We start from the raw sequence: 211,450 nt of genomic DNA, 5'->3' as shown, positions 1-211,450 counted from the left end.
GAAATTGATTTTACATTGCTTACAGCGCAAAAAGTGCCACAGTGGGGAGTTTTGGTACTAATTTTTTTTTTACGGAAATGTTTTCCTGCATGTGAATTTGGTTACATTTAAACTTTTATTTATTTACTTATTTACTAAACTTTTTCCGCCCCGTGGGCACCAAGTGGGCCATTACAAGACCATCGTGAGTTTGGCCAGTCCCACAATGACGTGGTAGGATGGTGAGGGACGAACCCCTGAAAAATTCCTGGGATTTTTGATCCGTCCAGATTCGAGTTAATTTTGATTAAATTTAAAAAATAAGAATTTTACGCTATTTAAATTTTTAAAAAAGAACTATTTTAAGATATATTTCCGGAATTTTCATACAAATATAACATTATTTTTAAAATTTTCTGTTTCATTGCCTGCATAATTTTTTCGAGTGCGCTGAAATTTTTATATATTCTAGCTAAAAAATTTCGATAAAAATTTAGATAACAAATTATCATCAAATTTAATTGAAAAAAATATCAAAACGGATATACTGACGTACAGTACTGTACAGTACAATACACTAGGCCTGTATTCTTACACATTTAACAATATTGTTCTCGATCGAGTACCTCTGAAGCGCGCTTTTAAAACAAAAAGTTATCCCACATTACATTTTATTATAAAAAAAAATAATAGTGAAGTATTTTTTTCTAATTTGTAGTGCAAATATAATTGTTAAAGTAATATTTTAACAATTTTATACTTGTATTATTATGCTTACAATTCAGTATGCTGCAATTAATTAACAGAAGCGATGATGATGATGAAAGTGATACAGGCTGAACAATTGTATATAATAGTAATGAAAACAAGATATTAGTAAATTAGGACGATTCTATTTAAGGGAAGCTAGAGGATAAAAATCTCCCCAGATCGAACGGAGAATGGATTCTCCTGTTACGTCACAAGCAACCAATCGGCACACCCAAGAGGAAGATCGGAGGGGAAATAAGTGAAGAAAGGAAGGCTTCCATTTATCACCCACGCTAAAGAATGGAACAATCCCGGTGTCATTGGCCACACCGGGGATAGGAAAGATATCTCGCGGCCCTACCGCTGAGGTTAAAGACATCGACGGTTGTTGACACCGTTGCAACGGTGAACGACCTGATACTTTAGGTCACTCACCTCGTGCGTTATGGGGTTGTCGTCGCAAGGTCGGTCAGTCCGAGTGAAAGTTGTTACGGTTACGATGTCATCAACTTCACTTTCCATTCCCATTCAGGAAATGCTGCCGCGAATCTAGGTCTACTGTTCCACGAGGAAAATCACACACCACCTCGTTTACTTTCTAAATATTAAATGAAGATCAGCATTCGATAATATTAATATTAAGGAAATCGATAGGCTGAAATGAAAATATATTAAAATCTAATCTAAATCTAAAAAAACAGATTTTAATTCATTTCGATAATATCGAATGATAACTAATTAAAATGAAAATATCTTAATTTAAATCGATTTAATTAACATTTCTCGTTTTCTATACAATTAAGCAGCTTTGACATTCCCAAATTTCATATTTTTCTCACCATAAAAATATTAATATATTCCATTAAACGAACGGAACATTTCCAATCGAATAAACAATTGTCGATACCTTTATAATATAAAATTTTTCAAGTTACAGGCTTATTTATCTTTAAAAAATGAATAAATAATTTCGAAATAGGAAGAATGTAAATAAAAAACAGCACGTGTAGTTTATTGTTTACATTGTTACCTTAGCAACTTAGAAAATCGAAGCGGAAATATCTCATTCTGCCAAGAGGTAGAGGTTGGAGAGTTGTAACGACGATAAACAAAATAATACGCCATTCACACCTGTCACACGTACACGCTTCGCAAATAAAGCGGACAGGAGCGTGCAACATTTCACGTTTTCGTCATCCAGTAAAGGACACATCGTTATTAGTTGGTTTGGTAAACGTCGGCTGTTCACCTTCCATTGACCTCGGTCGGCGTTTCGACCTTGGAAGCACCAACGAACAACCTTGAATGTGTGTTGGTGTCCTTCAATCGTCCTATTCTGAGCTGACAGCCTTATAATCGGCATTGAAATAAACGAAACGTGTCTAGCAGCACGGTCACTCACACAAACTAAACCGAAAACATCCTTGTCGAGGTGAATGTTTTGTTCGGACATTAAACCGGAAGTGATTCCGTTTTCCGATACATTAAACCGATTTTTAAATATTCTACAGTGTTTATAATATATTTACTACTCGATTGGGTTTTAAATAACAATCTACGTGTATAGTGTGAATTTAGGAATTTGAAACGAGTAAACATTTTAAATTTGAAGTGTATACACTTACTACTAAACATCGATCACGTCTTTATACAGGTATCGATTGTTCTTTCTTATTTTAGAATGAAATTTGAATGTATTTTAAAATTAAAACGAGTAAATGTTTTAAACGAATTATTAATTCATTTTATATGTTTTACTAATATTAGATGTCGGGAAGATTCCATTGTTTGATAGGTAGAGACCTTCGTACCTCTTACCTTTAGAGGAAGTGGACTGCTGCTATCGCTTTTAGATATGTTTTTAGCATTATTTTTACATTCTATTTACCAAATAATTTGATAATGTAGATAAATATTTAAATCTTATTTTCCTGTTTACAAGTTAAATTTAATATTATGGTATTTATTTTAATTATTATATATATAATAATTAATATATATACCAAATTAAAATGAGTAAATGTATTAAATATTTACTATTTATTAAGTTATAAATATATATGTTTAAATATTAAACTTGATGGAAAAATTGAGTTTTATACGTTAATTTACTTAAAATACAGAAAATATCGCGCTATTAATAATAGTCGATTTAGTAAAAGCAGCAACAGTAATAATTAAATTAAATTATTTTCCGTTTCTTTAATATTTATTAAGTTTTTTATAAAATAAAATTAATTAGTTCATATGAAAAAATATGTGATTTCAATTAAACTTGTAAAATATCGAATTATTTCAGGAGCATTTAAAGCGTTCTTAATTTCTTTCTAATTCCCTATCAATAAATCACAAGTATTGTATTCTGGTAATTGTTTCTCAAGATATTTTGTAATATTTTAAATAAATATTACTATTAAATCGTATCATACATATCTCTTTAGACAGAAAACGAATATGCAATAAATTTAATAATTCGTAAAGAAAGCCTTAAAAAACATAGTTTGAACTGTTTTTAAAATAAGACATTGACCATACACAGTGAAGCTTTTTTTTAACGGAACTTCTCTAATACCTCTATTCACAACTAAAGAGCAAGAGTTGGGAGTCAAAACCAATAAGCGTTCATACACTAAAAGTACAGTGAATGGTTATTGCAAGGGCGTTCATACATTCGGTCACTTACCATACGTGCCCCCTTTTCGTCTTTTTTCCTAATCCCCAAGAAGACCCAAATTCCATTATCAACAAACAACAGAAAATCCATTACTTCAGCTTATTCTGCAAATATTAAAGAATCTAATGAACGATATTTATCCATTGTTCCATGCAACTTCGTTGCATGTTAACAAAAACTTGGCCCGATTGCAACCAACTCCATCTTATGAGAGCGCTGATCCCATGTTGAATTATAGTTTGAAGCTTCTTGCATAATGTATGGTGGTGCCTTTTGTATAGTCTGCGTGCGTCACTGGGTAATTGGTTAACTTCTAACTGTAATTCTTGATCCCTCGTTGCAAATAAAAGCCGTAAAGGGAACGGCTTTTTGATCCCGGGAGTGTCCATTAAGAGAGGTTTTACTGCACTTCGAAAACTGTTTGAAATTATTTTTCGATAACTATTCTGTTTATGATGAAAAGTTTTCTTCATAAAGTTCTCTCTTTTTTGTATCTGAATGTTCTATTTTGAAGAGCGTAACGTTGATGTAATGAAAATAAACACTGAATGGTATATATATTGAAGATGGAATCTATTTAAAGGGACATCAAACATTTGATGTTAAAGTTGATGAAACAAAATTCTATCAGTATTTTAGAATGTCTAAATACTATTATTTACTTGATAAAATTACAGTTGATTTAAATAAAAATAATATATTATTTAGAGACGCCATAACACCTAGAGAAAAGTTAGCAGTTTCATTGTTTGTGACATTTTTTTCAGAACATCGGAACTGATGAGTAAACATATTAGAATTTAAGTTTGTAAATTGTTGAATTTTTGAGTTTGGGTTTGTATTTGTAAGGCGGCAGATTGCAATTTCTGCATGTCGATTGTTGCAGACTCTGGTTCGAGTTTATATTTGAAGGTTGATTTCTGGATAAAATTTCTTCTAATTCAATTTTTGAAACTATTTCAAAAATTTTTGATTTGGCCAAATTTTGCTTAATATTAGAGAATGTTTTAACAGTCTCTGCCATGTTAGTAAAAAATGCATCTATTTCATTTAACTCCTTTGAGTTAAAATAATTTTTTCCTTATTTTTTTATAATATAGTCCATTGAAACTCATGACACAGTCTGTATTGTTTGTGTTTGCTTTGTACTTGTTTCGAGCCAATTTTTTGTTTTTCTGTAGAAGTATTTAGTTAAAGTAGGGTAAAGTTTCCTGATTGTTTATTACAATCACCTCAGTATCTTGTATATCTTGGGATTTTATGGAATTTCCAACATTTTCAACCAACTCTTCTGAATATTATGAAGAGTTCCTCTTTCTTGAAAATATAGAACAAAAAGAAAAAGACATTTGCTCTTCATATTTCCATTTTCGAATTTTGGAGCAGCTAGCTTGACTACTTTTCGTGTGTCTATTCTTTTTAAGAGTTTTTCGGAATCTTCCAACTTCTTTTTGTAGTTTGGCCTAAATAGAAAATAAATAAAATTAAAACACCATTATATATTGATATAATAATATTGATACTTTTTTTCTAGGTTTTTAGCAACAGAAGACTCATACAGGACAATACTACTAGTTACAGACTTGGACATTCTACTGTAGATTATATTGTAGATGGCAATGACATATAACTACTGGACTCTGAACCGGGCCGCCATCTTTGAAGAGAATTGAATGTGCGTCTTCTATGAAATAAAAAATACAAGAAATATATACATGCGCTCCTCGACTTACAAACACGATTGGTTCCTGAAGTTTTGTTGTAAATCGAGGAGTGCCTGCACTGAATAACATATATCACCTTCATAGGGGGCTGTCCATCCATAAATGACGTCCACACTAAAAGGAAGGGAGAGAAGTTAAGACAAATCGCACAAAAATCGAACAAGGGAGGAAGGGTTGAGTTTTAATGGACGACTGTATATTTCATTAAAATTTATACAGATTATGCACTTTATTATATTTATTTCAAAATATCTTGCATGTTTTATTTCTACTTATGGTATCTACCATTCGTAAAGTGATAAAGATTTAAGGATGGTTGTTTTGTTGGACGTCCGAAGAAGGGAGGAGTTACGGAAACTTGGATAAACTGGAACATGAGGGGAGGGGAAGTATTAATGTCAAGAAAAATGTGGACGTAATTTATGGATGGCTCCATATGAATATTTACAAATACAGTAACCCACTAATAAATGTAATTTATTGACTTTTAAAATGAACAAGTTTGTTGTATATTTGTGTTACAGAAACACCACGATGAGCCTGATTATCTGATGCGGTGGGTCAGGCATTTGAGTTTAATCTTGCCGCAGCACCAGGGCCGGATTTCAGGCGATTGGAGCGATTGGTGCCAATCGGGCCCCGCGCTTGAAGGGGCCCCGCATCACGTCAAAATTTATATATTTAAAAATAGTACATGTTACAAAAATAAATATCTAGGTATATTATTATTAAAAATAAAACAACATATTTCAATATGTAAATTAACAGTTAATTAATTTTGTTATTTAAAGTTTGAGGGGCCCCGCAAAAAAAAAAATTCAATCGGGCCTCGCACCTATTGGATCCGGCGCTGCGCAGCACACTCCATTAATCATAAGTATCATCATCTATGTTAGCCAAAAATGTTCGCTTTAGTGGTCTTCGTGGCACTACTGACTGTCTCTGTAGCTGCTAAGGAAAATCAAACTTTGTAGGAACTGATGTTTCATGAAAGTAGGTGTACCCATTCTATGTGTAGAAACAGTCAGGTTCAAAGTGCGGACTGCAAAGAATACTACTATTGCTCGGTTTCCATTTGTCACGGCGTATTTTTGTCAACCACCGACCAAAGTATTGCTTGTTTTTAGGAAACCTGTAAACAAAATATTCATTGTGTGATAGTTTTACGTACAAAAAAGGATACTACACAATCGGTCGGCGATCAAATCCTCGTAACTCCAATATTTGCTCACATTTGAATTATAGCATTAGTGGATAACGAAACACGTTTCCGATGATTTGATCTGTAAAACTCTCGTAGGTTTCGAGTCAAACCTAGTTCAATACAGAAAAAAAAAATAATAATCAACACAGGGTAATAACGAATTTCTGAAAGACATTTAATGTTTCTCCAGAAAAATTTCTTCAGAAAAAGTAGAGATTTTGGTCGCCAATCAACGATATAGTATCAGAGCAACTAGGTCTATATCTAACTTACCGGAGAAACGTGATACCGGATCCTTTTTTATATGTCTCCGTACAATTAACTACACAGCAACTAATGCACGTGGCATTTCTGTTATGCTTTTGCAGGGACGTAGCAATCGAAAATGGCGCATAGGGCACGCATCAAAGTTGCTCCCCTTCGTAAATTATCTTAATATAAAAAACAGATACACTAAATAAAACAGTCCGTTTGGCCAACTCCCCTTTTTCCGCCAAAACTCTAACCTTTTATATAGATGGAAGTTAAATTTGATTAACCAATCAGCGCTACCTAGCTCCCAGGGCCGTTCCGACCCGGGGGCGCAGAGGGTGCGGGGCACCCGGGCGGCAAGCCTGGGGGGCGGCGCGAGCCGCCTTAAAAAAAAGGGAAAAATTAATTTATCATTAAATTAATATAATACATAAATATTATTCTAAATATTATCATTAAAATACTACTATTCTAATATTATTTGAATATATGTACTATTCTAAATATTATTAATTATATTTCAAATTCAAATTTTATATACACAACTTATTCAGGCCACAACAAGTGGCAAGTATAACAGTTTCTTGTTTTAACTCGTCTTAAGCTATTTTTCACGTCGGTCGCGAGGAAGATTTTACAGGAAAATACTCGTCTGTGGTTAAAGCATAGAAATGCACGCACCGGGATAATTTCTTTTATTTTAATTTTAAACGTGTAATCGTGTAAATCGCAACAGCTTAAAAAGTTTTTGTTTGATATCGTGGTTAGAGAGACAGTAAAAATTAAAGGTGAGTACATACATTAATTTGATTATATTTTGCTTTTGCGCGGTTAAATAAAATTTAAATAATATTTTCTTAAATTAAATTTACCGTATTTTACGGACTATAAGACGCATTTTTTTCTTCGAAAAATTGCCTCCAAAATTCAGGTGCGTCTTATAGTCCGTAGCATCTTATAGGTATTTTAAAAAAAAAAAAAAATGCTTAAAAATTAAAGTGCGTCTTATAGTTTGTAGCGTCTTATAGTCCGTAAAATACGGTATATTGTGTAACAAATTTATAACTTAAATAATAATACCAACTTAATAACAATAGTAAAACATTTTTCTTTTTTAACAACTTTGGGGGAAGGGGCGGCAAAATTATTCTCGCACCCAGGCGGCAGATACCATAGGAACGACACTGCTAGCTCCGTCGTAGGTCCGGCTATGGTCCGATAATCTGCCGCCAATCAGCGATCATAGATTCAAAACTACTGGTCATTTTCCAACCGACTTCTGCAGCGTCGACTAATTTGAAATAAAATAAAAAGAAACAAGAAAAGGCGGGAATCGTACGTCCAGACGATTCTATCCCGACACTGACAATTAGATAACAAATCAAGTAGCTTCAATAACGCTCGCTCGCTCGGGAGTATTTAAATCAGAATCACAAATCACATGTAAACAAAATAAACAACTGCGCGAGAAGTGTCGAATTCGAACGAGCAAGTGCACCGTTTGTGCGCATCACTCATTCCCTCTCGCTCATTCGCGAAGCGCGTGAGTCGCGGACGAGATTGTTTGATATGAATTGATTTATTTTGATTTTTAAATTTAATAATTGGCGATTTTGCGGGCCCTCCTTTGAAAGGCGCCCGGGGCACGTGCCCTACTTGCCCCACCCTAGCTACGCCACTGTGCTTTTGTGACAATTTTCGCGCACTCGAGACTAAATAAATAGCAATTACGTCAGAAATAGTTAGCATAAGTCAGCACACAACAATCTGTCCACGACATATGTACTTTTTAGACCGCCAAGACAGTCTAAGATAGCGCCTACTTTCTTTGGCTTCAGACGGCGACGCTAGTTTCTATGTTAACTTTTTTCCCGATTTGAGGTCTAGTAGTTATATGTTGTTGGTAGATGATGTGTGTTGCAATCATTATAAAGCTGCAGTCTGAAGTGATGCCATTCCAACCGAAGTATAATGGAAAACGATTGCTTCTGAGTTTCGGAATTTATGCGTCTCCATAAACTGTTTAGGGGCTATTGATGGAAAAAATGTGGTTATAGAAGCCAAACAGCGGATGACAATTTTTGAATTATAAGAAAACATTTTCTACTGTGCTGTTAGCGTTGTTCGATGCCCAGCATAAATTTATCATACTAGATATGGGATCTTATTAAAAAAATAAAAAAATAAAAATTAGTGGCGGAGGGATTTTTGCTCGTTCTGAATTGGGAAAACTTAGAAAATCATAAATGTACAGTACATAGCAAAAGATGACTTATTTATTACAAATGAAACAGCGTCTTATGTAATTGTTGGGGATTAAAGTTTCCTATTAAAACGCATTTCTTAAGACCATATGCATAATTACAAATTAATGAAGTCGTCCTAAAAAAGAATCTTAACTGTAGACTTTCGTAAGTGAGAAATGTTAGTGAAGATGGATTTGATATACTTGCCTAAAAATTCAGATTGATGTTTCGGTGGTACAGAAGATAAAGGCTACATTTAAAAAATGCAGATAAAATTATTTTTACAACTTTCATCTTACATAACTTTATTGAAGATCCTACTAATAAAAGAGACAATTTAACAGAAACTGATTCTATCAATAACAATTTACTAAACATATAAAGACAAGGAAGTAGAGCATCGGGAAATGCATTTGAGATACGAGAAATTTACAAAAGATTTTTTTCGTCTGAATATGGTCGTGTGGAATGGCAAGACAATACGTTTGAGGTTTAATAGTTTTTTATACAACATATTACAAAATTTAATGCAATAAAACTTAATTTCAAATAAAAAATGTAATTAAAACTTGTCTGTTTTAGGTTTACTCTTGTTCTAAACTAAAAATTTTCTTTCCGACTGTTATCGCTGTACATTGGAAAAGAGATGTCGTAATATTCTGGATATTCAGGTAGAAATTTTATTAATTTTTCAAATATACAAAATATAATGTATACAGTATCTTTACAATCCGAACACGACACTGAATCGCAAAATCGTTCACTCTAAACTGTACCTGCACGTAAAAGATATGCACAGACACCACAAACATTCCTTCTCCGATTGTCGGTCAGTCGTATCGTTGTCGTGACGTGTCTTTTCCTTGCTAATTAAGGTTATATGTGAACACGACAATTTAAATTCAATAAATTATAATTTGTCGTGTCTTTGCCGATCCGTGCCGTGTCGTTTCTTGCCTGATAGTTTCAATTATCCTTTATGCAGAGATCAGCCTACACTCCGTCAAAAAAAAAGAAAAAAATTATTACAAAATTATGAGGTATTTGATAAAATGGCCAGGACAATAAATACAAACTTAGAAAATTTACAAAAAATTTTGAAAAGAAACATTAAGAATGGCTTCAAACTTGTCTTTTCTATACACCTCAGTTGCATAGAAAGGTCAAGATGTGAAGATAATACATGATCTCTTTTTAGAATTTTTTGTAAATTTTCTAAAATTTTTATAATTTATTTGAAATTTTCGACTTTTTTTCAGGAAATTTGGGATTATAAAAAATTAAAATATGTCAAGCGACGTCATATGATGTAATATTTGAATTTGTGAAGTATATTTCGAAAATGCGCCGTAGATAAGTATTGTAAAACTTGTCTGTAACAAAAATATTTTGTTACTTATCTGCGGCGGCGGAGCGATACACATTCAAGATCCAGAACATCGACTTTATAATTTAGTTTTTCCGAAAATAAGAATAATTTATTACAAAAATTATTTATTTTTAATAAAAATAAATTTTAAAAATATTTTCGTAAACAGTTTTGTATGTGCTGTCGTTCTCATAAAATTTTAAAAAATTACTTCATTAATTTATTTCTGAACTAATCTTCCATCATTATATAAGCAAAAATAAAAAAAATAAAAAGAAAAATAAATTGGAAATAATAAATGAATTTACAAATAATTTACGTTAATATTTATTTTTTACTTAATAGCATTTTTAGAGGAAAGATAAGGCTTGACTAGAAAAATCAAGAAATGAGAAAATAAGGAATAATCTGGCAACATTAAAGTTAAAAACAATATGGCGCTCCGCATGATAAGTAATGTGTTCACTTTATTACCTAAACTTGTCATTGATCAAAATATAAATTCCTCCATAAGGTAATTGTTGTGTTATATCGAATGAAATTCTTTATAAGGAACATTTATTGATGGTAAAAATTACTATTGTTATTTTGTAGTCCAATAGCCGGCTATATTCAAATCAGAGAAAGAAGAAAACGTCGAACTACCTATCCTTTTTCATGGTGGGTAAAGAGAAAGACGAAACATATCGACCAATATTTAACGGATGATAATAAAGAATTCCTTCGTGAATTTGCTAAAGACAAATACTCCAAATCCAACGAGAGTCCGTTGAAAAATCCTCCTTGGGAAAAAGGAAAGTTTGAACCTAAGTAAGAATCTATGTTGAGTTTACGCAATTTTTGATAAAATCTCGGTATTGCCGTTTATTATATAATGACATCCTGCAATTTATATTATGTAAGTTGTACACAAATATCTGAAATATAGATTCTGGCTATAAAACGTAGGAACAATTATAAAAAAAAATTAAGTAGATTTATTACACTATTTTTAGTTATATTAATGCTATTTTAAATGTTGTTATGCATTGGATGAAATAGTTAAGTAAGATTATTAGATAGTACTAAGAATTTGTCCTGTGCTTTAGTACAATTATTTAAATTAACTCTTTTACCATTTTACTTTCCAAAACGTGTCTCTACAGTGAACTTAATCAAAAATTCAAAACTGTTTGGGTTGTCACACAGATATTTAATATGTAAGGTGATAGAAGTGCATCTAGGTAGCTTCAATGGCGATACTTCCAAGACTATGGTGTTTAATTATTTAGTCTACATGACTATGCTGGCTTCAAGTAGCCCATTTGACTGTTCGTGAAGTATTTAGTGTTATATAGTTTTAGGGGGGGTGTGGGGCTCGGCTGTGGGGGCTTGTACGCTGAGGTACGAGCAATAGTGAGCACCAAGGTGCATGTAGAATAGGTAGTAGACTGATACATGTTAAAAACTGACCTTTGCCCCTTAGGGGCTACCTAAGTGCAAATTTAACTGTAAAGCCTGGACTCCACATTACCTGAAAACAGAAACTCAGAAACGGAACTGAAACATACAGCGTTTTCATTTCAGTTCTGTTTTCGTTTTACCTTGACGCTACTAGCATCGAAATGAACTTTACGTGGAAATGCGCCATCTGTTGATCAGTTCTGTAATTGTCGTAGAGTCGAACATGGATGACGCTACGGATTTCGTTATGCTTTCTCTGCATTTATCAACAACGAAATTGTTAATAATCTTTGAATTATTTACATTTTTTGTCGTGCAGACATCTGTATTTTCTAAATTCTTCGATGAATAATTCCAAATCTATTTGTTTCTTCGTCCTTTTCGCTACACTTTCCGCCATTACGACAACAAACTACACGTGACTACGCGTCACAAATCCTTGCGTTTTTATTGGTTGCAGCACGACAGAAGCGCAGAACGAAAACGGAAAAGTTAAATAATTTTTAACTCTGCTTTCAGTCTTGTTTCTGTCCAACTGAACGTTCCAAAACTGAAAGTTTCGTCAGTTTGGCTTTCCATTTTACGATTACGTCGCGGATTCCGGTAATGTGGAGTCCAGGCTTAAGACTACCTTGAAGGATTAAAAGATATAATGATATTGATCAGAAATTTCATTTTCCTAGTAATCGGCTAAAAGTTATTTGTAATTTCATACAGTGTCTGTAAGCAAATTATTCTGAATAATTTATTTAATGCAATTACTGTAATTAGAAATACTTTTTATACCAACTTAGATGTTTTTGTTTTCAAAATAAATGTAGAAGCAAAGATTAAAAAATTATATATTTTATTCATTTTAACCAAGTCTCTAATTATATAATATTTGTTAATATTAAATTCATAATTAACATGTATATTAATTATTATTAATATAATTAAATATAAATAAGCAATTAATAAAAACATATTTCAAAGAAAACTGAAATTTGTTGTATGCATTATTTGAATTATTAAATCTATAAAGTAAGTATTTCAAAAATATGCTTGTTTAATTATTTTATGTATATATGTAATGAACATTTTCTGACATATGATTTTCAATCTTTTAGTTCAAAAAGAACAGGAGTGATTGCTAGAAAAATTGGTGTATATCCCATGTGGACAAAAAGTGGCAGAAAGCTTACAACAACACTTCTCCAGGTCAGATAATTAAAAATAATTATTTGATATTTTATACAAAATGATTATACACTTTATAGGATAAGGTGTGAATTAAATACAGTATATTAATATTTTATAAATTTTTATATTAAATATATACATAAAAATATTATGATAAAATAAAATTTTAATGAAGAAAACGATTACATAAAGAATTAAACAAATCATTTTCATGAATTTTTTAACTTTATATTAAATGATTTTCAGAAATCATTAAAATTCTTATATCCAAAATATAAATTTTAGTTGAAAATTTTTTATAACTGCTAAACTTAATTATCATCAAATGTATTTGAAATAAATACCATTTGTACAAATATAAGCATCTACCGAAACCCGATGCTTAGCAAATAGACATCCATAATTGCCGTAAATAATCGGGCTATATTTCCCTCTAGTGCCAAATGTATTTGTAATTCATAATTATTATTTCCAAAATATAGCCCAATTATTTATGGAAGTTGTGGGTGTCTATTTAAATACCATTTGTTATGTGTTTGCCAGGCTAAATCTAAAATCTGAAATTAATTTTCAAACAAAATTTGATACAATTTTATGTAATTTTTTTCATTATTTTAAAATAACTTTGATAATTTGAATGGTCATTTTTATTAGTAATTATTGTATTTTCATGTATATAACTCAGGTTACTTGTATTTAAAAGACAATATAAAAAGGATGTCCATTATGTCTTAATTTTTAAATTGCAATTATGAATTTGTTCTTATGACGCAGCCATTGCTTCATAGGAGAAAATTCATAATTATGCTAGGTATAGAGTGAGCATGTTACTGTATGTGAAAGATTTTAGTCTCATTCTAGCAATTTTCTATGGGTCATATGCACAAAAATATAATAGTTACTTTAGAAATATCTAAAAAATTAAATCTTATACCAAATAGTGGTTTGAGACAAAATCAGTAATCTTGACTCCTGAAAAAATGGTAAAACTAGTTGTGCATTTACCTGGTTAGGTAAATACACAACTAGTTTTACCATTCTTTCTTTAAGCCAAATTATAATTAACAAATAATTATATCAGTTAGATTCATTTTACTGAAAAGAGAGAGCATATTGAATTTTTCACAGTACTCAACTATATTTACCCTACTGGTATGATTCTTAAAAGAAAATTGTTTTATGTACCCTACAATAGAAGTTGTAAGGTAAATAACCAATAACATTCAAAAGCATTTGTGATTGCTATAATGTATGAAATGAAGTAGTCTTATTAACAAACACAGTTGAACACAGTATCACTTCACTTAATAGCAATACTTGCTTAACATCATGATTGTTCAAAAACTCTATTGTCATTTTATGTACAAACCATATAAATTTAACCACTTAATGTCTTTTCATATAATAATCAGATTTTCCTTATATCACAAAAATATTTTGATTTTGTGCAAATTTTGGTATGCTAATTATCATTAATATGGTGTAGATGTTTGCATTTGCTCACTTTATATTTAAAAAATTATTGTCCAGATGATTATAAGAGTCATGTGACCAAATTTGCTTATGGAAATGGATTATGATTTATTTTTTCGGGTAAAGATTTTTCTTCTGTTTTTTATTTTTATAAATATGTCTTAATTAAACTTGAGGGTAAAACTTGAACAGCTAAGATATATTCAATGCAAATTTAAAATTTGGAAAATTCTGATGACAGAAAATCAAAAACTTACCAAATTAAGTCTGAAAAATAAGTTGGAAATCATTGCTGCTCTTGAATGAATGAATTTATTTGAAGCTAAATTAAATATACAGCAAAGAAGGAAACAAAAAAAAATAAATAAATAAAACACTCTATCATAAATAATCTAAATTCCTTAACAGATTAATAAATGTAAACAAATTCTGAAAATTTAATCTGTTGCATACTTATACACTCACCATATGTGTTATTTCTACAATTACAATGTATATGAAAACACCAACCACATAACTGATTACACATTGTACACACAGGATGACTTTTCCATAATATAACCTAATTTAACCTTACTCTAACCTTTGTTTCTTCACTGCCATACTAAATCTGCAGATAAGAGTAATGACACTATCAATAAATCAATATTACAGATACTGAAGTTACGGATTTCACTCTACAAACAGATGAAATAAAAATCTTATAAATTAGAGTTGACAGCCCTGTATCATTAACATTTTAATGTTTGGAATATTTCTGCACAAGCACTTTTGATTTAATTATTTAAAATTTGTTTATAATATGTAAATGTGTGAGAATAAATTTTACCATTAAAACTTTTAAAATATTTAGAATTTGAGTATTGTTAAACCATGTTCTAAATTTGGAATTCTTTGTAAATTTGATGAAAATAATGACAAGTTATCAAAAGTACTTGTATTGGTCATTTATTAAATACTGTAATGTTGATATACAGTGTGTGTTTTTTTATCTGTGAATATTTAAAGATCATCTGTCAGAGGGAACTCAGCAGTGGTGTGCCATGACATTTGATGATAGGGAAGCTGTGTTTCTGTAAGAAGCCTACTTCCAGGGCAATCAATTAATTGCGCGTCAGTAATTGTCTAGGGTCCATTCATATTTGTTTGTTTGATAAGCTGGTAAAAACCATAGACTTCTCTAAATGTATTTTTAATAGATTATCTGATGTACTTAATAAACAAGTTCAATATAATTATCTCTGTTATTAGATTTAATAGATTCCCTATGCCCTCTAAATGCCAATTCTTGCTTTGATAAAAACATATATTATAAAATCTAAATTAATAGATGTTATATCTATTAGCCATAGCTATCTTGTTGTAATTTTCAATATTTATTTTATATTTTTTACTAATGTTAAATTCTATTCTGCTTTGATTTCCAAATTGCTTCAATTTTACAAAAGAATCGATGTGACATTTATGATTTTTATGTTTTTTGCCAACTTTATTCAAATTATTTAAATCATCCAAGCCCTTTTTATTCCATGCACTAATTTCATTTGAAAATAGTAGGCAAGGCCAACAAAACAATTTTTGCATCCACAAAGCCATTTTATGTCTTCATAAATTTAATTGTGAAAATGTCAAACAATTTTTTTGTTGAAGTATTGATATTTAATTTAGGCATTGGTCTTTCTCTTTTAATAATGTTTTCTTTTTCATTATATGGTCTTGAGCCAAACTTTTTAAAATAAATTCTCAATATCACAATTACATTCTGAATTGCTAGCCATGATATAAGGGCTAAAATTAAAAATAAAATTATAAAAACTTACTTGGTGAAATAAAATATGCAGTGGATATACATACCTGGTACAGTACAAAATATTCTTCAATTGTATGAATATACAGTCAAACCTGTTTTTATGCGGTGGATAGGGACCGCATAAAAAAAAAAAACGCATAAAAAAATTGCACGAAAGGCTATAAAAAATAGTTTTTGCAACACAATTAAAAAAATATTTTTTTTTATGCGGTAAATAGGGACCGCATAAAAAAAGTCTCACATAGAAAATAACTCAAAACCGTACGAAATAGAATTTATTGACAACAGATGTCAGCACTTGACTGCATCGTCTGGTCTATCGTCTGTTTTACATATTTTTGTCCAGGTGGTGTTTTGTTGACTTAAAAAATAAATTATTTCATTTTTCGCATATTCATGCAATAATATTACTATAATAAGTGCATTTATGCTATAATAAGTTTATTTAGCTATAATAAGTCAACGTGAGACATGACAAATCGCACAAGACTAGTCGCCAACTATACCGCACAAATAAAAAATCACATTAAAAAAATCGCACAAAAAAAAATCGCACAAAAAAAGACCGCATAAAAACAGGTTTGACTGTACTTTTAAAGAAAATTATAATTAAATATAGCTTTGTAAAGAAACGTACATAAAAATAACATAAAATCATCTTTACTTTTTAAATCTTAAAACAATCCACTTAGTCAAATAGCTCCCTACGAGTGGCTAATGATGGAATCAGAGATGGTCCTGTAGGTGTGCAGTGCGTGCATGCACGCAGGCAAGGGTGCCAATACTGGTCAATGTCAAATGCCTCTTTTGTTGCATCACTAATATACCTCAAAGGATACAACAGGGTTGTTGTAAATTTTAAACATTTCTCACCATAGCTGTGAAAATCTAAATATGTTAAACTTAATAGATTGTCAGTCATTTGTTTCTAACTAATTTGTTTTAAGACCAGGTGTCCACAGAAATTTCCAAAATTTACTACTTTTTAGTCACTCTCATTGAACTGGAAAAATTTCTGTCTTTATTACATCTAATATTATGAAGAAATCAGTCCCCACTGTACTCAGCTAGAGATTGGTTCAGTTAAGCTTTTAAGTAAAATTCGAACTCTTTCAGCAGGGTTTTATTTATGTCCCTAATTCCCTAATCTCTTGATTATTTAACTACTTCTTAAATAGAAATAAATTGAAACTGGTTACTTTGTACTTGAATATTTGTAGTCTTGGGAAAGAAGTGGAAAGACAAATTTTTATGACAACGGATACATAAATCATAAATTTAAGGAATACAAATTCTGGTGCTTTTTTGTACCTTGTGCATCTCATTCATTAAATTTGGTTGTAAATGATGTTGCCAAAGTAACAGTTAATTTTTTAACACTGTACAAGAATTGTACACGTTTTTTTCTGCATCTCCTTATAGATGGGACATACTAAATTGTAATATCACTGGTTTAACATTGAAATCCGTAAGTAATATAAGATGGGAGAGCAAAATAAATATATCAAATATTTTAATGGATTTTTTTTAAACTCCTGTCAACTATACAGAACTATCATAAAAACATACCAGTAAATTCCTATTGGTTGGGTTAAGTTATAAATCTACTCATGATTCACATAATCGGGCAAGGTGGCCAAATATCTAGCAGACAGGTGGCTAACAACCCAGAATCGGTCCTGGATAGAATCATTGGAAGCGTTATATGATATTTTGGTGTGTAGCTTCCACCAGCTACACACCAAAGGGTGAGGTTGGTGCTCTGTAAAGCGCATGCGCAAATGCCTATAATCTGGCTGCTATACACCATTCAGTTATTTTTGCCAAGGAAGATGACCTGGTTTCAACAATACAGCGCTTCCATTCCGCCACTGATATTGGAATATACAATAGCAATCTTATCATTTTTTTCACATGTAGTATAGAAATTTGTAATAAGATACTAATGCGACTATAATAAAATATTAATTTTAATTAATTCAAAGTATGTTAAAATATGAAAATAATTGCGCAATATGTATTTATATTTTAGAAAATACAAGGGAAGTGGCAGTTCCACTGCTTCCAAGGACGGCACGCCACTGGAACTCAGCAAACTGTTCCAAAACTATTGCAAAAAAACTCAGTTTCATTTAAACTGCTTTAAACAATTCATTGAATTTAGGAATGTGGGATTTTCTTGTTTTGGGGATAAATGGGATGTCACTTTAGGACACATCTATTTGGTCACTTGTGGCCATGAAGGTGGAGTTTGACTAGTGCAGCATTACAGGAGAATTTCAAGGGTTTTAGCTTTGTGGTCTCATAAGTGAGGGGGGCCACAAAGCAAGGTTTTACTGTATGTTATATGATAAAAATTATATGTTATATGTAATTTATCATCTTTACTTTTACATTTAAGACCAGGTGTCCACAGAAATTTCCAAAATTTACTACTTTTTAGTCACTCTCATTGAACTGGAATCTATGTGTAGCTGCAAAACAAACTTATTTTGAAAGCAGCAATTCTCAATAAATTACATACATAATTTTGCATACATAAATTTATAACATACGTAAATGCATAATTACATACATACATATAATTACATACATATCATCATACATATAATTACATTATATGATAATACATATAAATTACTAAGTTTTGATATGGTATATTTGATTCTATATGCAAGAAATTTATAGTTTAAGAATAAAATGCAATACTAAAATTTAACATTAAGAGTATTTAATTGATTATTATAGGTAGTTGATAATCATGTTATAAAATATCATCCACCTGAAGTATTTGCAAAAATGAGATTTGGTCCATTACATAATGAAAATGGAAGATTAGGATGCCTCATTGTTGGAGCAGAAAGTGTAGATCCCCAAAGAGTAATTTGATTTTTATTTATTTATATTTCTTATTTATTGAGTTAATAATGAATTTAAAATGCAAATTCATTATTAATTCAATTTTATTTTATTTTTTGAAAGATAATTGTAAAGTAGTTCATAGAACCGTGTAGGAAAATTTTGTGTATAATTATCATTTGGATTCATAAACTTAATGTATATTAATAGCCATTTATTTTTAAAGTGATATTAGTGTAAGTTCAATTTAGAAAAACAGAGTTAAATTAGGCTTCTGTTGTAAACTTTTTTAAATAATTGGAAATGTGATAGTTGAACACAGCTGTTAAACTTGTAGTATTATAAATGAAGTATAATGTGCATCTATTCTCTCATCTATCATTGCACTGCACAACAATAATCTTTTGAGCCTTTTCAGCCATTCTAAATTCTTAAAGCATAGGTTATTTGTTTTACCATTCTTGTTGTGCTGTTTAGAATTTTCTTTTCTTTTACTAATTTTACAAAGTTAACAATAAAATTTATATGATTTTGAGTTATATTTAATTATAATAAATTAATATGTGTAAAATATAAACATATCAAAACAAATTAAAAAATCTAACTTAAGAACGACATAGTAAGGGAGTTTTAAAATTTTCATATTGATTTATTATATATCATATTATACATTGTAATGAAATATCCGTTTTAATTTCATAGTTTTCAGCAGAATACATTGGCCTTTTCAATGAAGCTGGTGTTATGCCAAAAAGGAAACTAACGAAATTTTACATTACTCCTAATGCAGCTCTTCAACCAGGTAATAAAATTTTATTTTAAATATAATTAATTTTATTGTAATAAATGTTAATTAATAATAAATGAATAGTTAATAAATAAAAATCTTTTAGCATTTTAGAATTATAATTATTTTCATAAAACAATTATGCTTCATACTAAAGCATTTCATATAAAAAATCTTGGATATAGTAGACTTTGATCAAATTCTCTGTATTACCATATTTACATGCATGTAAGACAAGGTTTTTATTTATTTTTCACTGTTTTAAAAGCCTAGGTCATCCTATACATGAGTGAAAAATGTTTTGCATTTTTGCAATGAGTTTTGGTAAACCATGTATTCGCATGTTTTACCAGATGCTCACCCTCTGGTGTTTAAAAACAAAATTATTTTATCTGGGTTGTTTCAATTGTTCTTGTGTATTGTCAGGAGTAAAGATGAATAGCAATAGGAAAAGCAGAACTTTTGAATTGAATTCCAAATTGAAATTTCAAAACCACACAGGAGCTCAATATAAGTTTTAATCCACTCTCACCTGACGACAGATGATTATTCGAAAATCAGAATTCGGAGAAATGCCTATGTGTAATCGACAGAGAGTAGATTCGACTGTTAAGAATTGGCAAAAAAGGTTCCTGATTGTCCAGCTTTACATGAACAAATTATGTTGTCAACTTTACAAGATTTTTTGTAAAGTTTTAAATGCCAGTAATTTTTGAGTGCATTTACATGCACTTGACATTTTATTTGTGACTAAACGAGATAAAATTAGAATTGAATTAATAATATAATTATTTAACTTTTTTTAGTAGAAGCTGCAAAGTAAATTATGATAGTGTTTCTGTATTTATTATTATTTTCTAATAATTTATTTGTATATTTCTGCCAAAACATGACAGCTGCTAATAATTCATGAATTGATATAATAGGAATTAGCTTATAACACATTAATTTATAAACTGTTAGTAACGAATAGTTAATAATAGCTCACAAACTAAAATTTGAAGCTTATAAGCTTCAATTTATCATACTTTTTATTATTTCAAGATTATATAATTTTTTCAGAAAATGTCATAAAATGAATCTAATAAATTTAAAATAATTATTTATTTAATTTAAAAAAAAATTAAATTACAGGTATACCCTGTTTTATGGTATTTTGCCAATGCGATGCTTTTCTGTTACAGTTGTATGTTGATTATCTGAAATAACCAGGAAGGATGATTTCAGATAACCAATGACACTTGATAGAGAAAGAATGAAAAGATAAATACCTTAAGTAAAGTAACAATATTAATTTTTAATTTTAGTACAGTAGTAAAGAAAGATTAAGACAGAAATTTAATACATACAAATGATAAAAAATAATGAAAAAATTGTCTAATTTGTTAAAAATAAGAATTAGTCTTTCAATGCAATCTACAATGTACTGATGAAACTTTGAGCTCATAAATAAAACTACAATATACTAATGATGTAGACATCTAATAGTAAAATTAATATTACATAAGGTGCAGTGGTCATATAAACTTATTTATTACAGTTACTTTTTGAAATAAGTCACTTATTTTTCATAACTTCTTTCTATTTAACTCTGCTAAATTTCTCGCTTGCTTGATTGTCTTGAGAGTTGAAAAATTAACCATGTTAATTCTGTTACTAATACATAAAATTCTTCACTGTGCTTATGCTTGTGAGGTGCAGTCAAAAAGTTCTGGGATTGATTCAATAAAAAATGTCTGATATACACATTAATTTATTGAGAATTGCTGCCTTCAAAATAAGTTTGTTTTGCAGCTACACATAGATTCCAGCACTTCTCCCAGTTTTCAAAACACTTCTGGAACTCTTTTTTTTGTGGTTTTGTTAAGCACTCTGTAATTCTGCCTGAATGCCATTAATATTCTCAAATTGCTGTTCTTTCAACACTTTTCTACTGTAGAAATAGAAAAAGTCACACAGTGCCAAGTCTGGTGAATAAGGAGGGTGGGATACCATGGCCATTTTATTTTTGGTGAGAAGTTGATGAATAGAGATTCATGTAAGTGCCTCAGAACATCCATATAAAAATTTTTATTCATAATTACACCTTGAACAAATTCTTGGAGAATAATCCCTCCCTATTGAAAAAACAATGAGCATATTTTTGAGATTGAACCTCACTTGGTATGCTTTCTTTGGTCTGGGTAAGCCAGGATTTTTCTACTGAGTTGATTTTTATTTGGTTTCAGGGTCATAGCTGTAAATTCATGTTTTGTCTCCTGTAATCACTTTTTCTGTTGCAGTCTTGCCAAGTTTGAAACAAAATTTCACACTCGCATGCTGTTCCTTAAAATAATTTTTTTACAAAACAATGAAAATTTACAAATCGATGAGGACATGCATCTAATCTAAATAGCAAAAAACAAAAACTACATAAGATAATGTCACAAAATTTGGCAGGAAGCTGAATAATGATGTCTATTATGTATCCCAGTTCGTGTAGGGTTCAGCGCATGGCTGATTGTAGTACCATGTCACCAGTCACTGAACTTTTTGACTGCACCTTGTTGTGAAGCATTTGATGCATTAGAAGTTTGTAACTCATTAATCATGCTTTTCTATTTGTACTGTAATCTAACACTAGTGTTAATAAGAAGATGGTTCAGCAATGAGCCTACAAAAGATCACTGATAATCATTACTGCCTGAAAACTTCATAATTTCTGGAGTTAGTATTCTCAAAGCTTATTTTGGTTAATTTTTTTGATAATTGATGCTCTACTGTATATTTATTTTATCATTTAGGCTTTTGCTTTGTTCTTTAAAGTAGTTTTTCAGCAGCAGCTTTTTATCAATATAAATGTTATGGATATGGCTAGGAAAAATTAAAACTAGAAGTGAAGCCTGAAGATGTTAGAGAATTACTTGTATCCCAAGACCAGTCTCTGACAGATGAATATTTGTTTATGGTTGAAGAGCAAAGAAGATAACTTGAAATGAAGTCTGCTCTTGATGAAAACTCAAGAGCAGACTCTTTCGGTGAAATGCTATCAAAAGAATTAAATGAATGTGTTAGCTTAATCAAAAAAGCAAAGATATTGGTAGATCTCAAACAGATTGATTAAAGATTAGAAAAAAGTTCTGAAGTTAACAGAATAGTGTTCAATTAAATCACCTGCTATAAAGAAGTACTTAAAGAAAGGAAGCAAACTTCTTTGGTATCATATTTCAAAAAAGATATTACAACAATCATCATTGCAGTCTGTTGTTGAATAGCCTTCATCAGTTCTCAAGCAACTTTATTAAGCTTTTTACCTTCAAAATAATACAATACATTGAAGACTCAGATGATGAAATTCTGTCCTAATCTTTAGCCTCTGTATACTAAATATGTGATTTTTAAGCTTATATTTGTCAGTCACTCTAAGCAAAGAACAAAAATATTTTAGGGTAAGAAATACAGCACATACTAGTCTTTTTGTTAATCATTAATTTTACTTTTTTAGCATTATTATTTTTTAGCATTAGGCCTATTGTTATTGTACTGTAAATTCAATAAATGCTGGTGGTAATGTGTTTTTAGGCTATTATATACATTGATAAGTGAAAAATGGCATTGCTTTGCTTTAAGGCAGTTTTTGTTGTACAGCAGTGAACTGGTCTTGATGTAATGTATAGGTTAAGAACCTATACATTATATCAAGACCAGTTCTGAATGCACAAGATAAAAATAAACAAGAATTAAAAAACATCTTAATGATTAACCTGCCATATTTAGTGGGATATGCTTGTATATATAAGTTAATTTCAGTCATAAATACTTTCATTCTTTCGTTTATCCAAGTTCATTGTTGTTGTCATTGATTTATATTTGTTTATGCTTTTTTGTTAATATCTTTATTTTCTGTTTCTAATATTAAATTCTCTGTTAATCTGTTTTTATTCAATGAATAATTTTCTCTTATGCTATTTTATTTTCTATATTTGGCCATAATATATTGTATTAAGTTGCATTTTCTTTATATATTTGTAAGCACTATGTTGGCCTTCTTTAATGCTAGACTTACTACACCGTCACTGGACACAAGACACCATTTTTTCCCCCTTTTTATCCTTTTTAAGGTATAAATAAAAGGGAAAAAATGGCGACAATTCCTTAATGTACAGCGAATAATTTTATTATTTTATCTCACTATTTTAACAATGTCTTTTATTACATACGTATACTGTTTGTTTTCTGCCTGTTTTAATTATACTATTCTAAGCATCAAATCAGCACGTTTAATCAAACACATGGAATTATGATCTATAATCAATGAATTGTCATCGGTATTTTACCAAGTGTCGTGACTCTATTCTACTTTTTGTTAATGTGGTAGCATCAATTTCATAAGTATTTATATTACAACAAGCCGATGAGGAACTTAAGGTCCGAAATGCATTGTTTTTGAAAAAATAAAGTGATTTTCTAAGGCTGGTCTTGTGTCCAGTGATGGTGTAGCAAGTCTAGCAATAAAGAAGGCAACATAGTGCTTACAAATATATACGAAGACTAGACAAGAAGCGTATCATAATAGCATTTTCTTTGTTAACTTTTTATTAAAAACACAACCATGTTTACTAAGCCAAAATTGAAACACAAAAATATGATGATAAGACAGCATACAAATATGATAGTAAGTTAGAGGGGAAATACTGTATTTCCTTGATTAAACCCAGGATTAAAATAAGCCCCGAGGAACAAAAGTGCTCTTAAAAATAAATCCTGGGTTAGAACATAGGAAACACATTGAAGTATTGCATTATATAGGGTAATGTAGTTTAGAGTGACAGGTAACAAGCTTAACTAAAATTATACTACTTCAGATTGTCTAGAATTGAACAGCACTTTTTATTCCAAAGTTCGAAATTATAAATATTTTCAAATATTGAGCATAGGAAAGATGTGATTGAGTTTATAAGATTGAGAGCTTATCAGCCGAAATGTAATTTGGAAAACTTGGGTTCAAACTCATCATCTATTTCCAAAAGAGATGGTGTATTTGAACCAGAAGATGGTAGTTGATTCCTACAATGACATCAAAGTAGATACGAATGACAATTTAATAACTGAACTGAAAGATACTGAAAAGCTACTGCTAGTAAAGGAAGAGTTTACTTTAAATATTCAATATTCAATATTCAATTTAATAACTTAACTCAAAGATACTTAATCGGATTAACTATGAAAACAGTAATTATTACAAATGCTATAACTGTAACCCATAAATATCAATAAATATACATGCTGTTCAGACAATCATCATCGAATTCATTTTATATTTCTAAATAAAATCTATTTCCTGGTATACTAAGTCAGGAGATAATTTTATTTTTGTAACTAAAAAGAGAATTGATTGATTTTACTTTTATGCTAAAGCATAAAATTTAAACTTTAGTTTTAAAACAAGTTACAATAAACAGTCTTGATAAATCTTACTATAAACAATTTATTAATTTTATTTAGGAACTCCACTATATGCTACTCATTTCAGGCCTGGAGATTATGTAGATGTTAAGGGTAAAACGTAAGTAAAAATTTATTGAATTTTGCAATTATAAATTTAGTTTATAATGATTGTATTTTTAAATGTAGAATTGGTCATGGCTTCCAAGGTGTTGTGAAAAGATGGGGATTTAAAGGTGGTCCTGCATCGCACGGATCTACTAAGTTTCATCGTAAACCCGGCTATATAGGTGGAGGGGTAAATAAAATTTTCAATGTTTTAATGTAACTTAAAAGTTCCAATATATTTTTAATATATTATGTAGTTGTTAAATATTATTTTGCTTTAAACAGAGTAAGAGGGGAGTAATGAGAGGCAAAAAATTACCTGGTCACATGGGACAAGAAAGAAGGACGTTAACCGGATTAAAGGTATTTTAATGTTTTTAATATGGAAAAATAATATGAAAATAGCAATAATTAGATTGCAGAAAGATATTGGATTTAATTTGATTTAAACTAGTAAATTAATTGCAACAAATTTATTATTGTAACTTTATTATTAAGTAAAATCTACTAAATTTAGTGTTATTTTACTGTTATAAAAATAAATTCTGGAAGATAATTTATTATAATCTTGTATCTCACATAAAGAATACAACTTATAGTTATTCAGTTTTTGTATATTATATTTCTTTTCTAGAATAGAAATGTGTTTTAGAGTTAATGTTTTGGTTTGCTAATGTAAGACACTTAACAATCAGAAGTCATTGCATGAAGACTACATCATGGAAAAATGTCTATTATTGGTGTACCATATCACACCAATTCAAATGAACTTTGCTAGTAAAAGAAGAAACTTTGTTCTAAATATTCAATATTTTAAAGTTGTATCATAGTGTTGTCTTAAAGGTGTTTTAAAAAAGTTACTCTATACACAGATTTACATGGAAATAGTAATGTTTGGCAGCTGTTTTATGACAATAAGTAACAAATACCAAAATTATTCCAATAATAAAGTTTTTTATTTTGAAAGTACTTTTGAAGAGCATGAATACAAAATTAATTATAATATATATATATATATATATATAATTATATATTGGTGCATTTCAATATATAACAGGGTGGACCAACGAAAACAAAATGGCAGAGTGTTCATGTTCGTCCAAGCAAATCGCTCGGACAGGTCGATTTTATTCTCGAGGGGACATCTTATGCAATAAAGTTTTTGCGAATCTGAATATTAACTAAACAAACATTTTTTTCGAAATAAATGTTTGTTTAGTTAATACAAAATAAACGAGTTTTAAAATTTTTTGTTGTCTGTTGTATTCAGAATCGCAAAAACTTTATTGCAAAAGATGTCCCCTCGAGAATAAAATCGACCTGTCCGAGCGATTTGCTTGGACGAACACGAACACTCTGCCGTTTCGTTTTCGTTGGCCCACCCTGTATATTGAAATGCACTTCTGCTGCTAGCCAATTTTCTTGGTGAATCTTCATGAACAAAAATCTAGTCAATTATTTTATCCACAGCAATATATTAACCAGGTATTCCACTCCTAACATTTCAAGTCATTCTCATATCTATGTTGCAATTTATATAGCTATATATAATTACAATTAATACGTATACAGTCAAACCTCAGTTTTTGAACTTAATTCATTCCTAAAAGTTGTTTGCAAACCAATTTGTTCTCAAACCAAAACAATATAATATTTGGATTAATTTGTTCCTGACCCCCAAAACAGTCTTTTTTTTTTAATCATTTTGACTGTACAGTAGACCCCCCATAACATGGGTTAGTATAAGACAGATTTGTATAACACGGTGAAAAAATTGCGATTGGGTTTGTAATGGTAATTGTAATTGTAATTGTAAGGTTTGTAATTGTTTGGATTGCATGGTAAAACATCATCACCGACTTGTGTCGCGACAGGATTGGTCAAATCTGGACCAATAGTGGATATTGTACAAACCATTGAGTTTAAACGAGCACTGGACCTACTAAAAAACATTTATTATTCAACGACCATAAAAATTATATTTTTATTAATGATGTTGCCATAGTTAAGTTATTTTTCTGCGAAAAATTTGCTGATCAGGAAATATGCGCCCGCCGTTTGATGAGCCGCTCTACGACAAAAATAAGCTTAAGCAATGGCGTCATCGAACGGTGCACATTCGATAAGTAATCCTACAATTTTTTGTTTATAACATAGTTTATATGGATTATTCCTAAAAAATTATACGTGATTTGGAAATGTTGAGTCAAATTAATCTAGAATCGATTAATTTTATGGAAGAAAACCTTTCAAACAGTCATAGCCCCTAAACTGCACACGTGCCGTGCTGTGATTGGTTCATGTATTTAAGTGACTCGTACAACACAGATTCATAGAACACAGAACGTATCTACCGTGTTATAGGGGGGTCTACTGTATTTCGTACAAAAAAAGTGCCTACAAATGCAATATTATATTATCTATATCTATATCCATTTTATGTACAGTATACATTAAAAGCAAAATTTTCCATCACTGCCAACCAAAACTGTCACTTTATAATAAGGTACACAATATAATAATACTATAGAGTTGACTCTGCCTGGATGAAATATAACCAAATTAATCAAGGCAAAGAACAATTACTTTATCCACTTTCCAAAATATTATGTTTCAATTACTTTGATTTAAATTTTAAATAATTAATTTTGATTTTAATTTTAGTTATGGTGTAAAATCCAGAGTTTTAATTATTATTTTATTACTTTTAGTTTTATTTTAACTAGCTATTTAGTATTAATAAAATATTAATATTATAATACATAATATTATATCAATAAATTTTTGTTATTTAATTTGAGTTAAGCACCTTTAAACACAGATTTGTGAATGTGATTTATATTATGCAATTGTCAATTAACATGGTTTTTATTTATTAATTTGATTTAAATTCATTTGCGATGCTTACCGAAAAACGGTAGTAGTATCTTATCCGCATATGCATTGAAATCTTATTTGTACACCATCATCATTGATGGTTCATGTCATGACATCTAATGATATGGGTGATGTTGGTGCCACTAACTTCTGAATAGGTCGTCCTGTTGTTGACTTTCTTTAACACAGTCAGCCAGCTCTATATACTTCCTGTCTCTTTCCAAGTAGCTTGTTTGACAACCAAGTTATTGTATGGCAACCAGGGCAATATGGGATTCAAAATTTCATTTGTAAACCAAATTGTTCAAAAAGTGAGGTATTCAATACCCGAGGTTTGACTGCACTGTAGATAATTTTTAAAACAATGCTAAAAGTATTCTTTATTAGATTTTTAAAATATTAATCAATGGTGTTTAGACAAAATGACAATAATATAATAATGCTAATAAGCAAAATAGACAAAATGAAAATGCTGTTTAAAACAGTGAGAACAAATGAATAATAAAAAAAAAATAAAAATAGACATCTTTTGGATGATTAAGTGCCAACCTGTGAGGACCACCAGTGTTAACCAAGTGAAACAAGAAAATGAGATAGAGAATGGTTAAATTGTAGGTACTTTTCACACTACAGGTGACATTTTGTTAAAATAATTTAAGAATTTCTATTGGATTTTGTGTTTGTTGAATTTCTAACAAATTTTTGGTCATTTATGAATATTTGAGCAGCACAAGAAATGGTGAACTTTTTATGACTTACTCTGTATAAATAGATTTCATTCATTTATCTAACAAGCTGTTTTGAATACAAAATGGCAGAAATTTAAATTAAGTTTCATGTTTAAAATTATATTTCTCTATATAAAAAATCAGCATTAAAACATTTTCACTTAAGCTAAACAATTATTTTAGAATGCAAGCTTTCCAGAATTTTTGTATGATATATAAATTTGTGCCAAGTTCTTTAGCTGTTATGGATGTTAGGAGGAAAAAGAGTTTGATGTTTACTCTGTGGTCTAAAATATTTGACTTTTTTGGAGATTTTTCTGATATATAATGCATTCAAAAGGGGATGTCGGGTATTTTATTTTTCTGTAAAAACCATTTCTACTCAAACATTTTATGTTAACGAGGCCAATATAGCTTTACAAATGCATTATACAGTCAGTTCAAAAAAATAAGAATAATTAACTCTCATCACTAAGTGCCAATTTTTGAATAACAACTACTAGGTGAAATAAAATTGTGAAAAAAACTAGCAAATGAGCCTGGCATTGCTCGGGCAAATAATTTGGAAATTAAGTTACTATCAAAAACAAAAAATCACATCTAAAATAGTACAGTAGAAGCCATTCTTCAGGTTAAGACTTAATCCTCTCCTGCGGGAGGGAATTTAGAAAAATCCCTTCTTAGTGTGCATTTTCATGACATACCCTGTGTACCAAATTTCACCTCTTTAGGCTCAGCAGTTTGTTCTGGGTGATGATGAATCAATCAGTCAGGATATGTAATTTTATATATATAGATCAAATAAGGAATATTTAGCCTTGTCTACATGAAAAAAATATGCTTTATATAAAAAAAATTCATTTTTAAATGGACTTAAAAGTCATAATTTTTACTTAAAGTGAATGACGATCAAAGAATTTACATATTTAAAATCATGTTTAGAAAGCTTAGAATATTTTATTCTAATAGTTGGTTACATCTCTTATGAATTAGATTTTATTTGTTTTTGGTCAGATATTAGTCTTGAACAATGTCTATTGGTTGGGTTAGATTCTTGCAATTGGGTACAAGTTTGATGAGTCTCCAGGACTATTTTTTTGCATTTAGCTCCATCCTGTTGAAAATGATCTTCCATTATTGGGATGAGGAAATATTCCAAATCCATTATAGTCGAGTGAACACCAAACCATAACTTGAAGCGAGAAATTTAATGAGTCATGAAACCTACAATCCAGATTGTTTACATTTCAAGTATCAAACTTTTCCTCTATTGGTTAAATCAACTCAAAACGTACTTTTGTCACTGAACATGATTTTTTGCCATTGTTTGGGTGTAAAACACATTTCTTCGCCCAGATTAATCATTTTTTCTTTTGAACTTTTGTCAGGTAAGTTTGGTTTGGCTGCTTTATATATAAACTCCAAAAAATCTGTTTCAAATAATTGTAAACTATTGTTTTTGAAACTTTAACAAGAATTGAAATCTGTTGCAAGCTTGCTTTAATTTGTTTTACACTTTTTCTAAGTGTTGAAGCAATTTTGGATGATGGTGCACTTGGCATTTAAATTAAGTTTAAATGCCAAAAAGTGCACCATTATATGTAAATTGTAACAATATAATTTACATGTAGTAATTGCAGTAGGTTACAAACACTCACTTATGAAGTAAATGAATATTGTCAAGTTTTGTTTGTATATGAATTTAGGATAATATACTTTTTTTACATGAAAAAGTTAAATAAGAGGATATTTAGCCTGATCTTCATCTAGTTGTATATATAATATGTTGACCTTACAATAATCAGTTAAAGTAAATTTTTTTTCATTTTATTATTACAGATTTGGAGGATTAACACTGTACATAATGTAATTTGGGTACAAGGCCCAGCAGTGCCCGGATCTACCCACGCTTTTGTGTACATTTTTGATAGCAATATAAAAGATTATCATCACACCGAAGAAAGCCATCCTCCCTTTCCGACTTACTTTCCGGACGATGCCGAAGAACCTCTGCCGGAAGAATTGTATGATGAAGAACTCCATAATTTTTCGGATCCAACAATTACATTTGAAAATGAAGTTAAAAATTAATTGCAAATATATATATATACAAAATAGTATGTAATTTACGAGTAAAGATTTTTAAAAATTAATAATTATCCTGAAGCATTAAATAACAATGATAAAACATGATTTTATTAATATAAATGTCTACAAAATAGTTTACTTTCAACAAACAAATGCTCTTCTATATTTGCAAACATTATAACTTGTTTAATCATATTTTTCAATATATTAATTTCCATTATTTTATTACTAATGTCGGGAAAACTTCTTTTTAAAACATTTTATTACTATTTTGTAACTTGATGCATGGCATGAGCTAAATAGTCTACATTATTGGAGGATACTCCGGCTACAGATATACGTCCATCTTTTGTTAGATAAACACTAAAATCTTTAATAAGACGTTCAACCTGAAAATGGAAAGTTTTAGTAATGAACTCTTATTCTTTTGAACATTTTGATAGGCTTATTTAAAAACATTCAAACCTGTTCTTGATTCATTCCTGTATAACAAAACATTCCAATTTGATCAGTAATGTGCTGCCAATCACGAGTGGATCCCTCTCGCTTCAGTCCGTCTCTCAATTTCTGCCTCATGCCAATTATGCGGTCTGCCATCCCTTTTACATCTTTTAACCATTCTCTCCTTAAATCTGGATCGTTAAGTACCATGGCTGCAATTCTTGCACCGTGGATGGGAGGATTTGAATAGGTGGGCCGAATGATGATTTTCATTTGTGACATCACACGTTGAGCCTCGTCTTTATTTTCACAAACCATGCTGAAAGCTCCTACTCTTTCACCTGTAATAATAAATATTTCAAGTTATGAGTTAGATTTCTTTTTTTGGCACAGATTATTATTATTAACAATTAATAATAATCTGAATTGTTTATTTACCGTATAATCCCATATTTTTAGCAAATGACTGGGCTAAAGCCAACTGGTGGCCATCGTCTACAAACTGACGAAGGGCCATGGCATCATGATCGCAATCACCAGATGCAAAACCTTGGTAGGCCATATCAATGAATGGAAATAAATTGCGATTCTTAAAAGGAAAAATTTTTATTAGTTTCAGTTTAATTAAAATTATGTAAAATAACATTAAATCTTAAAATAAGCACTCACTTTTATAATTTTAGAAATTTCTTTCCATTGTTCTGGCTAAAAACAAAATAATATAATGAATTATTTTAAAAAGTTAACAAAACTATCCAAATATTACCTTAGGATCAACTCCAGTTGGATTATGTGCACAAGCATGCAATAGTATAACTGATTGTTCAGGTATTTTCTGGAATAAACATTTTTAAATTAAAATCAGGACAAACAAGTGCAAGCAATGTCAACTTTTATCAACAACATAAAAATCTGGATGGAATGTTATTAAACTTGTTAAAAATAAAAAATTTTTGTGATTTTTATTATTACAATTTTGTGCAAAAATACAAACTTACAGCTATATCTTGTAGTGCTCCATTGAAATCAAAGCCACAAGTTTTTGGATCATAATACCTGTATTGTTTTACAGCAAATCCTGCACGTCTAAAAATTTAAATAAAATTATTATTTTAATGAGAAAATCTTTAATTCATGTAAGTGAACTATCTATCTAATTATAAGTAAAATCTAAAAAGCTTTTTTAAAAATATATCTCTTTTTAAAAAAGCCTACATTAACCTTGTGAAGCTTTGCAAAATTTTAACTTAAAAAAGTTCAAAAACGTTCGTGATTAAGAAGTTTAAAATATTCAACAATAAAGAAACACCAAAATGATGCTGCTTATACAGTAGAGCATCGATTATCTGACCCCCGATTAACCGACCGTGTTCTAGTCGGCAAATTCAAATGTCCGCTAGTGATTTGGTGCTACAATATTTGGTTATGTCTTGGCTACTTTAATATTATTTTTGTTAAATTTTTGCATGTTTTAACTCGACCATGAAAGGGAGGCCAGTATTTAAACCAGGCATAATACACTATACTAATAATTATTTTTTCATACTTTTTGGTTACCCGACTTTTCAGTTATCCGACCAACCCCAGTCCCCAATTAAGTTGGATAATCGATGCTCTACTGTAATTTCATATTAAAACATAAGTGCATGTTATTTTTTGAACAGAATAATTATTTTAAAATATTACAATGAACTGTTGTAGAATACCCTTATCATTATAAATGTTTTTATTCTATCGGAATTGACTTTTTAAAAAATAATTTGTAGATATTTATATAATATATTTATCAGTTGTGATGTAACAAGATTTATTATATTCATGATTACAATTTACACTTATTATTGCTATTACAATTATCATCATTAAATATATTGACTTACTTGAACAATGGAATGTGATTACCCCAAGTAGGAGTTGGCATATAAATTTCTTTGTTTCCTTTGAAAAAATCTCTCTATAAAAATAAACAAATTTTATTTTATGTAAAAACATTAAATTATATAATTTTATGCAAAATTTTATTTCTGTACCAATTTAATAATTTAGTATAATAGATATACTTAAAATGTCTCATAATTACTTTTCTTTATTTTAAAATTTGAAGGAACAGACAGTATGACATTGAGGTTATAGTGAATCCTCAATGACATGTGCCAAGCAGTAAGGTGCAATAATCAAAATTAACTCTCCTTTAGGCGAGTCAAGTTTTAAGAGCTCACTTGGCGCATTGTATCCACAGAATACATAAAGCAAATTAATGCAATTTTTATATTTCTACTGATATATATGCTTGACTTTGATCATATCTTCAATTTATACATTTTCTCTACTATCTAACAGTGTAAAATACTTCTAAACTTAAAAAATGAGATTTTTATTTATTTTCTGTAATTTGATCTGTAAATGCAAAAAATTAAACTTATCAAATATCAACTCACTATAAATAATTTCAATTTTCACTTATTTACATCAGATTTGTTAACAGGACTGTATTATTTTTCAACTTCAGGATAGTAAAGCTTTATTTTCTAATGGGAAAGTAATTGGCTCTGCCAGTCCCCACTGTGAAGGTCAACAAAACTGCTAATCAATTGTTTCTTTCTTTTCCATTCTCTGTTAGTAGTGGGTCAAATTGACTAACAAATTGTTTTCTTTCAGATTTAACAACTAGTATTGCCAGTAATGAATTCTATAATTTTACTTTTTAATGATTTAAAAAATATAAAATTACCAAATGTTTGGGTCACAATTACTAAATGGTATTGCTACATAATGAACATCATAAATTTTAATTGTTGCCAAATTGAAAGTATTAAATTTCTTATCATGCTTGATTGCAAGACAAGCAGCAGGGTGATGATGCCAAAGCGAGAAAACTGGTTGTCAAAAAAACTGCAATGACTTATTTGAAATGAATTGGGATTGGTCTGGTCATTGAAACCAGGAGGAAAAGATAGAATATTAAGCCTTTACCACAATGCTACATATTCTACATTCTTATTTTATTGCAGCATGAGAATTTACTGTAGGTGATACTAAGGTATTGTTTTTCATACAATATCTCTGAAAAAAAGGGTCAAACTTGAAAACCACTGTAGGAATCACTTCAGAACATTTCAGTTGAGGAATACTACAAAACCTGCTGTTCAACTGTTATTTATTTTTGAGAAATTCAAAAAAAAAAAAAAACCCTGTATCTGCACCCTAAGATGCGAGTTAAAGGAGAAAACTGGAGGTTAAAAGTTGCAAATCACTTAAAACTTTTAGAATTTCTGTCATTTGTAGAGTGGCCAGTGACTTGGTAGAGGTGTACCAGTTTCGTAATTGTGAGGTTTGTGTTTCAAATCTTGGTGATATCAATGCATTTTTTTTTTTTTAAATACAAAACTATAATTTTTAGTTTATTTTTGGTATTTTTAAATTTATTGTATTTATTTAAAAGTTATTTTTGAATATTCAAGGACAGTACAATAAGATGATGATTTACATATGCCACTGGAAAAACAAACTTGATTAATGTTTAAAAACACTTCTCTGTCATCATCTAATTTGGAGAAGAATCATTTGTACCATATCAGATTGGAAAATACCTCAGCATTTAATGGTTTTTTTTCTACTGCCTTTGCAATTTCTGAAATTGTCAAAGAACCTTTGGCTGCAATGAGTTTTAAGAATGCTTTCACAATATGTAAATTTTGTGATATTGTCATGCAGTGATTCTTCTCTAGAACAAATTTCTATGCTATCAATATTAGCACAAGATACTGAAGTCATCTTTTCATTATTATTGAATTGTTACTTGAAACAGATGGATTTTATTGTTTTATTACCCTGTTTATTGTACATTTGTAGTTTTGTAAAAATAAATTAAAAATTATAGTTTTGTATTAAAAACAAAACAGTGATACCACCGAGATTCAAAACATGAACCTCACAATTACAAAACTGGCACACACCCACCTAGCCACTGGCCATTCTACAAATAACAAAAGTAAGAATTTCTAAGTGATTTGCAATTTTCAATTTTAACTTTCTCTTGTAATTTTGAGTATTGTGCCTTACTGCTTGGTACATATCAGTCATTAGGGATTCACTATTACCTCACTGAGTTTGATCAAAATTGGTGACCCCAATGTCATGCTGTCCTTTGTTAGATATATTGTTTAAATTAAAAAGTGACATCTTTTTTCTCTGTATTTTTGTGCTGATAACCTGTGGTAGTGTATAATCTGCATGTTTATTAAAAGTTGTTAGAACTCAAAATCAGTATATCAGTAAACAACACCAAAACTGTGTAAATAGTTTAATAGATCATAAACATTACACACTTAAAGATAAAAAATTCATTTAAACTAATTTTTCTGTTTTGGCATTGTTTACTAATATACTGGTAAATAGATGATTGATTTTTATGTACCTCAAATAATTTTACATAACTTGAACCTTGAAAATGACTTTGAAAACACAGCATGTATAGTTTAATATTAAAAAATATTTATCAAATCACTTATCTACAGAGAATAGGATCTAACTAAAATATAACAAAATTCACAGTCAGCTTCTAAATATTGGGTTGTTCGGAAAGTTCGTAGCGATTTTTGATAGCCGACAGTTGAGACACCGATTGACGCAAAAATGATTAGACTTGTACAAACCAATGAATATTACGATAAATGACCTTAAGACGCGTCCGTTACAAAAAAACCGTTAAGATTATTCAAATAGTGTTTAATTTGGCTCATTGCAAAAATGGATGCGAACAACGTGCATTATCGACACTTGTTTCTTTTCTTTTTTCGTAAAGGCAAAAATGCTGTACAAACAGCAAAAAAGATATGTGATGTTTATGGTGGGAGTGCTGTATCAGAATCAACTGTTTGAAAGTGGTTTGCAAAACTTAAAACGGGTAATTTCAGCCTTGAAGATGCTCCTCGCTCAGGAAGACCTCCTGTTATTGAAGAGGACCAAATCAAAGCATTATTGGATGAAAACCCTCATTACACAACTCGAGAGATTGCAGACATAGTGAAGTCATCAAACAGTACTGTATTTCAACATCTAAAGAAGCTCGGATACGTGAATCATTTATGACATTTGGATACCTCACAACTTAACGGAAAAAAACTTACTGGATCGCATCTCCATTTGTGATTCTCTTGAAAGACGAAATGAAAATGACCCTTTTCTGAAGCGTTTAGTGACAGGTGATGAAAAGTGGATCATTTATAACAACATCAGCCGAAAACGATCGTGAGGTAAAAAAAATGAATCACCATTAAAAACTCCAAAGGCCGGTCTTCATCCAAAGAAGGTCATGCTCACTGTCTGGTGGGATTGGAAAGGAATCCTGTACTACGAGCTGCTTCCACAGAATCAAACAATTGATTCTGATAAGTATTGTTCCCAATTGGATAAGCTGAACATGGAAATTAAAGAAAAACGTTCGGAACTGGCCAATAGAAAAGGCATTGTGTTTCACCAAGATAATGCCAGACCTCACACGTCTTTACGAACACGCCAAAAATTATTGGAACTAGGCTGGGATGTTTTACCCCACCCCCCTTACTCACCCGACCTTGCCCCGTCGGACTACCATTTGTTCCGTTCTCTACAAAATTCCCTTCATGATAAAAACTTTAATACTTTGGAAGCTTGCAAAAACCACGTGGATCAGTTTTTCGCGGAAAAAACTGGAAAGTTCTACGAAGAGGGTATCATGAAGCTGCCCCATAGATGGCAACACGTCATTAAAAACAATGGCGCATACATAATGGAATAAAAGTATATTTTTAGTATTAAAACAATTTCTTTTATTTCTCTTAAAAATCGCTACGAACTTTCCAAACAACCCAATAAATCTCTGGAAAATCATTATGTAGTGTATGGAATTAGCAGAAAATCATCTACTTTCAAAGTACAAATTCAATATTCTGCATTTCAACTAATAATGACTATTAGATTTCTATTAGACTAAATAAATATTAAACAAATAGAAGTGTCTAACAATATTGATCAAAGTGCAGAGTGATGCATAGAAAATGAAAAGGAAAACTGGAGGCATGATACATGTATCTCTCTGGTGGTTTTGGGAAAAATTATTACAGATGTATATGCCTACACTATGCAGGGATTTTTCACATTTTATTTCATATCTTGACAACTTTGGGAAACAGGTTGCATTTTACAATAATTTTACCTGTATAAATAATGTTTGTTTTATGTTTTATATATATTTGATTGCATAATTATAAATATTAAAAATTTAATAAAGTATAATAAAAGACAAGACATAAAATACTGTAATTGAAAATAATGCATAATAATGTGTTTAAAATTATACAGATTGCACTTAAATTGTCAGCTCAGATATCATAGTGTTCTGTGTATTAAAAGTAAATTATACAGGGAAAAAAATAAGCTAATTACCAGAAAGTATGCACCAATTGTTAATGATCCTGTTCCAGATATTCCTTGGGCAGTAGCATTCTGTGAAATGAAAATTATTTATCAATCATTAACTAAGTACACATTTTACCTATATAAAAATGATTTTCATTAATAATCAAAAAGTAACACAATTTTATTTGTTGTCAAATAATATATCATATTTAATCATCTTTCAAGTAATAAATCAGTTTGTTCCATTATTTTATTGAAAAAAGTACACATTTATATTCCAATATCTTAATTTTTAAAAATTAGAAATGTGTTTGGTAACTCAAAATTAATTATAATTATAAACATTCTATAAAAGAAAATGGGCTTCTCTACAGAATATATTGCATATCAGAAGTTAACGTATTTTTCAAATAAAAATTGTTTTAAATAAACTAAACTTTTAGTTTTAACAAAAATTAATATTCAGTACACATTAAATGTATGCATTTATTATGTTAAATTTAAAATGTTGTTTCTCATATGTCAGGTTTAAGAAATTACTTTTAATGTCTATCAGCCATCAAGATTCCAAATACATGAAGGACTACCAAATTCTAGAATTTATGGTTATGAGTTACATATGCTCAATTCTTTAAGGAGTGCATACAATTCATAAACAATTTATAGAATTTGATAGTTTCTTTCCATATTTGGAAAATGATTCAATTAGCCAAAAACATCTGTTCTTGTGCAAATTACATACTGAACATTAAAGATTTAGTTTCTGAGTTGAATCAGTCCAATTATTATATTACATTATATTCAATATATTGGATTTTAATTAATTTGAACTTTTATTTTGATAAGGAAAAAACTAATATATGATCGAGTAATCTGGAAATATTTACCAATCCTTCTTTTATCACAATACTATTATCACCAAAAGCCAATTTAGCAGCTGCTTGACAGAATTCTGCAATACCTGCTATTGTTGTATATTCTTTATCTAATTTTTGTTGCAACATCTTTTCTTCTGCCTGAAATATAAAAAGCTTAATTGTACATTCCTATTTTAAAACTACAAATATATGTATTTTTTTTAATATAAAATGTGCTTACATATATATATTAAAAAATATGTAAAATATATTTATGTATATATATACACATATATACATACCTTCCGAACACTAGGTAAAACATAAGGTTTTCCTTGGTCATCTCTATATGCACCAACACCCAAGTTTATTTTTTTTGGATTCGTATCTTTTTTGAAAGCCTCCGATACTCCCAAAATAGGATCAGGAGGACCCATTTCAACATGTGACCACCACGAACTATAAGAAAATAGGTTAATGTAAATACAAAAGTAAAAAAAAAATTAAATAATTCATAACAGAAAATTTATAAAAAATCATTCTTAGAACAGGATTTATTTTTTAAAATTTTCAAATTTTTTTTTCTGAAATAACTCTCTCCAATCTATGAAACTGAAGCAATTACTGATATGTAATTTATATTACAAAATCAAACACCTTTATCATCAGTAATAATGATGTAGTTAAGCATGAGTTTAGATAGCAATTTTCTATAATATTCTAAATATAAATTTTAAAAAGTAAGAGTGTTAAATTGATTAATAAAAACTAATTTTTAAAACGTGTTTATATGTGGTTTCAAGTATGCATTTTAAAGGATATATTCCTTAATTTTTAAACTACAGTAGAGCGTCGATAAGTGGAACCAATTGGGGACTGGGGTCCTTCCAGTTAATGATTTGTTCCAGTTTCCGACTTTGTATGAAAAAATACATTAACCTGTCCGATGTTCAAAAATTTTTCTCCGTTGCGTATCGCTTCCTGTTGAATTTTTCTCCGTTGCGTGTCGCTTCGTGTTGAATTTTCGTCGATTTTAAGCCTAACGAAAATTTTTATAATAATCATCGAGGCTATCGTATCGTTAAAAATTATTTCTGCATTTTGTACAAACAAAATAAATATATTAAAGAATATAAAAAACATGAAAATTATACTTTAGAAGTAAATTTAGTATCAAAAACATTCGATTCAGCACGACACAGTCCGACTGAAAATCGTTCCACTTTCCGGCCATTCCACTTATCGACGCTCTACTGTATTTAGTTATAGTAATAAAAAATTTAGTATTAATTATTATTATTATATTAATGTTTTGCAAATTAGAAACTATCTATATAAAAATTAAAAATGGCTTAATTTTAAGTATTTGAATATTTACATACACTATTTAAAATAATTCTGGCAGAGATTTCTACTTGAAAAATATTTATTTTTTTTTAAAGCATGATGCAGATTAATTACAAAATGGATAACTAATCATTTAGTAATAAAAATTCTCTTTATCTTATATCTAAATATTAAATTTATTTTGGTTTTATATATAAGAAATATTTCTCTTATTATGTCAACTCTAATAACCTTAAATAGTTTCACAAAGTATACTTATCCACAAACGTTTTCGGCCCCTTAGGACCTTCTTCAGGTGGGATCTGAGTAGAGAGTGACCCTACGTTCTAAACTCCCGTTACGGATAAATTTCACGTTGGAATGCATCCGTAACGGGAGTTTAGAACGTAGGGTCACTCTCTACTCAGATCCCACCTGAAGAGCTCCTAAGGGGCCGAAAACGTTTGTGGATAACTATACTTTGCAAAGCTATTTAAGGTTATTAGAGTTGACATATTTGTTATTGCTTCGTTTCTTAAGATAGATTTCTCTTATTATTTTTGCTATAATATTTTAAATAAAAAGCATACATTAATAAGTCTATGAAATCTTGAAAATATTTTCCAAATAAAAAGTTAACTTGATGACAATGATATCTAGTCATTATGAATGATCTATAGAATTACAGTTCAAAAAATCTGATACTATTTTGATTATACTATATAAATATAAATCTTATAGTCTATATATCAATATTAGATATATGAAGTCAGAACTTCCAATTTTGAGACCTAATACTGCAAATATCAAGATTAGTATGTCTCTTAATTTTTTCTTCTTTCTCAATATATTTAAATCAATGTTTCAAACAGAACTTGATCAGTTATATTCAGCTCTATAGGGACTGAGATTAAAAAAATTATCAGTATATATTTAAATTTTCTTATTCTTACTAATATAATAAGGTTTTTATATTTTTAAGGTTAAACTCATTCTAATTGTACTCTTGATACTAGTTTTATTTGTACAAAATTTAAGTTTATAAATACTATAATTTCTTTTTAATAGAAAAATTGTATGAAGTTTTGCTTATTTATTATCAAAGACAGAAGCAAAAATTCTAAATTTGGACCTTATAATTTTAAAAAAATTTGTTTTGAGGAACTTTATTTATAATTTAAGTGTATTAGATGCTTTTCTATAATACTTTTTATATTAAAGGGACTACTATCAATTAAATTTCATTCTTAGTCATTTTGAAAATTTAACAATTTCCATAGAATTCTAAACCATAATATACAAATATGTTAATCTGTTTTAAGTATAATTTGTCAAGCTAATTTCATTACTAAAAGCAAGTGCATTGAAATGACTATATATAGATAAAAACTAGAGTAGATTTGAAATAAGATTAGTTTAATATTTCCTTATATCAAAAGGTAGTATATATTTATAAATTTAAATAAAAATACAGATATACCTCGTCTTACATTGGTAATTGGTTCCAGGAGAGGCGACGTAAGTCAAAAAATGACGCAAGTCAAATTTACTTGTGTAGTTACGACGTAAGTCGTAGTTTTGACTTATGTCATAACTAAATGCCAATAATGGAGGAAACACCAATAATGAGCATTTAAAGACCGCTAAATAAGACGACAACACAGAAACACAGATGTTTTCATGTTTCATTCTCTAGGATTTATGATGATTATATTAACATTTACTGTAAATATACATATTTTAATATGATTTTATGTGCTTTTAATGCTTTTCTAGTGATATTATGACTTCAATGTTTGTGGCGGACGGATTTAAAGTCAAATAAACTGACTTAAACTTGATTTTTATTTTTCCATATACTTTTTTGACAAACGACGTATAATCGGGAACGACGTAACTCGAGGTATACCTGTATTTTCTTCTTGGTATAGCATTTTTAGATAATTATAAAAAAACAAACAGTAGACAGGAAAAAATATTTTCTAATAGCTGATTAGTTACAGAAAATCAGCTTATTGGTTATATAATTATAAACAGGATGAAAAGCATATTAAATTACAGAAGTCATATATTTATTGGAATAAAGCATTTTTTGAGATCCAATTGTATCATCAGATAACACTCCACTAACAAATAATGTATCATACAAGCTTATTTGAGTGAAGAATGCTTTTAAAACATTTTGTCAAAAAGTGTTTCTCATATGATACAGTTTATAATTGTTATTTTCTAAAAGAATGTTTGATATAATGATGGTATATCTGGTTCTCAAGAAATGTTTCATTTCAATAAATATATGACTTGTTGGCATGTTACAGAAATGTAGGCTTTAAGGCTTCTACAAGACACTTAGTATTTCTGTACAAATAATGGAATACTCTTATGTGAAATTGCATTTTTAAAATGCACATCCTGTTTTACTTGAGCATGATGCTATGTGTGCTAGCTTACAATGCAATACTCTTACAAGCTAAGGTAAATTAAATGTAAATATGCTGATATAGTAACTATCCAGTGATATCTCTGTGGTGAACCTTGTTAAAAAATAAGAGTTTCAGATATTATAAGTTTTTTAAAAATAGTGAGCATTTTAGTGCAAAATATAGTGCTGATTTTATTCCATCTATAAGACCACATTCTTATAAGTACAGAAATAAAGTATAAAATAAGAAATTAAAAATTAAGAAGCATTGAAACCAAAATTTCATCAGATTCAATGTAAATTTATGCAGACTATTAATAAAATTCTGCAATGTCTTTCTGCATGAAACGTTAGTTTAAATCCTGTGCAACTTGAAATATTGATTTCCGAAATACATTTGTAGTGTCACAGGTCAAATTTCATAATTTTCAGTTTTTTTTTATTATGGTGCAAGACTTATAATTTATATATAAATATATAAAATATGAAAGTTATTTTGCTAATTCTTAGCTTTTTTAAAATTTTAATATCAAATAATAAGTTTTCTACTTTGAAACTTATTTAATTCAATTTATAATCCAATCTAAGCTCATGGATTATATGCAGCATGTTCAAAGATTGTTTTTTAATAATTCTTTGTTTAATTCTGTCTGAAGACAAAATTTTTCACATAGCTCATTAGTACAGAGTTAAATGAACATGTTCTATAATCATTAGTGCTTTTACATTTGAAGAAATTATTCTATTTTCTTTTATGCTTTAAGAATCTTACATAAATTTAAAATCAGATACACTTGAGATTTTTATCATAATAAAAATTTATCTACTAGTACTTAATATTTAATGTTAAAGATTCTTAGGCTATAAAAGTTATAAATTATTCTGGAGTACATTAGTATAATCCTAAAGAATATACTAATACTATACATATGTATATTTGAAAATTATTGTATATATTTTTTTTAAGTTGAATTAAAAAATATACAGTTTTTAAAATTTGACTAATTGTGAAAATTGTTTAAATTCCAAATTAAAATAAAGCACAATTAAAAATTATTAAAACTATTTTTTTTTAATCACCAATAAATTTAATTTAAAATCATTCAAAAATTTTTTGTAGATTATAAATTTACATAAAGATAAACTGTTATATTTTATTCTACTTATTTAATTATAAGATTTTTTATAACAGCAGGTGAAAGTTATATATCTTCTAACTTAATCACCAGTACTAATCTTCTGGTTTTGGAACTGTTCTATAACCCGAAGCAGACCTCGGATAAGGTCGAAAGCATTCGTTTGACGATTATTAAAGTTTTGTCACTGGAAGTAAAGATTCTTTAGAGTTATGATTTACATAAAACAAGGAGCCAAGCTATTGTGTAAATTGAAAGTTAGATGTAATCAATAGAACGTGGTACACACTACCTAAACTAATCTTAAATAATTCATAGTAATGTGTACAAACATACACAAACACAGTGTGTACGTATGTGTGCGAATATACGAGATGGAAAAGCCGGGGAATTGCTACGGAAACAGTTACTACCCCTATAAATTAATGTTACTTTTACTAATAAAAAAAATAGTCTTCAAGACTAGTTTTTATTAATAAAGAAATATTCTGCACATTTCATTTGTTAAAAATAAAAAGCAAAAGAGACCCACTCTACTATACAAGCTCCTGATGGCCATGTATGTATGTATTATGTTATATATATATATATATATAATGTATATGTATATTTTACCAGATTAATTATTACTATTATTGTTGTTATATTTTACTATAAATATATAACTATTTCATTAGACGTGTAGAATATTACCACCTATTATTAATTTATTTATTAACTTTGATTTAATTTAATACCAGTATTTTTGTATACGTTTCTTTAAATGAGAAAAATATTTAAATTAATTAAATAAGATAAGATATTAGAAATGAAATGAATTCTATTAATATCGATACCTAGATCGTATTGTGGCATTTGATAGGACATATTGACAGCTTCTGAGGAAATTCGCCGAATAAAATACGTTCTTCGCAGCTAAAGACATGTTGAAAAGAGCAGCCGACTTTAACCAAAAGAAGCTTTTTTCCAAAAGGACGAATCCAACTCTTTTCTTACGATAAACGTTACTGGCTCTTGCGTAAAGCACACATTATTCTTAGCTAATCGTATTTCTCGGTCTCGGTTACGTCATTCTTATGCTAAGACCACATGACCTAGAACGGGAAGAAAGGTGACACTATTAACCCGCTCTTGCCCGCTAGGTGGCAACGTGTATGTATTTTATTTATTTTTAAAAATAAAAGTTTTTAATTTACTTCTGACGTAAACTTTTATGTTAAAATAAAATTGTAATTAATATTTAATCATTTACAGATATATTTTTATTCATTAATTATTTTTCTGGAATTATTGAAGGAATATTTACTCCAGTTGAAAATGCGATAGGCTCTACATAAGAGTGTCAATTATAATTCTAATTGATTTAAAAACTTTTAATGACTGTATTTTTGTTTACTTGTAACGGGACGAAGCAATTTCTAGAGAATGTCATATAGTTTCGTACATTAAACATATATTGCGACGGCCGAGGCCTCAGACTCGGCTATCCGAGTGAGAAACCCCCGGAAATTTTTTTATGGACTATCCGTCCCGGATATGTCGGACCCCGTCCCTCATCATCCGGAAGCCCAATCGTAAACCTGGCTGAATTCTCGATGGAAAAAAGACACTCTTAGTTCTCACAAGACGAAAAAGTCAAAACATAAAACGTAAATTGAAAACACTTCAAATTATTACATTCATTGTTAACGCTGCTTTCACAAAGGAGAAGCAAACAGGCCACAAGGAGAAGCAAACAGCAACTAAAGTGCACTTCAACCAAGAAGGTTGAAGTGCACTTTAGGATACAAACTTATTTTAATTAATTCTAAGTTTAATCGAGCTTTAAATTTAATTAATACTTTAAATAACATTGGCTGATAATCGAGTGGTGAGGAATTATACCTTAAAGTAGTATTAAATCAAATACAATGAGATTTAAACAATGCTATACCTGAATGAAATTCTTTCCAATTGGTTTTTATTCAAGATTCGTATGCTAATAACCTGGCTGTAGGCTGCGGTCTATATATACGAAACGTCTTATCCATAAAACATCGCTTTTGTTGGTTTATACGAAAGCAGCCCATAGCCAAGGTCATCTAAATTACCTATGACCTTGGCTATGGGCTATTTTATTTAAAAAAAGGAAAAAGAACTGAAATAATTTCTTTTCATTTTTTAAAAGAACGTCTACAGTATTTAATACAAAAAATATGGTAACTGGTTGCAGATTTATATTTAAAAAATATTTATAAGCCAAATGATTAAAATACTGTGTGAATACAGTATATCAAATTGTAGAATAAATTACAAAGACATCACTATTGATTTTTCAAAAACAAATTTATTCGTGATCTACATTCTTATCAATAAACAATTCACAAACTTGAAATAGTTATACTTCAATCATTAAAATGATGCCCATTTTAATTGTGACGGCTGATGGCCGAGGCGTTAAGACATCACCCTCGGCCATCAGCCTCTAGAACCCGAGATAGAATCCGGGCGAAACCCTCTCCAAGAAATTTTTAAGGGCGATCTGTCAGAATCTTATATGTCGGTTATCATTGGCCGTCCTATTGAGGGCAGAACTGCAATGGCATGGGAAAAAAACCGTTACAGGGTGGAAAAATACGAAAAAGAAAAAAATGTCATTTTAATTTTTAATTATTTAAGAAATTAATATATCGAGCTTATTACTATTGACTAAATGATTTTTCACTTTCTTTCTTCCATCTTGAGATAGGTATCCTTCGGTCTATTAAATGTTCTTGCAATATGGAGTTCTATTTTGTCCTGTAAAAAATATTTTTTTTTATTTTGCTATAATTTAAAATGCTTGAATGCAAAATGCATGCAAATGCACCTTTGTCTTAGTTCCACGTTTGAATTTAATACGTTGCAAAACCATAGCCAGAGCTATTTTTATCTGCATTTGAGCAAATTTCATTCCTAAGCAATTCCTCGGTCCGATGCCAAATGGCATACTTGTGTATGGAATAATATTCTTTCTCTGTTCCGCTAGAAATCTGAAATAAATTAAATTTGTAGAAACTTTTGTATTAAGATTGTTATTGATATTTACAGTTTACCTATCTGGATCAAATTTTTCAGGGTCCGGGAAGTAATTTGGATCATGATGTATGGCGTGAACAGGTACAGCAACTACTGTGCCTTTTGGTATAACGAGTCCGGTATCGCCTAGCTTATAGTCTTGTACTGCTGTCCTTTCTAATCTAAAGAAAATAATTATAATAAATAAAATTAATGAGGAATAATTCCGAATAGATCAAAATTTAAACGAATACGTATAAATTCATTTTTTAAAGGTAGCCACATCCCCAACCGCTCTACTCCAACCACAGTATTGGAGTAGGTGACTCCGCAGTATTATTATTCCGACTGTTATATAATAGAGGGAAAGTATGGTGATCGGTCAAAAAATTAATGACCTCAAAGATTTTTCATTTTTGGTCTCAAGAGACCTTGAAACGTCGAAAACAAGTTGGGGTTTTTCTATGTGTATGGATATTAGTATATGTGTGGGGGCATTATTTTTTCACCCAATTTAATGCTTAATAATTCCCGTGTCTGTTGAAAATTTCTGAAATTTTATAAGTTTTTAAGAAAAGAAAGCTTGCGGCCGACATTTTCATCGCGTAAACGTGAACGTCGGCGTACAGCGCCGCCACATCCTATAAGCCTAGAAGTTTGAGAATACGTTTGGAACGTCGAGCATGATTCCACCGACGTTTCAAATGCCATTGTCAAACTTCTAGGCTCACAGGATGTGGCGGCGCTGTACGTCCGACGTTCACGTTTTTGTGATGAAAACGTTGGCCGCAACCTCTCTACAATCGGACCATTGGCACGGGAGAAATTAGGGGAATGATGGCCATATCTCGAAAAGCTAAAAAACAGTATTTATTAAATTTATAGGAAAAATTTAGTAAAATTTATGGCAATTTAGTTTACTTATCGACCTCCGAAAATCAATTCCTGTATATAGTCGGCCAGTGACTATTTTACTTGGCTGGTTTTTTCTTTTCTTAAAAATGGTATTTTATCAGAATATCACGGCAGTAACCTCCTGATAAAATATCATTTTTAATGAAATTCTTTGAGATAATTTTTTTGCGTTATTAATCATAATATATATATATATATATATATATATATATATATACAATATTCTTTAGGTATAATCATTTAGATTACATCTAAAAAATTTTATGTAAATGTCAGTGGCGTGCCGTCATTGGAAGCGATGGAAGCGCCGATTCCACCTTCCAATGACCTTCCTTGTATTTTATAAAATATAAATTTTCATATTTTAACGTACTTTGAATTAATTAAAATTAATATTTTATTATAACTGCATTATGTATCTTTTACAAATTTCTATACTACATGTGAAAAAAACGATAAGATTGCTATTGTATATTCGAATAATTCGGTGGCGGAAGGAATGTCGAAACCGGGTCAGTTTCTAATCAGCCAGATTATATAGGCATTAGCACATGCGGTTTACAGAGCACCAACCTCACCCGGTTTAGCTGGTAGAAGCGACACACGCGTACGGAGTCCAACTTTATACGCCGGACCGGTTCTGAACTGTTAGCCGCCTGCCTGTCAACTTCCAAGCAGCCAGATTATAGGCATTGGCGCATGCGCTTTACAGAGCACCAACGTCACGGTTAGCTGGTAGAAGCGACACACGCGTAAAGAGTACGCGACTTTATATCCCGGAGCGGTTGTGGGCTGTTAGCCGCCTGCTAGATATTCGGCCACCCTCGCCCGATTATGTGAATCATAAGCAGACTAGATCAACGGCGGGCAACCCGCGGGCCAGCTACGGCTGGCGAAAAGTTTCTATCCGGCCCGCGAGATCTTTAATAGATTATTAAATTGGAAAAATAACTATTAATTAGTTATTTTTCCAATTCTTTGTAATTTTTCGAAAACAATAAGAGAAATAAATGTAGTAATTAACTTTTTATTTATTTATTTCATATTTGCAGACTAAAAAAATTACGAGTCACAAGAAGGCGTCAATTAACTACTACGGCGCGGAAAAAAACGTAAAATTTATTCTGGCCCATGTTATAAAAAGGGTTGCCCACCCTAGACTAGATTTATAACAACCCAACCTGATAGGAGTTTACTGGCACGTTTTTATGATAGTTCTGTATAGTTGACAGGAGTTTAAAAAAACTCCTTTAAAATATTTGATATATTTATTCCGCGTTTATTCCGCTCTCCCATCTTATATTACTTACGGATTTCGATGTTAAACCGGTGATATTACGATTTAGTATGTCCCATCTGTAAGGGGATGCAGAAAAAACGTGTACAATTCTAGTACAGTGTTAAAAATTAACTGTTACTTTGGCCGCATCATTTACAACCAAATTTAATGAATGAGACGTACAGTACATACAATGGTACAAAAAAAAAGCTCTAGAATTTATTTTCCTTAAATTTACGATTTATATATCCGTTGTCATAAAAATTTGTCTTTCCACTGTTTTCCCAAGACTACAGATATTCAGGTACAAAGTAACTGGTTTCGACTTATTTCTACTTAAGAAGTGACTAAATAATTAAGAGATTAGGGAATGGGGACATAAATAAAATCCTGTTGAAAGAGCCAGAATTTTACTTCAACAAAAGCTTAACAGAACCAATCACTCGCTCAGTACAGTGGGAAACTGATTTCCGTGTACACCTGGTATTAAAACGAATTAGTTAGAAAACGAATGACTATTAAGTTTAACATAGTTAGATTTTTACAGCTACGGTGAGAAACGTTTAAAATTTACAACAGCCCTGTGGCGTCCTTTGAGATATACTAGTGATGCGACAAAAGAGGCATTTGACATTGACCGGTATCATGGCACGCACACACTCAACACACCTACCTGGACCGTCACTAGTTCCATCCATTAGCTACTCGTATCAAGATATTTGACTAAGTGGATTGTTTTAAGATTTAAAAAGTAAAGAATATTTTATGTTATTTTTATGTACGTTTCTTTACAAAGCTAAATTTTAATTATAATTTTCTTTAAAAGTATATTAACACAATCGAACAATACATTGTACCAGGTATGTATATCCACCGCACATTTTATTTCACCGAGTAAGTTTTTATAATTTATTTTTAATTTTAGCCCTTATATCGTGGCTAGCGATTCAGAATGTAATTGTGATATTAAAAATACATTTAGAGAAGTCTACAGTTTTTACTGGCTTATCGAACAAATGAATACGAATGGACCCTAGACCAGTGATTCTTAACAGGGGGCCGCGGCCCCTGGGGGTCCATAAGAAGTTTGCCGGGGGCCGCCAAATTATGCAAAATTTCCTTCAGAATATAATAAAAAGAAAATTGTGTATAATCCGAATATCGTATTGAAAAGTGAAATAAGAAAGATAAAGTTTTCCTATTTAGTTTTTATTTATTTATTTTGTATTTCTTCCTACATACAACTTTGTTAGTACAGAAGAAATAAATGCAAATATGCTACTTACACCGCAGTATTTACTTCTTTTATTCCAAAGCAATTTTAAGAAACTATTAATGCTTGGAATTTTAAAAATAATTAGGAAAAATAGTAGGCTTTGAAAATTTAAATATTTTTGCAAAAGTTATGCAAAATCCTTACGACAAGTGGGCGTTTTAGTTTTAGTTTAGTTTTAGCATCGACATTGGATCGATTTATCGACATGTTTCTTATTTTATTTTCTGTTAAAAATTAATGAGTTTTCATGTTTAATTGTGAAGTTTGAATGTTATTTAAATAGATAATGAAATAATAAAAGTTATGATTTACATTTATTATATAAAAAATAAAGCAATAATAAAAAAATCAATTTATTATAGATAAATTATCAAATTATCAAATATAAATTATTATTAAAAATGGGGGTCACAAAAAAATTATGAAATATTTGGGGGCGGCGAGTATAAAAAGGTTAAGAACCACTGCCCTAGACCATCACTGACGCGCAATTAACTGATTGCCCCTGGAAGTCGGCTTCTTACAGAAACACAGCTTCCCTGTCATCAAATGTCACGGCACGCCACTGGTAAATGTGAATACTTATAGGTAACGGTAGCACGGCCGGATGGCCGAGCGGTCAAGGTGGTAGCCTACCGCTCTGGGGGACCCGGGATCGAATTCGAACGGGTCGAAAATCCCCAGGAATTTTTCGGGGGGTGGTCCGTTCGGATATGTCGGGCCCCGTCCCTCACCACCCGGTCGCCCATTGTGGGCCTGGCCGAACCCATAATGGGCCTTCTAAAAGAGGCCCTCTTAGTGCCCACAGGGCGGAAAGAGTTAAAAAAAAAAAAAAAAGGTAACGGTAGCAATTATTAGGATGCAAACAAACAACGAATGACGGAAAAGTCCGGCAACATGTTGCCAGCTTTTTTCTAGGGTATTAAAAAATATTCGTACAGATTTGATGCAGATAAGTCAAACAGTAAAAAATCCATTTCATAAGTTAAAAATTATTTCATTTTTCAAAATAGCTACGTTGCTGCGCAAATATTGACTCAAACATGTTATACATTTTTCACGGAAACGTAGCCATTTTGAGAAATAAAATAATCTCCAAGTTAAAACGGAAAAAAATAAATTAAAATAATAATAATAATAATAATAATAAATGAAAAAAATATATCATGCCGATTTAAAGAAAAAACACAGCATCAGGACCGGCGCTAGAGTATACCAGCCTGGAGCAAGACATGCATTTGACGTCCCTTATCTCCTACATAAAACGGGGAAAAAAATGTTTTAAAATGCCATATCTATTGGAAGTGGGAAGAAATTTTTGAATGTTTTAAAATTTTAATTGGGCTCAATTTAAAAAATTGTGGACCTATAAATTTCCACTGTTATCTGTCGCCCGTCCGTCTGCCTTTCCTTAATCTCGAGAACAAAGTTAGATAGATAAAAGACGAGACCAGATATAAAAATCTTAGGGAAAGGAGGCCCCGATTAACTATATAAGCACTTCTAATGCAAACCGGAAATCACTTTATGTCAATTCAAAACTTTTCTCCTGAAAAGTGTTAGATAAACGGCACGACTCCATTGTTAAAGGAAAAGTATGATGTACAGGAGCAAGTCACTACTAATTTGATGTGGCGAAGATATTTTTTAATTTATTTAATTTAAAATATATGATTAAAAATTGCAGCCCGGCATTGTGACCATGTCACAATAATTGCTCGTTTTATTTAAAATAGTTTAATTTCATTTACATTACTACGGTAGTTTCACAGTTCGTTATTTGTGAAAATTTGCCATCCTGGACAAATGCTCAGTTTGCCCACGCGGTAGCGTCGACCCTGCAGGGGCATATGGCATCTTTCCATTTAGCGTAGATTTTAGCCCTGGAACCGTCCATTGAAACGCGTGAATCTGAAAAGATCATTCAGATCTTTTCAGATTCATGCGTTTCAATGGACGGTTCCGGGGCTAAAATCTACGCTCAATGATCTTTTCAGATTCATTTTATCATTAGAACTCTTAAACGCAACAACAAAGCCAAGAGCTTTCTTTTGGCAAGATCAAAAATCGAAGATCAGATTTTGCAGTTTGCACAAACAAATAGGAATTGCATTTGATTGATTGATTAATTACGCGATATATCAACACGTTGTAGACTTTAAGATCTGCCATAATTACACTTTATTCTGATTAAATTATTACTATTTAAACAATAGAATTATTTATTGTTTTTTAAAAATTAGTTTTAAAAATATCTTGTCTGAATTTCTAAAAATTACTTTATATACTTTACTGCTTACTATTATATTTTATATTGTTTATATGAGAACGCATTTTTTACTTAGATCTAAATTTGAAATTATAAATTTCAGCAAAAAATAAAAATTTATGGACTAATAAAATAATGTTTACCTTATTGGCAGTGTATGATATCTTAAAACTTCTTCCAAGAAAGCATCTAAATATTTCATATTGGAAATATTATCATAGTTTAATTCTTCCTATTAAATTTAAAAATTAGTATTAAACCTCATTATTCGAAAACATTTTCCTATATATTCTGGTACTTATCATAGCTTACATTATCTTTTATTGTTTGGTCAATTTCATCGATAAGTTTTTCTTGAATTTCTGGACTAACAGCTAATTGATGAGCAGCGTATATAAAAGTTCCGGTCATGGCAGTGAATCCAGCAATAACAAATATAATACATTGAGCAACAACATCGTCTAAGTCCAAAACTTTAAAAAATATAGAAATTAAGAAATAAAGAATAATAAAGTATCTATTACTATATAAATACAAATATAATAACTTTTCTTCTCATTTTTGCGATCTTGATTGTTTTTGAAATCCAACATCAATTGTAGAAAATCCATGGGTTTCTCTTCCTAAAATAGATTTTATTATAAACATTTGTTTTTAATTCGTAAGTAATTTAAAGTGTTAACTCACATCTTTTAAATTCTCTCTCTCTCTTATCACTTGTAAGACAACGTTTCTAAAAAATGTAATTGTTTGTGGGTTGAAAATAGACATACGGATAAGTTTTGCAAAACCAGGAAAATAGCCTGAAAAATTTTATTTTTAGTTAATAAATTTGAATACATTACATTAGCGCTTTAAATATATAATCCTTAATAATATTAATAAAGGTATCTAATTTTTCCGTTTTAGAATGTGAGTAGATATCAAAATTTAAATCTTATTACAGTAATCCCCACTCATTGCAATGCACTTATGTCAAAGTTTTTCCAATCCTAAAAACATGCCTTAAAGTCGTTTTCGTGAAACCCCTTCAAGACACGTAGCGAATTTCGTATTATGAGATCAATCGACTCAAAACGGTGACTACAGAGCGGAGATTTTACTAGACGAAACGGGAAAAAATCACATGGTGTTCGAACAGGTGAATGGAGCTTGAAGGATCGCATTTATTGAATTTTCTAACAAAAATCACAAACAACAGGAGCATTGTCGTGGTGCAAAATCCACCAGTTTTCTCGCCACAAATCAGGTGGTTTTTTACGAATTCCTTCACGGAAACGACGCCAAACGCTCAAATAATATTCTTCGTTGACAGTTTGGCGGGTCGGAAAGAATTTGTGATGAACGACACGACAAAGTGAACATGACTTTGAGTTTTGACTGACTTTGACGTGGTCTTTTAGGTCGTCAAGTACCATTTACTTGATTGTTGTTGTTTCCGTGTCAAAAGTGTAGATCCATGTTTCAACATTCGTAATGACGCGGTTTTTAAGAATGATTCGCTTTGAGGAAAGATTTCCTCGGCCACTCGAAAATGTCGTTTTTCAACGTTTTTTAGACGACTCGAGAAGCGAAATGATCACTGAGCATCAAATCTCTGACTCGAGCGACGTGTTGTTCATCAGTTGAAGTGAATGGCACATCCAGAGCGTGGTTCATCTTTGACGCGTACTCTGCCTTCCTCGAACATCTTGTAGGAGACTACCAGTCAAAATCTCTTGTTTTTTATAGCGTATCTTCCCGATACTTTTTGATCACAGTGGTATGTAAACCATTTTCATTGCTTAAACAATTTTGAATAGAATTTTAAACTTTTAAGTGACTGCCTTTATAATTATGGTACACACTTTAAATAAATAGATTTAATGAAAATTTATATTAATTACGAAAATAATTATTTAATTATTTAAGTTAAATTCTTTTATTCAAATTTTATTCGTTAAATTTGAATAAAAATATGTAACTTATGTAAAATATAATTATTTGAGTATAGCCACAAATGAAATTTGTAAGTTATGAATAACATACCTGCTATTATGAATCTCCAAGGAATAGGACCAATTAATTCTTGAATCGCAGCCACAAATAAATTATTTGGATCTTTTCTGGAATCGAGCTTTACTCCAAAAGCACACTTAGCAATTACGTCCATAAGAAAAGCAGTAAAATAACTGAAATCATAATTTTTAAACAATAATAAATGAAAAAAAAAAAAGTGAATTCTAAAATTTTCACTTACTCATTAACTACAACTTCTCTATTTTCTCTAGCAATTTGTATAAAATTTTCTAGCAGTCCTTGGGCGCAATAATTACTATCCTTGACCATCTGAAAAATGAATAATACAAATTATTATTTTTATTTTGATATAATATAAATAAATAAAATATAAATACCATTCTCAATTTTCCAGATGTAAAAGCAGGAGAAATTATATTTCTTAGTTCTTTCCATCTTTCATAGCTTTGGAGCACAAAAACTCTGTCCAAAATTGGATCACCAAAGCGTACTCGCTAAATAAGAATTATAATTAGTTTTCATTAAAAATATCTATTTGTATCTATTCAGTTAAAAATTTCATGAAAATAAGGAACTTATTTCTATCCAAGATTTGCTTTTTGTCCATTACTATGACTGAATATGTGAGCGCTAAGTTTTGGCTCTCAGGAGAACTCATCAAACATTATTGATACAGTAGAAGAAATCACACAGAGATGGATGAACACTGCTTTTTATTGTAACAACGGTATGCATATCAATACAATTAAGAAATCACACGGAGTTCTTCCATCTGTGTGATTTCTCCTATTGTATTAATAGTGTGTGATAAGTCCTCCCGAGAGCCCGCATATTCAGTTATAAGTTATTTTTAATTATTTTAATTTACTTATGCTTTTTAAAAAAACTATAATTTGTTTTTTTTAAAAAGCAAAGTGTTACAGGCGTATAAGTTTTAATATTGTAGACTTCGAGATAATTTTAAGTATATAATAGGAAAAAACTGTGTAAAGTGTAGTATAAAAATTTTACGCTACAATTTATACAATTATGAAATAGAAAAATTAAACTATAAAAATTGTAAACGCGTTTTCTACAACAATTTTATTACATTGGTGCTTATGGTATCATTCATACTCTAAAATTAAAAATAGCAATATATATCTTAACTTTGCTTTTTTGACGTTTTAGTCTGTGGGCACTAAGAGGATCCATGCCAACACGGGCTCGATCAGGCCTACAATGGGATGACAGGGTAATAAGGGTCGGGTCCCGATATATCCGGGACCACCCATAAAAAATTCTGGGGATTTTCACCCACTCGGATCCCCAGAGCCATCCGGCCATCATGATTTTTTAAAATTAAAAATAGCGGATAGTTTGTGACAGATATTCATTTTATCAATGCTCAGTTGTTTTAGTTATCATATCTAACCATAAAGAGGATGTCTCTAAGACAAGTTTTAATAAACAAGTATTATAATGTAAATCTTTAAAATTAATATTATTATCTTATAACAAAAAACAAAATAAAATAAAATTACATACATTTTCAATCTTACTTTTTATCTTTATAAAATTTCGACCTATTTGTACATTCCTGTGGATTATACTTTCTTTAGTAGAGATTTATTATTTTTCAGATGTACAGTACAGTGGAACCTCGGTATACGTCTGCTTTAGAATACGTCCAATTCGGAATACGTCCTGTTTGGACAAAACAAATTTTGCTCGGTATACGACTTTTGTTCAATATACGACTTAATTCAATTATATGCGCCATCTATGAACAAGTAGCACTATCGGTGTACTAGACCAGACTAGATGTTTGCGATGCCACGGTTTATAACTTTGTTAAATTTTTTCTGATTTTAATTTGTAAGTAAAATTTTATTGTTTTTATTAATCATGAATTGCAAAAAGGCAAATGAAAAGCAACAGAAAACTAAAAAAATGACTAGAATCACAATGGAACTGAAAAAAGAGATTGTTAAGAAATATGAAGGTGGCATGCACGTTCGAGATTTAACTGTTGCATACCGTATTCCGAGAACGACGATATCAACAATTGTGAAAAATGAAGACATTATTAAATCTGCTAACATTGCGAAAGGGGTTAAATAAATTTCTAAACAGATTATTAGTATTAAGGAGAGTTTGATTTGATTTGATTTTGATTTCATGATTTAAATAATATAATACAATATACTGTAATAACTTTAAAAATCTATAATAAAATTTATTTTTTTATTAATGTGCTCAAACAGTGTTTAAATTATTTTACAATCCCATTAATATATCATATCAAAAGGGGTCTTTTTACATGAGAATGGATTAATCATTTTTACATTACTTCTTATGGGAAAGGTTGGTTTGGTATACGTCCTATTCGGTATAAGTCCAAACATCAGGAATGAATTAAGGTCGTATATCGAGGTTCCACTGTATTTGGAAATTACAGCAATCTTTTCTTTATATTTATTTATTCTCTCTACGAAAAGGTTTAGTTTTAAATCGTCATGACCGTTTTTCCCGTCACGAAAAATAAATAAATAATAAATAAATGCACTGGGGAATCGATAAATCGATAAATTTCTATATTTCCTCTTATCTAATCCGTAAATTTTTCAACAAAGCAATAAATATTTGAAAATTGTTACTAAAAATTGAAATATAAATAATATAATTAAAGTATAAAATATATACAGACTTACTCTTTGTTCAGAAAAAGCGTAGAAATCTTTGACAAGAATATTCTTTAGCAACTCTGGTTCGCCTACCATTAGAGCTGGATTTGATCCTTCATATATTCTTAAATATTTATATTCAACATTAAATAAAAGCCAATAAGATGGATATATTTTCATATATTATTTAGATTTTATTACCCAAATACTTTTCCATATTTGTTGTACCATTGTTGTTCCAATACTCCTTGATTCTAAATGCATATACAATTGCATAGTTTACGAAATTATAAATATTTAAATTTTATTATAATAAAGCTTACAGTTTTGAAGTCTACACCAACTGATCCAGTTAAAATCATGGGAGGAACTTCAGGAATGCCTCGATTTTTCCAAAAGCCGAAATTTCTTGTTAAATATCTAATTTTGAAAATGTTTATTGTATATAAAAAGTACAAAATTGATAAATTAGAAATAAAAATAATTAAATAAACTTACAAATATAGAAGTAAAACTGTTCCAAGTAGAAAAATAACATAATCGGGAATACCATAAACATCGGCCATCTTGATTATATCTGTTTGAAAAATTACAATATTATTATATAAATTGTAAAAGATAAATTCCACATACTTTTTGATAAGATATTTTTGTTATCTTCCTGTGTTTTAATTCCTAAACCCAGTATCAATTTTAAAAATTTGCTATTAAATATTTTACTCTCATTGAAATAAACCCTGAAATCAATTTATTATAATATAATATAAAATATCATGAATAATTATAACACAAAATATTTTCACGTAAAATTTTTATATTTTTAGACTCTTTTCGCTCTTTGGGCACTAAGAAGGCCTTCAGAGCTAAGATCAAGCCTATTATGGGTTCGGATATGTGGAACCCATAATAGGCTTGATAAAAATCACCTAAAAATTCCTAGATTTTTAGGTAATTCTATGTAGATAGTTAGTTTAGTCTGTATGTAGGGTTAAAAGAAAGCATTTTTTTTTATCGGAGTCGTCATACAGATGTTTAATAAAAATTATCTAAGTAAAAAAAAGCCTTATAAGTTTTTGATATATCGCCAGCTGCTATCTTATATCAACATCTTACTAGATTCTGGACTGTAAAATTACCGATAATTTAAGCCTTTATTGTTTCTTATCTAACAGAGATAGTTATTTCTTTCAATTGTTCTTGCTACGGCATTGATATTACAGTATTTATAGTTGTTTCTTTTCATATTATAAAGCACTCAGCAAATCATTATAGATATACGTACTTAACACCTTACTCTTGCCGAGAAAAAATATATTTATTTGCAACAAACAAACAAACGTTTTCAGCCTGCTTCACAGGCCATCTTCAGGCTTGGAATACATTTGAAATTAAAATTCCATCCATGGAATACAAAAATTCAAATTCAAAATTAAATAAGGTACAATCAAAATAAAATATTGAATAACTAACATAAAGCAAAAAATAACAAAAAATATATAAAAATGTAACAAATGAATACGTAAGCATTAATAAATGCAAATTTCTAAGACATACAATAAAACCATTATATTGATTGGTTAGAGCCCTTATTAAACTTCTTAACCATAAACTTCCATGCAGAGGGAAGACTTTCTGCGTCCCTCGCATTAAGACAGCCTTCTTGTAATCTACTTCTAAAAATCTGCAACTTTTCCGCTGTCAAGGCTAATGATGGAGACGATAAAGGATTTATGATGGCCGCCTCATTCCATTTGACCGTAGCTCCTGGCGCTTGCGCCATTTGGGACAAAACTGTTGCATTAGACCCCTTTCTGATATTATAACTATGCTCCTTGATTCTAATTCCTAAACTTCTAGTGGTTACTCCGATGTAATCTTTTTTAACGCCCAATTGCATGTTTTCATACGGAATTTTATAAACTCCTGCTTTCTCTTCTGCCTTTATAACATCTTTATCATTCCTGAGGATTTTGTATAAATTAGGGGCCCTTTTTATAAGCATCTTCGAACTTTTTCTGTGTGCTATTTCTTTCATGACTGTATTCATACTTTCATTATATGTAAACTTTACAAATTTATTGGGAGCATTCTTAAAACATCCTTTCTTGATGTTGTGTTCATATTTCTTAATTATTCCTAGAATTGTACTTTTTTGGTAACCTAGGGTCCTGGCTACATTTATTATTCTATTTATTTCTTTCGTCCTGTCTTGTACTCTTTCGCAATACAAAAAGGCTCTTCTTATTAAAGCCCTGAAAGCTGCAATTTTATATTTATACGGATCCTTGGATTGGGAGGGAATATACAATGGGCTGTGGGATGGTTTAATAAAAACACTAGTGGACAAGTGGCCTTTTTTGAATGTGATATCGATGTCGAGAAAATGCAGATTCAAGGAACTTTTCTGCTCCAATCTTAAAGTAAGGCCATCATTGTTATCATTGATCTTATCTAAAAAATCCTTAATTCTGCTGTTACTTCTCCATAATATAAGTAGGTCATCAACGTATCTGCTGAAATACACGATATCATCCTTAAAACCATGAAAAATTCTTCTTTCCAGCCTCCTAACTACCAATTCGCATAGGATCCCTGAGAGTGGACTTCCCATAGGGACCCCTCTTCTCTGTCTGTAGACCTGTCCATTAAACACGAAACAAGACTCCCGGCAGACCAAACTAGTTAAACTCTCTACCTCTTCCGTATAACTAAGCAATTCCGAGTTATTGCTGTATAAGAAATCCAATAGTGCCTCCTCGCATGATTCTATCCTTACTGACGGATACATGCTCTCATAGTCGAAAACCGTTGCAACCTCATCCTCCATTAATGCTATACTTTGCAGATCCTTAACCACCTTCATAGGATCACGGGCAACAAGAGTATCCGTGTCTAGTTGCAAGGATAAGTATTCATGCAATTTCTTTTCTAACACAAACGTGGGACCCCTGCACTTCTCTACAACAGGTCTTATTTCTTTACCGGTTTTATGCACCTTCGCGAAAGCAAATAATCTAGGTGTTCCTGGCCTAGGGTTCCTGCATTTCTTGAGAAAAGGCAAAACTTTGGAAAGCTTAGAGACCTCCAGTTTCCTGACCCTTCTATCCAAGCTTCCAATAAGATTGCTGTTGATCTTTTCACACTCCGTCTTTTCGATGTAATCCATTAGTGCTTCGTTATATGTACTCCTTTTCATGATGACTAGTTGTTTACTTTTGTCAGCCCTAGTCAAGACCAAATCATTATGTTTTAACCAATTCTTCGTGAGCCGGATGTCACTACTCCTAAAATCCTGCTTACGGCCCCTCTGCCTGTTGTTGAGGACTGCTTTCCATCTGAAGTACTCTTTTTCTAAATCGTCTAGCCCAACAATGCCTCTTTCAATTTCCTGTACTGAGGTTTCCCAATCCATAGCCTCCACAGGCACAAAATTTGGGCCTTTTATTAGAAGCTTCTTAATTCTTCCTGGTACCTCAATTTGGTCCCACGCGCGGAAAGCAATAAGATTTTTCTTTGTACTTCTAACCTTTTGTTTATGTATAATCCATTTTAATTTCTTTACATAATTACTAGTAGAATTCTTCTGGACTGCTTCAGCTAGATCGACCACTCTTTTATTCACATCAACTAGTTTCTCTGGATCTTCATTGTATATAGCGTTTTCTAGGCTAACGAGATCATTCAATAATCCGAATTTTTTGTTCTTCGCAATCCGAATAGACTTCTTCAGGCAAGCCATACAAAACCTGAATTTCAGTGAACTACATTCCGTAGGAACGCTGATTCGGTAGATTGACATAGGGAATACTCCATTCCTTAAACAAGCCTTTAAAAAATCCAATTTGCATTTAGCTTTAACCAACCTTAAAGTTAACTTCCTGTATCTTTTGCAAAGTTTCACCGGTGCCGCCATATCAATAATATTATAAAGGGCCCCTAATTTATACAAAATCCTCAGGAATGATAAAGATGTTATAAAGGCAGAAGAGAAAGCAGGAGTTTATAAAATTCCGTATGAAAACATGCAATTGGGCGTTAAAAAAGATTACATCGGAGTAACCACTAGAAGTTTAGGAATTAGAATCAAGGAGCATAGTTATAATATCAGAAAGGGGTCTAATGCAACAGTTTTGTCCCAAATGGCGCAAGCGCCAGGAGCTACGGTCAAATGGAATGAGGCGGCCATCATAAATCCTTTATCGTCTCCATCATTAGCCTTGACAGCGGAAAAGTTGCAGATTTTTAGAAGTAGATTACAAGAAGGCTGTCTTAATGCGAGGGACGCAGAAAGTCTTCCCTCTGCATGGAAGTTTATGGTTAAGAAGTTTAATAAGGGCTCTAACCAATCAATATAATGGTTTTATTGTATGTCTTAGAAATTTGCATTTATTAATGCTTACGTATTCATTTGTTACATTTTTATATATTTTTTGTTATTTTTTGCTTTATGTTAGTTATTCAATATTTTATTTTGATTGTACCTTATTTAATTTTGAATTTGAATTTTTGTATTCCATGGATGGAATTTTAATTTCAAATGTATTCCAAGCCTGAAGATGGCCTGTGAAGCAGGCTGAAAACGTTTGTTTGTTTGTTGCAAATAAATATATTTTTTCTCGGCAAGAGTAAGGTGTTAAGTACGTATATCTGTTGTTTCTTTTCTTTTCTTTCGAAGACACAATGTAGTGACGTAAACTTAAACACTGGGCGAATTTTTCATCCTTTTTATTCGGTTGGAACGCTTTTTTATTACATAACGCGTTTCGGGCCGATGCCCCTCTAAATAAAAAAGCGTTCCAACCGAATAAAAAGGATGAAAAATTCGCCCAGTGTTTAAGTTTACGTCACTACATTGTGTCTTCGAAAGAAAAGAAAAGAAACGAAAATACAAAACACGGTTTCCTCAAGATAGTATTTATAGTTGTAAATTTTTTGTTCAAGGTTTAGTATTTAAATATTTAACACGGATGACCATACCATATTGACAATGTCCAAGCGAGTTATTCTTTGAAAATGCGAAAGGAATATTTTTAGATTTAACAAAAAAATTGAAAATGACATTTAATGGAACGAGCAAGAAAAAGAGAATCTTTAAGCGCTGGAAATATGAAATTCTTAGTGTTACATTAGTATGTGCTTGGCGCTATTTAATCCTTAGTAACAGCAAACAAATAATTTATTTAAATTTACTGATAACGAGGAATTGGAATGGGACATTTGTCCTTGAACACACAGTTCGAGAAGCACTGATATATTTAACCTTAATGTCAGGTATGTCCTACAAATAAAATGATCAGGCAATCAAGAACATAGATTATTCATTTTTATAAACTTTATCATTTATATTTAATCCTAGTTTTATTTAAATTAATAATGCTCGAGACTTAATTCTTTCTCGTTAGATTTCAATTTATCTGATATAAGAAAACACTGATTCTTCAATAAAATTCATAATTTTTCTGTGTAAAAAGTAATTACATATCTGTCAATTCTAACATGAAATAATATTAACATTGAGATACTTCTAACAAGAAAATTTCTTTGGAATGCATGTATTTAATACAGTAGTTTAATGTTCACACAAACATGAAAAAATTTAATTAAATATTATATTTTAATGTAATATTTAATTAAATAGGCTAATATTAAATAAATATTATAACTGATCATATCAATTGAAAAATAACTTTTAAAATATTTAAAACTTATTTTTTAATAAAAGAATTAAAACTGAATTTTTAATATATGTAAAAGATATATACGTACTCAAACTTTAATATAAATATTTCAGAAAGTTCATTAAAAATATTCTTCATATTTGGTGGGCTTTAATTACATATCGTTTTCCTACAGCAAGATCTTAAAAGTACACTTCATTATTCCTAATGTTTTAAAGAAAACATTAGAAATTGCCGATTGGCCGATTTGGTTAAAATTACTAAACCCTGGTAGTCGGTTGCAGGTTTGCACCAGACCAATGAACTGGCTACGTGGAGTTTTCCGAATTTTCTTTACTTGTCTAGCACCTAAGGAGCTAGTCTCATAGAAACTCCTCCCGGGAAGCACCCCTTGACAGATCGCCCACGAGTTGCTTTATCTTATCCCATCATCCAATACAATAATTGTCAAGACTCAACATTATATAATAATTTCAAAGTAAAATTTATTTTGCAAGATATTTGAAAATCACTCAAACTTAAATCAGTCTTTATAATAAGGTAATTCCTCAATTGATTCAATAGGAAAACAATTCTGAATATTAAAAAAACTGTTTGCATCTTTCATAATTAAAGACAGATTAAGCTTTAAGGTATTCCATACGATAAAAATAATTAACAAGAGAAGCGCAAAAGAATGCCATTAATCGTCAAACTTACAATTAATTTCATACACCTGAATTCTGTTGCATTTCCTTGTGCTTCTGTTAGAATAAGATTATTCTTGTACTAAGAGATTTTCTATAATGTTCTCTTCCTTCTCTTATTGTATATGATTATAAACACATTTTAGTTCAGTTTTTCTACACTTGATAGTACTAATTTATTTCTCTGTTCAATTCAAACACTAATTTGTTATTTCCTTTAAAAACTAATTTCCTATTTCCTTTTTGAAAAAATCATACAGCTTAATTTATTCAGAATCCTTCGCATTTCTGACTCAGATCCGAATCAACTTAGTTTTGTCACTGGTGTTAAAAATAATTTTAAGATGATGTTATTAACAAAACTCATTATAACTTCTCTATATTAACGATTGTGAATATTATAATTTGGATTTTAAACAATCTCGAATTTTATAAGCTATATATAAAATAATTACAAAGCTTAAAACTACAGTCGAGTCCACAAAATCTGTCCAATGAAAATATTCATCCTTGTCCTTCCATCGCGAATAATAAAAAGGAAACGATCCCGTAGCTATACTTCCTCTCTCGTTCACTTCTAGTACAGATTTGTGTAATACACTTCTATTAAACCGCCTTTTATCTTCATGAGGCCTAATTCCCGAAAGATTGGCAAACTTTGTGAATATTTGCTTCATACCCAAGATTTTCAAATTTTTCCTTAAGTCCCGAGAATATTCAAGGGTAAATTTCGGTAGTTTTATAATCACTTTGAATTTTTTCATGCTTCAGGTAATCTGTTCTAGCAAATAATTGTAAAGTAGACCCCCTATAACACGGTTTCGTGTTATATGAATTCCGTGTTGTACGAGTCACTTAAATATATGAGTAAATCACAGCCCGGCACGTGTGCAGTTTAGGGGCTACGGCTGTTTGAAAGGTTTTCTTCCATAAAATTAACCGATTCTAGACTAATTTGACTCAACATTTCCAAATCACGTATAAATTTTTAGGAATAATCAATATAAACTATGTTATAAACAAAAAATTGTAGGATTACTTACCGAGTGTGCACCGTTCGACGACGCCATTGCTTAAGCTTGTTTTCGTCGCGGAGCGGCTCGTCGAACTGCGGGCGCGTGTTTCCTGATAGCGAATTTTTCTCAGAAAAATTAACTTAACTTTGGAGACATCATTAATATAAATATAATTTTTATGGCCGTTAAATAATAAATGGTTTTTAGTAGGTCCGCTGCTCGTTTAAACTCAACGGTTTGTACAATGTCCGCTATTGGTCCAGATTCGACCAATTTTGTCGCGACACGAGTCGACGATGACGTTTTACCGTGTTATACGAACACGATCGCAATTTTTTCGCCGTGTTATAAGAATCCCGAATTCGTGTTATATGAACCAGTGTTATAGGGGGGGGTCTACTGTATATGCTTTAAGGCAGCGTTTCTCAACCTGGGGGTCGCGAGACAATAATGAAATCATTTTATGAGAAAAAATCATTTATTATAAACTTATAAACGTTTTACTTACAATAAGTACACATGTAAAGAAAAAATAATGTGATGGTTGCATTTGTTTTTCATTTAAAATTTTCTCCATACGTGGATCAAATTACAGAGCATGTACACATCAAGTTGGAACTTGTAAATTCCTCATGTATGTATACGTCATTCATGCATGTTCATACATAGCCGTCGCTATAAACGCAGCGACATAAAATAATAGGAATAGTTGTATTACATTTTTTATACTGTCGGTATTTTCTTAATGTATAAAATTAGTGCAATGTGATTATATATTTAGAAAAATTTACATTTATAATTACAGTCAAAATTCAATTAGTAATAGCAGAGTCGATAGATTAACTGGTCTTTCGACTACCTATCTTCGTTACTTGCTAAAATCAACTAGAGACAAATATTACCACCAGGGGCACTGCAATCACCACAAAAGCGCTAGATCGGATCGCAGTGCGGTCGAATGTTTTTATTTTTTATTGAAAGATATATAACCTTCGACTTCGATTTCATAATTTTTCTATATGAATTTTATTATAAGAATAAAAAAGCTTTTATTTAAATCCACAACCAGTTTTATGGATAAATAAATGGCACTTAATAAAATATTAAACACCTTCCACCGCTGAGAAATGTTTATTTAATAAAGATTGATATTTCGTTAAATAAATAACAAGGAACAAAACTGACATAATAGTACAATTATTAAATTGTGCTATTATGTCAATTTATTATACGTTAAAAAATTATTATACACAGTGGTGATATTCAGCGGGTTCGCACAGGTTCGGCCGAACCCGTTGTTAAAATTTTCAGTTTTCCGAACCTTGTTAAACACACGGAACATTTCTCAGTGGTTTTGTTTTTTTTTAAAATATATTAAAATATACGTATTATACTCTGTAATACTACTAAACTAGAGCCTTATACCCCGATCGCACCGAGCATTTTAATCTAGATTGTGAGCAAGGTCGGGGACTATGTCTTGGTGCGATCTCTCTCGACCGTTTCAATCTCGACCGAAACGAGGTTTAATCGCGATCGATTCAAGAGAGTTCTTGAAACTAGATCCAGTCACAAGAGAGATCCCACAATCCCACGTGCGCGAGATAATACAAAATGGCTGTGGAACACGTGTCAGGCTATGGACAGCGAAATAAAAAGAATATTGTATTTCGAGAGATGATGACATCTGTCTATTATCAGCAGTGCCATTCGGGGTGAAAAATTTCTCTGCCTAAAAAAACGAAAAAAGAAAAGGTCGACAGCTCTGATATACTATTGTTACCTGGTTTCCACCCAGGGCTCGTTACGTTCCAAATACGCCACTGATTATTAGATATATCGCAAGAAAAGGTATTGTATTTATTTCTAGCCAAAACTTCCATTTCGTTTGTCGATGATTGTCAGGAAAAAATTTTCTGCTAGCGAACCCTTTGTTAACTATTTCGAATATCACCACTGATTATACATACAAACAAATTATATTATACATAATAATAAAATTATTATTATTAAAATTTACTTTAAGTGAGAAATTTTTCTATGTTTTTTACTTTCAACTGATGAAATAAATGATTGATTAATCGTTCGCGTGAAAAATGCAATCGACAGGTAACAAAAAAGTACAAAAATCTGGAGGTCAAGTAGGACTTGTGACCAGCATTGTGACATCCTATCATCAATGTAACAGAACACTGATTTAATATAATATCCATTACTGAAAAATAAACATCCATGTTTGGGTTTGTTAATTGTTCACATACTTTGCTTTCTTCCCAGTACATCAATTGGCAAAGCTTATAGCTTGGATATAACAAACCTCCTCGAGATTTGATGCAGCATCTTCAGGTTTTGCTGTTAATATATTTTTGTATTCATCACAACCAAGTGATGGCAGTAGATGATGAACAATGTAATCTCCTAAATAATGTAGAATAAACTTAGATGTTTCTGGTGCACAATAATCATGATCTAATAATTCATTATCACTAGGATCTCTATAGGACAGGCTTTATTTCTCAAAAATTCGTAGACAGATGGTGACTTAATTTTTAAAAGCAAACAGTCAAGTAACCAATTAATGTCATATATCATACCCTTTTGCTTTTTATATGGCATGCTTTCAGCATGTGCTCTATTACAAGTTTCTGTCTCGGTGGTAAGGAATCAAGTTTATCAGCTGACAACTGTTTTATTTTAAGTTCAGCAATTTCTTGATGAAGCTTGAGATTTTCTGTTTGAAGAGTTTTCAGTTTCTTCCTATAGATTATCTTTTGCTTTCTGCACCGATACAAATCCTCTTTGACTTTTAACAATTCAGACTGCAAAGCAGAGATTTTATTGATATATAACAGCTCAAGATGCTGTGTAGTTGCTGCTTCAGATGTGGAGGGCAGTGGCGTGCCGTCATTGGAAGCGATGGAAGCGCCGATTCCACCTTCCAATGACCTTCCCTTGTATTTTATAAAATATAAATTTTCATATTTTAACGTACTTTGAATTAATTAAAATTAATATTTTATTATAACTGCATTATGTATCTTTTACAAATTTCTATACTACATGTGAAAAAAAAACGATAAGATTGCTATTGTATATTCGAATAATTCGGTGGCGGAAAGGAATGTCGAAACCGGGTCAGTTTCTAATCAGCCAGATTATATAGGCATTAGCACATGCGGTTTACAGAGCACCAACCTCACCCGGTTTAGCTGGTAGAAGCGACACACGCGTACGGAGTCCAACTTTATAACCCGGACCGGTTCTGAGCTGTTAGCCGCCTGCCTGTCAACTTCCAAGCAGCCAGATTATAGGCATTGGCGCATGCGCTTTACAGAGCACCAACGTCACGGTTTAGCTGGTAGAAGCGACACACGCGTAAAGAGTACGCGACTTTATATCCCGGAGCGGTTGTGGGCTGTTAGCCGCCTGCTAGATATTCGGCCACCCTCGCCCGATTATGTGAGTCACGAGTAGACTAGATCAACGGCGGGCAACCCGCAGGCCAGCTACGGCTGGCGAAAAGTTTCTATCCGGCCCGCGAGATCTTTAATAGATTATTAAATTGGAAAAATAACTATTAATTAGTTATTTTTCCAATTCTTTGTAATTTTCGAAAACGATAAAAAAAATAAATGTAGTAATTAACTTTTTATTTATTTATTTCATATTTGCAGACTAAAAAAATTACGAGTCACAAAGAAGGCGTCAATTAACTACTACGGCGCGGAAAAAAACGTAAAATTTATTCTGGCCCATGTTATAAAAAGGGTTGCCCACCCTAGACTAGATTTATAACAACCCAACCGATAGGAGTTTACTGGCACGTTTTTATGATAGTTCTGTATAGTTGACAGGAGTTTAAAAAACTTCATTAAAATATTTGATATATTTATTCTGCGTTTATTCCGCTCTCCCATCTTATATTACTTACGGATTTCAATGTTAAACCGGTGATATTACGATTTAGTATGTCCCATCTGTAAGGGGATGCAGAAAAAAACGTGTACAATTCTAGTACAGTGTTAAAAATTAACTGTTACTTTGGCAGCATCATTTACAACCAAATTTAATGAATGAGACGTATAGTACATACAATGATACAAAAAAAAGCTCTAGAATTTATTTTCCTTAAATTTACGATTTATATATCCGTTGTCATAAAAATTTGTCTTTCCACTGTTTTCCCAAGACTACAGATATTCAGGTACAAAGTAACTGGTTTCGACTTATTTCTACTTAAGAAGTGACTAAATAATTAACAGATTAGGGAATGGGGACATAAATAAAATCCTGTTGAAAGAGCCAGAATTTTACTTCAACAAAAGCTTAACAGAACCAATCACTCGCTCAGTACAGTGGGAAACTGATTTCCGTGTACACCTGGTATTAAAACGAATTAGTTAGAAAACGAATGACTATTAAGTTTAACATAGTTAGATTTTTACAGCTACGGTGAGAAACGTTTAAAATTTACAACAGCCCTGTGGCGTCCTTTGAGATATACTAGTGATGCGACAAAAGAGGCATTTGACATTGACCGGTATCGGCACCCTCGGGATTTGGCACGCACACACTCACTACACACCTACCTGGACCGTCACTAGTTCCATTCATTAGCTACTCGTATCAAGATATTTGACTAAGTGGATTGTTTTAAGATTTAAAAAGTAAAGAATATTTTATGTTATTTTTATGTACGTTTCTTTACAAAGCTATATTTTAATTATAATTTTCTTTAAAAGTATATTAATACAATCGAACAATACATTGTACCAGGTATGTATATCCACCGCACATTTTATTTCACCGAGTAAGTTTTTATAATTTATTTTTAATTTTAGCCCTTATATCGTGGCTAGCGATTCGGAATGTAATTGTGATATTAAAAATACATTTAGAGAAGTCTACAGTTTTTACTGGCTTATCGAACAAATGAATACGAATGGACCCTAGACCAGTGATTCTTAACAGGGGGCCGCGGCCCCTGGGGGTCCATAAGAAGTTTGCCGGGAGCCGCCAAATTATGCAAAATTTCCTTCAGAATATAATATAAAAGAAAATTGATGTATAATCCGAATATCGTATTGAAAAGTGAAATAAGAAAGATAAAGTTTTCCTATTTAGTTTTTATTTATTTATTTTGTATTTCTTCCTACATACAACTTTGTTAGTACAGAAGAAATAAATGTAAATATGCTACTTACACCGCAGTATTTACTTCTTTTATTCCAAAGCAATTTTAAGAAACTATTAATGCTTGGAATTTTAAAAATAATTAGGAAAAATAGTAGGCTTTGAAAATTTAAATATTTTTGCAAAAGTTATGCAAAATCCTTACCACAAGTGGGCGTTTTAGTTTTAGTTTAGTTTTAGCATCGACATTGGATCGATTTATCGACATGTTTCTTATTTTATTTTCTGTTAAAAATTAATGAGTTTTCATGTTTAATTGTGAAGTTTGAATGTTATTTAAATAGATAATGAAATAATAAAATTATGATTTACATTTATTATATAAAAAATAAAGCAATAATAAAAAAATCAATTTATTATAGATAAATTATCAAATATAAATTATTATTAAAAAAATGGGGGTCACAAAAAAATTATGAAATATTTGGTGGGCGGCGAGTATAAAAAGGTTAAGAACCACTGCCCTAGACCATCACTGACGCGCAATTAACTGATTGCCCCTGAAAGTCGGCTTCTCACAGAAACACAGCTTCCCTGTCGTCAAATGTCACGGCACGCCACTGGTGGAGGGTTCTTCTATTTCCTTTTCTACAGTTGTTACTTGGGAGGTGTGTATCATGCAAATCTAATGATTAATAAAAAATATCAGACAATTAATCTTAAAGTATTTATAAGAAAAGTTGGGCCACAGAAAGATAGCCCTCAGTGAATCACAGTGGGTCTCACAAACCCAGCTCAATCTTTAGTTAACATTTTTTAAATATAAAATGTTCCTTAAAATACTGAAAAAATTTATATTCCTCCAACTTTTTAGCCCGATTAACATGCGGTTAGAACGTTTTTTTTATTTGATTTTACTTAGACTAGCTGTCTTAAGTTCCAATCGAAAAATTTACCGGGAAACTCATTACTTCTAGATATTGCGTAATCGCGGGAAAATTAAACCAAAAGTATTTTAGTTTTGCGGGCAATTTTACCACGGAATGTTTCTATGAAAACCAGTGGCGTAGCGTAGTGGGGGCGGCAGGGGCGGCCCGCCCGGGCGGCACTTTTAGGGGGCGGCAGAATTTCACAATAAATACACAATACACTACAAATACACCTGTACAATACACAATAATGATGATTGTTCTTTGCCGAAAAGTTTTTTAGAATTACAGTATATTTTAGTCTTTTGAATTGAGATACCTAAATAAGGAGGCGGCGAAATTTTCCTCCGCCCCGGGCGGCTGACACCCACGCTATGCCACTGGCTGCGACATCTTTATCCACTATCCAGAGACAGGTGGAAGCCTCGTTACAGCACTCTATTATATACACAAATTATAGTTATTAAATAAATAAACAGTATTTTACAATTCATAACTGTAACGGAATTATATAATATCAATATTGGAAGGAAAATACAATAGAAGACATTAAGTTGTCAATTTTATTGTTGAGATTTCAATAAAGAGTACAATAATTAACATTTTTTAAAAATTTAAATAATTATTATAAAAATATTCAACAATTTCAGTAGGATTGGTAAAAATTTGATTCAATAATTTTTGATTTAAATCCCGAATTACCAGATATAGATAATGAATATCTATAGTACGGCAGTATCAATATCTTTTTTATTATTCGTTTTAATGAATGCTATTACGGGGCAAGGTTTTAGAATACGTCTGAAAAGAAAACCCATGAGTGAACCGAGTTTGTTATCTCTCAGTTCTCCTACCGACAAGGATATTACATATAACGAAAATTCGAAGGACACGTCGTTGCGACTTCAGCTCAAAAAGGACAATGGTATCGTAGGTCTTCGAAACATTTTAGAAAGAAAAACTAAAAATTCCAATTTGAATTGGCTTACAGGACCAACTAAGAACAAGTTACAAGTTCAAATGGACGATGTCGATAAGTATATACAAGAACGGGATGACAGTAAACAGAGAATTTTAAAATATTCGAGAACAATTCCGGTAGAAAAGAAAACGTCCTTTTTTATCGAAAATTACCGAAAGTACAAAAATTCATATTTTAAACAAAAAAATGCAAACGAAGACCCGGAGCAAAAAGGAAGAATGTATAAAAATGCAGACGAAATGAAAAAATTACACGGAGATGTTAGATTTGAAAAGAAGGATGGGGAAATAGGCCTAAATCGTCCAAACAGAATGCTAATCGGACCAATTAGACAGAAAGATCATTATAATAAAACTCGTTTGAAACAGAACAGAAAGTTTAAACCAAAAAGCAAGAACCTAATGAAAAGATTTGGTCGTGCCGTTTCGATAGCAGTGATGATTTTCACCATAGTATCATTGACGAGTCTCATCGCTACTACTATGCTGTATTTTTGCACTAAATTATATCGCAAAAGAATGCGTAAGCAAAAAACAGATAAAAAGACACAACCGCCGGAGTCTGTTTTTATCGCCGTCCCGAATTCGCCTACGCACGGCGCGGGTGAAGAACCGAAATTTGAATCAAATATTCATGTTAATTCGAAAGAAGAATCGAATCTGAAGAAAACAATCTCATTATTACAAGATAAACCAAGAGAAAATTGCATAGAAGAAACAACCCCGTTACTAATACTGGAATCAAAACCCGAGCGGGATCGGTACGATTCGTCTTCCTCGACCGAAACCGAAACTATTAAGATGATTAAGGTCACGAAAACATCCACAAATGAGGAAGGTTCCGATAACGAGGAAACAAAATATAGCATGGAATCATATACAAGTCGTTCGTCTCAAAAGAAGGAAAAACTCGAAAAAACTGTCGAATTTCCTCGTAATCAAAATCTGATCGACTTAAATAAAAACGAAGATGAAAAATTTACTTTAGATTTTTTAAGATCTTCTGGAACTCCATCTAAAGAAGCGAACATTCCAGGAGCGTTGTCGAAGATAAAGACGGATAAAACTGCCTTAAATCAAGCAAAAACAGAAAAAATAAAGAACCGTAATAAAGAAGATAAGCCAGAGAAGCGTCCAATTAGCAAGTTATCCATATCCAATCAATCTTACGATCTGTATGCGGTTCGCAGGATCGAGCGTACCAACGTACCATCGACATCATTAGTACAAAAAAAGATATCAAAACAGGTTACGCATTTGGGAGATAGCAACGAGTATAAGAAATTATCCGTGGATCGTAATCTAAATGTCACAGAAGATTGCCAAGCGAATGTCCTCTCTTTGAGCGAATCGAATGGAGAAGAAGTCGAAAAATCTCGAGTCGAACTTTGCAGTATTCTGGATATAGCCAATAAAAAATTAGTTGAAAAAGAGAAAAATTTCGCCAAGAAAAAAAGGGGTTCACAAAGTAAGAGCAAAGATCCGATCCCGAGAAATATTCAATCCGAGGAATATCAACAATTGAGAAGAGAAAATGCAGAGATTACACTAGAAGCAATCGATAATTCTGTCCCTCCGAAAGATAAATTCGTCCACTTATGTACAGACGAATCTTCGGAATAGTCTATGTAGTCGAAAGAAAAATTAATATCGTATCGGTTTTAAATAAACTAGTTAAACAAAATTCGAAATACAATTATCGTTTTTTAATTACGAACGAATATTTTCCAATTTAACACTTATTAACGTAAAAATGATTTGCATTTATTTTAAACAATTTATAAAGGGAATGGTTACTTTGTCGATAGAAAGTAACGCATCGTGGATTATATGGAAAGGTTCAATTTTTGGTAGTATGAGGTGAAAGACGAGGAACAATGCGTAAGAGTTAAATCATTCACTATAAAAGGTTGAACAAGATTATAATGGAATCTGCCAGGGATTCGAGTTCGAACCCGGATTAGCTTTTCGGGAATTTTCATGAGATCTGGTCAGAGTGTGCCACTCTTACCCAGTGGCGTAGCGTAGTGGGGGCGGCCCGCCCCGGGCGGCACTTTTAGGGGGCGGCAAAATTTCACAATAAATAATATCTTGTAAAAATTTGAACCATTTCATTTCATATTTTTGTCGCACCTACGATTCGGACCGAGTGAAATGAGCACGGAATTTTTCATTACTTTACCTAAATAAGGGGGTGGCGAAATTTTCCTCCTCTCCGGGCGGCTGACACCCACGCTACGCCACTGATCAAAACACTTATTCATTTAAGTAACGTCAATAAATATGTAAATTAGAGCTAAATTGAAACTGAAAAACGACGAAAATAGCGATTATCTAACATTTGTTTACAGTTTTACCTTGATTTACGGAGAGGGAGCGACTTTCTTATTGTAGTCAATTTTCCACCAGACAATTCTGAGAGAATGCTTACTCGTTCAAACAGAATCAAACAACTAGAAGTTAGCTAATTAGACCCTAAACGTTATGGAATAATATAAAAGAATGGTAGCTAAGCGACACGATTGTCGCATAGCTATCAAATTACATAAAAATAAACATTAAAAACGCAATTTTGTCATCAATACATTAAGAAAGAAAGAAAAAAAGAAAAGAAAGCGCAGAATTTAACGGTGAAATTGTAGTTTTTTTACGCAATAGATAAAATTTAATAATTTTATATTAAAAGACAGGGTCCAAGAGACCCACTGCGACTCAGGCAAGGGCAAAAAGTTACATGACTCACTGAGGATTAAGATTACATAAAAAACATATATTTACCTTTGGTATTGTCTTTTCGGGATCTCTTCCTAGATTGTTCCTCATTTCTTGTGAGACATCGCGTTGATAGTTTTTGAGGTATAGACTTAGTAATGTACAGTACAGTACTTAGAACAATTAGGGAAGTTTGATGGATATGCATCTGACGTTAATGCCCAGCGATCTCGTGGAATTTCTACTTTCTCTCCATTTATAACATGGGAGTAGGTTTTTAAAATAAATCTACTCGCAAAATTTACGTCACAAACGTAACATTTACTTGTTAGCATCTTGTCGTCTGTGGAATGCATCGCATCCACTCCTCAATCTTATCGCTAGGAACACGGAAGAAATCGCTCTTCTCGTTCGATGACTTATATCCTGCCTTGAATCCTGGCACAAAGCGTGTTGACATTTTTATGTAGCTAAAAAAAAACAATTATTATAGGTCGAAATCACTGACTTCAGTATATACATAGCAAGAACAACGCTCTTCTGCCAACTTCTGCGGCAAATATTGGCTCTAGCTAAGTTTGAACTATTAGTCGAAAGACCAGCTAATCTACCGACTCTGGTAATAGTAAGGTTTACTGTTATTCCTTTGGGTGGGGATCGCGAAATATTAATTTTATTTATATTTACTATTTGGGGGGTCGCGGGGCTAAGAAGGTTTTTTTTTTTTTTTTTTTTTTTTAACTCTTTCCGCCCTGTGGGCACTAAGAGGGCCTCTTATAGCAAGCCCATTATGGGTTCGGCCAGGCCCACAATGGGGCGGCCGGGTGGTGAGGGACGGGGACCGACATATCCGGACGGACCATCCCCCGAAAAATTCGTGGGGATTTTTCGACCCGTCCGGATTCGATCCCGGGTCCCCCAGGGCGGCAGGCTGCTAACCTTGACCGCTCGGCCATCCGGCCTGGGCTAAGAAGGTTGAGAATCGCTGCTTTAAGCATTAAGGTATACATGCATTTAATTCTCTACTCATTATGGGACTATTAAAAGGATTAATAGAAAATATAGAAAATTAAATTTTCAGTATTTTTCTCATCGAAAGGGTTTTCCCAAGAATTTTTAAAATAGTATTATGGTTTTAGCGTATTTTTCGATTTAAAAGTTACAATACGAACCCATCCGACAGCTTTTCCTTTGTCTAACGTACCGAGACTATAAAAATCACGAAAAATCCTTTAGCCCACATATTCATCTATTCTCGTGACTTTTTCTCAGTCACTGAAAATGTATATAGCCTACTATAAATATCCGCCCCCCTTTTAGTTCTCCGCCATTTTCTGTATGCCAATCCATGTTTTAATTAATATTATTAGATACTTACTTAATACAATATAGTGACTTGAAAGATGAATGATAAATTTCTGATAATGCACTCTTTTCTACATAAACTCTCAAAGAACTAATTAGAAAGAGTTTCTAAACGATCGAAACTCGTTGAAAGAGACCATTTACATTTACATTTAATTGAAAAGAAAGGGGGGTGCCTCCAGGTTTCACTCATAGGTACGACCTGGAGGTTGGGAGGGAAAAGTTGATGAAATGGGAGTGAAGGTGATGAAGGATAGGGGATGAAAATGGGGCAAAGTGGGATAGAAAGGTAAGAGTACATAGCGCCAGCCTCGCAATTACAGAAAGCATAACAATACATAACACACATTAAAGAATTGACCGAAATACATTGATGGGCGCCAGATAACGGCCAGTACATAAAATGTATACATATAAAGATACAACAAAAACATGCCTAAGAAACAAGATATGTACAGTACAGCAAAATCTCGCTTGTGTATTACACGTACAGGATACACAGATAGCAAGAGTGGACTAGCACGTTTGCACAAGGGATAACTGTGCTACTTACCCTGATACACAATGAAGGAACAGACTGTGAACATGCAGCGACAGCTAATAGAGCAGCATAACCATTGGAAGCCTGGAACAATTGCCGGGGAGAAAAAGTTAGCCAGCTGATCAATCATTTCTAGCAGATTGTTGGTCGCATGGTGGGTTAAGTGCTGCTGTTGTTTCCAGAAATTTCATGAGATGTTTATAAATGTTCGGGTCTTCCATGAATCTGCTGTAAGGACATGGCCAGTTGTTTCCGGCATGGAGCACGTGCCCCATGAGTCTGACTCTCTCCTGTGTGAAAAATTCACAGTCCCATAGATAATGCTGACTGTCTTGGATTGAAGTACTGTCGCAGGGGCAGATGTCCATGTCTTTAAATAGCTGTTGAAATTTCCATGTCCAGTAATTAACTGGGTCATGGAAAAGGTAGGCACAAGGTGTTTCCATTTAAGTCTTTCCTTAACGTTTGGGATAAAGGTGTGTGTTGGAAGAGACCACCTACAGAGAACTTGCATGGACATTATTTCATGTCACCAAATCGTCATCTGCACCGTGCTGTTCGTGGAGGTGTATATAGTTTGGCATGCATCTGAACATTTATCACATGTAGAAGATAGCAAAACATGTATTTTACTTTCCCGGCTCTGTTATATATAAAAGGAAAGCCATGGGAGCATTTTTACATTTTTGAATTCAGGGGGACAAGAAATGCGAAATTTCAAGTTTTTTTTCCTATATGTATAAATGTGTATATGTGAAGTGGGCAGGATTTTGTTCACCCAATTTGAAGCTTAATAATACCCATAAATTTTGTTGAAAATTTCTGAAATTTTGCAGGGTGGTTGTGAATTAGGAGAATCGATGCTATTATATTTTGGTAGTTAAAAGGTTAAAGAGATCGTGAATCATATCTTGAGTAGAATCGGACATAATGAAGATTTTACTCGTTATTAACGTTTACAATTTTTTATAAAATTAATCTCTACCCTCAATAGCCCACCAGTGGCCAAGCGGTCTTTGTATCCTGAACACTGGGAGTTCGGTTGTGATTCACGCTTCGCTCGGACGGGCTGGCCACGTGGAGTTTTCTGGGTTTTCTCCACGTCTGTAATGCCTAAATAAGGGCCAGTTTCCCTTACAAAGACAACCCAGAAGGCCACTAAACAGATCGCCCAAGTGTTGTGCTGCCATAACTTAACAATCTAATCTCAATATTAGGTTTTTTGCCATTTTTAAAATAATTAAAAATAGGAAGTTTGTAACAAAATCTCATAACAGATGGGATAGTCACGCAATTTGTTGTTGGATTTTTTACTAGGTTATTTAACAACTCTTATTAGTCAAGATGCCGACTGGTACATAAGTAAAATTTTAATGTGTAGTGGAGTTGATCTGTACGAAGATGACTCAAATTCATTCTTAGAGGATCAAATTTCTGAAGATAGAATATAGTGACATCTTGTCTTAATAACCCAATTTTTAACACTTAAGTACACAAAAGCATATGAAACACTTGAAGCCCAATTTTGTAGCAAGTGGATGGGTTGATCCAAAGATTTTGGTAAAGAGTTCTTCACCACGTACTTTTCCTAGCAAAAGAAATTTAAGTACATTAAACCAAACTATAACACTTGGTCATTGTATCGTTGTACTGACTAAAAATGTATGTTTTATGATAGTTTTACTGACCATTGTGTAGCATCACTTCTAAGTGCTGTGGTAATTTTTTTCTTTTTGTATTTGTCAAATTTACTTATGCTGTATCTCTTCATTAGGTGAACTACTCAAATTTTTTGCTTTTCCCTATTTATAGTTTGGTTACTCTGTCATGTATCAGGTAAAGTTAAAATGGAACGGAAATGTCACAAGTATGATGCCCACCAAAACGCACATGCGTAACATGTACAGTACATCCGGTACTCCAATATGTCACATACAAATTGTCTATAGTAGAGATGGTTCTAGCACAGGGGTCAAGTCTGGGCGCCGTGTGTAAAAAGCTTTCTCTCGTCTACTGGTCTCAACACCACCTCACAGTCGAACAACCTATTCAGTAAGATGCCCATCTGGCTTCTCTGAACCCGATGATAATTCCCCCTCAAACTCACTTAGTTGTACATATGGTCATCAATTGTGACAAAGGCATCTCTAGTGATACAGTGTCCTTAGAAGATAACCTACAAACAGGATACCTTTGCACACTTTTTTATAGATCAAGGGGATGCACTTTAATGCCCTCTGCTAGCATTATACAATGGGCCATCACGCTAACTCTAATCATTTCCATATCTACTCGAGACTTATCTGCATGCCAAATTTTGCAGTGATTCGACAATTCCTTAGTGCGCTAATTTTTATGGCAATGAGTTATTGAATATTGTTATTGAATATTGAAACAAAGATTCAAATACAATATTTTTAGCCTTACTTTACACTTGAAAACAAATCTTTGCTTAGTTTTATTGTAAAATATGCATGTAAATAATGTATATTGGAAATAATCTACATATTTCAGTTTTTATATAAAGTTATTTGTATTTATTATGTTTAGTTATCAACTTTAACATATTTTGCCCTTTGAAAGTAGCAGCATTGTCAGAAAAATATGTCAATTTCTCATTTAACGAGATATCTCGTACACATTAAAATTTAATTGTAAATGAAATTGGTGAAGACATTTAATCTCTCACTATAAATTAAACAGAAAATAAACAAAGGAAAATCAAGTATTTCCATCTTTTCTAGTAAGATTTGACCTCCCATTTCATTATTAAAAATAAAAATAGTCAAGAAATCATAATCTAATTTTGATATAATAAAAAAATAAAAATAAAAATTTAATTGAAACATATATAAATAGATTAAACAACAAAAATTAATTCCAAATAAATGTTTAACGGATTTACAAAATATAAAATAAGCTAAATAATAGTGAAAATTTCATTGATGAAATATTTTACAATGAAAAATAATTTAAAATTATCAAAAGCTTGTGCATGATCATATATTAACAGATGAATAACAGAGATAACAAAATTGTCTATTCAACATGTCTTGTGTGAAAGCAGAATGTTTGCAATAATTGCAAACCCACTGTTGTCTAGGATCCATGAGTGGACGACCAGTTGCTACACAAATGGGAAACTTTGTACTACAGCTTGGACAGATATTACACCTTTTAAACAAAATATATATATATATATATATATATATATATCACATAATAGTAACATATTAAAAAGGAAAAATTGTAAACCTTACCAATCTGGTATCATGGTTTCACAACTTGTACATTCAGCCTTGTTATTTCTTGAATCTTTAGGTGAATGTCTGTAATTATAAATTACTTATGATAATCTAAATAAGAAATAAAAATTTTATCACTTTCAATTAACTTTTTAAATTAATCTGTACTGGTTTTATACATCTATTTAAAATCAATTTTGAATCACGAGGTTTTAAAATAAATAAATACATGTACAACTGTATATACAGGTACTCCTCACTTTACGACCTATCTGCTTAATGACCACTCACACTTACGACCAATCGAGTTTCGACCTGCAATCCCCTTTCTCAGCTTGAGTGTTGGTCAGTGGCAAATAGTGACATGCGCACTAAGCATACTATAATAGGCTTCCGTGTACCATAATAGGCAAATAGCGTACTATAATAGTCTTTTTATGAATAAATTTAAAGTTTGTTGAATAATTTGGATAATTTTACAATGATCCTATATTCCCGGCAAAAGCTCCTCGCTTATCGACCAATTTGCTTAACAACGTAGTCGTCGAAACAGAACTCGGTCATAAAATGAGGAGTACCTGTATATATATATTGTATATGTATTTCTTTTAAAGTCTCATGATTCACAATATATATATATGAACCAAAATAAAACTTTTTTACCCCTTCAAGTATTTAATATTACTATTTTACTCACTATATGAACAAAGTTTAATAACTTTATAATTATCTAATGATTTTACTATTTTCTTACTATCTTCTTTTTCATTTTTTACTCATTCTGTACTATGAGCACTAAGGCCTTGCTAACTTCAGCCGTCATGAGGTCATTCATAACAGCCAGGACTGGATTAACCCACTTTGGGGCCCTAGACATTTTCTTCTTACCGGGTCCCCTCCCTCTCCCACAAGAAATAGAGCACACAAAAAAATATAAAACAATAAATAAAACAAAACTAAATACTGTGAAAAACTAAAACAAATCTTAAATTTTTATTAATAAAAAATATTTAATATACAATAATAAATTTTAGTTTTTCTAGAAAAGTTTGAACAGTTTGTTTATAAATTTTAAAAAATTGAAATTTATTTTATTAAATATCTAACAAAAGTTGTTATACAATAACAATATTACCTTAAAATATTAATTGTTTAATTTAACCTTTTTGGTTAATCTATATATGAAGCGTGCAATGCCATAATGTTGTAAATGCCAAAAAACAAACTTTTCAGGAGAGAAAAAACATTTTTTCTAATGAACAAACTTTAATCAAATGCTATAAAAATTATTTTAACAATTTACACTTTAGAATAAAACATTGGGTTTAATTTCAAACACCTAAGTATGATGGTAAGAAAACAAAAAAAGTTTAAAAACAGGGTTAGAGCCATAACGTTGTAAATGCCAAAAACAATTGCAATCATAAAATTAATGTTTCTACAGCTGAAAAACAGTTTTGAATACCAAAAACTTACATTTAAATTATTAAACACAATTTACAAATTCAATATCAATTTTAACATTAAAAACTGGCAATAATCTATTAGTGACTGCTTCCTGGCTTCAACAATGTTGGGCCCACACTTTTGGTACTTGAACCACTTTTGGTACTGGGCTGTAATCTTTATCAATTGTAATATAATTATGATAAATAAAGGAAAATATAAACAATAAGGTATTAATTTAGTGTAATAAAAGTTAAAATGTATTTAAAAACTTCAAATTTGAAAGATTAATGGAAGTCTGAATATCATTTTGAAATATCAAATAACTAGCAGATAGGCCCGGCGTTGCTTGGGCAAAAGTAACGATAGCGAAGATTAAGATTATTACGTTATAGTCAACCTTTTCACAGAATGCAAGAATTGGGAATTGGGATCCCCTGTTTCCAGACTATTAGAGAAGTTTTAGGTGGGTCTAAAAATATTTCTATTTCCTGCAAAAACGAAAAAAACTGCATCTGCGTCTTGCACGTCACTTTCTCTTAACACTTCCATTGTTGATGGAAGTGTTAAGACTTAATCCTATCCCTCTCTCCTGTGGGGAGGAATTTTGAAAAACCCCTTCTTAGTGTGCGTTCTCATGACATACCCTAACTATATACCAAATTTCAACTTTCAACTCCTAACCGTTTGTGCTTTTAACATTTCCATTGTTACGTAACACTTCCATTGTTGACTCTTCCATTCTTAATGCTTCCATTGTTGACACTTCCATTGTTACTTAACACTTACACTGTTACTTAACATTTCCATCGTTGATGGAAGTGTTAAATCTTAATCCGCTCGATCTTAAATGGCTTGATAATGTATATAAAAGCTTTAATCTCGTCCCTCCCCCCGTGGAGAGGAATTTCGAAAAATCCCTTCTTAGTGTGCGTTCTCATGACATACCCTAACTGTGTAGCAAATTTCAACTTTCAACTCCTAACCGTTTGGGCTCTGTGCTGATTATTATTATTATTATCAACTCGTCTCGATTATATATATAGATAAAGTGATACAGGTTAACTATTAATAAACTGGCATTCAGTTATCCGGTTCTGTGCAAAAAACTCACTGCATTACAAATTGGAATAACAAAATGATGTAAATGTAAACCATAACATTTTACGCGCCAAAAGTCACATGGCTTGCACTTTGGCACTTAAAACGTTATGGCTTGCACATAAATTCATCTTCAAAATATAGCCACTTAGAGCGCCACTATCGCCACAATATTTTTTTGTAGGAGAAAACATTGCATTTAAAATTCATTTCTTTAATAAAACGTATTTTGAGAAAAATGGCATTTACAACCTTATGGTATTGCACGCTTCATATATAAAAACGAATGTATGTATGTATGTATGTATGTATGTATGTCTGTTTGTCTGTCTGTCCTTCATGCATTACTACACCATTTATCCGATTGCCATGAAACTTTGGGAAGTTGTTTAATACATTCCCGTGAAAGTTTGTGGCATATGTGAAGACCACCATTTCCCCCCTTCCAAAAATACCTTTATATATGGATTAAGGCTTTTATGTCCAACAGATGGTGCTAACTCTGACGACCTAAGTTTGCTTTTCTGTGAGGCATTATGCTTTTCTGTGAGAATGGACTAAAGCAGATCATTTTCTATCTATCTATATAAATAAAATATAACGTTCGTTTGTTCCTACTGATTCCTTTGAAATTTTGACACAACGTTGCATTCGAATACGCACGTGTTTTTATATAATATACATGTCGAAATTCCCCCACTGGGAGGATATGGACAGGATTATGGCTTACTGTGAAGAACTTGGCTTTTATTATACTATTTTAGATGCGTTTTTGATTGCGTTTTAATAGGGTACGTCAAGAGAATGTACACTAAGAAGGGATTTTTTGAAATTTTCCCCACGGGGGGGGAAGTGTTATACATTTATAATAGATACATTTTGAGCCACAACAATGTGTGGCCGGGTCAGCTAGTATTTAAATAATATAATATTTTACCCATGAAGGGTAAATTGAATAATGAAAAAGATAATTTAAATAAAAGCCAAGATAGTTTAAAAAAGTAAGTATATAAATATGAATAAACTTTATTTAAAAATTCAGAAAAGTAAACTATCTTATTTACAAATCTTTTCAAAATAGACAGTTTGACCAGGCCCTTCAAAAGACCGGGTCCTAGACATTTGTCTCATTTGTCTATGCAATGATCCAGCCCTGATGACAGCTATGATTAAAAAAATTTAGTGGACATAAATTTTAGGCTATCAAAACATATACGAAAAAGCTAAATTATAAAGTTACAAAGTAGTAACTCAATCATATCAAAATTCCAACTCTGACATATCAGATTTGGTATAATTACAAAAAAAAATTTAACATATACAGTTCATTGCCTTAGAAAATAAACAAACATTATTTTTGTGTTTTTAATATTATCATTAAGGTCCAGATTTTTGGGTGCAGTTTTAGAATGGATTGGGTGCCAGTTTAGGTGATTTTAAAATGCTGTATTATTAAGACAAAAACCAACAAAATGTACTATATTTACAAACTACATAATTGTTTATTGCAATTTAGACATAAAGATGAACATGTGTAATTTACAACAGTAACCATTTCAATGTTCTTAAAAGTGAAGTTTTCTCGTTTGGAGGATAGAATGTCTTTATATAAGGGAAAAGATTTTTTATGTCGACCAAGACTAAGGGGACATGTTTCAGTTTTGCTCAGAATTCTAGTTCAGTGCAATCCAAAATATTTTTCAAATCGGGATTTTTTGATAAACTAGATTTGAGTTTGTCCAGGGCAAAACCGTCCAGTACATCAAGCGCTTGACTTAGAGCCGCCACAAACTAGTACTTTGCGAGAGCAAAATGCTAGCAAACGTGCCCTAGCACAACCGATGACGTCAAAGGCTCCGCCCCTCTCTTCTTGCTCACGTGGTTTTTCCTTTGCTGGAGCAGCGATACGAGAGTACTCTCGCTGTTCACAGAATTCAACAACAAGAGCAGTTACGCTAGCAAGAGAGAGCATGGAAAAATGGATGACTACATAAACATGCCACATGTCGAAAAAGAAATAATAGAATTTTATCGATGTACATAAATTATATGATTAATACATTCAGTATTGAAAAGAAAATGATATAAACGTTGTATATTAAAATAGTAAATAGTTATTTATAAATAAGCTTAAGCCTAGTGAGGCTTAACTAGTAGGCATATTTTTCCCACACTGTTTCAAAGTTCGGAACGAAAACTGACTAATTACAAGTGTAGGTTATAATAAAATCTTTGTTCTATAGCCAATCCACATCTGTGGAATCAACGTCATGTGGACTACGTTACGCGAGAAAACATTGTGTAGTTTGCAACTACCTCGTGCCCGAGTAGCTTATCTAGCAAAAATGGCCCATAGCATCATGGGAAAAAAGGCAGGGCTTGGGAACGCGACCGAGCATACGCTGGCTCTCGCTTCCTGTAGTTTGCAGCGGCTCTTACAACATTCCACTGATCCCGCACTTCAGTTCCACGTCTTTCCAGCTCGTTGATTTTATCCTCCAATAACTTGTATGAATGCACGGAGTAGAGCTCAGTGGTCACTACTGGATCAGCGACCAGTTTCTCAACACTGTCGACGGCCGCAGAATCACCAGGAGGAAGTTCGTTGATAAACGCATTAATTTTCTCAAAGTTCTCGCAGTAGAATACCACACTGTTTATCCAAGACCCTGAACGAATGACCAGATATTACAGTTCATCGAGTTTGTATTTTCAAGTTGGTACATTTTGAACAACATTGGTTGTACATAGCACCTGGTCAGAGGTGCAACAAGAATGTTCAGCATGTACCGTTTTGTGGAATCTGTTGTTTCTTTCAGTATGAATACTACAGGATTGTCTCCAACAATGTCCAGGTGCCCTTATAAATGTATGCTCAAAATTCCTCCTTTTTTGTTTGCCTTCTCTATGCTTTTCCAATCTTATGTATTGCCTGATTTTTGTTTCTTGGTACTTCACATCAACCGAAACCACATAATCGCAAATGGAACAGCAAAGAACTTTTCTGTCTGTGCATACGCCTTCATCTTTAAACTTATTTGCTAAAATGTTCAGTTTAGATGCAGACAATTTTGCCATTTTCTAATGTCGCCGACACCGAACAAAGGAAATTGGAACTGTTGCGTTCACAAGTCAGGGTATGGTGACCTCAATACAGAATTTTCTAGATTGTTCTTTTCTTAGAAAAGAAAACACGTGTTGCAGATTTTCAGTGAATCTGTTTACTTTCTTAAAACAACCCTAAGGCTTAGATGTTTAGTCCAGAAAATTCCACTTCTTTTGTTGAGAGAAAAGGGTTACCCCTTTTCTCTCAACAAAAGAAGAGAGTAAGCTAATTATCGTATTTTTTTCCTCAGCATACGTGGTCTGGTTTAATGAATTTGTTTTTCCCCCCTCAAGTGAATGAATAAAAACCACCGAAAAAAAAAACAAGAGATAATTGTCGACATATTCTTTGAAAATGTAAAAAAAGGGGGAAGCTAGGTGCAAAGTATGTAGTTTGGGTGCTAGTCACCGTTTTGGGGGCAGGTTCGTGATTTGGATGCTAAACAATTTGGCAATAAGTGGGCCTACTACACTAAAACCAACTTAGTTTGTCTTTTTACACTCTGCCCGTTTCGAAAGTCGAGTGGGTGCGACACCCAAAAATCCGGACTTTAGTTATCATATAATTTTATAATTTGGGCATTTTTGCATTATCTTTAGAGGATAAAATGTTAGAAATTGACTCTTATAATTCATCGAAAGATAAAAATATAATTATATTAAATCTTGTGATGTTCAATTTAAATTGAAATTTGATTTTATACTCTGATAAATTGTAAAAATATTTAAGTGTTTATAATTAAGTGACTTCCTGACAAAAACAATCATTTTTTCATTTTCTGCATATATTCTAATTTTATTCTTTTTATTGGGCTGCAAATTTGAAAAAATTATAGTCCTATAAATTCCCACTGTCATCTGTTGTCCGTCTGTCTGTCTTTCCTTAATTTCAAGAACAGAAATGAAATTCAAGACCAAATATTAAAGCTTATGGGCAGGAGGCCCCAATTAACTATATACAAATTTCCTATGCAAACTGGAAGTCACTTTTATTTCAGTTAAAAAACTTTCCCCTAAAAGTAGTTAGATAGATGATGACACGACTCCATTGCCAATGGAAAAGTTTGATGTACAGGAGCAAGACACTACAGTACTAATTTGAGGTGAAGAGCATATATTTTAAATTAAATAAATTAAAAATATAATTAAAATTGCAGCCTGGCATAATAACAATATCACAATAAATAATTACTTGTTATTAAATAGAATTCAATTATCTAAAGGCCAATTCACAGTTTTATCATTACATAAATAAAATTCCAATAAATTCTTACTTCATAAATATTTCCAAAGCCAAGTCTGCATATTCCTCTTTTCGTTCTGAATTTAACTGATCCAAAGACTCTAATTTTATAAATGCTTTTGAACAGGTTCCAAATGCTCTATTTGCACAACTTGCTAATGCTAAAATAATAAAATATTTTTGTTACACGAATTATTATGCTTAAAAAATAAATATCATCTTACCCAAAACAGAATATAGTACTTCCTGATTCAAAACATCTTCATATTCTCTTAAATGAAGAGCAGTCCTCATTGCTGCATCGAAATGGCCTTAATTTTTAAAAAGAAAAGTTATGTATAAAAATAAGTATATTAAATTGTTACACATCAAAAATAGTCAACAATACCTTCATATAATTGTCTTTGTGCTAGCATTAAAAAATGAAATGCTTCAGCTCCATGCCAGGGCTGATCAATTAATTTGGGATCAGTTGACATTACAGCTTCATCATCTAGAAGAGCATCAAGTGCTAGAGCAATCTAAATTAACATACAATGGATATTAAATAATTGAATAAATTTACAAAAATTAAATTGTTTGCTACATACTTCTCTGTCTTCCTTGTCTTCAGTTTGCTTAGAAGATTTACGAATATAAGCTTGATGATCTTCTACAAGCATTGCAGCTAAGACAAACATTTTTTTAATTCTTACTAAAGAACTATTTTTCTTTGCTTCTTCAACTGCTAACTGATTATTAATTAAAATGTTAGTTATTTAATTTTTTTTATAAGAAAAATAATATAGAAACTCACCTTTTGCATTATTTTTGCTGCATCTAAGAATTTATTAGCTTTGCGATACAGTTCTACAGCACTGAGAGGTTTCTTTTTTTCTAATAAATAATGGGCATATTTAGAAACAAGACCATCAATTTCTTGAATGTTGAATTGTTGTGCCAAACTGATTGCAGTATGCCACTGATTTAATGTAACACAGCAATCTATAGCAGATTTTATCTTATTTGCCTAAATATAAATAAAAATAGATTTTTTAAAAATAAGCCAAGCCAAATTTAAATTTACAAAAAAGAATTTATAAAACTTCTTTTGTAGACAGTACATACAATATGTGTCTTTCCAAATTTAAATTCATTCTGGTTTATTTTTAAAGAATGTATTTTATTTAATTATTGTGCCACCACTAGTGGGAAATATTTAACTATTTTACATTTGGAGGTGGACAAGCAGCCTCAACTAAAAGGTTGACTCTGCTGAAGAATTGTTATATCCCTCAACTGTATTTGAAAGGACTGATTGGAAAGACATATATTGTGTGTATTGTCTACAAAAGAAATTTTATAAATTCTTTTTTGTAAATAGATAAAAATACTTAAAACAAAGCAATGAGAGTTTATAAAAATTTCAAATATGTTTTATACTTTGAGATAAGCATTTACAGCTTGTTCACACATTCCAACAGAAGAAAACATAGATCCTAATTCCTGCAATGAATAATATAGATCAAATATATTTTATTATATTACATTTAATGAAAAAGGTAAAAATACCAACTGTTAGAAGTTTGTGATTATCTGGTAAACTATTGAGAAGTCTTTCCAGACCATCATAATCTTCCAGCATATAATAACATTCAGATAGTCTTTCTTGATTATGCCCTTGTTCATAATATGTCACTGCACTTTCCCTTAAAAAATAATAATTATTATAATTATAATTACAGATTTTAGCTTTGTCAAATATCATTAAGTTATAAATGGCTAATCATCTTGGGAACTGGTCCTGACATATACAGTGGAACCTCATTTAACAAGCACTTTCCACTAGTTTTTAGTTTCTACTTTCATCTATATAACACTGTTCTTGAGATTATGAAAGGACAGACAACAGATGCTAGTGGGAATTTATAGGTGTAAAATTTTTTCAAATTGCAGCCCAATGACAATGACAAATAGCTGGGAATCTGTATTGTTATTAAAACACCAGATAATAAGAAATAGAATTTGTTTCAAAATATATTGGATAGGTAAAATAAAACACCTGATTTATACTGTATGAAGCTAGAATATCCATTTTCCAACCATTTTATCAAATGTCTGAATACATATTGCCATCCTTACATTTTTATCAATGACTCATTTTCACTGAAATTTATCTACTTGTTGTCAAAAACTGCTCTTTTCATCCACACTACAACTATATCTAGTTGATGTTTGACATTGAAAATGTATCTTATCGGTTTCTTGTAGTTTCTGTTAAATCATGAATCCATTATTATATTCATCATTAGCATGCAAGCTCTTGGGTAATTATTATCAAATTAATACTTTCATAAAAAAATTTCTCATAGTGGCAAATTTAGGGGGTGAACAGGGTGCAGCTGCAGCCCTCCTTCTGGAGGGATTTCCCCGATTAAAGCAAGGTTCCTCAAGTAGTGAAAAATTTTATATGGCATATTGTTTCCTTTCTGTGACTTCCTCTAAAGATTTCTGGATCTACTATTGATTTCTCATAACTTGCTTGAAAGGTTAAGAATATCTTAATTTAGTTACTGAATGAAAAGAAAATTGGAAATTGATGGCTTTCATCTCAAGAAAATTCTCCTAATTATATTAAATAAGAACTACTTATTTTAATAATGTTTAATTTTGTAATTTCTATTTTTACTGTTACTGTTTTTACACATTTATATTATACATTTTATTTTATTGACTATTTTCATGCTTAATTAAATAGTTCACAAAAGACTGAATATAATAAACATGGTTATTACTTTGATTATTAAGAATGAATATCTACCATTTTTGTCTGTCAGCATAATAATCACCAATAGCATTCCACGCTTCTTCTAACTGACGATCATCGACACCACTAGATCCACTTTTCAATAACTGTACCACACGAAACCAGTCCCCTAACTGTCGCCTTAATAATATAGCCAAATCTCTGAAATTTAGAATAAAAATTAAGAATTTAAAATTTTAAAAGTGAGATGTTTTGATATTCCTACCTTCGATCCATCTTCATATATAATTCTTCAGCATCATCAAATTGATGAAAATATGATAATATTTCTGCTTTTTTCATATCAATACTCTGGAAATGAAGCATTTAAAGAATTAATTTATATTTAGTTTTTAGAGGATACATATGATTAAGCAATAATTTTACTTGAAGAGTAGCAAGCCGTTTTACAAATTGTATTCCCTGATAATCTTGACACCGAACAAATGCTGATTCTGCTGTATCCAAATTCAGTTTTTTCAAAGCTGCTTCTGCAAGCAGTCTCCTGAATATTAAAATAATTATATAAATATAAATATACAACATACAAAGAAATATAATATATGTATGCTTGTAGTATTTATGTAGTAGAAGTCAAAAATATAAATTCTTGATTTCATAAAGAAGCATCCAGCAAAAAAATCACAACGATTTATTATTATTGGATAACTGGATATTATTGGAAAGTCAGATAAAATTATAAATGCTAAATTCAACCAAGAAAAATATTGATATATTTACAATGTATATCAATTTAAGTTTTCATTATCTATGGCTATTGCAGGCTCCACTGTAGAATCACAGCTGTAGAAAATTATAACTTCATTCACTTTGCATAACATAAGACACATTTTGGCCATAGTGAATATCAGATAAACAGTAGTGATTTAGGGCTACATATTATGGCTGAAGCATATCATAAGTTAAGAAAAGAAAATAAAGTTATAACTTTCTACAGATGACTAATTGCAATTCTTTTTGATTGGATGTATCTTTACAAAAGCAAGAATTTGAGTCTTTGATTTCTAGTATATAAACATTAATTATAATAAATAAAATAACATTAATAACAAATACATTTACAAATATATTCTAATTAAATACTTTAATATGATTTAAATAAAAAATAACTAACCATAGACGAGGATGAGAATTATCTTCAATAAACTGACTGGCTTCAGCAATACCAACTTGTTCTAATAGATCCCTTGTATCTCGTAATGACTGTTAATATAATAAATATAAACGTTGTAATATTAAATTAAAGCACAAAATGCATTTAGATGTTTCGAATATAACCAATATACTAATATTTTCAAATTTTTTTAATGATATAAATACAAATTCCATTTCTGTTATATTTAAATAAGAAATAATATGCTATTTTATTAACGTGCATTATTTAAGATAAAATAAATAATTTATGATAATTTTAACATTATTAAACTAAAGTTGGAAATTATATTTGTAATAAGTACAGAGTGTGGTTGCATTCATAGCATATTTTAAAAATTGTAAGTGAATACATGCTATAGTTATGTACTCCAAGACTGTGTCTTCCTTTTATTGCTTTTTTCCCTTCACTACTAGATGCATTAATAGACACAAGGCATTTTTACTTTATCTTTATTCTGGATCCTCTATAGGCCGATATGCATTTCGGGCAAAGGCCCCTCTTCTGTCGGCATGACTTGTGGGATTTTCCTCAAGTGTTGTTGACACATCTTGCTTAAAAATTACTTATTTACAGATAAAAAAATTTTTTAAAAATACCATTGCAGTTTAAAATGTATCCACAATTTTAAATTACTATTACAGTGATTCCATGGTTTAATGTTAAACCATAGATGATAATTAAAAATATTATATTAAACTGAGTTACAATCTGGAAGGATAACATTACAGTTGTATTCCATCTCATTAATTAGAATTTATTTATATGTAAATTACTTAATGTAATAAAAATGAACATAGTAATTTATTAGATAAAATATTACCTTTACTTCATATTTGACAATATATTCTGGAATTGGATTATTAGGATTCTGAAATACTTCATCTAGTAAAACTGTTTTGACTTGAAGATCTTCAAATGTGCATAAATATCCACTGCACATTACTGGTTCCTTAAAAACAATAAAATCATTAAACGCGTAATATTGGAAAGTCAGATAAAATTATAAATGCTAAATTCAACCAAGAAAAATATTGATATATTTACAATGTATATCAATTTAAGTTGTAAAATTTAAATACAGAAAAGTTAATTAGTAGAATAAATTCAATTTTTGTATATAATTCTGTATAAATTTTGTATAAATTCAATTTGTAGGTATATAATTCTAAAAAACATTATTCAAGCATTAGATCAAAAACTACAGTATTTTTATGTATTTTGGTATCCAAACAAACAAGTAAGTTACTTTTTTTAATCATTAAACTTGCTTCCATGGTACAGGAGGGTCTAATGATGTGTTCACTTGTTTATAATCGATCAGCGCAAATCGCAACCGTCAATCTGTAACGGTCAAATCGTAACGGTCAACTCTTTGATAACAGGTGCGTGTCTGGGAATTGTAACAAATAAGTTACGGCGGCGCTGATCGATTATAAACAAGTGAACACATCATTAGACCCTCCTGTACACTCCTGGGGGTGTGCTGCAGTGTAACAAAGTATAAATATTATAAAATTAAAAAAATTTAATTTATCCAAACAGAAATAGCTATAGTGATGCATCTTGTATCAATTAATAGCATTTTAGATAGGTTATTTTGTGATAAAAAGAGAAAAGATAGTTTGTTGAACAAACTACAAAACAACAGGCAGAAAGAATGCATTCAAACTACATCTTTGAGTGCATTCTTCTTCTGCACGTGGAAAAACTTCAAAAATATTCTTATTGCACATTATTTGATAACCTTGACATACAATTTCATCACAGAAGTATAATATTGAAAATTCAGTATCTTCTTTATCATCATTTTTTTTCTTCTAGATTTTGTATCTTCAATAGATCAGCTTTGTTCAAATGTGAATTTGGCCATCTCTCTAACACTATCTTAACTTTTGCATCAGGAATAAAGTTCAAAAGGTCAGTACTATAGAGTGTTCTGATTGTGTTTTCATTATCTATGGCTATTGCAGGCTCTACTAAACTTTAATCATTTCTTCTTCAAAATTTATTAATGTGAAAAATTTTTACTGTAACTGGTTTCAGTGTTTTAATAGTTTTCTTTTAATAAGTATAAACTTTTACAATTTTCACATGTTTGTTAAAGTTAAATATTATGTGATGGTATAAGATATATGTAAATACAGTCAGACTTCCATTTTATGATGGGCTATATTAGAAATTTCTTTTTCTTTATTGCATTTTTCTATAAAACATTAAAAATATATCTTAATGTATTATATGCATTTAAATTCGTCCCCATTTAACAAAGTTTAATTTCTATGTAATAAACTTTTAAAAACCAGAGGAAATTTTTAAAAAAATCTTATTTTTTACATTGATAAATGTTAAAATTGATTAAAATGTTTATGCATTCTGTAACTGTTAGAAGATGGATATTGTATAGGTTACTATACTGCACTGCTAAGTTATGTCAAGACATTTGTATCCAAAGATAGTTTCAAATAGCCTTTTTGATATGTTAAAAATTATAAAAAATGGCTTTTTCAGCAAGAAAAAGTTATTTGATTATTTAAATAGAGTTATGATTTAAAAAATACAGATAAAAATCACTATTTTTAACATGACTATATAAGAATATTTATTATTTGCACACGTTATACATTATTTGCACACATTATACACGTAAAATGCATGCATAACACTATTTTGTGTTTGATGCAAGTATAAGGATATTTTCTTGGAGAATGAAACATTGTTACATTATACTGCTTTTTCTTTTCAGTACAAGCACATTTCCCATTTATTAAATGTTCTTTGTAACAAATTCTCCATGTTTCCTGAAGGCTAAAATTTAACTATATATTGTAGTGCTTTGCAATGGATGTATTATTTTGTTGTTTTGGTTGTTCCCTCGACCCCTTCGTCTTTGTTCATGATACCATCTTTTTCTGCTTTATAGTATGTTGGCATCTGGGTTGGCCAGAAGGAGTCACATGGGGAAGGAGGATATCTGCTTGGCAGAGTATAAAAAGTCAGAATCCATGTGTAGTAGAGACTTTTCTTTGTTTTACTTTCTTTGGTTCATACTGCATGTGAACTTTGCCAAATCGAGAGAGATAGCGTCGAAGGACATTTTCAAAGAGATGATGGCATATCAACCAAGAAAGGAGCTGCATATGGTCAACCAGGATTGGGATAAGGCCATTGAATAGCAACTTGTCTCCATCGGAATAGGAACATTCAAACATTGAGTGAGAACATACTCAAGGCAAAGAGGAGTGGAGGGAGCTTCGTCCAAGCACATTAGTTTTCCATTTCTTTGTTTCTATACATTCAAAGTGTGAGTCGTGAGTAGGTGGTTTTCTTTTTGTTTTGCGCCTTTTGATTTTTAAGTGCTGAGGAGAACCTGAAGGAAGAGGAGGAAAGAAAAGGGAACATGTATCATATGCTAGTTTACATTGTTATTCAATAAACGACTTCTTCTAATAACACTAGTGCATAACACAGAGACACAGATTAAAACCTTTCACAGTGTTGTATACAATAGAGAACCAACTAACGTTTTCGGCCTCCACCGAGGTCTTCTTCAGGTTGAGAACTAATGGTCATCCCCACCAGACTGCCAGAATGGTGTTGCCCGTAAAATAAACAACATGCGTGTCGCATTTCACCCCTCCGCCTGGCACCATTCAAATTCTTCGAACAGGTACCTCTACGCATGCGCGACTTTAAGGACGGGGACTTGGTTGCACATGCATGGAGGTACCTGTTCGAAGAATTCGAACGGTGCCGGGCGGAGGGGTGAAATGCGACACACATGTTGTTTATTTTACGGGCAACACCATTCTGGCAGTCTGGTGGGGATGACCATTAGTTCTCAACCTGAAGAAGGCCTCAGTGGAGGCCGAAAATGTTAGTTGGTTCTTTATCGTATACAACACTGTGAAAGGTTTTAATCTGTGTCTCCACATTGTTATTGTTGTGCATTGTAAGTTGTCAATGAATTGTGAATCGTGTGATAGTTTGTATCTTATGTATATATTGTGACTTGTCAAAAAAAAAAAAAAGGAAGAATTAAAAGCCCTAAATTGTTGTTAAGCCAACTCGTTCATCATTTTTTGTTAGTTCCACAGACTTATATTCTATGGGACACTTTACAATATGTTTAAAAAACAACAAATTTGTTCAGCAAAATGTCTCTTATCTTGCTACAGGGCAAGGTTCCTTGATGGCACTCCCTAGATCTCTGATGCCTCCACTAATAGTTCATGAAGTAACTTACCTAAAGTGCTATTAATTGATACAAGATAAGAAAAACACACCTTTAAAAATCCAGCAAAAAAATTTTTACTAATAAAAACGTTTTCGAATGGTTATTTATTTATTATTCACATCTACGATTTCAGTTATGTATCTATATATTTATTTTAGAATTCTGCTTAACGTTTATTTTTAAATTTGCATTCTATTTTCCAGTGGCGTGCCGTCATTGGAAGCGGTGGAAGCGCCGCATCCACCTTCCAATGACCTTACCTTGTATTTTCTAAAATATAAATTTTCATATTTTAACGTACTTTGAATTAATTAAAATTAATATTTTATTATAACTGCATTATGTATCTTATTACAAATTTCTATACTACATGTGAAAAAAACGATAAGATTGCTATTGTATATTCGAATATCAGTGGCGGAATGGAAGCGCTTACGAGACAGCTTCCAAGGCGAGAATAACTGAATGGTGTAAAGCAGCCAGAGGGCATTGGCGCATGTGCTTTACAGAGCACCAACCTCACCCTGTTTAGCTGGTGGAAACTACACACCTGTAACGCTTCCAACGATTCTATCCCTTAGCCAATGGGTAGGGAGCTATCTGACTAAGTAAATTGTTTAAGATTTAAAAAGTAGAGTATTCAATGTTATTTTTATGTATGTTTTTTTGCAAAGTTATATTTAATTACAGTATAATTAAAAGAAAATTATAATTATATTAGACAGATTTTCAGACATAAAATCTTTAGAATTTTTATCACTTTTAGATGTTTTTCATAATATTAAAATTATTAACAATTTTTCCAAGCGTGTTTTAATTCTTTAAATTAAGTAAATTTTATGGGAATTTTTTTGGTTTATCTAAATTACGTATCGAATCGCAATATTTATATTCGTGTCTGACCTATATCGACAAGTAACTCTTAAACATAAAACATTTTATAATTAATGTCAATCCGAACAAAGACGTACTAAAAGAATTATATCATTTAATATCATTAATTTTTACAGTACCATCTACCGGTGGGTCTGCTGAGTGCAGTTTTTCGACCACAAAGCAAATTCATATATTGGCCAGGAACACTCACTCAGAGGAAAAATTGTCGTCGCTAGTGTTGCTTTCGATAGAAAAAGAGCTTTTAAATACGTCAATAGAGTTGACGACCAGCGACTTTTATGATAAAGTAATTAACGACTCTGTGGAAAAAATCGCCGAATAGAATTAGTTTATAAAAAATTAAAAAAACAAGTTTTTCTATCATTGTTTATATCGTATCAATTTGTATTATGTATGTATTATTTGTATTTTAGAACTAAAATACATAAATTGTTTATTTTTGTCATTTTCTGTATTTGTTTAAAACTTTTATGGAAATGTCATGTACCAGACAGGTCTGACCCGTCACGAAAGATGCAAAAAAACAGTTAATTTAGAGAAAAATTTATTAGTTTAAAAAAACATAGGTAAAAGTCGTTTGTAGTCAAACACCCGTTGTTTATATCAAACTGCCGGGCAGAAACCATAAATCGCGAAAGGAAGTCGTCCTATGATCGGTGGAAGATCCAATTCATCTTCAATTTTGACTTTTCTCCCGCTCCGGGTAAGAGTTTCGTTACGTTTTGTAACGAGGGACCAACCACTCGGGAAGCGTGATTGAGAGAGAACGACCAATCAAAATGGATGAAAGGAAGAATGGAGATTGATATAATCCCTGACAATCGAGGACACATGGCACTCGGTTAACGTTCCGAATAACCAAAACGCCATGTGTCAACGCGCAAAAAAAACAAAAAAAAAAAAAATTTCTTGTCTATTATGCCAACCTGTAACTCGTGCCACTTCAGACTTAGACCGTGTCCCTGACTCCAATGGACGAAGTCTCCCCGTGCCTTACAGACTTGTCAACGCCACTGTCCCGCGCCACCTTCGATCGACCATCGAAGAACCACATCGACGCTCGGGGTGTCCGAACGGCTGATTGTCCTAAAACAAACTATTTTGTATATAGTATATGTTTATTTTATGTTAAAATAAATGGTTTTTGTCAGATACTTGTTGTCTTTGTCTCTACAGCCACCACCCATGTACGAATGGACCCTAGACCATTACTGACGTGCAATTAACTGATTGCCCCTAGAAGTCGGCTTCTTACAGAAACACAGCTTCCCTATCATCAAATGTCACGGCACGCCACTGCTATTTTCACAATCTGTGTCATCTTGACTGATGAAGATTGGTAAAACCGTTTAAAAACGTTTTTATTAGTAAATTAGTTTATTAGTTTATTAGTAAATTAGTTTATTAGTTTTTATTTTTTTCCTGGATTTTTAAAGGTGTGTTTTTCTTATTGACTATTTTTATCCAGTTGAAAGAAAAAATATATTGATACAAGATGTATTCTACTTGCTCTTGTTTAAAAATAATGAATTTTTCAATGTTGCAATATTTACACTTTAGCTCCTGTACAACCATTTTTTATCTTTAAATGTGCTAATGGCAGCAATTTAAAGATAAAAACATTTGAAAAAACTAACTCATTAAAGGGGTCAAAATGTATAAAGACTACTAAACATTTTGACTTGATGTTTAAGTAATGCAGAAAATATTATTACCAGTACATTAGTCATATTACTTTATTCTATTATAACAATATCATTGATATATCATTTCAAAATAATTGTAATTTGCTGCTGTATTACTAAATTATTTACTTAGAAAAGTTAATAACTTTATTAATTTTAATATGTAATAATAACACTAATAATAATAAAAATTCCACATTCTGCCAGAAACAATACAACATAACTTCTGGTTGCAAGCTCTTAGCACAAACAGACTATTTACATAGGCATAATCAAATAGCAAATATTACACACCAAGAGCTTGCACACAAACATAGATTATTAAATACCCAGGTACCATACTTCAAATATATTCCACAGGCAGTATTAGAAAATGATACACACAAAATATACTATGACAGAATCACGATCACAGATAAAACAATTCATCACAATAGACACAATAGAATTCGTCACTCTCATTGATAAATGCCATAAGATCACTTATATAATAGACATCTCCATTCCAAACACTCATAACATGAAAAATGCTCATACTGAAAAAATCAACACATACACTCCACTCTCAAGAAATAAGACAGCTGTGGAGGGTGGATAGGATATTTATTGTGCCTATAGTCCTCTCTTCCACTTGTGTCATAACACATATGCTACACAAAACTCTAGAAACATTAATAAGCAATTATTTATTGTGGCATCATCACAATGCCAGGCTGCAATTTTTAATCATATTTCTAATAATTTTTTAATTTAAAATTTATGCTCTCCACCTCAAATTAGTAGTGTCTTGCCCCTGTACATCATACTTTAGTGTTAGATAGATGACTGGCACAACTGTATTGCTAACTCCTTTCAGGGGAAAATTTTTGAATTGAAATAACGTGACTTCCAGTTTTCACTGGAAGTTTATGTATAGTTAACGAGGGCCTCCAGAAGTTTATGTATAGTTAACCAGAGTTAGATAGATGGAAGCTGAGAACAGATATGGAAAGAGGCCCTGATATCTGTTCTCAGCTTCCATCTATCTAACTACATTCTTGAGATTAAGAAAAGACAGATGGACAGATGAATGACAGGGAATTTATAGGACTACAATTTTTTCAAATTGCATACACATGGCACTACAGAAAGCTGCAATATTGAACACATATTGTATTGTGAAGAAGTTTCTAGATGTTGACATATACACCAATTACACAGTTTAATGCTACACCTGTTTCAGTAGCTATGCCTTGACTTTTGTCTGGCATAGCACTTGGCACCAGTATCAGCTGAGCATGACATTTGCAACATAATAATAATAATAATAATAATAATTAATTTATAGTACATAGTATTGTAGTCAAGTTAATCTAAAAATTAGATATGTAACTTACTATATTAACTTTGATGCAAATTATATCAAAAATAGATTGACTTTATTAATTTTAACAAATTATTTTGAACATAACAAATAATTACCTCAGGATCAAGATTTCTAAAAATGTACATTCGTGTTTTTTCCATCACGGCAAACATCTCACTATTGTCCTTTAAAAATATTATTTATATATAAAATAATACATTAATTTTTAATTAATTTCATAAATATATTTAACAAATAACAAATATGTGTAGTAAAACTCCAATTATCCAAATTAATGGGACCTTGATATGCAAAATTTGGATTATATTGGAATTAGAATAATTGAATTTTTGCTTAAAACAGTAAATTTTTTCTATTCAAACATTCCATTGTATACAGGTTTACATAATTATGTGCAAATAAGATATTAAATGTGGAAATGTATCTACAAATGAATATACAGTAAACTTCTCTAACTCAAAGCTCCAAGGGGCAGGAAAAATTTCAGATGATTTGAGTTAGAGAACAATAAAGTGAAAAATGCCAATTCTGAATAAATTTGCATTTTTACTTTTCTTGCATTATATAAAGAATATTTGATAGTTCTTTGTTCTAAATAGCCTATGTAATGCCTTTCAGCAAAATGTTCAATGTAGCTAATGGAATCAAATAGTTTTGCAGGTATATCATGTTGAGATAAAGCAAGAGGTCCTCTGGCTTTGGACTGGAATGTTGTCTACAAATGGGTGTTAGACAGTAGATACAACTAATTGTCTGAAAATTTCATAGAAATCTGATAATTAAAATAATTTTGGATAGAAAAAATATTAAAATTTGAATCAGGAAAGTTGAAGGTAATATAAATCAGTGTTAGGGGATCATGAAACCTTCAACTTGGAGAGAATCTGAATGAAGGAAATCAAGTTGGAGAGTTAATAAATTAATCAGTTAATTATTTCATGAACATATAATATTAACCTTTGCCCATTTAACATCCCATACATCTTTTCTTTCAAAGTTCAACTGCTCTCCTGTAGAATCGTCAACAGATGTAGGCTCAGAAGAATTCAAATTATATAACAATAAGATTCCTGATATGTCTATAATAGACATTCGACTGAAAATATATTAAACACATTAACAGTCTAAATTGTAATTTGTTAGCAAATTAAATTTATAATTTGAATGATTTTAAATTTACCTAGAATTACAGTTAAGAGAAATTTTGATTGGATGGCAATCTAAATTATAACGATGGGTTAATGCAAGATGAGGTAAGGTATACTTTTGAAAATTTCCACTTTCTCTGCCCTAAAAACAAAAATTAATTTTAAAATTTAATATTTATTAAAGTTTTCAATTATCTTAGAATCATATAGATCAGATGATGTAAGTGCAGGGGCTTAAATAAAATTAGCAAACAAACTCATTTAAAATTATTTAATTTCAATTTTCAAAAGTAATTAATTATAATAATCTAACAAGTCTATAATCTCAATATATATATTTAAAATACTCACAATTATTAATATTTTATCTGATGCACAAATGCATGATATTGGATTATCTGTAGGCTATAAAAATGATTACTTAATTAATTTATTAATTTTAAAAATTTTAATTATTTATTTAAAACTTTTAAAATAACATTAAACTTCATCAATTAAGCAAAGTCAATATCTAATTTCAAATGGTTAAAATATTAATTGTTAAATGATTTTAATAAAACAAAATTTTATACAAAAATAAATCCTTAAGATTTTGTGTAAAATACATATTTTTCTAGTCCATTTCAGGTGATATATTCTCAATATATATTCTTAAATAGATTAATTCTGGTGTCAATATTTGTAACTGTAAAATAAAACATATGTATAGAAATGATGATGAGCTTATTATGACTTTCAGTTGATAATATTTTCAATAGAAAGTCATATATCTTAGTAGTTTGTGTTGCAGCCTACCACTCAGGGATCTATGATCAAATCCAGATGATCAGAAACCCTAGGAATTTTTCAGAGGGTGGTCAGCTCCTTGTACAATATTTTGTCAGTGATTGTGGGCTATTGCATTTTTGCAGCAGCTACCTAGGCCTAGATAAGATAAGTTGATGCCATGTAATGCATATGTGCCTAACAGTTATGTACAGTACCTCTGAACCTGAATATTCTAGGAAAAAGCTTTCACTGTACACTACATATTTGTTCAGTTTGTGTTGTTCATTTGTATTGGTAAATATAGAATACATAACTAAAAGCAAGTGAAAAATGCATGAATGTAAAAATGAACAAGCTCATTTGGAAACATTGCTGAATGTTATTAGTAAGGCAGTATTGATTCTTCTGATTCTTCCAGCTCTCCTGTGCAAAAAGAGAAAAAAATATGCAAATCTTCAACTGTTGGTCTTGTTGAACCCAGATCATTTCAAACACTTAACTGAAATATTACTCAAATTAATAAGGCAGCACACAATCAGATTGGTTCTGGTAGTGGTGTTTCTACTCACATTTCTTTATTTATTATTTACCGAAGAAGATATAAATACAACGGAATAAAATGAATATGACTAAGTCAATGATGCAAAATATATATTTATTTTTATTCTCATTATTAGGTCCTAAGAATTCCAGTTACAGCCAAGCCAACACAAATATGTTCACTAGGCTGCTTACTTTTGTTCCACGAAGCATTTCTATTATAATGTGATGCAATTGTGTGCACCTCGGCTTGGAGTAAAGTACTACATGTGAGACACACGTGCAATGTGGCCTATTCAGTTATGAGCACTGCAAGTCACTGCTTCACAAAGTAGGCAATGTGTTAAATACTTGCTACTGGCTGACATGATGACCAAAGCAGTTAAGTCATCAGTCTATCATTCTGGGGACCTAAGATCAAATCTGGGTAAGATCAAATGATGTATTACCACCATTAATTAAAAACACATTTCAACTTTGAATGGCAAAAATGAGTGAAAATGCACATCTCAGAATTGAGGAAATATGATAATCCAAATGAAAAATTTATTATAGTTAAAATAATCAAATAAAACGACAATAAAAAAATTCAAATCTTTAATCTTTACCCATAGACTAGTCTCCATTAGTTCTTTCTATGACATTAATCACAAATTGTTATCTAATTTGAAATATCTGAAATATTTAATATAAACTTCACCTTGATTTTCTAGTCTCATTCTCATTTATTTGCATATTGGCAAGCTACAGTTATAATCATTGATTCATTAATTAATTACTAAATAATTGTTAATGTACTGTACACAGTAATGTCACTTTAAGCAACTAATTTAGCATTTTTGTTGTCTTTAACATCTTTATTATCATAAAGAATCTTTAATATTTTAAATTTATAACACCTGATATTTTAATCAGGTGTTATAAATTTAAAATATTAAAAGGATTATTCTTTAGTTCATTTCAAGATTGTCATCATGATATTTTTGGTTCAAAAGTGATTCCTTCAGTGATAACAAAAAATGAATGATAAATATAATGAGATATTTCTTTCCCAATAAGAAATTAGGAGTGTAGAGTTTACTACCTTGAATTAAATAATCTCTTCAAATTAGTTATAATAGTAATAAAAATAATCTTTGCAAGTTTTAAATAAGATATTGATTTTATCAGCTGTACAGTACAATAAAAATGATTAATTTCAGTTTATTATACCTTATATACATGTTCAACATCTTTCATTACATCAGTAGCACCACTAGGCATGTCATCCACATGATACAATCTAAATAATAAAATTATATATTATTAAGTAATTCATTTATTTTATCAAATTTAAAATGAAAATCTATACTTTTCTTGTCCTATTTTAAGTCTTTGTGATGTAAGTTCAAACACGGTTTGCCCTTGAGGAGTATGAAAATGCCACTGATAAAATGCTTCTTTTGATGCAGCAAATATATGAGAGTTAGTCATTGCCAAGAAAGTTGGTTCAATGTCTATGTATCGTGAATCCACTGGTGTTCCAATTGCATTACATAGAATCAATGCATACTAAAAAATACATGAATTTATATGAAACTATAAATTTATACATAAAACCTAATGCATATTTTATACATTAACTTAAAAATTTGTATGTCTCGACTTGATTTTACCTGACCACTTCCATCATCTGCTTTTGTTGCAAGGACACAAAATTCTCCTTCAGAAACAATACCAAGAAGACATTTAACATATTTAATGTATTTCTATATAGAATTAAAAAGTTTTTAAAAACATATAATATTTAATTAAAAGATTAAATTTAAACACTGATAAATAATTTTACAAACCTCATCAGAATTTGTATTCCAAAATACCACAGTATTATCTGATCGGTCAGATTTATTATAAGAATAAGCAACTATATTGGAAAAGTAGCACCACTATAAAAATAAAATATAAAGACGATATATACAGATTTCTGTTAATTAATGAATTCTATTTTTAAGATATTAACAAAATTTCTGTCTTCTTCAACAAAATTTAATTAATAATAATGACTAGTTACTATTACAATTGTTTTGAGTGAAAATTTATTAGCACTTATTTATTTATGGTTTGGTTAACTTATTATAAAATAATTAACAACAAAAAAAGGCTTGTTCAAATATATGTAACTGATGACACCTTAATTAAATAAAGTAGACAGGAGTGCTTTTAATTAATATAAAAAGCTTTAGAATATAGTTTTGTATTACACATTATATTATAAATACATAAATAAGCAAGAACCAAAATAAAATCCATACTAAATTAAAGGGAAAAACACAGTTAATCATTTCATTAAAAAATAAAGAAAATTTTACTTTCTTGGCACTACAAATGGCTGCTATTTCAAAGGACGTTAGATCACCTGGTGTAGAACAATAATAGATTTTTGATATTTTCTCTTATATTTTTTGTTTTATAAATGAAATTCAATCTTTAAACCATAGTTATTGTCTATCTAATCAAGTTTTCTCGAAAATTATATATTTATCTGTGTAATCAAGCATATGCCTTAGCCTTTTGTTTTTTATAACATGTTAAATTATAAAATTTTAATCAAAATGTTAAAAGTCATATCTTTATAGTTATTATTCTATCTACAGTAACAAATTCAAAAGCCTAAAAATGAACCACTGATGGTTTAAAATATTGACATTTAATAAAGTGTGATAGAAAAACCATAAAGTTTTTAAAATGTAAATTTCTAGATAAAATTATATTATTATAGTATAAACTTATTATTTACTTTATAATCAGGACGGATATTTGCAAAAAATATAAAAGAATCAACAGCTAATGCTATTCGTAATCCTCTTCCTTCCCATGTACAGGCACTTATATCTCTTCCAGGTACTCTTAAAGTATGTAGTAACTAAAAAAATAAAAGAAAAAAGTTCCTCAATTTTTAACAAAATTTATATTTATAGAAATTAAATCCAAGACTATTAGTAAAAACTATTTGGAGTACCTTTCCATATGGTGAGTAGAATTTAACAACATTTCTCTTATCTGCATCAGAATTATATAGTTTTCCAGTAATAGCCAATATACTACCATCATGATTCCAATGAAGACAAGTTGCACTGATATCAGTGTCCAGTATAATAGGATCTTAAAAATATTATACTAAATTACGAAAATAAGAAGTAGAATTAAAAGATAAATTTTATTTATTTTGCTCACTATCATCATTTTCATCTTTCATTAACTGTACTTTTCCATTATTGTATCCAATTGCAAGAGTTGGACATCCTACTTCATAAAGGCCACCTCTGCCATTATACCACTGAATTCCAATTAAACTGTTAGATGAGACATTTCTAAGGCACAAAAGATTTAATTTGGCCTAGATTTAAACATTTAAAAAAAAAAGTAATATAAAAATCAAGCTAATGTAATAAGAATTATAAATCCCAAACTTTTTCAATACTAACTACAAAATTTCCACTTTGTTCATAAATATGAATTTCTCCATTCTGCATTCCAAACAGAAGTAATTTTCCATCCGGAGACCACTGTAAATTTTAAATTATAAAATTTCTGTAATTTCTGTAATGTAAAACTAAAAGCACATCTTAAATAATGTGATCCAACCTTATATAACTTAAGGGATAATTAATTTAAAATAATGAAGAAGGTCATAAATTAAATACAATTATATTTTATATTTTTAATGAAAACTAAAATTAATATTTTATTGTCTAAAGTTTATTTACTTCAGACAAAAAGTATTAATTTTGGCTTTCATTAAAAATATAAATATAATTGCATTTAATATTAAAAATAAATAATTTCTGTAATTTATATATTAATTAATGATGAAGCTGATATTGTAGCTGCTACTAAAACAGGTTCAGTAATGTTGGTTAAAAATTATTATTGATAACTGTCTGCAGCATGTTTTAAGAAAACTTATCAAGTTAATTATTCATTTTATCATCATCACTAGGCTACTTCTAGTTAGTCCTTTTTGTATATAAATTGTAGAAATATGAAAACACATAAATTTAGTTGATTAACTTAGAATTAAACTATGTTATTTACATGAAGTAAACATAAGAAAGGATGGTGTAAGTACATATAGGCTATAAAGTTTAAGTTCTACAGAAGGATAACTGTGAAAAGTGCAATTGTGCCCGATTGCCACTAGGATCATAATACAGCAATATTAAGAGAGTATAAAATGAAATAACAATAAATTTATCAAGATAACACAATGCACAATATAAGGGATTCAGATATCAATTCTAGGGCATTCGCCCAGCTCTGCCCAGGAACAAAAGGGTCCAGTAGGTGGACCTGCACAACAAACAAAGAGATTTTCATGTTTACAATAATAAAAAAGGGGTGCAATATTTATTACAAAATTTACATTTTAAAACTAACTTATGCCTAAAGATGTGGAATGGGAAATTTAAATAGACAAAGAGTAGAGAAAGGAAAGGCAGTATCTGTACTTGTTGATCCTTTTGTTTCTGAGATGACTTTTTTAGTTAATTCTTGGTGGGATTTTGTCCTTCCTTTTGGGGAGGTTATCATATACCTTTTTTCTGGGGATAACAGAGATTGTCTTTATTGACAATTGTCTTAAGCCTTAGGATTCTGGTAGGACAAAGCCTTCAGAAAACTCCTTGGTTTTTCACTATGGTTTGGATCAACCTTTTCTCTCTGCCATCTCCCTCTCATCTGTGCTCTCCTCTCCCTTCTCCAAAAAGCTGTTATTTCTACATTTCGGCCCTCAGGCTTTACTCTTCCCATGGGACAGTTCAGAATGTCAATCAACCAAGTGAAGTAGAAATAAAGGGCAGGAAAAAGTTCTAGAAACAGGAAATGATCAGAATCGAGGACAGAAACAACAATTCAGAATATTCTAAGAAAGAGAGAGAGAGAGAACAAGATGTTTTTGATCTTCAGTTGTTGCAGGGACTTGAATGAGTTGGAATGAGTAAAAAAAATTTAAATACAAAAAAGCCTTGAGAATGGCTCAAATTTAGTTTTAAGAGAGACTGACGATTGATAAGAACTAGAATAAAATACAAATTAAACCACACTCCGATAGAAACGTTTAGGCTATACTCAATAAACAAAAGTTTTTGATAATTGTAGATCCAATACACTTACATGAGGCCCATCTCCTACATCCAATTAAAGAGTTTCCATCCTTCAAACCCTTAAAACATTAAAAATGTTGCAATTAATTTAAAGACACTAACACCCTTCATCAGACCTGGAGATTTTTATTTGTGGTTCCTTTACAGTTTTCTACATCATTACAGCAATGCCCAATCAGACATCATTTTGCCATTTTTTTAAAATTTGAAGTTATGTTCTATTTTCCAACAGTGGTGATTATGTGATGTTGATAGCTGAATGTTGTTGAAAACATTTGTTTATCGAGTAAACAGTTAGAAACATTTAAGATGTTTCTAACTGGAGTGTGGTTTAATTTGTGTTTTATTCATAATTATCCAGTTTTTGAGTTGGATGTAAGACAAGAACTAGGTTGGAGTGTCTAAATGAATGGACTGTTATTTGATCTGACCTTTCCAAAATCCTATAGAACTGAATTTAGATATTTTCATGTTTTGTTAGTACTGATCTAGTGACTGGTAGAGAAATTCTAGATGATTGATAAACTTTCCACAGAATGTTTTTGACATTTTTCATTAAAAAGATCTCCAAGAACCAAGATTGATATTTTTATATATGTATGAGAATTTTAGTTTAAATGTGTTAATTTTAAATGGCAGATAAGTTGCATCTTCAAGTCTGGCAACATTAGTGCCATTACGGTTAAATCAATTACAGCTGACTCATCAGCTGAAGGAAATGAGTTATTTTTACAGTTTAACCAAATTATTGAGCAGTGCTACAGTTTTTCTGCCCAAAATGAAGAAACATCTAATTCATCACTGTATGATATGAACTTTCTCAAGAAAAGAAACCAGATGGTTCTCTGAGATATGTGGGATTTTATAAAGATTTGTAAAATAGTAAGTCTGATGAAGATTTTCCTACACAACAATGCATGGAAAGCCCTGCACTGCTGTGTAAAAAAAGGAAAAGATATTCAGTATGATAAAAATGGACAGAGATAGAAGAAAAATCACAATCAGAAAAATCATTGTCCTTAATAACTGCAGTGAAAGTCAATAAAGTGATTGATAGCAACTGTCATGAGTACATTGTAACAAAAGAAATTATTAACAAAGCAAAACATTGCAGAAAGGCACATACAGGAGGCACTGATCATGCAATATCAAGACTCATGACACATCAAGAAGGAACACATCATAAATCTAGGTATAGATTTACGATGTGTCTTATAAAATACTTGACCTTTTTTATATTGTGATGTTAAAGAGTGTAAAGCAATTACCATACTCTTGACTGTGTTTATGTTGATATCATATGCAGAGATAACATTTAATTTTGCTTATTAAATGTATTTAATACAAGCATTGTGCAATATCAATGTTAATATACAGAATTTTTCTCTTTTTACACTTTCAGAGTTTTTATTCAAAAATCAGCGTTTTTTTACCAACATTTTCTCCGGTTATTCTTCAATCTAAAGGTTGGCAAGTATGAAGATGTAAAGCACATGCATTGGAGGCTGCCTCTCTGTAACCATCATGCCAATAATTTTGTTTTAATATTTTTTCTTTGGTGTAATTTATTTAAAAATCAGTACTACTTTAATTATACTATTTTTCTGTTATTTTATTTGTAAAATTTAAAATATTGAGATAGTTGTGATTTTATTGGGATCATTTGCATCTTATTCCTCCAAGATAATTAAGATAGTTGACAGATAAAAGTTATAATTTATCATTAATGAAATATATATAAAAAACTTAATAAAGTTTATTTTGTCCCTTGTGATTACTTCTCATTAATTTTAACAATCAACTTTCCTATCATTTATTAATTTTTATTTAGTTTTCAAATATGTATAATTACATTTTTTACAACCACTGAACAGATATAAAATATGGAATGCATGAAATATGAAAATACATAGTGATATATTGATTGCATTTATTACAGAAAGTAAAATGGATGTTCATTTTCCTGAAGCTTTCATCTGTTTATTTGAATAAAAGTGTTTCATGCACATTTCAACTCATTCTATAATGTCTTAATTATAATTTTCTATTGCAAACAATTAAAAACCGATTGTCTGAATTCAAAACGTTAATTCAAAGTCATCAGACATGATCAATTTTGCATTCGACAACATCAATTTAATATGTAATCATATCATTTTCAAACTTGCATTTCTAAGAAAGCTTCAACATTTGTTGTTTTGATTAATAGTAAATGTTTCAGTTATATTTATTTAAGAAATATTATCTATGTCACAGTTTCAAAACCACAGATCAGTTATATAAAATTTCAATAAAAACTAAAAAGTTTTGTACCTCAACATGATTTAGATGTGTTCCTTTTAATTCTTTTCCCCAAATCCTGTTACCATCAACTGAGCCAACAATTACTGCACCTAATTTAAAAGATAAATTATGTTTAACAACTTTCATTTAAAAAATTTTAAAGAAAATATCAGTTACACTTGCATATGAATATGTCAAAATGGTTTGGGAGTTTTAAATTTTTGGCATTGTAAATAGTCTCATTAATTCTCAGTAATTCTTTTAAGAAATATTAATAAATCTCTTTAAGAATAATTACTAGGATAAATAAAAATTACTGAAAATTACAGTAATTAGCTTTAACATTATAAACACAAATTTTTGTAACATACTATTGCAATAAGATATTATAGTAATAAAGACACAATCATTTAATCATATTATATATATGTTGTTAAATAAATATATGATATATGAGGAACTCATTTTTTATTTTTACTATTACAGTATATGAGTTTGTAACAGCAATTCTGACATTTTCCTATATTGAAGATAAAAACAGAAATTTTTAGAGAGAACTGGTGCTGAAAATCATCATCTCAATTTATTTGACATAAACATGTAAAATAACTATATTTTAGGCAAATAATTTAATTTAATGTTTGTTGATTTAAATTATTTCTTACAATGGAGGAACAGTTTAGTTACATAATGTTATTTAATATAAATAGTAATAAATTATCACAAAAATTCAAAAGAATTTTAGGCAAATAAAAAAATTTTTTTTACTTAATTTGTAGGCCTACTATTAATGCATTTTATGTATTCACATTGTACACTATTTCATCAGTAAGATTGTTGACAGAGTCACAATTATCAGGATTGATGAGGGTTGAGAGGGTCGCACATGGATGCAATTGGTACAGAGACAGACTCTATGCTACAATAATTGTTTATTTGACACAAAAGAAGCTTACAAGATTTCTGCAATTTTGAAAGTTCTTTCAAGAAATATTTTAATATAAATTTTAGTGTGGGTTTGGACCTGTCCAGAACCTCACACATCTATAGTTTTTTTTGACAAAAATTGACAGACATTGTATGTGAGAAAATACAGTAATTATAAAGATATATTTTTATTCAAAAAGCTATAACATATAGTATTTAATATAAAGAAATTGTTTTTAGCCCTTGGTATGATTTTAATGTACTGTACACCCCTTTTTGTTTTTGTTAAATGTACTCCATTGATACCTGGATGTTTGTGCTTATTATCACTGTGTGATAAGTCCTTACTATCTACCTCACTTTAGTAGATTTTTAATTAAAATAGTACAGTCAAACCTGTTTTTATGCGGGGGATAGGGACCGCATTAAAAAAAACGCATTAAAAAAAATCTCACGAAACTTCACGAATGGCTGTAAATAATAGTTTTCGCAACACAATTAAAAAATATTTTTTTTATGCGGTCAACAGGGACCGCATAAAAAAAGTCTCACATAGAAAATAACTCAAAACCGTACGAAATAGAATTTATTGACAACAGATGTCAGCACTTGACTGCATCGTCTGGTCTATCGTCTGTTTTACATATTTTTGTCCAGGTGGTGTTTTGTTGACTTAAAAAGTAAATTATTTCATTTTTCGCATATTCATGCAATAATATTACTATAATAAGTGCATTTATGCTATAATAAGTTTATTTAGCTATAATAAGTCAACGTAAGACATGACAAATCGCACGAGACTAGTTGCCAACTATACTGCACAAATTAAAAATTCGCATTAAAAAATCGCACATAAAAAGAGCGCATAAAAACAGGTTTGACTGTATTTACTTTCTTTCCAAAGCATTAAAGACTGTAATGTTCATGTACCTGTGTCTTAATTATGCTAGTTTGGTAATTATGATAATTTATGACATAATTTGGGAAAAATAATTTTGCTTAAACAATAATTTGTATATATAAATGAGGATGTTTGTTTGTTTGTTCGCTATACACTTCTAGGCCATTTGACCAATTGCTAAGAAACTCGGCAGTTATGTTCACATACTTCTAATTTAGATAATTTTGTACATCCAATCCCAAAATATCAATTGGATTTCTATAAATCAATTAATTTCTATCTACATTCGATTTGCTGGCTTTACATGCACCATTATCTATTGGCAAAAAATTTAAGAAAATAGTAGACTAAATACAGTATAATCCTTACAAAAAAGATATAATTTTAAAAAAATATACTACCTCTGTTCCATAATAATAGTAGCAAATGAGTATTTAAACGGGAATTATTGGCATATACAGCTGTAAGTTATGTTGTAGCGCAAAATTGCAAAGCCTTCAATCAAAATTGATTTTTCATGACATCTGTCATTTGTTTTGACACATTTTTCAATTTTTGATTTAACCTAATTATTACAAATTATAAGTATTTTTCTAATTTCATCCACTGATTGAAATCAATTGTTTTATTTCAGTTGAATATCAACCTGTTATAAAGGTAAGATGAAAAAAAGAGGGTGCTAAGTCCAGATTAGACACAGTATTAATGGAAGTAATGGACCTTGGTGCACACAATCTGACTTAGCACCATTTGATTTTTATCTTTTCGGTCATCTTAAGAAACATCTTGATGGCTTACATTTCTCAGATGAAGATAAAGTTAAAGATTTGCAGTCATGGACTTGTTTTAATCATTAAGTAGAGAATTTTTACCTTTATTTCCCACTGAGAAAATTGTTTAGAAATGAATGGCAACTATGTAGAAAAATAACTGTGTACTTTCAAATGATTAATTTAATTTGTTATAAAAGATTGTACTTTACTTTTGGACTATGTCTGTAACAATAAGCTTTTCTGAAATTTCTTTAGTATGTTAAATGAAGTATTTTGAAACAGTCTGTAAGAATAATGCAATAGTCTTCCTGTTATGGTAGCTGAGATACTGTCATATTTCTTGACAATACATTCAATCTATGTCAATATATGCATTAATTCATGCATCTATTTGATAAAAATGACATAATTACATAAAAGAAACTATGGTACTTATATTTTAAGTATATTATATTAATTAGGAAGGAAAATTAACAAAATTAATGATTTTTTCTAATAACTTAAAAAAAGAGCTAAAACTTTTAACCATCTTCATAAACAATGCAGATCATTTGTCCATCAGAATTCCATGCCATTCCTTTAACTACTGATTTATTTCTATTATTAATCATTTCTTCATACCAGGAACCTAAATTAAAATAAAAGTATCTAACATAAGCATTTCAATAATGATTTCAAACTTAATATAAATAATAAGAATTTTACAATATATATTTCATAGAATAAATTTTAATTAAATACAATTCTGCAAGATGATTTATAAGAAAAATCTATAAGAAAAACTTAAATAGAAAAAAGCTTGGATACTTTAAGAACAAATAATTGAAGAAACAAAAAAATAGGAAGATTAATAGTTATTTTTAAGGATTAAATGTAATCATTTTAGTATATTTATATAATGGATATATTTCTATATGGGTGGTCATTGATTGCTTTGTATAAAACTAATTTAAGCATGCTGATTTCAATGTTATTTCTAAAATTTCTTCAAACATAAATAAACTAAATCAAAAGATAATGAAAGTAAAGGTGGAAAATGTGTGTTATTTTTTAAATACTTTAATTATAACATAGCAAATAAAAAATTCATTGCTAAAAGCAGTATGAAACAAGTATGTCTAGCTATTAGATATTCTAAATTTATAATTAGTATCTCACCCCACAGTTTGAGAAACAATGAACCAATGAATAATAATGATCCATCTTTGTGGGTTCATTTCATGATTATCATTATTATTGTTTATTTTCATGTAAAATTTCTGATAATTGACATTTTATCTAGCAGTTTCATTACATTGTATCATTAAAAACACAACTGACTTACTTATTTCATTAATATTACTATAATGTAAATTATCATTGTGATTATAACAAAGTAAATGAAACAAACTTTTGTTGTAGTCATCATAAAAAGTTCATTTAATAAATAAACAATCAGGACAATAATAGAATATAAAAACATTCATAAATTAAAAGAAAATATAAAGATTTTTATATTCCGTCTTTTTTCAACACCTTAGGAGCACAACAGTCATAATCAATGGCAACCTCAAGATTTAGTCTTGGGAGCAGAGTTGTATGGATAAAAAATTTTAATGCAAATTCTATAAAATTCTCATTTTATGTGACTGCTAATTGATAAGCAGTATAGAAATAAAAGAAACAGTATAATAAAAATAAAAAAGTGAATTTTAACTAGGAAAACATTTTTGAAAATTTTCATATTTTTTCTGTTATATATAACAGAAGGAAAGTATGGTGATCAGTCAAAAAATAACCCCCCAAGACTTTTACATTTTTGGACTAAGGACCTTGAAACATCAAGAATTGCAAAAAATTCAGTTTTTTTGTATGTATGGTGTGTTTGTGTATGTGTGTGAGGCATGATTTTGTTCACCTCTTTGAAACTTAATAACTCCTGTGCTTTTTGTCAAAAATTTCTGAAACTTTGCAGGGAGGTTTGCATATTAGGGGTATTGATTCTATTAAATTTTGATGTCATACTTCAAGTAAAGTTGTACTTATTGAAAATTTCACTCATTATTAGCATTTACAACTTTTTAAAAACCCATGTCGACCCTCAAAATTAAACCTTTTGCCATTTTATAATAATTAAAAATATAAAAAGTTTTTAATAATAAAATAACTGAACAGATGCCACCACACACACAGTTATAAATATTGCTGGAAAAGTTAAGCAACTTGTTGCTGAATTTTCTCCCTTTTTCTTTGGAGGGTGCCAGGGCCCCTTAGTCCCCCTCTGGGTGCACCACTGATCACAACATAAAAAGTCATTTAAGTTTTGATGTTCTACAATACATAAGAATCATCAATATTGGAGGAACATCAGACAACATTCCTTGTATATTATTATTCTGTTATTCAATACTTAAACAATAAATATCACAATTATAATATATACTTTTCAGTAAAACTCTAATATTTGATAATTGGTATAACTAGACTACAGTTATTTCAAGTATAAACTGGCAAACTTTTATCAAGAGAAAGTATTCATTTAAAAAATCAAAAGTAAATTATTACAATAATAAAAAATAAATCAAACCCTATGTGTGAAGTCACCCCCAGTGTATAACTATAGATCCTTATTAAACTTTAACTGTGTTAAAAAAATATATATATATATATATACAGTAGACCCCCTATAAAACGGTAGATACATTTCATGTTATAGGAATCCGTGTTGTACGAGTCACTTAGATTTTACAAATACATGAGCTGTTCACAGCCCAAAGCGATTAACTTACTTGTTATATTTAAAATAACTTTCTTTAGTAATCAGGCTTAAGGCACTACATGACAACAATTTTTATGGCTGTTGAATAATAAATGTTTTTTTCCACAAGAAATGTATAAAAATTTATCAATACATATTTTCTACCTTTTCTTTTATGGAAGAAAGCAAACTCAACTTTCCTGCCTAAACTGTCCGTATACTGTATATGCGTGCCACTGGATGGCAGTCATCCAATCAGGTGTCCTCGCTATGCTTGTAGCTCTCAAGTAGGTCCGCTGCTCGTCCACTATTGGTCCAGATTCGACCAATCCTGTCGAGACACGAGTTGGCCATGACAATCTGTCTCATTCTTTTACCATGTTATACGAGCCTCTTTTAGCATGTTATATGAACACGATCACAATTTTTCCGCCGTGTTATACAAATCCGTCTTATATGAACCCATATTATAGGGGGGTCTACTATATATTCTAGTATTATGAACTAGAACAGAAATATTCTTATAATATCTGTTTGAAATTACTAACTTTAATTCATATTTTATTTAACTGTGTAGTTTTTAATTAGTATAAAACTTTAAATCTTTCTAGAAATAAAATACATTTGCACCTGATTCACAAAACATATTTTTTTGAAATAATACTATATCTATACATCCACAAGAGCCGAATTATCGGGCTAGAGTTGGCTATAATAAATAAATAATTAATAAGACAATTTGGCACTAGAGCTTGGCGTTAGGCGCCATCTCTTACTAAACTTAATAACTATAATTAAATTAAATAAATAATTTTAATAATTTGGAACTGGAGGAAAAGAAATCGACCCAAAGTGGGACTCGAAACCCGCAACTTCTGCTATCCGTGCAGACACGTTACCAGTTACGCTACCCGGACCTTCAGTCCGATCGCCTCCTCCAGTATAATCCAGCATTGTAATGACCGTCGATGGTCGTCATGTTAGCTTATATATACTGGAGGAGGCGATCGGACTGAAGGTCCGGGTAGCGTAACTGGTAACGTGTCTGCACTGATAGCAGAAGTTGCGGGTTCGAGTCCCGCTTCGAGCCGATTTCTTTTCCTCCAGTTCCAAATTATTAAAATTATTTATTTAATTTAATTATAGTTATTAAGTTTAGTAAGAGATGGCGCCTAACGCCAAGCTCTAGTGCCAAATTGTCTTATTAATTATTTATTTATTATAGCCAACTCTAGCCCGATAATTCGGCTCTTGTGGATGTATAGCTTTGTAACGGGTTAGTCGTTATTTATTTATAATACTATATCTATTTGAAGAACATTGTTCAAAATTTTGATTTTTGGTCTTTTAAGAATATTTTCTCATTAATTTTACTTAATAAAAACTAAAATTTGTGTAATAATCATTACAATAAAGATAACATATTATATTAAATATAATATGTTATCTTTAATAAAATCAATAACTTAATAGAAAATTAAAATTATGAAATATCAAATAGACACCTTTATATAACATCCAAACAATTATAAGTCCATTCTGATCACTTGATGTCATTTTTTGGTAAGTTTCATTCCAAGTTACAACTTCAATTGTACCTTAAATAAAATAAATAAACTATATTTATAATAATATAATAAAAATAGTATTTTAATTACTTTTTAAAATTAAAAAGTATCATTTATAAAAATATTATTTATTATATTCAGAGATAATATTCAACAAAATATTTTCTTTTTTAAGAATAATGAAAATGTTCAAATTAACAAAATTATGAGGGAAAGTCCAAAAGTAATACATCTTTATCCATAATAATTTGTAGGTATTTCTCTTTGTTACAAAAAGTGAATGGCTTGAAGCAAGAATATTCTGGCTACTCTATTATTCCTTTGAACAGCTGTTTCCACTTGGCATGCATTTCTGAGTGAAGAAAAGAAAATTATATCAACACTGAGTTTGTCTACAGCTGAAGAGCATAGGAATGTGATTCATTTTCTGTGGATGTTGGGTAAAAAACAAACAGACATTCATGCTGAAATGGAGAGGACTGTGTGGACCAGCATTTATCAAACTTTTTGCTTGCACAACCCAATATATTTGTAATAGTTCCCCAACCCAAATGTTTATAACATAAAATTTTTAAAAAACCTGGTAAACTGGAATCACTGTATATTATATAACAAAATAAAATTGTGCATTATTGATGATAACTTCTGTGTGCAATGTAACATCAAGTACATTTCTATTAAGAGTTTCCATGATTTTGAACAGGTAAATTTAATAAAATAACAATTTTCTAATCTGTGAAACTGAGTTGCTGTATCCTTAAAGCCAGTTTAATAAGTCCTGTTAATAGATATGTACTAGCAGATGAAATAAGTTCAATAAGACTATTCTATTAAGAGCAGTTTGGACCAATTTCAATTTGTAACAAATAATTTAGTTCAATTCCAGTTTTTATTATTAAAATTTAACTATTAAAAAATGCATGACTGACAATTGTAAATAAAATACTGTTTCAAAATTATTTGGGAGCCTATTTTACTTTGAAAAATATTACAATTTTTTTTATATAAACTTAATGAACCCTTTTTTAAAATGTTCTTTTCAGATTGTAAGAATATTTTGTATATACACAAAAAAAATCTTTAAAAATTATTTATTGATCCACTTGTGCCAAAATCTATCCATTATTTATTTTTTCATAATTTATTGTTATGTATGACAATAAAATGAATAAACCTAATAATAAATAAATAAACCTAAAATAATAAATCTAAAAGTTTGAATAAACAAGGTAATATTTTCAAAATCATTGCAATTTAAATGGTTTTATGACTAAAACCTTATTCAAAATAGAAGAGAAATCAATTTCATATACAGTGAAACTTCACTTAACAAGCATAATTTGTTCCAGAATGTTACTTGTAAAGCGAAACATTTGTTAAGCAAAACAATTTTTCCCATATAAATTAATGTAAAATACAATAATGCATTCCATGCCAAAAGAAAATACTCAAATATTTTATGTATAATGTTTATTCAAAGAAAATTATACAATATACATTGTTAAGGAACGTGAATCATCTTCATCTTTTCTTCTAGCATGGAATGAACCGACCTGGAACATGAATTCAATTTGCAGAAAACAAAAAAATAAATAAATAAATAAATAAATAAAATCGAAATACAGTAATTTCTAATATTTAATTATAGCCTTTACATAACCCAAGAATTTGGCATATTGTTTGACATGTTTATTATATAACAAGCTATGGTTGTTGATGTTTATATGTAATATGTCTGAACACAAGTTTGGAAAAATGTGTAACCATAAACGACACTAAGATTCTAGCGGAATGAGTGCTAAACACAGACTGATGTAACATGTGCACAATCCAGGACTTCCCCTCTCCTCGTCACTCATTATGCAAAACATCACTCATTAAGCGAGTAATGTTTTTCACAATTTGCTTTGTTCGTTACGCAAATTATTCATTATGAGAGGTGCTCATTAAGCGAGATTTCACTGTATACACAATCTATAATCTTAATGTATATATTTAAACAAGAACGTTTATTTGTTCACTATTGCATGCATAGATCACTCTACCAATTGCTATGAAAGTCTGCAGTTATGTTCACATTCTTCTAACTTAGATAATGTTACAAATCCCACCACAAAATATTGATTAAATTTCTGTATATCAATTAACTTCTGTACAAAGGGTAAACACCTTGTACTAATAAATAAATATAAATAGATAAAATTTTACTTAATATAAACAAATTATATAACTCACCACTGTGACCTTCTAATGTTTGATTCATTGATAAGTTACTAGGAGCAGCAACACCTCTAATTTTACCTTCCTTTCCTTTATATAAAAAAATAGAGTAATAAATAAAAATTCAGTCTGAGAATTATTTAATTAAATAAATGTTCTTTATGCATCTGATTTTAAAATATTATTATTTAATATCTATTATATTATAACTTCAGTTTTAAGGTATTATAATTTGTCAATATTGTAATGTTCTAGCTTATTTATTAATGATAATATTACTTATTTTATTATTAGTTTAAGTCAAATAATTTTTTGTAATAAATAATGAAAAGAGAAATATTTCTTTAAGAAATTGAAATCAAGAATTTTTGGTATTTTAAAGCTATTTATTACTAGAAGAAAATAAGTATAAATAAATAAATATATAAAACAAAAATATTGCATTATTTTATCCTTTTTCTCAGTTTTTAAATTAAATTATATTTGTTTTTACTATTAAATTAAAAAAAAAAGCAAACTGAAACTGTCTTGTTCCATATATCTTATAAAATCCATATACAGTGGAACTCTGATACAGTAGTGAACAGGCAAGGGATTACTAGTTTTAGTTCATTGTATCCAAAGTTCATTATAATCATGTATCAAAAAATGATTAAAATGCATTGAAAGATGCAATAATTCACTCAATATTCAGTAGAACTGCATTTATGAAGCACTTTTATTGTCCTTTATGACTATCTAATTTTGTACAACTTTGAAAAAAATCTCTGATCAACTTTTATTTGTAATTCTTAATAAGATTTTTGTTTAGCACTTTCTTCAATTGGCAAACATTATTTGAGAATATATCTGCATCTGATTTTTCTTGAACTTTGGCAACATTTGTATTATTTCCAGTGTCTTCTTAGCCTCTTCAGTACTTGGAATAGAAACAAATTGCTTCACACTCATCACTTTCTTTTTCTTCCTCCTCTTCATCTATCTCCATTTTTTCTTTCGAGAGAATTATAGATTGTAAAATTTCTTCATCTGTAAGGACTTCTGTAGCAAGATCATTGTCAAAGCTGTGAATGGCAACTGAATACAAAAGGGTGAAGAATTCTAGGTTAATAAAGAATGTGAGTCATTGGCTATGTTAATGTCAGTAAGGCCACATTTCTTTATGCAGCGAGAGTGTAGTGAAATAACGTCACAAGTTGTGTTGGCCAATAAAAAACCAGTTTCAGTGTGTTGGCTGTAAAGCGCTTGTCCAGTAGAAAGTACAGTACTGTAACTAATACAGTACTGTACTTTCTAGTAAACAACAAATTTTTTCTAGGAAAAGGAGCAGCACATGGTTTGCCAGATGTTTTAGAGTTCATTGGAGGCAGTTCACTGTTATCATGGTCTCTCAAATAGAGGATCAGAATAATTTGGTTCAATTTAACTAAGTTTCCATTATAAGTGTTCACTATATCCAATGAAAAATGCATTAAAGACATGGCAAATTTGCCAGGACTAGACTGTTTGGTTCAATAAAACCAAGATTATATTATATCCAAGTTCAATGTATGTGAGTTCCACTGTATTTTAAATAAAGAGATAGCAAAATTAGCAGTTGATATTGAAAATAAACAATAAAATATATTTGAATATAAAGAAACATCATTGTATTTGCTAAACAGTAATTTGTTTTTAATGACAACAGAATATTGCAGTATTCAATTCTTAAGTTCTTAAAGCCAAATGATTGCTAGATTAGATCGGGCTATATTGCTGCTACTATTAATAATTAAATGCTAAGTTACGTGGCCTAGATGTAGGGATCTAACATCTACTCCTAAGCCAAATTGCCAGACCAACTCATATACACTCAGTTATAAATGCACAGCACATGTGAAACATCATCAGCATGGAGAAAGTGTTATGATTTTAAGATGGTCACTTCATGGAAAATATTAAAGTGTTTAATCAGGAAAATAATAGCACTACTTATCTGAAGAACTTTCAGCACATATTTCTTCTATTAATCAAATGCCAGTTTGGCCAGAAAAATAGATATGGCAGCAGGATAATACACCAATACATAAAAACAGATGCATCTTCCAGTACTTCTAGTCTTTAACATGAATGTTTTCAACTAACCTACAAGAAGTCCAGATCTAAATATCATAGGAAATATCTGAAATCCTTTAGAAATAAAATTTATCAAGATAAATGGTACAGTATTCATGAGGAACTTGATGCCCTCAAACAATACAATTTGATTTCTTTTCTTTTCTTTCGAAGACACAATGTAGTGACGTAAACTTAAACACTGGGCGAATTTTTCATCCTTTTTATTCGGTTGGAACGCTTTTTTATTACATAACGCGTTTCGGGCCGATGCCCCTCTTCAGCCAACTAAACATTAAAAAGTGAGAGATGACTATATACAAATATTTAAAATAAATATCGTGACAGTATACATAATTAGTTTTTTTAGAGGTTGTTACCTTCTAAATCCTGGTAAGAGCTTGTATACCGTTAAAAGCTGGTCCGTACCTCATTCGGTAGTTTAGACGGATGTAATAGTCCAAGGGTACGAATCTTGATAAAAATTCCATAAAAAAGGAAGGTTTAGTATCAGTCTGTAGAAGTATACGGGGTTATTCTTTCACAAATCATATTCGTGAAACCATACCTGAGATTCGTCTTCCGGTGTGTTGTCTAACACTGAGCTCGTACTCCTCCACCTCAACTGCGGAGCACGATCTATTTTTAATTTGCATATGTCTGGTCGAGCATTAGCAGGGGAATGTTCCTTTTTTTTAATAGGTTTCTTTTCCGATAAAATTATTCGGGGGGTTTAGCGGTGATTTTTTTAGAACATAGCACGTGGCCATTGCTATTTTTTCCCGCTTTTAGTATTTTTAATATTTGTCGCTATGCAAATGACGTAACAGATCGTAAAACAGTTTTTTATTTTATAGTATATTTTATAGTAATTTAATCCAGTTTTCATTGATTTTTATGCTTAGATTAGTATTTATGCAGGTCTTATTTTTATTTTTAATGATTTCTACACTTTCTTTGAATTTTCTGTTGTATGTCTTCTTTTCTCTATGTAAAATGCTTGTTTTAGTATCATCGATTTTACAGTTATTTAACACACAATGGTCATGGAATACTGAGTTTAGTCTGTTGTACTTTAAATCGGCTATATGTTCTTTCACTCTTATTTTGAGTTTTCGTTTTGTTTCTCCTATATAGAAGTTGGTATTTTTGCAAGTGCATGGTATCTTGTAAACTATGTTTTTCATATCTTCTTTTTTTATCGTCTGTTTCTTTTTTCTTTGTTTCGCTTTAAGTCTAGATAACAGGTTTACGTATTTTGGGGCAAGTTTTATATTATTTTTCCTCATATCTATGTCGATTTCTTCATAAAGGTTCCTAATGTATGGGAAGCTGGTATATTTTGGTTTCAATTCGGTTTTTTTATCTTTTATTTTTGTTTGGTTATTAGTAATTTTATTTTCCCATTTATGAATCAGTCTGGTTGGGTACCCGTCTAGGGCAAACTTTTTCTTCAATTCGATGATGTGTTTGGGTTTATTAGTTTCTTTACTAGTTCTATTCTGTATTTTTCGGTATTCCATGTTAAAGATGTTTTGTTTTATATACAATGGTATATTTGAAGTATATTTTATTGTGGTGTTGATTGAACATGGTTTTTTAAAAGGTTCAAAATCTAATTCGTTTTCGTTTCTTGTTATCATGACGTCTAAGTATCGTATACTATTATCGGCCACATTTTCTTCCTCTATTTTAAATTGGATATCCTTATCTATATTGTTTATTATATGTTTTATCATGTTAGGCTTTACTTCTGCATCATTATATATAATTAGGACATCATCTACGTATCTGACATGATAAAACATATAATAAACAATATAGATAAGGATATCCAATTTAAAATAGAGGAAGAAAATGTGGCCGATAATAGTATACGATACTTAGACGTCATGATAACAAGAAACGAAAACGAATTAGATTTTGAACCTTTTAAAAAACCATGTTCAATCAACACCACAATAAAATATACTTCAAATATACCATTGTATATAAAACAAAACATCTTTAACATGGAATACCGAAAAATACAGAATAGAACTAGTAAAGAAACTAATAAACCCAAACACATCATCGAATTGAAGAAAAAGTTTGCCCTAGACGGGTACCCAACCAGACTGATTCATAAATGGGAAAATAAAATTACTAATAACCAAACAAAAATAAAAGATAAAAAAACCGAATCGAAACCAAAATATACCAGCTTCCCATACATTAGGAACCTTTATGAAGAAATCGACATAGATATGAGGAAAAATAATATAAAACTTGCCCCAAAATACGTAAACCTGTTATCTAGACTTAAAGCGAAACAAAGAAAAAAGAAACAGACGATAAAAAAAGAAGATATGAAAAACATAGTTTACAAGATACCATGCACTTGCAAAAATACCAACTTCTATATAGGAGAAACAAAACGAAAACTCAAAATAAGAGTGAAAGAACATATAGCCGATTTAAAGTACAACAGACTAAACTCAGTATTCCATGACCATTGTGTGTTAAATAACTGTAAAATCGATGATACTAAAACAAGCATTTTACATAGAGAAAAGAAGACATACAACAGAAAATTCAAAGAAAGTGTAGAAATCATTAAAAATAAAAATAAGACCTGCATAAATACTAATCTAAGCATAAAAATCAATGAAAACTGGATTAAATTACTATAAAATATACTATAAAATAAAAAACTGTTTTACGATCTGTTACGTCATTTGCATAGCGACAAATATTAAAAATACTAAAAGCGGGAAAAAATAGCAATGGCCACGTGCTATGTTCTAAAAAAATCACCGCTAAACCCCCCGAATAATTTTATCGGAAAAGAAACCTATTAAAAAAAAAAGGAACATTCCCCTGCTAATGCTCGACCAGACATATGCAAATTAAAAATAGATCGTGCTCCGCAGTTGAGGTGGAGGAGTACGAGCTCAGTGTTAGACAACACACCGGAAGACGAATCTCAGGTATGGTTTCACGAATATGATTTGTGAAAGAATAACCCCGTATACTTCTACAGACTGATACTAAACCTTCCTTTTTTATGGAATTTTTATCAAGATTCGTACCCTTGGACTATTACATCCGTCTAAACTACCGAATGAGGTACGGACCAGCTTTTAACGGTATACAAGCTCTTACCAGGATTTAGAAGGTAACAACCTCTAAAAAACTAATTATGTATACTGTCACGATATTTATTTTAAATATTTGTATATAGTCATCTCTCACTTTTTAATGTTTAGTTGGCTGAAGAGGGGCATCGGCCCGAAACGCGTTATGTAATAAAAAAGCGTTCCAACCGAATAAAAAGGATGAAAAATTCGCCCAGTGTTTAAGTTTACGTCACTACATTGTGTCTTCGAAAGAAAAGAAAAGAAACGAAAATACAAAACACGGTTTCCTCAAGATAGAATACAATTTGAACAAAAATGTGATTAAGGACTTATATAAAGCCATGCCAAAACAACTTCTTGACATGATGGTGTAGCAGGGAAATAAAATATAGTAAAACTAGACTTGTATTCTGTCTTTGACATGATATGTGCTTGATAACAAATATTATGTTTATGTTTTATTTCTTAAGTTTGGCCAGATGGCTGAGCAATCAAGGTGGCAGTCTACTGCTCTGGGGACCCGGGATCAAATCTGAATGGGTCAAAAAATCCCCAGGAATTTTTCTGGGGGAGTGGTCCATTCGGATATGTTGGGCCTCGTCCCTTGTAACCCAGCTGCTCCATTGTGGACCTCACCAGACCCCATAATGGGCCTTCTTAGTACCCACAGGGTGAAAAAGAGTTGAAAAAAAATCTTAAGTTTAATAAAAACTATGTAACAGAGTCTCAAATCTGCATTGTCTCTGTCATTTCATACCACTACACTCCAAACCTCTACACTAGTCCCATAAGTGCAACACATTGTGTATCAGATCAAAATATCAAATGATTGAAAACATTTTGGCCAGGAATGGTCAAATACAAATTGATGATTATCATATTTGAAAATTCAAAATGAAAAATAAGCTTTGTAAAAGAATTAGAAGGGAGTGTAAACTAAGCTCATCATAAAATTTCACAATTGAAAACATTGTAAAAGCATGTAGAAATTAAAATGTAAATACAGAATTATAAAATTAATTCTATAATAAATGATTTCTATTTTGAGAAATAAATGTTTTTTTTTTAAATATTATTTTAGAAAATATTAATTAATATTTAATATTTTTTAAATATTGTTAAAAAAATGTAAATCTGGTCATTAATGTTTATAATTTATAACCAATGAAATTTTTATTATTTTTTACAGGATGATTCAAAAGTTTCCATACATAGACAGAGAGTTCATTTCAATTATAAATTATAGAATATATGTGAATGCCACTTAACTGAATACTTTCCTCCCAATCATAATGAATGCAGGTTAACACCTCTGATGTAATGTGCACACACACAAAAGTTTATCCTTTCAGGTGGTCTGTGTTTACATGGAGACTTTTATATCATCCTGTATTTATTTTTTACAGATATTTTCAGTTTTACCTTATTTGATATTTTTAAAAAATTGTTCATGAGTAATTTTAAAAATATCTTGTTGACTCACATTTTTATTGCTATAGTGTCATATAACTTATTGCTATAATTGATAAAATATAACTTATTTTATTTATTTCTAAACACTAACAAGAGAAGTTTAAACATATTTTTGCAGCTGTAAAATGTTTAAATTTTTTCAAATTTTAGTTTAAATTTCTGCTGTTAGTGTCTCTGTTACTGTTTGATAATTTGGTAAAATTTCCAAAATTTTAAAAATTATTACATCAATTCGCACAAAAATTTCTATTAAAAATTATACCTAAATCTAATTTTAATACTTTTAACAGGCCATTGTCTCCACCACAAGCAATATACCCATGTTCTTTGTTCCAAGCAATAGTTCTTATCCATATGTCATTAGGTATGGCAATCTAGCAAAAAAAATTTTCAAAGATTAAAAATCTATCTTCATAAAAATTTTGTAAAACTATTTTAATTCATTTAGAAAATGAAATATATTGGTTTAGAATTTAATTATATCGAATAAAATTTTTTTAATAATGGAAATATATGATAAAAATATCATATTCATATCATCATTATGTATTAGATGTAAAAATACATAATAATGATATGTCAATGATAAAGTTTAAGTAATAAAAACAAAAGTTCAAAATACATTTATATTGAATATTTTTTCTTATTTCTTTTTACTACTTTTACTTACTCTAATGAATAGTTTGCAGCTCTGCCGATCTATATTTGTTGGTTAAATATGAAGCTTTACATAATTGATCAATTTTAATAAAATTTATATAAATACAAAAATTTGATAATAATTAACACAACTTAAATTGTACCACTTGTAATAAAATGAGAATAATATGTAAAAACAAGTTTTTCATTCTTTATTATAAACTCGTATAAGGAACAAAAATTGGAATCTGTGGAATTAATGTACTGTACATAAATTACGTCTGCATTTTTCTTGAATTTTTTTACTTCCCTCCTCCTCCCCTCTTGTCCCAGTTTCCGTAACCTCCCCTTAAAATCTTTATCACTTTATGAATGATAGATACCATAAATAGAAACAAAACATACAAGAAATTTTAAAATAAATAAAATAAAATACATAAACTGTATAAAATTTAGTGAAATAAACCAGATGTCCACTGAACCTCAACTCCCTTGTCTGACTTGTCTTAATTTATAAATTTAATTTAATATCACCTTTATTTATTAAGCTCTGAAACAACCCCTATATTTTTTACCACATAAAAAAACCTAAATAAATAAGTTATATAACTTGTTTATGTTTGTTTTTAATTTACATTTTAAGCTTCTTTGATTTTTAACAAGGAAAAAGTGAATGGGCCATGGCAATGGCGTAGTGAGAGGGGGCAAGGGGGTGTATCATGCTCCGGGCATCACTTGCAGAGGGGAGCCCAAATGGTCTCCAAGAAAAACTATATGTGTTACTGGAGAAGGGAGGGGGGCACCAATTAAGTGTCGTATCTCGGGCGCCAGTTATGTTTGCTACGCCACTGGGCCATGGCCTACTCAGTCTCTCCAGTTTGCAGCATCTGTAGCAGCACAGACAAATGTTGCTGAAGAATTCTGGATGTTAAAAAAAACTTATGCTTTTTAATGTTTATCAATTTACTTGCAAAAAATATAACACAAAAATAATACATGTTTTTACATAAAATTAAAATAATTCTCTTGAATATTACTTCAAATTTATCTATTCCAAAGAGGATGAATGATGTATTAACTAAGAAAATATTAAAATTTATATAATTTCTAGTTATTTGCAAAGATTTTTTTATTTTTAAATTCTATGAAATTGAGTATTTTGAATTTAAAAAATCTGTTTTTTTAAATTCAAAATTTCCGTCTGACGTCAACATTCTCCTGAACAAATCACGTTACTTAAAACGTTTAAAAAACATTGACGTCACGCTGTCAGCAATGTGACTTTTTCAGAAATGTTTATAGCAGTCGGAACTTAAATTTTTGAAAATACTTAGAATGAAGGATCACGTAATATTTAGAAATATTGATATATTATAAAAAAAAAAAATTTTAATATTTACCTATACTTTCACTATTGATATAAAACGAAAGGATTTAAATTTTATCAATTTATTTCAATTAATTATCATATTTTAATTTGAAAATAACTTGTACGGTCGAATTGTTATTTCTTAATAATATTTTATTAATAATTTATGAAAGAATAACTTACTTTTTTACTCAGATAAACAAACATTTAAAAAAATTGATGGACGGAATTTTCTTGGAGTACAAAACAAGTGTGTTTTGATTTCAGCGCCCTCTCGATGAATCGAATTACATTTATTTTTATTACTACTTTAAAAAATGAAAAACTTTAATTTTTAGATATAAATTTTATGCGTAATTTTTGGATTGTTTATTAAAAGAAATTTTTTATTATCATACATTTATATATTTTAGTGAAGTCATAATAAATAATTTGTGTATATGCGGAAAATATAGGGTGATTAATGATTAAAGAGTAGGTGCTCAGAGCTCTCTGTAGAAAGAACTGTTGGGAAAATGTCAACTAAATTTGGTATACAGGGTGGGCCAGCGAAAACGAAACGGCAGAGTGTTCGTGTTCGTCCAAGCAAATCGCTCGGACAGGTCGATTTTACTCTCGAGGGGACATCTTATGCAATAAAGTTTTTGCGATTCTGAATATTAACTAAACAAACATTTATTTCGAAAAAAAATGTTTGTTTAGTTAATACAAAATAAATGAGTTTTTAAAATTTATTGTTGTCTGTTGTATTCAGAATCGCAAAAACTTTATTTAAAAAGATGTCCCCTCGAGAGATAAAATCGACCTGTCCGAGCGATTTGCTTGGACGAACACAAACACTGCCGTTTCGTTTTCGCTGGCCCACCCTGTATATACTGTTATGAATAAGCGGTTTCGATTTCGGGAAAAAGTTTTTACTTTATGATTCAACTGCTAGGGCGAAATTTGGCGTCGCTGTCCCCTTAATGCTATTTACTGTAATGCGAATATTACGTATGTTTTCTAGAGAATTTCGGGAATTAAGAAACGAAGTGCAATAATTTTATTTCAATTTACAGATTAATTATAGATATGGAGTATGAAACTGACGATTACAACAAAGATATGCATGTGCCCCATGTTTCAAAAACTGCATTCGCTGCACAACACACGGAACGAAAATGACCTGCGTGTAGTTGTGGTATACGGCAAATTCTGTCTTTTAAAACAGCTAGGTTGGAAACATTGTCTTGATAAATGAGGTTTTTTTTTAACCAAATATCAAAAAACCAGCCGGTAATCGTGGATACCATGACGTTAGAAATGACTGACTAATCATTCTCTCGTGCGAAAAATATTGATGGTGTAAGGTTTGCACATTTAAGCCGATATGTGGAGTGCAGCATTTTGTATGAAAGATTGTGATGTTTAAATAATTTCTCTGCTGCAGTGACGAAGTTTGAGGGCATGTCTCCGCATCCAACGGCATTAATTAAGAGAACATGTCATTAGCTCAGATGCGGTTTTCTTCAAAAAGTAAGGATAGTGATAAAGGATGCTTTAGAACCATATCACATCGTTACCTTCGGTGAGTGAAATGGAATTTATTGGTGAACGTGTGGATTTTCGTCAGACCAAATACAACAGTTGCGAACGTTCACATAATTATGCAAATGAAAATGAACGTCATACACCTTGCTTGAAGTTATGCCACTGTCCTGGCAGTCGCATAACTTATTAGACCGGATGGTTGAGAGGTCAAGGTGGCAGCCTACCGCTCTGGAGGAACCGGATTTGAATCCGGACGGGTCAAAACATCCCCAGGAATTTTTCGTGGGGTGGTCCGTTCGGATATGTCGGGGCCCCGTCCCTCACTACCCGGCCGCCCCATTGTGGGTCTGGCCGAACCCATAATGTGCTTGCTAAAAGAGGCCCTCTTAGTGTCCACAGAGCGGAAAGAATTTTTAAAAAAAAGTGGCATAACTTCAAGTTAATGGGCCCGAAGACAAACAGTTACGAGTGGGTTCTCCATGTCCAGATTAGAAATCATAATAAATTTTTTCACATCGGTACTGCAAGGAAAAGTCGTCGTGGTCAAGTGAAAATAGGAATGCTTGTTTTATTTTATAGTTATATAATTTTTCAATCATTTTTATTGTTTTCTGTAAATTTTATTTAATTACATATTAGGCTCTGTTTATTTTTAGAAAATTTTACTGGAGACTGGAATAACTGGAACGTTCACTTATCATTTTTGTCATTTTCTTTCACTGACAAGCTATATGTCTCTTCGAGCTTCCTTTTTAAATACTAGAACACCCAATACATATGTGGTTAAAAGGATTGAAACTATAATATCTATTTCTTAAGATTATCCTCCTTTATTGAACTTATGACAAAATTATGTAGGGTATTCTAATATTGTTGTAATGTCAGAGAAGTGTTGTTTCTCCGAAGACTAATTGCTGTAAACTTGTTAACTGAAGAGAGAAATTTGATATAAGTCGAAATTGATTTTAATAATTTTTTTTAAAAGTATATTGTTAAATAAAGGCATTTTTCTTGTCTCCAATTTTGTTTTTATTGTCCTCGGATAGACAGTGGCAATTGAAGCATATCATGACAAGATTTTCATATTAAATATATGTAAATTAATTTAAAATCTTCATTAAGTCCGACCCTTCCCGATATATATCACGTGACTACCCTCTATCTCTCTATCCTCTTGACTTTTCATAATCAAAATAGCATCAATGCCCCTTATACAAACTACCGTGCCAAATTTCGTTTCTTAATCTTCACCCCGTCCTGAGATATTAAGCGAAATAGACATCAACACACAAAAGCATACATACATATCCGTAAAATTTTTTTGTTTTTTAACTTTTTTGGGTTCAAGGGTCTCAACACGTGGAGATTTGCAAAAAAACTAGAAGAGTCAAATTTGACACGATTCCATTATTTTCCCTTGTTATGTATACATAGCAGCCGGGAAATTAACATGACTGCTAATGACTTCTGAGTAAAAATGAAATAGAGCTTAAGGATTAAACCAGAAGTAACCTTTTATGACTGATGTGCCAAAGTAAAACAAAGCAACGGTTTAGAGTATCAGTTTTTTTATTTGTTTATTTTTAAAACTGTGTTAAATTACTTACGATTCATACAAAAATACTACATTGGCTGCAATTTGAAAATTTCAAACCTATACATTCTCACTGTTGTCTGACTTTCGTTAATCTAGAGAATGGAGTTAGATGAAAATCGAGACCAAATGTATATAATTAATCGGATTCGGAAGTCACGATTAACTATATACAAAATTTCCGTCTGGATTGGAAGTCACGTGATTTAAATTCAAAATTTTCTCGAGAACGACGTTAGATGATCAGCAAGACTCGATTGCTTTCAGGAGAAGTATGATGTACAGGGGCAACACTACTAAAAGTCGAGGGAAAAGTTATATTGGAGACCCCAATTAACTATATACAAACGTCCGATCTGGACGGGAAGTCATGTAACTGTTTTTAATTACATTTTGATTAAAACTTGCAGCATTGTGAATTATTATTGTTATTAACACGAATACTTTCCTGTAATAAAGTACAGTATATAATTTTGTATAAAAGAATATGCATTACATGTTATAAAAATTAAGAATTATATTGCTAATAATATACATTAAAAATTAATCATTTAATCACAAAACAATATACATGTTTCTATTGTATCTAGTACCTTTCTCTAGTGGATAATTCTTCCTGACAATAAATGAGACAAATGAATTTGGTTTCAGGTTTCCTTGTCTATTATTCTTATATTGTGTCCTATAAGCCCACGTTAAGTGTCATGAATATATAGAATTTTATAAAGCTTGAAATTTCTGGTGACATATTGAACAAGTGTATAGTGAATAAGTAGAATTTCAAAATAATTGAAAGTAAGACAAGATGATGACGATGAACTATATATGAATTAATTATAAATATAATATTTAAATGCTATTTTTATTGCTCAATTTTTTGTTTTTGTGCTGAGTTTGCAACCTGCTACATTCAAAATCATTTAGTGTAAGATGTGTTTAACACATGGATTAACTATGATCTATTTTGTGTTAAGAATACATTCAAATAGTGTTCCTATTTAAATTTCTAATTCTAAGAATACATAGGAATATTAATTGAATATGTTCAAATAGTATTTCTTTGTACAAATTAATCGTTTATACCTTTAATTGGAAGCACACTCTAAAACATTGAGTAAACCTTCCTTGAAAGTATCATGAGAACTGCTAGACTTGCATATTATTCAATTGAGAGAGACAGAAAGAGAAAAGAAAACATTCAACAACAACTTAAAATATTTTTATAATTTGGTTTTCTTACTCTATGAAAGCAATCATCTTCCATTTTTTTTGAAAGTTTGAATGATTTAACATGGTAGAGGCCAACAATAATTGAATTCATAAATGAAGGAATCATCAATCAGAAATAAATAGAATGACATAGGATTAATACATTTGATAAAGTAATTGAATGAATATATAGTTCAAATGAACTTCAGGGAAAATTTAATAGTGACTGAATTATCAAAATATCTTCATTAATGCAGGAAATACTTTGTACATTGAATTGTTAAAAAGTATTCTAGTATCTAGTAGTAGTATATATATGACCGTCTTTGGGATAATTTTGTAAAAGTTTAACACTTTATAACTTTTATCCTAGTATCTCGCTATCTTTTCGCAGGAAAGACGGCCACCAGGGGCTAAAATCGACGAATTTCGCAATAACTGCTAAATCGCCCGACCGTTTCTGAGATATTTTGTATTCCAAAAGCTCGCATACCCATCAAAACCACACCCATTTTTGATGCCCCTTCGGTTATACTTTTCCTCGTGATTTAAACGCGAGTTTCTGAAATATTTTAACATTTTTTCTATGTATAAGAAAACTAATATTTGTTTACAGACTTCGAAAAACAATTCTTAGATTCCAAAAAATATATAAATTAAATAAAACCGATCATTACAGTTTTAATTTTATATAAAATAGAACTAATATTTTATTAATGTTTTAATAATTGTATTTTTTCTGACTGATGGCGCCATCTGTTGACAAAAATATTAAATTGTGATTAAATAAATGGTTTTTTATGTCTGGCGATTAGTTTTTTATGTCTGGCGATGGTTTTTTTTTAAATTGGAATAATGGTTAAATTTTAAATTGGAATAAAGAACAAGGCTCTCTTTCATTGGAATAAAGAACAAGACACTCTTTCATTGGAATAAAGAACAAGACACTCTTTTATTGAAATGATCAGATGATGATTAAATAAAACGATTAGACGCAACAGATAAATTTATAATTAAACAAAGTTACAGATTAAGTAGTTTGTATTTTTTCTGAAAATTATATTCATATCTGACAGCAAAATATTTTGTGGAGCCATCTTTTGACAAAAATATTAAATTGTGATTAAATAAATTGACTGCTTGTCTGGCGACTAGTTTTTTATGTTTGGTGATAAGTTTTTTATGTGGCGATGGTTTTTTTTTAAATTGGAATAAAGAACAAGGCTCTCTTTTATTGGAATAAAGAACAAGACTTTCTTTCATTGGAATAAAGATCGAGACTCTCTAATGTTCAGACGATGATTAAATAATCGGTTAGACACAACGGATAAATTTGTAATTGAACAAAAGTTATAGATTGTTTGACAAGGTAAGATATTACTTTTTTCTCTTGGAAAAATTAGCGTTATTTTATGACTAAGATTGAGTTAGTATCTATTTTCCTAAAGAAGTTTTAAATACTTTTTCCCGATAATGTTGCGAGTGTAAATAATTAAATAATCACAACAACTTTCTCTCTCTCTCTTTTTATTGGTAAAATAGAGACTACAATAATAATAAAAATGGTTACATTTTCATTTAAGATTTAAAAATAAGCATTACAATAAAATGAATACATTTCTTCATTTTTAAAAAATAAGCGTGACAAATAATAATAAAATGATTACATTTCTTCATTTAAAAAAAATAAACGTTACAAATAATAATAAAATGATTACATTTCTTCATTTACACTAATAATATTAAAAATATCAATAAAAAAGTATTAAAAAATGTCTATGAAGATATAGAATAATGACCATAAGATAAAGTATCTATTCCATTACTTAAAATATATTTCTTATCATAAAAAGCAGAAAGTGAGATTTTATTTTGAAATTGGGTCGTGATCACATGATTTTTACTAATTATTTGAGATTGACTATGACGATGTTGTTGTTTTTTTAATAAAGTTGACTTATATAGATCATGATAAAAAGTTGATTTAACAACTGATTTATTTATACCTTTTGCTGTTTTTTTCTCATAGTATTCTCCAGAAATCGAATACATTTTAGCTTTTAAACCTACAAATTCTGATATTACTTTCGATTTAGCTTCATCTTTGAAAAATCCTAATTTGTTTTTATTTTTTTCACTGTATAATGGATGATCTAGAGGATAGTTGCTAAAATCAAATATGTCAGGAAGATTGTTTTTAAAATCGAGATAAATATCGTTGGTAAATATCTCTAAAATTAGCGAATCGGTGTCCGTGTACAAGAGATTAACATTATTTTTATAGTAATTTTTGAAAACATTGTAATATGTTTTATACATGTGTAGCTTACTCGATTCTAGCACACAAAAACCTATATATAGTGGTTTATTGAGCAGTAAATTTGATCTCTTTAATCTGAAAACGGCACAATCTTCATTGATTATTTGAAAATTTTCTAGTGCTGGATCGTTCAGATATTTTTTACATTGATCTTTATTCAATCCAGCTTTTAAATTAATTTGTTTACGAACATTTTGCATACATTTTCCATAGAAACTATTATTCATTAATTTAAAAAAATTTTTGTCAAATTCACTTTTGCTAGCTTTTCTTTTTTCATTGTTAAAAAAAATATATGGACTTAAGTATGGTGCTTGTTTAAAAGAAAGAATTCTATGGATTTTTTTTAAAATTAAACCTTTCTCTAGATAAAATTTTAAGTTTTCATAATATGTAATATAGTGCGATTTATCTTTTAAAGTGGGAACCAATTTTTTGATATTACTGTTAAATTTTAGATTTAAAGAAGATAAAAGCGATTTTTGATAGGTAGATAAATCTTCAAATTCTACTTTTTCATGGTTTACAGCTAAAGGTAAATCGTTATGAAGGTTATGAAGCGAAACTGGATACTCTAAATCTACTTCGAGTATGTATCCTATTTCGGATTCCGAAGAAACATTTTTAACATTAAATTCATCAATTTCGGATTGTCGTAACCAACGAAACTCCGAATATGGGAGATATTGAACCATACTTAATCCATATAGATTATTACTATCAATTATCACTATATAACTATGAGGTTTCGAATTATCGTAAGTTTGCGATAAGTAAGGATTGTTCGCCTTAGAATATCTTTTTCCGACTAACGACACCCGCCGCGAATTGCGGATTCGATATACAAATACATATCCAAATCAGTAAATAGATCTAGTTCTATTTTAGCCATTTTTAATCCAGCGATAAATGTAAGGGATTAATAATGAAAGAAGAAGAATGGATTCCGGTGAAAATCCCTGAAATAAATCAGGAAAAAAAAAATACTTTTTAAAACTGGAAATGGAAAGTGGATTGGTTTAAAAAAACAAGGTAACTATCTTTTTTTCTATTTTAGTAAAAATTATTATTTTTTAAAATAAGATAATTGATTTAGTTAATAATTTCCAGAACATCCCGATCCTGAATGGACTTATTACGATATAAAAAATATTAATAATAATTTACAATTTAATTCGAACATTTCAGCAACATTAGAATCATGGGATTTACTTAAATATCAAATAATAATAAATAATATAACATTCAAAAAATATATTAATCCAACGTACTATGCCACCTCACCAGTAACAATAGTGAAAAAGGAAAATAATTATATCATAATCAACTGTCTTGGCGAATTTCTTATGTTATTTAGCGAAGGTGAGTAACTTTTTCAAATTTTGAATAATATTCTTTTTAGTTTTCTTAAAAAGACTTAATAACATTTTTTTTCTTCCAGAATCCGAAGCATAAAAAGAGTGAGTAAAATATTTTTTTCATACATAGACCGATACTAATTTTTTTAAGAGTTAATAAAACATTTTAAAAATAATCTTTTATTAAACTAGCACTATGTTGATTATATTTAATTTTTTAAATCCAAAATAATATATTAAAATACAAAAATGATATTTAATATTTTTTGTCAACAGATGTATAGAAAGAAAAACAATATTTTGTCATAGAAATCTATAGTATAGAAGCGGTAAGTAAAAATATTTCTGTTTTTTTCATACATAGATCGATAAATCTAACACTAGTTTTTTTTTCAGATTCAATAAAAATATCTTTTTAAATTTTAAAAAATAATTTTTTTATTAAACCAGAGCTACATTGATTACATTTAATTTTTTAAAATAGATTTAATCCAATATACATTGATTACATTTAATTTTTTAAAATAGATTTAATCCAATATTACATTGATTACATTTAATTTTTATATTAGACGGTAGACGACCAAAACGGAAATTATTCATTACAAAAGATTTAACGTAAACGTGGTTGAACAATTTTGTGAAAGGATGCAATTCTCTTAAATCTTGATTTCTTGATATTTTATAGAGGAAAAATAGACAAAAGTATCCGCAGACAGGACTATACGGTCCCTGTAAAGCCCAGCGATTCCAATATATTCGATCACTATTTCGACGAATAACTCTTATAATTGATGGGATGTTCGGAGGTAGTCCATAGGAATCAAAATAATAACAGGTAAAATTTTAAAAATAAATTGCGATCCAATGTTGTCCCGGCTTTTGACTGTTCTCGGTGTTAACTATAAATCCTCGCTTCTTTCCAATTTCTTGAGGCAATAAATCCGACGGATAAACTCCTCCAAATGTCTTGCTAATTTCTGGATCTCCTAATGCTAGTTTCCATAAAGTAATTGTGTCCATTTTCTTAGAAGTCGACGTAAATATTCCGAGATCGATCGATTTCTATTGTATTACGATATTCTAAAAAGCACACGATGTTAACTGTCTCGGGTAAAGATCTTTTAAATTTTAAATCAATACTAATGTTTCCCTGTGTTAAAATACTTGTGTGGTTTTCTGACGCTGCCTTATCAGGGGTTTAACCGGTAAACGACCTTGAAGAGTGTTTTCACAAATTTCACATATAACTTTTATTTGATCGGCAGAAGCTTCCTTTAACAACGCTTTTCTCTGAGCAGGTGTTGTCTTTGCAAGCACATTTAACAAATGATAATGTTTCTTGATATTCTTCATTTTTGTGGAATATAAACCCAATATACACCTTGATTGTCGGGAAAACAGGAATCTCTTAAACACAATTCTTTATCTGTAGACGGGTGGAAATCAATTAATAAATATCCGTACGGTTTGGATGTTGCGGTTAAATATGCATCTTTAAAGTAGGACATCCTACCTATAAACGCTTGTCGAGCAAGGCAGTTGATTTGACTTTCGTCTCTATTATTCTTAAATAATATTAAATAATGAGTATTTAAACTTATATCCCTCATTACTTTATTACGAGGAAATAAATTTTGCATTATCAATATAACACTTATATTTTTATGATGAGATTGAACGGTAAATAATTCGGCAATTTTTTCGGTTAAAGAATGCATTAAATCGTCTATAATTATTAAATCTACATTTTCAATATTTTCGGGGATACCACATTTAAAATGAATATTTTTCTCTTCGACAAACCAGGGTTGAAACATCGAGTAACACCATAAAATTCTTTTCAAAGGTTTTTCATAGATATTTTCACGCAACATTTTCCGAACTAAAGAAGTTTTTCCAGATTGCGATGGACCGACAACGATACAACTCGATGGATGTTTTAAACGCATTTCGTACAAAGTAAGTCAAATTCCTTTTTTAATAATTGCACACCGATGTATTTATGAGGTAGTCCTTCGCTCGTGAATTTTCGAATATCATATACAACTCTTCCAGCATTTGCACATTTATGTAAATAAATGTTTCTATCTAGATGTAAAGAATATTCGCAAGTAGTATTTTTTATATCAATTTCTTTAAAACCCGATCTACTTAATAAAACTATAAAAACTGTTACAAAAACTATTTCAAAACAGATTATACTAACAAGAACGGCTACTGTTTTACGTGACATGATGTAAAATAATGTTTAAAACCAAAAATCGTTGCGTATTAAAACAAATCACAAAACATTAGTGCGCATGCGCGAAAACATAATAAAACCAAATCGCGAATTTAAAATTATTTTATTCGAAAAAATAATGGAAGGCTGCGATGACGATATGTTACCCGCAATTCGTTGGACTGCGTTTTTTCCCATCAATGAAAAATTATTAGTTCCTTACGCATTCTCTAGAAGCTCGTTCCCTTGCATCGAGTTGGCAGAAGAATCCGCCAAAGCATCGGCTAAGGCGCAACAGTTTCCTCCGACCGTTAAAATTCTATACTCCGTAGATTTTCGACCGCGGTTTAAACCAAAAGTAAAACATTTTCGTTGGATGCTTACAGCGAAGGAGTCTTATCATCATTTCAGCTTAGAAATTTTAGAGAAATCTGACAAAATATTCGACAACTTCGAACAGTGTTTCACAGACGCAGACAAGCACGATCCACATTGTGGACCAGAAAATAATATTCCGAAAATGTATTTTGAATACGAAAGTAAAAAACAATAAATTACATTTTTTTTCCCGAAAATTTGTGTCTTGTTTAATTTAATAATTCATTAACACAAAACCAGTTTATTAGTGAAAAAAAAAACGATTGCGCTTACATCATTTTTAAGTTCATTGACCGAGTAGTTGCGTCATAAAAAATATATAAAGCAAGTCAATCAATAAAACTATTTATTCTTTATATTAGTATTGAAAGAGGAAGGATCGTTTTTCTTATTATAATGGATAATAATAAGGTAGAAATGTTAGTTCGCGAAATAGGTGCGGGGATTAATTGGAAGGATTTGTCCAAATTAGATTTAAGCGAAGAAGTAATAAGATCACTTGAAGATCAAGTTGATTGGGATATTATTTCTGAAAAAACTAATCTTAGTAATGATTTTATTAACGATTACAAACATAAATTAAATTGGAGTAAACTTTGGAAAAACAAACGCTTCTCCAGCGATTTTATAGAAAAGCATGTTCAACAAATTAATTGGGATGATATTTGTCGCTATCAACTTCTATCAGAAAACTTTTTGACTCGATATCACGATCGTCTGAACTGGGATCTTGTGTCTCAATATCAAAGACTGAGTCAAAATTTCATATTAACTTTTAAATATTTCCTCAATATGAAGCTTGTTTGTAGATATCAACAATTGCATGAAGAAATTATTAGAGAACTTGTAAACGATGTAGATTGGGACATTATTTCAAAATATCAAGAATTATCCGAAAAATTTATGGAAGAGTTCAAGCATAAACTTAATTGGTGCATACTCATTGCCAATCAGAAACATTTGTCGAACAAATTTATATCAGATAATTATCATTTTGCCCTTGTTCATGTTTTAGCGAAAATATGTGAAAAACTATAATTTTTTTAATCTTTTTTTCTAAAATAAGTTTTAACTTAATCATTATTTTTTAAAATATAATTTATACATTTATAATTTTGTATAATTTTTAAATAATATTATCATTGTAAACTTTGTTCTTTATTTTCAATAAAAGAAGGTTATGTTTTTATTCCAGTAAAAAAGAGTGAGTTGTCGATTATTTAATTATCATCGCGACATAAAAACACTAAGGAACACAATATATGTCATAAAAGAATTGATCAAAACCAAATAACAAATAGCATGATCCGATTAGTGACGGTTCATGATATTTGTTATTTTTTTAACGCATAATTTTGAAAGAAAAAAATTACATATTAAAATATTTAAAAAATGATATTTAATATTTTTGTCAACAGATGGCGCCATCAGTCAGAAAAAAATACAATTATTAAAACATTAATAAAATATTAGTTCTATTTTATATAAAATTAAAACTGTAATGATCGGTTTTATTTAATTTATATATTTTTTGGAATCTAAGAATTGTTTTTCGAAGTCTGTAAACAAATATTAGTTTTCTTATACATAGAAAAAATGTTAAAATATTTCAGAAACTCGCGTTTAAATCACGAGGAAAAGTATAACCGAAGGGGCATCAAAAATGGGTGTGGTTTTGATGGGTATGCGAGCTTTTGGAATACAAAATATCTCAGAAACGGTCGGGCGATTTAGCAGTTATTGCGAAATTCGTCGATTTTAGCCCCTGGTGGCCGTCTTTCCTGCGAAAAGATAGCGAGATACTAGGATAAAAGTTATAAAGTGTTAAACTTTTACAAAATTATCCCAAAGACGGTCATATATATACTACTACTTCTAGTATATATTACCATTACATAATAAAATGAATGCAGATAAAAATTGTTCAAGTTTTTTCTTATTTATAATTAATTACTTAATAATAAAATATTGTTCAGCATTTATTTTATAAAAAGTAGCTTTTAACAGTCAACAAACTTTTTATTAAACATTTCTAAAAATGCTACAGAATAACTTTGCAAAATTCTTCCAAAAATACTTTTGAAAAATCTTGTGAATAATATTCTATATATAAAATAATGTTTAAACTATTAGAATCTAATTAACATTCATTATTCATATTAAACATGTTTAAAATTAAAATATCACAGAATTTAAAAAATAATAGATATAATTCATTGGAATCTCAGTTACAGTATTTCATATACAATATTGAGCATTAATACATTTTTCAAAATTTAAGGAATCTTCTTAAATTTTGGAATATCTCTCTGTGAAATAGATATAAATTTCTTATGGTTTGTTCTTTCTTTTCTTCAATTTTTGTACGAGTAATTTTTCTAGAGCCATCATTGGACTTTCAAGTGTCACGGATGCAATAAATGCAACCAGATATGCAAAAAGCAAAAATCCAAAATAACATACAACCTATGAAAAAATTAATTAATTAATTAAAATATCTTAAATCTTCTAACAAATATTTCTATTTTCAGAAAATTATTTTTGATTTCATTACATCATTTCAAATAATATTCTTTAAAAATAAAAAAATTTACCATTGTATTAGTTTCAAAATGGAGTGGTTTCAGAAGAGAATTATAATACCATTGGATGATCATTGGATGAACAAGGTAAGCACAGTAAGTTAATCGACTGAAAGGTATCCATATTTTCCAAGACAGAATTGTATTGACTGGACCTAAAAGTACAGTTTAGTCTTTAAATTTTAATAACAATCATAAAATATAAGTAGATTTGAATTAAATATAATTCATTAAACATTTCATTTTTATGTAAATTTTTATATTACACTTTTTAATTAAAATCTATATACAGTGGCTGATCGGTTAACGAACATAATCCATTCCAAGACTTTGTTTGCTATCTGAATTGTTCATTAACTGATTATCAATTTACCATAGGTTTCTATGGGAATTTGATTAATTCGTTCTGGAGACTCCAAAAATAAAAATATATATACTTTCTTAACTATGTTTATTTATATGTGATAATAAAAATACATATATACACAATCTTGCATTTTTATTAGTCATGCTTTTTCTGTTTATGGGGGTTAAAGAATCTTTCCAATGTCAATTGCTTTTCTCTCTTCTTCAGAATTTTTCAGAAGTAATTAATAGCATTGTAATTGTGGAGATCCCAAGCCTATTAAACTCACCCTGATTTGGATGCCATTCTAAGACTGTTGTTCTCACATCCTCCCACTTTTTCAAAAGATCTTTAATAGCAGATATCAGCATTAATCCTCTTTTTCAGAAGAAAACAAATCTCGCAGAGTTTCTTGGTGTTCTTCATTCAAGAGTTCTTTGCATTCTTCTGTCATCAGATCCGTTTCAGGTTCCATTATGAGCTCTTCAATGTTCTTTATTTCTCAGATGTAATTTTTGTTACTCCTTTAATTGCTTGAGTCTTTTTGATTATACAGTATCTTTTTTAGATAAGATTGAACTGTGGTTTACTGTAGACCTGTTCAAGCAGAAGATGTCTGATGTTGCTGTCCAGCAACATCAAACATCTTCTGCCCACTCTCTACCTTTGCTATTATACTCTCACCTTTCGAAAATAAAAACTGACGCAAAACTTAACAAGTGCTCACCCGACAGTCTTGCAAATACTATAAAAAAATTGTTTCTGTCAGAAAAATAAAAGGCTGGAATTACAAGGGATAGTTAAGTTCAGATGAATACTATCCAATCAGTGTATATCTGGTTGAGGGTCGATGTCAACGTCTCCTGCGCTCCAAAAAGTTTTGAATTGTTGCCTGAAGACAAGAGATGACCAATTGGTATTCGTTATTTTACGTTGCTTCTTCTTGTGTTTGTTCGGTAAGGTGTTCATTATCCGATCATGTGTTTGTTGTCTGAACATACAAATCTTTCGAGAAAGTGTTTGTTATCTGATTTGTTCATTAACCAATCAACCACTGTATAAGTTATTTTTTTCTTTCTATGTTATGACTTGAATGCAAGACTGATTACAAATTTAAGTGCCATGTCATATTCTGGAAAAACCTTTAGACCTATTTCACCAACAAATAAGTAGACAAATCATAAAATTAACAACTATTGCATTTTACCATTTTAAGACTAGACATGATTACTGCACTAATATCTACAAATATGGCAGATCTGTTCTGTTTCTAAAAACAAAATTTACTAATTCTGTTCTTAAAATCTCAAGAAATTCTTATCTATTGAGTTGATTTATTGGTGAAACCTTCTCTGCAATAATCTCAGCATTAGTCTGATCATTGGATTTACAAATACCCCATCAAGTCCACCATATCCTTCTAAACTCATGATTTGTTTAGTATAAAACACAGAAAATGAAAAAAATCAAAGGTGTGAAAATTAAATTAACAGACATTAAGATAGGCAATTCAATTGATAAATAAGCTCAACAATTTTATGACAGTAATTTTTTAATGTCTCTACTGCACATTGTTTTAATGAGGAAAAATTAGTAACCTCAAGACTTATTATTGTTGTTAATGCTTCATTTAAAAAAATGCTAATAAATAAAAACAACCTTCTGTGAACATTTTGTGTTATTTTTGTTTAGGAAATAATGATATCATTATCTATTTTCTCATAAATTTTTTTTTGTAGATCTTTTGTTTTTCATAAGAAATGTTTCACTAGATATATTCTTTTGGTTTTTGTTATGTAGAACTGACAACAACTATGTAATCTGGAATGAAAGTTTTCTACATTATTTGTTCTTAAACACAAAAATTAAATTTATTTTTACTTTAAATTCTAAATTTCATCATTTTCAGATATGAGATTTTTCAAGCACAAATTATATAACAAATAATGAAATAATATCACATATAATTTCTCCAAATTTATAATAGATAATCTTATTTAGCAGTACTACTCATTATTGATATACAGTGTAACCTGGATTCACATACCTCATTCCTGAAACCTCTTGTAAATTGAAATTTTGCAAATAGGAATGATCCTTTCCATTATTTATAGCTGAAATCATTATGCCATTCTACTCACCTTTCCCAAACAACATTAAAGTGCTATAAAACATCTATTTACCTATCAATCAATGATTCTAAATAAAATGAATGTTTATTAGATTATCCATCAATATAAAAGCAGGTAATACAAAATGAGAGAAATAAATAAATAATAAGCAAATTATCACATAATTCTCTATGGTAAAAAGAAGTTAGCTATGATAATAAATAAGTATAATACAAGTAAAAAACATTTTTATTTTGCCCTATTTTATCTAATAATATCCTAGTTACTGATATAAGTATTTTTAATGTAGAGATAAAGCTTATTAAACTGTTTAACTGTATTTAGAATGAATAGCTCAAACAATAGAATAGTTTTTTCTTATTTCGTCTACTAGTACGTATCTATTAACAGAACTTATTAAACTGGCTTTAAGGATACAGCAACTCAGTTTCACAGATTAGAAATGTGGTAAAGTTAATGTTTAATCTAATAATTTATGTTTTAATACAGGGATTTGTTTAAAAAGATTGTTAATAGTGTTTAAATTTAATTGCTTGGTGGAAATCTGAATAGAAAGAATTAGCCCTGAAATTGTAAGAATTTTATATTATTGTTGGTAAATTTAAATTTTGTACAAAAAATTTTATATTTTAATTTTTATGTAGAATGTGTCATATAACTGCAGGTATATAATATAACACATAAATACCTGCTGATGAGGGACAAACGAGTCTGAAACACAATATTAACACGTATGTGTCCAGGTAAATTAAATAAAACAACAATTTTCTAATCTGTGAAACTGAGTTGCTGTATTCTTAAAACCCAGTTTAATAAGTCCTGTTAATAGATACGTACTAGTGGACGAAATAAAATAATAATAAATTGAAGACATTGAGGCATATTAATTTAAGTGAATATTTTGTTCTCATAAATATTGATCTTCACTTGCTAAGTATTTCATCCTGTAAGTCAAGAAGATAAAAAAGAAAAAAAAGAAAAACAAAGGTTATAATGAATTCTTGTATACTGAATACTAATAAGTCAGAATCACACTGTATTTATATGTAATTTTAAAGCTATAAAACATTATCTATGAATCAATGATTCTAAATAAAAAATAAAATAAATAAAATCAATGTTTATTAGTTTTCCATACCTCCATAACCTATAAGACACACAAAAATAACCCATGCAACAGCAACACTCCATGTGGTACGAGCAACTGCATTGTAGACTGCACCAGTAGACATACCAATGTCAGCATGATATAAACCAAATATTACACTTAATCCAAAGAAAAGAGCAAGAAGCCAGCCAATCACCAAAAATGCCTTTAAAATTTTAAATTTAATTATTATTAAAAATAAATATTTATTCATATATTTTTAAAACTGAACTTACACTTTTCATAAATTTACGATGATTAAGTGCTACAAGTAAGACATAGCCTGTTAAAATGCCAACCATGTAAGATCCAATTCGGCAATAAGGTTTATCATAAATGATATCAAAATATTGATCCTTTCTACAAAGGTAAATAATATAAAAACAATAAATTTTAAAAAATTCAAAATGTATAAAAAATGGCAATAAAAAGTGTTAGTAAAATGCAAAGTTAAAGGTTTTGTCAATTAATATAAATTAGAAAAATAATTAAAAAACAGAAAATTTTGTTACAAGAAAAATATACTATTATTTAAAAATAACATTCCTACTTTTGATTAGTTATATCTAAGTGCTCAGTGTTCAATCAAATACTCAGTTTCTCTTTGATAAAAAAGAGATTGCAACAGTTTCGTTATACAGTTATTATACAGGTGCTTCCCTACATATGAATGTTCAACTTATGAACAATTTGACTGTACTGTACCTTCAAAATTTAAATTTCACATTAGTTCTGAAGTTCTCTTGATGTTCATGGGGTGAGGTTGAAGTCAGTCTTTGGCCAGTAATAAATAATAAATTTTTCATAAATAATTACTGTAGGCTTATTTCTATTCATATTGTCATTTTTTGTTTTTGAATGAATTTTGAGGTTTCACTTCCGCTCATTATAATGGTGTTTTTTGCTGTTGTTTGCAATTTTTATACATTTTTATGATTAGTGCTTTAAAAATGCAAGTTTAAAATAAGATGTTTCACTGTGTCAAAAGAAATTATTCTGCTGTTAGTTCACAATCACAAGTTTATGGTTTTCCAAATAGTGGAAAAAGCAGTTTGTTTTTATTTATTATTGTTACAATGTTTGGAAGAAAGAAACTTAAGTGGAAAACTAACTGTTATTTATTCATTAAACTGCATATTTATCTTAACACACTGGCTTTCATAGAAAACAGCACAAAAAAGGAAGATGAGTAGGGCCACAAGGTATTCAAAAAAAATTTTTTTGACATCAGCATCAAAACAACTTATACAGTTATGTTTAAACTTATTATGACAACTTATGTTAACAATTATTTATTAACAAATGTTAATAAATAAACTTATGTTTAACAATTATTTATTAACAAATCCTGCAGTGACGTGAACTCTGCAAATTTCCGAGAAAAAATGGAATGCGATTTTTTTCAAAAGATTGCGGCTGTATGCCTTTTTATTTTGTATAGTTTTTTAGTTTAATTTATATTCTATTTCTATAAATTTATCCTTCCTTCCAATTTTCTTTGTTCCTTTGTCTCGAACTTCTGAGAACTTGGAGCCCACCAGGAGGTAGGGGAGAAACAATAGATGGCGACGAGACTGGAGGGAAAAAGACATTCCAGTGGACATTTTTGGGCCAGACACGAACAGATATGGACGTGTGGCAGCAAGGCTCGTGAGTTGGAAATCAGCGAGCACTGCAGAAGAGGGCCTTAAGAAAGAGATCGAGAAGAAAATCTGATCAACAGACGTGGAAGCGAACCCTAAGAAAAAGCCATTTTTAAAAGAGGAGAACGTACAAGCTTGGGAAGTCGAGATGAGGAACTGTGGAGAACCATCGCTGAAAATTTGGGTACCCATCTGTCCTATGACCCTTCTTACTTTCCTTTCTTTCTATCCTCTCTCTATTAGATTTAAGTTTGATTAAGATTTGCACGCGTTAGATAAGTATCATTGTCGGGCAGTAGTTGTAACGAGACTTAACTACCTGGATTACCATTTTTACATCACTGAGGATAATTGGAAATGTGTAAAAGGAACAGCAGGAATCCGTAAAGAATTTGTATATATCTAGCTCTATCACAAAATTAAATTCGTTTTAATTGGTTAACATGTGTATGTGTTTTTCCTTTTGCGTTGTACAGTACATATAACAAGATTGTAAACATCCACCGATAGAAAAACTATCAAATAGTTTCAGATTGGATGTCACCCCGATTGTCAGCAATGTGATGGGAAAGTTGACACATAGGTGTCAGAAAATGTATTGTCATTGTCAACATGGATGATCACATGATCCCTTTCCCATGACAATCAAATAAAAGCTCAAGCCACCGGAAGCTCAGGGTGATCCAAAGGAAGTTATACTTGTCAATGTGATACATTCGTTTCCAGGCTCAACAAAAGGAGAAGACTCTGGTAGAAGACAGATCATGGCTTCAAACTTCCATACAGCTCGCCAAAGTGTCTAGGACTACAATTCCTATGAACTGATTGATGCATACTGTTCATTTCCTCATAGAGGTATTTTGTTAGCGAATTGTGAACTCACTCTCTCCAGCAATGGGAATAGACAGCCTAGAGTGGCCCTTTATATACATATTTAGTATTTAATCGCATTTAACCGAGTTAGCTTTGTAGACCTTCTGTATGCCCCTTTGGCAGATTGCCTATGTATTGCATTGTCTTATCTAATCAATCCAATTCTTATCCTTCACAGCTATCATTCACATCCTCAGTTTGAGAACAGACATTAATAAATGCTTAGTTATTTTATTTCACCTATCTCCTGTCACTTGACTTGCTCACTTCCTTCGCCATTCGATAAAAAGCCATCCAAAATGACAACGTGGGCGGTCTTTGCAGACTGTTGACAAATAAGTGGTCAGTAGGGATTAACCCCTGGACTGCAGTTTCTCACAGACATAACCCACAGAAAATTATTAGAACAAAAATAAAAACCTTTGTATAACTTATCTCACCATATAGCCCATATCTTTGGAACAGCCATTGAAAGCATGCTCTTTTTTCAGTTTATAAGTTACCATTTGAAACATTAAAACATTTGTTAATTAATACACTTCGCTATAGATGTAATTATTGTTTAATAATTACATCTATAACAAAGGGAACATCTAAGGGAAATGAAAAAACAGAAATATTGAAAGGAAACCTCCTAAACTTCATGTGTCTAGATACAAATGCCTATCAAACACAATATTTTTCTCATATTGCTTCATTTCTATTTATCAATTAATAATAATAAATGTCAAAATAAATGCAGAAAAAGTTAAATAAAAATTAATTGTTTTATTTAACTTTTTCTGCTTTTATTTGTTTTATTTCACCATTTATTCTTTTTTAAATTTTCTTTTTAATAATTTTGATTATATAACAAACAAATTAATTTTCAATTAAATTTACTTTGTTTATAAATGATTTATAAAATTTAAGAAATTATTACAGAACAAATTCAATAAATTTATGCTTTTGTAATGAATTAGATATTATATATATGAAAATACAGTACATTGTGAAGTTTTTAAGATTAGTATTGTCTTAAAACCATGACTAAAAACATAAAAAGTTGTTAGAAAAGAATATTTTTTCTATATCATAAATACACTAGTTATTTGTTATATTACACATATTGAGAGACAAACCAAATGAGCATGATACGTCTGAATGAATGACATAACAAAGGGCTACTCTATTATGGTTCAAATTTCATATATATTAATTTTTATTTTATGAGAAAGTTATTTAAAAACCTAAAAAATTAAATACCATATTATATTACCACAATAATTACAATATGGCAAACTATAATTATATAGTAGAAAATATTTTTAATGTTATATATCAGAATAAAAAAAATTCAATATAACATTGTCTACAATATAAGTTATATTATAGAAAATGATATATATTCACTTACTTGGCCTGCATGTCCATTACTTGATCTACTTTCAAATCTTGATTGAATGTTAAAACTGAACTCAGATCATACTCAATACTTAATACTCCTGTCACTATCCATGATATTAATATTACAATTCCTACCACTGTAGTTCCTACAATAGGTAACCTGAAAATAATAATTAAAATTAATTAGTAGAATATGTCTTTTGAAATGAATTCATAGTAAAAACAATAAAAATACTAACTTCCATAACAGCAATAAAAATATTGGACTAATGATATAAAATTGCATATCATTTGCTAAGTACCATGTCCATCCCATGCACTAATCAAAAGGAAAACATTGTTTATTTCATAAAAGTTCATTTTGATATCATATTTATTTATATATTTATAATAATAAAACTTACCATGTCATTTGAATCTTCAAAATTCAATATGTAAAGTATATTCCACCACCAGTTTTTTTTACAGTTTCCATTATCTGTTTCATTTGGCCAAGATGGTCCAGAACCTAAATGTAGCCAGAGAGTTGAGTAAAATCCTAACAACATTGCAAACACAGGTGTTAATCTGTAAAATGTTTAACTTTAGTTTAAGAATATATAGCTTATACATATATATTTATATATAAACAACAATTTTTGTAAAATTGTATCTTGCCTCCAAATTCGGTGAACATAATAATAAATCCAATTCATATTGGTTTGTTTTTCAAAGCGTTCTTTAAGAAACAAATATGACAGAAGAAATCCACTGAAAATTAATTTTAAAAAATGAAAAAAATTTTATTTAACATTCATAAATTTAATGATTATTATACTTTAAAGTAAAAGATTCATTTTATCTTTCTAAAAAAAATAAAAATTCAACAATAGCATATTTTTGTGAGCAAAAATGTTTTATTAAATCTTAATGTTTTCAGAATATTACACTATCTTCAATATTTTTTAGTTTTAATACAAACTATACTGTATATGCAAATGAATACCTTCAAAAAATTTTTCTTAAAAATTTCTAAACATATTAGTTTGCATTTATAGTTTGTACATACTCACACCTGTTGAATGTTGTTCTTGCCAGCCGTAATGGGCATATGTTACCTGAATATAGGCTACATTTCTTGTGAAGCTTGTTTTTTATGAAAAGAACAATAATTTTAGGAATTTTGCTGTCATAAGAATTTATACCAAGGACCTTTGACTCCATGAGCTCTTAGGAGAATGATCACTTGATTCAAAAAACTAGATATCTGAGAATTCAACCTAATCAAAGATGCAAACCTATTACTTCACTAGTTTTAGAAGATGTTACCTCAGCTGTTGTTGAACTGTCAATCAAAAATGTTTCTGGCTCCAGCAGCACATGTACAGTGTCATGGTATATCCTACAGGACGATGAGAAAGGTGATGAGAAAGGAGTTTAGTGGGATTCATAAAAGATTAGTCAAGAAGTTGCTTGCTGTTGAAATGGAAATTCAACTGATCTTTACATTGACTTTCTTTGCCTAAATGGAAGTGAATGTGTCATGACAATGAAAGATCCTGTGGAGTGACAAGATACATTTTTACCTCAATGGAACAGTGAATAATCATAACTGTCAGATTTGAGCCAGATAAAACCCTCATGGTTTCCAGTAGATTTTACTGAACTTGTCTTTCATAGATTCACCATCACATTTATACATTTATTTCGTAACCATTCTTATTCAATGAAATTAGTCCCAATGGCCTGTGATATGATCTGTGATTGCCCAAAGATATTGAGAGATTGCTTAACATTTTTGTTGTACCCCAACTGCAATAATGACAATGCTTTGAGTCAACAATTTTAATGCCAGATGGAGTATCTTCACATATCAGATGCTGTGTACAGCAGTTTCTGCAACAAAATTTCACCAATAATAAAGTGATTAATTGTGCATTTCCTACTATCTGACACCTTGTTTTCTGGTTCTTAATCTGTATGATTTATCAAAACTATGTTGCAAATTAAATTTCTTAACTTTGAAAACAATATGTGCATGTGAGAAGCATTATAGAAACTCAATCATGGTTGACTGTTAAGAACACTAATTATTGCCTTCAAGTTTTACACCTTCAGAATGGGGACCACATTGAACAGTATCCATTACATTGCTAAGGAGCTCTTGAGGGTCCTGAACAAATAGAATGTTTGTTGCTTGCAGTACCAAAAGTATCATAATAGTGAGTGTGGTGGCAGGTGACACCACCATCAAGGAAGCATTGAGGTTGACAACACAAAAAGTAGAAAAAAGATTCTTTCTTAGGTATTCTTAATATAGATGAGCTATTGAACAGAACCCGTCAATACATGTGCAAATTTCAATTTGTATGAATGTGTGAATTTCTTTATATGTCAATTTGTAGTCAGTTGTATATGTATAATGGAACATTGATGAGATAAATATTGTTATTGTTAAACAAAACATTTGTGTGGAATCCTTTCCCTAAGGAAACACCACATGAGGGTTAGTATTATTTCTTTTATGGAAAGGTTCCTATATGTCCTGAAATGTTACCATACTAAATTTGATTGAATTTGAATTGCTAAATAGCTCTCCAGACAGCATTGGAAAGGGATACTTTAATTACAATCAAACAATATTTTGATTCAACTACAATAGAGCATCGTTTATCTGAAAACCGGTCAACCGAAATGTTGGTTAACTGAAAGCTTTCCAGTCGGACTGTTTTTATACTAGATTTACTTCTAAAGTATAATTTTTATGTTTTTATATTTTTCAATATATTTATTCTGTTTGTACAAAATAAAGAAATAATTTTTAATGATACAATAGCCTCGATTATTATTATAAAAATTATCGTCAGGGTTAAAATCGACGAAAATTCAACATGAAGTGACACGCAACGGAGAAAAATTTCAACATCGGATAGGTTAATATATTTTTTCAAACATAATCAGTTATCCAAAAAAATCAGTTATCTGAACAACCCCAGTCCCCAATTGATTTGGATAAACGATGCTCTACTGTATTTGCATAAAATACTGAAAAATATAATGTTTCATTATAAATATGTGGAATCAACTATTAATCTAATTAATCTTATAAAGTGTTTATTTTTCTATACAATTTATTACATAAAACTGAAAAAAAATATATATATATATATATGTATTACCTTATCAGAAAAAAAGTATCTACAGAAAATGTTGCTTGACTTATTGTTTGAAAGGAAAAACTATTAATATCTTCTAAAACATCTACTATATTACCTAAAAAATAAATGATTATAAACAAATGTTTAAGAATTTCAATTGTTCTAATATTAAAAATTATAACATACCTACAGACATGACAGCATAAATATATGTATGACCAAGAATAATCCAGCTCATGCTGAAAAAACCGGATTCCATGAAGACAATTTAATTGTGCACTACTATTTCCAATATTAAATACTTTTGCACCATTAGTATACACAGAAAAACATAATATAAACTGAATAAAAACTGTTTAAAAATATGCCAGTTTAGATTTGTGTAAAAATATAAATTAAAAGAAAAATAAAAATTTTACCATACATGACTCTTGGTGTTCAGAATATTTCTCTTGTATTGAAAGTGGTTCATTATCATTGGTAACATTATCATCTTTACCTATAGCAACTGCAGATGCACTTTCAGTTCCATATTTTGTGAAATTTGAAGTATTTGAAGAAATATTGCTTTCAATATCTGAGTTTCCACTTTCAGAATCAGCTTTAATGTCATTCAAATATGTTTTTAAGATATCATATATAGTTCCCAAGGAAATAAAAAAAGCAAAAATCACTAGTATACACCTATTATAATATAAAAATCTTATATTAAAACATTATTAAATAAATTTTTGGTACAATTGAAACTGTGTTGTTATTTATATTTGGTATACTGGCACAATGAAGTGGCGCTTAATCAACACTGAGCAAGTTTTCCATCTTTATACGCTATTTTACGTGTGTGTTTCGGGCCTTCGCTCCTCTTCAGCTAACTCAGTTTAAAACACACACCTGCAAACAACATTTAACAGATTGGCATGAGACAAAAAGTGCATAACAATTATTACAGTATCTATAAATACAGTCCTCGTACGACAGTCATAGCAGAACGGTTGTTTTCCTCAAAATCCCAAGCACTAGCATACAGGTAAAATATCTTTTGCAGGGTGGATGAAACAAGGACTGCCATCCCGACACAGCTGAATTGGATAGCCGTGTCAGGATGGCAATTTACAGAATGTGTCTAGAAGAATTGTAACACTCAATGAAATTTTTATACTGTGTTTTACCTTATTTTATTCAATTTTATATCTTGTTACTTTAACACTGTTATTAAGCATAACTTTGTAAAACCAATCCTTGTTTCATCCACCCTGCAAAAGATATTTTACCTATATGCTAGTGCTTGGGATTCTGAGGAAAACAACCGTTCTGCTATGACTGTCGTACGAGGACTGTATTTATAGATACCGTAATAATTGTCATGCACTTTTTGTCTCATGCCAATCCGTTAAATGTTGTTCACAGGTGTGTGTTTTAAACCGAGTTAGCTGAAGAGGGGCGAAGGCCTGAAATGCACATGTAAAATAGCGTATAAAGATGGAAAACTCGCCCAGTGTTGATTAAGTGCCACTTCATTGTGCCAGTATACCAAAAATAAATTTTTAATTTCTCTTTTATAAACAATATACTTACAAATACACAATATGGCTTGGTTCCCAATGCCTTTCATTACTCTGACAGGTTATTTCAGTAACATTGGCATAATTATTTATTTTTTTGACAACTGGGATATAATCTTTAACATAAAAACAAAGTATTAGTGATTAAGTAATATTATATTGTAATATGTTCATATTATCTAATCAAAATTATTTCTACTGTTGAAATTTTAATCTTACTATCAAGGTTGAATACCAAACAGATAAATAAAGTTAATTATATACAAAGATTTAAAATTTATATTCTACCTAATGTTAATCTTAGATATAAGATTCCAAATTTAAAAATCTTAAATACTAATTCTAACAATAGTTCATTTTACAGTAGCACTATTATTATTTTATGTAAAAATACTGATTAAATTAATATAAGTTAAAAAATTAGTCATGATTAATTTTTCTTATCACTGAATACGCATACTGTACATATGTGAGAGAATAAATCATATGTTTGATCAGAAATGTTTGTTTTATTAAAAATATTGGCTACATAAAGCAGGCAATTGTTTTATTTACTTATATATGAGATATCTTGAATGCAAAGTAAAGTGATTTTTAAAGAATTATTTAGTTTTTTTAAAACTGCTTAATTTAATAATAAAAAAAAACAAATAATATCATTCCTATTGTATCATTCCTATCCGAGTAATAGATAACAGAATTCAGAGAATTGCTTGGCTTTGATAAAAATTTAAAAAAGTTTATTAATTACAGTTAACACCAATAGTTTCCAAAGAAACAATTGTACACACTAAGAAAATACAAAGACACTTGGGACCACTCATAACAATATCACCAATTGGTCCCCATGTACCGACAAAACAAAGGACTTATTCTAACTTACGTCTAGCTTAACTATAGTTTAACTAAATTTACAAAGAAAAGGGCCCTAGAGCAAGATAAGGTTGATAAGAATTATATAGGAATTGTCAGAATGAAAAAGTTCAAAGGGGTGACTGGCAATAATAATAAAGAAAATCTCGGATTCGTTCCTTAATAATTGTCTTTGTTACGTGCTCATCCTGCTTTCCTCTCTCCCTGAAAAATCTTCCTTCTTTTTGTTCCAATCTCCTTCTCTTTTCTGCCAGTAAACCCTTGACCAATCGGGTGTCACCCCCTTTTGTTTTCTTACAGTTCAGACCACATGGGTCAACTAACTACAGTGTGATTAAGTAAACAGATGCCGGAAGTACAGTTTTTACCACAGAAAGATAGTATAAGTAAAAAAAAGAAAAATAAATAACAAGGCTTAATAAAGCCACACTATTAATTTAGTCTGTTATTCATGTATTTTTACATATATATATATATATATATATATATTTTCTTTTTTGACATTTTTTGACTGAATCATAAATAAAAACACATTTACTTTATTTATATCATAAAATATATTTAGAAAATATTTGTTTCTGTATAAAATTAAAATTTTTTAACTAAAACTGTTTAAAGACTGGTAAAAAATAAAAAAAAAACTTAAAACTATAAATACATCCATTAAATATATAAAATACAATCAAATGTTACATATTGTGATAAATATAGTAACCTTTCTAAGAAACATTTTATCTAAGAGATAAAGTGTTTCTTGGAAATCATCAGGCTGATCTGATTATCTAAAGTAAGTTAATATACTACTAACAAGTCAAAATATATAATAATTTTTTATAAATAACTTACTTAAGAATTTTGTCATTTCTTTGGTTTCGTTCAATAATGTTTTACTAGTACAAGAATCAGGAACACAGACTCCCATATATAAAGGTTGAGTCATCTAGAATACATATATATAAAAATAATGATTTATTAAAATAACCAATCTTTATATGATGTATTTTAAACAAATAAAGTTCATTTAATTAATTTTGATTTGTAGTATTTTGAAGATAAGATTTTAAGCAATGAGAAATTGAGAAAAAGTTTATTGATGGAGATGTAGACATTTGGATTACTGAAAGAGTAACAAAAATTTTAATAATTTGTAATAAATATATCAGCTTTCGTTTTTGAGTTCTTGGTGAGAACATGGACTCCTTTGACTCCTCTCCTGGATGCATTAGTATTTTAAGATATCAGAATAAAATATATACAGTATATAAGAAAATTAGAACAATGAACAAAATTTTAATAGGAATTATTACTACAAGAATATATTTTTTAAAATATATTCAGAATGCATCTTGAAAATGATTTATTAAATAATAATGATTATAACAAACAAAATATATCATTGAGAGAGAATAATTTTTAAAAATCAATTAAAATAAAATAAAAACAGAATTTGTTAGTTGGAAGACTATGTGATAAGGCATCATTGTGATATGAGGGATCCAAATTTAAACATGATCTGGATCCTTATAATTTATCATGAATAATTTAAGATTTTAATCTCATTTTTGTTTACGTTGCAGATACAGCCCATCTAAAATGAGCACACTTGAGGCTGGGCATGTAACCATTGTGTGCTAATGCCTCAATCTAAAAAAAAAACAAGAAAAATTTTTTCCAGATAAACAACAATGATATAGATTTGTATGTATAAATTTTGAAAAACTATAATAATGTTTAAAAATATCTTATGCAAGTTTAAATTTCTGTATTTACATTGAAAATTATCTTTTTATTAAAAAATTAAAGACATTTTCAAATATAATTAAAACTTTTTGAAATATTAAACAAAAGCATATACAAAACTTAGCAATCATTCAGTATATTTTTTTAAGTGAATCAATAAATAAAGTATAGCACATAACAAAAGAAATTGACTAATAAACTTCACTTCACTACTATTATACTTTATTTAAACAAAAGGAATCTTGAAAGAAAGGGAGAACATATCCTCATGGTATGAGTAGTGACAATCAGCTATTTAACCAAAATCTGATCTCCAAACCTCCTCTCACTTATCCTGTAGCTTTTTCCTTGAACTTGTAATGCTCCCTCTTCTGAGGGAAGAAATGATCTAATGAGATACAGAATAATTTAAAATGGGCTTGGTTATCCAAAAATGCTACTTATAAATAAATGTAAACTCTGGTAAAGCAGTTTAGCCTATTGATTTTGTATATATCTTAAGGAACTTAGAATTATTTTTGCATTAATAATGTTTTTATTATAAAATATAATTTACATTATACTGAATATATCTTCCTCCAAAAACTGGAACAGTATATATTAGTGATGTAATGAATAGTATATTGGGCCTCAGGCTGAATACCGAATATTCGGACAGGAGCATGGCCAAATGGCCGAATATTCGGCCAAACTATTCGGCTTGATTAACACACATACAAAAATTGGCGCGCAAACCGCATTATGGCAAGGATTGCGCACCCTGCTCTCTATTGGCCCGTTGTCACTACAATTTTTTCTTCCAGTAGGTCTAAATTATTTAAATTAATTAATTAAATTATAATTATTAAAGTTAATATGAGATGAAGCCTAACATCTACCTCTAGTGCCAAATTGGTTTATAATTTATGTAATAGCTGTAAATAGACCAATATGATTCAGCAGTTGTTGGTATTTAGATGTAAGTTATAACTTATAAGTTATTTTATTTGCAATCGATCTTTTTAACTCTTTAATTAAGCACTAAAATTTTGTTTTTACTACATATTTGTAGACTGAATAGTACCCTAAGGATATACTTTAGTGGGGACATATGGTCTAGTTTCTCCCCAGTTGTGGAACAGTTCAAATATATTACTGGGGGTTTCTATTTGTAAAGTTTTGTGATATTTTCTTGCTATTGTTTTTGTCAATACTTTTAAAATTAACATGATTTCAAATGTTATCTTTTGTATATAATGAGAAATGCTCATTCATTGCTTTATATATAAAATAAATTATATATTAGTTACTCATCTTCTGGAAATAGATAAATAATTCTTTCATTAAATACAATAAGTTTCAATAAAACATTTCGTAAATCATTTTAAAATATCGTAAAAAATATTAAAATATACGCGAATACAAATATAACATAATTAACTACACAATAACATTAATGCCCGATACATTCTAACCTACACGCCATCAATGCCATAAGATATCAGGCTAGATAAAGACTGTATTATTATTTAATACTAGAGTTAGATGCTATTTCTTATTAACTTTAATAATTATAATTTAATGTTCAGCATTAATAAGTTACCAACATGATTAATTTACTGTGTTTTTGTTATTTCTTACTCTTGTTTTTAGGTATTCGGTATTTGGCCAAATAGTGATTAAATATTCTGTATTCGGCAGAATAGCAAAAATAGGCCGAATAGGCCGAATACCGGGTAGTAACCGAATATTCGTTACATCACTAGTATATATAGATTCGAACATACACCTAAGCACTAATTTTCCAGCAAATAAACGTAAACAAACTTACACTTCGAACGTTTTTGGCCACCAATCTATTGGCCTTCTTCAGCCTGAAGAAGGTCAATAAATTGGTGGCCAAAAACGTTCGAAGTGTAAGTTTGTTTACGTTTATCTGCTGGAAAATTAGTGCTTAGGTGTATGTTCGAATCTATCATTTACATTTTAAATTACCTGGTTCAACTTAACATTCCATGAAATATAACAGTATTCTCCCTTAAAGTTTCCAAATTTCATATTTCCTATCGTTTCTTCTGGAATACCAATACTTCGACATTGTCTGAAATCACCTGTCCAATGTATGCTACCTCTCAGTAATCCAGATGGTAATTTACCTGCTGCATCCAACACTAAAAATCAAAATATTAAAATTCATAAAACATTTACTTTATATTTTATTTACTTATTTATTAGTTATTGATACAAGTAGAAGTATTCCCATACAAGAGGGAAAATGAAACAAAATTTATAAAATAAGCAGCCACATAATGGTCTCTTAATTGTATTTAAACAATATAATTAAATACAGTAATAGAAAGATCTAACAAAAAAAAGTAAACAATTTATATAACATTGTCTTCAACATATTTCTATCATATAAATAATTCTTTAAAAAACCATCAAAGAAAATCTCTCTATTTAGGAAATGTAAGACTGGGCATGATACAAAAATATGTGTTAATATACAATCCTGATTGATAATACAATATGGGCAAGAATGTCCCTTGGAAATATCTATATACTGACCATTCAACATAATTTGGTATTTGTTAAGATGTAATTGCATTAACAAACTTTCATAGGAAATCCAATGTTATAATTTAAGTAATTGGCCTGCCAACCTGTACTTCTTTCATAAATATACATTTACTTTATATATAAAAAAAAATTATTAATCTTTGTCTTAATGCTTTATTTATTTATTTATTTTTCATCTTTTTAATGAGAAAATTAAGACAAGAAGCTTCAAGAGTTGCTTCTTGAAATGCCATTAGTCCAACTGCATAGGACACACCCTTGGATAACAAGATTAGATTTTTATACTCTCAACTGGGGGACTCCATTCTATTTTGGCCTGAGGGCTCCTCTGCAGTGGACATCTCACTATGTTCCTAGATTTCTTAGAGTCAGTCACATTGGGAGGAGAGGGAGACCCACTATCAAGCAATCATGTCCCTGTACACTCCATCTTTACATCTGCACACCAGACACCCACAATGGTCCTAATCAGATCTTTCAGAGAACCAATTAAGGCAACTACACCAAAAGTCTCAATCAGATCTGAGGCTCCTAGTCTCAACTAACATAGACAGAACTCATGGACTGCATCAAAGCAAATCAATAGGCCAACACAGTCATCAACTCACTGGACAATTCTCCTTTCCTCCCCCAGTGGATGCCCAGGTTCTACCATCTGTAAGCATGTAAGTAACAGGCATTCTGAATAGACAAAAGACAAACAACTTGCCTTACAGTCCTAGTGGAACACCCACTATGGCTAAATGCCTACCAACTAGTCCACAAAGAGCAATGATAATGGTAAGGATGTTTCTGCTCTTACCCTTCTTCCAACCTCCACCCTTACAAAAGCTCCACATCTATTGCTTCCAAATCCCCATCCCAGAATCCAACTCCTATCATATACTCAGCCAATCAGCAATCAGGAGAAACAATTACCACCCCAATAGAACAAATGGAAGCAAATATTGTTCTATATGCCAAATACATAAACATGGTCAATCTGGAGTTTTGCTCTGCAGCCACCATCAACAATCAACATCAGTGGAACAGTGACAGTGGTTTTCATATCACCAATCTTCAGGCAATTCTCTGGTCTATGCATTCAAACTCACTTGGTCCAGCTAGGATCAGTGCTTCCCTCCTCAAACACATCCCTACAGTGGAGGGGCATTCTGCTTTGTTAGTGCAGTTTCTGAGACAGGTCTGTGCCCAGAAGTATGGAAAATTCCAATTGTCATCCCAGTCCATAGCCAAAAGACCTCCCATTTGCTCTACAATCCAAGCCAAAATTCAAAATAATATTTTTGTTATTTTTTAAAATTAATGATCAAAAACCTTGCTTAAAAGAACTTACTGTAATCATGCACTTAAGTAAATATTACTTTGCAATAAACCAGAATATTCTTGTACATTTATAATTATCTGAACTATTTTATTAATTAAAGTAACTCTTATTGAAATGATTTTTGATAATAGATGTTTCACTTGAATGTGTACAGTCCATTCAAATCATCCTCACTATAAGAAACATTATTTGATACTCAACTGAATGGAAGCACAACATAAAGAAGTGGAGAATGCTATCTGTAGTCTTGTCTATATTCTAACTTAAGTACATTACAGAAAGTGGAGACAGCCATGATACATTTGTATGGTACTGATACAGTACTTATATGATAAGGATTGAAAGGGTCATATATACTGTAGTGCTACGCAACTATGTATTATTGTTATTATTATTATTATTAATTATTTTCTCGGTTTCCTTTTTGTATGTATCGGGTTTTCTTGGTTTGTACCGTGTCGCGTGGAATTTTCTTATGATGTCACCTTAGGATACGTGAGAAGCTTTCTGATTGGTCCAGAGTGGGACAATAAGTGAAGCGGACTTCCGGAGAGCGGGAAATATAAATTGAGGGACTCTCACGATTGAGGACACTTTTTGGCTGCTTTTGGATTCGTCGAGGAAGGTTGCCGAGGAAGGGTCAGCAAGGACGTCGGAGTTAGACCGGGAGAACAGGAGTCTAGAAAGGGCGACCACTTTCAGTCGGGAAGCACAATCCGTTTCCATCGTAGTGTAATTGAGAAGTATCAACGAGGGACGTACTTCTGGTGACGTAAATTACGTTCAGGTATCGGAAAGAACTATTAGTTTTGTGAATTAACGTAAAGAAAAGGAACGCTTGGAACTCGAGATCGTGTTGCATTTACTTAACATAATACCGTGATTCGTCGAAGGCTAATATATGCAATTATTGTATAGAAGGAAAATGTGTATGTATATATGTATATAGAGTATTGTAAATTTCGTTAGTTTTAAGTCGTGTATCGTGTAAACTTGAGGGTTAGGAAGCATCTCGCGGTTATTGTACTGTTAGAATAAATTACTGTTGTTTCGCCAAATTCGTGCACGTGTAATTGGTCATTACTTGAGTCCTTAATATACATCCTTATTACATCCGTGGACTTAGATCCATCGGATAATCAACAATACAAACAAATATAAGATAAAATTAAAAATGCTCTGAACAAAATAGTTTTATAACAGAATGTTTTGAAACTTGATCTGTTTGGAAATTTTTACTGATTGATTTGTTGTTAGTCCTGAATGAAGTCATTGGTATTTAGCCAGTCACTATCTAACCCCCTCAAAGATTAATAAGTGGGGTAAATCACTGAAAACTTTATATGTAATTTTTGAGTGACATCAATCTCTGTAGTTGTACTGTTAAACATTTATGAATAGAAAACTGACACAACAGATTAACAACAAAGCCATTTGTTCCCAAACATTAATTATATTCTCCCTAGATTATGTTATCAATTCTTGACAGTTTGTCTTAATTTTCTCCCTAAATCTTCTATTAACTTCTGTCAGAAATAATATTACTTAGCAAAACTAAATATAGTAACATAACAAACTACTTCCAACAACCTGCAGTTTATATAGTAATTATAGTAACATAATTAAAAATTCTTATTTAAACTAGAAATAAGAAATACAAATATACATCAACGAAACCCAATAATATAAGCAAATACACTCACAACAGCCATAAATGAATGGGTTAACAGGTTAACCCGTTCATTTACAGCTGTTGTGAGTGTATTAGAAATAAGAATTTTGAAAAATCGAACTGAAACAAAACTTAATTTTTTAACTTATAATTAAATAGTTATTTTTTTATATTTAATATAAAATTGTTACATATAATAAAAATAACCATAAATACCATAAAAATCATAAAATTTAAATCACATTTATTTCAATGAATCAGATTATTATAATTGAAAACTGCTAATTTAATATTTAGTTAAAGAATTAAAAGTATACATAAACTTACTTTCAGTTGCTCTTTTTTTGTTGGTTTTAAACATTAAGTACATTAAATAGTTTAAATCATAATTGCACCTGCTATTTGTTGATTTGCTTCTTTTTAATAATTCTTTTTCAAGAAATTCTTCAAAATTAAATTTGTTTAGTAATTCCTGAATAGCTTCAACATCAATTTCTGATAGTGTTGAATTAATTTCTAATAATATCTTTGCAATAATTGTTGAATTCAAATTACCCAGAATATCATTAATGATTGTATCATTCAATTTTGTTATTATATTATCAATTAATGTTATATTTAATTTTGATAAGACATTTTCAAAATTTGTTAAATTAAATTTTGATAGATCATTTTCAAATTTTGAGAAATTAAGTTTAGATAAATCATTTACAATATTATCAATTAATTCTACAAGTGCATCAATTGTCTTATTCAAATCATGTTTTGCAATAGATGAATTTGATGGAATTGTTGAAGTAGTAGGATTAGGTGTATAAGTAAGTCTTGGAGATGAAGTACTGGATCTCTGTGTATAATGATCTATTGAAACAGTTGGATTTGATGGAACAGTCCTAGTAGCAGATGTGTATGAACTTCTTGAAACTATTTTCTGAGTTGAACTTATCTCTTCAGTTTCAGGTGGTATAATTGTTGGGAATTCATCATCAATATCAGATATATTAAATTCAGACAATAAATGATTTCTTACTTTTTCAAGTTTTTGAATAATTCTTTTTAATTTATCATCAAAACTGCCAGTTGGAAATAGTTCATCATCAGTATCATCAATTACAGTGGGAATACGATAACGATTTCCTTGATGTTGATTATAATTATGCCAATTAAGTTTAGGATTTGAAGAACCATGAACCATCCAAGAAGCATCTGGAACTTTTGACAAATATGTTAACCATTTCTTGTATAAATCATTCAGCTCATCTAAACTATCATCATTAAACACTTCTGCATCTGGTAGAGCAAAACAAATTTGCAAATTAATAATAAAACCTAAAAGTAGTAGTTTCCAAATCATATTGGTTTCTTTTCCACTCATCTTGCATCAATCAATGTAATTTTAAAAAGACTTAGATTAACAATAAAATCATCTTTTATTCACTTATCAATTATATTAGACAATAGACATATCAATGATAATGATGGTTTAGTTATCTATTATTATAATGATTGGGTAAATTTTGTCTTTAGATAGTACATGTTTACACCATACATTTTGTAATATTATATTGTATGAATTAATTTCAAACGATTCTAATTATATTTGGATTATATTAATTAATATGTGGTTTACTTCTGCATCTTTAACAAGTGATTTTTTAAACCATTATTTATCTAAAGATTCATGGTGTTTGAAAATATTTTTAAAAAAATAATGAAACTGATTAAAAGTATTAACTTGCAGATCTGAAAGTTTTGGATTTAAAAATACTTGCTACTTAATGATACATAATATGAAAATTTAAAATTATCATCAGACAATCACAGAACAATAGAAAAATGATAATGTTATCATTTGAAAAAAATATAATAGATAATATAACCTTTCATCTGAATAAACTTTATATTATATAAAATATAAGATAGTAATATTGCAATTACTATCAATCAAATAAGTAAAATATAAAAGAATGAAAACAATCTAAAAATTACCTGTTGATTTAAATATTGCAAGAGGAAATAATAAGTAAATTTCTACACAGTTAATTTATGTAACCAACAGAGAATCCATTATTCTGTTTTCTGTTTGAATACATTAATGTTCTTCTTTACACAATTATTACATATACAGTATATAAATTTGTTTGGACTAAATTTGACAACTGTTTTTATAAATAATGTTAATTTTTCTTAAATTGCATTTTGAAAAATTTATAGAATATAGATTGGTATTAATTTCCATAAATGCAATTGTTGTATTCTATACATTATATAACTAGTACATGAGGGCAGTTCTACTTCTCTTCAGACACTTACAACAACAGTATCAAATCTAGCTACTTCATCAACCTCCATTGCAAGGACTGTTGCAACAGGGTGCAGAAATCTAGAATCCCTGACACAGATATTGATACCATTCAGTTCAACGATTGCAGGAATTGGTACAATGTTAGCAAACATTGTGCAAATTACATTGAAAGCACTGCAATTAATCTCCTTAATACACAAAGCAGATTCATACCTAAGTGGAGCAACTACGAGCAAACCAGCAATCCAACAGAACAAGATAAGTGACACTCCAACAGCACAGGACCTGAGCAGCTTCATAAACCACAACTACACACAGCAGTAGCACTGGAGGAGGAGGATGCAATAACACTACCATTGCACAACAGCCAACTGATAGAATGCCAGAGTCCAACAAACGATGAAATAGCAGAAGCTGTCCACCAATTAGAAGAAATAGAAAATAAACTGCAGTTAATGCAAGTAGTCAAAAAAACAGAAGAACTATCCAAAAGTTTGCAAAATCTAAACAAGCTATTAATTTTACAGACAACAGCTCCAAAGAAGTGTGAGAATGACTTGAAGCTGCTGCAGGCACTGAAATCTTTGATTTCTCAAGAAAAAAAGTGGACTGGGTGGCTATTTGCAAAATTGTAATTTCTTGTAAAGAAAATTGGCTCACTTCAAGAAAATTGTAAGAGAAAATGGAAAATTGACTTTTCCATTTTATCATTTTTTATTTTCATGAACCATTGTACTATTGGTTTTGCAACTGAAGGAAAAACACATTCTCCAGATTTTCTTTGATTAATTGATACTGTACACTCTGTGTTGTAGGTGCTAATTCTCAGTCTATTGCTTCCCATTTAAGATGGAATTATTCATCAAGAAAAGTGATATATGTTAATAGGGATGTGGAATTCCACCATTGATTGTCCTGTGGCCTATCACAGACTATCCATTGGAAGGTTATAGAATTTTTTCCAGGTCTTAATTCTTTTAATTTATTTGGTTTATACAGAAGAACCCAGAATACAAACCCATATCTAGCAATCCAAGTGTTTGTATGTTGAAAGATAATTTTTTTTGTCCCGTTAAATTTATTTTATTGTTTATAGTCATTGAAAAGCTTAAACATTCAAAGAAGGAAAGGCTTTGTCTACATTCACTGTGACCGGTTTGTGTGTGATTATTCAGATCTACATTAGTTTCATAATTATCATCAGAATAAGCAATAGAGTATATTGTGTTATTAAAAGTCATAAAAATTGTATTACCTTGTATAGCTACTTGATCTGTTAAAGATATTAAATTTGATACAGTTAATGTTACTTTAACTGGTCTAAATGCTTGATAGCTCATTAATTCATTCCATTGTCTCACATTCATATAATTTGTGAATAATTTATTAGGTTTATGCTGTTATTCGTTGCTGCATCATCATATATAATGCAGAAACAAATGACAGCATAATCCTGAATTACGCAAATACATTAAATACTACTTTAAAATTTGGGTGTACTATAGATTACTATCTATGGAATTTCGGGACTTTGAGTATATATCTGAACTGACGGGACCGAGACGAGTTCAACGATACCCTACTTTTGGACCGGAGACGAAAAATAAAAAAGTTATCATACTTTTTCACTTACCATACTTTTTTAATGCTCTCATGAAGACGGCACCATAGTTGCCAGTACTGTCATCTTGCGGTAAAGTCTGCAAACCATGACGTCGGATTACGGTCATCTCCAGTAGGGTTAAACACGCGATACGAGAGCGGAGAGAGCGACGTGACTTCCGATCATCGCGCGATCGCCATTTCGGTTAATGTTACTTATGGCAGCGAACATGGCGGCCCGACTGACCTCTCGTATGGGCGCCACCACACACCGCCATGTGCTAAACTAGTGATCGATTCACGGTAGTTCTTGAAAAAAGTATAAAAAGGAGGGAAACTTCTACTAAAGGCAATTTTAACGGCAAGCGACGGGACTCCCGATCGCGATAGCGAGGCCGACTTAGCGGAGAGCGACGCGACTCCCTATCATCGCGACGATCGCCGAAAAAAGTATGATAACTTTTTTTATTTTTTCGTCTCCGGTCCAAAAGTAGAGTATCGTTGAACTCGTCTCGGTCTCCTGAGTTCAGATATATACTCAAAGACCCAAAATTCCATAGGTGGTAATCTATAGTATCCCCAAAAATATCTTTTAAAATTGTCAGCATAACTTGTTCGTGTAAAGTTGGACAATCGGGAAACCGCCAATTCTTAATTAACAGTCTAATCCAGTGTTTCTCAAACTTTTTGGTCCGCGACCTCCTTTTGCACTTAGAAATTTCAAAGGACCCCCGAAGAATGAGTATGTAAAGAGCTAGTGGAACTGCGTTGAGCGCCACCTGTACGCAGGCAAAGGAAACTTTTTCGGGAAAACACGAGCGTCTTTGAGTTAGATACGTAGTGAGACGCAGTGCTTGTTTTCTGCCTGTGATAATGAAAAACAGCTTTCTGCCACACAAAACTTCAAAAAATAACTGTTGTGTGGTCGGTTGTAGTGTTACCTATATTACTGCGCCGCCAGGTACAAAGTTTTATTCGTTCCCGCATGAATAATAGGCCTACCCCGGGACGAAAGAGAAATGGCTGACTGCAATTTAATTCCTGAGGTTAATTACATAATGATGTGTTGCATTCTAACCAATCTCCAATCTCCTGTTAACCTTAGTTGGCTCTATTTTAAATTTAGTTCTCTAATGTAAAGTTTAGTAATTTTCTTTTTTTATGTTATTTTGTTAATCTGACAGATATTAATTGGCATATGATGTGATATTTGAATTTAAGAGATCTGTGGAAGAAAGGAGTAAGAAGCAAAATTAGTATTTTGAGGAAATGAGGATAAGAATTTCCCTGTTAATACAATACTATTAGCTATTGCTATGGTCCTTATTGAAGTTCCTTTATATATATGGTTAGTTACAAATTTCATTATTTACCATGAAATATATAGTTTACTTCTTCCACACCACCCTTTAAACTGTACAAAATTAAGAGTATAATAAATATCAGAATATTAATACTGCTCAGTCCCAATGATCTACAGTCACTTCTCGAGTTACGATCATTCGCACTTATGACGAAAAAGTTCATTAAAAAATTTTTAAAATGTATCAATTTTTTATAGGTTGCGTGGAATATATATCTTGCACGCTTTTGGCGATTGATTGCGTCATCTTTAGTTTTGTTGTGTAGTTAGTTACCCTTCGCGTGTGCTTGTGTAAGATGGCTAACTGTTTTGTTGAAGTACAGTCACTTCTTGACTTACGACCATTTCGACTTACGACGGGGTTCGGTTCCGCAACTTCGGACGTAAGTCGAGAAGTGACTGTATTGACTAATGCAGGCATTACTTTGACTGTAAACTGCTGAATGTATGTATATATTATATATTATTAAATATATACTTATAAATCTTATATATAAAATTCTCGTGTCACAATGTTAGTTACCTTACTCCTCCGAAACGGCTTTACCGATTTTTACCAAATTTTATATGCATATTCAGTAGGTCTGAGAATCGGCTACTATCTATTTTTCATACCCCTACACCATTTCCCCCTTTCAAAAATATATTTATATATGGATTAAGGCTTTTATGTCCAACAGATGGCGCTAACTTCCGACGACCTAAGTTTGCTTTTCTGTGAGGCATTATGCTTTTCTGTGAGAATGGACTGAAGCAGATCATTTTCTATCTATCTATATAAATAAAATATAACGTTTGTTTGTTCCTACCGATTCCTTTGAAATTTTGACACAACGTTGCATTCGAATACGCACATGTTTTTATATAATATTCGTTTCATTAGACCAGGGTTTTAGAGCCGGAGCCAAATATTCCTTAAAAATTCTTGGCTCTAGCTCCAGATCTGTGAGCTTAGATGTCAATTTCTTCAGCTATCCACTAGAAAGTTTTGAGCTTCACACTTTGCAAATATTTTTAAAAATTTTGCAAATCTAATCAAAAGTTTTCTAACAACTTATATTTTTGACATGCTACAAAAGTATATTTCTGAGATATCCTGTTAATTTTTCAGAATTAAAATTAAACAAAATTAATTTATATCAATTACAATAAATGTAGTAAAACCTCGATTTGACGGAGACAATTTCTGGTGCTTTTGCCAAATGTGAAAATTAATACCCTGTTAATATTAAAATGCTTTTTACGTGTAAGTAAATTAGCAGGTTATTTTTTCGAATCCAAGAGTCACCACACTTCACATCACAACTCTATAAGGCATATATTATCCGAAGACGAATAAATATAAAAGTTTTTTATTTATTGATTGACGTTGTGTTAAAATGTATTTTAACACCTATTTCTAGACACATGTCGAAATTCCCCCCAGTGGGGGGAGATGGACGGGATTAAGGCTTACCGTGAAGAACTCGGCTTCTATTATACTATTTTACATGCGGTTTTTTGCGTTTTTAATTGCGTTTTAATAGGTTACGTCAACAGAATATACACTAAAAACGGATTTTTTCGATATTCCCCAGCGGGAAAAGTGACGGGATTAAGGCTTACTGTGAAGAACTCGGCTTTTATTATACTATTTTAGATGCGTTTTTGATTGCATTTTAATAGGGTACGTCAAGAGAATGTACACTAAGAAGGGATTTTTTGAAATTTCCCCCACGGGGGAAGTGTTATACATTTATAATAGATACATTTTGAGCCACAACAACGCGTGGTCGGGTCAGCTAGTAATATATAAATTTAGAATTTATCAAATTTCTATTTATTAAAATATAAATAGTTTTACATGTAACATACAAAATTCATACAGGATAAATTCATATGTTGCGAGAATGCTATTATTCCTCAACGACAATCAAATGAACAAAATGATGAAACAAAAGTAATGAACATGAAGTACTGAACTTTGAAATTATCACATTGAAAAATTACTGTTAAGATCGTCATCATCAGAATCTTCCTCACTAGAATGTTTTTGTATGATTGAAGCAGATGATGGTTTCCAAGTGTAACATTTTATCATTGTTGCTTTTAAGAACTCGATTTTGTAGTTTAATTTTTATTAAATTTAATTGCAAAAAATACGTTCAACTGCTGCACTTAAATGAGGAAGCAATAAAAACATCTATTTACTGCCAAAGTAAAGTAGAAAAATATAGAAATATAGAATTAAAACGAATGTTTTGAAAGGTACTAAATTGAAAGGAAAGATATTAGGATTTCATAAATAGTATAGGAAAATGGTGTTGGGTATCTTGGTACTGTAACAAGTAAAAAAGTATTAGATGAGTACAAAAGTACTAGGTGAAACAACACTGGTGCTGCCTTTGTAGCCCCGATTGTTACACGGCGTCGCCGCTAGAGGCGCCTCAATCTAGTTTCGCAGTTCCTTCCACTAGCTCTATAGAAAAAACATCCCGGAGGGAGAGGGTTAATTTAAATTCAGGAGTTAATTTCTTTTGTTTAATTAATCTAGCCAATGTTGAAATTTTTCTCCATTGAGTGTCGCTTTGCATTGAATTTTCGTCAATGTTAAGACTAACGAAACTTTTTTTAAAAATTATTTCTTTATTTTTCACAAACAAAATAGATATATTGAAAAATATAAAAACTAAAAAAAAATATATTTCGGAAGTTAATCTAGTCTCAAAGCGTTCTGATTCAGCACAACACAGTCCTTAGAAAAATAAGCAAAACTTACTACTCACGATGAGAGAAAGTCTCGTTCAAATACTGGCGCGTCCTTAAGTACCCGCTCATGGTCGCGCCATGCTGCCAGCTAAAAACGCGCATCAAATAAAATAATATCGGAGTAGCCCAAGACATAGCCAAATATTACAGCGCCACAGCACTAGCCGAAATTCGAATTTGCTGACTGAAATGCTTTCGGTTGATCGATTTTTGGATAACGACGCTCTACTGTATTTCTAACTTGACTTGCCTACAGACACAACGCTACTAGCGAACACCATTCCAAATAGGCCGGATGGCCGAGCGGTTAAGGTGGCAGCCTACCGCTCTGGGGACCCGGGCTCGAATCTCGACGGGTCGTCGAAAAATCCCCATGAATTTTTCGGGGGGTGGTCCGTCCGGATATATCGGGCCCCGTCCCTCACCACCCGGTCGTCCCATTGTGGGCTTGGCCAAACCCATAATGGCTTGCAAAAAGTGGCCCTCTTAGTGCCTACAGAGCAGAGAGTTAAAAAAAAAAACACCATTCCAAATAACAATGTTGTTCTCTCAGTTTAGGCGGAGAGTGGAACTCATTCATAAATTTGTGCGCTATTGGGAGGATTTCCCAATAGCGCACAAATTTATGAATATTATACTCGTATTTAGGCTCGTATTAAAATATTTATAATGTTTTTATTATTTATATGTGCAATTTATTTAAGTAAAAATTATTTTATATAATTTTTATTTCTATTATTTCTGAACATGAATCCATAGTAAATTTATAAAATATTTGAAAAAAAAATTGATCTGGCATCAATTTTTCAGCGACCCCCAAATATTTTTCGCGACCCACAAGGGGGTCGCAACGCCCACTTTGAGAATCACTGGTCTAATCCACTCTTTCACAATTCAGAGAAGCTCATAAGTATAACCTACCGATTTTTGAATAATCATCTGTTTTTCATGTGGGAATAGACGAAAACTTATATTAGGCTCCCGTAAGTCTTTAAAATTGCAATTTGGAACGCAACAGAAAGCTTTGCTTTTTCTATTGCTATTCATCTTTACTGCTGATAATACACATGAATTAATCAAACGACCTAGATCAGGGGTGAGCAACCTTTTTAATCAACGGGCCAATTTAAATTTTAAAATTTTTTGGCGGGCCGCACATAAAGTAACACTTATTAATAATTTACAAAACTTTATTTATAATAAACATTAGAATAAAAAAATATAAAATTTAAAAAAAGTAAAGATTTCATATACAAATTTTAATGCAAAATAAAAACAAACAATAAAAGAACAGAAAAACGAATTTACTTGAAATTTTTAATGAGAAATTTGGCACTGTTTTTTCGATACAAGCTGATCAATATCAGCCGGAATTGATGAGGTAAGCTACACGTACGCAGCTTTCTAATCGTGCATCACTCAGTCTTGATCGGTGGTCATTTTTGATTAATTTCATGGCTGAAAATAATTGTTCGCAAACATACGTACTTCCGAACAGAGACATCATTGCTTTGCATTTTTCGTCAAAAGCGGAAATTTCTCAGGGCTCACATAAGATTTATAAAAATGTTCGATGTTTACTGAGAAAAATACATTTTTTAAATCGGTATTATTCTGCATGTTAATCACTTCCATTTGAAAGTCTTCGGGAACTGTATCCACATCGATATTAAATGGCGAGGAAAACATTTTCATGGAAACCGCTGTCTTCTCAGCTTTGAACATTTGGAATCGTAATTGAAATTCGTTGATTAAAATGTCTATATATTGTGCGTATTTTTGAGAAGTAGTAACGTTTTTTTTTTTTTTTTTTTTTTGTAAATGTGGAAAGTGAGACACATTATTCTGCAAAAGATGCTGTTTCCACAATTTTAATTTGCGCTCAAAGCCCTGAATTTTATCATACAAACTGTGAATAAACTGTCCTTTGCCTTGAAGTTCCACATTAATATCATGAGATGCTGAGTCATGTCGATAATAAACCCAAAATCTCACATCCATTCTTTATTACCAAAATGAGGAAAGTCATATCCCTTCATATCCAAGAACAATTGTATTTCGCTTTTTAAGTTGTATACTCTTTTTAGCATTGCACCTCTACTAAGCCAACGTACTTCGGTATTAAAAACCACGTCGCCATATTCAGTTTCTAAATCTTTCAGGAATTCTTTAAATTCACGGTGATTTAACGCGCGCGACTTTATAAAACTGATTAGTTTAATTATTGGTACTGTGACATTTGGCAAACTCAATCTTTTCGCACACAAATTTTCCTGGTGAATTATGCAGTGGTTAACGAATATTTCCCTTCCTGTGACCTTCTTAATGTTTTGAAATAGCCTTCCCGATACTCCTACCGCCATGCTTGACATTGCTCGTGCTCCGTCTGTCGATATACCAATAATCTTTTCTAATGAAATTGAAAAATTTTCCAACACAGACTTTAGTTCATCGTACAGGTCTTTGCCGGTTGTAGTCCCTTGCATTGGAATCAGTGAACACAATTCTTCGGTAATATTAAATTTGGTGTCAATACCACGTAAAAATATAGCCAGTTGTGCTGTATCGCTAATATCGCAACTCTCATCAAGTGCCAAAGAACAGTATTCGAATTTTGCAATGCGTTCACGAAGCGTTGTTGCTATGTTCTCGGACAAGTCTTCAATTCTCCTTGCAATGGTGAATCTTGATAAACTAATGTTTGAAATAATATTTATTTTGTCAGGATATGCTATTTCTGCAACAGCAGTCAGACATTCTTTTATCATCTCTCCATCCGCAAAGGGTTTCATTTTTTTTGCCAGTATTTGACTGACAACAAAACTAGCCTTTACTGCCGTATTTGATAAAATAGCTTGATTTTTAAAAATAGCCTGTTGGTTTTCCAAGTTTTTCTCCATTTGATTAAACTTATCTATCCGGAGTTGTCCTGTTAAGTTTTTATATTGTTGTTCATGTTTTGTATCGTAATGCCTTTTTATGTTATATTCTTTTAATGTCGACACAGTCTCTGAGCATATTAAGCATACAGCTTTATCTTTGACGAAAGTGAAAAAATAATCAAATTTCCACTTTTCTTGGAAATGCCTGTGCTCATCCGCTACCTTCCGTTTTTTTTTTTTTTTTTTTTTTTTTTTTGTTTTCTTTTTCCGACATGCTATTATGAATTAAAAATTTGAAAGTTAAAAAAATTTGTAGGAAAACTTAATTTTGAATAAAAAAAACTCTAATATTACCTTTTTGACAATAATATTGTACTCACGCCTTTCAAGAAACACAAGAATTGCTAAAATTGCTAGTTAACAGCTTACCAGTCTGACTGATTGTGTGACAGAAGCAAACACAAACAAGCACAGACGCGGCGCGTTCGTATTGCATGTTTAAACAAGTCGCCGACAAGTCTGTATCTCGTCACAAAAAATCGCCAGACGCGGCGCGTTCGTATTGCATGTTTGAACAAGTCGCCGACAAGTGGCCCACCAGTGGCCGAGTGGACTCCGTCTCCGCTCATAGCTGCGGAGACCAGACCCTAAACACTGGAGTTCGATCGTGGGTTCACGCCCCGCTCGGACGGGCTGGCAGCTAGGAGTTTTTCCGGGTTTCCTCCTTGCCGATGACGCCTGAATAGGGGCCAGCTTCCCATCAAAGTCCTCTCGGAAGGCACTCTATCGCCCCTCTCGCGTACAGCCGTCTTTTATAAGGTCAACTCTTCGGTCGCCTAGCGATCACTTTCCTGTCTTTCGGAGTACAAGCGAATAGCAATAAACTCCTTCATGATCCGAATTGTCGCCGACAAGTGAGTAACTCGTCACAAAAAATTGTTTCGGTTTAGTATGTACTACCATTTTATTATAATTAATTTTATAAAAATATATTGATGGGAGAAAGTCGATAAAATAAATTCAATTTTAGAAATGCTTGGCGGGCCGCATAAACATGTTTAACCGGCCGCAAGCGGCCCGCGGGCCGCGTGTTGCTCATCCCTGACCTAGATAGAATAGTTTTGTTTTTAAACACCAGAGGGCGGGCATCCGGTGAAAAATGCGAATTTTTAACTTACACACGTGGTCTGGTGTATTGACGACCGAACGTCCCAATCCTTGTCTACCCTCAGGAATTAGGTGAATCATCTGTTCCAGAGATCAGTCTTCCTCTTTTCCCTGTCGGTAATTATCAGCAATTTTATTTAATTAGTTTCTTCCATCTCTTCCCATATACTATAATTTTTTTCGGTTGAAGTTTTCCTTGGTAGTCCCAATGGCCACATTTCAGCTACCAGGTTAGGTTAACTACATTTTTAGTAGACAGAAGAAAGGAAGAAAAAACCTAAAAAGGAATTGTCTAAATGTCTACTAAAAATGTAGTTAATCTAACCTGCTAGCTGAAATGTGGCCATTGGGACTACCAAGGTAAACTTCAACCTTTTACCTTTTTTCATTTACTGAATATATGTTTAAATCTGTTTTTATACCTTTATTTGATATTACATCCAATACATTGTTTAGACCCCAATCTTAAATTTACTATTTATTTACAAAATGTTTGATTTATAATTGTAGTTTTGTGTTCTTATTACTAAAATGCAGTGGCGTGCCGTCATTGGAAGCGATGGAAGCGCCGATTCCACCTTCCAATGACCTTCCCTTGAATTTTATAAAATATAAATTTTCATATTTTAACGTACTTTGAATTAATTAAAATTAATATTTTATTATAACTGCATTATGTATCGTTTACAAATTTCTATACTACATGTGAAAAAACGATAAGATTGCTATTGTATATTTGAATAATTCGGTGGCGGAAGGAATGTCGAAACCGACCCGGTTTCGACATTCCTTCCGCCACCATGCCCCTTTAGTCTCCAATCAGCCAGATTATATAGGCATTAGCACATGCGGTTTACAGTGCACCAACCTCACCCGGTTTAGCTGGTAGAAGCGACACACGTAAAGAGTACAGCTTTATATCCCGGAGCGGTTGTGGGCTGTTAGCCGCCTGCTAGATATTCGGCCACCCTCGCCCGATTATGTGAATCACGAGCAGACTAGATCAACGGCGGGCAACCCGCGGCCAGCTACGGCTGCCCGCGATAGAAACCGCGAAAAGTTTCTATCCGGCCCGCGAGATCTTTAATAGATTATTAAATTGGAAAAATAACTAATTAATAGTTATTTTTCCAATTCTTTGTAATTTTCGAAAACGATAAGAGAAATAAATGTAGTAATTAACTTTTTATTTATTTATTTCATATTTGCAGACTAAAAAAATTACGAGTCACAAGAAGGCGTCAATTAACTACTACGGGAAAAAAACGTAAAATTTATTCTGGCCCATGTTATAAAAAGGGTTGCCCACCCTAGACTAGATTTATAACAACCCAACCGATAGGAGTTTACTGGCACGTTTTTATGATAGTTCTGTATAGTTGACAGGAGTTTAAAAAAGCTCCATTAAAATATTTGATATATTTATTCTGCGTTTATTCCGCTCTCCCATCTTATATTACTTACGGATTTCAATGTTAAACCGGTGATATTACGATTTAGTATGTCCCATCTGTAAGGGGATGCAGAAAAAACGTGTACAATTCTAGTACAGTGTTAAAAATTAACTGTTACTTTGGCAGCATCATTTACAACCAAATTTAATGAATGAGACGTACAGTACAATGGTACAAAAAAAAAAAAAAGCTCTAGAATTTATTTTCCTTAAATTTACGATTTATAATCCGTTGTCATAAAAATTTGTCTTTCCACTGTTTTCCCAAGACTACAGATATTCAGGTACAAAGTAACTGGTTTCGACTTATTTCTACTTAAGAAGTGACTAAATAATTAAGAGATTAGGGAATAGGGACATAAATAAAACCCTGTTGAAAGAGCCAGAATTTTACTTCAACAAAAGCTTAACAGAACCAATCACTCGCTCAGTACAGTGGGAAACTGATTTCCGTGTACACCTGGTATTAAAACGAATTAGTTAGAAAACGAATGACTATTAAGTTTAACATAGTTAGATTTTTACAGCTACGGTGAGAAACGTTTAAAATTTACAACAGCCCTGTGGCGTCCTTTGAGATATACTAGTGATGCGACAAAAGAGGCATTTGACATTGACCGGTATCGGCACCCTCGGGATTTGGCACGCACGCACTCACTACACACCTACCTGGACCGTCACTAGTTCCATCCATTAGCTACTCGTATCAAGATATTTGACTAAGTGGATTGTTTTAAGATTTAAAAAGTAAAGAATATTTTATGTTATTTTTATGTACGTTTCTTTACAAAGCTATATTTTAATTATAATTTTCTTTAAAAGTATATTAATACAATCGAACAATACATTGTACCAGGTATGTATATCCACCGCACATTTTATTTCACCGAGTAAGTTTTTATAATTTATTTTTAATTTTAGCCCTTATATCGTGACTAGCGATTCGGAATGTAATTGTGATATTAAAAATACATTTAGAGAAGTCTACAGTTTTTACTGGCTTATCGAACAAATGAATACGAATGGACCCTAGACCAGTGATTCTCAAAGTGGGGGTCGCGACCCCAAGAGGGTCGTGAAAAATATTTGGGGGGTCGCTGAAAAATTGATGCCAGATCAATTTTTTCAAATATTTTATAAATTTACTATGGATTCATGTTTAGAAATAATAGAAATAAAAAATATATAAAATAATTTTTTCTTAAATAAATTGCACATATAAATAATATTTAAATACGAGCCTAACCCCCTCCCTCCTGGATGTTTTTCGACACATACTTATTCTTCGGGGGTCCTTTGAAATTTTTAAGTGCAGAAGGGGGGTCGCGGTCCAAAAAGTTTGAGAAACACTGCCTAGACCAGTGATTCTTAACAGGGGGGCCGCGGCCCCTGGGGGTCCATAAGAAGTTTGCCGGGGGCCGCCAAATTATGCAAAATTTCCTTCGGAATATAATAAAAAGAAAATTGATGTATAATCCGAATATCGTATTTAAAAGTGAAATAAGAAAAATAAAGTTTTCCTATTTAGTTTTTATTTATTTATTTTGTATTTCTTCCTACATACAACTTTGTTAGTACAGAAGAAATAAATGTAAATATGCTACTTACACCGCAGTATTTACTTCTTTTATTCCAAAGCAATTTTAAGAAACTATTAATGCTTGGAATTTTAAAAATAATTAGGAAAAATAGTAGGCTTTGAAAATTTAAATATTTTTGCAAAAGTTATGCAAAATCCTTACGACAAGTGGGCGTTTTAGTTTTAGTTTAGTTTTAGCATCGACATTGGATCGATTTATCGACATGTTTCTTATTTTATTTTCTGTTAAAAATTAATGAGTTTTCATGTTTAATTGTGAAGTTTGAATGTTATTTAAATAGATAATGAAATAATAAAGTTATGATTTACATTTATTATATAAAAAATAAAGCAATAATAAAAAAATCAATTTATTATAGATAAATTATCAAATATAAATTATTATTAAAAAATGGGGGTCACAAAAAATTATGAAATATTTGGTGGGCGGCGAGTATAAAAAGGTTAAGAACCACTGCCCTAGACCATCACTGACGCGCAATTAACTGATTGCCCCTGGAAGTCGGCTTCTTACAGAAACACAGCTTCCCTGTCATCAAATGTCACGGCACGCCACTGCTAAAATGATGTTTTTTGGCTTTATCAAAATCCATACCATGTGTACTCAGCAGAGAGAGACTACAATCATATTACATCTGAGATTTGCTGAGAGAAAATTTTTTATTTAACAAACATTTTCTACCTATTACCATAGGCCAAACTTCAGGTTTTGAACTAAGTTTAGGAAATCTTTCCAAAATTGCTTAGAGCTTATCTTGCCTATTGCTATCTAGTTTTTTTTTTTTCCTTTGTCTAGACCAGTGGTGACCAAACTATGGTCACCAGGCTAAGTCCAGCCAACAAACATATTTTTTGACATGTCACTTATAACTTATAGAAATAGACATACTTTTGGTATATATGGAATAAACAAAATTTTTTTGTCTACCTAGCTATGTCTTGGTTCAATTTTGTTTACCCATCAAAAAATTTGGGCACCATTGATCTACAGTCTTTTTTTATCATCATAGTGCTCTTCACTTATAAATGTAGAACTTTGTTTTTGGGTTGCAATTTTCAAATTGCAGACGTAAATTCCCACTGGCATCTGTATGTCTGTCTGGTTTTGTATTTTAGCTTTTATTGGGGCTGTTTGTTTTTAATGGGGGTAGTAATCTCTGAAAGTATGTAATAGCAATAAAATGCATAAATAAATATCAGAAATTACATGTCATTAACACTGAAATTTTGCATTTTTCTATATTTTAGAGCCAAAATTATCGATACACTATGGTCAGATATTGCAGTGCATTTGGATGCAATAACATGTGGAAGCCTGATAGCACACTGTCATGGCATAAGTGAGTATCTACTTCTTTACATCACAAAAATTTGTCTTCTGGAATGTTTGTTTTCATACTCTGACATATGATTAATTTTGATTTTATCAGGTTTCCCAAGGAAAAGGAAATATGTAGGAAGTGGGTCAATAAAATGAAAAGGGAAAATTTTGAGCCAACAGAAGCAAGTGTACTCTGTTCTGATCATTTTACAAAGGATTGTTTCTATACAAGAGGCCAAGAAAATAGCAAAATTCGACTAAGAAGTGGTTCTATTCCTACTATCTTCAGTTTTTCTGACAGCATTCAGCCTGATAACATAAACAAGGAACATAGAGAGATCCAGTATATAAATAAAATAAATGTAAATGAAAGGTTAGAAGACAGTGTAAATGTAAAAGAAACACTAGAAAATAGTAATGTACTGATTAATAATGAATCTAGATATAAAAATTCAGAAAATTCAATTCAGAAGAGAAATGAGTTACAAATTCAGAAAATTTGTAATTTATCTCTCATTGAGCATGACTATGCAATTAAGGTTAGCCCTTGTAAAATGAAAAGAAAATTGGATGCTGCAAATGAGAGATGTGATCATTATAAGAGAGAGCTGAAGAAATGTAAAGCAAGGTTAGCAGCTGCCAAGGATGAGATCAGAACTCTCTCAGAAATATTAGAAATTGTAAAAGATAACTTTTTACTTACAGCTGATGAATAAAACAGTTTAGAAATCTTATTTTTTGGGTAAGCCACTTTCCAATTAATTAGTGTAACTAATTAGAGTTAAAACTTAATAGTACTGAAAAAAGATTGAGACTAATGGAAAGTTTGAAAACCCAGATAAAATCAACTGATCTCTTGTATTAAACCTCTTGTATGCAACAACATAACCATAAACCAAATATAAGGTACAAACTTATATTCATATTTAAGAAATTCAAATATAACAAACTGTTGCAATTTTTCTGTAAAAAAGTTTGAGAGCAGGATCAAATAAAAATCACAACAAAAACAAGATATAGTGGGAAAAACAATGTTTCATACTTAGTTTGTTTATCATTAACCTAATAACATCAGTCAATGGACATGGATCAGTTATAGAATTATAGAGTTAGCAAGAGTTGGTAGCCTTTCAGGACCATTTTCATCCATGCCACTGTTGAGATAGCATTATGAATAGGAGCATTATCCTGTTGGAAAATAAAATGTTTGTCCATTGCTTCATCTTTTAATGGTAGAAGATAATTTCCCAACACATCTGCATAGTCAACTGCCTTTGAACAAGGTAAAATGAAAGCAATAGCTGAATTTAACTGATGAGTGTAAACTGCACACCATCACAGATACTCCGTCTTGAAGATGAGGTTTGTGACATAGGCCAATAGTATCACACACTATCAGGTTAAATTCTTTTCACTAAAAGCTGCACGATTCCATAAATCTGAATGGGCAACATAATGCATTGCTAAGTCCAACCATCTTTCCTTATGGGAGGTGTTAATTTGGTCGTGCCAGCATTTTAATGTATGCATGATTTGCAGACATTGCTCTTGGTGTTGCAGGCAGCTGTAGTGAAGTTTTAATCTGACTGGACGACATACCAGAAGGTGTAGCTGTTCTCAGTATTGTCCTGTCATCATCTCTGGCAGAAAGGTTTTTTGGACCTACCACAACATTTAGCTTTATCATAATTGTCAGGTCTTTAAGTAATTATGAAGGCTTTGATCTACTAGATCAAAGCCTTCACAATTACTTAAAGCCTGCAGAGACACGGATTCATATTTCCACAGTTTCTGAATGCATGAATCTTGCCTTTTTCTTCATCTGTTAATAAAGTAAAAATTCAGTAAAAATGGGATCTGTTTTTACCAGATCCCATTTTTACTGAAGATTGAAAACACACAACATGGATGTGTGCAAATTAGGTTACAATGTCTGTTATATTTTAGAATGTTGTAAATATGAATTTTTAATCCTGGCAATTTTTCCATGAAATTGCAAGCAATAATTTGTTGTATTTGAATTAATTAAATATGAAAATAAGTTTTTACTTCATATTTGGTTTATGGTTATTTTAATACTTAAACAACAACATATTTGTAGGATATCAGTTAATTTTAATGGCGTCTGAAAACCCAGCTGGTCTCAAACTTTTTCTAGGACTATTAAATTGAAAATATATCTGAATTTAGTTACATGAGAGGTAACTAGTTATAAGTAAGATTGTTACTACATTATAGGTTTGTTAAAATATTCCTGTGAAGTGCCTTCATTTCATAATTCATCTGGTAAGTTAATATATTTAAAAAAAATCCAGCAATGAGTTTCTTAATCTTTCCTGGCAACGTTTAAAACTATTAAAAACTTATTATATTTCTAATTATTACAAAATGGCAAAAAACTTAATTTTGACAGTAGGGATGGGTTTTATAAAAAATTGTAAATACTAATAATGAATAAAACTGTCATTAGTTCCAGCCCAATTAGAGATACAGCTGTATATAGCCCTCTTTATCTTTCCCACACCTTTGACTTTTAACCACCAAAATTTAATAGATCAATCCCCCTAATACACAAACCTCCCTGCAAAATTTCAGAAAATTCTGACAAAAAGCACAGAAGTTATTAAGCCACTAAGAAGGGGGAACAAAATTTTGCCCCCTCCAAACTCTAACACTTATACATATGCAAAAAATTTGGGTTTTTTTCTGTTTCTTGATGTTTCAAGGTCTTTGGTCCAAAAATGTAAAAATCTTGAAGGGGTCATTTTTTGACTGATAGCCATAGTTTCCATCTGTTATATATAACAGAGTGAAGACCAAAATGTTCTAGCTGTTACCGGTGTGCCTTCTCAACAAAATCAACACCAATAGTTCGTTACTAACGTTTTCGAACTGAAATACTGGTTCTTCATCAGGTAGCTTTGAATTTCTGTACTGTAGGACGGGGAAATTTTTCTACCCTACAATCTAGACGGCGACAGGGATTTTTCCCCACCCCTACATTACACGCAGCGACGGGGAATTTTTCTTTCTACCTTACATTTAGACGGCGAAGGGGAGATTATTTCTACCCTACGTTCTACACTTACAATTCTAAAAAATACAAATTATCCTATTTTTTTTAACTTTGTTTCTGAGCTTTTCCCATTTTTCCACGTTTCCCGTCGACGGAACTGGATTCTCCGGTATGTGACGATGCTCTTTTTCCCCTTTCGTTTTAACACTTTTCTCTCTTTTTTTTCACCTTTGTCTTGTGTTTTCTTTTGCTTTTTTGTCTTTCTTGCTGACATTAGGTGCGGGAGCAGCCGGAATAGTCTCTGGTTTTTTCCAACTAGGTATTTTTCCTTGATCGGGATGTATTCGATCAGTGTATGCCTGCCTTTTTAGAAACACCCGAGGATACTCCTGAAATACTCGTCGTGCACTCTAAACCAAGACAGTGCCGTATGAATGTCAAAAGATTCGCCCATGACATATTGCCACATTTCCTTTGAACGTACTTTCGAGAGCCGAACTATTCCGCCAGCATTTTCGGCAACGCATCACGCATGATTTCCGGTCACTGCGATAACTCAATTTGCATGTTTGACCACATTTCTGGCAAAGTTCCTCGGTGTGTTGGAGGCCCAGTTTTACGGCAAATTTCGGTCCGCCATCAATTCTTTCGTCTAATCCTAATTCGGAAGACTCTGCTTCTATTAATCACAGAACAAACATTTTCGGCCAATTTACAGGCCTGAAGCAGGTCTGTAAACTAATCGGAAAATAAGGATTGCAAGACTCAAAATACAAGTATAAACTGTAATTTACTTAATATGTCGAAAACACTCATTTTATATGCAAAATAGTGCGAATTATGCAATAAATGATCTTGCCAATACATACCTTAATTTTAAATTCAAAGGATGAAATATAGAAAACATAATGTAAACAAAAAGTAAACACAAAAATAGAGATATTTATTTATTTTATGTAAGTAATAAGAATAAATAAAAATAAAAACAACAACAGCAATAATAATAATAACAAACATGTCATATTGTTAGGAAATTTCTGAATAGACACACTGACACACTTATTTAATTTTTGTCTTGTTTTGGTTACTATGCTTTGACTCTGGTCCCACAGCACACAGTCACCAGTTTCAATCGAGTATAACTCACTAAACCCAACATAATAATAAGAGTTCAACAATTTTGTTTATTATTATTTAAGTACGATATTTTGTACTTAAACATTTGGTATCGAGATAATAAAAAAAAATAAACAAATAGCATTATCGAATTGATGTCGCGAGCTAGTCATGGCCCGCGGGCCGTATCTTTGACGTGCCTGTTCTAGGCCGACAGTGGGTAGAGAAAGCATGCTGGTTAGTTGCATGTCCACTTGGGACAGAAAATCCTCCCCCTAAGCATATCAGGGGTGAGGAGGAAACGGTTACGTTTCGAAGAACAGGATAGATTGAAAGTCGCCACCACCAGGAAGTGGTCCGAAAACCGAGCTCCCTGGAAGTGTAGAGGGATGACAGAAAAGTCGGAAGCAGAAGATGGGATGTTAGAGTACATCCTATCCAACCTTGACTTAATAGAGCCATTGCCGTTGGACCAACTATAGACAGACTGGCCGGACAAAACAGCAAGCTGTACATCCTTGAGGGCAAAATTACTCAAGAGATCTTCTAGCTTATTTCTAGAACTATCAGGGAACCAGCTACCTCCTTCCTTGTCTTCAGAACGGAGGACCACGTTCCAATCGCCAATGACAAAATATGTCTGTATTGGTAGCCAAATAGCTACCAAGAATTTGGAAAAAGTCCGAACGTAAGCTAGGTCTTGTAGGGCCACAAAACAAATAACCCTAGCTGTTTTTTTATTTTTTACAATATCCAAACAAACTAACCGTCCGCTGACGAACTCTTGGACTGTGATACTGGAGAAGACGAGAAGTGCAACTTCCCTGCTCCCACTCGTGGAGAAGCTATAATAATTATTATAGCCCCTAATCGTGGTCCTAAAGGCCATAACGCTTCTCATGTTTTCAAAATACGTCTAATGGGCCGAGTTCCATTACAATTAAGGGTCGCAAGGCGTATTTTGAATAACTTGTTCATGAAAGAAACACGAAATTAAGAAACCTGACTTCGAACCCGTTCCCAGCTTCATACTTGTTCACACCGTTCTGTTCGTTTCTCTGGTATTTTTTTTTTTTTTAACTCTTTCCGCCCTGTGGGCACTAAGAGGGCCTCTTTTAGTAGGCCCATTATGGGTTCGGCCAGGCCCACAATGGGGCGACCGGGTGGTGAGGGACGGGGCCCGACATATCCGAACGGACCACCCCCGAAAAATTCCTGGGGATTTTTCGACCCGTTCGGATTCGATCCCGGGTCCCCCAGAGCGGTAGGCTACCACCTTGACCGCTCGGCCATCCGGTCCGTTTGTTTCTCTGGTGTCATTGTACTTACGTTTCTTTCTTCACAAGACTTTTAAACAATTTTATAAATTGTAAGGGGATTTAAAAATAGTACGTAAATAATTAAAAAGAGAATTTAACAATGCTCTTTTTAATTATTTTTCCAGCGTTAAATAGCAATATATATTTTAGTAACTTCTCGATAGATGGCGCCAAGTGGCTATAAAGCAGACTGATGAACGGAGGATGGTATGTCGTTATCTTTGTTACGCGCGTCTATTTTTTTCTATCAAATTTCGTAACGAATTTATATTTTATTTTGAACTTACAAAGAAATGAATAAAATGTCCACAAATATTTAGATTTTATGTTCATTTTAGCGTCTGATAAAAACGATCGCATTATTTAACAACGTTATTATTCGTTTATAGTTCCAACTGGAAATTGTAAACTTTTTTTTTATTTACTTCAAACTTTATATTTGTTTTTGCGTTTTAAACATTTAATATATACATATGTATATTTTTTATATTTTATTTTATTAGAAAATAAAGTTACGATTCTATCGTTTCTGTGAGATTGATATTTCATCAGTTGCTTGGCTGAACTTTAATATGACTATCGACAGGTGGTAATATTTTTTCACTTTCGTAAATATCAACATTTTAGTATTTTCTCTACTGATCTCATCGTATGACTAATTTGTCAATCGATAGAATTTGTCTACGTCGACATTTTAAACAATGTATTTTGAAAACATGCTTTATATATACTGCATGTTTAAAATTATATTTTATCATCATCAAACCCTCCGTAGACGTGATCGACAGAACGGACGAGGTCATTAAGGTGTCACCCCGCTGATCTGGAAACAAGCGGTTCGAATCTGTGTGAGTTAAGTCTAGGATTTTTTTTTTTTTTTTTTTTTTTGGTTGGTTATGTCGGGCACCGTCCATCGTTCATCGGTGGTCGCCCTATTGTGGGCGCGACCACCGATGAACGACGGACGGACGCGTCTGAACGAACCTACAAAGGAATTTTTTCTGATTCTTATCGGCGCTGTGGGAACTACCACAGCTTTTTTCCAAACCAAATGCGGGATCGCTAATGCGCCAGCTAGGGCAGCGGGTGGGTGAGGGACGCGGCCAAACATATCCGGGAAGACAAACCTCGGAAAAATTCCTGGGATTCTTCGACCCTCTCGGATTCGATCCCGGGTCCTCCAGAGCGGTAGGCTCGATGAAGCGACTGCCTCGAATGGCGAAAGGAGAAAAAATAAATAATAAGCCGAATACAGTGAAGTCCCGTAAATGACTTTCAAGTTTATGGCGTGCAAAACTTAAGCAACGATGTAATTTTTAAGCAGATGGCCATAGAATTGTAGAAAAACGCTTGTTGCGATCAGTACAATCAACACCCATTTCATTAGAAAAGTGATTCGTATGCAGGAAGGAGACAATTTCCCAACACAGGTGCATAGTGAACGGCCTTTGAACAAGGTAAAATGCCTGCAGTGCAAGACTACAATAAAAACAAGGCTTTGATTCCATACTGCGTGCGTTCTATTCATTTTTGTTCTAGTATGTTTTCTCCGTCCTTTAAGTACAAAATACGGTCTCTGTATTCTGAATTTTATGTCTCCCATGTAATTTCTTGCGGAGTTGCGGCATAAAGCAATCGTTGCTTAACTAGTGTAGTTCGTACAAGTGTGTCGGTAAAAGTGCTTTCTATTAGCAAGTTCTTGTAACAGGGGATGCAAAAGTCGGCTTCGCCTCAGGGGCAAGTTCCCATCGAGCCTATACCGACCTTGGTCATCCGCCCGATTGTTATTTGTAATTTGCTGTGTTGAGTCATGGGTGTGCCGCAAGTAGAAAAAGGTTGCGGAACACTGCTCTAGAGATATTATTGATACCAATAAATTGTTCCTGAGCCATCGTAGAGCGAGTGAACATTTTTATAAGTTTTAATTTTAAAAACTTCCTTCTGAACTTGTTACTGATACTGTCAATGTCAGTAACAATTTTGTATCTTTCATTTCGTTTATATCATTATCTATATTTTCCATTATACAAACCGAGAGACAAAAGTCCTGTATAACTGATGTTTCTGAGCTTCATTAACTTTGTTCTTATATAAAGAAGCTCTAATATACTTTAAAATTATTAATGAAATAGGTAGAGACATTCTTTTTACTTTTGAAAGACCATAAATTTTATTACGAAATTATTTATTTTTAAAAGTTTAATACAAAAATATAAAAACATATCATGGACAAAAGTTCTGCAACGCAGGAAAACTGAGATAAAAGTTCTGCAACTTTGATTTTAATATTGTATGGCTTTTAAAAGTGCTTTAATTAATTGTGACATTGAATAAATTAATTACTAACATCCTTGGGCAATAATTTCTTTCCATACAAGAACGTATGATTTCCTCTAACTCTTTCAAAGGTAAAATATGTTTTTGTTTCAGTTGTTTATTTACCTTATCCCATATTTTTTTTCTGTTGGATTAAGGTCTGGTGAATTGTATGGCCAAGCTAACACGTCTATCCCCGTGTTTTCAAAATATGATTTCGTTTTCTTGGCTCTATGGACAGGTATACTGTTGATAAATATATTCATCATCAGAAAGTAATATTTAGCTGTTGATATAAGATTTTTATCCAGTATATTAATGTCAACTGATGAATCAATGTTTTGCTTCACAATTCATATGCTCCCAAGTCCATAAGTAGTTAATGTCCAATCTGCATTTTGTACATCACATAATTCTCTTTTGCACTTGTAAGCAATGATCTCTTTTTTGCTTTCTTAAATATATTGATCGTTTCTTTTAGTCTCCGCTTTGTTGTTTTTGCAGAAATAGTTTTTAGTTATTTCACCCCACTTGTTAGTTAACAATTTAGCTGTCTTTTTCTTAGGACTTTTTATGATACTTCTGAGACTTTTATCTGCTATTTTTCTAGTACAATTTGGTCTTGATCTTTGTTGCAAATTTGTTTTTCCAGTTTCTTTGTGTTTTTTAGTGATTGTGTACTTGTGATAGTGAATTAGTTTGTTTATTTCTGAGCGAAGACGCCTTCTAAATGCATTTTAATAAATACACCTTTCACAATTAGTTTACAATTAAGAGCCATAATTATATTTAAACGAATTTAAATTCTAAAATGTCCAATATGCAAGTTATTTCGGTTGAAGCAAGTTAAAACACAAAATGATCATTTTACATATAAAATATCAAATTGTTATAAGATAATTCGAGGAATTTAATAAGGATTTAATGTGTTGCAGGATTTTTGTCCGCGATACGTTTTTTTACTTTTTGTATTTCACTGTGAAAATATTTCATGATAAAATTTGTAGTATATTAAAAATAAAAAAAAATCTCTTTTTCTATTTTATTAATAATTTAATGTGAATTAGTTTAGATTTTCTATATGACAACAAAGTTACTGCGGCTAAAAAAAAAAATAGCTTGTTGTAGGACTTTTCGCCCTAGCATGTAAGTTCTGACAATTTCGATTCTATTACAGATCCGATGCTTATTTCTGACTCCTGTGTTTATAAATTATCATTTGTACGGAAATACGAGTAATTGGTTGTATAAGCTAATTCTGCAAGCTCTAGTCTTGTGTTTATACTTTCCTGCTGTTTTTACTTTTATTTTTATCGCAGTACTTCCCCGGTTGTGTAACAGAAGGAAAGTATAGCGATCGGTCAAAAATTGTCCTTCAAGATTTTTACAGTTTTGGACTCAGGAGAATTTGAAACGTCGAAAAATGCAAAAAATTGGGGATTTTTCTGTATTATGATGAATGTTAGTGTGTGGGGGGTCACGAGTTTGTTCACCCACTTTGAAGGTTAATAACTCTTTGCCTGTTTGAGTATTAGGGTCATTGATGCTATTAAATTTTCATTTAATTTTGGTAGTTAAAAGTCGAAGGGATGAAGAGGTAATCGGGAGTAGTTTGTCATATCTCAAGTTGAGTCGGACTTCATGAATAAAATTTATCTCTACTCTCAAAATTAAGCTTTTAGCCATAATTAAAATGATGTGACATTTTTTAATTTATATTATTAACATAAAAAGTTTTTAATAAAATATCACAAGATGGCTCCATGCGCAATTTTACATGTTTTTGCCGGAAAAGTTACGCAACTCGTTGCTGGATTTTTAAACATTTTAATTGCCGTTTTATCATTTCTCATTCTATGGAAGTTAGGCATTCTGTAATGATCATAGATCTGAATTCGTTTTAGTTTGCTTATAACATGGTCTTCAATAGTTTATTAAAGAAATAGCTAATAATAAAACAGATGTTTATATGCCATCAATCTTATTAATTACAAAATTCGTAATTTCCTTTGCTGTTCTCTTATTAATATAAAAATTAATATTCTCAGTTTATTGATGCTGAATATATTATTGTTAGAAAATGAAATGTATAAGGATATAAACGCATATGCCAAATGACTGTATGTTTTCATAACTGAATGAAATTTCAGATAATAATCAATTCACTGGTATAATGTTTATTTTACATTGATTTAAAAAAACATTTCATTGATAATATTAATGTTTTAAACATTTCCAGACTGGTTTATTATTATTGTTTTCACTCTACAATTAGAACAGATAATATTTTCCGGTGTACTTTAACGAATTAAATATAACAATTTTTATAAGATCATTATTCGAATTTAACAATTCAAAAATAATATATAATCAGTTCAATCATATGATTAAAATGATGTGACATTATTCAGTTGAAAATGATAAATTTCCACATGTGATTAAAACTTATCAAATTTTAGTTGATAAGAGAATGATAAATTACCTATGACGAAAAGCTTTCAACGAGCACAAAGTTTATTTCTTTATAAGTAGATCCAGCTCTGCGAGTTTTGTTCGAAATACGATCTTCAAATGATGTGGAAAATCTTCCCCTCTATCATATTTATTTTTAAATTAGTTCAATCCCTAGATATTCCCAATGATGATGTGTTTAATTATAATTCAATCAACGAACTGAACAATTTACAGAAGGATTTGCTGAGGGTAATATCGACAGTACCAGAATACGCCATAGTATCTCCCAGTTTATATAATTCAAGACTTTTTAAAGGAAACAAAACCCATCAGATTGTTGATTTTAACAAGTGGATTTCGAACGTAACAACTGAAAATGTACTCGAAAATAATACAACAGATAGGCATTATGATTTTAAAGATATAAAGTCACTCGCAGCTAACCGGACAGGAAGTAAATGTAACATGGATTTAATTTATTTGATGTTTAGTTTTTCTAAGGATGCGAGATTACAAAGTAAGTGAGATTTTTGATTGATATGTTTGTATTTTTAATCGTTGAAGATTTGTTATTGTTATATATTCGAAATATTTTTAGTGCTGGATGCTGCTGGAAAGCCTCCTTCCGGATTAAAGAAAGGAAATTCATTATGGCTTGGAGATTTCAAACAATGTCGAGAAGTAACTGTACCTTTAAAAGTCATTGATAATATGAATTTCGGAAATTTTAAAGGAAAATACTGTTATCTGTCTTCGAGCGTTGCGGATCAAAATACGGTATAAACTTAAGGTTAAGTCAAGTTTTCTGTTTTGGTTGTAGCAAATGAAATACTTCTAATTACAGATGAATATAGGTTTAAAGATTGGTATTTGTGTCCCAGATTCGTGTAATGAAGAAATATTATCAAATGATCTGAAAGAATTATCTAAATTTTTAAGTAAGTTAACAAAGTTTTTAATATTTATGATTCTTTTTGACGTTATTTTTTAATTTCTATCTTCTGTAAGATCTAATCTGTTATCAGTTGTGAGCTGAATTTATTTCGAAAACAATAAATTTACTTATCAACAGTTTTTTTCAAGTGCATTATATGCTTATTCATTCTCATACTTTTTATAGTTTATATTCCTTGGGTGAAAAAGGTCGTACCTTTTATAAATAGTTCACAAATTACTTGTCAAAATTCCACTAAGAAATGGGAATCTGGAGAAATAGTATACATGTGAGTTTGAGTATAAAATTATAAAATATGCTTTAATTCAATGTGCTAAAACTTAATTAAAATATACCAATAGGTGTGTGATTTGCATATTTGCTTTTTTCATCGTTGTTGGCACACTCTGTGATATTATAATTGAAATTAAAAAGTATTTATCTGTTAAGACGGAAAATAAAAGTTTACCCGAGAACTATAATCCAAGAGAATATTATGATGAATCTGAAACGAACAATGAAAGTGAATTAATTATAAACAGGACAACAGCACAGCAAGAGAAGACTGAATCAGGTTATATAACGCTATTTTACTACATTATTTTATAAAAATTAATAATATTAAATTTAATATCGTCATTCTGTTTTCTATCATTAGCAATCGTAAAATTCTTAATTTGCTTTTCTCTATATACTAATGGAGTAAAAATTTTAAGTACCGAAAATACTGGCAGTCAATTACAATGTGTTCACGGAATTCGCTTCTTGAGCATGTGTTGGATTGTTCTGGGTCACACTTTTCTTTCAGCTTTAACTGTTACAGGTAAATATATTATACAGTATATATATATATATATATATATATTATATATTTTTTTCTTTCAAAAAGAAATTAGCTGTTATAAATTATATTTTACTTTCGTAAGAAAATCTAGTCGACTACCTGGATTACGTAAGAAAATTTTCTGCTCTATTCATAGTACAAGCCACGTATTCTGTTGACACTTTCTTTTTGTTAAGGTATGAAAATCATTCAGTTTAAATAAATCAAAATGCTATTATATTCAAGATTTTGATAATTATTTTTAATCAGCGGGCTTCTGCTTTCATATTTATTTCTAAAAAATTACGAAGGAAGTTCTAAAAAATTCAACTGGGCATATTATTATCTTCATCGAATTTGGAGGTAAGTTTTGTTATATTTCTTTCTATAAATATTATGATATATATTCGAATATAAATATTATATGCTATGTATCAAACTCGTAATTTAGGATCATTCATTGCCACTATGGTGCAATGGATTACAAATGTCATTGTAAATAAACCATACAATTAAAATTTTTAATTAAAACATTAAGTTGGATAATTTCAGATTAACTCCTGTGTACATGATGCTCTTAGGATTGTACACGACAATTTTTTTGCGTATGGGTAATGGTCCTTTATGGCCGAAAGAAGCTGATAATGGTAAATGTAAAAATTACTGGTGGCGAAATTTGCTATATATTCAAAATTTGGAAGGAATATCAGAAATGGTAAATGTATAACAGTTTAATGTGAAATAGAGTTTTATTAAAATTTATTAAAACCGAAGAAAATTCATTATTTATAGTGCATGGCGTGGACGTGGTATTTGGCAAATGACATGCAGTTCTACATCATCAGTCCAATATTCTTGATCCTTTTATGGAAGTAAGATTTCAACATTAATTTAATTTTTAAAATAAATTGTATTAATTTGTATTTACTTTATTAATTTATGTTTGCATTTAATTCGTTTAGATTTCCCGTTATCGGTTTCGTAGTGATGTATGTCGCGTTAGGCATTTCTTCAATTACTACGGGAATTCTAGCTACGAACGAAAATATAATTTCAATTTATTCGTGGATGGATGCAAATGGATCAGACGGACCAAATACGAAAGAACTGTAAGTTTATTTTATATTTAATGCCAATTTTATACTACAAAAAACACATCGGTTTTTTTATTTGCTGATTTAGAACTGGCAATTTTTTCGATGATATATACGATAAACCATATTGTCGTATTGGACCTTATTTGATAGGAATTGCCACCGGATACGCCCTACATAAAATGAATTACTGCAAAAGTCTTTTAAATAAAGTAAGTCAATGAATTGTTTTTCATGTATACTAAATGTATTCATATATTCAGAGAAATATTCATATTAAAATCATTTTGAATCATTTCAGACAGTGTTAGCAATCGGTTGGATTGTGGCTATTGCTCTCTCTTCAAGCGTTATTTTTGGTATATATCATACTCACCTGGGCGTTATTGGTGCTTCCGTCTATAACGCTTTCTCTCGTACAACATGGAGTATAGCTGTTGCCTGGGTGATTTTTGTATGTTTGGCCGGATACGGAGGTAAATTTTGTAAAACAAAAAATTCCCATCCGAAATTATATCAAGATATTTCATTTTATTACATTAAGAAGCAAATTTTTTGAACTTTTTTAGGAGTTGTTAATTCAATTTTATCGTGGAAAGCATGGACTCCCTTAAGCAGATTAACTTACGCTGCATATCTTGTACATCCAATTGTCATAGCAGGATATTACGGTTCCCTTATTAAACCAATCTATTTTCAGATGGATTCTATGGTGAGTATGAATGCTCAAATAAGTGCTTTTAATACGTTGATATACATTTATAGATAAATCGTTTTAATATTAAGCAATATAATTGTTTTTAATTTTAAAGTTAAGACTTTAAAATTAAGAGAAATTTGAAAAAATTTAGCGTCATTTGATGCTAAATTTGTTAAATAGTTAGATAACATTGCTGTTAAGTAGCTATTCATAACGGTAAATAATGTAATAAAAAATAATAATATGTTAATGCGAATATACAGGATGGTAATAAAAGTCTCTCCCGGCCAATTATTTCAAAAAATAACAGTACAATGACGATAGATTTTTTGGCGACGTATATCATGTCGGACATGTGCTAAACAGTGGTGAAAATTTCGATCCCGTCCATTCTTCTCTCGGAGAGGGCTGTTGTAAATGTTTGCAATTGTTGACAATATGGCTCATTTTCATTAGTTCCTAATGAAAATGGGCAACATTGTCAATTACAAACTTGTAACATGAAAAATACGTACTGTTATTTTTAGTGCATTCCAAATATCAAATGGGATTCCTGAACAGGCTTTCTATTGATAATATGACATGCTTTTCTGCACAACGAATAGCAGTGTATCACTGCATGACACGAATGCAATACAAGAGTTTTTTTTAACTCCACTCTATGGGAAGTAAGAATACCTTCTCAGCAGGCCATTATAGATTCGGCAGGCCGAACAATAGTAGTGAAAGACTGGATCCAACATATCAGGACGCACTTCACCCGAAAAATTTCTGGGTTTTTCAACCTCTCCGGAATTTTCCCCAGATCCCCTACAGTGTTTTTAAACACTTTCTTGTAGGCATTAAGCGGGCCTCTTTTAGGAAGCGCATTATGGGTTGGACCAGACCTATAATGGGGCGGCAGGGTGATGGATCCCATAGAGTGGTAAGCAAACGCCTTAACACCTCTGCCATCCGGCATGTATTTAATGATTTAACACAACGATAATCGTTTCTCAAAGAAATATTTTAATTTTTAAATTCTTCATGAAAAAGTTAGGCCGAAAAATTTTTAAATTAAAATATAAAGCTAGTAATTAAAGAAATTTAATTGAATATGTTTCAAATCAAAGAGTCATTTCATCTGAATATAATGTGACGCAGTTTGCTATCAAAATAGTTTCTTAAAAATAAATATTTTTTAAGATGACGATTTCTAGGAGTTGCTTACAGAATTACAAAAATTCACAGAACTGAATATAAAAGACCTTAATCCGTAAGAATTATAGCTATTTGGAGCAGAAAATAGTATTTTAGTTGTGAGACATGCATTATATTCTTTAGATTCTAGATTTAATTATTGTCTATTTTGTACATTTATCAAGTAATGACATTAGAACGTAGAAAACAAACTATTAGAATATAAATTGCATTTGTATAATAGTTCATATTTTATTTTACTTTATTTACTAACAAACAGTTATTTAATCTGTTTTTGTAATTGTGATAAAGTATATACAGTATTTATTTTCTAATGTTTATCGCACGTAACAATGAAATTTCTTTTTATAGATAACGTACTATTTAGGAATTCTAATGTCATCGTATTTGGCTGCTTTTGTTGTATCTGTTGTATTCGAAAGTCCAATGATGGCTCTCGAGAAATTTATTTTGGAAAAAATGAAAAAGGAATAAAAAGAAACAGCCGTTTTTAAAATAAGTATTCTCTTCATTATCATCTCAATTGGACTTCTCTAGTGACCAAAGGAAAAACAACATTTGAAATTTCCTTGTAAAATAATTAAAATGTTGTTTATTATAAATTTTGAATAAATACAGAATAGTTTAAAGCAGGGCTGTGGAGTCGGAGTCGTCAAAAATCCCCCCCCGACTCCTACTCCGACTCCTTTTTACTTTCCCAACTTGTTATGTACATAAAAAACGAAAAGTATTTCAATCGTGTGTACAGGCACAATGAAGTGACGTTTATTTTTTCAACACTAGGCTAGTTGAATCTTTATTTAGTTAGTTGACATTGAAACGGCAGTTGACATCGATATATAGGAAGATATGGAGGAGGAAACACACAGAGAAACGAGCTACGCTACAAGGATACAAGTTAGCTGATGAGGGGCTGAAGCCCGAAACGTCTATGTAGAAAAACACGTTCTAACTAAATAAAGATTCAACTAGCCTAGTGTTGAAAAAATAAACGTCACTTCATTGTGCCTGTACACACTAATCAAACACAACACAGTTTCGACAAAATCAACATATTTCAATCGTGTCACATTTGACTCTCAGAATATTTTGCAAATCTATACCGTTTGGAGATCTCTCGAAACCAAAAATTGTCAAATAAAAGAAAAAATTCCCGCGTTCACGCGCGTATGTTGTCGTCTAATTTGTTTAATTTCTTTAATCTGTTCTGAACTATTAAACAATATCTCAGAATGAGTAAAGCTTAAGAAACAAAATTTGGCACAGCAGCGTGTGTATAAAGGGCATTAATGCTATTAAATTTTGGTCCTTTATTAAAGGTCGACAGGGTAGAGACATAGAAGGGGTCATGCGTCATATCTCCAGTGTGGTCGGACTTAATGAATATTTTACTCGTTATTAGCATTCACAATCTTATAATATAATCGCGATGGGTTAATAATAATAGTAATACTGTAATAATAAATAATGATATGCTCAGAGTTCAAACGGTTAAGAGTTGAAATTTGGTACACAGTTAGGATACATCATAAGAATGTACACTAAGAAGAGATTTTTCGAAATTCCTCTCACGGGGGGAAGAGGGAGAGGGTTAAGCATTACCCCGAAGAACTCCGTTTCTACCGTGCTATTTTAGATGCGGTATTTTGCGTTTTTGTGAAAAATCGAACACACTTTTAGACCCATCTAAAAATTCTCTAATTAGTCTCGGAAGAGAGAGGACCTAATTTCACAGTGAAAACGGGTAAAATCGGCTATAATCTAAATATCTTAATCTTCGTTATCGTTACTTTTTGCGTGAGAAACATCTGGCTCATCTGCTAGTTTTTATTTTTTTTTTTATAAAACTCGTCTTTACCCTTAAAATTAAGCTTGAGTTCTATAATGAGTACAGACAGAATAGGAAATCTTACAAAATTTGAAGATGATATTTACTATGCACTGGAAATAATAATTCACATTGACCAGACTCTTCAAGTTTGGATGTTAAAACTGCAATACTGCACTATCCAGACATTATCCAAAATACAACATTGATTGTCACAGCATTGCCACCAACTAAGCGTTTATTTTCCGCTCTTAAAATGATTAAATATGATTCAAGAGCTTTAGTGAATGCTCACTTAAAAAAAGTGATTTTTTTTTTTTTTTTTTGTAAGGAGTAATTCAGCTTATAACAGAGATGAAAAATAATAAATTAATCAACATGGCAAAATAAGCAACCTTCGAAATGTAATTTCGATTATCGAAACTACATCGAAAATTACATTTATTATAAATTATACTAGCATTTTTACAAGAATTTTTTCTATTTAAACAAGTTGTACGAAGTCTTTCGGACGTTAAGGTTAGCAACTTCGATCATGCGGGGCCATCACAACCTATCCAACACGGATCACTTTTCAAATATTAACAGTATTTCAATGTTAATGAGTAGCCGTTGACCATTCTTCTCTTCCGGGAGGAGAACAACGACTAACGTTTTGGTCGAAATTAACTTCGACTCTCTTCCGCAACAGCCTTTCTTTCTATAGGATTAGCGGTATGGAGGCATTCGAATAGGAAAATTACATAATATAAGGTTACCGAGCAACACAAAAATGATTTTAAGTGGTTTTCGAGGATGCCGAGTTTAAATATATGGTCCGTTTTATTTCCGAAATTTGATTCGTTGGCAGAATACCGTTTGATATTCAGCTGCGAATGGTACAGTTAACATTAGAAAATACTATAATTTCTGTAAAATTTAAGATATATTTTCGATTCCTGTTTACTTGACCATTGAATTTGTATTGTGAGCCCGCAGGTTTTGAGGGCATAAATTCGAGAGTTAAAAGGGGGTTCATGACCCGCAAGTTCGATAGGAAATCGATCGGATGTTGATTTCACATCCGATCCGATCAGAAAGAGAAAACAGAAGTCACAGTCATCACGAGTCATCAAATTAGTCATCGAACATTGAATAATAGACTGGCTCAATGCCAACAACGATAACCTGATCGACTCTGGAAAGGGCGCGATCGTCCAGGAAGATCTGAATCTAGTGTCTCCAGTCCTGGACATAAGACTGATTCCAGCTTCCATAGTCCAGGAGGTCGTCGCATACAGTCATCGGACCACCTATCAAGGTATATCGACTTTGTAAACTCTCTCCCACTCGAGGTTAGGCACGTGACTAATTTATTGGTTAGATCGCGATTAGCGATAGGGATATTTTATCCGCATTTTAGCAGTAATTATCTGTTATTACAGTCAAACCTGTTTTTATGCGCTCTTTTTATGTGCGATTTTTATTTGTGCGATTTTTTTAATGCGAATTTTTAATTTGTGCGGTATAGTTGGCGACTAGTCTCGTGCGATTCGTCATGTCTTACGTTGACTTATTATAGCTAAATAAACTTATTATAGCATAAATGCACTTATAGTAATATTATTGCATGAATATGCGAAAAATGAAATAATTTACTTTTTAAGTCAACAAAACACCACCTGGACAAAAATATGTAAAACAGACGATAGACCAGACGAATGCAGTCAAGTGCTGACATCTGTTGTCAATAAATTCTATTTCGTACGGTTTTGAGTTATTTCTATGTGAGACTTTTTTTATGCGGTCCCTGTTGACCGCATAAAAAATATTTTTTAATTGTGTTGCGAAAACTATTTTTTACAGCCATTCGTGAAGTTTCGTGAGATTTTTTTAAATGCGTTTTTTTTAATGCGGTCCCTATCCCCCGCATAAAAAACAGGTTTGACTGTATTTTTATTTTACGTGTATCTTTTAGTGTATGTGCGCGTTTTGTTAGTTAATAAACCTTTATTGTTATTTGTCAAACCTGTCTCCTGTCAAAGTAAGGACGCCTGTCGACTTACTGACGCACCTCACCACTCACTTTTGCCCTCTTAGCCATCCAACGACAACGAGGTCGGGTTTTACCAACCGTGCAGCGTAAGTGGTCCCCCTGATCAATTCCTGTTTACTTGACCATTGAATTTGTATCATTTCTATCATCCGAGTATCGAGATAAACGTGACAACAATGGTAAGCTGAAATAACCAAACTCTATATGGTTTTCGTTTTAATGTTCATTATATTATAGTATTCAATTTATCTAACTACAAAGGTTATTTTACGTAAGGGTTTATCACACCGAAGAACTAATCTAACACATTTTAAATTAACAATTCTTTATTCCTCTATTGTACACAACTGAAAGAATTTTAAAATGTTAGATTGGGCACTTCGTGTGATAAACTCTTACATAATATAACCTTTGTAAATATAAATCAAATACCCTAATATAATACCCCAATCTTTCTTGACTTGCGTACCTGTTGGCAGCCTATTTCTCTAAGTTTTATTTCGCGTATTAGTCAAACAGTTGCGTCTTGGTTACAGCGCAGTACACATAAAAAAAAAGCATTTTAAAAATAGAATAACATTTGAGTAAGATAAATATAAGCATATTATAATATTATTATTGAATATTATAAGCATCGAGTACTGTGACGTCGCTAAAGGCCTCAACGTAGAATCCGAATATTCTTACGGTGCATCCGCCATTATTAATTTTTTTCCCGGATATCCCAGGTTGGGAATTCGCTGATATAATATACTAGAAGAGTTAAACGTACGAAATATTCTAATAATCTTAATCTTTGCTGTTGTTAGCCGGAGAAACTTCTCCGGCTCAACTTCTAGTAATTAATAATAATAGACGATAAATTGAAACAGTGTCTTATATGAAAGATTTAATTACAGAATTTAAGCCACTTTCCTCCCTTGAGAATAGGAGACTGGAAACGTTATATTTTCAAATAGAACCTTTTAATTTCTGGTGTATTTTGATTTTTTATTGAAAAATAATAACATTATATTTTATATAACTTAAACAAAATAACTATAAAAACCAAGAACACATACACACAACAAAGACATCGGCCGTACACGAGGTGTTTAGCCAAACGAAAAAAGGGTTAAGGGAAAAGGGAGGAAAAGATAGAGGGATAGGAGATGGACAGTAGAGAAAGGTAGGACCCTCTGAACTGTGTACATATGTCTACAGTACCTTCTATGTTTGATGTTTTCGGGTGCAATTTTTGGGCTGCAAAGCTGTAATACCCGAATGGTCTAAAATTAAACCTGAGTGTCGCGAAACACCAATAATTGAGTCCCACCACTAATAGCTGAGTGTAGAAATTAGTGCCAAGTGGCTGTTAGTAGGAAGACTTATATCTAACTTAATACTAATAAAACTGAACGCTATCGCAAATCTTAACCTTTCTTACAGTGGGTTAGATAGATGTGGCGCTATTACGATGTAGTAAAGGAGAAACGCGAAAAATTTTTTAAGAATTTTCCCGCACGTTTTTCTTGTTTCCGTTTTGGAAAAAAGTATTAAACGGTTAAGTCTGGTAAAGAAAAAAATCTTTCTTTATTGTTACATAATTTTTTTTATGTGAATTTTTTTCTCGGTAATTTTTGGCTTAAATTTGAAATTATTTTCAATTTTATATAATTTTTTAAAGTTTCGGGAATTTAAGTCATGACGAACCTGACGATCCAACCTGCGAAACAAATTTAAGAAAATGTAATTGACATTTAACGAATTTCATCCAGGACGGTAGATCACGTAACGGTTGTTATGTTTTCAACTACGACACCTGGCGGCCTTTCCTCCAGACTGAAAATGGGTGAAGGTCGTCTTGTATTCTACTTTCCGTAGAAGTGTCGTAATCATTGTAAATATAAGAAAATTTTAGTACATCTTTGATTTAATTTTAAAATTTGTTGATCAAATTTACACCGCAATATTAAAGCGGTTTAAAAGATTAGCATTTGGTAAATAAACTTAATTTACGTATAATAAATTTAGATAAATGGCACGACAACGTGTTTTGATTTTCCGAAACCATGGAATGTATTCCAGAGTGTTAATGAGAAGACCGATGCTAAGACGTATTTGAAGAAGATAATAGAAAGATACTAAAAAGTGGGGGACGACAAACGACGATTAAATACAAAAGAAGAAGACGTAATGAACTTTAAGACGAAAATTGTTTCTTATTCATTTTCCAAGAAGACACGTTTGACGGACTTAAAAGACGGTCAACCTTAAAATTTTTACTTTTCAGAGACATATTTTTGCAGTTTTGTTTTCTGTGTTTTTCTTTTGTATTTTAGTGTCGCTGGAGATCCAGGCGAATCCAGGACGGCCGAATGTGATGCCTGTCCCCCACGCTGATATGACTTGGTCGAGTCCAATGTCGTGAGCAGGCATCCTGCGCAGGTGGGAAAAAAGACGAACGGTTAGAGTCAGAAAAAGAAGCAACGAAGTAGCACGAACGACGTGTCTGCTTAAAGACGATTAATATCCGTTTAATAATTACTATTAAGATGATTTGTTTAGTGTTCTTCGTTTTGTAATGTTTTCTTTATCGTATTAAAATATACGTCATATGTCATAAGAAGCTCTTTGTATTCTTTCTTAAACTGCGTTCTGCATATGCTTCTTAACGCCTAGCCCAGCCATATATAGACACCACATATATATTTTCCACTTCAAGTTACTAGTGGCTTGCTTCTGTACACTATACTTTTCCTTTAACAATGCAGTTATGTCGGTCATTTATCTAACACCTTTCGGGGAAAATTTTTGAAATGCAATAACATATCTTCCGGTTTGCATCGGAAGTTCGTGTCCAGTTAATCGGAAGCTTTCTATGCATAGGCTGTCTCTTTTTTCATATATCTACATTCCTTCTCGAGAAGAAAGCCTGGTACTCACATGCGGAAACGAACGACGGAAACAATTGCCATTCCGTCGTCTTTCCATGTCGCGTGTACGCATATGCGGAAATTACTCTACAACTGAAACGCGCCATCTGCCAACCGTAAATATAAACAAGCTATTACAGTGAGTAGGCCACGTGCCAGTAGTCGAAAATGGCGTCTACCGAAATTGCTCTGTTATATCAATTAAACTTTTTAAGTTTGCCTTTGATCTTATCGCAAATAAAAAGACCTCAAAAACGAATAATTTGGATAGGAAAAATATTCTAAATCGTCAAAAGTTAGCTTCCGTCACCGAATTTTAATTACGCCATTCCCAAAACTTTACGCAGTAAGTACGTCTATTTGGCATTAATATTTAAATCGGATAGTAATATAGCGTATAGATGAAATATATTAGCTTATTAGTGTACAAATAAAGCTTTTTAGCTCGGCGACCGCCATAGTTCGAATGCTATCGTCCCACGTGATCTTTATGACGACATTGCTAAACAGCCTTCCTATTGGTCTAATTTTTGCCGTTCCGCTTTCCGCGACGGCAAAAGTTGAGAATTTTCAACTTCGTATTCCGTCGTGTTCGACGGCAAAAGTGACGTCATTTTGCCGTTCCGTCGACGGTTTCCGTCGTCCGTTGCCGCATGTGAGTACCAGGCTTAAGGAAAGACAAACGGACAACCGACAGACAACAGTGGAAATTTATAAGTATACAATTTTTTCAAATTGCTGCCCAATCAGGTAATATGTATTTAAATTTATATTTTTCATTATTCTATTTTCAGAAACAAATTCTGCATTATTAGAATCACGGTTACGCTACAATCATGAGATTCGGTTGTAAACAAAAATACAGTTTTCAAAAAGACTTTGTGCATCGAATCGTCAATTTCTATTAACTAAATTCCATCCTTGTACAGAATTAGGTAAGCCATACGTGAAAGTAATGCACTATCTTTTTCTTCTTGAAAGAATAGTAAATACGCAGTCTTTTCGTAAATTTAAGTGAATATTTTTTAACAACGTAGGTTTACTACATTTCGAAGGTCCAACAATTATACAACTGCCAGGATGTTTAAAGGTGATATCAGTTAATCTTCTCATATTTAGTATATTTATAAAATTTCGATCAAAAAGTTATCTCCTTAAACATTCACAGATCCTTTTTAATTCTTTGTACATAAATTTCTATCGTAACTTCTGCGCATTATTCAAACGAAATTGTATAATTTGTTACTTACATCGCTAATTGTTCCATTGTCATTAACTATTATAAAACCAAACCTTTTCCCTTTTATAAACTCCCGTATTAACTGTAAAACAATGCAAGATAATAAGAAAACTGTCGTAAACATGAAAGGAAAAATTATTTACCTCAGCAATACAAGCGTCTATCGACTTGTATGATTGCGGAGAAATAATAAAAGATACTTCCAAGACACACTTCCAATGATACACAAAAATACCCTTTATTTCGAGTTTAAAATCAATTATAGAGATTATTTTCATTTAATCAGTGCTATTATGTGAAGGACTCTAAACATTTTCCATGTTTTTATCTACTTTCTGTAAAATTTCACTCAATACTTTTTATTTTTCAAGAAGGACATCACCCACTAAAACAGAAATTAAATCAAATGCGTGGAGGTATGTGAAAAAATGCTTTGCTACAATATAAATATTTGTCGTTATTATTTTTAATAGTTTTTCATACGAATTTCGCAAGAATTTCGTCTAATAAATCGTTTATTTAAATTGAGTGATGAAAACAAGACAAGTACAGTTGCTAAGCACGTGTAGTTAGTAATTTATTATAATAATTATACATAATGTGTAATGTATCTGAAATTATTGTGTAATGAAAATCACTTCGAGGATGCATTATATAGCTTCATTGCAAGTAGTGATATAATAATAACATAAATAATACAGATATACTACAGAAAAACAAAATTCATCACATAAATAAGAAAAATATACATATTACAATAATCTGTTTATAAATTTAGTTAACTTTAAACTATTTATTATTAATATTTATAGTTAATTATTTATTTTTGTAATTTTCATCGTGCAATTGTTTTGGTAAATACGAATAAAATTTAGTTGTTTTTCTGAGTAACATTTGTAATGTATTGATTACAGCTTCTATGAAAACTTGATGCATTCTTCAACTTCAATAAACCTGAAAACACGGAATGAAGAGTCGTGGCCATCTAAAAATAAAAATAAATAAAAAATTGAATATGTTACAGTGGCTTTTGAAATTAGATAATCATTGTTTTTCAAGGCACAGACATTTCGAATTTTGTCTAATTTGAAATATGCAATTTAAGTTAATTACAAATGCCATTAATTTCGTTTTATGTGAGTGAATTCTGTGTAGCCTGCTAACGAACAAAAGGTATAAATGATGAATCCGGTAACTAAATGAGTACGTTCAATATACAACATTTAACAGGTGAGAATAACCATTATTTGTATAAGATAACTTTAACTGAGACACCATGTTAATGGAGGAAAATAGTTTAAAATTTATTATTATTATTCACGTTATTAGTTGAAAAACGTGTTTGAATTTATACCGTGAGTAATACAATGTCTTACACCTTTACGTTACTGTAGTTCAGCTATTGCCCCCTCATTATTCCAGTCTTTACACGTTGCTGGAGCTTCCTAAACACTAAAGTACAGAAAGATGCATTATAAGCAAGGCAACCATAATCTTTTGACAAAGCTTATCGGGAAAATATCTTCCAATCGTCTACTATTTTAGCAATATTTGAGCAAATCCGAACTCAGCGAAAACCTCCTCAAAAACAGTATTATGCAGGCGCACAATAATTGCTCTGTAAGATAACTACTGTAGCATGCAAACAGTAAGTATAGCATCGAATAAAGTCTCATTACTTTTATTTATTTTGTTTCAATCCAATGTTTAAAATAATATGGTAATGAACAATTATAAATAATTATAAATTTTAAGATCTTCGACAGGGTTATGATACAGTATGCGAGGAGGAAGCAGTCACTTACTCTACCTTCGTGCTCCATATAGCTTGACTTTTTACTGGGGCTAGGTTGTTGTTGATGGTGTTGACATCATCTTCAGCAAAATTAACAACACCTCTATCCACTCAAACTGCTTATTTCTATAAATCATCCCCACAAATTTAAAAAGAGAGAAACAAGAGCAAAAAGAGTGAACTGGAAAAAATGGATTTAATTATTTCTGCCAGTAGCTGTTTAAATGAATATCCTATCCTAAAACGCATTATTTATCAAAAACATGTAATAGATATTTACATACACAAAAAATATAAAATATTTATCATTAGGGTAGCATAATATCTCGATTCAACAAAGTATTTTATTTTAACGAAAATTTGTAGATTTTTTTAATATTAATTAACCAATTAAGAAAAACCGCTCTAATTCAAATTTTGGCAGTTAATGCATTCTGCCATTTTAACTGCACAGTTAATCAAATGTAATTACCTTTATAGGGATTCTCTTACTGATGCAAAAAAATCCTCCAATCGAGAGACACAACGAAACTTTTCCAAATCTTTTCATAAAATCTATATATCTAAGCGTAAATCAATATTTAAATAGGAATATATTAAAATAAAAACTAATTTATGATAGAAATAAATAACAGTCAAACCTGTTTTTATGCGGGGGATAGGGACCGCATTAAAAAAACGCATTAAAAAAAATCTCACGAAACTTCACGAATGGCTGTAAATAATAGTTTTCGCAACACAATTAAAAAAATATTTTTTTATGCGGTCAACAGGGACCGCATAAAAAAGTCTCACATAGAAAATAACTCAAAACCGTACGAAATAGAATTTATTGACAACAGATGTCAGCACTTGACTGCATCGTCTCGTCTATCGTCTGTTTTACATATTTTTGTCCAGGTGGTGTTTTGTTGACTTAAAAAGTAAATTATTTTATTTTTCGCATATTCATGCAATAATATTACTATAATAAGTGCATTTATGCTATAATAAGTTTATTTAGCTATAATAAGTCAACATAAGACATGACGAATCGCACGAGACTAGTCGCCAACTATACCGCACAAATTAAAAAATTCGCATTAAAAAAATTCGCACAAATAAAAATCGCACATAAAAAAGAGCGCATAAAAACAGGTTTGACTGTATAAAGAAATTAATACTTTTAGCTTTTCTTGCATTTCCAAATCGCGGGTTGCAAACACACGAATGTCTTGAAACCCATTTTGCATCTAAATAATTAAAAGTTATGTCAATAAATTAAACTAAAATATTAAATAATCATCAAACCTAATGCACAAATACCGTAAAAGCGATGCAGCAAAGCAAACAACCAGAAATAATGCAGAGGAACAGATCAATCATCAATATGAAAACCAAAACTCTAAAAATCTCAGGCATATCGAGATATAAGTAAGCGTAATACGAAAAGCTCGTTGCCCAAATTATACCGAAATAAACGATTACACCAGCGAATTCGCATCTTGTGTTCAACTGATTCAAATAAATCCACAATTCTTGGTGATGAATCATGAAATTTCGTAATTTATCTTGCAAATTTCTGTCGCTTCTTATCGAAATCAGTTCGCGTAAAAGTTGTTCAAACTCTTTATGAGAGATTAAAATCATCAAAGCACAAAGTAGTAGACAATGTGTCATTCCTCCTATAAGTAAACTCATTCCATATCCACAACCCACAGTGAAAAAACAAAGCTTCAAATTGAAAGTGTTGATTCTTTTCCAAAGCAGGATAATAAACAATCAGAGTAGAAAATTCAATCATAATTATTAATGATATAAGAGTAAATGAAAAAATAAGCGAGACGTTTCTCTTTAGCGCATTATTCTCCAGAATCATTTTCTCATAAAAATATCTGTTTTTTAGTCTCTTTATCAGATTTATTTTGTTATGGTTGATAAATTTCAAAATTGATTGGATAGGTCAGAAATATTACTACAGCACATACTTTTATTATTGTAGAATCACTTTTGAATACATCATACCATCCATGACACAATGCACATTCACCTAAAAGCGGTAACGTTTGCCATAATAAAATAATCGTGAAGATCTACAATATAAGTTGCACGTATAGAATGTAGATATTCTTTAATTTCAAATATTTAAGTTCGTTAATTTTCTGTTTGCAAGAACAATCTTCAAATATATCCACACCGTAAATGAGGGCTGTTGTCCAACAGGGTCTCAGAAAGCAGATCATGCAAATTCCTTCTTCTATATTCGAATACATGTTGCTACAAAGTATGAATCTATGAAACCTAAGAGACTTTAACGTTCATTTCAAAATTGCAGGTTATATAATGGCACTACGTCCAATTGCCCGTAATTCTACCTGCCAATACAGCAATTTAGTAAGAAGCCAAACGAAATTCCTCTATAACCTTTCAGTTAATGATCAACTCATGTGTAAACACAATACTAGGTAATGGGTTTACTTCAGTGAATAAAATAGTTCTACTTGTTTACCTTATGAAAGAATTTGTAGATACTAATTGAAATTTATTGTTATATTACTATATTGAAATGTGACTAATAGTTACAGGAATCATTTTATAAAATATTTTGATAGCTTATCAATTAAGAAGGTATTATGTACGGGCTTCCGAGGTGTACTCCTGGTTATCTAGTGTCTATGAAATGTTCATTGATTACTTTATCTTGTTTAATCTTGAACAAATGTGTCAATTGGATTTTTAGAACGTTGAGTTTAAACGAAGAATGTCTTAGTAAGATTTGTTTGCGTTCTGTCTTGAAACAAATTGAGTTACTTTGGTCGAAGTATTGGTTGGCTAATTGTTCAAGGAACGGAATCGATCTTGATAATTTGTTACAAGATGTTAACAGTGTTTATTTATTAAAGTTAAATAATTTTGATAATTATATTTTGAAGTTGCATCATGGTATATTATTAAGTTCTTATTGTGAGTGGTATAAGAGTTTGAATAAACCCTTTTTTTTTATTGTTCTATTTATAATAGTTATTTCTCTTCTAATTATATGGCCGTATTAATGCAAATAAGATGTAATTCATTAAGTTTTTTATGTAATTACAGAAGAGACATTTGCATATGTGGTGCAACTGACTCGCCATTGGATGCGTTTCATATTATCGCTGAGGAAACTTTTTTGTCAAAATTACGCGAGGAGACTTTTGAGGTTCCTTATTTTTCCAAAGTATTTATTTTTTATAAAGAAGGTTAAGTTGTTTATTTTATAATGTTTTATGGTATATTTGATGTTTCTTTTTTTAATTGTTCTTAGGCTTAAAGCGAAAGTAGTGGTTATTTTGATGTAAATTACGTTTCGGGGCATGGTTTGCCTACTATTTAATCTGTAATTGCTTGGAGTGCTTAGGAAACTATCTGATTTTCGTTTGAACAAGTGGTATAAACTGTTGTTTTTCCTTTTTTCTTCGTAAGTTTAAGCCTAGTTGGTTGTTAATTTCTTTGGATGGTTCTCCCATGTAGTTCTTTAAGTTTTGTTTTTTGAGTGAATTTAGTTTAGAACGATATATTAATAATTTACGAATTTTGTAATTATGTTATTACAATTTATGAATGTATCTGTGGAATATGTTTATATTATCTTGTAAGATTATGTCTATTTATGTTTTGTACTATACCCCCATCAGGGTCTCTGTACCAGAATGCTTAAATAAATTAATTAATAAAGAAGGTATCTGTCGGAGTTCTAAAACAAACTAAAAATAGCTGAATCGTCTATACACATGTATTTATAAATGAGAAAGTTTATATTTTGTTTGTTTGTTCCCTATATATTTATAGGTGGTTCGATCAATTGCTACGAAACTCATTATTTTCATTTACGTAGTAAACGTAAGTTGTGTGTATTAGAAGCTCGTCTAACTTAAATAATGTCGTACATTCCACACCAAACTATTAATTGGCCTTCTGTAAATCAATTAATTTCTGCCTCAATTTGATTTGCTGATTTACACGTAGCGCCATCTATCAGCGATAAATAGAACAAAATAATAAAATAAACAATTCTTATAGAAAAGGATACACTTCTTAAAAAATACATATATCATATGCACTTAATTACTGCGACAATGATATAGCGCGAAATAGATGCATCATTGTCACAGTAATCAAGCGAATATAATATATCATTACGGAGATAGGTAGCATTTAGCATATTCCTGCGTGAAATTAAGTGTTAAAGTGTGAAAAGTCTATAAGTATTCAATTTTCCACATCTAACGACTGGGTTTTTTTTCGTTAAACAGTACTTCCTTAATTCTAATAAGCGCCCTCCAGTATCCAATTGCATAAAACTACTATTTGCACTTAGGCAGTCAGTTTGTTATGGGTTCAAGCCTAACCAATGGGATGGTCACCTGGAGTTTCCTTCACGCTAGTAACACCTAAGGTCCAGCTTCCCATAAAAGTCCTCCTGGGATGCGTCTCTTTCGACAGAATGCTTACGTGTCGCGTTGTCATAACCAAATAATCGATTAACTTTAAACGTTGTGTATTAATTTATACTCATCTCCTAAATTCTTGATTTAATATACTATCATGAATTTAAAAGTTAAACTAAAATCTTTAAAATTTATCGTTTTGAAAGGATTTCAATTAACTATGTAAACTCATTACATAGAATTTGTTTACACAAATTTTATATAAATAATGGATATTACTTAAGAATTTTAAAGAGGGATTTAATTGGACGTTTCCATTAAAAGTATCTCCTTTGAATGAAAGATCCAATTACTGCCGATCTAAGTTAAAATCTTTACATAACTTTAGTGTTATTGGAAAATTTTTCAATACCTAATGTTAAGATCTACATAGACTTAGAAACAACAATGGACTTGAATATCATAAAAGACTAAATCACCACTAAGCACCTTTCACTGCCGCGAAACATTTATTTGCTTATACACTAACTTTTTCAGCCTAAAGCATAGACCACGATCATTGAATTTTGGAACATATGTTACAAACTGTTCCCAAATTGAATATACCTAATATACTATATTAAAACATTAAATTTTAAACGAACACAAAAATAAGTCAAAATTCTAACACTAAAAACATGAATATTCTAAAAAACATTAAATTCTAACATAAAACGACAGTAAAATAAAAAATATCTAATATGACAATATCAAATATGACGGGAATTGTAATTTTTAATGCAAAAATATATCTTAACAAGCTAAGAGTTTCTATGAAGAACATTCTTTTATAAAATGAACATCCATGCCGCATCTTTTGCAATAAATTTCGTTTTATTTTCGACATTCGTTACAGTATAAATCTGAAATAACTATCAATTTATATTACATCTAATGACATAACAGTGGATTTTCGTAACCGTTGGACGACAGATAAACTCTTTGTGACGTTTTTTCTAATTGTTGCCAAAGAACAGAATCCATATGTATATTGTAGTACAATAGTGGATATTCTGAAGCCACTGTATATAATGGCATGTAGGACAGAGAGCTGTAGTGTCATAGCTTTGGATCGCCTCTCTTACGAACTAAACACCGTGAAAACTTAAAGAAGTCTTTACATGTTCAGACATTCTTCGAAACTCGAATTGATATGTACCTACTGCTCAATGAAGATACTGAATTGTATTGTACCCACTTGACCGGATTGAAAAGTTTTTGTCTGCCACAGAACAACAGAAAGGGGTTGATCTCACTTTCCGTTTTTTTGGCACCCTCCACGACAATGCAACATTCAGGACCTCCCTTTCACGACTTTGCCGACTGAGTTCAAATTATTATAATAAAAATCAAGTGATCGTAAATGTCGAAATCTTTTTCAGTGTAATTTTGGTTACAATCATATATTCAACTAATCGTTGATTAGCTCATTCTCATTTATCGATTCTGTTATTAACTGTAATTTATTTCTTAATATTCACTGACAATTTTTAAACAAATTTAATTCTATTTATTCCTCTCATTGGAGCAATTATTGTATATTTGTGAAAAATATGTTAAAAATGAATAAAGGTAAGCGTTTACATACAAATGAGAAATAGTCTTAAAGATCTCCATACGTCTTTGTTGAAATTTTGATGAATTCTTCAACTTCTCTAATCCCGAAAACACAAAATGAAACTTGTGGCCACCTGCAAATGGAAATATGTTAAAAATTATTAAAATAGTTAGTTATTTTATTCATATCTTTAAAATTACTGACTGCTCGTTATTAGTCACGAGTGTCTTAATAGTATGATTAATAATAGAGAAGTTGAGACCTAAGTACAAACGTTAAATTTGTACGGCAAGCAGAAGTACACGTTGGCGTTGTAAGTCAAAGTAAAAGACCTTGAGGCGCTTGTTCACAACATCATGTGATTCAGTGAACGTCGCGCATTGACCAACGGGAAATTTGTTAAAAAACGGCAGATACATTTAACATCGAGAGTTACCAGGAAAAGTAAATAAACAAATTAAACTGTTTTAAAGTATTCATAGTATGTTTAATAACACTAAATAATTATTTTTAATTAGCGCGGTGTCTCCTACCGCACGATCGGTCGATAGGACTACCTCATACTTTTGTCGAAGAAAGTAGTGGCTTATGTAAATTCGAAAGCAGCTCGGAAAATTAATTTTTAGAAAATTTACGAACGTATTACGCTGTTGATGGTAGAAGATGCTGTGGAAGTACAAACCTATCTTAAGATAAGCTATTTTGAAGACAAATTATGTAAATTCTATAGGCACTTTCGCATCACTTGCTAAAAAATTGGTTAGATTTACCTTAGGTAGCCAAAATGGCGGCTCGTCTCTAATTCTAGCAAACAGAAGGGAAACGGTGAAGATGCACGTTCTAACCTAACCTAACCTAACCCAACCCATTCTAATAATTTGGTTGGTAATAATTATGGCAATTTATTAGAATAGGTTAGATTAGGTTAGAACGTGAGTCCCTACTGTTTCTCTTCTTCTGTTTGCTGGAATTAAAGACGAGCCGCCATTTTGGCTACCTAAAGTAAATCTAAACATAAAATTGAATAATTAAATAATTAGTGGATTAAAATCATCTGTTACTTTACAATATTATTCGTAAATGCATAAATAATCATTCTTTTAATAAAACACGTCATAAATTTAACCACAAACACAAAAAATGAAGTTTAAGCCGATCGTCTACTGGCCATTCTAGATGTAGCAAACGCCATTACCGACTGTATAGAATTGCCAGATTGAGGCACTTGTCCCTCCGCCATTCACGTTTTTTGGCAGAATACGTGCGCCTCATCCTCTCTATTGTAACAGCTATTTTTTACATAAAATTTCTTATCAGCCGAGAAAGTTACTCTACTTTTTTGGATTTTTTTATTATTGAAAAGTTTTTAATACTTTTTGTGTCTGTTGTTAAGGAAATAAAAGGTTCAAATAACTGGCTGTATAATCAGTTGAACAGAAAATTTAATCAAATATAAATTACGACGATATTAGAAGTTCACTTTTTAATAAATTCTTTAAAACTGCATTTATTATGTGTATTACTTATTTATGTAAGAATAGTTTTCGTTCTCTGTCTGAAATAAATAATTGCACATAAAATGTTATGAAAAACTTTATTTCATTTCTAGTGTCACACAAGTATAAGTTATTGCTTTTATATTAAGCGTTATTGCCTTTCCATTGCTTTTATGGGCCGTACATAAATTACGTAAGAACGATTTTGGCCATTCTAGACCCCCACCCACCCCTGTGTAAGAAACCGTAATATTTTCGTTGATCCCCCTCCTTCCCTATCTTACGTAATATTTAGACATAATTTTATAGAAAGATTTTAACAAAAATAAATTTTTTTAATAAAACTCTAAAAACTTTAGATTCAAAATATATAATTACTAGCAGTTACCCGCGACTTCGCCCGTGCGGATTTTTCAAGCAAACACTATTTATGTTCAGTATTTCAACAACCGCAGTAATTGTTATATAATGATAAGAATTGCTAAAAATCAAACGAACTGTTTTCAATTTCATTAATTTTCTGGAACGTTTACAATCGTTTTATAATCGAACCAATATGCTACAACAAATTCGAATTTAAAACGGTTCGAATACTTGGTTAAAAAGTCGAAATATATAAAAATATTTAAAAGAATATCTGAAATGTTATTAATTTAAGTACTCTAATGAAGACTAAACGTGGTTAAAAGCAAAAAATCGCATCTAAAATAGTACGGTAGATGCCATTTTTCAGGTTAAGTCTTAATGCTCTTCCTCTCCACTCGCGGGGGAATTTCGAAAAATCCCTTCTTAGTGTGCGTTTTCAAGACATACCCTAACTGCGTACCAAATTTCATCTCTGGGTTCAGCGGATTGCTCTGGTGATGATGAATCAATCAGTGAGAACAAGTAATTTTATATATTTAGATCAATTACTTAATTAATATGTACTATTATTTATAAAAGACTATATGAACAAATTTAAGAATATAAAAATTTAATAAATTCGAATGAACAATTTATTTTAAACACTTTATTTTTTAATTATTAACAATCTTTTTATTATTATCATTAATCAACATCATAATGTTCATTTTTATATTCAATTTTAATTTTCATAAAAGGACGACCATGTAGTGCACGTGTAAACAGAAACGTGATACAAAATAAAACAAGCTAGAATAGAAACCACATTCTGTTGCCATATTGGTTACATCTTGGCTAAGGGCAAGAAAATTAACTAAAGGCTTTTAAATGTGCTAGGTGCGCCTGGAAAACTAAATCATAAAGCTTATAAAACTCTATATTATTGGAGCAATACAACCAATGTTACTTACGCGGCCTCTAGCTAAGGTCATGTAACTAGTAAAAATTCAGTAGCAGTAAATTACTCTCTCTTCAAAGGACAGTTTACACATCAGAATTTCAAAGTGCTGCAGAACTGTATCTACTAATGCCTGTTCTGATTCTATCAGAGCACCTTCATTTCCCACTATGTATTGTAGGAAAGGTTCTAAACTACTACTGCCGAAAATATAAACATCAAGACTTAACAACAGCCTTTATTCTTATCTTACGGCTATTTAAATGATACCATATTGCAATTGTCCTATCTGTGATCAGTACCCTGTAAAACAAGGTTATCCCCAGGCTACATTTGGTGTCATCTGCTATCCTTTATGGATAACCATGCAGACATTAATATTTACACAGATGGGTCCAAAAGCCCCCTTCATGTCTGCTCAAGTATCTGTATCTTCTTCCTAACTGACATATTTTGCCCAAAATATGTTATATGGTTCCAATTACCCCCACATATCAAGCTGAAGAAGATGCTATCTACCAAGCTATTCAGTGGACCACTTCACTGCCGAAAACAAACTCTGTCTATCTACTATTGTACAGTGATTCTCAGCCTGGTCCTAAAAACTCTATTAAATCCCAATTGGAACAGCAATAAAACACATATATCCAGCACCATATTAAAAATCTTGTAAATAAGATAACTTTTATGGTTGTCAGTGGCCATACTGGCATACTAGGAAGTGAAAAAGCCGACTTTGAGGCTAGTCAGCTGGCAAAATAACGTGCGTGACTTGGACTAAACACTCACAACCCTCGTCTGATCGTAGCAGCTTTAAAAATTTATAATTCCTGCTGAGAGAGCGTATGCAGAAGAGTTGAAAATCAACAATAGGTGGAGAAGAGAAAACTGGTTAGAAGTATAAAGAGTACTGTTTATTATTGTCCTAGGTGTTGAATTTGCAAAGATTCTTTCATGCATCCACTGCAGAGATTTGTAACGTTTTTGCTTTTACTGGCTTCGAACTTAACTTACTTGAGCCATGTTATAAACCAGGCAGAAAACTGCCATCTTGGTTGTTGCTCCACAGAGAAACTTAGAGCAACTATGTTCGACCCATATAAACCTAGTCATTTTCCCAATTTACGATCAAGATTAGACGTATTCTAATGAAATTGCAAGAATCTTTACACTGGGTTTCATCGTGGCCCATGTCCACATCGGATAAGGGCTATGTTCAAAGGAGCCGCTGATTTGAGTGCTTTTTGGCAATCATGTTGTAACAATTACGGAAGATAAGATCTATAATTTCTAATGTTTTAGTTTTTACATTTTAGTTTTCATTAAAAAATCGATTACTAAATGTGGTTGTTTCCTTTGTATCAGGTATTTTGGTTTAGGTTATTTCTTAGTAGAGCTGGATAGCACCCACAGGAGTGGGTGTTGCTTATTCGATTCGAAAAAATAAAAAGAAAGAAAACAACCGTTACAGATTGCATTTTTCCCGATTAATAGTACAATGTCGTAAAAGTGAGTCTGCTAGCGTTATTATCTTATGCACGGTTCATTATCTGATGGGCATTAGTTACGGACGAAGGTTTTTAATTAGAAACTTCGAATCATAGCCAAATGTCAAAACGTAACCACTGCGAAGCAAGATGAAGGAAATATAAAAATAAAAGATTATGTCACATTAAGGTTACGAGAACTGTATTGAACTCCCCTAGCGCTGAGTAAGAAATCGTTAGAGAAATGCTCCTCGGAGCCGCTTTAGCAACTCCAGAAATACCACATGCGTTTTAAATTTC

The 211,450-nt window shown here is 30.9% G+C and overlaps 7 protein-coding genes and 1 pseudogene across 9 annotated transcripts; 3 read left to right on the top strand and 5 right to left on the bottom strand.

The window, feature by feature from the left end:
* Positions 1 to 10,595: 10,595 nt before the first annotated feature.
* On the top strand, positions 10,596 to 121,492 carry mRpL3 (mitochondrial ribosomal protein L3). Of its 2 annotated transcripts, XM_067280848.1 has the most exons (10): positions 10,596 to 10,712; positions 10,793 to 11,008; positions 12,751 to 12,841; positions 18,855 to 18,986; positions 19,668 to 19,767; positions 25,237 to 25,297; positions 25,366 to 25,474; positions 25,570 to 25,647; positions 30,729 to 31,010; positions 121,482 to 121,492. In XM_067280848.1, exons 1-9 carry the CDS (start codon positions 10,633 to 10,635, stop codon positions 30,978 to 30,980), a joined length of 1,119 nt encoding a protein of 372 aa, XP_067136949.1. In that variant the 5' UTR covers positions 10,596 to 10,632; the 3' UTR covers positions 30,981 to 31,010; positions 121,482 to 121,492. The 2 variants fall into 2 exon arrangements, with proteins under 2 accessions (XP_067136949.1, XP_067136948.1); XM_067280847.1 differs by lacking the exon at positions 121,482 to 121,492 and having other exon boundaries at positions 30,729 to 31,045.
* On the bottom strand, positions 31,064 to 44,602 carry Got2 (glutamate oxaloacetate transaminase 2). The gene is made up of 11 exons (XM_067280846.1): positions 44,395 to 44,602; positions 38,977 to 39,133; positions 38,705 to 38,833; positions 37,845 to 37,904; positions 33,299 to 33,372; positions 32,417 to 32,504; positions 32,185 to 32,253; positions 32,088 to 32,123; positions 31,857 to 32,007; positions 31,443 to 31,759; positions 31,064 to 31,366 (listed from the first exon to the last, which is right to left on the bottom strand). Exons 1-11 carry the CDS (start codon positions 44,481 to 44,483, stop codon positions 31,244 to 31,246), a joined length of 1,293 nt encoding a protein of 430 aa, XP_067136947.1. The 5' UTR covers positions 44,484 to 44,602; the 3' UTR covers positions 31,064 to 31,243.
* Positions 45,865 to 63,453, bottom strand: LOC136983948 (cytochrome P450 3A8-like). Of its 2 annotated transcripts, none has more exons than XM_067280843.1 (16): positions 63,396 to 63,453; positions 57,517 to 57,595; positions 57,342 to 57,438; positions 57,220 to 57,272; positions 57,046 to 57,142; positions 54,730 to 54,846; positions 54,573 to 54,661; positions 54,362 to 54,504; positions 53,021 to 53,136; positions 52,881 to 52,956; positions 52,646 to 52,806; positions 52,477 to 52,565; positions 46,633 to 46,776; positions 46,407 to 46,569; positions 46,263 to 46,336; positions 45,865 to 46,131 (listed from the first exon to the last, which is right to left on the bottom strand). In XM_067280843.1, exons 2-16 carry the CDS (start codon positions 57,582 to 57,584, stop codon positions 46,083 to 46,085), a joined length of 1,536 nt encoding a protein of 511 aa, XP_067136944.1. In that variant the 5' UTR covers positions 57,585 to 57,595; positions 63,396 to 63,453; the 3' UTR covers positions 45,865 to 46,082. The 2 variants fall into 2 exon arrangements, with proteins under 2 accessions (XP_067136944.1, XP_067136945.1); XM_067280844.1 differs by having other exon boundaries at positions 46,241 to 46,336; positions 63,396 to 63,414.
* LOC136983939 (uncharacterized) lies at positions 57,590 to 60,931 on the bottom strand. The gene is made up of 2 exons (XM_067280828.1): positions 59,090 to 60,931; positions 57,590 to 57,595 (listed from the first exon to the last, which is right to left on the bottom strand). The coding sequence occupies exons 1-2, from the start codon at positions 60,929 to 60,931 to the stop codon at positions 57,590 to 57,592; spliced, it is 1,848 nt and encodes a 615-aa protein (XP_067136929.1).
* Positions 78,872 to 126,311, bottom strand: Oseg4 (intraflagellar transport protein Oseg4). Its single transcript, XM_067280836.1, has 32 exons — positions 126,227 to 126,311; positions 124,298 to 124,409; positions 117,365 to 117,439; positions 115,067 to 115,159; positions 111,351 to 111,452; positions 108,254 to 108,333; positions 104,264 to 104,344; positions 104,013 to 104,175; positions 103,798 to 103,940; positions 103,576 to 103,701; positions 102,632 to 102,724; positions 102,455 to 102,547; positions 102,151 to 102,350; positions 102,012 to 102,081; positions 99,843 to 99,896; positions 99,524 to 99,633; positions 99,301 to 99,439; positions 98,439 to 98,507; positions 90,982 to 91,110; positions 90,120 to 90,208; positions 89,372 to 89,489; positions 89,211 to 89,296; positions 89,000 to 89,146; positions 87,755 to 87,887; positions 87,622 to 87,684; positions 86,996 to 87,208; positions 86,790 to 86,930; positions 86,588 to 86,720; positions 86,424 to 86,510; positions 86,231 to 86,360; positions 79,320 to 79,388; positions 78,872 to 79,233 (listed from the first exon to the last, which is right to left on the bottom strand). Exons 1-32 carry the CDS (start codon positions 126,248 to 126,250, stop codon positions 79,059 to 79,061), a joined length of 3,540 nt encoding a protein of 1,179 aa, XP_067136937.1. The 5' UTR covers positions 126,251 to 126,311; the 3' UTR covers positions 78,872 to 79,058.
* A 12,343-nt stretch (positions 126,312 to 138,654) lies between these two features.
* LOC136983938 (nose resistant to fluoxetine protein 6-like) lies at positions 138,655 to 161,045 on the bottom strand (annotated as a pseudogene).
* Positions 161,046 to 176,024: 14,979 nt separating this feature from the next.
* LOC136983942 (THAP domain-containing protein 1-like) lies at positions 176,025 to 176,792 on the top strand. Its single transcript, XM_067280830.1, has 2 exons — positions 176,025 to 176,095; positions 176,186 to 176,792. The coding sequence occupies exons 1-2, from the start codon at positions 176,025 to 176,027 to the stop codon at positions 176,790 to 176,792; spliced, it is 678 nt and encodes a 225-aa protein (XP_067136931.1).
* A 9,553-nt stretch (positions 176,793 to 186,345) lies between these two features.
* Positions 186,346 to 191,547, top strand: LOC136983946 (nose resistant to fluoxetine protein 6-like). The gene is made up of 15 exons (XM_067280837.1): positions 186,346 to 186,814; positions 186,896 to 187,074; positions 187,142 to 187,235; positions 187,418 to 187,520; positions 187,594 to 187,805; positions 187,890 to 188,054; positions 188,158 to 188,251; positions 188,325 to 188,417; positions 188,607 to 188,769; positions 188,847 to 188,926; positions 189,017 to 189,163; positions 189,237 to 189,360; positions 189,450 to 189,624; positions 189,718 to 189,860; positions 191,400 to 191,547. Exons 1-15 carry the CDS (start codon positions 186,415 to 186,417, stop codon positions 191,520 to 191,522), a joined length of 2,295 nt encoding a protein of 764 aa, XP_067136938.1. The 5' UTR covers positions 186,346 to 186,414; the 3' UTR covers positions 191,523 to 191,547.
* The last annotated feature ends 19,903 nt before the right edge of the window (positions 191,548 to 211,450 follow it).

Source organism: Centruroides vittatus, unplaced genomic scaffold (assembly GCF_030686945.1).
Source record: "Centruroides vittatus isolate TY-2023 unplaced genomic scaffold, ASM3068694v2 contig_898, whole genome shotgun sequence".
NCBI lineage: Eukaryota > Metazoa > Arthropoda > Arachnida > Scorpiones > Buthidae > Centruroides > Centruroides vittatus.
Note: the sequence above shows the minus strand (reverse complement) of the source record. Positions and strands in the feature narration are given on the sequence as shown.

Excerpts from the sequence above, each read along its gene's own strand:
- LOC136983946 (XM_067280837.1), top strand. The coding sequence starts at position 186,415 with ATGATGTGGAAAATCTTCCCCTCTATCATATTTATTTTTAAATTAGTT. Across the intron at positions 187,075-187,141 it reads GCGTTGCGGATCAAAATACG|ATGAATATAGGTTTAAAGAT; the intron begins GTATAAACTTAA and ends TTCTAATTACAG. Across the intron at positions 189,164-189,236 it reads GGACCAAATACGAAAGAACT|AACTGGCAATTTTTTCGATG; the intron begins GTAAGTTTATTT and ends TTGCTGATTTAG.
- LOC136983942 (XM_067280830.1), top strand. The coding sequence starts at position 176,025 with ATGGTCAGATATTGCAGTGCATTTGGATGCAATAACATGTGGAAGCCT. Across the intron at positions 176,096-176,185 it reads AGCACACTGTCATGGCATAA|GTTTCCCAAGGAAAAGGAAA; the intron begins GTGAGTATCTAC and ends TGATTTTATCAG.
- Got2 (XM_067280846.1), bottom strand. The coding sequence starts at position 44,483 with ATGTCTTTAGCTGCGAAGAACGTATTTTATTCGGCGAATTTCCTCAGA. Across the intron at positions 32,505-33,298 it reads AATCACATTCCATTGTTCAA|ACGTGCAGGATTTGCTGTAA; the intron begins GTAAGTCAATAT and ends TTAAATTTTTAG. Across the intron at positions 32,124-32,184 it reads CAACTGGAGTTGATCCTAAG|CCAGAACAATGGAAAGAAAT; the intron begins GTAATATTTGGA and ends TTTTGTTTTTAG.
- LOC136983939 (XM_067280828.1), bottom strand. The coding sequence starts at position 60,931 with ATGGCGGCACCGGTGAAACTTTGCAAAAGATACAGGAAGTTAACTTTA.
- Oseg4 (XM_067280836.1), bottom strand. The coding sequence starts at position 126,250 with ATGTTTGTTTATCTGAGTAAAAAA. Across the intron at positions 102,082-102,150 it reads CTTAAAATAGGACAAGAAAA|ATTGTATCATGTGGATGACA; the intron begins GTATAGATTTTC and ends TTTATTATTTAG. Across the intron at positions 99,634-99,842 it reads CAGATAAAATATTAATAATT|GGCAGAGAAAGTGGAAATTT; the intron begins GTGAGTATTTTA and ends TTTTGTTTTTAG.
- mRpL3 (XM_067280848.1), top strand. The coding sequence starts at position 10,633 with ATGGCGCTCCGCATGATAAGTAATGTGTTCACTTTATTACCTAAACTT. Across the intron at positions 19,768-25,236 it reads TAATGCAGCTCTTCAACCAG|GAACTCCACTATATGCTACT; the intron begins GTAATAAAATTT and ends AATTTTATTTAG. Across the intron at positions 25,298-25,365 it reads GTAGATGTTAAGGGTAAAAC|AATTGGTCATGGCTTCCAAG; the intron begins GTAAGTAAAAAT and ends TTTTAAATGTAG.
- LOC136983948 (XM_067280843.1), bottom strand. The coding sequence starts at position 57,584 with ATGGCCGATGTTTATGGTATTCCCGATTATGTTATTTTTCTACTTGGA. Across the intron at positions 54,505-54,572 it reads AGAGAAGTTGTAGTTAATGA|TTATTTTACTGCTTTTCTTA; the intron begins GTAAGTGAAAAT and ends TTATGATTTCAG. Across the intron at positions 46,570-46,632 it reads GAAAAATTTGATCCAGATAG|ATTTCTAGCGGAACAGAGAA; the intron begins GTAAACTGTAAA and ends AATTTATTTCAG.